Raw genomic sequence first — 260,402 nt, forward strand, 5'->3', positions numbered from 1 at the left:
GCTGGTGCTAAGGTTGAAAAACCCTGAACTAAATCGACTCAGTCTAACAGGGTTTCCTCAGCGTGGTGGTGTAAACCCGAAAGTCCCATCTGTGGCAGACCCTTTCAGCTTTCTTTGGCCTTATTTAAAAAAGTCACTTCTGCTTACCCAGTTTAGAAAGGAGGGCATGCTGAGGTCACTGGTCGAGGAAGGGCCAACTCCACTTTATTTATTTAAAGTGCTACTTATTTAAGCATTTTGAAAGGTAATTTCAGCATTATGTTGCATTTGTAACCGTGCCAACAGACTGGAACATGTTTGAGGCAAAAGTACGTTTTCTTTTTCAAAGGACCAGAGTGGTTCCCTAGAGGTTTTGTTTTTGTTTTTGTTTTCATGTTTACTTATTTATTTATTTAGAGAGAGAGAGGGAATCCCAATGCGGGGCTCGGTCTAATGAACTGTGAGATCATGACCCGAGCCGAAATCAAGAGCTGGATGCTCGGGGCACCTGGGTGGCTCAGTCAGTTAAGTGTCCAACTTCAGCTCAGGTCATGATCTCACAGTTCGTGAGTTCGAACTCCCCACATAGTCGGGCTCTGTGCTGACAGCTCAGAGCCTGGAGCCTGCTTCAGATTCTGTGTCTTCTCTCTCTCTCTCTGCCCCTCCCCTGCTCACGCTCTGTCTCTCTCTCTCTCTCAAAAAATAAACATTAAAAAAAAAAAGACGCTGACCTGACGGAGCCACCCAGGCACCCCAGTTCCCTGGAATTTTTGCAAAGCTGTGTAACATGCCTGTTGTCCAGTTAAAGAAATCTGCGAAATCGTCCTTGAGTTAGTTATTTGTGTCACATCTTAGGAGTATCCAGCTTAGTGAAGGCAACTACATGCTCACAGCAAAAGAAAGGGTGGGGATTCCCCAAGGATTCTGGCAAAAATGATTTTAGTATTTTTTTGAAATCTCTGTTTCTAGATGCAAGCCAACCGTCTCTGGTAATCAACTGAAGATTGAGCCTCTGCAGATAATTTTATATGTCAATTTTCATCTTTTCCAGAGATTCCCAATCCCTGTATAAAGCTTCTGTAGCTGCTTCTTCGTTGACCTAAAATTCATCTTGATTTATGTTCAAGAAATACCATGCATTCTGGTAAACTTCTTACCTTGAGTGAATTTGAGCTTAAATAATGTCATATTGATTCTCTTGTCCAGGGTGCTATGGTTTTCTGAGAAGCAGGCAAAAACCAAGCACCATTCTATGGGAGAGGCCAATGGACAGATCATGGAAGCTGGAATGAAGAACTCTTTGTATGGTAGGATTTGTGCTAACTTTGTGCCCCTTTTAGGGCATCAGCAAAAAGCAGACTATCAATGTCACTTCTTAACATTTACTCATGGTTTCCTGCACTCCAGATACAAGTGCTTTGCATACAAGAAGTCCTTTTAATATCGCAACAACTGTATGACATAGCAGTATTAGACCTCCCTTTTGTTTTTTTAAGTTTCTTTATTTATATATTTATTTTCAGTCATCTCTACACCCAACACAGGGCTCGAACCTACAACCCCGGGATCTAGTCACATGCTCCACCAGCTGAGCCAGACAGGCACCCCTCACCCATTTTTTTTTAATTTTTTTTTTTTTAACATTTATTTATTTTTGAGACAGAGAGAGACAGAGCATGAACGGGGGAGGGGCAGAGAGAGAGGGAGACACAGAATCGGAAGCAGGCTCCAGGCTCTGAGCCATCAGCCCAGAGCCTGACGCGGGGCTCGAACTCACGGACCGCGAGCTCGTGACCTGAGCCGAAGTCGGACGCTCAACCGACTGAGCCACCCAGGCGCCCCCCCTCACCCATTTTTTAGATGTGGATACTAAGGCCCAGAGAGGCCCGCTGAAGCTGTGTACCTGGATCACACGGTTGGGAAGCAGCCCAATTGGGACAGAGCACACACTTATATGCCAACCACACTGCCTCTTGCTGTCACTGGTTAATCTGAGGGAAGGGGCGGGGCAACCAAGCAGGGTATCCAGCAGAACACAGTCCTGGTCTCTGAAGAGCTTATGTTCCAAAGCCCCTGTTTGTAAATTCATCTGCTTGGATATTGCAAACACCTGAGTTAGAAACAATCTTTACCGGGGGCACCTGGGTGGCCCAGTGGGTTGAGCCTCCGACTGTTGATTTCGGCTCAGGTCATGATCTTGCGGTTTGTGAGTTCAGTCCCTGAGTTAGGCTCTGCGCTGACAGCACAGAAACCTGCTTGAAATTCTCTCTCTCCATCCCTCCCTGCTCACTCACTCACTCTCTCTCAAAAACAAATAAATAAAACTTAAAAAAAAAAAATCTTTACCAGATCTCTTAGACTAGCCTTCGCAATCAATGTCTGAAAGCGCAGTGCAAGTTTTGTGCCTGAACTGCCGTTACGTGCACTCTGCCACTAAAATCCGAGTATCTTGTCTTTCGCAAAGGGTTTGGGGAATGATACGTTCTACCCACAGGGCTTATGCCAAGGCAAGCAGGTCTTTCTGAAAGTAGTATGTTCTGTGTTTTCCTTTTAATTTACAGCTTTTCTTGACATTTTTGTAATGTTGTGGATGAACGCCAACTTTCAGACAGCCCACTTAGCCTGTCCACACGTATCTTGATGCCAAGACTCCATTCTTCGTCCCCAGGTATTTTGGGGAGTAACAAACATTCTGTCATCCTACTTAGCCTCCCTAGATTTCTCATGACCTGTTAATGTGTGTCCGTGGCTGGGTGCACCTGTAGTTCTGTTTAATGGTCAGTGGAAATGAAAAAAAAAAAGTCTGCATTATTGAAGTTCTGGTTTCTCTTCCATTCTGTGTCACAGACACCAACCCACCACTCATTGGAAAATGGTAAAAAAAAAAAAAAAAAAAAAATACAATGGATGCATTGAAGTTATCTGTAATCGTATAAATGGTGCAACAGTAATAAAGTTAAACAATTAAAGAAAAGACTAGCCTTTGGGGGGCTGTACCTTGGACCCTTTCATGCCCACCATGGATATTGTCTCAGAAGCTGCCTTCATTTCTCCATTTAATATTACACACCTCAAAGTCTGTGACACCAATTAGTGACTTGTTTAGATTTTCACAACTTGCTCTTTCCTCAATGCCTTTGCCCTTGCTATCACCTCTGCCTAGAAGGCTTTTTCTGTAGATTGCTCCATGCCTGGTTCCTCCTCCTCCCGGGGTTCGACCCAGTTGCTAACTCCTCGGTTACCTCCACCATGTCTTCAGAACCCACTGCCATCTGCAATGATGTGTTTGAAATCTGTCTCCTCCACTGGAATGTAAGAGTGTGAGGACAGGAACCCTGGCTGTTTTATGACAATCTCACTTGCTAGAACACAGTAACAGATGCAAAGCAGGCACTCGCTAAAGTGTTGGTGAAAGTGCAGGATTTTTTTTGAAGTTAATTTATTTTGAGAGAGAGAGAGAGAGAGAGCACAAGCAGGGAGGGGTAGTGAGAAAGAGAGACAATCCCAAGCAGAGCTGGATGCGGGGGCTCAAACTGATGAACCAAGAGATCATGACCTGAGCCAGATGCTCAACTGACTGAGCCATCCAGGCACCCCAAGGAATTTTTTTCATGGAAATTCTAGAATTCTCACAGGACACTTCACAAACTCAAGAGAATTGGGTCATTTCCTTGGCTTTCCTGGGTTGCTGGCATTCCACTCTCCATTTTCCTTCCTCAGCTTGAAGAGGAAGCTGGCCCACCCAAAGGCCCATTTCCTCTCCATACCTGCTATGATGGAAATCAGCTCTAGGCACTGCTTCCCTCTGAGAGAGTTCTGGAAGGTGCTCAGTCCTCAACTCCAAAGGCCACAGGTACCCAAAGGGCTCTGGTTTGAAGCTCCGTATTCCCTGGACTCTTCCCCCTCCACCAAAGGATAAGAGAAAGAGAACTTCACTCCTCCTGTCAGGTTTCCCCACCGATCATTTTATATGCTCTTTCCATGTCAGCTATTGTTGTTTTCATTATTGAGATAGCACCTAGCAGCAGATTAATAACAGTAATAATGATCATTTATTGGATTCTGAGCGTGCCAGGCCTTTGCCCTGCACACGTCATCTCCTTAGACTGTCACAACCACTGCCTAAGGTAGGTGTCGTTACCATCATCACGCTCTGCTTTTTATACAAGGGTACCTGGGGCTCAGAGAGGTCAAAGAACTCATCTAAGGCAACACAGCTAGATTCAAAGCCCTGCAGTCTGGCTCTAGAGCCTGCCTCTTAAACGCTGTCCCACACCACCTCTTGGTGCTGGAGAGCCATGAGCTCCTGGCCCCATCCCTCCAGGCACTGCATCCTTGATGCTGTCTTCGGTCTGTCTCCAAGGACGGATCTCACACAGGGAGGACTGTGTTGATGTACAGGGTATAGCAGACATTCAGAAGTAGGTGATGTAGGGCACTGGCCCCCTTCGGCAGAAAGCACAGCACACTGCTGACATCTGTGGTTCTGGGGCAGACATACAGATGTGGCCTTGCATCCAGTAAGTGTAAATATTTAAAAGTTGGGGTGCCTGGGTGGCTCAGTGGGTTAAGCTTCCAGCTTCGGCTTGATCATGAGGTCACGATCTCATGGCTTGTGAGTTCAAGCCCCACGTCCGGCTTTCTGCTGTCAGCACAGAGCCCACTTCACATCCTCTGTCCGCCACCCCCCTCAAAAATAAATAAACATTAAAACTAAACTAAACTAATAAATATTTAAAAGTTATATGTCAAGATAGTAAGTGTTCAAAAACACACATTCCATCTTCCTTCCTTGACAAGCAACACCTTTGCAGAACCTGGAAGCCCAGGTTCAAAGATGGAATTCTAAAAAAAAAAAAAAAAAAAAAAAAAAAAAAAGATGGACTTCTCCGGCTCAGACTTCCATGTCAGAACACAGCAACATGGGGAGAATCAGCCCTCGTCCTGCACCCTTTCTCTTCCCACCCCAGGCCTCAACCTGTACCACGAGGCTTTGAATGTGTGTGCGAGGATACGCAGCTCTGTCCAAACCCCCTGCAAACACATCCGTCCACAAGTCCCACTGCCAGTTTAGGGATGCTCACAGCTGCTGTGTCTCAGCTCTCAGGAGCGACCCAGGCAAGAGGTTTCCACAGACCCTGGAAGAGGGCTTGGGGCCTGTCGGTGGAGAATTCCAGGGTCCTGTGTCACCGGAACGTGGCCTGAAAGGAGGTGGTACGGGTTCCGGGTGAGCACACCCACTTGGAGCAGGGCCCCCTCCTCACCTGTGGGAGCTGGGGCAGGACCAGAATGGCACCTTTTAAAGCACAGGGGCCAAGGCAAGCATCCAAAGGCCTGTCCAGGTCTCAAGCGGTACCATCTGGGAAAGGCAGGACTGGGGACAACGGGAGGACATCAAACATCCACTGCCGCCCGGTCACAGGATGGGCATAAGACTTAACACTGTTTGGACGGTTGCTGTTTTTCAGGTGCTTCTCCACGGGCCTCATCTATCCTGTCTCTTTCACCCTGTGAGGCCAATTCCTATTACTATCACTACTGTAGAGACTAGACAGCTCAATTACAAGTAACGTGCCCGCTGTCACGCAGATGGCATTAAGTCAAGTCCATAGGTAGTCAAGTCCATGCTCGTAACTAGTGTGACACAAGATCAAAGAAGAGTGACAGTAAAGGGCTGGTAAAAGATGTGTCAAGACATGTTAATTCTATCTCAATGAAGCCGGGGGGATGAAAAGATACGCCAGGAAACTGTTAACCAAAAGAAAGCAAGTCTAATAATATTGATGTCAGACAAGATAGAATTGGAAGAGGAAAGGTCTGAACAGGCCAGAGAGGAATATTGCACATTGTGAGATGGTCGATAGACTTCAACATCTGGAAGAAATGGCAGGAACCTTATCTGCCTAATAGCTTGACAACATACAACAAAAGACCAGTGAATACACTTTAACAATGACGATGCCAGAATCACGGTGGGAGACCAATAAATGAGCCTCTCAGAGAACATCTGATAAAGCAAAATTAAAAGTAAGGACATAGAGGGGCGCCTGGGTGGCTCAGTCGGTTAAGCGTCCGACTTCAGCTCAGGTCACGATTTCGTGGTCCGCGAGTTCGAGCCCCGCATTGGGCTCTGGGCTGATGGCTCAGAGCCTGGAGCCTGCTTCCGATTCTGTGTCTCCCTCTCTCTCTGCCCTTCCCCCGTTCATGCTCTGTCTCTCTCTGTCTCAAAAATAAATAAACGTTAAAAAAAAATTAAAAAAAAAAGTAAGGACAGAGAACACAATGCAGATTCCCAGGGGAGTCTTCAGGTATCACCCATGGAGGCTGGAGGACACACCAACCTTTTACTGTGCCCCTCACCTGCACGGTTCTTCTCGCGGCTGCAAGGAGCAAAGGGAGTGGGCACCACTAGAGTTGTATCCACAGACACGGGAACGTTGGCACACTTCAGGGCTTTCTGCAGAAACTGGCAGAGATGCTGGACGACACAGGACTCCAGCCAGCCTCCCTCGTGATTAGCTCTCAGAGATGGAAAACTGTTAAATCATCAGGATTCTCCTCACCAGGACTGGAAGACAATGTTTGTCCAGGAAAGCAGATATGTATGATTGATTGCTTGTCCTGTTGCTGTAATGGTAAAAATACATCTTTTCCACCAATGTCCCAGTAACTTACATCTTTCTCAGTGGACTTTATTTATACAGGGTATTTCATTCAGCATTCAACAAATGCTTATTTAGCAGGTGTTGTGTGCTAGGTGCTCGGCGGTACAGCTGTAAATAAGATAAATGACGTCCTTTGTTTTAAAGCTTATTTCTTTATTTTAGAGACAGGGAGAGAGAGAGCCCCAAGTGGGCTCCAAGCTGTCAGCACAAAGCCCGATCCAGGGCTTGATCTCACAAACCGTGAGATCACGATCTGAACCAAGATCAAAAATCAGACACTTGGGGCACCTGGGTGGCTCAGTCGGTTAAGCGTCCAACTTGGGTTCAGGTCATGATCTCACGGTTTGTGGGTTCAAGCCCTGTGTCGGGATCTGCACTGACAGTGCAGAGCCTGCTTGCAATTCTCTCTCTCTCCCTCTCTGTCTCTGCCCCTCCCTGACTTGCACTTTCTCTCTCAAAATAAAATAAATAACCTTAAAAAAAAAAAAAAAGAGTCTGACACCTAACTGACTGAGCCATCCAGGTGCCCCAAGCTACTTTTTCTAATAGAATCCTTAAGCTAACGATGAGGGGAACAATTAACAAAGAGACAATCACAAAGAGTGATAAATGCTATGAAGAAAACAGAAAGATATGAGGCTAGGGTTGCCAGATAAAATTCAGGGCACCTGAGTCAATGTGAATTTCAGATAAACAATGTATAATCTTTTAGTATAAGTATGTCCCATGCAATATTTACACTAAAAAAATCATGCACTGCTTTTCTGAGATTCACATTGAACTGGGTGTCCTGTATTTTGCTTGCTAAATCTGGCAAACCTAAATGTCGAGTTACTGGGTGTGGACAGTGGGCAATTTCAGACAGGATGGTGACATTTGAGTTGGAATCTGAATGTACAGAGATGGAGTCAGTTATTCAGGGGTCTAGAAGAGCATTCCAGGCAGAGAGAAGAGCAGCTACAAACACTCTGAGGTGGGAGAAAGCTTGGATCTTGGAAGAACAAAAAGGAAGGTGAGGTGGCTACATTGAGTGAGGGTGGAGAGGAGGAGGAAGGAAGGTGATGAGGTCAGGCAGGTTGGCAGGGGCCAGATCTTGCAGCGTTTGTGGGCTGTGATAAGAGATGTTGAGCAATTTTACAAAAACTTACATCATTCACTCAAACAGAGCATTTTTTTTTTTTTTTTACATTTTATCTCAGGAATTGCTTTTACATGTTCATAGGCAGGGTGCTATCAAAGATAAACAAAGCTGGACATTGTTAAAACAGTAAAAACAGATTTTATTCAGTAACTACTGACAGTAGGGGAGAGAGCGGATTCCGACTATGCAGAGGTGATTGGGCATTTTAAAGGAGAATGAGGGAGTGCGGGAGAGAGTGAGGGCACAGGTAAAAACTTACAAAGGGTTGGTCGGTGTAAATGTGATCAGGTTAGCTATGTCTGCTAGCTGGCAATTATCAAGGTTGCAGCCTCCCACAGAGACCAAGAGACCAAGGCCTTACCTTCCTGATGATTATATTTCAAAGGAACGGTTTTCAGGTCATTGAGAAAGACACTCCTAATTGCAACAGATACATATATATCTCAAAGAGACTGAAGAAGAATTCACAATTGTAAGCCCTTCTTAGTAAATGCTCTAAGATGGGGAGCCTGGGTGATTCAGTCGTTTAAGCGATCAACTCTGGATTTCTGCTCTGGTCATGGTCTCATGGTTCATGAGACTGAGCCCCGTGTTGGGCTCTGCACTGGCAGCCCGAAGCCTGCTTGGGATTCTGTCTCCCTCCTTCTCTGCCCCTCCACTGCTCACGCTTTCTCTCTCTCTCAAAATTAATAAACTTAAAAAAAAAAAAAGTAAATGTTCTAAGAAAGTGAGGGCCTATCCTTAGGTGTTGGGCTAGAACAAACACAAACAGTAAATTCTCCTGGCAGCATTGAGTTTTCTCAAGCAGTTATGGGGCGGGGGGGGGGGGGGGGGGTGGGGGTGGGGGGGGTGGAGGGAGACACTGGGGTCATACTAAGGTCATGGCTATATGCTGCTAGAAGCCAAGTTCAAGTTCAGTCATTTCTTGCTGCAGAGGTTTGGACAGAGTCATTACGTGGTGAGAGTTCTGCAATTCTCAGTGCCTATGTAATTCTGTGTTCTTATATTTGTTTCCTTGAATGATAACCAAATATGTGCCTTTCAGTCCCTGGAGGAGCAAACTAGCAATTGCAAGGGATGGGCTCTGAAAGAGCTGGGCCCGCTGGCAGCCAAAACTGAGGGCTGGGATTTCCATAAGTCCTCATTGCTTCCTGTCATTGTCACACTCAATGGATCAGAAGATCCTGCAGGCCCTACCTCTACAGTATCTCCTGAAGCTGTCCACTTGTTTCCATATGCACCATTACTCAGCTGAGTCTGAGCATCTCATCTCTCTCCTGGAGGCCTCCAGTCTCCCCTGCTTCAAGCTCTTCCCCCCATACAGTCCATTTCCACACAGCAACTGGTGGGCCTTTTAAAATACAGATTTGGGGGGCGCCTGGGTGGCTCAGTCGGTTAAGCGTCCGACTTCAGCTCAGGTCATGATCTCGTGGTCCGTGAGTTCGAGCCCCGCCTCGGGCTCTGTGCTGACAGCTCGGAGCCTGGAGCCTGCTTCCGATTCTTTGTCTCCTTCTCTCTCTGCCCCTCCCCCCGTTCATGCTCTGTCTCAAAAATAAACAAACTTTAAAATAAATAAAATAAAATAAAATATAGATTTGGTGGCCATCCTGTAGTGGATGCACATAAGGCACAGTCTAACAAGGCTTATGAGCCCTACATCATCTGGCCCCTGCTGGCTTCTCTACCTCCCGCCTCCTGTTCCTCCGCACTTCATTAAGCCCCAGTCTAGTTCACGCCTGATCTTCACACAGCTGTCTCCTTGTTGAAACTCAGGCCAAATGTCACTTGTTCAGAGGCCTTCTCTGACCATCCAATGACCTTCCAAGTCACTGCCTGTCATATCACCCTGTTTTAAATTTTCTTCTCATAGCGCTTATCAAGATCTGAAATTACTTTGTTTATTCCTTCTCTCGCTCTAAAACAGGCTCTCTGCGAGGGGGCAGAAAGTTCTCCGTCTAAGGCTATGGACAGGACTTTGAGCAGTTCGTTCAACAGTTATATAAGACCTACTACGTGCCTCACTGAAGCCCTACGTCAGACGAGGTCTCACTCCAGCGGCCCCTGGCCGAACCAGCGTCCATCGGCGGGGGGGGGGGGGCGGGAAGGACGAGGATTGCGATGCCCGCGGCGGTGATCTAAGCCAAACGGCATTGTCGCTTGTGACGTCAGCGCAAACACGGAGCGCGTCTCCATTGGTCTTTCGAGTTTGGGTGGGGCCCGAGCGCTCCTGGCCCCGCCCCCCCGCCTCTGCCCCTCTCACGCATGCGCCCGGGCCGCAGCCTCGCCGCCGCGCCATTTTGCCGGGGTTTGAATGTGAGGCGGAGCGGCAGGGGTGGGTAGTGCCGGCCACAGTTCGCGGCTGAGATTCCCTTCTCCGTTCCCGTATCCCCAGGAGGTGAGGCGCGGGGCGTGCACGGCCCGGCAGGGTGGCTTCTTGGGACCCAGCTAGGGGAGGGATGCGGCGCTCCTGACACTTCCGAGCGCTGGGAAGCAAGGACCGCGCCTCTGGGCGAGAGCGGAATGCGGGCCGGTGCTTCGGGAGGCGCCCTCGGGCGAGGTCTTTGCCCGCACCGACGGGTCTCTCTTCACCTCACCTCGCGGCGTCCCGAGGCTCGGGCCCACGCCCGGCGGCCCCAGGGCCTGTGAGGGGCGAGGGCCCCCGAGGCGCGGCCTAACGCGAGCTGCCCGAGCGTCCGCCCCTTCCCCTCCAGCGCCGCGCCGATTGGTCGCGCCGCCGCCGGGCCGCTCGGGAAGGCCGCCTCTCATTGGTCGCGCCTGCGCGTCCGTTCTCGTCGCTCCCGGCCACCCGCAACGTGAGCTGAGTGCCGCGGCGAGGCCTGTCCGGCCGGGCTGCTGGGTGAGGGCCGGCCGCCGCCCAGACCTCCTCTTGCCCCGACTCACTTTCTGATTTGAGAGGGGGGAACTTTAACTTCCCTGTGCTTCAGTCTCCCCGACCGTAACTGAGCATCGTGATCTCACTTTGCTGAGTTAAGGAGTATGTCCTAGTCCCTGCACCTGCCCAGTAATGTAGAGTCCTGCTCTTGGGGGGAAACGCGATAATACGGTAGTTCGGAGCCTGAGCTTTGGAATTGGAAGGCCTGGGTTCGCTCCAGATTTGGCCTCTCGCTAGGAGTGCAATGCAGGGCTAGTCACTTCATCCCTCGGTGTCTCCCATTTCGTTATGCGCAAAGTGGGTTTGAAAACAATCTGCTTGGTAAAGTGGTTGTGAGAATGCACTCAGTTATTACCGTGATTTACGTAGTCCCACCTAAAGTGACCGTTGTCCGCCTCTTCCACCCGTCTGCTCTTAGCCGCTGTAGCTGTACTGCTGACTTCTGTTTTCTTAAATGTCCCAAGCTCGTGCCCACCGTAAAGCGTTTGGACCTGCCTTTTCGTTTGCTTGAAAATTACCGACCTCTTAGGTTTGCAAGACTGGCTCCCTGTTTCACGCCTCTTAACACCTTCTTTGACCAACTTCTCTGAGGGCTTCTTTCTTTCACCTCTTAAGAGCATTTGTCATTATCTAGAACTACTTAGAGTTGTTCACGGTCTCTCGGCTGCTGGGCTGTGAACTTCAAGAGCAAGGACCTTGCCTGTCTTTGTTGTTGTCTTCCGGTGATGAGTGCTTGCCACGTGGTATTATTCCTTGGAAGCACAGAAGGGGACTTTTACTCTTGGATCCCACCAGCGTTCTTTTCTCATCCCCTCGCCCCCCACCCCCATCCGAAGTTTTTACTTGTGTGTGTGTTTCTCCAGTTTTTGCATAATTCCAGGGACTCTCGCCACCCCGCCCGCCCCAAGACTCTTCCCCTTCTTTCCATCAATGCAAGGGAATTTTCTCTTCCCATCTGGTTACTTTGATTTCTGCTATTTGGGGGTTTCCTACATTTGATCTTAGCCAAAAGGCTGAGAAGCGGTGGGCGCAGAGGTTTCCTATACAGGATTGGATGGGTTTGAGAGCACTGCTCTAGCTTTGGAATTAATTTGTTCTTTTATTCATTTAATAACTATAGAGCATCCACTTAATCTCTGGAAAAACAGTGAAGAAATAAACATGGACAGGGTCCTTTCCCGTGGAGACCTTATATCCTAGTGGGAGAAAGAAACAAGAATACAAATAAATGAATTAGATAGTTTCAGATACTGATAAGTGACAGGTGAAGAAGGTGGCATATGAGCTGGACCAGCCATGGAAAGGTGAGGGGACAGAGGATTCTAGGCAGAGGATCTAGAAAGTACAAAGGCTCGAGGATAGGAATAGACTTAGAATATTGGAGGAAAATCCAGCATGCTACAGTAGTGTATGAAGAAAGGAGAGGTGTCCAGGGGCCAGATCATGTAGGGCTTTGTAGACAATTACAGAGTTCGGATTTGATTCTAAATGGTATGTTCCTGTGATTAGAAAGCAGAGGGTGGGTCAAAGTGCCTTGGTATGTTCTTGATGTGTATGTGCCAGATAGTTTTCATTCATTGGAACTCTTTCCCTTTCCCCAGATGTAAGGATTCAGGAATGGTTCTCTAATGTGGAGGAAATATCTAAGGAAAAGGCACAGATCTTGGATCAGCTTATGTCACAGACGTCTGTGAGATGGCCCTAGAAAGCTTTTATTCCAAGTCTTCATCCATAACTGAGGGCCTGTGGGAAGAGGCTAGACTTAGGTCCAGCCATTCATTCAACAAGAAGGACTTGGAATTTAGATAAGTTTCTCATAATTGAGTTACTGTGGCACATGTGTTTTATTTTTTAACTGAATTGGTAGGGATTTCCAAAGATAGTTCTGTGGAAAAACTAAAGCACCGCCCCTTTTTTAAAGGCAAAAGAATGTATTTCCCATTTTTAGTTTGAATCTTTATTTTAAAATCAGTAACACTTTCTATGTTTACATATTGCTGATATTTTAAAAAGTCAAAGTACTTTCACCCGTGGCCAAATTAGGTAGCTTAATTAGACCTTGATTTTGCCCATGTATGGTGAATACCTATGGAGTATTCTCTAAAATTACCTTATTTGTCATGCTTTCCCAAATCAGGGCTAAGCTTATAATTTGGTTTTATAGACATTATCATTAAGGAGATACAAAAAGGGTTTGTTGATAAATATTTAGTTCCTTAACTAATACTAAATTGTAGAGTCTGTGTAGTATTTTGACTTTCAGGGATTGTTGCATGTATGTTTGTATATCTCCCCTGTCCCCAATGCACACTTTTTTAAAGTTTATTTTATTTTGAGAGAGAGAGTGCATTGGGGAGGGGCACAGAGAGAGAATCCCAAGCAGGCTCTGTGCTGTCAGTTCTGAGCCCAAATCAAGAGTTGGTTGCTCTGCCAATTGAACCACGCAGGTGCCCCCCCCCCCACTTTTTTTTTAACTTACAAATAGTCGTATTTTAGTACCTCAACTTTGTCATTTTAGGATCATTCTATCATGTGGTCTTAGAATCAGTTTTCCCCACCTCTTATTTTTCACAGTCAATTGACCAGAACAAACGTGTGAAATGATAATGCTTTTGATGGAAAAATCAAGGGAATGTAGCTTTTGAAAATAGTATAAGAAATATATATTAGGTATTTATCACTATTGTAAAGCTCTAGGGAGATTGAAATGAACAAAACACAAAGCCCCTACTCTCATGGAACCTAGAGTCTAGGGAAGAGAGAAGCACAGTGAACAAGAAAGCAAAGTAATATGGCCAATAATATTTGGGAATTTGGAGCTTGGAAAAATAGAATAAGGGAATGGAGAGTGACTGATGTGGGTGCTCTTTTAGATAGGATGGTCCAGGAACTTATCTCTGAAAAGAGACAACCTTGGAAAAAGACCTGAGTGAAGTGGGCAGTGAGCCATGCAGCTCTCCAGAGGCAGAGCTGTTCAGGCAGGGAGGACGGCAAGTGCAGAATCCTGAAACAAAAGTATGAACACTGACATAATATGAACAGTAATATAGGATAGATCTCAAATTCACTTTTTTAAAGAATTTCTTTTCTTTTTTAAATTATTTTTAATGTTTATTTATTTTTGAGAGAGAGAGACACACACACAAAGGATGACACAGGCTCTGCACTGTCAACACAAAGCTCAATGTGGGGTTCGAACTCACTAACCATGAGATCATGACCTGAGCCGTAAGTCGGACACTTAACCAACTGAGCCACCCAGGAACCCCATTAATTTATTTTTTTAATTTACATTCAAGTTAGTTAGCGTATAGTGCAACAGTGATTTCAGGAGTAGATTCCTTAGTGCCCCTTACCCGTTTAGCCCATCCCCCCACCCACAGCCCCTCCACTAACCCTCTGTTCTCTGTATTTAAGAGTCTCTTATGTTTTGTCCCCCTCTGTTTTTATATTATTTTTGCTTTCCTTCCCTTATGTTCATCTGTTCTGTGTTTTAAAGTCCTCATATGAGTGAAATCATATGATATTTGTCTTTCTCTAATTTCGCTTAGCATAATACCCTCTAGTTCCATCTACGTAGTTGCAGATGGCAAGATTTCCTTCTTTTTGATTGCCGACTAATGCTCCATTGTATGTATACACACACACCACATCTTCTTTATCCATTCATCTATCAATGGATATTTGGGCTCTTTTCATACTTTGACTATTGTTGATAGTGCTGCCATAAACATGGGGGTGCATGTGTCCCTTCGAAACAGCATACCTGTATCCCTTGGATAAATACCTAGTAGTGCAATTGCTTGTTGTAAGGTAGTTCTATTTTTAATTTTTTGAGAACCTCCATACTGTTTTCCAGAGCGGCTGCACCAGTTTGCATTCCCACCAACAGTGCAAAAGAGATCCTCTTTCTCCACATCCTCACCAGCATCTGTTGTTGCCTCAGTTGTTAATGAGCCATTCTGACAGGTGTGAGGTGGTATCTCATAGTGGTTTTGATTTGTATTTCCCTGATGATGAGTGGTATTGAGCATTTTTTCATGTGCCGATTGGCCATCTGGATGTCTTCTTTGGAGAAGTGTCTATTTATGTTTTTTGCCCATTTCTTCACTGGATTATTTGTTTTTTGGGTGTTGAGTTTGATAAGTTTTTTATAGATTTTGGATAGTAACCCTTTATCTGATATGTCGTTTTCAAGTATCTCCTCCCATTCCGTCAGTTGCCTTTTAGTTTTGCCGATTGTTTCCTTTGCTGTGCAGAAGCTTTTTATTTTGATGAGGTCCCAGTAGTTCATTTTTGCTTTTGTTTTCCTTGTCTCAGAGATGCGTTGAGTAAGAAGTTGTCATGGCCAGAGTCAAAGAGGTTTTTGTCTGCTTTCTCCTCAAGGATTTTGATGGCTTCTTGTCTTAACATTTAGGTCTTCATCCATTTTGAGTTTATTTTTGTGTATGGTGTCAGAAAGTGGTTCAGGTCCATTTTTCTGCATGTCGCTGTCCAGTTTTCCCAGCGCCACTTGCTGAAGAGACATTCTTTATTCCCTTGGATATTCTTTCTTGCTTTGTCAAAGATTAGTTGGCTGTACGTTTGTGGGTCCATTTCTGGGTTCTCTATTCTGTTCCATTGATGTGAGTGTCTGTTTTTGTGCCAGTACCATACTGTCTTGATGATTACAGCTTTGTAATACAGCTTGAAGTCTGTCGGATTCACTTCTTCCTTGAAACACTTTTAAGTGAACAGAAATGAATTATGGTGGGTAAGTTGGTCATGTAACTGAATTCCTATGTTGTTGGGGTTCCTTATAACTGATCCTTGAAGAATAGTCTCTAATCCATACCGGGAACTCCTGTTTTAGCTAGTTGACTGACATTGACTCATCCTTTAGTTCATGCAACAAATGCTTACTGAATATCTTCTATGTGCCAGGCAGTGGTAAAAGTCCTGGGCTTACAGAGACAAGACATACAAAGTCCCTGCCCTAAGGAGCTTACAAATAAGGATAGCAGTTACATTAAAGATACTTAAAAAAAGCAAAAAAGCTATTTCAGATGATGTTACTGCTGTTAATAGTGTAGATGATAGTGATGGAAGGCCTTTTTAAGAAGTTGATGGTGGGCTGACAGCTGAATGATGCCCAGTATCAGATTAGAAGGAAGAGCATTATTACAGGCATGGAGAACTGTCTTGGCTGGTTCAAGCAACAGAGGGAAGGCTTTGTGGCTTGAGCACAGAGCCAAAAGGAAGGTAGGTGAGGTTGACAGGTGTCAGATTGCATAAGACTTTGCCATGGTAAAGAGTTTGGATTTTTAATTCAGATAAATTATGAGGAATCTAAGAGATTTTGGTTGTGATATGTACAGTGCTATAGGAACATAATGAAGAAAGTTAGTGAAATGCAAAATTATTGAGGAGTGTATTAAACTCAACAGAATAGATCCAATTAATCTCTAATCCTCCCAACACACACACACAGTTTCTAACATGCTGCCTTGCGTAAATCTCAAAAAGGTAGGACAAATTTGTGTGATAGAGCAAGATGAGTTTTGTTTCGTATTTTTTAAGCTCGTGTATACTGATGTAAATAATTTTGCTTGGCAACAGCCAACTTTCATGATTTCATAACAGATCGAGCATTTCAACACAAAAAAAGAATGGGAAATAAATTGATTAAATCACATGTTGCAAAGTTTTATATAATGAAGTAGTTCTGTGGCCAAGTAATGAGGGGGAACTCTGGGTTAAACAACATTAACCTGATAACTTACTGCTTCAGTTCCTGAAGACTTTAAGGTGAATCTCCAAAAGGGGATTATAATGTATAGCATTTGCCAAACTTTTTTTGTAAGATTTTATTTTTAAGGATCTCTTGACCTCACAGCCCTTAGATCAAGAGTCACATGCTCCACTGACTGTGAGCCAGCCAGGCACCCCTACCTTTTCCAAACTTTTGATATAAAACCCAGAAAGGGTGGCCTCTCAAATTGTGTGTATGGTTGAGTAGGACTTAATATTCATGCCATGGAGTGTTTTGTCCTGGGTCAAAAGAAGTGAATAGATTGGTGGGCGAATCTACTAGAACAGTTAGAATATTGGCTTCCCTTATGATAAAAATGTTTCCAGTTTCTAATAAGGAGAATACAGATAGTTTCAAACAAATCATTCTCCTTAGAAGATTGTGGTTTCTGGCTGTGGAGGTATAAGCTGCACAGGCACAGCATTAACTATAGCCCTTTGTCTGTCTATCTGTCTCCTTTCCTTCCTCCCTCCCTCCCTTCCTCCTTCTTTCTTCCTTTCTCCCTTCCTCAACATGTCCTTTCTATTGCCATTCCCAGTGCTTCCATTCTAGGTCAGGCTTCTGTCATTATTTCTTCCACCTGAGAGACAAGATAGCCTTGGTAGGAAGAGAGTAGACCTATAGAGTCAGACTGATTTGAATTTGATTTTTTTTTTAAGTTTATTTATTTTGAGACAGAGCAGGAGCGAACAGGGGAGGTGCAGAGAGAGAGAGGGAGAGAGAGAATCCCAAGCAGGTTTGCGCTGTCAGCACAGACCCTGACACAGGGCTCAAACTCATGAACCGCAGGATCATGACCTGATCCGAAACCAAGAGCCGATCGTGTAACCAACCAAGCCACCCAGGCGTTCCTGAATCTGATTTTTATTAACTGTGTGTGACTTGGGGCAAGTTAATCTCTCTGAGTCTTCTTGTATGTAAAATGCTTATATGAAATGATATGAAGCATACAAAAACATTTAGCATTGTGCCTGGTTCATAGATTATGGTTCATAGCATTGTGCCTGGTTCATAGATGTGCCTGATTCATAGATTGTCCCGTTTAAAAAAAAAAAAAAAGTGTCCTAACAGATCTTCACTTGTTCCCTTCAGCTCCATTCCGGAAACCATTACCAGCCCAAAGTTCATATACTCCACTTTCATTAAGTTTTGACCCATTTCAAAAAAACCGTAGTGGCTTCCTATTGTACATTAAATCATGTAACTCTTCAGCTAAGTCTTAAGGATCTAATAATATGATCTGATCTCAGCCTCCAATTCCACTGTTCCCCAAAGGAGCTATGTAGCTTCCTATTTGTTACTTTGCTCACACTAGTTCTTGTGTTGGATGGGTCCTCATTCTATTTTGCCTTTCCAGTTACATGTATCCTTCAAATTCAACTCAAGACTCAGCCTCTTGGAAATCTTGGCCCACATGGAAATGTAGGCCAAGTGACTCTCTTGTTAACAACCTCCTAACAGTTAAGTTTTTGTGTGACTGATTTGGCACCTCTACTCCAGGGGACAAATGTGTTTCAGGCTCTTTTTGGATGCACATACTGTGGATTATGCAACTTTCTCTTTGGGATGTGGGGTAGCACTCTGCAAACACGTTAGTATTTCTTAAGTAAGACATTTTTATACAAAGTAAGATACTTATAGCCTCAGGCAGTTTGGGCCAGGTTTTGCTGCTAAATGAGTTTGCCACAAACTTAAAAAACAACAACAAAAAAAAACCTTTCAGTTTATAGATTTTTGGATTTCAAAACTGCAGGAAAGGGATTAGTTTGTAGCTGGAATCACAGGTGTGTCTTGTCTTCCAACTAATATGTAAGCTCCATTGAGAGCCTAAATTTAATTACCTGTGACAAGGTCATTTTAAAAAGACAACAAAATTTTATTTACTTACTTTTTAATGTTTGTTTACTATTAGAGAGCGCAAGCAGGGGAGGAGAGAGAAAAGGGGACAGGATCTGAAGGGAGCTCTATGCTGATAGCAGAGAGCCCTGTGCAGAGCTAAAACTCACAAACTGAGATCATGACCTGAGCCAAAGTCGGATGCTTAACTGATTGAGCCCCCTAGGTCCCCTTAAAAATGCCATAAGAGGGGCGCCTGGGTGGCGCAGTCGGTTAAGCGGCCGACTTCAGCCAGGTCACGATCTCGCGTCTGTGAGTTCGAGCCCCGCGTCGGGCTCTGTGCTGACAGCTCGGAGCCTGGAGCCTGTTTCCAATTCTGTGTCTCCCTCTCTCTCTGCCCCTCCCCCGTTCATGCTCTGTGTCTCTCTGTCCCAAAAATAAATAAAAAACATTGAAAAAAAATTAAAAAAAAAAAAATGCCATAAGATTTTAATAACTTTCTGATTGTAAGTGTAATACATATAGGTAGTTCTGTAGGATATCAGGAAAACCTAAAAGAATATGAAGAGAACAAAAATGTCCGGTGTTCATCACATAGACATTTATCACTGTTTACATTTTGGAGTGTATTTTTCTATAGATGGGGGTATGTATACATTTTTTAAAGATTTTAAGTAATCTCTGTACCCAGTGTGAGGCTCGAACTTAAAACCCTGCACCCTGAGATCAAAAGTTGCACACTCTATCAACTGAGCCAGCCAGCCACCCCTAAATTTTTTTTTTACATAGTTTGAATTGTGGTGTATTTGACTTTTTTTCCACTTAGCTTAATTACATTTTACAAAAATTATTACATACTTAATTTTTTTCTTCTTTGTTCTAGAAGCTCCAAATTTAGTTGGGTGCATGGTTGCCTTGAAAAGGCGACATTTCCTAAGTTCCTGGGAGCTAGTGTGACTTTTTCCCTAAAGCTGTGTCCTGGGATCTACGCAGAAGTGCAGTTTTAAAAAATAACTATTGAAGTATAACTTACTGTGAGTTCATGTGAAGTGTACTTTTTGGTGAGTGTCATTAATAATTGTATACAGTTGTGCATCTGTCACCACCATCTCATCAGCATGGTTTTAGAACATTTTTTATCACCCCAGAAAGTTCTGTCATTTTGCACTTAATTTTACCTACTCAGCAACAACCTGGAGACCACAGAGTCCTCTTATAGCATTCTCAAGCTTTTTGTTTAAGGAGAATGATGTGTGCACGCACTCACTCTTATAATCTGTATATATGTGCTGTTTTTTCTGTCTGTATTTCTTTATGTCATCAGTCATGTGGGTATAAGCCATAGATTTAGTTTAGAATTTGTAATGTATTAGATGTGAATTTTTTTTGGTCAGTGGCAGTGTATTCTGTGATTTATATTTGGTGTTGTTTAAGATTTGAATATTTACTTAATAAAATTGTTACTTTTTTAAGTTTACTTATTTTGAGAGAGAGGGAGAGAGAATCCCAAGCAGGCTCTGCACTGTCAGTGAGGAGTCTGATAGGGGGCTTTTTGAACTCACTCCATGAGATCATGACCTGAGCTGAAATCAAGAGTCAGGCGTTTAACCTTAACCAGTTGAGCCATGGAGACCTTCCATCCTCCCCCCCTTTTTAAGTTAATTGTTACCTTTTTTTAATTGAGCTGTAATTGACATATTACCATTAGGTTCGGGTGTATAATACAATGAGTAATATATGTGTATATTGTGAAATGACCACAGCACATCTAGTTAACATCCATCAGTAAACATAATTACAGATTAAAAAAAAAAAGTTTTTTTTAATGTTTATTTATTTTTGAAGAGGAGAGAGAGAGACAGAGCAAGAGCAGGGGAGGGGCAGAGAGAGAGGGAGACACAGAATCTGTAGCAGGCTCCAGACTCTGAGCTGTCAGCACAGAGCTGGATGTGGGGCTTGAACTCACGAGCTGTGAGATCATGATCTGAGCTGAAGTCACATGCTTAACTGACTGAGCCACTCAGGCACCCTTACAGATTTTTTTTTTTTTGTCATTAGAACTTTGTTTTTCTTACATAGGCTCTGTGCCCAACATGGGGCTTGGAACTTATGACCCCAAGATAAAGAGTCCCATGCTCTACCGACTGAGCCAGCCAGCTGCCCCACAATATAGTATTGTTTGTTTGTTTATTTATTTTAGTAATTTCTGCACCCAATGTGGTGCTTGAACACACAAGCCCAAGATCAAGAGTTCCATGTTCCCCGCAACTGAGCTGGTCAGGTGCCCCCTATATTATTAATTATAGTCACCATGCTATACATTATATCCTCATGACTTACTTATAACTGGAATTTTGTACATTTTGACCCTCTTCACCCATTTCATACACCCGTAAGCCCCACCTCTGGTAACCACCATTTGGTTCTCTATATGTATGAGCTCTGGTGTGTTTTGTTTGTTTAAATTTTAAATTCCACATTAAAGTAATCATATGGTATTTATCTTTCTCTGACTTATTTCACTTAGCATAATGCCCTCAAGGTCCGTCCAGGGGGCACATGGCTGGCTCAGTTAGGGCATGCAACTCTTGATCTTGGGGTCATGAGTTCAACCTCTACGTTGGGCATACAGCCTAATTAAAAAAAAAAAAAATCCATCCATTTTGTCACAAGTGGCAGGGTTACCCTTTTTACAGCTGAATAATATTCCATTGTATACACATTGTCACATTTTCTGTATCCATTTATCCAGTGATGAACACTTAGGTTATTTCCCTGTCTTGGCTGCTGTAAAAAAAAAAAAAAAAAATGCTGCCGTGAACATAGAGATGCAGATATCTTTTTGAATTAATGTTTTCACTTTCTTTGAGAAATACCCAGAAGTGGAATTTCTGGATCACATGATCTGTGATAGTTCTATTTTTAATTTTTTGAGGAATCTCCATACTATTTTCCACAGTGGTTGCACCAGTTTACATTCCCACCAGCCGTGCACAAAGCTTCCCTTTTCTCCACATCCTCATCAACACTTGTTATCTCTTGTCTTTTTGATGATTGCTATTCTAACAGGTGTGAGGTAATGTCTCATTGTGGTTTTGATTTGCATTTTACTGATTAGTGAAGTTGAGAACCTTTTCATGTAACCGTTGGCCATCTCTGTGCCTTGGAAAAATGTTCAGATTTTCCGCTCATTTTTTACTCAGATTTTTTTTCTTTCTTTTTTTTTTTTTTTCTTTTGAGTTGTGTGGGTTTGTTTTTTTTTTTAATTTTTTTTAATGTTTATTATTTTTGAGAGAGAGACAGACAGACAGAGACAGCAAGCAGGGGAGGGGCAGAGAGACAGGGAGACACAGAATCAGAAGCAGGCTCCAGGCTCTGAGCTGCCAGCACAGAGCCTGATGCGGGTCTCGAACTCACAGACTGTGAGATCACGACCTGAGCCAAAATCGACGGCTTATCTGACTGAGCCACCCAGGCACCCTGAGTTGTGTGGGTTTTTAAAAATATATTTTGGATATTAACCTCTTATCAGATATATGATTTGCAAATAATTGCTCCCATTTGGTAGGCTGCCTTTTCTATTTTGATGGTTTCCTTTGCTGTGCAGAAGCTTTTTAGTTTGATGTAGTCCCACTTGCTTATCTTTGCTTTTAGTGTAGAAGGTTCCTTTTTAATCATAATAATAGCTGTCATCCTCTGAACCCCAGCATTCTCTCCCCAGGTACAGATTCTTAGCATCTGGTTTGTTGTCAGTGCCTGTGATTGCATGTTGTGCACAAAGAAATTTATTCTGGTTTCTTTAATCTCAGAACTCCTTATGGGATCCTTCTTAAAATTGTAATTTCTTTTGGTGGCCCCTTTTATTTATTTTTTTTAATGTTTATTTTTGAGAGGGAGAGAGACAGGTGCTAGCAGGGGAGGGGCAGAGAGAGAGGGAGACACAGAATCTGAAGCAGGCTCCAGGCTCGAGTTGAAAGCACAGAGCCCGACATGGGTCTCCATCCCACGAACTGTGAGATCATGACCTGAGCCAAAGTCGGACACTTAACCGACTGAGCCACCCAGGAGCCCCTATGGTGGGCCTTTTTAAAAAAAGTTCCTACTGAGTCTTTTTTTAAACTCTTGTCTGCCCTTTTTTGTAGCATTAAATCTAATAAATGTTATGTGACTTTGATCAATTATTCAGCTTTGTTTTTCTACACCTTCTTTTTTTACTTTGTGGTATGTATATTCTTCATGTCAAAATTAGCTAACCATTTTCAAAAAAGCCCATTAACTTCTGGAACCTTGTCTGAGCTGAGTCAGGCTTATATAGCCCATACCTTAAAATGTAACAAATGGATGACCTTCAGAGAGGGGAAGACCCATAATACAAAAGTACTCTTTTATGTAAATCACTATGTCCCAATGTGACCAATTTACCAAACCTCATTTTTTGTTTTAGGTTCTATGGCAATGGAGCTCAGCGATGCAAATTTGCAAACGCTAACAGAATATTTAAAGAAAACTCTTGATCCGGATCCTGCCATCAGACGTCCAGGTAAAGAGAATAGATGTTTTGTGGTTTGATCTATTCTTTAAGAACAGGTGAGGAAAACCTTTGCATAATCTACCTGTATTTGTAAGTTAAAAAAAAAAAGATTTACACTTTGATTTTCAGGCATAGTTTCTTTTTCATTCTCCAGCTATAAAGTAGATGGTTGGCTGCTTATAGCTGCTGTAATGTATGGTGATGGGTGTTTTTGGTTTGGTTTTGTTTTTTGAGTAAAATCTCTTTTATTTGGTGTCTTGGATTAAAAAGCACTGTGTCTAGAATACCTTGTCCCTTCACCTTTCTGAAAATCCCCACATTTGCCAGTTGTAGAGAGATAATAATTAGGGCACAGAGATGAAAGTTAATTGCCTAAAAAGTGATTAATTAAATCAGGTAATGAAACAGTCTCATAATCCCCATGTTGAGTTTGATTTAATTAATACATTTTAAGACCAAGGTTCCTCTCTTCTGTATTTGGCCAGTTTCTGTTAGAAATTTAGTATAAGCTTAGATTTCCTTTTAAGTTTATTTATTTTGAGAGAGAGAGAGAGAGAGAGAGCGTGTGCCTGTCAAGTGCAGGGGAGGCAGAGAGAGAGAGAGAGGGAGAGAGAGAATCCCAAGCAGGCTCTGCACTGAGTGCTGGACCAATGCAGGGCTTGAACTCCTGAACCGCAGGAGATCATGACCTGACCCAAAGTCAGACAAGAGAGATCAAGAGTTGGATGCTTAACCCTGTAAGCCACCCAAGTGCCCCTAAGCTTGGAATTGTAAACTCAGATGCCCACAGGAGTCAGATGTGAAGGTAAATGATGGAGGCAGGCCAAGTGGGGACTGGTAATATGTGACTTACATACCTTGGTTAAGGGCTTTTGGGATGAGCTAACTTTGGGGGATTCAAACCAGTTTTGCTGGATCAGATTTCCAGCTTTGCTTCAAAAATAAAAGACGTTTCGGTGAAGTGTGCAATGTCCTCATTTTTAAATGATAACATGTGACTTGAAAAAATTGAAATACTGTGCAGAAAAAGCAAACTACTTCTGAGAGCCAGATGTCTCTTGTGGGAGGGGTAGTAAGTTGATGGTTCTCAATGTAAGCCTTATTAAAACCAGGTATGCTCATCCCGCTTCTGCAGAACATACTAATGTGCATGCTCAGAAAGAGGCTTTTAGCATGGCCTCACAAAGAAAGGAGTGAGTGAGTGCGTGTGTGTATGTGTGTGTGTTGAAGATTTATGTTCTGTAAAATAAGTAGAATTGTAAACATGTTAATACATCCATTCTCTTCTAGGATAGCCTTGTGATTTCTGAGAGGGAAAATTGTGGTTTTCCCCATTAGTGCTTAAAGAAGTAATGTGTTCTTGGAGGAAGGAAAATTAATGGCTGTAATCTTCTTAGACTTTCCCAGAAAGCCTCTGCAAACCCTGGCTGTTGAAAATGATTTTTAATAATTGTGTGTTTGTAAGGTGAGGTGGTTACTGTTTTACGATTCCAGGGACAGAGTGTAGGAATAAATTGATGTTTCTGGAAAGAGTTACGAACATAGCATTTCTCAGGTTGTACTAGACCGACTCAACATCTTTCGAAAATGATCTGGAGGTTGAAGTGTGTAGCGGATCTCAGCTTATAGATAGCACTGTGCTCCTTTGGTTCTTGAGATGAGACTGGTATGGATGAACTAGAAGACACTTTGAGGCTCTTTGAGCGTAGAAACATGTCGTTGTGAACATTTTGTGAGCAAGTTGAAGGAAATGAGCACAGAAATAATTTGACTTAAACTCATGAGATTTCTTTCAGGGTATTGATTTCAATTTAAGAAAGAGATCTGGCAATTTATATGGGCTTTTCCCCAGAGCATAGATACAGTGTGTTGCCCTGTGGGCAGTGCTAACCACTGAGAGGAAACAGCCAAAGCCTTCCAGACTCCTACAAAACCATAGTGTGTCCCTCTTGAAAATCATTTTCCAGTTCATTTTATTTATTAATGTTTTTATTTTTGAGAGAGAGAGAGAGAGTGTGAGCTTGGGAGGGGCAAAGAGAGGGAGACACAGAATCCGAAGCAGGCTCCAGGCTCTGAGCTGTCAGCACAGAACCCAACATGGGGCTCAAACTCACGAGCTGTGAGGCCATGACCTGAGCCGAAGTCGGACATTTAACTGACTGAGTCACCCAGGCGCCCCAACATTTTCCAGTTTACCATTCCTCATCTTTTTTTTTTTTTTTTTTGAGAGAGAGGGAATGAGAGAGAAGAGAGAGCGTGCACACGTGAGTAGGAGCGGGGTAGAAGGGGAGAGAGAATCTTAAGCAGTCTCTATGTCCAGTGCTGAGCCTGATGCAGTGTTCAGTCTTACCACTGACTGTGAGATCATGACCTGAGTTGACTCTCAGCTTACTGAGCCACCCACGCGCCCCCTAGCATTCCTCATCTTTTATTTTTTATTAAAAAAAAAAATGTTTTTAACGGTTTTATTCAGTTTTGAGAGACAGAATGTGAGCAGGGGAGGGGCGGAGAGAGAGGGAGACACAGAATCTGAAGCAGGCTCCAGGCTCCGAGCTGTCAGCACAGAGCCTGATGTGGGGCTCAAACCCATGAACCATAAGATCATGACCTGAGCTGAAGTTGGATGCTTAACTGACTGAGCCACCCAGGTGCTCCATATTCCTCATCTTTTAAAAAAGACATGATGAGCACAAAGTAGGGAAGATTTGAGGATGGACGTCAAACTCTTGGGACCCAGTTCAGAAAGAAGAGAGGTGTAGATTGTAGAAAATACTAAATTGTAGAAACTAATAGATGCTAAAAGGAGACCTTCTCAATACATATCGGGACCTTAGGGTAGGTGTTGCCTTATGAAGCTTGTAAAGAGGAAACGTTGTAAACCCTCACTGTGATCAGTAAACTCAGAAGACTGATTATCCCTTAAGTGTAGGAGTTGAAAATATGTGGGTAAAATCTTTGAATATTTTTTGCTGGTATTAACAATGTTTAGTTTGAGAAGAACATTGAGGGCCAGTATGGTAGAATAAGGACTGCACTAAAACTTTATCAGTGATGAAATCTAGCTGTGTGATCTTAAGACTACCTAACTCCAGGGGTCTTGTTTTTATTTTTTATTTATTTATTTATTTTTTTTCAGGGGTCTTGTTTTTAAAATAAGGATAATATACCTATGGGTAGTAGTGACAATTAAGGAAATAATAGATGCGAGATGTGAGTAAAGCACCAGACCCATATGATTAATAAAAATATACATTAGCATGCATTAATTCATTTGATTTTCATCACAGTAGTATAAATTTTTTTTTACTGCCATTACTAATAGTACTAATAATCCTTCTGGAATAAACCAGACCAGTCTTCAACTTGATGGTTCCACTCAGTGAAAATTTTTTTAGTGTTTTTATTTATTTTTGAAAGAGAGAGAATGAGTAGGGGAGGGACAGAGAGAGAGGGAGACAGGATCTGAAGCAGGCTCTACACTGACAGCTGAGAGCCCAGTGTGGGTCTTGAAGCCACAAACCGTGAGATCATGACCTGAGCTGAAGTTGGACGCTCAACTGACTGAACCACCCAGGTGCCCCTTGGTGATTTTTTTTTTTTTACTGTAATTCTTTATAATGTTTTTTTCCTTCATTTTTGAGAGACAGAGCACGAGTGGGGTAGGGGCAGAAAGAGAGGGAGACACAGAATCCGAAGCAGGGTCCAGGTTCTGAGCTGCCAGCACAGAGCCCGACGCGGGGCTCAAACCCATAAACCGTGAGATCGTGACCTGCTCTGAAGCTGGACGCTCAACTGACTGAGCCACCCAGGTGCCCCATCCATCCCTCAGTGAATTTTTGATGATAGGTTGGTGCAAAAGCAACACATATTTAGTAGAAACCATACTTCAGATTGTGAATTTTGAACTTCTCCCTGGGCCAGTGATAGGCGGCAGTACAGTACTGTTTCACGGTGCTGGGCAGTGACAGCAAGCCACGCTCCCATTCAGTCATGTTGTCACAAAGGTAAACAACCAGCACACTGACAACCATTCTGTACCCATATAACTTTCCTGATTTCACTCTCAGTATAGTACTCAGCAAATTACATGAGATAGAAACACTTTGTTATAAAATAGGCTTTGCAATAGATGGTTTTGCCCAACTGTAGGCTAATCTAAGTGTTCTGAGCACTTTCAGGTAGGCTGGGCTAATGAGTACATTAGGTATAATGAATGCAGTTTTGACTTCTGACATTTTGAACTTAGCATGCTTTTATCGGGACATAGTCCCATCCTAAGTTGAAGAAGGTCTCATTATGAATTTGCCAGAGAGTCACTTAATCTGAGAAGCAGATTCTCCTTCTGCAGGGGTGATCGGTCAGTCAGGCCATGTTACAGGTTTGCCAGAGTCAAGTGAGGTGTTTTTTTGTGTTTTTTTTAACTAAAAAAAAAAAAAAAAAATTTTTTTTAATGTTTATTTATTTTTGAGAGAATTTGACAGAATTTATTTTTGACAGAATGTGAGCAGGGGAGGGGCAGAGAGAGAGGGAGGCACAGAATCTGAAGCCTGCTCCAGGCTCTGAACTTTCAGCACAGGGCCTAACATGGGACTCAAATTTACAAACCTTGAGATCATGACCTGAGCCTGAGTCTGACACTTAACTGACTGAGCCACCCAGGTGCCCTCAAGTGAGTTTTAATGGATGGTAAAGTGATTTGAAACTGTTAATTTAGAGAGAGGGAGACGGTGCAAGAAGGGAAGGGGCAGAGAGAGAGGAGAGAGGGAAAAAATCCTGAGCAGGCTCCACACTCAGTGTGGAATCTGATGTGGGCTCAGTCCCACAACCCTGGGATCATGACCTGAGCTGAAATCAAGAGTTGGACACTTAACCAACTTAGCCACCCAGGTGCCCCTACTTTTTTGATGCTTTTAATCAGATCTACATAGCTCACCTGTATATAAAATGGAAAGATTTGGTTAAAGTAACAAATCTTCTAACATGAAAATTCTTTTACAGCTGAGAAGTTTCTTGAATCTGTAGAAGGAAATCAGAATTACCCACTGTTGCTTTTAACTTTGCTGGAAAAGTCCCAGGATAATGTTATCAAAGTGTGTGCCTCAGTAACATTCAAGAACTATATTAAAAGAAATTGGAGAATTGTAAGTATTTTGTGAACACACAGTCTCATAATCTGTATGTTTAAGATTTATATATGCAGTGCTCCTGAAAGATTCAGACACAGATTAAAGATAAAATTAAATAGAACCCTCTTCAACAAAATATTAGCAGATCAAATCCAAGAAGGTGTAAAAAGAATTACAAACTATGACCAAGTGGGATTTATCCTAGGTATGCAAGGCTGGTTCAACATTGAAAAATCAGTTAATGCATCATATCAGTAGATGAATAAAAAGCATTTAACAAGATCCTACCCCCATCCATGGTAAAACTGTCAGTAAACTAGGAATGGAAGAGAACTTTCTTGACTTTATATAAAGACTAACTACAAAAAGCCTAGAGCTAATATTCTACTTAATGGTGAGAAACTTGAAACTTTTTCACTAAGATGAGATACAAAGCAAGGACGTCCCCTCTCATCACTCCTTTTCAACATTGTATAGGAAGTCGTTGCTAATGGAATAAGAGGAAGGAAAAGGTATACTGATAGGGAAGGAAAACATAAAACTTTGTTCACAGATGACATGATTTGTCTATATAGAAATTCTGAAAGACTTAACAAAAGCTAGACAGGATGCTTCTCCAAAGTTCCTATTGTTTCATTTGAGTTCATATAGATAACTTGAACTTGCTAACCCAGGTTGGTAGAGTGTGAGATTTGGTTTTTGCCTCCATTATGGTTGAAAAAAAAATTTTTTTTAAGCTTATTTATTTGGTGGGGGGGGGGGAGGGGAGACATGGACGGGGGTGAGAGAGGAGAGAGAGAATCCCAAGCAGCCTCCATGCCGCCAGTACAGGGCCTGGTATGGGCCTCCATCCCACAGACTGCGAGATCATGACCTGCGCCAAGATCAAGAATTGACTGAGCCACCCAGGCTCCATTATGGTTGAATTTGAACATCAGCTCATTGTCAACTGGAGAGAGATTCTGTGGGAAGACACAGATCTTACTGAATAATTGAAGCAGTGTCTCTTATGGACTGGAAAAAATTAAACACAGTTGTAAAACCATGTTACATATATTAAAAAATTTGTAGAATGTGAAATAATTTAGATTTGGAGTTTTTGATAAGGGGTATGTGGAAATAGATTCTAATTTTAAGGTGAATCCTATTATATTGCAAGTTTAATTGCAAAATTAGAAATTAAGGTATTTTCCCTACCTTATGACAGTGGTTCTCAATGGGGGGTAATTTTGCCTGCAAATCTTTGGAGACATTTTGGTTGTCATAAGTGGGGGCCCAGGGTGTTACTACGGTCTAGTGGGTAGAAACCAGGGATGCTGGTAACTGCCCTACAGCGTACAAAAAAGATTCCCATACCAAAGATTTATCTGACTCAGAATGCCAGTAATGTTGCGATTGAGGAAACCCTGACTTAGGGTAAAGAAAAAAAAAAAAAAAGAATTGTTTAGAAGTGATAGCCGTGATGATATTTAGAAAGTATTAAGGTTGACAAAAATGGTCAGTTTTTCTAAAAAGTCAACTATAAATATGCCCTAAATATTTATTTAGAATTCTTCTTTTGTCTTCATTTCGTGAAAGAGTTTATGAGGTAGTAAATGTAGTAAATAGTGTTTTTAAGCTTGTGCAGTTAGGTGTTACCACACATAGTGAAGAAACAACTAGTGAAACGTAGGATGTTTAAAAATCCATCCCTCTGCTTGCAGACACGCTAGCCCTCTTCTTCTATCTTGATTTGTAAAAGTGGTGAGACTTCCAGAACCTCTTTGAGTGATGTAGTCCTGGATGTTTTCCAACTGGTAATGATCAAGAAGTTTTCATTGAAAAGACCTCTGACTTAAGGCAAGGGTCAGATTGAAGGTTCTGGAGATGGATGTGGCCTGTGCCGTGCATGTCCATAAAGACTTTAACCATGTGTTCTAAGAATGGTGACATATAGAACTCAGATTTTTCATTGGCATCAGGGAGCCAGTGAAGCTCATTGATTTGTATGTAAAATATTTGCATTTGGGATAGAATATACATTTTTATCTGTAAACCCATATGGTCATGGATATGGACTTCATGTTACTTGATATTGATGTTTTGCTTTTAAGGTTGAAGATGAACCGAACAAAATTTGCGAAGCTGACCGTGTAGCTATTAAAGCCAACATAGTGCACTTGATGCTTAGCAGCCCAGAGCAAATTCAGAAGCAGGTAATGTAAGGCCCTACTATTTAAGGATGCTTGTTTGCAAAGCTTTGATCTAATTAATCTTTTCCCTTCCCGCTCCAGTTAAGTGATGCTATTAGCATTATTGGCAGAGAAGATTTCCCTCAGAAATGGCCTGACTTGTTGACAGAAATGGTGAATCGTTTTCAGAGTGGAGATTTCCATGTTATTAATGGAGTCCTTCGTACAGCACATTCTTTATTTAAAAGGTATTGATAATTTTTTTTTTTTTTTTTTTTTTTTTTTTTTTAAGATTTGTAAGTAATCTGTACCCCCAACTTGGGGCTCAAACTCACAATCCCCAGATCAAGAGTCTCATGCTCTTCCAACTGAGCCAGCTAGGCGCCCCGATAAATTCATATATTTATAAAATATTAATTTTATTTATTAAGAGAGAGAGGGGCAGAGGGAAGAGACACAGAATCCCAAGCAGGCTTCCTGCTGTCAACACAGAGGGCTCAAACTCACCAACTGTGAGATCATGACCTGAGCTGCAATCAGGAGTTGGAAGCTAAACTGAGTCACCCAGGAGGCCCAATTCATATTTTTAAAATACTTTTTTTCAAATGCTTTTGTTTGTGTAAATAGTTGTATTTTTGTGACTGTTGTCATTCCTTTGAACTTGGTAATCTTAGAATAAGAGATAAGCTTCTCAGTTCATTATTATGTTTGTTTCTTAAGTAGTCTAATCTATCCTTGAAGGCCTAAAGTCAATAAACATAAAGCTTGTAAATTTACCTACTTTACCTTAATTTTTTAGATATCGCCATGAATTTAAGTCTAATGAGTTATGGACTGAAATTAAACTTGTTCTGGATGCCTTTGCTTTACCTTTGACTAATCTATTTAAGGTAATGGAATACTATCTTTGTGATACTGTAAAATTACTTAATATTTTAAACTGCTTAATTATTTGTGTGGATTTTATTTAAGAGAATGCTTTAAGTCTATTTGATAGGTAATACTTAGAGCAGCATTTCTTTTGAAAAATTCCATACCTGTACAGAAATAGAGAAGATGATCTCATTAACTCCCATGTATCTGTTACTGTTACACAAGGTTAACAGTATTACTTTTTCCCCCTCCCTTCCTCTCCTTTGTAGGAATACTTAAAAGCAAATCCAAGACATCATATTTCACTCAAGTATTTGAATGTTTGTTATTTTTTAAAATATAATTTATTGTCAAATTGGCTTCCATACAACACCCAGTGCTCATCCCAACAGTGCCCTCCTTCATGCCCATCACCCACTTTCCCCTCTCCCCCACCCCCCATCAACCCTCAGTTTGTTTTCAGTCCTTAAGAGTCTCTTATGGTTTGCCTGAATGTGTGTTTCTAAAGGAATCGCTCCCCATTTTGATTTGACTTTACATATGTTCAGCTAATTAATTTATATATTTGTACATCTTATGGTGCACAGGCTGCTTTCCTAAACATGTTCTTTATCTCTGAGATTCCTATAAGATTGAAAGATTTAAAAAAAATTTTTTTTTAAATTATTTTTAAGCAATCTCCACGTGCAATGTGGGGATTGAACTTAAAACCCCAATGGGATCAAGAGTCACGTGCTCCACCAACAGCCAGCCAGGTGCCCCCATTTTTTTTTTTTCCTCTTAAGTTTTTTTAAGTAATCCCTATACCCAACAAGGGGCTTGGACTCAAGATGCCAAGATTAAGAGTCACATGCTCTTCTGACCAGGCTAGCCAGGCACCCCAAAAGAGATATATTTTTAACCTTTTTTCAGATAAGGAGAGAGGATTCAGTATCCCCCAGCTAATAAAAAAGGGAGCCAAGCCTTAACCTAGTTTTGCTAATAACTCTGGAAAAGCTACTCCTTTCCTATTTTCAAAAAAGGAAAGTTGTATGATACTCACAACTTCTAAGATGTAAGGTGTGCACAGAAATTTTTCTTTTTTTTTTTTTTTTTTTTTTTTAATTTTTTTTTCAACGTTTTTTATTTATTTTTGGGACAGAGAGAGACAGAGCATGAATGGGGAAGGGGCAGAGAGAGAGGGAGACACAGAATCGGAAACAGGCTCCAGGCTCCGAGCCATCAGCCCAGAGCCTGACGCGGGGCTCGAACTCACGGACCGCGAGATCGTGACCTGGCTGAAGTCGGACGCTTAACCGACTGCGCCACCCAGGCACCCCCAGAAATTTTTCATGGTTAGGATGTCTTACTGATTGTACATTTTTTCTTAATGTTTATTTTTGAGAGAGTGGGGTGGGGAGGGGATCTGAAGTGAACTGTGTGCTGACAGCAAGAGCAAGGGGCTCCAACCCCAGAACTGTGAGATCGTGACCTGAGCCAAAGTCAGACACTCAACCGACTGAGCCACCAGGCTCCCCGCCGACTGTACATTTTTATCTAAGAAAATAAAATTGGATAAAACGTAATCAAGATTTTCCACCTATTGGGTTGGCACAGATTTTTATTTCGTTTTACTAATGTTAAAAGTGTTAGAGTGCAGTGAAATGAAGTCTGATGTCCTGTCCATTGGATTATAAATGGTAGTGTCTGGAGTTCGACATTTCATTAAGAAAACCTTTATATTCATATTTCTTAACTCCAGGATATAGGAAGTAAGATTTGTTGAGTGTCTTTTACATATTCCACGAAGTACTAGGATATTTTATGTGTATTTCTTCATTCTCATTCTCTGAGGTAGGCATTATTTTCAGATTACAGATGAGGAGATTGGGGCTCAGTAAAATAATTGCTCAAAGTAATGCTCATGATGAACAAGAGTCTGGATTATATCCAGTTTTATCTGGCTTGCAAAACCTGTGCTCATAGTATAGTGCTCTGCTTTGGTAATACACTTGTAGAATTTCATACTGCAAAAATTAGAGGTATGCATAGTTTTAGATAAGCCTGTTTATTATAGTTAGAATAATAAATAATTGGAAACAAATTAAATGCCAGGTGGCAGGGGAATTATTTAATGAGAGCAGATAAAGACAATTTTGTAATATATGCACAAAGGAGAGTAGAAGGATCTAGTTGAAATATCAACATTGGACTTTTTAGTAGTGCTATTATGGACAATGTAAAAATATATACTGTTGTAATATATTTTTTCAGAATCTCTTATATGACCGTATACTATTTAAAAGGTAAATTTTGGAGAAGATATAAGTAGTCTCACCTTATTTGACTAAAGTTTATAGTAACATTAAAACTGTGTTCCTAATTTCCTTTCCAAGGCCACTATTGAACTCTGCAGTACCCATGCAAATGATGCCTCTGCCCTAAGGATCCTTTTTTCTTCCCTGATCCTTATCTCAAAATTGTTCTACAGTTTAAACTTTCAGGTGAGTTTTGTTACATTTCTTTTTTTTTTTTTTTAATTTTTTTAAGTTTATTTACTTATTTTGAGAGAGAGAGAGAGAGAGAGAGAGAATGAATCCCAAGCAGACTCCATGCTGTTAGCACAGATAGCTAATATATAGCACAATAGCTATTAGCTCCATCCCACGAACTATGATGACCTGAGCCGAAACCAAGAGTTGGATGCTCAACCGATTGAGCCACCCAGGCACCCCAGTTTTGTTGTGTTTCTTGCTTTTGATTCTTTGATGTCAAATATATAGGTTCTGAATTGATAAAGACTTCTTGGCCAGCATTGATTTTTCTGCAAAGAAAGTAATTAGTATTTCTCTGACTTCCTCCATTTTTTGTCTGCAAATAGTGTTCTACTTTATAGTTGTTCTGGAGCTATTTCTAGGATATTTCTAGTGGGTATTTTGTGGGGAAAGGTAGTGTTCTCTTGTAGTCCAATAACTTAGAGAAACCCCATTTCCTAAATCACTGCTTTGGAGAGTCACCCTGTATACAGTATTGAAGACACCGAGAGATCACATTTTCAGGCCTTTCTCTTTTATTCATTTAAGTGGATATTAACACTGGGGGAACCATGATTTGGTTATAGGTCTCTGGCTAGCTTATACAAAAAGGCTTTTATTGGAAGCATAGGGGACAGAAGGCTGAAGAGCCAGGTGTTGAAAGGTGTAAGAATTTGTGGCATTTCAGAGGAAACACAGCCATGGACTTCTAGTAGAAAATGTCTGGTCCCCCTCTTGCTACTGAGATAGTGGCCTCCATTCTTTTTCTTGCAATGTTACTTTAAGATTCAGGGTTCCAAGAATGAGAAGAAGGGTCTTAAGGGGGCTCCATCCCTCGAACTATGATGACCTGAGCCGAAACCAAGAGTTGGTTGCTCAACCGACTGAGCCACCCAGGTGCCCCAGTTTTGTTGTATTTCTTGCTTTTGATTCTTTGATGTCAAACATACAGGAGGAAGGTATTTGGCTTTTTCATTGCTCATAGCCAGGGCTAAGTACCTACCTGAACGTCATCCTCATAACATGACTACACTCACAGTGGTAGGAAAAGCATTTTCTAAAAGGAATGGGTGGAATAGGAGATGAACATCCCAAAATGGCATATCCGCATCTGTGTTCCGCTGGACACCAGTTTGAGAAATTTTTACTTAAAGGATATCACTGTTTTTGCTTATACCTTCTTTTGAATTCTATTTTTAGAAATCAGGTAGAATTGAGGCTCTTAATAACTTGTTAGGCATAGTTAAGGAAACCAAAAGAGGAAATATAATCTTTACCTTGGGGGGCTTATCCCTCATTAAAAAGGCAGTACTATGGCACAGGAAATCAGTAACTGTGTAAGATGATGAGTTTGAATGGGTGGTCATCTTACAATAAATGCGATAGTTCAGAAAGGAAAAGGAAGATATTGGTAAGCACTGAGTTTTTGTAAGGAAAGGTTTCATACGGTCTTAGACCTTCCGAGAGAAAGTAAATTTAGATTGGGACAGGAAATAGAGGTGGCCTCATTTTGTGGTTGGAAGTGTATAAACATAAGACACAATGGTTTATTCAGCTGCCAGACCCAGCTGGAATAGAGAAGTCTTGTCTAAATAGTTAATGGTTGGCTCAGGCTGAAAAGTGTGGACTTGAGGCAGTAGGTATGTGGGAAATGTTTGGCATGGGGCAAAACTTACTAAAATAACATTTATTTTATTTTTTTTTTTTTTTTAATTTTTTTTTTTCAACATTTTTTATTTATTTTTGGGACAGAGAGAGACAGAGCATGAACAGGGGAGGGGCAGAGAGAGAGGGAGACACAGAATCGGAAACAGGCTCCAGGCTCCAAGCCATCGGCCCAGAGCCTGACGCGGGGCTCGAACTCACGGACCGCGAGATCGTGACCTGGCTGAAGTCGGACGCTTAACCGACTGCGCCACCCAGGCGCCCCTAAAATAACATTTATTTTAATCAAAAGTCTCAAGTCAGTGTTTATTCTAGGATCTCCCTGAGTTTTTTGAAGATAATATGGAAACTTGGATGAACAATTTTCATACCCTCTTGACATTAGATAACAAGCTTCTGCAAACTGATGTAAGTATTGTTTTAAAATGTTTCCCAAATAGCCTTTTTTTAAATGAAGAATTGTTTGAAATATTAGATTTTGATTATATCTCAGTTTTTAAATATGTAAAAAAAAAATGCCCTCTGAAACCTTTGGAATATAATTAGACTTCAAAAAATGAAATAGTTATTTGAGAACATTTATTTTATTATTATTTTTTAATTAAATTTTTTTTTAACGTTTATTTGTTTTTGAGACAGAGAGAGAGCATGAATGGGGGAGGGTTAGAGAGAGGGAGACACAGAATCTGAAACAGGCTCCAGGCTCTGAGCGGTCAGCACAGAGCCCGACGCGGGGCTCAAACTCATGGACCGCGAGATCATGACCTGAGCCGAAGTCGGCCGCTTAACCAACTGAGCCACCCAGGCGCCCCACATTTACTTTATTTTTTAAGTAAACTGTGCCCAACATAGGGCTCGAACTCAAGACCCAGAGATCAAAAGTCTCCTGTTTTACTGAACATTTAAATTCTGGATCCTAAAATTTTTTTTACTCTTACACTGTTGATAGGTAGAACTCACGAATGCAAGTAATATTTAATTATGTGGGATGTTCTATGTTTGGTTATTTGTAACATACAGAATTACTCTTCTTGTGGGCCTGGTGTAGGTAGGTCCACGATTTATAGAGAAGGCTATATCATTACATTATTAAAAGGAAAGCCTCAGAGTATTCACACTATGACCATTTTATGAAATAGAAAACCGTCACTGAAGATACTAAGAAAACATAAACCTTTGCAACAATAGCCTCTTTTTAAAAAGCATCCGCAGCATGGGAAAATGGGGACATTATGAAGGTTTGTAATGCGTTACAGTTTCTGGTCTGGGGTTTGTAATAATGCATACTTTCCAACATAGGGCACTTACTTTGTGTTGCTCATTTGTTTGTTTATTAATAGATTCGTGATCTACCTCTTTCCCAAGAAATAAAAAACATAACAAGTAAAATACTGAGAATGCTTCAATTTCAGATAAAATTAGAATAGGTGATTCAAATCAATTTTGGGGAGTGGGGTGCAGAGAGAATTGTTTCAGTGGGTGTATAGCAAATTTTCTCTGAGATTTACCAACTAAAGCAACAAAAAAAAAGCTATGGCTCCTATGACATAATTCTTTCAGTCCAGTGAAATAAAAACAATGCCTTCAGAAAAACAAAGCTCGTCTTCACACTTTAAAGGAAGATTTTCACCTAGGATTCTTACAGGGAGCTCTTAGCCCGTTTAACCAGTTATACCTTATGTCCTCTTACTATGTAACATTCCTTATGTTTATGCCTTGAGGAGCCACCTGTTAGGGAGTTCTTTTTATCTCTTCTAAATTTGAATTCTTTGTCACATGGTACAGTTTAAAAGGTGTTTATGGATTGCTGTTACAGTAGAGAGCATCATATAAATGACTGTCATGGTTTAGATTGGGGTTGGCAAACTTTTCCTGTAAAGGTTCAGGTAGTAAATATTTTTGGCTTTGTGGGCTGTACAGTCTCTGTCCCAACTACTCAGCCCTCCATTTGGAGTTGAAAGCAGCCATAGGCAATACTATAAATTATATAAATGTAAAGAAGGAATGAGCAAGGCTGTATTTCAGTAGAACTTTACTTACAAAAATAGGCAGCAGGCCTGCAGACCGTAGTTTGACCTCTGAATTAGTTTGCTGTTTAATACTTTATAACCAGAGTATTGTTGGTGAGAATCTTACAGCATTATCTTACATATTTGAAGTGACAGCCTTTTGGGAGGAGATAGCAAGACACCTGACCATGTTGCAAAGGAAAGTGTGATATGGCCTTTATCATTTAGATTTCTGTAGGAATACATTATTTTCACTTTAACATGTAAATATTTTATAATTCAACAACCTGAAGAAAAGTCTTTTTAACTTGAAAACTTGAAATTACTCTCACTGATTAATAAATGAGAAGTATTTCATTTGTTCTGTATTTGAAAGACTAAACGAAGAAATTGATAGTGGCATCAATGCCATTTGTAACACTAGGCTTTGGATTCCATTTTTAAGGAGTTTGTTTCAGGAATTACGGCTATTCTCTATGTATGATAACATTATACGTGTATGTTTGAGTTTTCTGTTTTCTCTTATATGAGGATGAAGAGGAAGCCGGCTTGTTGGAGCTCTTAAAATCCCAGATCTGTGATAATGCTGCGCTCTATGCACAAAAGTATGATGAGGAATTTCAGCGGTACCTGCCTCGCTTTGTCACAGCCATCTGGAATTTACTGGTTACAACAGGTCAAGAGGTTAAATATGACTTGGTAAGATGATGGTGGAGAGACAGATAATTAAGACATTCCCTCCCTACCTCCCCCAAGAAGTAAATGATTTAGTTTTGCTCTTAAAAATATGCCTGTTTTTGTGTTTTTGTTTTTGTTTTTTCCCAGTTAGTAAGTAATGCAATTCAGTTTCTGGCTTCAGTTTGTGAGAGACCTCACTATAAGAATCTGTTTGAGGACCAGAACACGCTGACAAGTATCTGTGAAAAGGTTATCGTGCCTAACATGGAATTTAGAGGTAATTATGGCAAAGTCTGAAGCCTTTTCAGAAGATTAAAAGCTTGTTTTTTTAAAGAGTATGTTAGTATAAGTTTAGTAAGTCTGTTCCCTGCTGGTTTTTATATAATACGTTGAGTCTAATTTTTTTTTAAATGTTTATTTTTGCGAGAGTGAGAGTATACACACGTGCAGGTGGGGGAGGGGTAGAGGAAGACAAAGGATCTAAAGCTGGCTTTGCTCTGACACCAGAGAGCCTGATGTGGGGGCTCGAACCCATGAACCACAAGATTATGACCTAAGCCAAAGTCAGACACTTAGCCAACTGAGCCACTCAGGCGCCCTAGTTTTTTTAAGTTTGACTTACTTATTTTTAGAGAGAGCTCACATGCCACACTAGCAGGGGAGGGGCAGGAGAAGGAGAGAGAGAATCCTGAGCTGAACAAGAATTGGACGCTGAATCAACTGAGCCACCCAGGAAGCCAGTCTGATCCTTTTTTTATTGCTAATTAAAACTTCTGCAGGTCACTTAACTGCCTATTTCTGAAAAAAATGTTTATGTATTTTGAGAGAATCCCAAGCTGGCTTCACACTGTCAGCGAGGAGACCGATGCCAGGTTTTGATCTCGTGAGATCATCACATGAGCTGAAACCAAGAGTCAGATGCTTAACCGACTGAGCCACTGGGGTTCCCCCACTTACTGCCTATTTTTTACACTAAGACAAAGTGTAGTTTAAAAGACATTTGTGGGGGTGGTCCTGGGTGGCTCAGTCGGTTAAGTATCCGACTTTGGTTCAGGTTGTGATCTCACAGTTCGTGGGTTTGAGCCCTGTGTGGGGCGCCGTGCTGACAGCTCAGAGCCTAGAGGCTGCTTCCGATTCTGTGTCTCCCTCTCTCTCTGCCTCTCCCCCGCTCACACTGTGTGTGTGTGTGTGTGTGTCAAAAAAAAAGAATAAAACATTAAAAAATAAATTTTAAAAATAAAAGACATTTGTATCACTGTGGTGAGGTTTATTTTACACTGTGGAGGGTTTTTCACAGAAATATTGAATAAGACTAAAAAAATTCCTATTCCATGGATAAGAAAGTAAACCATCCAGGATGGTGTTGTTTGAGTTAGTGTTTCACCAAGGCAGATAGCAGTTTTCAAACAGTGTAGTTGAGAGCGGAAGTGATTGATAACCTGTAAATACAGAGCTGAAGCCCACCTAGTTTGTAATTAAGGTTAAGAGAGTCTTAAGAGTATTAGTGTACAAATTGTCTCTCCTTCTTAGAGCTGAGAAGGACAGGTAGTAAATATGGAAGGAATTGTGTTTTATGTTAAAGTATTCATTAGATCAGTGGTTCTCAAATTATCAGGAACTAAAAGGAATAAAGGACGATATCATGTAAGGCTTTATTTCCTTTTGTGTTTTTTTCATGAAACTATAAAGGACAGATCTTTATTCTGATATTGTCCATCCTACTTTTTTTGGTGTGGAAATGACTTTTATGAAATAATGGTGGTTATATTTGTTAGGCTGTTTGGTTTTTTAATGTCCTTATTTAGCAGAATAAAAAGTTGGCATCCCTAGCTTGGGCTCCAGCAGTCATCTTTTTGATGTTGGTGGTTAAAGTCCCGTTTTGGGGACACTATCACATTAGAACAGGTGAGCTGTGTGAATTACCTATACTTACCCTCTCAGGGTGGCATTTGTGCTCTAAGTAATGATTAAATGAAATATATATAAGCTTGGGTGGCTCAGTTTAGCTTCCACCTCTTGATTTCAGTTCAGGTTATGATCTCACGGTTGTGAGATCAAGTCCCGTGTTAGGCCTTGCGCTGACAGTGTGGATCCTGCTTGGGATTCTCTCTGTCCCTCCCCAGCTCACACACCCATGCTCTGTCTTGCTCTTGCTCTCACTCTCTCAAAATGAATAAGCATTTTTTAAAAAAGAATACACGAAGTTGTCATTTGTTAGGAACACTTTGCTATAAAACATGGCACGTCTACATACTCTTCTGTGTACTCATTTGTGAAAGTACAGTGGCTTGTCATGTCTTTTGAGGGGTTATTTGAAATGCCATCTCTCTTTGTAGCTGCTGATGAAGAAGCCTTTGAAGATAATTCTGAGGAGTACATAAGGAGAGATTTGGAAGGATCTGGTATGTATTTTGGTTTTTAACTGTTAGTCTGATAGCAAGGCACTTTTAAAGTAGTTCTTGTCACCATGGGGAGGAGGAGGAGTCAGAGTAAGTATGTTGTCTCAACTGCCTTTCCTCCTTTAATTTGTACACCTTTAAGAGCAGCTCTCGTCTGAGTTCTATCCAAGTGTCCAGCATTGAATGTCCTCTGTCTCTTACATACTTATTAGTGTGTAACTACTATGATAATCTTTTTAGTTTCATTCCCATTCTTGTGTGTCTTGTGAATAAAATAATGGTCTTTTTCATTATTTATGTTGTTGATAGCTATCAAATGGCAATTTTTTGCCTTATAATCTTGATCAGTTGGTGGTTTCTTTATCCTGTGATATATTTCCCTTTGATTTTATAGATATTGATACTAGACGCAGGGCTGCTTGTGATCTAGTACGAGGATTGTGCAAGTTTTTTGAGGGACCCGTGACAGGAATCTTCTCTGGTTATGTTAATTCCATGCTGCAGGAATATGCAAAAAATCCATCTGTCAACTGGAAACACAAAGATGCAGCCATTTACCTCGTGACATCGTTGGCATCAAAAGCCCAAACACAGAAGGTGAATCTTCAATGTAGTTTTGTTTCTAAAATAGACTTGCTGGTGGGGCGCCTGGGTGGGTCAGTTGGTTAAGCATCCGACTTCAGCTTAGGTCATGATCAGGTCAGTGAGTTCGAGCCCCACGTCAGGCTCTGTGCTGACAGCTCTGAGCCTGGAGCCTACTTCGGATTCTCTCTCTGTCTCTGTCTCTCTCCCTCTCCCTCTCCCTCTCCCCCTCCCCCTCCCCCTCTCTCTCTCGCTCTCTTTTTCTTTGTCTCTGCTCCTCTCCTGCTCGCACTCTGTCTCTCAAAAATGAATAAACGTTAAAAAAATTTTTTTAAATAGTCTTGGTGGTAACCACAGAAATCAGAAAGAAGTAATAGATTTCTAATGATGCAGCCTACTCTGCTAGGTAACCTGTTGTTCTGATGAGAATCATATAGTCTCCAAAGATGAGTTGACATTGATGTCTGAAGCACTTCATTTTCTCCTGGACAAAAAACTGATGGATTCCCTTCACTGAGACTTGGTGTATAAAATGTGCTAAATTTAAATTTAGCTGTTCTTTAATTTAGGGACGCTTCTTTCTTTATTAAAAAAGTCTTGTTTTTTTTAAATATATTTAAGCAGTTGTGATTTGAAGTGTTCATCTCCATTTTTAACCTGTTTTTTAAAAGTTGCCTAAATTTCCTATGTGTTAGATAGATAGAAGTATTTCATTTTATTTTACCATATTAAAAATTTGTTTTTCAGCATGGAATTACACAAGCAAATGAACTTGTAAACCTGACTGAGTTCTTTGTGAATCACATTCTCCCCGATTTAAAATCAGCTAACGGTGAGTTGGGGGGGGGGGGTTAATATATTTTGAGAGAGAGGGAGAGAGAGAATCCCAAACAGGCTCCACGCTATTAGTGCAGAGCCCAATGTAGGACTCAATCCCATGAACCCCATGGAGTCCAGACCAGAGCTGAAATCAAGATTTGGGACCCTTAACTGACTGAGCCACCTAGGCTCCCCTGTTAAAAATGTTTTTTATACAGCTTACAACACTTTTTACTTGCAATGGTATGTATGTATGTATGTATGTATGTACGTATGTATGTATGTAAAGTAATCTCTACACCCAATGTGGGAGTTGAACTCATGATCCCCTGAGATCAAGATTCACGTGCTCTTACCAACTGAGCCAGGCCAGGCACCCCTGCTTGTTATTTTACTGCAAAACAACTAACATTATGGCAAAAGTCATAACGGATTCTGCATCACCATGACACTCAAAAAAATGGCTCCTATCCTTGTTGCAGTTACTTCTTTTACTGAATAAAATCTCAAATGGTTTCCCCAGATCTTGCCCAGTTGAAATGAACAGTCTAAAGAAGATGTTGCTTGTGTAGAAGGAAAATGGGAACAACTAAAACTAAATTTGTAGCTCAGCTACAAATTCCTATAGGAATTATACTTTAGTTTTCTTTTCCTTCTTATTTAAAAACCGAAATCCTACTCATATGTTGACCTTGAGAAACTTAATAGAAGACCATGCCCCCATCGTCTTCCCCAAGGGAAGGGGAAAAAAAAATAGTTACAGAGAGGGAGGGAGGCAAACCAGAAGAGACTCTTAAATACAGAGAACAAACTGAGGGTGGATGGGGGAGGGGAGGGCGGGCAGGAGAGGGGAAAATGGGTGTTGAGCATTGAGGAGGGCACTTGTTGGGATGAGCACTGGGTGTTGTGTATAAGTGATGACGCACGGGAATCTACTTCAAAAACCAAGAACACACTTTACACTGTATGTTAGCCAACTGACAATGAATTTTAAAATTTTTAAAAATATTTTTATATTTAATGGCAGAAAAAAATAAAAACTGAAATCTTAAAAATTGAAGCAAATTTAAAGTACTTGAAACTGGGTAAGTCTTAAGGATAATTTTCTATGTTTATGAAAGTATGTTGATTAAGATACCTTATGTATTTCCCACTCCCCTTTTTTTTAATCCCTTTTTAAAAAACTCTTGGGGGTACCTGGGTGGCTCAGTCGATTAAGTGTCTGACTGTTGATTTCAGCTCAAGTCTTGTGGAATCAAGGCCAGCATTGGACTCTGTGTTGACAGCATGGAGCCTCCTTGGAATTCTCTCTCTCTTTAAATACATATTAAAAATAAAGAAAGAAAAAAATTTTTGTATGGATTTTTAAATACACTAGAAGGGAGAATATTTTAATGTACCTTGAATCTGGATAGATTCAAGAATTTTTAATAATTGACCAATATTCTATCTTTTTTACAAATTTATTTTCCCATAATTAGAGTAGTTTAAAGCAAATCCCAGCCATTGCTCACTTCGGTAGCACAAATATTAAAGCAAATTCTATCCAGAGACACATACTCTTGATTCAGAATAGCTTCCTTTCTAGGAAGAAGTTGATACATGGTCATTAGTTTGTGGTCCTTCAGTTATGTAAGTAGTACATGTTCATTTGTAATGAAACTTAACAAGGGGAAAAAAATAAAATTACTCATAATCTTACTAATAACTACATAGTAGATCTTTATGTAATTAACTAAGTTTCAATTACTTGACATTTTGGTTACCAAACTGTTTCAAAGATCCAATGTCACCAATTTGGGAGTAGTGGTCTTTAGCACTTAAATAACTATGGCTTTATTTTTTTAATAGTGAATGAATTTCCTGTCCTTAAAGCTGATGGTATCAAATACATAATGATTTTTAGGAATCAAGTAAGTAGCTTTTGAATTATATGTTTTATACCAGTTAATCTCTTAAGAGTTTTATTGTATACCAGCTTCTCTCCCTGCCATGCAGTCATACTTGACATCCACATCTAACAGAATTAACAATAACTTAAGAACTTAGGATCCACACCATGCTTATTTTTCTCCTTTGTCTCAAAAATATCATTATATAGTGATTTTAATAAAAATTGGGATCCAAACAAGGTACACACATTGCTTATGGTTGGTTGTCTCTTATTTTACAACAGAGAGGTCCTCCTTCCCCTTTCTTGTGACTATTAGTTCTTGGAGAAACCAGTCATTTGTCTTGTGGAGTTTCTCACATTGTATTTTTGGCCAATTGCATTCTCGTGTGTTTATGGTTTTACTACATAACTTGTTTCCACAAAAACTGTAGTATTTTATAGGCTTAAAATTTTATTTGTATAAATGATATGCTGTAGGTTTGGTCTACACATCTTGTTTTTTTTGTGTGTGCTTAACATTGTTTTTGAGAGTTACTCATTTTAGTAGACGTAGTTCATTTTTTAATAGTTGTGTAGTATCCCATCATAAGAATATGCCACAGTTTATTTCCTATGGATGATTCTTTAATTTCCTGATTTATAATTTTTATGTCTTTGGCAGGTAGTTACCAGGGTTACATGCAACCTTGTGAAGCTGTTCTATTTTAAATAGTAATGAATGGGTATTCTAAATTTTTAGAGGCTTCTAATGAAAATTAGTATTCTTATCTTTGCCCCCACCTCTTTTTTTAGAAGAAAAAATGAAGCACAAAGAGCTTGAATAACTTTTCCAAGAACTACCTGCTAGTGAAAAGTATAATTCTTAGTAGTAATGAAATTAGTGTGCTCATCCATATTATTTTATGGTGTGCTTCTTTTTTTATCTGTAAGATTTTACTCCAACCGTAGTTTAATGCTCAGAGAAGGAGAATAAGAAAAGTTAACATGAGTTGAATCATTACGTGGAGATAGAAGTTTTAATTTCTCAACCGTATCATCTCCCATTGTAACAGCTGAAAAAACACTTTCTAGAATCGTCAAGCCCTTCTATTCCAGTTGTCTTTTACTCTAAGGTAGCACCATTGAGTTAAAGCTTGCACGTTACTGTGTTTTTCAGGTACCGAAAGAGCATCTTTTAGTCTCTATTCCTCTCTTGATTAATCACCTTCAGGCTGAAAGCATTGTTGTCCATACTTACGCGGCACATGCACTTGAGAGGCTGTTTACTATGAGAGGACCTAACAACGCCACTCTGTAAGTATTTGATTCTAAGCAATTTTTATTTTTTCAGCTTGGGGTGGGAACTGTTCTGTGCTGTCAGAGATCTCTTTGACTATATTCATAATTTCATTAGTAGTTTGAAAAATAAATGTGTACTTTTTCTTCATTTATTTATACTGTGTGTCAGTCTAGAAGGATGAAGCAGTATGCTACGAAGATACATAATGGCAAAAAGTTAAACAGGAAATCGGAGCAAAGGGAAATAACGGGGTAAGGTTACTAAAAAGAAATAGGTGTCAGAGGATCCTATACAGGAATTAAGGAAGCTCCTGAAATTTATGTGCTGTCTTCTGGCAAACCAAGGCAAAGAGAGGAACTTGGTCAGTTAAAATTTTCGGTGTCCTTGAGATTAAATTTAAAACAGTTCCTCAGAAGGCATCTCAGAAATGGGCCTTCATTAAGGGAGTGGTCTTAGCACCGTCATGCGACAGCGTTGTTTTTACCTGGTGTTTTTGTATTATTACTCATTGCGGAGATACGACATAGCTGAGTGAAAGCTACCTAGGTGGTAGCTCTTCTGGCCTGATCGAGGATAAATGTAGAGGGATGGATGGTCTACAGATCTTTCAGGCCGTTATCCACCAGTGTTATTTCTTGAAACTGAGCTTTGGATGAGAGGTGGAAAACAATTCTAGGTTCTTTTCTTCATCAAGAGCTTGAAGTACAGGTCTTCTCAGTGACCAATTAAGGGTTGAAAGGACATCCTCTGAGGTGAGTCAGACCAGTACCTGTCTTCAGGCCCGGAATTCATGCAGAAGTTATGAATCTGTTCCACCTCCGGGAAAAACAAATGACTGAGACCCTGAGAGTCTGAGTACTGTTCTCGACAGTGATGGATAGGAACCAAGGACGACCTGAATGGCTTTAGATGATGTCGGGTTTACCTGGCTTTTGGTTTGTGTTTGATCACAGATGTGCCCTTTTTAGGAACTTAACATGAACACATGTAAATAGTTACTTTCCTAAGCTGTCAGCTGATTATCAGTGGTGGGAGATGGCTTACTCTTATGCCAAGAAGTGTGATTTAGTGGTTGCCAAGGGTATTCCAGAGTGACAAGCTCAAGAGTTGGCAGTGACTGAAAGCTGTTTTTTCATCTATAGCTTTACAGCCGCAGAAATCGCACCGTTTGTTGAGATTCTGCTAACAAACCTTTTCAAAGCTCTCACACTTCCTGGCTCTTCAGAAAATGAATATATTATGAAAGGTAGGCCGTTCCCCTGGTGTACAGACTATAAGAATCCCGTCTCTGATTACAGGGGTAAATACTGAGTTGTACTTCAGGTTTCATAGTCCATGAACCAGATACCGTTGGCTATGAAGTCGGTAGGTTTAGATACCTTTACGTGGAAAATGTTTGGTTTACTATTATATTAAAACAAGTGTTTTCAGAAAAAAAGTCTACCCTAGTTTGATGTGGATACTCCTCTTGTTAAAAAGTAGCAAACTCCCTTCTTCTTTACCTAGATTGAATTTGGGGGCAGAGCTCAGATCAGACATTTCTTGGTGGCATGCTAGGTTACATCTTTGCTGTGCAACCTGGATGCCCTTGAGAGACTCCACACAGATCCGCCTTCATAGAGCTACTGCTGAGGACACAGGCAGCTATAAACCATCTGCCCGGTGCTACATTAGGAGAGTGTCGTGCGGACAGCTCTGACTTGAGGGGCAATTTCAGTCTTATTCACTGTCATGTTCCAAGAGCCTAGCTGTGTCTGACTCATAGATGTTTTTCAAACAAACCGTCCCTCGTGGCCAATCAGGGCCCCTGGCATGTGTTGTGTGTTGGTGGGTACACGTGTGTTTATGTACGTGGATAGGTGTGTATCCGTGTGTGTTTTCACTATCGTTCTTTTCCCAACAGTGATGTGTGATTACTGTTGTTTAACGTCCATTTCTGTGAGGTTAACTGGCATGTGGTCCCATTACTGTGTTCCTGGACTATACAAGGAGCACCTGTATGTAATACCTTCTCAATGAATATTGTTGGATGAATGAGTGAATGGACTCTGCCAGCCCAGAGGAGGGGAACCGATCCATTCTCTAAGCCCCTTAAACTGAGCTCAGGAAAAGCTTTCTCTAGGAAGTGAGGGATAAGCAGTGGTTAGCTAGCTGGAGGTGAGTCTGCTTCAGGTAGGAGAAGCATCCACAAAGTTGAGGAGATGAGATGATGACTTTTTGTGCTCTCTTGCTTGGCATGTAGTAGTGGCTGTACTTAGTAAACATCTATTTTACTCATGCAGAAACAGTTATTTATATTTTAAGCTTAGTAATCTGTGCAAAATGTTTTTAGGCATTTATTAGTGGGCTGTATTCTTGCAGTATGGAACCTCCATAGCTTTACATGTATTTTTGGATTTTTTTTAGGCTCCTAATCTCTCTTTTTGTGGGGAGATGGGCAGATGGCCTTCTCTCAGTTTTTGGTGGGCTGTGATGTGTCCATTAGGCTAGGGCTAAACATTTCCTGACACTGATTTCTAAGTGAAAGACACTGGAAACTGCACTCCCTTCCAGCTACTGTCGTTCCTCCCCGCCCCCTCCCCCAGTCATTCTACCCTTTTTCCTGCTCTGTGTCTGCCTCTTTAGTCACTTACTACTTTTTCTTGTCCCTTTTTTAATTCTTTTAAGCCTTAGGCCTTCTGAAAGTAATATTTCCTAGCACGCTAGATTTTGTTGTCAATCCCTGGCCTAATTTTAAGATGAAAGGAAAGTTAGATTATTTTGAAATATAGAGAGCTATCTGGGGGTTACTTAAGGGTCTTAAGTTTTGGTGATGAATCAGTGGACTTTTTTTCCTTAATCACGATTTTATTCTGAAGTTTAACTATTTACTTTTGCTGTTTTTATATTTTACAGCTATCATGAGAAGTTTTTCCCTCCTACAAGAAGCCATAATCCCCTACATCCCCACCCTCATCACTCAGCTTACACAGAAGCTATTAGCTGTTAGTAAGGTAACAAGATCAGTTTTAAAAGTGCAGTTGCTTTTTAACTTACGCTTCAAACTATTTGAGCCTCAGAATTCCCTGGCAATAGACTGGGCATAGGAAAAGTTCCCTGAATTCTTCCTGACCAACAATTAATACACATATGAGAAGTGTGGAGAGTCACTAGATTGGAGACCTAGCAGCACTCGCCTTTAACTGCAGGCCCAGTAACTTGAAAATGTTTCATTTAATTTATTCTCACTTTAAAAGTAACGTTTCATTGGGGCACCTGGGTGGCTCAGTCGGTTGAGCGTCCAACTTCGGTTCAGGTCATGATGTCACAGCTCGTGAGTTTGAGCCCCGTGTTGGGCTCTGTGCTGACAGCTCAGAGCCTGGAGCCTGCTCCGGATTCTGTGTCTCCCTCTCTCTCTCTCTGCCACTAACCCACTCGCATTCTGTCTCTGTCTCTCTCAAAAATAAACATTAAAAAAAAATTAAAAACAAAAAAGTAACGTTTTATTAAATAAAATTGAAAAAGTAAGATGACTGATCTTAGATGGAGGAAAGCAGACTTTGTGCCAAGTGGACACAAAGGCTACTTACTTAGACTTCTGTAAAACGGTGCAGACCTTTGTGTCTGGTCTTTATTCTTTTTTTTTTTTTTTTTTTTTTTTTTAATTTTTAAAAAATGTTTATTTTTGAGAGAGACCGAGCATGAGCAGGGGAGGGGCAGAGAGAGAGGGAGACACAGAATCCGAAGCAGGCTCCAGGCTCTGAGCTGTCAGCACAGAGCCCCACGTGGGGCTCGAACTCACAGACCGCGAGATCGTGACCTGAGCTAAAGTCTGGCACTTAATCATCTAAGCCACCCCGGCACCCCTGGTCCTCTTTATTCTTATTTCCTCCAAGTAAATTTCATTCCTTTGATTAAAAATTTTATAGATAATTTGATTCCTATTTGTTGACACTAAGTTTTAGAAAATAAAAGTCCTTTTAAGGCTGCCAAAACTCCTTTTGAGATGCCTGTTCCTAATTACTCTATGGAAAGGAGATAAATTCTTGGAACTGTTACAAGGACTTTGCAGAAGGATCATTTTCTCACTGGGTTCTGGGTAAGGGTGTTGGACTGCTTTGGGCCTTGGAGGATTAAGATAGAAGACATATTGGGGCCTCCCGCAACCATCTCCTGCGTTCATCTACTTTCTGTGGTAGCCTTTCAAGAAGGATTTCGTTTGAAGGAAAACAGGGTTATGTTCCTTTAAAAAACATTGAAAACCACTGATAGAAAGGATTGTCACTCAGGGGTGCCTAGTTGCTCAATCGGTTAAGTGTCCGACTTCAGCTCAGGTCATGATCTTGCAGTCATGAGTTCAAGCCCCACGTCAGGCTCTGTGCTGACAGCTCAGAGCCTGGAGCCTGCTTTGGATTCTGTGTCTCCCTCTCTGCCCCACCCTCTCTCGCTCACTCTCTCTCAAAAATAAGCATCAAAAAAAAAATTAAACAAGGATTGTCACTCTGTAGATATAGACATTGAGGCCCATAGAAGTTAAGGTTTGCCTAAGGCGTCCCGCACAAGGCTAGTGGCATAGCCAGGACTTAACATGTCCCTGCTTGCTTCTTCCACCACTGTTTATAGTGACGGCTCTAGAGCACATGGGTTTTAGACAAGTTCCTTACAGCCTTGGGAGCTGATGCTTGTGTAGTAATCTCTCTGTGACTCAGAGGTATTTTCGTGGTGGATTTTGCCCATTAAAAAAAAAAGTTGAAGTGGGGTGCTTGGGTGGCTCAGCCGGCTGAACGTCCAACTTCAGCTCGGGTCATGACCTCGCGGTTTGCAAGTTCGAGCTCCTCGTCAGGCTGTGTGCTGACAGCTCAGAGCCTGGAGCTTTCTTCGGATTCTGTGTCTCCCTCTCTCTCTCTGCCCCTCCTGTGCTCGGTCTCTCTCCCTCTGTGTCTCAAATAAAAAACGGTAAGTTTTTTTTTAATTCCGAGGAAAAAGGCAATATTATTTTCTGAATTTTAAAGTTATTATAAAACTTCAGCATATATGCAGGCAAGTGTAATCAGTGCTTTAATACTGATTTTTTTAAAAAGGTGGCCTTTTACTGTGTTCTAGAAAGGGTAGGTGTGTTTTATTTTAGATATTTAATATAGTCAGTAATAAGCTTTCGTTTTTAATTTCAGAACCCAAGCAAACCTCACTTCAATCACTACATGTTTGAAGCAATATGTTTATCCATAAGAATAACTTGCAAAGCTAACCCTGCTGCTGTTGTAAATTTTGAGGAAGCTTTGTTTCTCGTGTTTACTGAAATTTTACAAAATGATGTTCAAGGTAAGTTAAAGGAAGTTACTTTCTTCATTACCGAATACAACTATTTTTTAAAAAAGATTTTTAATGTTTATTTTTGAAAGCGCAATCGGCGGGGGTAGAGTGGGCAGAGACATAGGGAGACACAAAATTCAAAGCAGGCTCCAGGCTCTGAGCTGTCAGCAGAGCCCAATGGAGGGCTTGAACCCACAAACCATGAGATGATGACTTGAGCTGAAGTCGGATGCTCACCTGACTGAACCACCCAGATGCCCCTGAATACAGCTATTAAAGGGGTTAATAGAATGCAGCCTGCCAAGAGGTGTGCGCCTTTTGTATGGGAGCTATTACTTTCGAATCTGACAGCTCTGTGTTTACTTTCTTCAACAGAATTTATTCCATACGTCTTTCAAGTGATGTCTTTGCTTCTGGAAACACACAAAAATGACATCCCATCTTCCTATATGGCCTTATTTCCTCATCTCCTTCAGCCGGTGCTTTGGGAAAGAACAGGAAACATTCCTGCTCTAGTGAGGCTTCTCCAAGCATTCTTAGAACGCGGTTCCAACACCATAGCAAGTGCTGCGGCTGACAAAATTGTGAGTGAATTTATTTTGCTGTAAGTTTCTGAGGGAGCTGAGAGAAGCTGAGGATGGTAGGGTTTTTTTTAGTTCGTGATTTAAAATAAATACAACAGTGAGGAAAGGAGTAGTAGAAAATATTAATGTCGATTTATTATTGTAATAAGGTATCCTTTAATTATCTCCATGCTGGAAAATAAAAAGAGTCCAGTAGGTTAATTTCAAGTACTTAACTTTAAGGGCTTATTGCGATGGGATATTCAGAAGTAAGAACGGAAGCAAAAACACTGATTATTCTAGCGTGCACCCTTTTCCAAGACATCACCTATTTAACATGTATCTTTTGGAACAATTAATCCTTGTCTCTTTAACTGATTATTTGATTTAATTTGTTGTAGCCTGGGTTATTAGGTGTGTTCCAGAAGCTAATTGCATCCAAAGCCAACGACCACCAAGGTTTTTATCTTCTAAACAGTATAATAGAGCACATGCCTCCGTGAGTATGAGCATAAAACATCACTGTAGGATTATTCAAGGACTGTGAGGTGCTGAGAAGATGCTGAATTGATACATTGTTTCTTTTATTCTTTAGTGAGTCGGTTGATCAGTATAGGAAGCAGATCTTCATTCTACTGTTCCAAAGACTTCAGAATTCCAAAACAACAAAGTTTATCAAGAGTAAGTAAAATCATTTGGCTATTCCTACACAAATAATGAAGGAAAGTAGCTAAAACTCCTAGACTTTCTGGTTACATATAAATGTTTTATCAAGTTATAAGCTGTCTATATACAGTATTTTAAGATGTTTGTATTCTCCAAACACTAAATCACTTTCAAATATATTGTGTTCCAAAGGTTAGTTTCTAAAGTTAGGTATCAAAACATTTTTCGTCTGTACTGTATGTTAAATTGTATAATAAAGGCAAGTACTGATGCCACAGTTAGCCATTGGTTTTGATGATTATGAATATTTCACTTGGAGGACTTCAGGGGTGAATTGCTTGTTCAGCACAGTGAGGCCTCTGTACTGATACTCTGTATCTCTTTTCAACAGGCTTCTTAGTCTTTATTAATTTGTACTGCATAAAGTATGGCGCGTTGGCACTGCAAGAAATATTTGATGGTATACAACCAAAGTAAGTTTGTTTTTATTATTTATTACAATTTATTACAATTAAAATTTCTTTGAAGTTTATTTTGGATGTCATACCAGAAAATATGCTTTCCAGCAGTAGAGGTTTGTGAGGAAATCCGTTTCATGAACTGCTAGTGGGTGCCTACGCTGGTATGATCTTGCTATAGAGGAAAACCTATGCACACTTTTATTTTATCTAGAGCTAAAATTTCCAGTATCCTTGATAACCCACTATTTCCACTTCAGATACTTGTGGTAGAGTATACACTGAGGATTTTGCATCATTTAGTATCATGAAAAACTTTACTTTCAGATGTCTGCAAGAACATATTAGAATTGTTGGCCAAATCATTGTTTTAATGTATCTGTCAACTTTCACATGATTACAGGTGTGTAAACATAGAAGGTTGGGAAGTTTATAATCCAGAAATGTTAAAAGTAGTTACTGCTGGATAGCGGGGTGATGGGTAATTCATTTTCTTCCTTCCTTTGCTTTTCTGTTTTCTAATTTTTCAGAATTTCTTAATTTTTTTTTTTTAAAGCATATGAGACAAAAGTGGCCATGAAGATTCTCCTTGAGCACAGTTGTCGTTAGTATTTCACAGAAGTTGTTGGCGGCACTTGGCCACAGAGTCGAGGCCTGAGGTTTTGTTGTTGTTTTGTCATCTCAAGGACTCTGCCATTCAGTTGACCAACTTGTTATTTTGGATTCTCTTATATTCCTAAGGAGTCAGTGTAAATAACATTAAGAATTTCACAGTATAATTATAGTGATAGTCTAATGTAAAATTTGTTTTAATAGAATGTTTGGAATGGTTTTGGAAAAAATCATTATTCCTGAAATTCAGAAAGTCTCTGGAAATGTTGAGAAAAAGATTTGTGCAGTTGGCATAACCAAATTACTAACAGAATGTCCCCCAATGATGGACACAGAGTATACCAAGCTATGGTAAGTAAAGTTGTTAGAAATTACAGCTTCCTTTCCTATGACTACAAAGTCAAATAAGCTTATTTTCTTGAGGGCTGAGAATTGGATTCTGATCTCGGGTTCTGCACTAGCAACCATCAGATCCAAGACAGGACATGTGGGTACTTCTGGGCCTAGAAGGAACTTTGAATTTTTTTTTTTAAATGTTTGGGAGCGAGAGAGAGGGCAAGCAAGCAGGGGAAGGGGTAGAGACAGTGGGGGAGAGAGACCCCCCCTCCCGGCCCTCCCCCCACCAATAGGCTCCGCACTGCCAGTACAGAGCCTGACATGGGTCTCAATCCCACAAACCATGAGATCATGACCTGAGGCGAGATCAAGAACCAGACGCTCAACTGACAGCCACCTAGGCACCCCTGGGCCTAGAAACCTCTTGTTCCTGCTTCCTTAACTTTACTGGAGGAAGGTTCATGTGTCCCTTTGAGAATCTGGTGAAAGTCCCTGGTCTGCATGATATCTAGGACTGTTCATGACACCCAACCAAACTGGCTTAAATCTTTAAAAGGAGATACTGGAGCACGTGGGTGGCTCAGTCAGTTAAACAACCGACTTCGGCTCAGGTCATGATCTTGCAGTTGGTTGGTTCGAGCCCTGCATCAGGCTGTGTGCTATTAGCTGGAGCCTGGAGCCTGCTTTAGATTCTGTTTCCCTCTCTTTCTGCCTTTCCCTTGCTTACACTCTGTCTCTCTCCCTCTCAAAAATAAACATTGAAAAAAATTTTCTTTTTAAGGAGAAATTGAATAGGCTACGAGAAGACATCGCATGCTTGTGCTTGTTGGTGTCTGGTATTCCTGGCTTTTCTTGACCTCTTGCATCTCCTTTCTGCATTTGGGGCTCACTTAGGCTGCCTCTTCCAGAAAGGGATCTGATGATTTGGGGCTTTTTTTTTTTCTTCTTCCATTTGAAAGCTACCTTACTGTTCTTTTCTTTAGACTGTGGGTCTAATTTTGCATCTCTGAAGAATTACTGTTTAAGCAAATACTTCTGAAGATGTAAACAATAATTTTTCATGTTTGCTTTCTTCAAATTCAGGACTCCTTTATTACAGTCCCTGATTGGCCTTTTTGAGTTACCTGAAGATGATACCATTCCTGATGAAGAGCATTTTATTGACATAGAAGATACACCAGGGTATCAGACCGCCTTCTCACAACTGGCATTTGCCGGGAAAAAAGAGCACGATCCTGTAGGTCAAATGGTCAATAACCCCAAAATTCACCTGGCACAGTCACTTCACAAGTTGTCTACCGCCTGTCCAGGAAGGGTAAGTGACTGCTGTCACAGAACTCTAAGTCGTGGAGACTTTTCTGGGAAGCCAAGAAGGTAGCAGTTACTCTGGCGCATGTCTTCACTGGTCAGCGTGATCAAACATCCCACTGAATTATAGTTAGGCCTTAATTTTCTTTAGTAAAATGATGTGCTAGAAACAGATTTTATGCGAATAATTATTTCTTAAAGTTTTAGTTAAGTAATCTCTTTATCTGACCTGAGCTTCAACTCAAGACCCCGAGGTCAAGGGCCACATGTTCTTTTGACTGAGCCAGCCAGGTGCCCTAAAACTCTTTGGATAGAAAAATGTGTATTTCCCAGATTCAAATAATCTTTTATTGCAGGCATATACACACACACACACACATGTATATATAAATGGTTTTTTGGGTTTTTTTTAGCCACAACATACTCAAAAATTAAAGAATGGATCATGGAGTAAACCTAATAATGGCTGTAGAGTTGCATTAGCTAGCACCTTTTACCAAATCTTCTGGATTATCTGATAAAATTTTTGTTTTCCATTGTGTTATTATGGAAAACTTCACACACACAGAATAACAAATAACAAACAGCATAACCATCATGTGCTGACCTTTAGAAATGATCAGCATCCTGCCAATCATGTTGCATTTGTTTCTCTTTGGGCAACATGTCATTTAACCCACATGTACTTTTAAAAAAAAGTCCTTGTTGGGGGTGCCTGTGTGGCTCAGTCGGTTAAGCGTCCGACTTCGGCTCAGGTCATGATCTTGCGGTCTGGGAGTTTGAGCCCCGCGTCGGGCTCTGTGCTGACAGCTCAGAGCCTGGAGCCTGTTTCAGATTGTGTGTCTCCCTCTCTCTGACCCTCCCCCATTCATGCTCTGTCTCTGTCTCAAAAATAAACGTTAAAAAAAAAGTCCTTGTTGGTCCGTGATGCATATATAGTTTTTAATATCACAGTACCTCTACCACACTGAACAGCAGCAATTCCTTGTGGATCTGCTTTTGAGACCTGTCCAGTTTTTGTTTTTTTGGGTTTTTTGAGAGAGGGAGGGAGAGAATGAGCTGGGGGGAGGCGGGGGCAGAGAGAGACACACAATTCGAAGCAGACACCAGGCTCAAACACACAAAACATGAAATCATGACCTGAGCCACCCAGGCGTCCCGAGACCTGTCCAACTTTGAAGGCATAAAGCAGTTGATCTCCTTAGAAATCCCAGTAAGAGCCCTTGGTGACGGACTGCCTTTCCCAACCTGTGGTGGTTCTCCCATAGAAGACAGGGCTTGTGTTGGTTTGTCAGGCTCTCCAACGACTAGCATGTGTGTTTTCCATCTCTGGTAGGTTCCGTCAATGGTGAGCACCAGCCTCAATGCAGAAGCCCTCCAGTATCTCCAAGGATACCTTCAGGCGGCCAGTGTGACACTGCTTTGAACTGCATTTTCCAAATTGGCTAAGCCCGGGAACGTTTCGTAGACGTCAGAGTACAGCTGCACTTAAGCAAGTTTTCCTTTTGAACTTGTCACAAATTCCATCTTGTAATGAATATTAAATGTTGCTTTAAGCTGAACCCTGAGCAAATTAGGTGGTTTGTATGATCCTAAATGTAAGTGGCTGACTTTTCCAGTTTGCAGCTTCAAGGGACAGGTATTAATAAGTTCAGTACATGATCATGATGAGCATCTGCATTGTTGGGAGAACTTTAAAATTGTGACGGACACTGAGCGTGGAGACTTCTTTCTGTTACTAAATCCTTTTGTTTTGAGGCATCACTGTTTGTGTTTCTCTCATCCTTTGTATTTTTGTCTGTTTCCTTAAGCTTTTATTGGAAATGTAAGTGAAGAATCACTGGTGTAACTTGCCAAGAAATGCACATTTCAAGTTTGAAATCTGTAATCAGCAATAAAAAAAAGCCCCCTCAAATATGTATCCAAGAACATCTTAAGGACAGGTTTTTGGTGCTGATAACTTAGTAACGAAGAATTTAACTCAAATTCAAACTCAGATTAGTTTTTCCTTACCTGGGAAAAGGGAACATTAATAAAATTTGGAGCTGATCTATTAGAACTTTTCTGGACCTGTTCCCAGGCGGCAGCATGAATTCTAGGCAGATGGTTTCCTCTGGATGGGAGAGAAATGCTTTGCCTGGCTTCACGAGGCTGTCCCATACTCTAGACAGTGTGGGAGTCTGCTCTTACTCAAAGCATGTCTTCTTTGCAGATCGGAGGTTACTTAGAACTTTTCAAACCACAGCATCTTAGAACCTGAGGTCTAGGGGAGTCGCAGGAATGGGTATATGCTAGCAAACAAGGCTGCCTGGGCAAGTTCCGTGACCATTCGTTTTTTGGAAGTAAGCAGACTATCTCATCTGAGAGGCACAGTTTATTTATGCTGGAATTGTCCATGTAGTGCAGATGAAACTAGAATCTCATTCTTCACAGATCACTGATTTCTTTTAAAATTCAGGTACCTGACTTGAATCCTTTTTCTTCACGTTGTTTTTGTCGTGTTGCTTGAGAAATTGTCCAGCTTAATTGAAGTGTTCTTGTCCCAATCTAATCACTTTTGTTTTGACATAGTGACAGAGCATTAAATTATATTACTATTTAAGTGGTCATCGGCGGAAGGAGATTGAGATAGTATTGGGATCTACTTTTAAACTACACAGTCTGGAGTGGAAAACGGTCGGTGGTGATGGTTATGTTTGCTGCTTACGTAAGCTCTAAGAGCACCTTTTTGGCTCTTTTTGGTGAGTCTGTCGTGGAATAGTACATACTGCTGCGGCCAGGGCTCACTACAGCATCTTAAACTTGGAGGACTGATCAGGTTGTGAACTGTTTCCTTTTAAGATCATTTCTGAACAGGAAGACTGGTACTTACTTTCTTTTAGTCTCGCATGAGTTGTTAATTCTGTTGAGGTTTCTTATTCCATCATCTGAGGGTTTATTTAGCTTTTAAAGATTTTTGAAATGATTTGTCATGAGTTTCTGACAGGTCTTAGTGACCTCCTCAGTGGTGAAGCATATTCTTTGTGGTTTTAAAGAGTTGGGTTCGTACTTTGAAATAGGGCCAATCTGGTTTGAATTACTCTGCCACGGACTTGTGTGACTTTGAGCAAATTACTCAGTCTTCTGAAAAACAGTAATAAACACTTTCAGGATGGTGCGGAGACACATAGAGTAAGTACTAATAAATAGAAGCTGCTACTTAATTGTTCATGGTGGGGTTGAGGACAAGCAGGGGGCCTAGCTGGGAGGAAGTGTTTGTTACTGAGCAGTGCAGAATACTGCCCTATCTTACCAGTACTCTAGGAGCTCTGGGGTGTGGGAAGACTTTCCAGAAAGGTCCTGGCCTAGGTAAGGCGTGCACTCTGACCAGGGTAGTCTGAGACATGGGGGAAATGTAGCTAAATTGCAGAGTTCCTCATGAGAGTCTCCTGCTGGGCCCATGGGTTCCTTTATGCACATCTTCCCGTTTAACAACCTGATTTTTAAAAATAACATTTCTGATTATAAATGTATATAAAGATCCTTCATATTCCTGCCTTTAAATATTCTGGTGTCCCCCCCCCACCCCCCAAAGTTGAGATAATTTATAATTTTATATGCTTTTTGAAAAACTGAAAAACTACTGAAAAACATTTCCAACTATCATTGGAAATGATAGACTCTTGAACGGAATGTTCCTTATACATCAGTCTTTATATCTCTGTTTCCTAACAGTGCGAACGGGGCCAATTTTTGAGCACACCCCCAACTCACACTGCTATTTTGATGGGTGAGAATGCGATCTCATTTTTCCACTTGTGCAGCATAACCAGTTTGGCTTTAATGAAACTGACGTGCATGTGAGGTTAACTGAGGACAAGTCCCCACGTTCCACTCCTGGAGGCAACCGCTTTCGGCCTGTGCTGCCTGTAGCTCCTAGTTCCTCCTCCTCCTGACACATCAGCCTTCAGCATCTGTTACCTCCCTGCTGTGGAAAGTAAGACTCCAGCTGACCCCTCTTCTACCCTCCTGGGGTCTTTTTGGGTGTTTTTATCTTCAAAACTTTGACTAGTGTCTCTTGACACCTCAGCATCGACGAAAGGTGTGTCTCGTGTGTCTGCTGTCCCTTCACTTTCATGCTGTCACAGGAGGGGCGCTTCATTCTGTGCAGTATCTGTAGGTCTCTTTTGAAAGGGAGAAAGTGATGAACAGTACTTGTTGGCAGCAGAGAGAGAGCCGAGTCCCAGGCCTGGCAGCGTGTCAAGGCTGCATTTCCTCTTCCCTGGGCCCAGGGTCTTGACTTTTGCATTCTTTAAAAGAGAACATTCTTAGAATCAAGGTCAAATGGACTGCTTTTTTTCTGTCATACTCCCGTCACTTGCTGAAAGCCAAGTCCCATGTTAGCTTGTATTATATTCGGATCCTGGCTTTTTTCTCCTTCTGTGTGTCACATGGCATCTCTTTAACTCTTCCCCAAGGTGCTCTTTTTGCAGCTCACTGGCTCACGGGCTGTCGCGGCTCTCCAGATCACTACGGCTTCCCGTCAAGCCTCCCACTACCAGTGTTCCATGGAAACTTTTGAGAACTGGATGTGAGTCTTTGGTTGAAAATCTGAGAGGTCTGTGATCCTTATTCCTGAGAGGTGGAGGAAGGTACCAGGTCACACAGCTGGATGGGAATGGGACCGGAGTTACACCCAGGCAGCACAGGGCTTGGCAGAAGTCAGAAATAGGGAATCGGTTAATGAGGTACTCTGCTGATAACTTCTTAAGTATATATGTTTTTTCGTTTATTTTTGAGAGAACACGAACAGGGGAGGGGCAGGCAGAGAGAGAGGGAGACACAGAATGCGAAGCAGGCTCCAAGCTGTCAGTGTAGATAGAGCCCGACCTCACAAGCCCTGAAATCATGGCCTGAGCTGAAGTTGGACGCTTAACCGACTGAGCCACCCAGATACCCCTTAAAAGTATAAATACTAGGATTGTTTTTGGTTATTGGATGTGCCCTTTTGTTCCCGTTGGGAGAGACGTGGTAGCCCTGATGTATGACCACAAGGCAGGACTTACCCTTGGGTCCACCCTGGGGTATTCTTAGGACTGCTCTTTTGTAGGGCAAAGGAGCTTCATGGATCAGTTGGAAATAACTCCAGGTAGTTTCTAGTGGATCCTCTAAAAGAGCTAAGAAGGTCTGGCTACAGATACACAGGAACACCTGCCCATGGGTGGGCAACTCCCCTTATCCACCTACCCTTCTGGACTGGGGTTGCTGCGTGATATGTGGAGAAGGCAGTCAGGAGCTATGTGAAGTCATTTACCTATTTCTGGGTTTCCTCCCTTCTCTATTAAGAGGATATAAACAGAAAACGTGGCATTGTGAAAGCACTGTCCAGGTGAAGAGTAAGCCACAAAAGGCAGGTCAGGGAAAAGTTTCTCAGATGTGTCACAAAGCTAGGTGGGAAACGTTAGGAGAAAAGCAGCTTACTGCATCGGAACAGGGTCCCATCTCCTTGCAGGGAATTAGAGTAGCCCCCTTGAGTCTAGAGGAGAAAATGATTACTGCTCCCAAGTGCCTGGGTTCCTGTAGCAAACCTCAGCTAAGCAGATGTCCCGATCTGTCTCCCAAGAAAGTCTACAGGACAACAGGAAGTAGAGCCTGGCACCTGTCGGGGCCTCCCACTCACAGAGCAGGCTTAAGTGTCCTACGAAAGCCGGACAGGCTCTTCTGTTGGGCAGAAAGAGGGAAGAAGCCGCAGTCATGGGCCTGCTGAGCATCTTGGTCCGTCAGGGAAGCTACAAAACCGTCACAGGGAGAAGCAGGGCAGGGACAACAAACTTGAGCCAACTGCCACAGGCGACGCATTCCAAACCCCACACCATGTGACCACCTGACGATTGGCTCTGACCCTCCTGCCACGAGCCGCCGATCCAGTCCTTGCCAGTGTCCTGAAGGAAACTCCCTTTAGTCCCAAGGACAGACTGGCTCTGAACTTCAACAGCAGTCTCCAGAGCCGGGGAGATACGTCTGAAATCGTGTGGCCAAAGGTGTCCTCCCTTTAACTCAAAGGCATCATTTCTCCACGTGAGTAGAAGGGGTCGTGGTGCAGTCAAAAGGAACATCTGTGACTTACGGTTATACGTGCTATATTAGGAGCAAATCACTAGGAATATTATTGCTTAGGACGGTGCTTCTCACAGTACCACAGCATCACCTAGGACCTTATTAGAAATAAATGTTGAGTCCTAGACCTCCTGCACCAGAAACTAAGTTGGTGAACACTGATTCAGGATAAAGCCAAGTACAAGTGAATCCATCGAGAAGACACACAGACATGGTAAAAGCTGTGCATGCTGTCTGGAGCTCCAGGGCCTGAAAAGTAAGAAGGGATCGTATTTAAAGATGTGCAATTAATGAACACCTTTAGTTTGGAGCAAAGGCAGGCAGAGGTGAGTAGGCCCCGTTAGCGGACCTCTTCCAAAAAGTCACCCACTCCCTACGGTTACAGAGGAGACAGACATAAATTCTCGCTCCTGTGGAGTGTGTCACTGTACTTTTTCTTGAGAGACTTGCAGTGGACGAGGGCCTGCATCCCAGCGGGACGACCGTGAGAGCTGGACAGGACAGAATGAACAAGAGTAAGACTCAGCATTTCCAGCAAGGAAGTGGGCAAATTCCTCTCCACCCACTGCCCTGAGTGGTGGGACCATGAAGACAAACCAGGAGCAACAGCTTCCTCTGGGCCGTAAGAACAACAGAAGGGTATTTACAAAGTACTTCCGGCACCAGGCGCTCTGAGAAGCTACTTACGTGTATTGTCTTAAGTGCACAAGAGAAGCCGTTTTCTAATTTAGAGAGAGAAACTGAGGCACAGAGAGGTGAAATAAATTGAGGTCTCAGCAAAGAGGGGATGAGTTGGGACTGACCCGCTGGCCAGTACCTGTGCTTGGTAGCAGCTCACACTGCCGTCTAGGTCAGCACACTGCCTCCCCCTCCAAGAAGGCCTCCAACCAGCTCCTCTGCCAAACGTTAGGTATTCGTCCACCTACGTTATAGCACCTTGGTCCTTCAGGAGGTGATCTCTTCACCGCACAGAAGCCTCGTCCACATGGGAGTCTACCCTCTACCGCGCTGCTCCCTCACGCAGGCCCTCTGGAAAATGTTACACGGCCAAGGAGAGCAGTGACAAAGTTTGGGCCATGTCTGGGGCCACTCGGACCTTAGGGCTTTCAGAGAACAGACTTGCCAACAAATCCTCCAGGCCCAGACTCCCCAAACTTAGCCGTTCAACGTGGCCCAAAATGCCGGCACTGGTGGTACAGTGATGAGCACAGCCGCCTTCCCTCACGGCCAGAAACCAACTTGTCCCCCTCCCCCAGGCTAGGGAAGGCCTGCACATTTCTGGTTCCTTAGGTGGAGGAGTCTGACTCCCCCCTTCCACGTTTGCATCGCTTTTGTCCATGAAAGAGCCAACCAGACGGGAGCGTAACATCGGCCCAGAGGAGAGCTTCCAGGCCTGCCCTTCCACACCGTCTGCACAGGTCTCCCCCATCTAACTAATCATCTGCCCGATGAACACGGGCACGCAATACACAGGACACACACCGGCCACGGACCCCCAGCGGGTATTTGGACTGAACAACAAAAGCCCAAGGGGCTTCCGAATCCTAGAGAAACTCCTGCCAGTTATTGGGGGGGGGCCTTTTTGGCAACCAGAGAAAATACACAATTTAAAAAGCAAGATACAGAGGTGCCTGGGTGGCTCAGTCAGTAAAGCATCTGCCTCTTGGTTCAGGCTCATGTCATGATCTCACAGTTCGTGGGTTCAAACCCCACGCCAAGCTCTGTGCTGACAGTGCAGAGCCTGCTGGGGATTCTTTCTCTGCCCCTCCCCTGCTCATTCTGTCTCTCAAAATACATAAACTTTAAAAAATCTTTCACAAAAATCAACGAGTAAAAGGCAGAGTCTGAATAATGACAGTAAGGATTTGGGTCACTCCAGAGTGGGACCGAGTGCGCCTCCATCTATCCCCACTCAGTAATGTCAAAGGTCAGGGAGACCGCTGCTTCTGCGGCCAAAGGAAGCTGGGGTGACCGTGATGAGCTGAGGCTGACCCAGAGCCCACAGGTTCCCGTGGGGCGGGTGGATGGCCTATCGGAGCCTGCCTGCTCTGGCCCTGCTCGGCTTTGTAACAGCACCATTTTGTGCGCTCTGCATGTCTGATCGTGAAAAGAACCACATGCAAAAAGGGATGGAAAAAATGGTAACATGAAGGATTTGGAGATAGCTTCCAAATTTTTCAGTTGTCCTTGCAAGCCTAGTGGGTAGGTCTGTCAAAATAGGTTTTGAGGAATATTTGTGGAACAATCTACAAAGGAATAGAGAGAGAGGAGAAACACAGAATGTGGAGCAGGCTCCAGGCTCCGAGCTGTCAGCACAGAGCCCGACGTGGGACTCAAACTCGGGTCGCAAAATCCTGACCTGATCCAAAGTTGGACACTTAACTGACTGAGCCACCCAGGCACCTCAAAAGACTGTATTTTTAGGCAGTAATCTTTACACCCAACATGGGGCTCGAACTCATGGCCTGGAGATCAAGAGTCACACACGGAGCCTGCCAGGTGTCCTCAAAGGCAATATTTTTATATATTTTTTAAGTATTTATTTTGAGAGTGCAAGTTGGGGAGGGACCGAGAGAGAAAGAATCCCAAGCAGGCTCTGCGCTGTCAGGGCAGAGAGCCCGACAGGATTGTTGGGGCTCCATCCATCTCACGAACCAGGAAATCATGATCTGAAATCAAGAGTCAGATGCTTAACTGATTGAGCCACCCAGGCACCCCAGAAATATTTTTCAAAAATCAAACTTGAGAGGCGCCTGGGTGGCTCAGTTGGAAGATCTGGGACTCTTGATCTTGGGGTCGTGAGTTCAAGCCCCACACTGGGTGTAGCGATTACTTCAATAAACACTTTGAGGTTCCAAGAAAATGGCCATTGCCTCTTCTAAGAATCCGCATTTTTTAAAAGACAGACTGAAGAAAACTGGCTAACCCCACCCCGCCAATCCAGCAGTGCTTAAGTGCTTGACAAATCCATTATTTACGGATTTGGAGATTTCAAATATTGGTCTGTTTTTAAGGGCACACAGACATTTAAGCACGAAAAGCAGAAATAGCAGTGGTGGAAGTTTCTAACGTTAAATCCCATGCAAACAAACAAAGCTATACATCTCTGTCCTCAGGTTTATTTCCTGGTCCTGTTCTGCTGAGCTCATAGCTCCTGTAAGGCAAGCAGCCTGCTGCTTCTAGGGAATGCGGATTCCCGTCCCATGGGCCGCATCAGTCACAGGTCCCATCTCTAATAACCTTGGGATCTGGGCCAAGGAAGCTGTCACTGGGTGTTCGCCCCGCAAAGCTTCACACGTGAGCTTGGGGAGCAGGGGAAGGAAATCTAGACTCAAGTGACATGTTTTTCTAAGAGCCATAGGTCCCATTCCTGTGGCTCAAGAAGGCCTTTGAAAACCAGTAACAAAACCACCAGCTCTGTGGAAATCATCTTTACTCATTGAAATCTCCCTGTAATAAGAGGAACTTTCCAAAGTCCTGACAGGACATCTGTGTACCCACTGTGGGTGACCAAGACCCAAGTGTGTCTGTCCCAAGGACCACAAAAGCCACTCCCCTCTGAGGACCAATGCCCCACAAATCCTAAGACCCTCAGCCTTCTCGTGACTGACCCACAGCACCTTTGAGGATTTCAGACCTCTCAGGAGCATTCCAATCCCCTTTCGTGCCTGCAGTCTGGAAACAGTGCATGTATTGTCCCAAGGGCAGAAGCACCTCGTTTGGCTCTAACCTTGTAACTCTTAGAGATCATATCGGCGTGAAACACAGCACATACTCCATTCCCAGGTGGCTCTCTCCGAGCCTGCTGACACGGGTAGAGGTGCTGCAGGGGGTCCTCTGTAGCAGAGGACAGCTACAGGGCCTTCCCAGAGAGCTCACTATTGAAGAACATTCAAGGACCTCCTTCTAAAACAGCCAGAGATGTATCACCTTTGAAAAACCTCCTGTCAAAGAAACCTGGAAATCCTTACAACATCCCTGATATAAAGGGGAAACTTCCCCTTCCTGGAGTTTTGGGAGTGAGGGCCACTCACACAGCCAACTGGAAGTTGTGAATTTCTTCGAAGGTTGTACCGTCCTGCTCCTCCCATCTTCGTTTTGCAGCTGGAGGTCGCCAGTAGGCATACTGTCAGGCAGGGGGGGAGAGGGGTGCTGGGCAGAGGCCACACACCCCCAACAGACACACAGGAACACTGGGCAGAAGAGGCTGGCAAGGCCGGGAGACTGGCTACAATTTCAATATTGGAGAAGGTACTAAAGACAGAAGAGAGCTATGAAGAACCCCCCGGTGCTACCGGTATAAATCAAGACTTCTAAATACATCACAGACAAAAACAGGAGTGTGGGGGGGCACCTGCATGGCTCAGTCAGGTTAAGCATCCGACTTCGGCTCAGGTCATGATCTCGCAGTTCGTGAGTTCGAGCCCCATGTTGGACTCTGTGCTGACAGCTCGGAGCCTGGAGCCTGCTTCGGATTCTGTCTCCCTCACTCTCTGCCCCTCCCCCGCTCACACTCATGCGCGCGCGCGCGCTCTCTCAAAAGCCGACATTTAAAAAATAAGAAAAGATGAGCGTGTTTACACTAGACACACACACATGCACGCACATACATGGGTCTGTTCCCTAGAGGTCCGCTCGGAAGGCCTAGGAAACATCCTAGTAGCAGTAAGCGCTCCAAGCACACCCAGACCTCGGTGGCTTCTTTCCATGTTTTTTAATCTCTACCCCCAGTGGGGTGGGGGGCTCAAATTCACAACCCCTAGATGAAGAGTTTCGTGCTCTACTGACTGAGCCAACCAAGCGCCCCCCCCCGCCCCCGACCTTATTTTTTCAGATGTGGTCATCACTAAAAGGGACCAGAGCTCCTTGGAGAAATGGCTGACTCCAGGACTAAGGAAAGGAAAATTGCAGGACCAGGGGACCAGGGAAAGGACCATTGCAGCTGAACCACAGGGCACACCGTCCGCATCGCTGCAACGGTCCTGGCTCAGTCTGACAAAGTAAGAACGTGGAACCACATACACACGGATATGATCTCTGCTGATTAGATTTCCAACAGGGTCAGTCTTGGACAAGTTTCTAAACTGTGCTACGTAACTAGATACAACTGAGAAACTCTCCCTGCCTTCTCCCTGCGACGTCAAATCCCCTTCTGTGTCTGAGCACTCTTCTATAACCTTCTGACCACTCTCATCCTGGCGGTCCCACCCACGGGCTGGTTTTTACCAGCGAACCACCTCCATGAGCATCTTCTAAAATTAAACAGAAAGCTGCCGGCCCGCTCCTCAGCCAGGCCTGAACGCAGCAAGTGCCTCACCGTCCTCCGAGTGTGAGTGCACCGGCAGGAAGTGAGACTCACAGTGTCGAGAAGTCTCCTCTTCTGGCTCGTTTCTTCGGGTGACAGCGTCAGGTTGGAGAGGAGAGGCCTGTCCCCTCACCTGGCTGCCCACACGCCTCGCTTCCACACCCTCACATCTTCCCTCACTTCTTTAGATACTGCTCGAAAGGACCAAAAATTCATTAGTAGCTGTTTATTGATCAATGGTTTGATATAAAGTCGTTTCAGATCTTCAGAATTTTGCCCAAACAGAATCACAAGCATTACAAAGTTTTGTTTTGTTTTTTCCTTAAAAAAAAAAAGGGTAGGAGGTAGGTTGGGAGGGGACCTACCTAGCAGTAGTGGCATCTGAGAATAAATTAACAAAAAAAATTTAGTATTACCATTTATTGGTGACAAACACTATGTTTTACTTACATTCCATGGGGAGATAAAATTCCAGCGTCAACAATGAATCGAACAAAAGCAGTACTTAACTCGCAAGACTACGGTGCTTTTCATCTGGACCATATGCAGGACCTTACCGCACACGCTTCTGTGCGCAGTAACACAACATCAAAAGCAACAGTTTCGGAGCTCAACACAGGCCACTCTCTGCCGCCCTACATGGAGATGTAACAGTGGTACAAAGCACTCCAGGAAAATCCACCTGCGGGTTTAGACGTACTACACGGAGACCATATCCTGTAGTGTGAAAGCCACGTGTCCTCAAGAGCCATATGTATAGACACACAATTTTCTTTTAATAATCTTTAAAACAAAGACCAAAATTCATTTAAGTCCTGTTGCATTAACAAAAATAAAATAGGAAAGGAACCAAATGATCATTAAAGTTTAAAACTCCTAAACTGTCCAATTTATACAACCATGGGAGACTTCATCCAGGATGCTGACAAGTCCAGGACCGTTGCAGCTGAACCCGAGGGCACACCGTCCGCATCGCTGCAACGGTCCCGGCTCAGTCTGACAAAGTAAGAATGTGGAACCACATACACACGGATATGATCTCTGCTGATTAGGTTTCCAGTAGGGTCAGTCTCGGACAAGTTTCTAAACTGTGCTATGTAACTAGATACAATTGAGAAACTCTCAAATGAAAATTTATATAGTGTCATTTCAATCAAAAGAAAATAAGAAAACTTAAGAGTACGTATCTGTTGGAAGAGAAAGCAGTGGGGACGGTGTGGGCACCACGGAGGTGGGGCCGTAGCACACTAGAATGGTTGGCGCTGAGTAGGAAGCATTTGATTTTCTCTGGTGCTTTCGGCTCTGGGGCTGGTCTAAGGCCCCTGTCCCCGGCGTGGGTGTCCAGGGTTTGTCCCAGGCGTCTGCGTGAGCCAGTCTGAGAAAGGTTGCGCGCGCTCTCTCCTGTGTCCTTAACACGGCCCAAAGGGTGACGACAGCCGAGCACCGAGGTGCCAGGGGCCGGGGCCTGCTGGTTTCCCGGTCAAGCCAGGGCCGCTTGGCAGGCCTCGCAGCACCCCTCAGCAAGCAGCTGCCTGCGTGTGGCACAAAACACCGCGCACCCGCAGCCACACTGCCTCCTTGCGTCCCCGCCTTCGTCACCACTGCCGCCTCTGCTTCTTTACCCAGCACGTGTCTCAGCCCACTGGAGGTATCAGAAATTCCAAATTCCAAATTCTCAAAGCAGTTTCAGTATTTTCAGTATATGTGTTGGGGTTTTACAACGGTTCGTGGCCAGAAAAGGTTCAGCACCTTCCACACCTTCAAGGAAAAAGAAAAATGAAAAAATGATGCCAGTTTTGAAATTTAAGGGAATTAAGAAGCCCATGTTACAAATGAAAAGAAATTAGCCGACATTGAAGTCCAATAGCACAGGCCCCAGTTTATGGTAATGGGGTTCAAGTTTTGTCAGGATGTTACCGCCAAGTGAAAATACACTAAGGAGAATGCATGTGTAGTACGGTAGCTCTGGGACAGAAGAAATAATGAAGCAGCACAGGATGATATTTGCATAAAGAAACACCTATGAAAGATACATAAACTAATAAAAATGTGACCTCTGACTCTTAACGAGAGAACAAATGGGAGGCTGCTGGAGGGGAGGTGGATGGGGGATGGGCTAGATGGGTGACGGGCATTAAGGAGGGTGCTTGTTCTGATGAGCACTGGGTGTTGTATGTAAGTGATGAATCACTGAATTCTACTCCTGAAAGGAATATCACACTGTATGTTATAAATAAAACCTTGGAAGAAAAAAAAAGATCTCTGGGTGGGAGGGGAGGGAGGATGAGGTGGGTGGGGACTGCGAGGAGGGCAAGACTGATCACTGTGCACCTTTGAAAATAATTTTGATTTTTGAACCACGTGAATGTATATTACCTATTCAAAATTTTAAAAAACTGGGGTGCCTGGGTGGCTCAGTCGGTTAAGCGGCCGACTTCGGCTCAGGTCATGATCTCGCAGTCTGTGAGTTCGAGCCCCACGTCGGGCTCTGTGCTGACAGCTCAGAGCCTGGAGCCTGTTTCAGATTCTGTGTCTCCCTCTCTCTGACCCTCCCCCGTTCATGCTCTGTCTCTCTCTGTCTCAAAAATAAATAAATGTTTAAAAAAAAAAAAAAATTTTAAAAAACTGCACGCTCTGCCCACTACTTAGAAACCCCTCGGGAGAAAGAAAGGGACAGAAAAGGGACTGAGGTGAGTTTCACTACTGAGTTGAGCTGACGGTCTGAATTGAATGCAAATGACGAAAAGAGCTGCCTTTCTGTAAACGGGCTCACTCACACAGACATTGGGCCATTTCCTGTTCTTGGCATCTCTGTACTTTGTTGGTCCAACTCAGACAGCAACTTTAAAATGTTCAGTGCGGCCTGGCAGGGACGAAAGGGAGAGTCAAGGTGCGGCCACTGCCCGTGAGGGTCCAAACAGGGAGCCCCCCCCCCCCCCAAATCACACTTTCCCTTAACATTTGAATTTTTAACTTAAAATACAAATTAAAAAATAAATGATCCATGTTTACCTCATTGAATCACAACCTCTGTTAATTTTATTAGATTTTCTTTCAGTGTTTTTAACCTTGTGGTAACCAGACTACAAATTCTGTGTCCTGCTTTAAAACAAAAACCTATCACGTTTCCTTCTTCGACATTAATCTGACCGATGCCTTACACTCCATCAGGTGGATATACCACAGTTTACTCCGATTAATCAATGCCATTTCTCAGTTTTAGTATTTCTCGGAACAGGAGTTTCACCTGAACAGCAGACCACAATAAGGGGCTTTCTACAGCTGCCCGAACTTGGGCCTGGCTGGGGTTCTGTGTTCTGGAAGGAGACGAACGGATACAGCATGTGGAGGCAGGCGTGCCAGGATCCAAGTCCACCCCCCAGGTCAGCACAGGCAAGGGAAGGGGAAGGGGTATCTAAACCTGATGAATTCTGATAAACACGATGAGAAATCAATCCAATAAACTAAGGAAGAGGGCTTCAAAAGATGAAATCTATAAAACAACCAAAGGCTATGGGAGAGCCCTTTTCCTATCTTCCCCAGGCCGGCAACAGGCAGGAGCCAGGTCCACTGGGTAACATACCATGTCATGGCAGGATTCCACATCCTTTCCAATCCCGTGGCTGATCAGAGGTGGCTGAGAGGAGCAATTGATAAGAGATACAAATTCGTTCTTGTTGTTTTTGGGGAAGTCTTTGTATTCCACCTGAGGGGAGAAGAAAACTAAGGCCGGGTAGGGAGGCGGCAAATACAAACGGGGCCCAGCAAACAGGCGGAGGACACCTCTTTCTTCCTGCCCTCAACCTGACGAGGCTCCACCAACTCCCACTCAGTCGGCAAGAGGCCGTCGGGGGGCCTGCTGCTGGGGGCACCAAGGGCCGCAAGCACCCGGGCCCCAGCTTCCGAAATCTTCCAGGAACCCAGATGTCTGCCCAGAGACCCCAGTCTGAAAGAAGCCGTGCCCTTTTCTACTAGGCAGAAAGGGCCAGCACAATGAATCCGTGCTTGCTAGAACCACCACGAAGATTAGCAGCTTTGTTATGGTTGGCTTGGATTTTTTACAATTTTATTACCAAAGGACAAGGTTACTCTACACCGTACAGGCCTGTGGGACTTTCCTTACCTCCCCGACCTTCTCAGGACCACCCAGGTACCATGTGCCCTCCACCACCCCTTCCCCTATATAAAGACCTTGATTTAATAATAATAAACAAGGTACGAGGCTCATTTCCTGAGAGAAACCCCCCAAAAAAGAGGACGACACTGATGTCTAGACCACACAGCTCAGGTCTAACAGTTACCTGGAATCCCTGGACTCTGGAAAGATAGTCCAACTGCTCAGAGGGTCTTGTGAGAGGTCCGTGGGGTACGTGGCCTGAAGAGATGTTATTCTTTAAAATGGTCTCGGCTGTGGGCGAGGTGCCCCCATATAACAATTCACGGGCTATCATGGCAGTTACCGTGGCCTTGGCAGGATTCGGAGCTGCCCTGGTGAAATCTTTGGTGTGGTGTCCTTGACTGACTCCTACGGCCTGGGCAACCTCGGGCACCATGGGAAGAATCCCAGCGGGCAGCTGCTGATGGCTAAGATAAGGCATCCTAAACTCATCCTCTTTATTGCCTAGGGAGGGACATGCAGACGGGTCAACACAAGGCCACACACGCCGCCGGGAAAACACTTTCCAACCCGCTGGCCCTCCCTCGGTGCACACAGCGGCACGGGGATGACACAAAGCTCAACACTGCTCGTCATTCCGGGAGCTACACAAATCCCAGAATCAAGTTCAGATCAGGACAATATTAACAACACACTTACTAGTCCCATTTTCATCCCCAGAGCCAGGTTCAAAAAAGGTTACTTTTCTTCCATCCCCTGGTTTTTTTACTGGTGTCTTAAAAAAAAAAAAAAAACAAAAAAACAAAAAAACAAAAAAGGCCATGAGCATAAATCAAACTCTTGCAAAATTAGTTCCTACTGTCTAAAATTAAACAAGCTCCAACCAGCATTGACCTGTAGTTTGTAACATTTTGCAATATGAAGAGGTGATCGGCAGAAAGCCTTACCCCCGCGCCGCCGCCCTGGCAGCCTCCTGCCCTCACCCAGCGACACTCCGGCCCACACAGCCTGTCCTTGAAGAGATGCCAACAGGCACACGGAACCAGGTACTGAACTCTGCACTCACGGGAAGACAGGGGAGCGTTTAACCGGAGGGAGCCGGGACGCTACACTGGTAGAGCCCACGGTGGGGAAGCAGCTCTTAGACTCTCTGTGTAACTAACATCCAGTTAAAAGAGAAGGGGTATTTCCAACGATGGGGGGGGGGGGGGGGAGGGCAAATGTTACGAGATGAAAATTTTCTCAAACACGGGTCTCCTTTTTGAGAAGGTTAAGGGTGCTGTGAATGCTCTACCAGATTTTGGAACGAAACACCCAAACACCAAGTCCAGGATCTATGCAGATTCTCTGACGAGTGTCTGCAGCCAGAGTAGATGCCGTGTCCCACTGGGGACACGGCAGGCACAGGGAGTGAATCCGTCCTGGGACCTCTCCGTGGAAACAAGCTCAGTCAAGAACTTGCTTGAAGGTACCGCTTACCACTCTTGAAGATTTTTATCTAGTGTTAGATTCATAAAGAAAAAGAAATCCCGAATCTAAACTGTGGATTTAGTTCCATAAATCACACTGTGCCGGTGTCCCAGAAAACCCAAAGCCTGCTGCTCCCCAACTAGCAGAAGCCTAAGGTTGATAACTCGTTCCTGCAGGCCTCACTATGAGAGCACGACGACAGAACTAGACGTGTTAACTTCAAGCCCAGTCGCCTAGCATCCTACAAATGGAAAGAGCAAGCTGCCCTCCAGCAAAGCGTCCCGACCACAAAGATACGGAAACAAGAACGACTTAACCCAGAGCCACGCTTGGAGCCATGGACATGCAACTCCCCTTCTGACCACATTATAATGGTCCAAATGGATAAGACGCTGCTCAGCAGGGCTGTTTTACTGCCAGGAGGATGAAGCCTTGCCCTGAAGCTTGGCCCTGGAGGTGCCAGAGTCCCCTAGGATGAGGCGAGGAGGTCATCTTGCAATTAGAGAGCAAGGACACAGCCCCGAGCAGTCACCTTCTCCTCTGATTTGAGGGCTGGTTTGGTGGGCTGAGCCTGTGGGACTTTGAAACCAAGGATCTCCAGCATGTTCTCGGCTGCGTTGCGTTTGGCCACCTTCTTATTGGTGCCTGTTCCTTCCGCGGTATGGTTTCCCACCTTCACCTGCATGAGGACGAAGTCAGGGCTCAGACCAGTGCTTACGCCTTCAGAGTAAAGACTGGTCAGGCATCGGTGTGCTGGCAAAAGAACCCGGCAACGGTCAGAAGCTGGAGGCTTAACAGCAGTGCCCCAGAGCGGGCCCGCGGCGGCCTGCGACGCGCGGTGAAGGCAGCCCCTCCGACACACTAGACCACGGCAGCTTATAACGACTGTGACCAACAGAGCTAAAGAACACTGGAAAGTCGTCACTTCCTAACGGGACTACATCTCACAAATATCTGTGCTTCTGAGGTCCTCTGCATCCGTGGCATCTGCTCAGTGGAAATATCACCGGGGTGCGCTCCCGCACGCTCCCCTTCCCAGCCCCGGGATCCAGGTGCCACGGTGGGAGTATTTACACCAAAGATCTGCGAATACAACGCGGCAAGCGCTCGGTTGTTTTGCGGAGAAAAGGTTAATAATGCAAATTAAGCTTAAAAGCGTGTCAAGGCCGCAGCCGTGGCACTGTAACTAGCACAAAAAACTGGGGACGTCTGTCCAATCTTTGAAAATTATTCAATTCAATAAAGTCACTCATTGTTTAAAAACGAGTGAAGTTCCAACATTTCTTTGTTGTTTCACTTTCATCTTGTTTATGTAAACAAAACAATCAATACCCACGCTAAGACTACAGTCCTTTGTCAGCAGCATGAGCAACTTCTTTGCTTGAACTGGACAGTAGTTATGAAGCATTTGTGTGCAGTCTGACTTTATACCACTCAAGACGACAGTTACACTTAAGTTACAGATGTATAAAATTGACAGTCAAGAGAACATGGATTTTATAGATTATTTGTAAACTGTATGCTACGCATCCTTTGTCAGTGAAACTTGTAACACACACACACACACACATCCATAAACGCACACGCGCCCGGCCCCCTTCCCACTGTGCCACCCACCCCTAAGACAGCTGATTGTTACACATATTCCAGCATATACCACTGCTTACAATCCCCTTCCATGCTGGTCTTGAGCACAGACCAGAACCAAAAGCCCCACATCACAGAACTGAAATCAAGGAAACCTTCTCTGGCCAGCGACAAGGGCTCGGGGGTTGAATCCTGGCCTTGCTGTCTACCAGCACTGATCTTGGTCAAATGACTGATTGTCCTGGCACGCTGCAATCTTCTTTGGTAGCACAGAAGGACCATTACTTTTCTGGCCTTCTGACCGGGCAGGCTAAGTGACGGTGCTTCCAAAGTTGTAAACTGCTACACAAGAGTTAAGTACTGGGTTTTTCACCAGAAAACACTCTTAAATTCAAATCACGATCAAAGTGAGCTGCCCATATGAATAACTGTTTAATGAGCATAAGGAGAAACACTCTGCACCCATCTGAATGAAGTGTAATCCCAATCTAAAGAAGATCCAACAACCCTAGACTCCAGATTTGACAGAAGGATTAGGAGAACAGGAACAGATCCTCTGATATAACTTGTAAAATTTATCTTCTGAAAAGAATAATATAAACCTTCAAGGAGATGTAATGAAGAGAAGCGTTCACCCACAATCCCACAGTCCTAGCACTCACACACTCCAGCGGTATGTCCAAGCTCCCACCTGCTGATACGGCAGCACGTGTGGTGCGCACACAAGTATGTTTTAAGGCATCAGATTACTGCAAGTACCACGGTCTTACTATTGATAACGCCTGATGGCAGGGAGCAGGGCCCACTGGACCAGAGCTCCTCATCCAGCCTCCTCAGGGAAGCATCCAGCCGCTGGACCTGGCCCAGCCGAGATGGGATGTGGTCAGAGGAAGTCTGCCCATAACCCACGCCGACCTACCTGCATCACAAACTCTCTGCGGCGTGGGAGGCCTCGCTCCGTCAGGAGCATGTACTCCGGCTCCTTCTCCTTTTTCGCCTGCTGGATCTGGGCCAGCCTGCTGATCGGGTTCATCCCCTGGCCATAGTCTGTGCTGCTCTGTAGCTGAGGAACAATTAATGTAAAATCCACGTGCCATGTTAGTCGCAGAAAGGACTTTGCCAACTTAGAGATCGGGACGTGACAAGAGATTACTTTTATGTTGATCTAAGGGCCCGAATTCATCAGACCTTTTTCAAACTTTTTTAAAGTTAAAAGATGCTCAGTGACTTTCTAGGATTGCACTGAGGTTGACTTTTTTAAAAGTCTTCCTGGCAAACCAACATCAGTATTTCACTACAAGTAGACAACTATCGTAATGTCTGCTTTTTGACAATAAATTACAACTTCACAATGGAGAAAAGAAATACAGAACACTATTCCTAAAACTCCCCTGAAAGTCTGTTATAAAGATGGGTCCCCAGCTTTCTTAACAATGACTCAACATCCAAAAACTATTAAAAAAAAAACCCAAGCTGACACCCAAGAACCCCACCGTTCCTTCCCAGTGGCCACCTTCGGCGCCACAGAACCCTCACCCACAGACTCACGCGGATATGAAGAGCAGAAAGGAAAGTGCAGCAGTGAGCAGAGTGCTCGCTTTTGTGTCCTGGTCCTGACACAGCATCAAACTAGAGCTGACCCTTGAGCAGCAAGGGTCTGAACCGTCAGGTCCACGCACAAGCGGGTTTTTCTTTTTCTTTCTTTTTGATAAATACACTATAGTATAGTATACTCAATGTATTTTCTCTTCCTCACGACTTCCTTAATAATGTTCTTCTCTCCCGCTTACTTTATTGTGCAAACACAGCATAGAATACACATATGTATATAACAATATACAACACATAAAATGTGTTAATCGACTATTTATGCTATTGGTAAGACTTCTGGTCAACAGGCTATTAGTGGTTATGCTCCTAGGGAGTCAAAAAGTTAAACCCTGGTCTCCCGCTGTGTGTGTGTGTGTGTGTGTGTGTGTGTGTGTGTGTGTGTGTGGGTGGCTGGGTGGGTGGGTGTCGGGGGGGGGGGGGGCGGGGGGCGGTCGGCAACCCTAACCCCTGTGCTGTTCAAGGGTCAACTCGTATTGACAGTCGTGACAGAGCAGACCCTAGTATCCCTAAATATGCCCGAATGGACTCCTGCCCCTTCTCTGGGTGGGGAGGAGGGGGCGGGTATAATTTCTGACAGGTCCACTGACACGGCTTAAAAAAATCCCAAAGAATCAGGTGGTGTTTGGTGAAACGTCTCACTCGTCTGCCTGTCCCCAGACGTCTTTCCTCCACACTCACACCAGTGCCAGGAGCGGTGAGGTGAAGCGAGGACGACTTCGCCGTCCTGTCTGCAGACGGGCACTCCTGTAGTCACACCCTCATCCGCAGATGTGTGCGCACACCTGCGGGGGCCCCGCCGACCCCACCCCAGCTCGGGGTCGCGTCTGCCTGACAGGGAGTGCTCCCGGGAGAGCTGCACGAGGAGGCCCCGGCGCCCGGCCTGGCAGGTGGCACGTCAGCGGCCATCTGCTGTCACTAGGATCCGCCACCTAGTGAGCCTTCTGAAGCCCCCAGCTGTCTGTGGGCAACGGAAATACCCTCTTTGTTCGGGAAGGTTCTTACCCTGACTATGGATTTTGTTTTCTTTTTGATTCTGGGCTTCACTCGCTCGACTGTGGGCAGGGGTGGCAACTTCTTCAGCTCCTCAAGAACAGCTATGGCAGCATTTTTCTTCGAAATCTTCTTGCTCTTCCCTTCACCTTCTCCCACAAACTCCCCAACTGACACCTTGGTCACGAAGCTCTTCATGTGGGGGGGGCCACTCTCCCGGGCAACCTGGTTTAGAGGGAAAGACCGAGTGAAAGCGCGACAGACACCTCCTGCAAGCAGCAGGGCACGCTGCTTAGCGCACTACCTCCCGGGAAACACCGGCCAAGGGGAGTTTCGGTAAGACCCGTGAAATGAAGGGAGCACACGCGTCAGCAAAAGGAAACAGTGATAACCCCGAATGCTCTTCTCCCCTTGTTCGTTATTTTCCAGACTTCTGAATATTCGTGGGTCTGATCAGTCCCAGTTAGCATCAAAGAAATGGGAAGCAAGTTCTGCTCCTGTCCTCCTAGCACAACGGCTCCCATCTGTGTCCCCAGGTCACAGACTGCTCTGAGTTTGGGGAGACCCACTGCAAATGGCAGGAAGGCAGCCGTCCCAGCAAAGCCCAGAAATAACTGCGACATAAAGAGTTCAAGTTTAATATTTGCTCTGAGCCTCAAGCCAAGACTGAGCTTATTAAATACTGGCTGCTACGCATCCAGCCACAGAAAAGAACGAGAAACTTCTAAGCACTGGCAGGGATTTCCAGTACACAGTAAGAAAAGCAGAAACTGCAAAAGAGTTTATATAGTACCCTAACTTTTGTGTTAAAGAAAAGATTTGTATATACACACTTATATGTAAACAGACACACACGTGTGTTTATATACTTATTTTTGCAAAAAGAAACACAGGATGGATAAAGCAGAAACCAACAGAATTAGTTCCCTACGGCAAGTGGGAGGGATTGGGGTAGAAAGGGGACAGCGTGATACTGCTGAATGTATCTTTGCGCATAGTTTTGACTTTTGGTTTTACATATTAAAATATAAAAAATAAGTCCACAACGATGGGAGAGAACCATTAAAATTGAATATGAACAGAAACCTAAGTATAAAGTTATTCCAGGAACACACAGAGGGAAAAGAAAAACCGACTCCAGCTTACATTAGCTCAGATGGTCTTGAAAAGAACAGCTAAGTTAGAGGACTCACACTACCAGATTTCAAGACTTCCCATTAAGTTACAGCAACCGTGCCCTCACGGTATTGTTTACGGGCAAAGAAAGAGATCAATAAAATAGAACAGAATGCAGAAACAGACCTGCACACATATGGTCTCGTGATTTCTGGCAAACACACCACAGCGCATCAAAAGTCTTTTAAATAAAAAAAGCAACTAGATATCCTCATGGGAGAAGCACAGTCTCAAACTCCACCACAAACAGGTAACTGGAGCCGGAACACAGACCTAAATGTGAAAGCTCAAACCACAGAGCTCTCCAAAGTAAACAGGAGAACAAGTCATGACCATGAGAGTAGCAAAGAGCTCTTGAGAGCACAAGGTACCAGCCATAAGGAAAACAAAACTGAAGGTCTTCGAAATTAAAAACTGCTCGTCACGGGGTGCCTGAGTGGCTCAGTCGGTTGAGTGTCCGACTTCGGCTCAGGTCGTGATCTCACGCTCGTGAGTCTGAGCCCCGCGTCAGGTTCTGTGCTGACAGCTTGGGGCCCGGAGCCTGCTTCACTCTGTGTCTCCCTCGCTCTCTGCCCTCCCCCGCTTGTATTCTGTCTCTCTCAAAAAACAAAAACAAAAACAAAACCGCTCATCAACACATGACGTGTAAAAAATACAGGGAACCCATAGAAGGGGAGAGAGTATTTGCAACATGTGTACCCGACAGGATTTATATCCAGAATACTGAAAGAACGCCTCAAGTGAACAATAAAAAGACCAACTACCCAATAAAAGAACACCTGACCACACACGTTACAAAACAAGATCTCCAAGTGGCCAATAAGCATGTGAAAAAGTGATCACCGTTTGTCATCAAGGAAATGCAAACTGAAAGCACAATGCAATACTATAATATCCACACCCCCCAAATGGCTAAAATCAAGGCAACTGAGAGTATCGAGTGTTCACAAGGATACAGAACAGCTGTGGGAGCATATACTGTACGACCACTTTGGGAAACAGCTTGACAATTTTTATTGAACACCTGCCCTGGGCCTTGGCAATTCTGGGTGCACATGTACACAAGAAGACTTAGTTTTATATTTTATACACAATGGTTCCTAAAGTGGAAACAAGTCACATGTCCATCAACAGGACAATGGATAAACACAATTTTACATTCACACCGTGAAATGCCACATAGAAAAAAACTACTGACACACGCAGATGAGACTCAACATCAAACTATCCATATCATATCATTCTATTTACGTGAGGTCCAAGAACAAAGAAAATGAAGCTATAGTTGTATCAGAAAGAGCTTCTTCTGGGTGGGTAATGTGAAAAGGGCACAGGGACGGCTGGAGGTTACGGGAGCCCTCCAGATCTGGACCCAGGCGGTGAGGCTCGGGCTCGTACAGAGGCAAAATCGAACGGGCTGTGCACAGAAGACATGCGTGCCTGCCTGCAGAGGAAGCTTATTTCACCAGACCGATGGCAGGAGATCTAAGTATGAAATGCGGAATGGAGAGGAAGAGCCTATGATGCTGGACTGAAGTGAAGGTACTACAGGGATCTTCTAGAGTTACCTGCCCACAAGGCCTCGACGCGAGGACTCTCCTTCCGGCAGCAACCAGCACGTCTGGCACCCCTTGCTGGTCCCCACGTGCCACTCTCTGTGGAAGGGACCCAGGGCTCCTCGCAGGAACAGCTGGGCCCATTTCTGTTTGAATTTCCATTTCCACTGGCACCAAAGCTTGAGCGGGGCAAGTTCAAAGCTAAAACGTTTTGTTGCACCAGAAGGTAGTACGTTCACTCAGACTCTGAAGAGGGGTGGTGAGGAGCACGCGTGCATGCAGGGATGATGAGGCCCACAAACAGGAGAGGAAGAAAACACCTCACAGCACACAGAAAAACTGTAACTCAAAATGAATCATGAACCTCAATTTAAGAGCTGAAACGACGAAACTTCTAGAAGAAAACACAGGAGTATGACCTTCAGTGAGGCAAAGGTAGCTAAGGTTGCACAAAACCACGACAAAACATAAAAGAAAAATTAGGCAAAGGCGACCTTGCTAAAATCTCTTTGCTGTTTGGAAGGTACTGTTTAAAAAATACGAGACAAGTCACGTGCTGAGAAAAAGTATTTGGAAAATACCTATCCGATAAAAGGGTTGTATTCAGAATATGTAGATAACCCCCAAAACTCAAAAGTAAAAAACTCAGTAATAAAACTGACAGAAGGTGTGAACAGACGCTCCCCCAAGGGAGACGCACAGATGGCAAAGCAGCGCAGGCAAGACGCTCGGCATCACCGGGCCGCACGGAGCCCCAACTGCACCGCCACCGGTTGCTACCGCACAGAAGGACCGAGTCTTTGTAAACGGACAACACCAAGTGTCGGAGGGGACGCAGAACGACGACGACACCCCCACACGGCCGTGGGGCAGGACGACGATACCCCCTCTCCGGAAACAGTCTGACGGCATCTTATAAAGTTAAAGACACAGATTTATCGTGCAACCCAGCAAATTCAATCCCAAGTTTTTACTCAAGAGACACGAAAACACGTCTCTACAGACGTGTATGTGTGTTTACGGTAGCTCTACTCATTGTCACCAACAACCAGAAGCAACCCAAATGTTCTTCAACAGGGCGGTGCGTGCGCACAACTGGGAACTCCTCGAGCAACAAACACAGAAACTACTGATCTGTGCAACAGGGACACTCAAGACCTGTGTTAAGGTAAAGCAGCCAGACAAAAGGCAGTAATTCCATTTTGTAATTCCATTTGTGTCACGTTGTGACAAGAGCAGAACCGTGGGGACAGAAAGAGGCCAGCGGTTGTCTGAGGCCGAGGACGGAGGAGAGGGACGGGCTGCAAAGGGAGTCAGGGCAGCTCTGTGGTGAGAGAAGTCTCAGGTGGTGACTGCAGCGCTGTTTACACAACTATATACATTCATCAAAACACATCAAAGCATATGCCGGAGTAGGGAGAATTCTACTGTATGAAAATTACACCTCAAAAAAGCTAACCCCTCACTTCCAATAACATCCCATAGGAGAACGTCAAAGGACACAGGAGCCAGCTGAATGGCAATGTGAGTATCAACACGAACGGTGATAACAGCGATCTATGGTTTTCTTTTCTTTTTAAAAATGTTTATTTTTTGTGAGAGAGAGAGCGCGCGTGTGCACAAGTGAGGGAAGGGCAGAGAGAGAGAGAGAGAGAGAGAGAGAGAGAGAGAGAGAGAGGAAGAGACAGAGAATCCCAAGCAGGCTCTGTACTGTCAGAGCAGAGCCCCACGTGGGCTTGACCTCACGAACCTTGAGATCATGACCTGAGCCGAGATCGAGCCGGATGCTCAACCAACTGAGCCACCCAGGCACCCCTTCTTTTTTTTTTAAATGTAAGCTCCAAGGATCAAGAGTCACACGTTCCACCGACTAAGCCAGCCAGACACCCCTTAATGACTGACGACAATAACGAACATCTTGAATAAAAAAGCAGCAGCGGACCTCCGCTAATATAAATTAATGTCGTGGAAGGTTCTTCATGTGGAATGTCAGCCTGCAAATGCAGAAAATGCACCATAGTAGTCCCTGATGCCAGGAAGAATGATCAATGACTAGATTCATTGGGGAGGTCTCTTAGGGAACAACCTTCAAGAGGCTCCTCGAAGATTATGAATTACAAAGACAAAGTCTCCTAAGGTGAAGCATCTGATGTAAACCAAGGAAACAAGTGTCACTAACACAGTAAAATGCCTTCATGTGATGCTCATTTCTGTGGGTTTCCTGCCCAAAAAAATGCATAACCTGAAACTAATCATGAGGAAACAATCAGACCAAATTGAGGGGCATTCTACAAAATAACTTTTAAAACTGTCAAAAAAAAAAAGCGGGGGGGGGGGGGGGTGGTGGAGCTGAGGAACTGTTCCAGATGAAAGGGAAACCAAGAGATGCCTCTACTAGACTCAGGGTGTGATCCCGCACTGGATACCACAAGAAGAAAATACTTTCCGTAAAGGACACGACAGGGACAGGTGGCAAAATGTGAATATAGGACATACGTTACGCAAGAACTACAGCAATGCTCAAGTTCCTATATTTGATGATTAGATTGTGGTTATTTAAGATAATGTCCTTGTCCCTAAAAGATACTTGCTGAAATATTATGAATCATGCTATCTGCCACTTGGTCTCAAATGATGCAGCAAGAGCAAGAACAGGTAGAAAATAAAATATGTATATTCACAGAAAGAAAAAACAAACGTAAACTGTTAATCACTAAAAAAATCTAAGTGAAGGCTAGATTCACTGTCCTTCCAACTTTTCCACAGGTTTGAAGTCTTTCAAAATAAAATATTCAAAAAGTGGCTAGGAAAACCAAGTAAGCCCAAGAAACAGCGGTGCTGTGCTCCCAAGGTGAGGACAAGCAGCCCCTCAGAGAATGGCCTTCACTGCCCCCCAAAGGAAGGGGTCTGCTGAGAGGGACCAGCTGACACCTGTACCAGCAGATGGACTTGACAGAGCTCCCAGTCGCCCCCCACTCACCACCTCCCACCGCCTGGATCTGGCTTCAAACACACCAGCTTCAAATGAGTGCTTCAGAGGCACAGCCCCACCCTGGCCCTTCGGGCAACCATTTTCATCGGCTACTCATATCACCTCATGATGCCACCAATCTAAACATGGAGCTTCACCTCCAATGGATTTAGTGTGATGAGGTCACAACTGCCTCCCAGTGACTTTATCAATCAACACCATCACATTTTGTAACTAAAACTATGTATTTTATCAAAAGTCAAGCTATATACATTTTTCCTAAAGAACTGTAGGAACAGCTCCTCTTTTCTCCTATTAAATACTTCTAACCCAGTTTTCTACGTGACAGGTTTGACTATTAAAAACTTAGTAAAAAAAAAAATAATAATAACAACTGTTCTGGGGCACCTGGGTGGCTCAGTCGGTTGAGTGCCCAACTCTTGATTTCGGCTGATCCCAGGTCATGGGATTGAGTCCCACATTGGGTTCTATGCTGAGTGTGGAGCCAGCTTAAGATTCTCATTCATTCATTCATTCATTCATTCATTCTCTCTCTCCCCCTCCCCTTTTCCTCTCCCCCTCCCCCTTTCCTCTCCCCCTCGGGTATGCACACGCTCACTCTCTCCAAAATTTTTTTGAAAATTATAAAAAAAAAAAAAAAATAAGTAACTGTTCATTCATTCATTCATTCATTCATTCAATAAATATTTCCCGAGCATCCGTTATGTGCCAGGCAATCTTCCAAGTGCAAGAGACAGAACTGTGGGAAAGAAAAAATGAAAGCCCTTACTCAACCTAACAATGGAAGCAATATGAACCTTTGATATAGGAGTTATTTAACATAAGTACTCACATTAACGAACTCCATGCCACCAACACACACTGTTAAGGTCTTAAATTACCTTGTAAGATATTTACCCACCAGAGGGCACTCCCATTTCTTTTCTGTGACTCCTTGACTGTTCCTGGGTATAGGTTACATATTCCTGAACAGAAGTCTGAAATCTAAACAGAGTGGAAGTGGGGCAGAAGCAATCTGGTCTCCAATTCCCACAGATGTGGCATTCCTTCACTAAGGATCCAGAAAGCTCTGTGACTCTCAAGGCAATGACTAGCACGAAAAGGTGGCAAGCTTCACAGGGAACCAGGGTCCTGGCACTAGAAGTCACCTCTGTAATCTTGAGGTGACCTGCGAAGCTAGGCATCCCCCGCCCCAACAATCTTGACACCCCTTCTACAATCTCTAAAAATCCATTCTCATGCTTCACTAATCCTTCACCAGGAAGAAAAAAGGAGTATTTCTTCCCTTTCCTGCAACAGGTACCCAGGGAGACCTTGTGGCTTTTTGGAACGAAGCTCCCACCTAGTTCCCACTCAACAACCAGCCCTGTTATTCTGTGTATCTCATTTCTCCCCAGCCCCATTCCCAACAGATGAGGAAGGGCTAGAAGGGATATAGAGCCAGGTGAGAAGATACAGCCCTAGATCCATCTGGGGCTCTGCTCAGGGAGGCGGACAGTATAAACCAGGTCCTGCCTGCCAGGGTGAGGCAGGGATGGGTGTAAGGGGATGCAGGATGGCCCCATGATCCAAGTGGAACTTCCCATCCCACGTGTGTCCCATGGCAGGCCGGGAAGCACTGCTAGGTAGAAGTCAGAAATCATCATCATGCAGCTGACAGATTAAGGACTGAACTCAGGAGCCAGTGTAGGGCACTAGCACATTAATAAGAGAAGGTATATATGTTATAAAGGCCAGGCATGAATTTGGGGATCACTTGTAACTGCAAAAATGCTACATAATTATTTTACAGGATAATAAACTTCAAGGAGGCTTTAAGAATAGGCCAAAAGAAATTTATGAACCACTTAGAATTGTTTTAAGCAAATGCCCCACCTCACATTACATTTGCTTCGAGATGTACAAGTACAAAGCATTTTGAAAAACTAAATATAGTCTTTGTAACTCTAAAAGACCAAAGCATTGACAAAGAACTTTGCATTGTATAGTAAAACACAACCTTGCATGACCAAGCATGGAAATCACAAGGAATTGCAAAGAATTCACCATGTCAGACCATTAATGGAAACTTAACCTCCCTTACCTGCCTAGTCTATCTGGACTCACTGGGTCTTTGAAGGAAACATATACTAAATGTATCTCATTTTCCATTTTGAACTAACAACCTATTAATTATTTTTAGACCATAAAGTCTCTAACAACAAATGAAGTTATTAGAGTGGTGAATTAGAGGGCAAACGCTACACAAGGATGAAACGGATGTCTTTTTCTTTTTTAAATATTTATTTTGAGAGAGAGAGTGTGTGCAAGCTGGGGAGGAGCAGAGAGAGAGAATCTCAAGCATCAGCACAGAACCTAATGTGGGGCTCGATTTCACAAGCCATGCTATCATGACCTGAGCCGAAACAAAAAGTTGGCCAAGTAACGGACTGAGCCACCCAGGTGCCCCAAAACTGATGTCCTTTTTAACAACTACACTGTACAATTTCTAGGGACTCTTAGGGAGGTTAACATTTTGGGAGTAATAGAGTCTTCTGAAAACAATGGATCCTCTCTCCGGAATACACATGAGAACATAAACACAATATTCTTCAGAACCATTCCAGGAGCTTGACCGACCTACCGAGACCTTCCAAGGACTGTGTGGAGGGACATGGCTGCCCCTAAATTAATGACCCTTAGAAGAAGAGAATCGATATTGCTTTTTGGCTAAATATAAAGTCTGAATCTTAAATCTGAAGGTTCACATGTATGTGATGATTATTCCAATGTTTTTTAGGGGAAAAAAAAATTCCAATGATGAATGCCAACAGTGTTTTCCAACAGAGTCCTACATGTAAAACAAGCTCACCTCAAAATTCACAGGCAAGTTCCGTTTAAGTGCAATCTCAAACACTTGACTTATTTCAGATTTATTGAGATTTTCTTCTTCTGATTCTCTTCCATTCACCTAAAGGAAGAAAAATCGTTTAGTAGTGAACTCTTATGAAAAAACATCAACACCCCAGCTCTGATAAACCTTAAAAGCACTGAACCTTAGCTGTATGGAGTGAGCACTAACCCGGTGAGCAAGGCTGCTTGTGTGCCATGTGTCAGTGAATTTAAAAGGTTTAAAAAAAAAAAACAAAACACAAACAATCTGGGTCAGCTTGTACCTCGTAAATCCACCATAAACAATCCACACCTAATAGACTCTGGCACAGCCACACCACAGCTGCTCAGGAAGAGGGACGGACTTCCAAAGCTTTCCTTGAGGACTGGCAAGCTACCTTTCGGAAAAAGTCAGAATACAGACAGATCTGTGAGGGACCTGGTAAGTCCAAATTAGAAGTCTCTCCACTTAAGTATGCAGGCTTCTTATTTGGACCCAAAGTCCCTGGAAATCCACTTGTTTAAAAACAAGGATGCAGTGCAACAAATTACAAAACTGCATACAAAATCTCGCACTTCCTGCTGCCAGCAAAAACGCAGGTGCAAACTAATGAAGTCTGCTGAACAAAGGCTGAGACTATCTTTCTAACAAGGTTCACTTACAGTCCCCCAGCCAGAGCTGGGATTAGACAGGGCAGAGATCTTCTCTGTGCACGGTGACAACACGGATTCTAGATGTGCGGTAGTGATCGTGAGAACCCAGATAAGCTCAGTAATAGCAACACCCCCTCCCCCGCCAAGGCATGGCTACAGAGCTGAATTTTCCTTCGTATTATTGAGACTCTTTAATCAAGGAATTTGTACAATCCTATTTCCAAGATTAGAACTTTCGGACAAGAACTTGTGGCTAAAACTGCTGAAGAGGCAAAACGTAGGACTATCCAGGATTGTATCTGTTGTGCATTTCCCTATGTTTATCAGATAGATCTTATACCTACATTGGATCAGGATTTCAAACTACAACTAAAAGAAATGAAACCCTAAGTTAAAAAACATTAATACAATCAAGAATATAATCCTGTACAAGTAAATTTATCTCTCCTTCCATGATGATGATGCTCTTCCCACTTCACTCTCTGCCTAGTCAAAACTATTTGCACAGCATTTCTGGTGGCTTTTTAACCTAAAAATACTTTTCTTCTTGCTTAAATCCTAAGCAGAAAGAGGGCCTGACTTTTTATGAGTGAATCCTTACAGCCAGAAATCTTCAAGCAAGGTGCCTTGGAAGGCTAGAGCTCCACAGAAGTTTGGTTTGAAATAAATTCATCCATTCATTCGTTTGTTCATTCTTTTTTTTTTTTTTAATTTTTTTTTTCAACGTTTTTTATTTATTTTTGGGACAGAGAGAGACAGAGCATGAACAGGGGAGGGGCAGAGAGAGAGGGAGACACAGAATCGGAAACAGGCTCCAGGCTCCAAGCCATCAGCCGAGAGCCTGACGCGGGGCTCGAACTCACGGACCGCGAGATAGTGACCTGGCTGAAGTGGGACGCTTAACCGACTGCGCCACCCAGGCGCCCCACGTTTGTTCATTCTTGAGAGCGCGCACAAGCTTGGGAGGGAAAGGGGGAGGGAGAATGAGAATCTTAAGCAGGCTCCACACCTAGCACAGAGCCTGAAGCCAACGTGGGACTGGATCTCATGACAGTGAGATCATGACCTGAGCCGAGACCAAGAATCAGACGCTTAACCAACTGAGCCACCCAGGCGCCGCTGAATTTTGTCTTTTAAATAGGTTTTAAACTTAAAGCCCCACCCTGTATTTTTAGAAGTATGTTCAACAAATGGTGCTTAGGAAAACAGATCTCCTGGGGGCACCTGGGTGGCTCAGTTGGTTGGGCTTCTGACTTCGGCTCAGGTCATGATCTCGTGGTCTGTGAGTATGAGCCCCGTGTCAGACTCTGTGCTCACAGCTCAGAGCCTGGAGCCTGCTTCAGATTCTGTCTCCCTCTCTCTCTCTGCCTCTCCCTGGCTTGTGCTCTGTTTCTGTCTCTCAAAAATAAGTAAAAACATTTAAAAAAAATTTTTTTAATAAAAAAAAAAAAGAAAACATTTCCACATTTAAAAAAAAAAAAAACACAAAAAATTAACTCGAAATGGATCTAAGACCTAAATGTTAAGAGCTAAAATCGTAAAATTCTTGGAAGAAAGTATCTGGACACTGGATGTGGCAGTGACTTTTTGGATGAGACGGAAAGCACAGGCAACAAAAGAAAAAGCAGATAAACTGGACTGCACTGAAACCGAACACTTCCGTGCATCGAAAGTAAAGACAACCCACAGATGGGAGAAAACATGTGCAGACCACATATCTGATAAAAAATTAATACCCAGAACGTATAAACAATTCAATTTAAAAATGGGAAAAGGACCTGAATAGACATTTCTCTGAAAAAGACAGAAAAATGGCCAAGGACTACATGCAACAGTGCTCAGCATCACTCATCACTGGGGAAATGCAAGTCAAAACCACAGTGAGACACCCTTCACACCCTAAGAATGGCCACAGAAAATAACAAGTATTAGCGAGGTCATGGAGGAAACCTCAGGCCTTCCTGGACGGAGTGTAAAATAGCCCGGCCTTTGTGCGAAACAGTTGGGCGGTTCCTCAAAAAGTTAAACAGATTTACAGTATGATCCAGAATTACACTTTTAGATATCTATACTTGAAAGAACTAAAAGTTGGGACTCAAACAGATACTCTGCCACCTATGCTCACGGGAGCTTTATTCAGTGGCCAAAAGGTGAAAACAACCCAAACATCCACCAACATGTTGATGAATGGACAAAATGTGGAATAGTCATATAGTGGAATATTCTTCGGCCTTAAAAAGGAATGAAATTCTGACATTGGCTACAACATGGATGAACCTTGAAACATTATGATAAATGAAATACGCTAGACACGAAAGATGAATATCCACTGATATTAGGCAGCCAGAACGGGCAAATGCATACAGACAGAAGGAGAACAGAGGTTACCAGGAGAGAGGCAGGGGGAGGTGGCAAAGGGGAAGTTACTTTCAATGTGTACAGAGTTTCAATGTGGGATAATAAAGTTCTGAAAATGGACAGTAGTGACAGTTGCACGACACTGAGGATGTGTTTGATGCCACGGAACTGTACGCTTAGAAATGGTTGAGATGGTAACTTTTATGTTTAAGATTTCATTTTTTAAAAATTTTTAACAAGATTTTATTTTTAAGTAACCTCTACACCCAACATGGGGCTCAAACTTACAACTCCGAGACCAAGGGTCACACACACACTACTGACTGAGCCAGCCAGGTGCCCCTGGTTATCTTTAAAAAGGAACCAAGAAAAGTATGTTTTATACCAAATAGTAACACACTAGAGATCGTCAACATATTAACTTGCTATTAACTTGCACTAATAGGTACTCATTTTTGTGCACAAAAAAAAATCTTGACAGCTATTTATTTGAAGGATATCTAGGTTGTTTTGTTTTTTTTTTAAGTTTATTTATTTTGAGAGAGAGGGAGGGAGGGAGGGAGGGAGGGAGGGAGGGAGGGAGGGAGGGAGGGAGAGGGAGGGCAAGCACAAGCAGGTAGGGGCAGAGAGAGAATCCCAAGCAGGCTCCATGCTGTCAGCACAGAGCCCGATAAAGGACTTGAACTCGTGAACCGTGAGATCATGACCTGAGCTGAAATCAAGAGCTGGATACTTAACCGACTGAGCCACCCAGGCAGCCTCAGAGGTTTTTTTTTTAAGTATATGAGCTGTTAAAAACAAAGAGTTCACTCTCATACTAAGTAACTGTGTTAATGCAAGCAGAACAAAATTTAGAAATAAACTGGGTGCTGAGGCTAAAATGAGACTTCAACCACCATGCATGCACTCTGATTTTCAAATCTGTTGTTCATTTTACCAGCCCAATTAGTTTTAATTTCAAACATTCAGAAAAGTACAGATAAACAATGTAACAGGCAATTGTGCTGGATTTAACAAAGGTCAACATTAAGAACTACTGACATCAAATTTTTATTTTTTAAGGAAAACAATAAAGCCCTTTTCACTCCCCTTCCCAGGGCAGCCTTAATCATGTATCCTTCCCAACCATGTTTTTTGTAATGGACGAAAACAATACATGGTATAATTTTGTGTTTTGAAAATTCACACAAATCATTTTCACTGATTATATTCATAAATATTATACAATTCAAACTTGTAAGTTTATACTAATCAAATGCTACTCTATATTGAGGTTCCACATAAGTCTGACAGAAAATAACAATCTATTGCAAAAATCTAAACCGTAAGCCAGTGTTTCTTAAACACAGCAGCAGCAGGATCACTTGGGAGCTTTGCAAGGACAGATGCTGGCTTCCCACTCCAGACAAATTAACTTCAAGTTTTTTCAGGTAGGGCTTAGATACCATTTTATTTATAGGTACTTATTTTTTTTAAGACCCCAGTTGATTTTACTAGCATCGTGGAGATTCACTGCTTTATGCCATTGTTTCTAAAGGGATTTCAATAGGGACAGAGCGGCCAATAAAATAAAAATGCAAAACAGGAAACAAAGATACATGTGTACTTAGAAGTCACATTATGTTGCTCTCTTACATAAATAATTTTGATATTATCTGGATCGGACAAAATGTTGGATTGGATTGGAAAGCAGCAAAATGAGTCAAAACCAATCCACAAATACCATTCTCAGTAAGATGGGAAAAGTATAGTGGGGCCTTAATCTTATCTTCACGAAGTGGGAATTACTGTTTATATCAATTCCAGAATGTATGGTTTATCAATAAAATCTAGTCAACATTATGAAAAAAACACTCTGAACCAAGCTTAACCCTCAGTATGTCAGAAAAAAAAATTCACCTAACCCTTTACTTACTATCTGGCTTCAACACACTCTTTATTTTTCTATATTTAAAGTCATTTTACAAATAATATACAGATTAAAAGGACAACTAAGAATCTTTTCATTAGAGATTTTAATTAGAATTTAAAATAGCAAATCCAAGTTTTTATTTCAGGTTTGTAGTCTGGAAGGCATTTATGTACCCAAAATGGGCATGGTCCTTTATTTTTTTATTTTTATTTTTTTAACGTTTATTTATTTTTGAGACAGAGAGAGACAGAGCATGAACGGGGGAGGGGCAGAGAGAGAGGGAGACACAGAATCGGAAGCAGGCTCCAGGCTCTGAGCCGTCAGCCCAGAGCCCGACGCGGGGCTCGAACTCACTGACTGCGAGATCGTGACCTGAGCTGAAGTCGGACGCTTAACCGACTGAGCCACCCAGGCGCCCCTGGGCATGGTCCTTTAAATGCCGCCCATCAGCTGGCTACGTCTGAACCCAGAGCATAGCCCACTTGTAACAATGTCATTTTTCAAACCCATCTCCAGTGGGTTCCAGCTTATCATGACTTCTGATTCTTCTTGGACTGGTTTCATCAAAACACACTACTTGTGAAACTGACACAATTTTATTGGAGAACAGCCATCTTCTTTGCTCCATAACTACCAACATGCTTTCATTTTTAGATTTATAAACCCCCCCAAAAAAGGATCTGAGTTTTTTTTCATTGTTTTATCATCTGTATCCTCCCAATCACCTTTGCACACAGACCTCCTTCTGCATTTGCCCACTTATTTTGTGAACAGTAGGTGGTAAAAAATAAATTCTGGTGGCCAAACATCACACACAACAAAAATGAAAGAAATGTTGTCACATACACTTTTTTAAAACATCAAAACAGGATGTTCCAGGTTCTTGTCATAAAACCCTGTGTGATGAAGCCCTTCCTGTAGAATGGCCAGAAGAGTGTACACATTTCCTTTTCAGACCCCAGAGAAACATACTGTTCACTCGCCGATTCCCAAGTCTGGGGAAGCTAACCTACCATCGATCCCACGTGAAGACCGGCAGGCTGAGATTCGCCGAAACTCTCAATCCCACAGCCATCGCCGAGTCCCGGGCCCTGCTTGTCCCTCCATGTTCACCTTCTCACTCATCTAAGAGTGGGCAGGTCTTCCTCTGCCAACGGTCTTCTTTTGGCCATTAGAGGCACACAAAGAAAAGTTCTAAATTCTCACCTGAGTTCAAAGAAAGCTAACAGCAGAGGGAAAAGACGGTGTCCCCCGTCTTCTGCATCTTCCTGAAAGAAGGAGGCGGCGTGCCAGGCGATGCATTAAGCACAGCAAAGGCTGGGGCAGTAGTGAGTTATTTCACGACTGTATGATCCACCTGGGGAGTCACCATAATTCCATCTCCTTTTATTTCAGTCTTGCTTAGTGTATTTAGGAATGGATGACAAACAGCAAAATGTTTCAAGACAAAGGAAAATTTAGATTCCATAATGTGAAGATTTACAAAAGGGTCCAAAGGACCTACATGATCACTGCCAGACAGAAGGAGTTTTATTCTATCTTAAAAAATAAATCTTGGGGCGCCTGGGTGGCTCATTCAGCTAAGCAGCTGACTTCGGCTCAGGTCATGATCTCGCGGTCTGTGAGTTCGAGCCCCGCGTCGGGCTCTGTGCTGACAGCTCGGAGCCTGGAGCCTGTTTCAGATTCTGTGTCTCCCACTCCCTGACCCTCCCCCGTTCATGCTTTGTCTCTCTCTGTCTCAAAAATAAACGTTAAAAAAAAAATTTTAAAGAAAATATGTAAAAAAAAAAAAAAATCGTTTTCCCTTTGTTCTTTGTAAGATCCCCAGAAAAGAATACGAGTCCTGCAATATCAATCCTTACAAGGCTTGAAAAAGAAGCTCAGACATGAAAACTGGGTCCCATGGATCCTGACAGAATAATGAAAATCAATTTCAGTTTAAGCCCCAGCTAAATACGTCCCTGGCCCAAGTGAAAACAAGACCAGAAGAGCTAATTTATTTTCACAAAAGTAGTACCAGAAAGGCCCTCAAAGAGTATAATGTTTTTTCTCAAGTCGGCCTTCTACCACTACCACCAAGAGAAAACTTTTAAAGCTTGATACAATCTTCAAGACAGAAACCGCACAACCACACACAGATATACACATACCTACATACACACGTAGCTGGCACTTTAATTAAACACAAACAGGATCACACTATCTACAAAATTACAGCTCTGGTTCTTGACTCCTCCTTCTCAGTACATTAGGGGCTTCCTTTCAAGCCTATGTGTACAGACGTACCACACTCGGGACTCCCTCTGACGAATGTATCTGTTTATTTAACCACTTCCCTACTAGTGGACATTAGGTCAGCTCTGTTTTGTCTATTACATATACTGTAGCTATTGGCCATCTTGCTCCTAACAGCTCAGACGCTGAGTAAGCCATTGTTTATTACCACAGCCTTGGATTTAAAAAAAAAAAAAAAGAAAGAAAGAAAGAAAGGAAAGGAAAGGAAAAAAAAAAAAAAAAGGCATTTTTTTTTTTTTACTTTTTTAAATGTTTTATTTATTTTTGAGAGAGAGAGAACAGGTGGTGGAGGGGCAGAGAGAAAGAGGGAGACACGGAATTTGAAGCAGGCTGCGGGCTCTGAACCGTCAGCACAGAGCCCGATGCGGTCGGTGCCCAAACTGGTGAACCATGAGATCATGACCCGAGCCAAAGTCGGAAGCCCAACCTACTGAGCCACCCGGGCACCCCAAAGAAAGGCATTTTTCCAATGCAGGACCTTTGCACAAGCTGCTCCTGCTGTTCTTCTGCTTATCTTTAGTCTCTGCTTCAATGATGCTTCCTCAGAAAGAACTTCCTTGAATGCATCGCCGTTACTCCAATCTAAATGAGACATCTGATGCCCTTCTAATACTTGCTACTTTCTACCTTAGTACTCGCCGCACTCTTTGATGATTCTAATGTTAACATCTGTCAGCTCTGTTCCATGAAGCCCCAACATGGAAGGGGCAGATTTTTTCCTCAAAGCCTAGCATGATCCCTGTTGTCAAGGAACCAGACAACCCCTGCTTTATAGATATAAATTGCTGGCTTTTTATTGGCCATGTTCTAGAGAAGACAACTTGATCTATCACACAATCACATGCTCTACATACTTTCAAAAGCAAAATCAACAATTTGTTTAAAATTGTAATTTCTGGGGTGCCTGGGTGCTTCAGTTGGTTAAGTGTCCGACTATTGGTTTTGGCTCAGGTCATGATCTTACAGTTCATGAGTCTGAGCCCCATATCAGGCTCTATGCTGGCAGTGCAGGGCCTGCTTAGGATCCTCTCTCTCCCTCTCTCTCAAGATAAAGAAACTCTAAAAACAATCGCAATTTCCAATACTGGCAGACCACAGGCAAAGAGGCTGCTCTCACCCTGGTGGCAGACTTCTTAGTGGCACCATGCTTCTGAGAACTTGGTCATATTTACTGCCATGCAAGTGGCTATTTACTTCCGTGTCTGGGCTCATAAAAATGTCATAGCCATGCACAAAGATTTACTACAACAACGTTCCTCACTACCTATTTTCTAAAAGGGAACACTGCAAACAATCTAAATAACCAAGCCTCTGTTGAAAACATAAACTGGTATGTTTACACAATGAAACACACTGTAGCTATTAAAAAGTGTCTAGATGCAAGTTGAATTTGAGTCCTCCAAGGAATTCGAAGTAAATGGCATGACAACAGATCCATGATAAGCAGTTCCGTGAAAAAAAGTGGTTACCATACAATATCATCCCACTTTTGTCATTAGACAGGTACACGTATTTACTTACGTATGCACTGACACCCACCAAAATGTTAATAGTGATCATCCATCCATTAAGCAGCAAATCTATAAACGATTTTTGTTTTTCAATTTAAAAATTTTTATGGTTTACATGCATTCATTGTAAGAAAAAAATTAAAGATCCCTTCTAATAATGTCTCTTTACGCCCTACCACCCAGCTATCAGGAGGCCTGGTTGAGGTGGGAGGCCAAGTGTTTCCTTTATTGTCTCAAAGCAAGTCTCATCTGACTCGATGACTCTTGTTTCTGAAGCACTGGGTGAGCCCAGTCTTTGAGCCGTTTCTGAAGGGCAATGTCTCTACTTCAAACCGTACAGAACGAGAACAGGGGCACAAGGAGGTTTAACATTACTCTCAGCAAAGCTCCATACAGACGGCAGAGGAGCCAGGGGAACCCAGCCCAGGAGAGTGCATCTGTGCCAGCCTCTGCCCTCAGGTCAGAGCCAACCTCGCTGCTCCAGGGTAATGGGGTCAGACCGGGGACACCAATCAGGTACCTTCCCTTTTCAGCAAAAGGGTGGGTACTTCCAGGCAGCATTCAAAGTGGGGTGGCTGCTGAGGGGGAAGCACCGATAATACTTAGGACCTGTGGTTCCCAAACCCTGACCGAGCTTTAGAGCTACTGCAAGAGCACATTTAAAAAAAAAAAAAAAAAAAAAAAAAAAGGCAAAAGACAGACTCCTATTAGAAATCGTGTGGGTTGGGCTTTTCCGTCCTCCCTTCTTGCCGCTCGCCGCGAGTGTCTCTTGGGCGCTGCCTGCCGCGCGGTCGCCTGCGCCCCTCGTAACCATGCCTCGCAAGATTGAAGAAATCAAGGACTTTCTGCTCACGGCCAGGCGAAAGGATGCCAAGTCCGTCAAGATCAAGAAAAATAAGGATAATGTGAAGTTTAAAGTCCGATGCAGCAGGTACCTTTACACTTTGGTCATCACAGACAAAGAGAAGGCAGAGAAACTGAAGCAGTCCCTGCCCCCAGGTTTGGCAGTAAAGGAGCTGAAATGAACCCGGCACACTGATTGGAACTGTATTAAAGTTTTTAAAATTCCAAAAAAAAAAAAAAAAAAAAGAAATCGTGTGGGTTGGACCAAGGAATTTTTTTTAAACTTCTCAAGTGGTTGTGAAGCAGACAACCCACATGCCAGGGCTCAGCGATCGTTTAACAACTGCTGGCGAGGAGCAGCTGAGAAACAACCAGCCCATCTGACTCCAATTAGATCAGCACCGCGGCGAAGTCAAAAAACGAAAAGCCTCCAAGATGACTCAAGTTACACTACCTACTGCTTCTAACAAATCTCACCAGTGAGAAGCTTATCCCTTTAACTTCATGAAATCCCCTCTTCTAAGTGACAGTCTCTTCTATTTGGTCCTCAGTGGACCCTGGAAACAGATTATCTCTATTGTAAAATGTGTGATTACACTGGAAAGGGCAAACACACCATAACGAAAAACAGTCATTGATTTCCTAAGACCTCGATTCCCATTTAGCCACAAGGAGTTAAAAACCTATTCTCACTGTGGGATTTTTAAAACCTGGCCCCCAAATTCTCTGACACTCTTCTCATCCAGAAGTGAGGTTCTTAACATTGTCAACGTACCAAATAAAAGCGACTGAGCCGTACGCTTAAACTGGTTAAAACTGTGAATTTATGTTATGTGAATTTTGCTTTATTATAAAAAGTGAGTTTCTGTATCTCCTCCTTTTGAATCTGGGCTCCGTGCCTGCTTGACCTATAGAATACAGCAGAAGCAATGCTGTGGGGGATTTCTGGGCCCAGGCCTTGAAAACTGGAAGCTGCTTCCATTTCCTGTCTTCTAGGATACTTGGAACCCGGCACCATCCCATCCCGTGGGTCAGCAGTCTCTGCACAGGGTAGTTAAGAGAGGAACTGAGGTCCTCTCAGGACCACAGCCCCTGCTTCAGTCTCAGCAGACAGCCAGCATCAACTTACCAGCCTTGTGAGGGAGCCATCTTGAAAGTGATCCTCTGGCCCCTGTGGAGCCACCTTAGCCAGAGCTGTGTAGAGGAGAGACCAGCTGGGTGCCAAGCCCTGCCTAAATGGCAGATTTGTGAGCAAAATAAATGCCTACAGGTGGTTAAGCCACTAAAGTTTGTAATGGCTTATTACGCAGCAACAGATAACCGGCACTCTGATGTGTCAGAGTAGCTGGTCAAAAATGGCTTGAGAAAACTCTCTAAGCTGGTGCCATAAACCGCAGTAGGTTCTGACAAGAGTAACCTTTACCACCAAAGAATTCCTCCACGCATGTGCTTCACAACTCAATTGAGTCACAATCTTTCTACCATGTTCACTCAAAACTATGCCATAGAGTGAAAAAGAAGGCATCTGACTTTCTTGCTAAGACATTTTTTTAAGGGGGGGTGGGGAAGAAAGGCCAAAAGGCCATGGAGTACAAAATCATGCAAGCTGCCAAATCACAAAAATTCCGGACAGCTCTCAGTGCTTCTCAGAAAAAGCCACTGGAGAGGACACATTTACCACTCACCTGCTCGCCCGCCCGCCTCACCTCCAGCCTCTCCGGTGGGGGCTCGCTTTGCAGGGTCCGCAAGGCTTTCGCAGCAGCATCGTGTTTTGCAGCCTGTCTTGTCTTTCCTTTCCCACTGAACTGCTGTCCTCCCACAGAAAGCTCAACTTGATAAAGTAAAGGCGGTACTGGAAATGGGTAAAAGTACCTGAAAGTAAAAAGGGGGTTTTAGCAGAATGACAATCTCAGATCAGTAAGTCACCCATACGTTCCCTGGCAAATCCCAGGTCTTTCCTTCATCGCGGGTCCTAATCACATCAGGACCTGCTTGCCAATAATGACTCCTCATCGGTATATCCAGAGACTTCACAAGCTTACACTGGATTAGAACTGGCACACAGAATAGGCAAATACTGTCTAGCAAGCAAACTTATGTTCCACAAAAACACCTTATAGACTACATGGGTTCAATGTATAATGTAACCCAAATTTACAAAATTAGACTTTGGCTCAAGGTAGAAAACTTGCTCTATTTTCTCCTATCTGAGAGACACCCTTGCCTGTCTCCAGAAAAGCCTGGGAATTTTTTTTTAATGCTTTATGTATTTATTTTGAGAGAGAGGGAAAGAGAGAGAGACACTCCTAAGGAGGCTCCACGCAGCGCAGACCCCGGTGTGGGGCTCAAACCCACAAACCACGAGATTATGAGCTGAGCCGGAATCAAGAGTCTAATGCCTAACCGAATGAGCCACCCAGGTACCCCTGGGAATTTTTTAACAGAAATTTTTTTGGAAGGACCCTCATTTCTAGAAATCCCAACAGCCTACAGCCTGGCAGAACCTGGCCTCTACATGTCAGAGCTTACATTTTTTTTTTTTTTAATTTTTTTTTTTTTCAATGTTTTTTATTTATTTTTTGGGACAGAGAGAGACAGAGCATGAACGGGGGAGGGGCAGAGAGAGAGGGAGACACAGAATGGGAAACAGGCTCCAGGCTCCGAGCCATCAGCCCAGAGCCCGACGCGGGGCTCAAACTCACGGACCGCGAGATCGTGACCTGGCTGAAGTCGGACGCTTAACCGACTGCGCCACCCAGGCGCCCCCAGAGCTTACATTTTTTAAAGTTTATTTAGAGAGACGGAGAGAAAACGAACAGGGGAGGGGTGGAGGGAGGGGGGGGGGGGGAGAGAAGAATCCCAAGAATCTGACAGCGCAGAGCCCAATGCAGGGCTCGAAACTCACAGACTGTGAGATCACGACCTGAGCTGGAATCAAGAGTCGGCTGCTTAACTGAATGAGCCACCCAGGCGCCCCCAGAGCTTACATTTTTTAAGTGGCTTTGCCTTCATTCAAGTCAGGCAGGGAAAGGAAGACTTCCATTCCCATCATCAACCTGTCCGCTAACGTCTTATGATTGCCAACAGGAGGCTTTTTACACATAGTTTCAGGTTTCGATTAGTATTTTGCTGGACCTGTACTCCAAAGCTGTTACAAACCACATAAATTCGAAGCCAAAAAGTACCCAGTAAACAATACTCAACAAATCTATGAATGCTGAGAATCTTGGTGTTTGTGGGAATCACGCTCAAATATGACTCAGTTACAAGAAGCCGTTACAAAGGTGATCTTTAACCAGATGGTTTCAGGGCACAGCCATACTGCTAGTGAGGAGCACACTCAGGCTCTTGCCAGTGACAGAAGGTAAAGGAGCAAGCATCAAGACACAGTTCCAAAGGCACCACGATTAAGAGGACTTCAGCATTTGGCAAGCCCAAAGATGACCGAATCGTTGTGCGCTCCACAATCTACAGATTTTCTTCTTCCATGTCAGGAATGAGACACATCTTCACCTGTACTTAAAACAAACAGCGGCACCTGGGTGGCTCAGTCGGTTGAGCGTCCAACTCTTGGGTTCGGCTCATGTCACGGTCTCACGGTTGTGAGACGCAGCCCCGCGTTGGGCTCCGTGCCAGGTGTGGAGACTGCTTGGGATTCTCTCCTCCTCTCTCTGCCCCTCCTCCGTTCTCTCTTGCCCTATAAATAAGTAAAACAGGCACATACCTTGGGGGATAAGCACCTCCTCTCATGTTGTAGTTATAGGTGGACTGCATCCGAGAGTAAGGGTCGACAGGCTTATACATTGGTTTTTTTCCAAGTTTCATGCACAGTGCATTTAGCTCTACAGTAGGGGTTATGCTTTCTGCAACACAGAATCAACACAGAGAACTGGTTATTTTCTGACATGAGAATGACAGTTACTAAAATCAGAAAGAACAGCATGCTTTCTACTAACTGGATTCATAATGCATTTCAGGAAAGTATCTAAGTACTTCACTGCTAGGCATCAGGTCAGGAAATCCAAGAATCTGCTGTGATTTCTAGATATTAATACACAGTCAACAGCACAAAATACAGTGTAAGAGCTATTAGAGGGGCAGCAACTAGCATAAGACATTACCAGAGAAAGTCACTCATTCCAGTTATTAGATATCAGTTCCAATACACATCGAATTCCACGATTAAACAAAAATCCCATGTGACTGTCCAAGTCATTTTACTGTTTGGGAATCCTTAGCCGATAGAACTCTGGTTGTACTGACTTGCTGGGTTATTGGCTTACACTTAGAAGTATGTTTATTGCACACTACTTCATCGAACAATGCACTTACTAAGCAGTAACTGGATGGAAAGCACTGTGCTAAGGGACACAATTCTTACCCCCAGAGGACCAACAGGAGGTGTGCTATAAGGAAAGGTGTGGAATTAAGAAGGAGGAGGCAAGTAAATTCTATCTGGAGAAGTCAGATGAGGGTCACAAAACATTCAGATATTTCCAATCTCAGTATTTACGATGGGATTTGACCTGTGAGAATACTTGTTAGGAAAAGGAGTTCTGTTTCCATATAAATAAGAGCAAGTATAATATCTCACAATCATCAACTGTAGAAAACACACACTGTTCGTTTCCCAATTTTTTTTTTTCTCTCAGTTCATCCAATTCATAAACCTTTAAAAACATTTAAAAGAAAAACCAGGCTGGAAAGAGTAGTGTGAGCGCACAATCACGTCTAAGAACAACACTTTCACATCAAACACAGAACAACACTAGCAATGGCAAAGTTCAACTTAAATGCACACAAAAAGCCACTTTAAAATGCCTCTTTAGGAGGTATGTAGAAGAAAACAACAGCAACAAAAAAGACTTGCTTCTGTACTAGGAACTGGTTCAACTAAATTTAGTGCATGAATCAAATTTATAAGAATATTTTTGGATTTGCAAAATCAAAAGGTCACAGAAGTAACCAGCCTCTCTTCTTACTTTCAGAATTATATTTTTTAGAGGATTCATACAGGTTCTCACTAAGCATAACCTGAATCATCTCAAGAACAGTTCTGACCCATAAAATTTACCTGCAGTGGAGAATGAATCTGAAATACCACAAAGAAATCAAAAGCAACAAGGAAGGTGTGGCTAAAATCTCCCGGATTCCTTCCTACGTACAAAGGGACTGGGATGGCTTCGTGTGCCTGATGGTAACGTGGCTCAGCCACTTCCATCCACAGCAACAGGTCAATGGTCCCCAAGCTTTTACCAGAAGCTCTTCTTTATTAGTCTTCTCTCTCCTTCGGTCCCTTGTTTGAAGAGGTGTTATCTACTAATAGTATTTAAGTAATACATGTTTAAGTCATTTTCTCATTCTTTTTGATGATCAGGAGACGTGTAAATGACAATCTGCGTTTCTGATCAACATGTTATAATTGGTATTTCCACACTGGGTTGAAGTGATTCCAGCTAAGGCCTACATTCTTGGCAATTTTTTCACTAGGCTTCTCTGCAATCTTAGCAATTGTTTGGTGACACCACTACCTCTGAGGACCTTCTTTCCAGATCCTCAAGAGTCAAGGGACCAGAGACTGGGAACCAATGCTTTGGAGTATGGTTAAGGATTCTAAAAAGGTAAGCGTTTGCCACTGGTAGTGTAGAAACCGTGCTTGCAAAGTCAGTAAGTTAGTTATGAAAGAATGCATATACATACTAAATGGGTACCTCTAGGCACACTTCTGAAAGGAACCTGTCTTGGCCCACGCATAATACCTGGATTCCTTCCTTCGCTACGAAAAGGGCGGACTATGGGTTTAGGAAATTTTGTTCCTTCCAAAGCTTTGGCAGCAGCTGTGTGCTGGGCTTTTTTAACACTAGTTCCTTCAGCTTCCCAGTGCTGATCTCCAAGTGTTAGCTGTACTGTAAACACCTACAAATGAAAATTGTGAGCTCTCAATTCACGATACCTGAGGTTGACTGTAATATGTCGCTTGGACCTGGAACATTGTTTATGGTCATGGTTTAAAAAGCCTGGTCATTACCTTGGCAAATTACTCCCTCACTCCCATTTTTTGTTATTTTTATAAACACAAAAAGATACATGTCTCATTGACTGGCATTGAACAACACTCTATGACAAAACCATGCTTTGAAAAATGGAGGTAAGTACAGAGATTAAAAAAAAATGTTTTCCCCTATATTAAAATATTAGATGCTGATTTGGAAGTCAGCCAAACAGAAATTGTCTTCCAATTACTTCTCAGGGAAGAAATTCAGCAAACTTGATTTAGACACAAAGTAGTATCTCATGCAAATTAAGACATTTGTTTTGATGTTCTTGTGTTTGTGGTCTCTTGTCTGAAAACAACCCTAGCAGGACAAAAACGTGAATGAATTTGGGAATGTGAGCCAGGTTCTAAAAAGTTGCCTTCTATTTTCCTAAGACTATACTATTCAGACACTGCCTCCATTTGGGGAAGAAAATCCAATCTGTAGCAAGCAAAGATCTAGAAACGTTTCTGAACTCAAGGAGGCATCCAAAACAGCTGATTTTGCCCTCAGCAAACGCTGACAATGGCAAGCCTCTTTATTCCTTTTTAAGTATAAAGGTTACCCAAATACACACTCTGTTCTTGAAATTAGGTTATGTTAATCCTATCAGAACTGAATATTCTGTCAAAAACTATAACCCATCATAGCACAGTGATTCTTTAACTTTGGTGCTTATCTTAGGAAGCTTACTAAAATATACATGTCCAGGGACTTCGACTGAGAAGCAAGAGTGGAGACCCTAGGCAAGTGTTCTTTAAAAAGCTCCCCTAGTGATTCTGATGCACTGCAAAGTTTGAGACTCACTACTTAGGAATTTAGCAAAACCAACTGGAGCTTTTGTTTTTCTGCTTTTCTTTATCACTGGATATCACTGTTTCATTTGCAAATAATTTACTGTGAATAATTTAATGTCAAATGTGCTCCTCTGAACATGTCCAGATCATTTAAATTTGGTGCCTAAAGGGATGGGCGCGATGTGCCTTCACAGCTGATTTTTCTTGTAGGTCTTAACTTCAGGATTCCCTCAGTACACAGCTTCCACTAAAGCGGGAAAATTAAAGAATCCTTCACCCCAGTGGAAACACTAGGGGTCCCCTGTATTTCTGCTGCAGTTCACAAGGTTACTCATTTAGGCACCACTAGCATGGACTGAAAATCCTGGCTGGCCTAACAGCCAAACAGCAGAAGCCTACGCTGTGGAATCCCTGGGGCATTTTCATGATCCATTCGTGGAAAGACATTTAAAGGGAAAAAGCTAAAAAACAAAAAAGAGTTAATTCCATTAACAGTTTTGCCTTTCTCCAGGACTTTTCCCGTCAGCGCTGTTGCCACTCTGCTGCCTTTCTGTGTAGAGGGTTGGTAACAAGGTTAGAATCTTGGTTTTAATAGAATTAAAAGTACACCAGACCACTGATTTTTAAATAAATAGTGTAATAGTCACCGAGGAGGGAATAACTTCTCGTCTTTGAACAACTTGTAAATAAAAGTGCAGTTACAGATTGAACACACAGCCAAATTACCTAACGCACCACTAAAGGTTAGGTGAGAAAGTACATATTTCAAAAAATACCAAGAACAGTTAATAAAAGGGAATCCCAAAGTTAAGGTCTGCAAAAAAAATCCTGTAGAAGAAACAGAAGTTATAGGAAATCACTAATTGCCTTCCAAAAGTAAAGAAACCTTTCAAATATCACTATGCTTTAGAAAAATGTGAAAACTAGCTTCATGTGAGTAGAAATTTGTTTCTGAAATGCATAATAGTAATAGCTACCATCTCTCAAGCATTTACTAACTGTCAGGCATTGTGCTCCACACTTTAACATATATTCTCTGGTTTAACTGTCACAGTAAACCCATTTGGGTAGGTATTATCCCCATTTTACAGATGAGGAAACTGAGGTTCAAAAAACAGCAGTAGCTTGCCCAAGGTCACATAGCCAGTAAGGAGCTGAGATTTAAACCCAGATTTGCCTGACACCAAAGGTGACTCACCTCACCACACTAAGGTACCTATTTAGGATTGTGGCTGATGTTACTTTTAGTCAAATTAAAAGAGAAACTTGATATCATTCAAGGCCTGAGGTTTGCACGTCAAGAAAAATGAGGCATAAAGAGACCAATAATTCATCCTTAATTATGTTTACTGCAAGCCTAGGATCAGAAATAGGAGGCCGGATTCCTTCTCTCATACCACACCCTCTCTCATACTGCAGCTGCAAAGATAAAGCCAGATATGCACACATTTAAGTTCCAAGATTTACATTATCAAACAAGCTTCAAAGACTGAATTCCTAAATGGCAAATAGTAAAAAATTTAAGTTACAGTCTTCCATTCTCTAAGATAAGGGGAAGGACAAGGATAAGTGAAGTCAGAGACAGTCCAAAGGACTGACTCACTTTGAAACTAATTTCTACCTCTCATTTTCAAACCTTTTACCTGGATGGCTAACAAGTGGGAAAATGGATTTCCTGTTCCCCTCCTATCCCGGCCCAGCCTAAGGTACACGTGAAAACAAGCGGGAAAGGAGCCAGAGGCAGGCTGCAGCCAGGAGACCCAGAGCCTGGAAAATTCACGGGAAATCATTCACAGGGGCCTGGGAATGGTCTCTACTCAGAATCCTAAACACAACCACATACTAACTGGAGTTCCCAAAAAGAAGCATATCTTTTCTTTGACCCATTCTGCAAGGGTCAAGGGAAGCAACTTGCCAAAAATCTATACTTTGGCATCTCCTGAAGACAGCCTCAGTGGTTTGAAAATATGTATTCTGAACCACAGCACCACGTGAGCAGTATAAAAAACAGAAAACATTCCTGGTGGGTTATAAATGCACAAGCAGTATGGACAATATTTACCTTACAGTGAGCTGGACCTTGCTCACGCAAAAGCTTATACTCAGGCTGAATCTTGTTGAAACGGGCTAACTCATTCACAAGACACATTGGGGTTTTCTCTTTGGGGTGTGCCATGCTAGAAGGAACTGAAAAATAACGTAAGAGCAATGAAGTCAACTAGCAGTATACAGGACTGCTGCTCTCCCAGGGACACGAAAAAAGAGGGGAAAACGGAAGGTCTTAAGGATTCAGAGCAGCAGTGACGCACAGCTGCAAACCACAAGGGGGCACCTGCCTGAAGACACAGCTGGGGTCTTCTCCGGACCAGCTGAAGCCAGGTAACCTAGGAGAGGGCAGGTCTCCCAAAGAGAGAACAGAAGGCAGGGGAGTAACTAAACCGTGGCAGGCAAGCAAGATTTAAATCAGAGGCAGCCCTGGTATTATAACCAACCAAGGGGATAACAAGGAGGTCTTCTGAGCACAGACACACTGGTTCCCACAACAGCTGTCAGCTGTACCCGGTTTATTTCGCAAAAGTCAACGTGCCAATGCCATCTCTCAAACAATGACTGTCGCCTTCTACACAGCTAGTGTCTCACTGCCATTCTCAGACCTTACCTACTTCAGAGAATTCTACAAGTAAAATAAAATGTCCGTGGTGGGCAGGAGTAATAGGATGTGGATATAAGAACACATTAGAAGAAAAGGCGGTAAATCCCAGAGGACTGACACAGTCTGTAACATTTCCTTTTAAGATGGTCTGTGACGGCAAATTTGGGGAAAACTGAATTCTTAGGGTATTAGGACCAGTCAAGACTGCTACCCGGTGAGCCAATCCACGGAAGTCTAGAGGTAGGGTGACAGATGCCATGCAGCTGAGAGTGGGGTGAGCCAACACTCTAAGAACAGGTTTATAAAGTAAAGGAAACGAGAAATGAAAGAGGAAATGCAAGGGAAATTGTCAAACACAAGGGGTTGAGAGATGGGTTAGAAGGTGACTCTGGCATGGAGACACCCATGCTGACACCCCATTTAATTGGTTTTACCACGTTGGGGGAGGGTTGGGAAGCAGAACATTTGTTTTCAGGTCTGTTTATTTTTCAGGTGTTTCAAGTCTTTTCTCACCGATGAGCACATTTATTTGCTATTATTTCCTTTTTTAGTTTTGTTTTTTAAGTAATCTCCACACCCAATGCAGGGCTCGAACTCATGACCAAGATCAAGGGTCACGTGCTCTACTGACTGAGCCGGCCAGGCGCCCCATCAACAAGCACATTTAGTCCTTTTTTATTTTCTTAATAATCAGATTTAAATGCTTCCGAACTTACTCCCTCTCTAAAACTCTCTGCTTCAGTGTTCAATTTCTAATGGGTCCTCACTGTGATTTCTGAACTACCTCTGGAACCTCAACTTAAACTCACTTGTTCAAAATAAAAACTAACAAATGCCAATACTCTCTGGCTTTCCAGTAAATGTGGCCGCCCCCTTGCCTGGGATGTAATCTCAGAGGCATATAAAATGGAGGCTCACACATACAAGAATTCGTGGTCAGTTCTGGGAAATAGTTTTTAAAGCAGAATTTTCCCATAAAACAACAAATATCCAGAGTGGTATTTACTGTTCAATTCTTTCTGCTAGACACCACTTTATAACCAACTAGGTTTTATAGTTTACTTTTCAATTCTCTTTCTTACACTCTGAAGTGGTCTGTCAACTCAGGCCTCCCTCAACCCAATACACAACCAGTGTTTTATATCTGGAAAAAAGCAGCATGGATGTTAATACTTTCTTCTGCTTCTTGAAGGTAATGTGAGAGTTCCCTACATCTGCAGTCTATTTATCAGATCAGAAAACAGGCTAAGAAAACATTTGAAAAAGAAGACACGTGGATTCATACGCTTACCTGCAGCTGCACTGGTGGGTGTGACAGATGCAGAGTTTTGAATAGGTCTACCTGCATTTTCAGAGGGCAGAGAGCTAGCAGTAGAAGGAATACTCATCAAAGGCTGTGAGAGAAGAGACTGGTTCTTGTTCAGTATTTGGCTCCCTGAGAGAGCAGCAGATGGGTTCTGAACTTGCACTTGAACTTGAGACATGGTCACTTTCAACAAAAGTGAACAACTGCAGGTAAACAGCTTTCAGTGCAGGTTAATTCAGTGCTATGAAGTCTAAAGTTCTACCTAAAAGTTGTAAGGGAAAGAAAATAAAAAGGTAAATTATAGAGGAGATATGTAATCGCCAATATTCAGTCAAAGTTGGTGTCACCTACTCAAGAATGAAATCAGTCCCGTTAGGCCTGTAGCTATGTTGATGTATTAGAAGTGTTTCTCTCCTTGGTATACAGTGAGGTTCCTGGCCTTGTGACTTTCTCACAGCGCTTTTAGAGGACTTACAATACCCATATGCTCTGCGTGTTCATTTTATAAAGAGAATCCAGTAGGGTGAAATGACATTCATTATTGAATATTAAGAACTATGAACTATAGTTTATATTCAAAATGGCAAATTAAAAAATACGGAGAGGCTTTCCATACCATATAGAATATGGTAAAGATTTCTGGCCTCAAAACTGTAAGAAGCTGAAAGCAAAATGGGTTCATAAGACCCTTTAATGCGGAATTTGTAAACACTGCTTCCATGGAAGGGCCATGTGCTGACTGGCACCCTTACAGTTTTCCTTTAAGCTCACTGAAGAAAGAGAAGAGTTTCTCACTTTTGCTGCTGCTTTTTCCTCGTGATGACAAAAGATCTATTTTTTTTTCCTCTGAGGTTTGTCTAGACGGTCTCATTTAGTTACAGACCACAAACAAAACTGTTGCATCTACATTAATATGCAAGATCCTGAGAAATCATCTGAATAGTAAAGAACATTCTATAGCCTTTGTACTATTAAAAGCAAAAGTGGCAAAGAGGAAGAAGAGAGGAACAGATTTCAGACTGGCCATTTCATTGGTGTGGCTGGGCAGTGGGACCCAGGAAGCAGAGGAGATGGTTTACTTCATCTTATAAGTTCCAAACGCATTACTTCTATTACATTTAAATTTCCTCCTAAGTCAAAAATAAGGGCAGTTCTGCTTACGTTCATGGCCATCCTTCAAAAAGCTGAAAATGTTTAAGCAAGTCAAAAGTACTCAAAAATAACCAGTAGCAACAAAGAGTAGAAAAAGGCAATCAAAACAGAAACCAGCAAACAAATCAAAAGTTCTATTACAGAGTGTTACTTTAATTTTTTTTAACAGTCTCAAGATGATTTTTAATTAAAGCTGGATCTTTAGAAAGAGATGAAGGACCACAATTAAGTTACTTGAGAAGTTCTGGCACATTCTCTCTTGCTGAGAGCAAAAAGAACTGCAAAACTAAAAACAACAACCCAAATACCTCAGCTGAAACGTGACTTTGGATATACAGACCTAAGCACCACCTTGTTCACCAAAATCCCCCATACTGCAGTTATTCCTTTGTTTACTTTTGGAGTCAGAACAAAGTGACAGACGAGGTCCACTGAAGACTAGATAACTGTTCTGGCAGACACGTTGCCAATGTCAAGAAACAAGTCCAGAACCACCCAGAAATTAGCTAGGACCTTGTGTCATTATTCTGATTTCCTTCAGCTGTCAAAATAGAAATATTTCTCTCTCAATGCCCCCCCACCCACCTGCACTCCCTCTTTCTACACTTTGCCTCAATGGCATTTCCCCCCACCCCTTCCCCAAATCATCTATAGTGCACTCACAACTGCGCAACACCAACCGCTGGTTACAGGTCAAAAAATAAGTCAAAAGCAAAGCGTCTGCTCCAGAGCCTACCTGCATCCCATAAACAGCAACCCAACCCTGCCCTGGGTGGCTCTCAGAGGAGGAGACTGAATGAATGAACTAAATTTAGAAAGGGTAGGGCCCCAGGGGATCTGTTTGGGCTAATGCTGTCTACAGCAGGGCCACAACCAGCATCTCCAGTCACAGACATAAATACACAGATTTTCTAGAAGTTGAAAAAGGGAACAAATGGCCTTTAATTAAGACTGCCCCCAAAATGTTAACCTCATCTTCACCTGGCATTGTATCTTTATAACAACTGGTGGAAACAAGTAGTTCAAAACTGCAAATAGAAATTTCCTAAAACCCTAGTAAGACTGTGTACTTTACAAATTTTTAATTTCCACCATGACCAATAGTAAAGTTCAACAAACAGTACTCATTAGCACATGAACACTTCTATGTGTCTTTAAGCCTGAAAAGAGAAGCTAACGCAGTGGTTCTACAGAGGTGACAATTTTCGGCCCCAAAGACATCTTACAATGTCTGGAGATATTGTTTGTCACAACTGGAGGATGGGATGACCTACTGGGATCTAGTGGATAGAGGGACCAGGGATGCTATTTTGAGTATACATATACCAACCAACAAAATAAAATATTACTAATTTAATAAATAGCTTATATTTTTAGGAAAAGAAAATCTCCTTTTCATTTCAAAAGGCTCTAAAAAAATTTTTGAGGCTAATATTTTACCCAAACAGATGTTCCTCTCCCAAAGAGAAGCCAGGCAGCTAACGTAGTTTACAAATAGGGTAAAATATACTATTTACCCACATAATTTGAACAAATAAAGCTTTTCACTACTGCTAATTATACAGTTCACAGCAGCATTTAGTGGAATCATAGAATTCTGGAGATACTACTTCTGTATAAATGTAGAATCTGTTGCTGTTCAGTACTCTGTTCCGAAGATTAAAACCTTAAATGAAAACTTGTCTTTTCTTTTGAGCCTATCTTTAAGGATTACTTTCCACCAGACACATTAGGGACTCAAAAGAGATTAAAATGATTTGTTAGTCTACTTATAAAAGAACAATATTTTACACACAGTAAAATTAGGTTGAAAATTGAAAACACAAAGACCAGTTTTCCCCAGCTCTGGAAACACCTTTAACTGTTAAGCCTGTGTTGCGTTGCTCTTTCCCTGCCTCCGGCACAGATGAGGGCCTTTAATCTCCTGGTTTCTCTTATTTGAAGAGCTTTAGACACCAACTCAGGATAATATGTTCATCTTATTCTCAAATCCTTATATTTATCTAGCACAAATAATCAGCACTATAACACAGAGGAGTGATAGGGCAGAGTTAGGGGTACCATCTTTTTTAAAAGACTCCTAATTCCAACTCCCCCAAGTCCCAAATTTAGCTTGGTGACACAAAAGTCTTCTTATAAAAACAAAGAGTCTCACTTTGGCTGGCAGCTTCCTTTTTACAAGTGTCAAGTACTTTTTAATGGGTAGTAGGCAAGGGGAATATGGGCACATGAATACTACAATAGCGGTTTTAAGAAATTATATCTATGTGGGGTGCCTGGGTGGCTCAGTCGGTTGAGCATCTGACTTGATTTTGGCTCAGGTCGTGATCGCACCAACCGTGAGATCGAGCCCCACATGGGGCTCTATGCTGACAGGGCAGATCCTGCTTGAGATTCTTTCTCGTTTTCTCTCTGCGCCTCCCCTGCTCACACGCACACTCTCACTCTCTCTTTCAAAATAAAGAAAGAAAGAGATTACAAGTAATGTGTTAAAAAGTGATGAGGCACAAATGCAAATTCCTCACTCAGCAGTGATTTACCAAGTCTAGGCCATAGTGAATGCAATGAGTGATCTGTTTAATACCCAAGAAGGCTGATCCTTCCAGAAATAGTTTACAGAAGTATCTATAAGGGTGCTTAGTCTTACTTTCAACTACCAGCTTGTTAAATGTTGTCATATGAAACAACTACTTCAGCAATTATGGAAGAACATCGTTTTTAATATCCAATTTGTAGCTACCGTAATATATGACTTTACTTTTGTATTCAACACATCATTCCCCTTTGCCATCAGCGATGTTTCCAAACAAGGTGTGTGAAAGAAAAAAGGAAAAGAAAAAGTCATCCCAATTCTGGGCAAGCTTTTGCGATAGCCACAGACATTTTAGTAAATACCTCTTCCTTCAAAGTCCTCCCTCAAATCTTACATAGCATGGGTACACAAATACAAGAGTACTACAGCAGCCTTAAAATACATCTAAAATGCCCACATCATTCCTTTAAATTCAACAGTTATTTCCAAGATCCTCTGTCGACACACCTTAGAAATTGCAATTCAGTCATATGTTTTCTACAAATAAACTCACCCTATCTCCCTATCTTCACCCCTACCAGCACCCACCATCCCCACTCTGATTCCCAGAATAGCAATTCATTGACTCCAAACATCATCCAAACACCTGTAGGCAGGGCAGCTGCAAAAACAGAAACACAGCAATCACTGTACTCCTACATAATCAATTCTAAAAAGATAACAGCATTATCAAGCAAATAATATCCCACAGCAGGCCCATATATCAAATTACCCAATAATTAAAAGGTTCTTTAAAAGAAATATGACCCAACTACTTAAGACAGAGGGAAAAACAAAACAGACCACTATGTACTTGGTGCTCAAAAGAAAGACGGGACAAGCAGCCCCAAGGAGGCATAATCACTTGCAAAACAATAAAATCAGCCAAAAATAATGCCTGGAAGCTCAGGCTGTTAAGATCTTTGCATCCAAGTGACTGAATGTGGCCCCTGTCTCACACGTGGCTCAGTGCCAAGTGGGAAGCGGAGGATTTTCTTTCCACACAAATGTAACCACTGGGTGGTCCGTTTAAAGAAACACTTCCTAAAAGAGAATTCATTCTCAATTGTTCATCCTATAAAAACCATCACACCAAACTGTATACTAAGATGAAAAAAACTTTACCTCTACAGCCCAATAAGCTGCAAACCTTACTTTTTTCCTAGCTTTGAAACCTTATCAACCTCCTCTCTCCCATTCCCTAGGAGGAATTCTTAAAAATTACTAAAGTCAAACACATTATTTCTCGTAAACACGGAAGTGTTTTTTAAAATCTAAACTTATAAAAACATACAAAAATGTTTTAAACCAACCAAAATGAATAACTATTCGTGATTTGCTGGAGATTTTTAAGAGTAGTACTGTGTGACCTACTCTTAAATAAGAAGGGGCTTGGGGCGCCTGGGTGGCTCGGTCGGTTTAGCGTCTGACTTCGGCTCAGGTCATGATCTCACGGTCCGTGAGTTCGAGCCCCGCGTCGGGCTCTGTGCTGACAGCTCAGAGCCTGGAGCCTGTTTCGGATTCTGTGTCTCCCTCTCTCTCTGCTCCTCCCCTGTTCATGCTCTGTCTCTCTCTGTCTCAAAAATAAATAAACGTTAAAAAAAAATTTTTTTTTTAAAAATAAAAAAACAAAAAAAAAAAACAAAAATAAGAAGGGGCTTAGTTTAATATAAAGTTAACTGGCTTTTCCTTTCAGAAAAGGGAAATGTGCCATCTACCTAGAAACACGACTGCATTTACCATCATCTTTGTGCAAAACAGACCAGAGTCAAGACCCAGTTTCTAAGAAACCAGCCTTGCTGCTAAGTAGCAACCAACAATGTTAAATCAGATCAAACTTCTGAGTTGTGGCTTTCAGTTCTACTCCCAGACAAAATAGCAATTATCCACCTAATTCTTGGCAATCCACTGCCTGGTGCCTCAGTTTCCCCAGACACTTTGTAGTAGGATATCTGACAAAGCTTCAGCTGTAGCAATCTGAGAGCTGAAACAATGAAAAATCCTGAGGCATTGTAACAGTTATTCAGTTTTCTGAAAAGAAAAGCATTAAATAAACGCAGTGTAAATCCATTCACTGAGCCTGGTACAACTCCTCTAATTTCCTTATGCTTCAGTTTCCTCATTCCCAAAGAAAGCTGGGTTTAACTTGTCCACTAATCACTACCTCGGGGATACGGTATAATGATATGCTTTCAGCTCTGAGGTAAAGTGCTAAAAACAAAAGGCAGTATGACAGGTGCAGTGTATTTCACAGTGCCCTGACATAAAACTGCAAAATCTTTTTGGTCCAGATCATCACAAGCAGCCATTCATAACCCTGTCTCATGACAGAAAACAATGTTGGATTAGTTCCACAAGTTTGAAAACCAAGTTTTACACTAACACTCTGAAAATTCAAAGGCAAACGACAAAAGCCACTATAATCAGGATGCTCACCAACCAAGTTATGTTTAATGACAACTTCAGGGGCACCTGGAGGGCTCAGTCAATTGAGCATCTGACTCTTGACTTTGACTCAGGTCATGATCTCGTGGTTCGTGAGTTCTAGCCCTGCACTGGGCTCTGTGCTGACAGCATAGACCCTAGTTGGGGTTCTCTCTCTCTCCATCTCTCTCTGTCCCTTCCCTGCTGGCGTGCGTGTGCTTACTCTCTCTCTCTCTCAAAATAAATAATCTCAAAAAAAAGAAAAAAAAAAAAAAAAGGACAGTTTTGGTGGTCAACTTTCATGTCTCAACATTTAAAGTATATGGCAGGCAGTACAGGCTAAAGGGCTTTCCACTCTAGTCATCAACCTTCCCTGTATTTACTTTCTAATTAAATCTCAAGAATGAGAAGAAATTCAAACTGCATACAATTTATTCTGTTTCTCTAATATTACAGCCAGAAGTAAAAGTCATTTTCCACACAAGTCATTCAAGAGTTCAAAAAATATTAGATTATGAACAGGCCTGAAATTATAGCACCAAACTACGTGTACCTTAAAAAGAGGTGCTCCAGGAATAATGTTGTTTTGGTTCAGTTCTGAGAGGTTATGTGGTTAGGAAACTCCTAGAAAATAAGAAACAATAATAATTTATTAGAGTAGATCATTTCTGAAAATGAAGATATATACTATTCAAGTTTTGGGGAAACCTAAAATTTACAAGTAGGGAAGTGTCTGAAAGCATGATGTCATGGCTTAAAGCAGCACACTGCAGAATTCAGGAAAGATACAACTGCCAACTGGGTAAAGAGTACTTTGTGGAGACATGACCACAAGAGAGCTGTGAATACCTCGAAACCAATTTTAAAGAAAGAAACTGGACATCATATACTGTCTGATCACACAAGCCTGATTTTTAAACTTATGGATTTTTTTAAACTACTGGCTAAATATTCTGTTCATAAATGTTACCATATGCTTGATGATGCAAATACAATTGCATGGGAAACTTTACAAAAAGGCACTTTGTACATAAATATTCTTATATTAAACTGCACAATACAAAAAAGCACATTACCTCTAGTAAATCCAAACCATAATCGTTCTTTAGAACTGGATTTCAGGAGACATAAGAGTTTAATTCTCAAACTCTCAGGTCTGATTTAGCTACAGGTATCTTCCTTTTTAAAGGGTAGTACAGGTGTCCCTTGAACAACAAGAGGGTTCAACAAGAGTGCCAATCCCCCACCCCACAGAGTGGAAAATTCAGGCTTTAACTTTTCACTCCCCGAAGACTTACTCACTAATAGCCTAACTGTTGACCAGAAGCCTTACCGACAACATAAACAGTTGAGTAACACATATTTTGTACGTTATATGTATTCTATACAGTATTCTTCCAACCAAGCTACAGAAAAGAAAATATTAATAAAATCATAAAGAGAAAATACATATACAATACTGTATTGCATTTTCAAAAAAATCCTCATATAAATGGACATACACAGCTCAAACCCGGGTTGCAGTCAGTAACAAAGAAAACTCCTTACCTTGAGATGCCTTTTGCATTTTTACAACATTAAGTAATTTCATTCATTTCAATTCCTCACTGCTATTGGGGCTTAACAGAGGATAGAAATAGCTGTTCACTGTCCAAAATTTCAGAAATAAAATAAATTCTCCTTTGTTTTACAGTATTTTAACAATTAAAGTTCCTTCTGTAAATAGTATACTATGCTAACAATTTAACAATCTAGAATCCTGTTGCTCCATAATCTCACCCATTCACAAGACTAGCATTAGTGGAAACTGAAAAAGGCCTCTGAGCAGCCCAAAGAGATAGCTAAGACCACCCTGGAGAGCTCATGCCTTTTACTCCTGGGGCCTTTGCCTTAGTTCAAGCCTATCTGTGCTGAACCATTATGGTTAGGTTTGGGTATCTAAGTTTTCTAGCCCAACCCAGAAATTTAAAAAATTAGAATGAAATAAATAAGACTGGAAAAAGGGAGCTGCTAGAATCAGACATCATGACAACAGTAAGAAACAATCACCAACAACTTTACAACAAAGAAAAAAAGGAGGAGGGGAGAGAAATATAGCAGCGTGCAACCATTTGGATTTCAGACCTATTTACACAATACAAGGATAGCTGGCAGTCATACACATTCACACTCCTGTGAGCAAACTCAGTTTTTGAAATCCCTCAACCATTTTCAAATGATAATCCCAAGCCACCATGATTGTTTCCAGTGTATCTACACAGCACTTACTCTCTCTAAGCAGTGGTAGAGAAGACAGACTGGGGGGCTAAGCCCAAATCTCTTTCTTTCCCACTCAAGCACACACACTAGAATGCAAAACAGTGAATTACATTCATTGCTTTATTCATTCAACAATTACTGAACACCTATTTGCAGGCAGTGTCCTAGGTACTGGGGAGAAAGGGGTGCACAAATAAGATACAGTCCCTGTCCTTGTGGAATTCACATTTGTACAGGAACAACCTTGAACCTAACACAAACTTAAATTAAGAATTCACAGTGGCATTTTAACTTGTAGTAACAAATCATTTATGATCACACATCACATCATAACTAAAGAAGATACATAAGAACATAAAGACCCCTTAGCTGCAAAATGCTGGTTTAGGATAAGGGCAAACCAGCTAAGCACAGTGTTGTTTGGTATGGTGGAAGGAAACTCCTGGCTGGAAATCTGAGTTTGGGTCCCAACTCTGGTGCTCAGTTGGATGATAAATGCTTCATTTAATAGGGCAAGGGGCTTCAACCTTTTAATATATTAAATGGGGTTACCACCACCAATTTCATATGATAGTAAAATAATAACTGTGTACTTCTTGGGTGGATTAACTGGTAATGTAGGTGAAATGCTTGTAAAGTATGATATTCCATGCCAGAGTTAGCTGTTAAACATCACTTTCTTAGGGTACACTGCAACTGATATTATAAAATGATGTTAAGTCACAGTCAAAACACATTATTGGGGCACCTGGGTGGCTCAGTGGGTTAGGCATCCAACTGTGGCTCAGGTCATGACCTCTCAACTGCGAGATCAAGCCCCACACTGGGCTCTGTGCTGACAGCAGCTCTGTGCCACTTCGAGTCCCCTATCCTCCTCTTTTTCTGCCCTTCCCCCACTCTCTCTCTAGCACATGCACTCTCTCTCCAAATAAAACATTTAAAAAAATATTTTAAAAAAGAAAAAAAAATTAAGAAAAAAAAAGCAAAATTAGAAAGAACTTTATCCCTCCCTCCAAAAAAAATTTATTCTTTTTTTATGTTTGGTGCTTAAACAGGTAAAGTCTGTTAACAGGAAAATCAGTACCCAGTAGTCATACTCTGAATGTTCCAGACTGTAAAGGTTCACTATACTATACTACAAACCAAAAGGAAACTATTTACCTAACTCTATTTGTCATCTAGGTGAAGGGTCACAGAGCTTCAATGAGCAAGTTGGTTAAATTGTGCAACAAAGAACATAAGCCTCCAGGCATAATCAGACTTATCACTACATATAAATTATCTTCTTTCTGACCGAGGAAAGGACTGCCTGGCATTCTGTACGAAATCACAATGCCATCAGCAGACAATGGCCCTGTTTGTATCAGGGTGGAATCTGCAAGAGTAGAAAATTCATGCCTCAGTTAATTTTAATCTATAGAAAGCACGGACTTCAAAAAGTAAAACTGTGAGAAAATCAGACAAGATCTAGTTAAATCAAAAAGTTTGTGCCTGAGGGGAGCCAATATAGACAATTTCAGAAGGAGCATGTGCTCACTTCACCCCCAGAGAAGACCCATTTCCAACACCTTTTCATGATTAATGAGACACGTATGTCATTACAGACTACACGGTCACCTCAGTTGAGGTTAAAACACACAATGGAAACTCACACACCAACTCATAAAAACCCCAAATCCAAACAACAGGTTTCATTTCACTGATGTAGACTTTTTTTTTTTTTTTTTTTAATTTTTTTTTTTTTTTTTTGGGACAGAGAGAGACAGAGCATGAACGGGGGAGGGGCAGAGAGAGAGGGAGACACAGAATCGGAAACAGGCCCCAGGCTCCGAGCCATCAGCCCAGAGCCTGACGCGGGGCTCGAACTCACGGACCGCGAGATCGTGACCTGGCTGAAGTCGGACGCTTAACCGACTGCGCCATCCAGGCGCCCCTTAGGGTTAGTTTTAAAAGGCTACATCAGGGGCGCCTGGGTGGCGCAGTCGGTTAAGCGTCCGACTTCAGCCAGGTCACGATCTCGCGGTCCGTGAGTTCGAGCCCCGCGTCAGGCTCTGGGCTGATGGCTCGGAGCCTGGGGCCTGTTTCCGATTCTGTGTCTCCCTCTCTCTCTGCCCCTCCCCCGTTCATGCTCTGTCTCTCTCTGTCCCAAAAATAAATAAAAAACGTTGGAAAAAAAAAAATTAAAAAAAAAAAACTAACCCTAAGAGAGGACTACCGCCAGGGTGGAGAACCAAAGAGGCTTCCTATTCAAGGAGATCAGCAATTCAAAGAAAATAAAAAAGAAACTGTTCGGGAGGCAGTTCAATACCAAACAGAAAGTTACATGAAATATTCCCAATACCATCAGTGAGGAAATGGATGTTAGAAATGGCTAGGAGGCAAAGAGGGCAACAGCCACCTCGCCCTATAAAGTTAATTGGAAGTTTAGTTAACTCATATCCAATAAAGTAGAATATTGTAATTTTAAAGATAATCATGTTCAGGGTGCCTGAGTGGCTCAGTCTGTTAAGCATCCGAACTCTTCATTTTGGCTCAGGTCATGATCTCACAGTTCAGTTTATGCGATGGAACCCCATACAGCTTGCATGGGATTCTCTCTCCCTCTCTGCCCCTCCCCTGCTCTCTCTCTCTCAAAATAAATAAACATGAAAAAAAAATAAACTGATTTTCTTAACAACAACCTTATTTACAGTTCATAAATCATTTTTAGCAAACTTCATGAATGATTATAGCAATAATTTAGGGGAGAGCCTCCTACAGGTTCATGAAACCTCCTTCTCCCCGTTTACTTCTAAGTAGTTCCCCCAACTCCACAAACTCTGAATCACCTTAAAAGTTTTAGTTTGACTGTATCAACCCATCACAGCAAACCAGGAAACCGTAAGTCTTCAAACTATTTCAAGGGAATGATGAATAGGGTTCATTTTAAAAATTGAGTATTACTGATACAGACTTTTTTTTCAAATTGGGTCTGATATTCTGGTAAACAAAAATCATCCTACCTATGGTAAAGCACTGGTGACACACAGAAAAAATTACCCTAAACAAAAAGCACCTGAGCATAATTAGAGACGAGGGATGGTTCAATGGATAGAGCTCAGGACCCCACTACAGTTACTTGGCCTCCTAGACAGGCCTCAGTATCCTCAGCCACTATGAACCTACGTCTGCAAAGACGTTTTCGAGTATCAGAAATATAACATAAAGCGCCTACTTCAACTCTTAGCACAAAGGAAGAGCCTGATGAACAGCAGCTTTTTATATTATTAGATAAATTCAATCTGACCCTTCAGATTCCTTTCCTGCATCAAGTAACCCTCATCCTGTAATCCTAACCTACCTAGCACATGGTTAAGAGCTCAATAAATAGTAGCAAGTATTATTATCCAGCAAATTTACTAATCCTGTCCTCAGCCACATAAACATCTATAAATATAAGCTTATAGCTACACACCACTTGTAAAAAACATTTTAAATGGGAACAGAGAACATGCTGACTAAAATCAACCCACTCACTGGGCAACCAGTTCTAAAGCTACATCAAATATAGAGACAATCTAATGAACAATCATTTTCATTTAAGGCAAAGACCCCAGGGCACTTAAGTAAATTTTTTTTAGACTTTGTAGTCTGGTAGACATTAACAAAAATCTTCTAGAACAATTATGACCTCTGTATTACATTATAAAAAAATAGCCTAGTTTGGTTCCATTACTGTTATAAACTCACAAAATCATCACACTTCTTCCCCAAATTAGATTCCAGATTAAACAGAAGCAGATGGGCTACAAATTTAATATTTAGAAGACTAATTTTTAATCGAAAGCAAGTACTTTCTTCGATAGATTTTCCCACTTTTGCTTTCAGTAAATGTACTTACTTTGGAGGAACCCCCTGAATATACTCCTTTGACAAATAAATGAACATGTGTAATTCCAGAAACTATAATAAAGTCTGTGGAGAACTGGTCTCTACCTTCTCTTATCCAGTGACATAAATTACTTTTACATCAACCTTATTCACTACTATGGGAATGTAAATATTTTAAAAATTAAGCTCTTTGCAGTTATTTCCCCCACTTTACCGTTTTTTTTAATAATAATTTCCTTTGGTAAGATTTTCTAGTTTAGAGCAACAGATATCCAAGTCATCCATCTATTGGCATTTGTTACAATTAACACAGCTATATATTTGTAATCCTATTCTCTCTTTAGTAGGTGAGAACAAAGGATCTGGCCAACATTATTCAAACTTTGTAACACTTGATTTATAGATAAGCACACATTGGTGCAAAAATTCATTAAACATTTCTTCAAGAAAGCAAAAAGTTCTAGAGTCAAAGCAAAATTGGAAACAAATATCAACAAAGCTTTTAAAGTCCTAGGAACACCTTATAGAGCTGCCTCGATGTAAAATTAACTGTGGTAGGGGCAGCTGGGTGGCTCAGTCAGCACAGCATCCACCCTCTGGATTTCAGCTCAGGTCAAGATCTCACGGTCTTAAGATTGAGCCCCATGTCATGTCAGGCTCTGCTGACGGCACGAAGCCTGCTTAGGATTCTCTCTCTCCCTCTCTCTCTCTGCCCCTCCCCTGCTCACTCTCTCTCTCTCTCTCTCAAAAATGAATTAAAAAAAAAAAAGAAAAAAGAAATATACTGAAAAATAAAATGGGGGGCACTTGGCTGGCTGAGTCAGAAGAGCATGTCACTCTTGTTCTCGGGGTCATGAGTTTGAGCCCCACGCTGGGTGCAGAGATTACTTAAACAAATAAAACTTAAAAAAATTCAAAAACAAAAACTTTTAAAAAAGAAAAATAAAATGAATTAACGAATTCAAAGAGACGTGATAAAACAAGTATAGTAAACCGTCAACAGCAGAAAGCAGATGGTAAATACAGAGGTGCACGCCGCAATTCTTTAAATGCCGTTGTATGTTTGAAAATGTTCATAATAGAATGTTGGGGAAAAATAAGGATAGTGAATAACATGTCTTCTAGTTCAATCTCTAACTTGTAAATTACACTTTTTGAAACAGCATAAATGTTAAGCCTTGATTTTAATGAGGTTTTATTTAAGGAAAAGCTCATTTAGAAAATTACACCAGAAGCATTTTAGCCACAAAGGTCTCTGTCACCAAAAGTTGAAAATTTAAAACAAGCTTTTATAGGTTTAGTGTGACGCAAAAGGTCTAGTGTGAAACAAAATCTGTCATATACTTCTTTAAACACTTCTGAAGGCCCCAGAATCCCATTCCGAGAGAAAGAAAGCAACGCCAAAAGCTCTTGTTTGAGGGGGAAGAATTCACATTTCCACAAACCGAACAAGTCTGGGTCACTAAGTGTAAGAGCAAATAAGATGATCCAGTTTGCAGAATCATAAAAACAAGGTCCCTGGAACTGACTTATGACATCCAACAAAAAGATGTCTTTTTCATGAAAGTTTCATTTTTATGCTGGTGAATTTCACTTTCACTCCATCCCCTAAGAGCAAGAGAAAGTGGCTCAGTAAGCGGGGACCCACTCAGACTCCTATAGTAAGTATCTTCGTTGTCTTACTGAGGGGAGACTGGATACAGCAGCACAGTATAGGCCACCGTTTGAAGATTACACTCAGAATAATGTTAATGGGTTAGACTTCAGAGATGGGGGGGGGGGGGAGTTCTATGAGTCATGCTCATTTCCAAACTTAAAATAATCTGTATATAAATGGGTTTTCTGGCTGAATCTTAAAAGAGAGCAATTTAAGTCTGAACAAACTGTATTTATGGTAACAATTCCAAATACTTAAAAGTTTTACTTTAAGCCTCCTGGGAAGCACTAAGCATTTTTTTTAAAATAAAGTACGTTTTGTGCCCTTTCTTAGATACCAAATTATTTTTTCCTAAGTTAATTTTAAGAGCTATTCATATCCCTCTCCATCTCTCAGACTGTAACAAGTAAAACCTAACATCCATTTTCACTACACCTGATCAAGCTCAAAAGTAAACATACACAATTGAAATTACGTTACAGGTCTAAAAACTGTGAAGTGTCCATGACCAGAAACTTGAAAATTAAGTAATGATTCCTCACTTATGCAATATTCCTGTCAACCTCCATTCTAGGAAAAAAATCTCTTTTCAGACAGGAAAGAAAAAACATGAGCATCTATGCTGTGAAATTCATTCATACTTACTAAAATAATTCTACAACAGAGTTTGGAAAGCAAATACCCTTTGCTTAATTCTTAACCTGAGGTGACAGCAGCATATTTATACCACGGTAAAGAAACTTTGAAAGTTTCATTATGAATTATTAACTATAGTTTAAGTATGACACAAAGTTATTCTCCATTAGAAGTGGTTTAACAGATAGGTCTCCACGAAAACGAAAATGGCTTTTCAATTATAGCCATTAATAGCTCAAGAACTGTTGCTTTTGTACACAAAGAAGCAAGGCAACATTTTGGACAAGACTTTGAGTGGGAAAAGCACTGAACCAAGAGCTGATGTGGCAGCTCATTCTTTTTCTGCTGTATGATAATCATGTATAAACAAAGATGAGAAGTCCAATAAACAAAATGAGAACTAGGATTTCACTGAAAGTAAATTTTGTGACAGATTAACAGTCTGGGGCAATCTGGTAAAATTATATGATGTTTAGGATTTGTTTCAAAATAACCTAGTTTCGGGGAGGAGGTACTACATGAAACAATATGACCTTGGCTACAAGTTAATTATTGTCAAAGCTAAGTGACCAATACATGGGGATTCTCTATAGTTATCCAACTTTTGCATGTTTTCCGTAATAAAAAGTTGTTTAAAAAAAGTTATGGGGCGCCTGGGTGGCTCAGTCGGTTCAGCGTCCGACTTCAGCTCAGGTCATGATCTCACAGTTCATGAGTTGGAGCCCCGCATCGGGTTCTGTGCTGACAGCTCGGACCCTGGAGCCTGCTTTGGATTCTGTGTCTCCCTCTCTCTCTACCTCTCTGCCCCTCCCTCTCCTCCGCCCCCCCCCCACCCCCACCCCAGAACTCTGGCTCTCTCTCTCAAAAATAAAATAAAGTTATCAACTGCAATATTAAAATACCATTTTCCCAAAACTACAATTCAGATGTAGCAGAGGCATGCTTGTCGCACAGATTTCTCTTTCTTTCTCTTTTTCTTTTTTTTCTTGCTTCCTTCCTTCCTTTCCCTCTCTTTCTCTCTCTCTTTTAGGTAGGCTTCATGTCCAGCACAGAGCCCGTCGTGGGCCTTGGATTTACAACGCTGAGATCAAGACCTGAGCTGAAATCAAGAGTCCGATGCTTAGCTGACTGAGCCACCCAGGCACTCTGGTACAGCTGTTTCTTAGGTGTTTTTAAAGAGTCATCCAAACAAATATTTTACACCAGAAATGACTCTGTCAGAAAATTATAGGAAAATGTCAACGTCAGAGAGGCCACTTTGCATCACATGTTATTAAGAGACAGGTGTAAATCAAAACAATTTTGAATTCAGTAAGGAAATTTACTACCTAAAACAATCCTATGATACAGGAGATCATTCAGTAGAGCAAACACACACTCTCTGCTTTTTTGTAAATTTGAACCACTATGAGTTACATTTCCTTTAATGAAAGGTACACATTACAACTACATAAAGAATTAAAACAAACTCGGTATCTTTAAAGTTGCTGGTTTAAAAATCCCACCTGTCACCAGAAGGACATGCTCCCTCTACAATCCAACTGTATTTTTAGTTTTTACTTCAACAAGCGGCAATGTAATTTATATTTGGTAAGCACACAGACTCCTGAAAGGCCAAAATCAATCAAAAAGCCCGATTAACTCTCTTTCCACCACCCTCTGAACAATTAAAGCTACAAGCAGAAGGGAAGAGTGACCTTAAAAACGTCCCCACAGCCAGAGAACAGAGGCAGAACAGACTGAAGCACATATCTTCGCAGGAACAGAAGAAAACTTCCACACAAGCAATACTGCGACACGGAGATGGGGCAAGGGCTTAAAAGGAAAGTCGGCCAACAGGGACGGAGGGAATAAAAGCGAAGCTGCAGCGAAAAAAAAGTTAGAAGTTAGAGATGCAGCGCAAGAAAAGACAGACATATTTTTTTCCAGCTTCATACACCGCCCCCTCCAGGGCCTGACACCGAGCAAATGATCCGGAAAGGGTTCCTGAACTCAAGGAAAGCTTCGGCCAGCAACTTTCCCAGAAATGAAATGACAACAAGAAGCCGGAGGATGGCAGGAAAAATGGACAGGTTGCTCACACTGAAGGAACTGATGAAATCTTGTAGTTGGCTCAGCGGAGGAGATGGAAATAACAGCATCTTTTACAGACTGCCTGCTTACAGAGTGTCCCAATTAAACGTACGCCCCTTTCAGTTGTTAACAACCCAAAACAAAGCCCCGGCGCAGGCGGTGGGCACGCTCAAGCTTTCTGCCTCAAGGAAAACCTAGGTAGGTCAACTTATTTCCACTTTACCCATTAAGTTATACCTTAATGTCACGCTAATAAATTATGCAGACGGTTTATTGGGACACGCTGTGGGTCTGGCACTCTGATAAGCGCTTCACACGCCCCATTTCACGGAACCTTAACAGCGAGCGTTACGAGGCAGGAACCGCATTAGCCCCTTTTCCAACCAAGACACAAAGAGTTTAAGTGACTTGCTGAAAGCAGTAGCGCTGGGATTTGTACCCGTGTCAGGACACCTGGGCTGTGCTCGTATCCACTATGCTCCGGATCTGGCTGGGGAGATTTAGACGCTCAGGGACTTGAAGAGGGGAGCTCCCCCCCCGACCCTACCACCCCCCGCCCCAGGAATAACTTCGGCATCCGCGCGCGAGGAAGAATGGGGAAAGGCGGCGTGGCACCTGTTTCTGGCCCCAGCAAGGGGTGGAGGAGCTGGGGCGCCTTGGGTCCAGGCCGCGGGGCGCCCCGAGGCGGGGGGCGCGGGAGGACCCGCCTCCTCCAGGAAGGCCCCGCGGGCGGGACAGAGGCCCGGGGAAGAAGCCAAGCGCGCGGGCCCGCCGAGGCCTAGGCCCCACCCGCCGCCTCCCTCCGTCGCCGCGGCGCCCGCGCGGGCCCCGCCAGGCCCGGCCGCCTCACCTGGCTGCTGCCCCGAGCTCGTCCCCCGGCCGGCGGTCCTGGGCGGCGGCGGCGGCGGCGGCGGCGACGGGGGCGGCGAGGAGGGGAAGGAGGAAGGAAGAAGGGAGAGGAGGAAGGGAACGGCAGGAGGGAAGAGGCGGAGTGGCCGCGGAGAAGGCGGGCGCCGCCGGGCCGGGGGGTCAGAGGAAAGGGGGAGCCGAGCCAGACGCGGCGGCCGCCGGCGCAAACGCTGAAGAGCCGCTCCGGCGCCCGCAGCCCGGCAGGAAGTGACGGGGGAGGGGCCTGCGCCCGCCCCCGGCCCCCGCCCGCCTCCATGCCCGGCCCCCCCCCCCCCCCCCCCCGCCCCGAAGTTCGAACCACAAGTCCCGGCTGGCGCTGCGCCGGCGCCTGCCATCGCAAGGCACTTCGGGAGCCTGGTGGGCTGAGGCCTGGTCGGGCCTGCGTCGCGGCGGCCGGCCCTGGCTCCCGGGGCCTGCTGGGAGTTGTAGTCTGGGAATTGAGGGCTGCTCACTGGACCCGCAGCGAGGCTGGGCCGTCCTACTTAACTCCGCCCCACTTCGTTCTTCCCGTTTTCCTCTGCGTCCTTTTTCGCCAGCCTCCGTTCCTTGTTTTTCTCCTTCTCTTAGTTCCTCCTTCCGTAAATGTTTATTAAACGCCTACGGCTGTGCAAGGTACTGCTCCAAGAGTTGAGAATATAGAGGTGAACACACAAAAATCCCTACCCTCATGGAGCTTACGTTCTATGAGGGTGAAGCACATAATAAATAACAATGAGTAACTTGTAGTGAGTGCCAGATTGTAACTTCTTTTACCCAGCTCTGGATAAACTAAGTGGCTTTTCTCATCACGCTCATATGGGGGCTGGGGGTGAGGGTTAATGGTGGGAAATTTTGGATATCTACAATCACACTCAGCAAAGAATAATGCACTCATTGTGAGAGGGCCAGGAAACAGGGAAAGAACTGCAGATGCCCAGGCCTCCTCTCTCCTCACTCTGGACTGCTTCCCCACTATTTAAAAATAGTTTATTTTCTCTCTCTGCCTGTCTTCTCAGTATCTTTCAATCTAACTATTGCTCAATCCTTCTAGCCAAGGCAATAGAGTTTAGTTTGCATAAATTCATGATATGAGGTTCTCTGGCTAAAGGGGCTTCTCCAAACATGGCTTTGGGACCTTGCCCCCGCCACAGAGGACTCCTTTCTCTGGACCAGGCCTCCTTACTCTGCTTCTTGTAAAATGCAATAAGATTGAATTTCAGGACACCAAACAATCAAAATACTTTCACTGTCCATATAGTGCCGGTCCAAAACATTGATAAGCAACATTCAGATCTTGTCCAGTCCTCTGCTAGAGGAGAATTGTTTTCTCTAACCCTTAAGCAGTCTCCTAAGTATAGCTCACTTGGATAAAGGAGCAGACACAGAAGTGTTTCTCTGAACTCAAAGCTGAGGTCCCTGCACAGACAATCTCTTCAAAGGTGTAAAGGTAGAAGAGGATGTTCTTACCCATTTTACTATCACCCATGGGGACCTAAGTGATGGGCGAATGACTTCCAGTCTCAGTTTATTTCCCTTCTTCCATATATTGAGAGGGAGATCCCGCTATTTTTTTTTTCTAATCCAGACTTTGGATTTTATTCCACAACTTGGACCGTAATACAGCTGGACCTCAGTTTCCCTCTTAGTTAAGTAGGAACAATTTCCTGACTTAACCAGTGGACATAAGAATTGGTAGAGAGCTTGATACTCTGTCTCATCTTCCCATCTTAAGAATGATAGGACTCTCTTTAGCGTTGTGAAATTCTAGGTGTGCCGCACTGAGCAGCCTAGGCTACTATCTGCTCTTGCCAGTGACTGATCACGTGTCATTCTGGGGGTCACGTGTTCTTAGGGTACTGCCTCCCTTTTCCTCCTCTTAACCCCTTGCAATCACTTATCTTTGTCCTATCCCTATAGTTTTGCCTTTTCCAGAAATGTCATATAGTTGGAATCATGCATTCTGTAGCCTTTTCAGATTGGCTTCTTTCACTTAGTAATATGCCAAGTTTCCTCTATGTTTTTTTCATGGATTGATACCTCTTTTCTTTCTCTTTCCTTCCTTCTTTCTTTTTCTTTCTTTCTTTCTTTCTTTCTTTCTTTCTTTCTTTCTTTCTTTCGCGAGAAGGGGAGAGGAGAATAGGGAGAGGACTGTCAAGCAGGCTCCATGATCAGCATGGAGCCCAATCCCATGACTGTGAGATCATAACCTGAGCCAAAAATCAGGAGTTGGGTGCTTAACCAATTGAGCTACCCAGGTACCCCTTCTTTTTCTATTTTTTGATAGATCATAAATAATACAAAGTATAATTTTTAAATAAAAATCAACTTCTCACAGTTAATTATGAGATTTACCTGTTCCCATTCCTTATTACAAATACCTATAATTTATCTTCTAGGAAGGAACACACAGAATTTAATGTAATTTACTTAATGGTCACAATTTCTTATTTCCAGTGTTATCTTAAAGGAAAGTAAATAATTCTTTTATTGTTTGGCAAGAGTCAAGAAGTCTGCAGGCCCTTGGAAGAGAATTTGACTCACAGTCTCCAGGTACAAAGAGAGAAAACAAATCTAAATGACCCACCCCTGAACCCAGCCAGCCCCACAGCTAACCTATGCCTCAGTTAAATAAAATTCCTTGATTACACAAAATGAGTTCAGAGTCATTCTCAAAAAACAAGGAGTATTAAGAACACTCCTATGGTCAGGTGGCTGGGGACCAACCAAACCTGAAAGGGTCATGTCATGTGTATTATCTGACCAATCTCTAGCCCCATGCTTGCTCTTTGCTGACCTGATGGAAAAACAAAAACAGCCTCCCCTCCCCCCCAAAAAACCAATGAGTATTAAATCTTCAGCCTGTTGTTTTTCTTTCTTCTGTGTTTTTAGTTTTAATTAGTTGCTATCATTCTAATACATAATAATATGGGTTTGTATCATCTCTTTATTCTTTCTTTCTTTTTCTTTTTTTTGTATCATCTCTTTAAAAATGAAGCAGATTTGGCTGCACACAGCCTGCAGAGTGGCAACTGCACTCTATACACGGGCACATTCTTTTCATCTCACTGCAGTCCCCACCCTGCCCATGTCTCTCATTTATGTTATTTTCCTGTTCCTGTGGACATTTAAGTTTGCAATGCCTGGCCTACTGTAACAGTATGGACTGAATGCTGGCCTGTGGAGCTGAACATTTGTCAGAAAGACAGACCCTGGTCAAAGAACTCCAAATGCAACTGTGATGACTACAGGAAGGAAAGATGGGACGCCAGGGTGGCTCAGTTGCTTAAACATCCGACTATAGATTTCAGCTCAGGTCATGATCTCATGGTTTATGAGTTTGAGCCCCTCATCGGGCTCCACGCTGGCAGTGTGGAGCCTGCTTGGGATTCTCTTGCTCTCTCTCTCTCTCTCTCTCTCTCTCTCCCTCTCCCTCTCTCCCTCTCTCTCTAGCCCTCCTCAGCTCTCTTTCTCTCAAAAAGTAAATAAATAAACTTTAAAGAAAGGTACATGGTGTTATGAGGGCGTTATGAACCCAAGTTTCAAGGTTTAGGGACAGAGCATACTAAAGTATTGTAGCTTCAGCAAATATCTGCAGCATATGTAGATGGTAACTAGGCAAAAGGGGTGCAGGAAGGATTCTAATTAGGAAGAAAAGATATACCAAGCCACGTGGCCCATATTCTGGTTTCTATTGCTGCAAAACAAATCACTTACAAATTTAGTGGCTTAAAATAACAGTGATGATTTTATCATCTCTCACAGATATGTGGGTCAGGAATTCAGAAAGAGTTTGCCTAGGCTTTTCTAACTCAGGGGTTTCTGATGTAGAGCTGGACCACATGCAGCCCCTGGAGGCTGGCTGGGCCTCTCCCTCTTCATGGAGCCTTAGAGACTGTCCACGTGGTCTCTGCATGGGCTGCTTTGGGCTTCCTCCCAGCATGGCAGCCTCAGGGCTGTCAGACTGTTTACACAGTAGCTGGAGGCTTTCCGAGTTAGTGCTCCAGAGAACAAGGCAAAGCTGCATTTGCCTTGTGTGGCCTAGCCCTGGATGTCCTATACAGTCACGTCCACTGTAGTTTACTAGCTACAAATGGGATGTAAGCCTGTCCAGATACAAAGGGAGGAGACTTAGACTCTACTTCCTGATGAGGAAGTGCAAATGGCAGGTCTGAAGCTCAGAGGAGAGTCAGAACTGGACACCTAATGTATGAATGGGTAGCGTTTGAAAGGTAATTGAAGCCTCGGGTGTGGATGTTAACGGATGTTAACACCTGAGGAACTACCTCTGCTCTACTCTCATGGCCCATCAGCAGAACTTTCTACCCTTATGATTATTCAATTATCTGATGAGTTTGCTCTATTTGGCTAGGATTATGTGCAACTTCCATGAGGGCACAGACTCAAGCTATCTTGGTCACCACGGTGTGTCCCTGGCCCCTAAGACAGTGCCTGGTACACATATATTTCCATAAGCTGCTGAAGAACCACAGTCTCTCAACTCTGCTGGAGTCCCTAAAGAACAAGGAACACCTGAGGATTGATTAGTATATGTCAAAATCACCGTAGACTATGTTGCAAGGAGAAACAAGGTTGAGAACTACTTGCTGGTCTGGATGAGTAATTCTCAAGATTATTTGAGGTAGACTGCTCCCCTGGGGCTATTTCAGCATCTTAAGGGGAGAAGATTATATCTTAGAAGATGTAATGGAAAACAGCATTTACAAAGCAAGAAAAAAAAAAAGAAAATTCCTAGGAATAAATTTTACAATAACAATGCACAATCTATATAAAGAGAAGATTTATTTTTTTAATATTTTTAATGTTTATTTATTATTGAGAGACAGAGAGAGACAGAGCATGAGCAAGAGGGGCAGAGAGAGAGACACAGAATCCGAAGCAAGCTCCAGGTTCTGAGCTGTCAGCACAGAGCCTGACGCGGGGCTCGAACTCACAGACCGCGAGATCATGACCTGAGCTGAAGTCGGACACTCAACCGACTGAGCCACCCAGGAGCCCTGTATATGAAAAGAAGATTTAAATTCTACAGAAGGACGAAGAAAAAGACTTAAAAATATATAATTTATGTTCTTCACTAGCAAGACTGCATCATTAAGATATCAGACACTCTGGGGCACCCGCGTGGCTCAGTCGGTTGAGCGTCCCACTTCGGCTCAGGTCATGATCTCATGGTCTGTGAGTTCAAGCCCCACGTCGGGCTCTGTGCTGACAGCTCGGAACCTGGAGCCTGCTTCGGATTCTGTGTCTCCCTCTCTCTCTGCCCCTCTCTCGCTCATGCTGTCTCTCTCTCTGTCAAAAATAAATAACCATTAAAAAAAATTTTTTTAAAGATATCAGACATTCAATGAGATCCTAATAAAAAAACAAACAAAATTCTGTTTTGGAACTAGATGAGCCATGTCTAAAATTCTCATGGAAAATTTAACAAGAAAACATTTCTGAAAATTCCTGCCCAAATAATAAACACATTATCATGTCTTACTAATTAAAACTGTTAAGGGGGCGCCTGGCTGGCTCAGTCAGTGGAGCATGTGACTCTTGATCTTGGGGTCGTGAGTGTAAGACCCATGTTGGACACAGAGCATACTTAAAAAAAAGACAGAAACTGTTAGGTACTAGTGCCTAATTAGTTCCACAAATCAGAAGAGAAGAGAAATTCCCAAATAGACCCAAACATAAGTAGGCATTTAGTATTCAATAAAGGTGTTATTTCAAATTGATAGAGATAAGACAGATATCATGCAATAAAAGATTTGGGACAACTACAAAGTATCTGTGGGGAAAAAAGAGTTAAATCCATACTTTATCTTATACCTGGAAAAATATCAAATGGATCAAGGATTTAATGTTTATTTATTTTTGAGAGAGAGAGAGAGAGAGGGAGAATATGAGCAGGAGAGGGGCAGAGAGAGAGGGAGACACAGAATCTGAAGCAGGTTCCAGGCTCTGAGCTGTCAGCACAGAGCCCGATGCAGGGCTTGAACTCATGAACTGTGAGATCATGACCTGAGCCGAAGTCAGACGCTCTACTGACTAAGCCAACCAGATGCCCTGCAAATGGATCAAGGATTTAAATGGAAAGAAGGAAACCATAAAAGTACCAAAAGAATCCCTGGGAGAAGTGAAGAAGACCCGTTTACTATAACACAAAATTCAGAAGACTTAAAGGAAAAGATTGATACATTTAACTTCATGAAAATAAAATATAATCATGGGAAATAAAGAAACAAGTCACAAACTGGAATAAAAATTGCATCTCAAGCACAGAAAGGCAAATTTTATAACATATACAGGTCCCACGAATTACAAAAAGATTAAAACTCAATAGAAAAATGAATAAAAGTGGGCAACTGGGTAGCTCAGTCAGTTAAGCATCCAACTTCAGCTCAGGTCATGATCTCATGGTTCGTGGGTTTAAGCCCCGCATGGGGCCTTGTGCTGACAGCTCTGAACTATCAGCACAGAGCCTGGAGTCTGCTTTGGATTCTGTGTCTACCCCTCTCTCTGCCCCTCCCATGCTCATGCTCTGTCTCTCTCTATCTCTCAATGATAATTAAAATGTTAAAAAAAAATTTTTTTTAAATTAAGCTTCTTAAAGTAATATGTGCCCATAGTTTAAAGAGACAAATAGTTTTAAGAAGCTTATCATGAAAATCAATACTCCAATCCACTCACTTTCAACTCTTTTCTTCAGGTTTATTTCTACATATTTCTTTTTTTTTTAATATTTTATTATTTTTTAGTAATCTCTATGCCCAACATGGGGCTTGAACCCATGACCTTGAGATCAAGAGTCACATGTTCTTCCAAATGAGCCAGCCAGGCACCCCTCTTCTTTCATATTTCTTTTTTTCTTTTTTTAAGTTTATTTATTTACTTTGAGAGAGACAGAGTCAGCCTGAGCAGGGGAGAGGCAGAGAGAGACGGAGAGAAAGAGAATCCCAAGCAGACTCTGCACTGTCAGCACAGAGCCCCATGTGGGGCTCGAACTCACGAAATTGTGAGATCATGACCTGGGCCGAAACCAAGAGTCAGACACTTAGCTGACTAAACCACCAGGTGCCCCACTTCCTTCATATTTCTAAAAGATATGTCTACACAGCTTTTCTTGATTCTCCCATTTAGATCTGTTGATTCTCATGGAAGATGAGAATTTGGTTCTCTTAGTCCTGTTCCTACCCGCTCCAACACAAAAACTCCCTTTCTCCATTCCAGTATCTTTCTATCATAATTATGGACTCAATCAATATTTAATATTTATATTATTAAGACTATATAAGTAGTAGTCACACTAAGCCATGCAGAGTATTATGATTACTTGTATAACTATTATGATGCCTGTATAATTTTTCCCCTGAAGTTATAAGTTGCCTTGGTGTTTCATTTTCTTGTGTAACAGGATGTAGACAGGAAACTATTTCAGTCTCAGTTTCAGCTGATGCTTCCCTATTTCAATGTAAGTCCGCCTAGGCAGGACTTGTGACTAAAGAGGTGACTAAAAACTGGTTATAGCAGCTTTATTCATAATGGCCAAAACTTGGAAGCAACCAAGATATCCTTCAGTAGCTGAAAAGATAAATAAACTGTACTACATCCAGACAATGGAATATCATTCAGCACTAAAAAGAAATGAGTGGTCAAGCCATGAAAACACTGGAGGAAACTTAAATGCACATTAGTAAGTGAAAAAAGCCAATCTAAAAAGGTTAAATAATGTGTAATTCCAACTATACGCCATTCTAGAAAAGGTAAAACTATGGAGACAATTAAAGATCAGTGGCCCCCAGGGTTTTAGGCGGAGGGATGTATAAGCAGAGCACAGAGGAGTTTTAGAGCAATGAAACTACTCTACATGATACTATAATGGTGGATACATGTCATTATACCTTTATCCAAACCCATAGAATGTACAAAACCAACAGTAAGCCCTAATGTAAACTATGAACTTGGGTGATAATGATGTGTCCGTGTAGATTCATGGACTGTAACAAATGTACCCTCTGGTGGAAAATGTTTATAGTGGAGTAAGCAGTGCGTGTGTGGGGGCTAGGGGGTACGTGAGAATTTTCTGTACCTTCTGCTGTATTCTAGTTTTGCTGCAAACCTAAAACTGCCCTAAAAAAATAAGGCCTATTACATTAAAAACAACAACAACAACAACAAAACAAAACCTGGCTTTGTTACGTTTGGTCCCCTACCCATTCAAGAGCATGAGGGGCTGAGGTTGAAATTTCCCAAGATCACAGAAAATGTTTGGAGAGCAGTGATGAGCTGTGAGTACACCTCTGCCTGTCTGTGGGAGAAGGATGTTTTTTTTCCTCACCTCAAGCTGAAAAAAAGGCACTTCAGCCAGACCTCCTGATGAGCTTGATGTGTCTCCTGAACCTGAGGTGACACAGTAGGTGGTGCCTGACTCATACCTGAGAAGTATAAATGAAGGGGCCGTGGCTGGCTAGCAACTCTGATAATGGCAGAGAGAAGTGGAGGTGCTGTTCCAGGGTGGGTTGCAAGACACTATCCTGAGGACCAGACTGGGCCATGCTGGGGAAACACTAGTTTGGATCTGGTCTTAGAGGTTGGTCCCAAGGTGGGAGGTAAAGGAGGCTGAATGCCTGGGGCTGAGGGCAGACTTATAAGTGGTCATAAAATCAAGGGGCCTTTTTGTTGAGTGAGGCCCCACCCATGGAGCAGAGCTCAGGGGGAGGGGGTTGGAGGAGCACCTTGGAAGGATCACACAAGCCAAAAGCACTCCAGGAGAGGAAGTGTCCATTGTGAATCTCTGCCAAGGTCAGAGAGTGCCACACGGATTCTTCCCTCCTGCTTCCACAGCCCCCTTCTATCCCAGAGGAACCAGAGACAGTCTCCTGGTGGAAGAGGATGGTGGAAGGCTTTGTGGGGAAATAGAGAAGCCTACCAGGCCTCCCTTTCTTACCTCAGGTGGCCAGTCCAAAGCAGGCTTATGTGGCAGAGGGAGAGATGATTTTATTTTATTTTATTTTATTTTATTTTATTTATTTATTTATTTTTATTTTATCTTATTTTATTGATTTATTTTGAGGGAGAGTGTGCGTGTGTGAGTGGGTGAAGGGCAGAGAGCGAAGGAGAGAGAATCCCAAGGAGGCTCCACTCGGACAATGAGAAGCCCGATGTGGGGGCGCGATAGTACAAACCCTGGGATTGTGACCTGAGCTTAAACCAAATGTCGGACGCTTAACCAACTGAGCCACCCAGGCGCCCTGAGATGATTTTATTTTAATCTAATTTGGAAACTTTGACTCTTATTAGAGTGAATCAGATGAAACTGCCAACATTCAATCATTTTCGACTCACAAAAATGGCAATTTCATACGGTTCAGTTTAATGCACGAGAGTGGACTTTTAAGTTACTGAACTGAGGCTGTTTGGAGGTTTTCAGTGACTGAGACAATTTTATTACCTGAGAGTGACTAAAAAAGCCATGAGACTTGCCCTAGACTTCATTCAAGTGCATGGGGGAAGAACAATTCCAAGAATAAACTTCTTTTCTTCCTACACCCACAGTTCCCATCTGTACAACAAATTGGCTACACTTCACTTTCTGTGTATTTATCACCAATTGATCCACAAAATCTCTGACAGAAACCGAAATTCCCTCTCAAGAGATTCAAACACATCAGATAGTCTACCCATTTCTATTTATTTATTTATTTATTTATTTATTTATTTATTTATTTATTTATTTATTTTCTTGGCGACATTCCCCTACCTGGCCGTTCTCTGTTCTCCTGCTCTGTTTGGGACTGATTTCTCTCCAGGTCTGCTGGGCAGCTGTGGCACAGGCATTTGCTCTTGCCTCTTTCCTGGGCTGATCTCCTGTTTCTCGTATTCCATGAGTTCCTTTTCCATGGTTCTCTCCCTCATGCTCCACTCACTTTCTGAGGAAGAGACTTAGAAAAGAAATTTTTGAGACTTTGCATATCCGGAAATGTCTTTATTCTGTCTTCACACTTCCTAGATAATTTGGCTAATTATCTAGGGTCTAATTCTGGGTTAGAAATCATTGTCTTTCAGAACACAGGGTTTTTCTTTCTCATATCAGGGGGAAAAATCTGTTTCTTAGTATTTTACACTTAGTTAGAAAACCAACTTTTTTCTTACTCCCTCACCTTCTCTGTCTGCTGTCTCTCGTCCTCCTCCTTTAAAAAAATTTTAAGTAATCTCTACACCCAAAGTGGGTTTCAAAGTCATGACCTCGAGATCAAGAGTCGAATGCTCTTCTGACTGAGACAGCGAAGTGCCCCCATCTCCTTCTTCATTTCCTGTCTCCTCTTTCTCTTTCTTCTTGATAGTGGTAGAGAAAAATTCCTTTATCACTGGGTTTTCAAACTCTAGCTGTCAAAAACCACAAAATTGTTTTCCTAACATAGACTTGTATTTACTGGCAGAAAAGAAATTTGGCACTTACATTTTGTTCTGTGTTTGAATTACTCTATACTCTATACCTCTATACATAATCATGTATAATCGTGTGTATAATCATAATACATAATCATGTATTGCTTTCATCAGTTAAAAAATTTGCTGTGTCTGGGAATCTGGGTGGCTTAGTAGGCTAAGCGTCTGACTCTTGATTTCAGCTCAGGTCATGATCTCACAGTTCGTGAGACTGAGCCCTGAATCAGGCTCTGCACTGACAGCATGGAGCCTGCTTGGGATTCTCTCTCTCCCTCTCTGTGGGCCCCTCCCTACTTGTTCTCTCTCTCTCTCTCTCTTTCTCTCAAAATAAATAAACATTTTAAAAATAGTATAAATAAATATTTTTGAAAATTTGCTGTATCTTGATAAATGACTTTTCTATCATTCCTAATACTAAAACTCTTTCACTTAATTTTTTTCTTTTTATTAAAATTGAGCTGAAATCCATATAACATACAATTAACCATTTTACAGTGAACAATTTAGTGGCATTTAGTCATTTCACAGTGTTGAGCTACCTCCACCTCTATGTAGTTCCAAAACATTTTCATCATTCCAGAGGGAAACCTTATATCCATTAAGCAGTTGCTCCCCAATCCTCCCTCCCCCACAAAACTCTGAAGGCCATCTACCTGCTTTTTGTTTCTGTGGATCTCCCTATTCTGGATATTTCATACAAACGGAATCATATAGTATGTGACCTTTAATGTTTGACTTCTCCCACATAACATAATGTTTTTAAGGTTCATCCACGTTGCAGCATGTATTAGTATTCATTCCTTTTTTTAATGTTTATTTGCTTATTTGTTTTGAGAGAGAAAGAGAGAGAGTAGGGGAGGGACAGACAGAGAGGGAGAGGAAAGAATCCCAAGGAGGCTCCATGCCGTCAGCGCAGAGCCCAACTTGGGGCTGCATCTCACAAACCGTGAGATTATGCCCTGAGCTGAGGATCAAGGATCTGATGCTTAACTGACTGAGCCACCCAGGTGCCCCAGTACTTTATTCCTTTTTGTAGCCAAATAATATTCCCTTATATACATATCACAATTTGTTTATCCGCTTCTCTGTTTATGGATGTTTGGGCTGTTTCCACCTTTGGTTATTTGAATAGTGCCTCTGTGAACATTCATGTAAAAGAATTTGTTTTCAAATTCTGTTTCCATTCTTTTGGGTATATATTTAGGGGTCGAATTGCTGAGTCACGTGGTTACTCCATGTTTACCTCTTTTAGGAACTGCCAAGCTGTCTTCCACAGCTGAACCATTTTACATTCCCTCTGGTGATGCTGCTGTACAAGGGTTCTAATTTCTCCTCGTCTTTGCCAATGATTGTTATTTTCCATTTTTAAAATTATAGCTATCCTAGTGAGTGTGAAGTGGTACCTCATTATGATTTTGATTTACATTTTCCTAATAACTAATGATATCAAGCATCTTTTCACGTACTTTTAGGCCATTTGTATACTGTCTTTGGAGAAATGTCTATTCAAGTCCTTTCCTCACTTTAAAATTGTGTTGTCTCACAGTTCTGAATTTTAAGAGTTCTTTACATTTTTTGGATATTCCCCTTAACTTTTGAGGCTACCTGAATTTTCACTGTGGTAATAATCTGGTAACATGAGTGTTACACAATGTGGGAGAGACCATTTGTTGTCTAATGATATCCATTTTCCCATTTTTGTATTGCGGTAAAACCCCAACTTCATTTTTAGGGCAACAGTGTGCCCAAAAAATGACTTTTCTAGTCCCCCTACTTCTAGGCCTGACCACAGTGTTAATTTTAAGATATTTATTAGACATCCAAGTGGAGATATTGGTTAGGTATCTGGAAATTCAAGAAGGGAGTTCAGGAGAAATATGACCCTGTTGTTGCCTCCCCACTGCTTTTACCTACCACATTTTCTTTCTTTTCTTTTCTTTTCTTTTCTTTTCTTTTCTTTTCTTTTCTTTTCTTTTCTTTTCTTTCCTTTCCTTTCCTTTCCTTTCCTTTCCTTTCCTTTCCTTTCCTTTCCTTTCCTTTCCTCTTTCTTTCTTTCTTTCTTTCTTTCTTTCTTTCTTTCTTTCTTTCTTTCTTTCTTTCTTTCTTTCTTTCTTTTCTTTCTTTTAAAAGCATTTATTTATGGGGCGCCTGGGTGGCTCAGTCGGTTAAGCGTCCGACTTTGGCTCAGGTCATGATCTCACAGTCCGTGAGTTCCAGCCCCGCATCAGGCTCCGTGCTGACAGCTCAGAGCCTGGAGCCTGTTTCCGATTCTGTGTCTCCCTCTCTCTCTGACCCTCCCCCGTTCATGCTCTGTCTCTCTCTGTCTCAAAAATAAATAAACATTTAAAAAAAATTTTTTTAAAAGATAAAAGTATTTATTTGAGAGAGAGAGAGAGAGAGAGAGAGAGAGAATGAGGGGGGAGGGGGCGAGAGAGGGGACAGGGGCAGAGAATCCAACGTGGGCTCTGTGCTGATAGCAGAGAGCCCAAAGTGGGGCTCAAACTCACGAACCATGAGATCATGACCTGCGCCAAAGTTGGAAGCTTAACTGACTGAGCCGCCCAGGTATCCCATTTCTTTTTCTTTCTTTCTTTCTTTCTTTCTTTCTTTCTTTCTTTCTTTCTTTCTTTCTTTCTTTCTTTCTTTCTTTCTTTCTTTCTTTCTTAGGTTTATTTATTTTGAGAGAGAGAGTGCATGCAGAACAGAGGAGGGGCAGAGAGAAAGGGAGAGAGAGAGAATCCCAAGCAGGCTCCACACTGTCAGCACAGAGCCCGATGTGGGGCTCAATCCCACAGACTGTCACGAGATCACGTCCTGGGCCGAAATCAAGAGTTGAATGCCTAACCGACTGAATACCCAGGTACTCCTTTACACCATGTTTTAGCACGTGGCTCGCATATTCTCCACTTATCATCCTGGTGACCTCAACATTCATATGAACAGCCAATCCAAGATCCTGGTCATTTAGTTGTAGGACTTTCTCTTTTTCAATGACCTTCTCCTCCATCCTACCTCAGTCATCCCTCCTTATGACTATATACTGGGTCTTGACATCAAAAAGAAATATATCCAAAATATTATTCTACATTCTGGCCACAACACTTCCAACTTCTGTGTTCCATGACTCACTAAGACTATTCTTCTAGCTAATCAGAACTCCAATCTATTTACCCATCTAGTTTCTCTCCTTCCATCAACTTTCTCCACCTTTCATATCTTTCTGTATTCAGCAAAATGTTATGGCCCATCATTTCAAAAACACTCTTTCCAGTACCCTAAATTCCCATGACCATCTGCATTTTGATTGTACCTGTTGATCAAAATTCCACCTACTTGCTTTGTCAGTGTCTATTTTTTAAAATTTGTTTAATGTTTTTTTAAACTTATTTTTTAGAGAGAGAGAGAGCAAGCAGGGGTGGGGCAGAGAGAGAGGGAGACACAGAATCGGAAACAGGCTCCAGGCTCTGAGCTGTCAGCACAGAGTCTGATGCGGGGCTCGAACCCACAAACCGTGAGATCATGACCTGAACCAAAGTTGGATACTTAACCAACTGAGCCACCCAGTATCTATTTGAAAAATTCACTCATCTTCCCAAAACAAAAACAATAGCCCACCTATATCTGAAACAATCTTCTTGCTGTTGCCGTAGGAATGGTTGGTGTCTCTCCTATCCAAACCAATCCTTATCTCCTCCTCTGCTTCATATAAACCTTACACTCCCAAGGATTCATTTTCTCTTCTGGATATCTAAGCGTTAGCTCTCAACTATATTCTTCCAATTTTTTTTTTTAATTTTTTTTCAACGTTTTTTATTTATTTTTGGGACAGAGGGAGACAGAGCATGAACGGGGGAGGGGCAGAGAGAGAGGGAGCCACAGAATCGGAAACAGGCTCCAGGCTCCGAGCCATCGGCCCAGAGCCTGACGCGGGGCTCGAACTCACGGACCGCGAGATCGTGACCTGGCTGAAGTCGGATGCTTAACCGACTGCACCACCCAGGCGCCCCCCAATTTTTATTTAAACATTCTCAAGTCTTTCTTATCTGAAAAACAAAACCCAAACAGGCAAATGTCTTAATTTCATTGTATCTCCAGCTCCATCCCATTTTCTTCCTTCCCTTCTCACAGCCAAACTTACTGAAAGGTTTACCAACACTTTGTTAAAACATTACTAAGTCCAGTGAGCATGTTCACATGTCTTGTTGCTGGATCTTCCACTAGCATTTGACATGGCCCATCACTCTCTTCTAGAATATTCTCCCTCCTGGGCATCTGGACACTACTCTCTGCTAGTTTCTAACCTGTTTCTCTGATCACTCCTTTTAAGGTCTTAAAATGAGACAGAAGAAATTGTTTTAGGGATGCCTGGTGGCTTAGTAGGTTGGGTGTCTGACTCTTGATTTGGCTCAGGTCATGATCTCGTGATTCATGGGATCAAGCTCTGCATCAGGCCTGTGCTGACAGCATGGATCCTGCTTGGGATTCTCTCGCGCACGTGCGCTCTCTCTCTCTCTCTCTCTCAAAATAAATAAATAAACTTACAAAAAAGTTTTTAAAAAAGTGTTTTACAAATCTGAGCACGGTAATTAGTATAGATCGTTAATATTTTCTTGTTAATCATATAAAAAGAGGAATGCATATGGAGCAAAGTTAGAAGGCAGACTGGAAAAGGAGAGTGATGGTTTTATTGAAATGGTATGATATAGGTGTTATCTTTTGTCTTTCTCAAATTTTCTTTATAGTCTAACAGTGTTTTGTACTATATATTTTTACTTAAGTGTAATTAACAGGCATTAGTAGTGTTTTCACAATAAATATAAATCAAATATATTTTTTAGAAAAAATTTATAATAGCTGTTCTCAGAATGTATGTTGGAGATAGAATGGTAAAGTAGGTGTGGCCATAAGAAGAAATGAGAACAATGCTCTTCTCCTTCAAGGAAGAAGTTTACTGTACCCACAGGTCCTAGAGGGGGATACCCATGTGCCATGTGGAGCCACAGGGGAAGCAGCAAGTGTTGATGGCACCTGGTGGCAGAAGACAGGAAAGAGGGGAAAGGCTGGGTTTAGGACTGTCCAGTTTGAATAATGCCAATGGGCTCTGGGCTGCAGGGGTGCTCTCTAGTTGCCTGTACCTGGCCCTGGGATGATTAGGGCAGAGGAAACACTGGCTTGTTGTGTGCTAGTTTGAGAAGGACAACAAGAGCCACACACTAGAGATTGGTTGGCTTGCATATAAGGGATGTGCTGAGCCCTTTGCTCTGTGTCTCAAAGGAGTAGCCCTGGGGGGAGCAGGCTCTCCTACTGACAAGTTTTTAAGATGTCGAAACACAAAATACCAATTTTTTTTTTTTTTAAAGCATGATTAATACACCACCTTCCAGGGTCACCTGGGTGGCTCAGTTGGTGAAGCATCCGCCTTTTGATTTCGGCTCAGGTCATGATCTCATGGTTCGTGAGTTCGAGCCCCACATCAGGCTCCACACTGACAGTGCAGAGCCTGCTTGGGATTCTCTCTCTCCCCCTCTCTCTGCTTCTCTCCCTCTCTCTCTCAAAATAAATAAATAAACTTAAAAAAAAATACAACACCTTCCAGGAAACTTCACTACTCTTTTAGATGTTGACCCCGTATTTTCCATCACATATGAGAAGGAAGGATAATGCTTAGTTACAAGGCAGACAGACACTGCATGAACCAAGCATATTACCTCACAGCTGCAGCCGTTGCATGCCCAGATCAAAGACTATGGACAGTATTACTTAGATAGAATGCCCTCTATATTTAAAAGAATAGCATTACCCAAAGCAAACAAAGTAAACCAGTAAAGCAAAAGCTTTTGCAGGGTGTGGGCACTAACTGCGCTTCTCATAGGGACCAGCCGGCTTGACAAGTTTTTGTTTATAAACCCTAGGAGAATGCAAAAGGAAGTAATTGCTAGTGGGATGGGAGAAGGAACAGCTCTTGGATTTCACCAGCACTTAGGAGAAAAGAGGGAGAATTGTGGCTCAGTTGACGTTGTGATAAAGGATTGTCATGGTAAGGAGCTCAGGTTTTGGTCTCAAACGGACTTGGATTCAAATCCTGCATTGGCCACTCATTGGCTTCTTTGGACAAGTCAATTAATAATAATAAATAACCTTTACAAAGCACTAATGATATGTCAGGCACTGTTGTAAATGCTTTATATGTATTAATTTATTTAACCCCCTCAACTATCTTATGTGGTAGGTACTATAATTTCCTCCATTTTATGAATGCATAAACTGAGGCACAGAGTAATTAAGTCAGTTGCCCAAGATCAACACACATGTATTAAGCGAAGGAGCTGTTTCCAAAAGAGCTGGCCGTGTATCTCATATCCTTCTAGTCAATAACTTTTCCCACTTGAGTTAAGCAGTGCTGGTTTCTGAGCTCTAAGTGATACAACAGTTTACAAGGGTTTTTATGAATGTTGTCACACACGTATGAATTTTGTGCCAAATAAATTGTAAATATCATTTATACTCTAGGATTATAAGGAAGATTGTGAAATGAAGAAAATATAGTTAATTGTGAAAGTATGAAACTTCTTTGGAGGGGCACCTGGGTGGCTCAGAGGGTTAAGCATCTGACTCTTGATTTCGACTCAGGTCATGATCTCATGGTTTGTGAGTTTGAGCCCTGTGTTAGGCTCCACATTGTCAGTGCGGAGCCTGCTTGGAATTTTCTTTTTCTCTTTCCCCTGCTCCCCAAAATAAATAAATAAGCTTAAAAAAAACAAAAACAAGAAACCTCATTGGGAATTAGTATGTGAATTTTTTAAAACAATCTCAAACTTGGGGCACCTGAGTGGTTCAGTTGGTTAGGTGACTGACTCTTGATTTCACCTCAGCTTCTCATGGTTCATGAGTTTGAGCCCCTCATCAGGCTCTGTACTGACAGTGTAGAGCCTGCCTGTGATTCTCTGTCTCATTCTCTCTCTGCCTCCCTCTCTCTCTCTCTCTCAAAAATAAATAAACATTTTTAAAAATATATACTTCCTTTAAAAATAATAAATAAATAAAACAACCTCAAACTTACAAACAGGTTATAAATACGGCTCTGATAGGTGTTTTTGTTTTTTGGGTTTTGTTTGTGCTGAACCATTTGAGACTAAATGCTGACTTGTTACCTCATCACCTTCAAATACTTTAGCGTGTATTTCCTACAAGGGATTTCTTCGTAATACAACCATCAAAATAAGAAAATTAACATGATAGAATACCATTGTTCAATCCTCGGCCAACTCATCAAGTGTCGCGGGTTTGTCCAATAATGTCCTTTGCAGCGAAGAGTTTTTTGCATTTAAGTTGTTCTGCCTCTTTAGTCTCTTTCAATCTGGAGCAGTTCTTTGGTCTTTCCTCAACTTTCTTGTCCTTGACACTTTTGAAGGTTGAAGGCCAGTTATTTTGCGCCATATTCTTCCATTTGGGTTTAGCAGAGGTTTCTTCGCAATTAGATTCAGGTTATGCATCTTTGGCAGAAAAATCAAACATCAACGATGCTGTGTTCTCATTACATCCAGTCAGGTGGCACATGATTGTGATTTGTCCCTTTGATAATGGTGTTCGCTTTGCTCAATTGATTAAGGTAACGTCTGCCAATCTTCACATCTGTATACTTACTCTTTTTCCTTTTACTTATTAGGTATTTTGTAAAAAGGTACTTTGAAACTAGGTAAATGTCCTATTCCTATCACACTTTCAATTTCTTTATTTTTCTCTTATTCAGTGGGTTATAATTTATTACTCTATCTATCTATCTATCTTTAATTGAGATGCAATTCACCTACCATAAAATTCGCTCCTTTAAAAAAAAAATTCACCCTTTTAAAGTGTACAATTCAAGGGTGCCCTGGTGGCTCAGTTGGTTGAACGTCCGACTCTTGATCTCGGCTCAGGTTATGATCTCACAGTCTGTGGGATGGAGCCCCGTGTTGGGATCTACATTGACAACACAGAGCCTCCTTGGGATTCTCTCTCTCCCTTTCTCTCTGCCCCTCCCAACTTTTCCTCTTTCTTTCTCTCTCTAAATAAATAAATAAATAAACTTAAAAAAATACAGTATACAATTTAGCAGGTTTTAGTATATTCTTAAAGTTGTATGACCATCACCACTATCTAATTCTAGAACAATTTCATCATCCCGAAAACAAATGCATTAACATCCATTCTTTCCTCTCCCTAGCCACTGACGACCACTAATTTGCTTTCTGTCTCTGGGCATTTGCCTATGCTGGCCCTTTTATACAAATAGAATCATAAAATACGTGGCTGGCTTCTTTCACTTAGCATAAAGTTTTCCAGGTCCATCCATATTGTGGTGTGTGTCAGTACTTTATTTTTTTTTTTAATAACTTTGTTTTATTTTTTATTTTTTTTAAATTTACATCTAAATTAGTTAGCATATAGTGCAACAATGATTTCAGGAGTAGATTCCTTAGTGTCCCTTACCAATTTAGCCCATCGCCCCTCCCACAACCCCTCCAGTAACCCTCTGTTCTCCATATTTTTGAGTCTCTTCTGTTTCGCCCCCTCCCTGTTTTTATATTATGTTTGTGTCCCTTCCCTTATGTTCATCTGTTTTGTCTCTTAAAGTCCTCATATGAGGGAAGTCATACGATTTTTGTCTTTCTCTGACTGACTAATTTCACTCAGCCTAATACCCTCCAGTTCCATGCATGTAGTTGCAGATGGCAAAATTTCACTCTTTTTGATTGCCGAGTAATACTCCATTGTATATATATACCACATCTTCTTTCTCCATTCATCCATCAATGGACATTTGGGCTCTTTCCATACTTTGGCTATTGTTGATAGTACTGCTATAAACATGGGGGTGCATGTGTCCCTTCGAAACAGCACACCTGTATCTCTTGGATAAATACCTAGTAGTGCAATTGCTGGGTCGTAGGGTAGTTGTATTTTTAGTTTTTTGAGAACCTCCATAATGTTTTCCAGAGTGGCTGCACCAGCCTGCATTCCCAAGTACTTTATTTTTTTTTAATTGGCAATTAATATTCCTGTATAAGTAACACATATATAATGGGGCATCTGGCTGGTTCAGTTGATGGAGTGTGCGACTCTTGATCTCAGCATTGTTGAGTTCAAGACCCACATTGGATGTAGAGATGCCTTTAAAAAATAAATTAAAATGTATAGTATATAGTATACATACATCACATTTTATTTATTCATTTATCAAATGATAGACATTTGTGTTGTTTCTATTTTGGGCTATCATGAGTAATGCAACTATGAACATTCAGGTACAAGTTTTTGTGTGGCTATATGTTTTTAATTCTCTTGGGCATATACCTAGAGGTGGAATTTGGGGGTCATATGGTAACTCTATGTTTAACTTTTTGAGGAAATGCCAAACTGTTTTCCAAAGTGGCTGCACCATTTCACATTCCCACCAACAGCACATGAAGGTTTCAATTTCTCTGCACTCTTGCCAACAGTTGTTATTATCTATTTTTTTTTTATTATAGTTGACCCTTGAACATTAGGGACAGTGACCCCCCACACACAGTTGAAAATCTGCACATAATTTTTGGCTCCACCAAAGCATAACTACTCATAGCCTACTATTGACTGGAAGCCTTACTGATAACATAGTTACTTAATACATATTCTGTATGTTATATATACACTGCATTCTTACAATAAAGTAAACTGGAGAAGAGAAAATGTTATTAAGAAAATCATAAGAGGGGCACCTGGGTGGCGCAGTCGGTTAAGCGTCCGACTTCAGCCAGGTCATGATCTCGCGGTCCATGAGTTCGAGCCCCGCGTCAGGCTCTGGGCTGATGGCTCGGAGCCTGGAGCCTGTTTCCGATTCTGTGTCTCCCTCTCTCTCTGCCCCTCCCCCGTTCATGCTCTGTCTCTCTCTGTCCCAAAAATAAATAAAAAACGTTGAAAAAAAAAATTAAAAAAAAAAAAAAAAAGAAAAGAAAATCATAAGAAAGAGAAAATAGGGGCTCCTGGCTAACTCAGTTGGTAAAGCATGGGACTCTTGATCTCAGGGTCACAAGTTCAAGCCCCACGTTGGGTGTAGAGCTTATGTTTAAAAAAAGAAGAAGAGGGTGGCTCATTCGGTTGAACTTCCAACTTTGGCTCAGGTCATGATCTCATGGTTCATGGGTTCGAGCCCCGCATCAGGCTATGTGCTGATAGCTCAGAGCCTGGAGCCTGCTTCGGATTCTGTGTCTCCCTTTCTCTCTGCTCCTCCCCTGCTCATGCTCTGTCTTTCTCTATCTCTAAAAAATAAATAAACATAAACAAAAAATTTAAAAAAGATAAAGAAGAGAAAATACATATGTGGTACTCTACTGTATTTGTGGAAAAAAAATCCATGTATAAGTGGACTCATGCAGTTCAAACCTGTGTTGTTCAGGGTCAATTGTGTAGCCATCTTAGTGGGTGTGAAGTGATAGTTCCTCGTGGTTTTTATTTACATTATTTTTATTTTATTTATTTAATTTACATTATTTTATTTATTTATATTTAATTACATTACATTTCCTTACTGATTGGTGATGTTGAGTATCTCTTTGCCCTGATAAACTCAAACAGGCTCTTTCTGATCTTTCAGGTCTCAGAGTAGACATCATCCCCTCATAAGGGCCTTCCCTAAGTCTTCACTGCAGTGATAGGATCCTTCTATAAATGTTTCTAGTTCTTTCCCCTCTCTGCATGTTAGGTAAGAAGGTACTTTCCTGCCCCCCTTGACACTGGGTGTGGCTATATGACTTAATTTGACCAATGAAAGGTGAACAGAAGGGAAATGTGTCATTTCTGGGCAAAGGATCTAAGAAGCAGTTCACTTGTTGCCATAATCCCCTTCTTGCTGCTTCAGTAATGATCAAATTTCACATTGAGGTGAAGCCTGGGCCTATGAGTAATTATAATAAGCAGACTTTGATGAGTTTGGCAGTGCCTCCCAAATTTAAACATACAGTTAAAACATATGAGCCAAGGGGCACCTGGGTGGCTCAGTCGGTTGAGCAACTGACTCCAGCTCAGGTCATGATCTTGCGGTTTGTGAGTTCAAGCCCCACATCGGGCTCTGTGCTGACAGCTCGGAGCCTGGAGCCTGCTTCAGATTCTGTGTCTCCCTCTCACTCTGCCCCTCCCCCACTCATGCTCTGTCTCGGAAATAAATAAACATCAAAAAATTAAAAAATATAAAAAATAAAACATATGACCCAATAATTTCATTCGTAGTACCCAAGAAATTTAAATAAATATGTCTTCCCCCAAATGGGTTCATGTATGTTCATAGCAATATCATTCATAATAGCCAAAAAAAAAAAAAAAAGGAAACAACCTGAATGCCCATCATCTGATAAATGAACAAAATGTGGCATATCCATATAATGGAATATTATTTAGCCACATATAAAAGAATGGAGTACTGTGCATGCTATAACATGGATGCTCCTGGAAAACATGTTACGAGAAAGAAACTAGTCACATATTGTATAATTCCATTTACATAAGTTTTCTAGAACAGGCAAATACATGGAGACAAAAAGTAGATTCATGGTTGCCTAGGGCTGAGTGTGTGTGTGTGAAAATTGGGGATGATAGTTAAAGAGTATGGGGCTTCTCTTGGGCTTTCATTTGATGAAAATGTTCTAAAATTGATTTGGTGATGTTGCTTTAAGTGGCTGGGAAACATGGTATATGAATTGTATCTCAATAAAACTTACAAAAATTAGGGTATTGATGTACTTCACAAGGCTATTATGAGAATTAAATCAGTCAATGTGCATAAATCATAGAATAATGTTTAAAACATAAGTGCTCAAAGGGCGCCTGGGTGGCTCAGTTGGTTAAGCATCTGACTTCAGCTCAGGTCATGATCTCACAACTTGTGAGTTCAAGCCCCACATTGGGCTCTGTGCTGACAGCTCAGAGCCTGGAGCCTGCTTTAGATTCTGTGTCTCCTCTTTCTCTGCCCCTTCCCTGCTCACGCTCTCTCTTTCTCTCTCTCTCTCTCTCTCTCTTTCAAAAATAAACAAACATTAAAAAAATTAAAAATATATTTAAAAAAACATAAGTGCTCAAGAAGGCTTATATTGTTAATATTTCCTTGAGACACCTGATGTCTTTTCTTTCTTTCTTTCTTTCTTTCTTTCTTTCTTTCTTTCTTTCTTTCTTTCTTTTCTTCTTTCTTTCTAAATTTTATTTTTAAGTAATCTCTATATCCATCTTGGGGCTCGAACTCACAACCCTGAGATTAAGAGTTGCACATTCCACTAACTGAACAGCCAGGTGCCCCATACCTGATGCCTCTAATCTGATTTCAACAGTCATCTGTTTCTTACAATAAAATGATTTCTAATTAAGACCACAGCCAAAAGCAAAATTGCACCATGACTGTAACTTGTTTTAAGAAAGATTAAGACAGGAGCACCTGGGTGGCTCAGTTAACCGTCCAGCTCTTGATCTCAGCACAGGTCTTGATCTCAGGGTCGTGAGTTCAAGTCCTGCATTGGGCTCTGCACTGGCTGTGAAGCCTACTTAAAAAAAGGAAAAAAAAAAAGATGAAGACATTATAGGGTAGAAACAAAAATGAGACAAGTATAATAAAATCAATACAGTGAATTTATACAGATGCATATATTTTATTTGAATGCATAGAAGGAAGGGACGATGAATCAATTAGGATTAGATGTGGTTGCATGTGACAACAAAACAAAACAGGGTTTAAACAACACAGAAGATCATTTGGCTTCATTCATAAATGAAGTCTAGGTTGGTAGTTCAAGACCTATATGAGATTTTTGTTCCATAAAGACCTTAGTAACGCGTGCTCCTTCTACCTACTGGTCAGCTATCCTCACCCTCCTGGTCCAAGATGGCAGCTAGCGTGGCAGCCATTTTGTCCAAATCTGTTCCCACTTTGGAGCCTGTGCACCTATTCTTTCTTCCTAGAAATCTCACTGAGTGCCTCTTGCCCCAACTTTGGTTCTCAGCTTTGGAACATGGTCACCTCTCCACAGCTGACTATCCTGACCACATGTCCCACTCCCTCTTACCAACCTGCAGTCTTTCCTTCATCTCACTTATCACCTGTCTGTATTGGTTCTATTACCTACTAAAGGTGTGACCTTGGGCAAATTCCTTTATCTCCCTGTGCTCATTTTCTCTACCTGTAAAATGGGGATATAATAGCACCAACAGGAAGGTTACATGAAGGTTCAAATTCATGAGAATGGTTAACCCTGAACACGGCGAAGGAAACGAGATGGCATTATCCCCAGTGTCTGTTTTTGTTCCAGAACATATGAAGATATTATGTTAGTAAGCTGACCTTAAGTCGGTGCCACTGTTTGGTAGTAGAATATTGCTCAATATTAATTATTAACATCCATCTTGACTCCCTGAGAATAAAGTCAGTTAGAAACTCTGTGCTGAATTGGATGGGAAGACTGATTTCTCCTAAACACAGCTCAAGTTCCGGTGTTGATATCAGGCGCCTCCCTCCCAGAAGGAAAATAAGTCTTTTTTTCCAGCCTGAGCTTCTTAGACTCAGGTTTGGAGAAGAGATAAGGAATTAGATGAAATTGTCTCAGTCAGTTGCATATGTCCGACTCTTGATATTGGCTCAGGTCATGATCCTGCAGCCAGTCGTGGGATTGAGCCCCATGTTGGGAATCTCTCTCTCCCTCTCTCTCTCTGCCTCTCCCCTGCTCACATGCCTTGCCCTTTCTCTCTCTCTCTCTCTCTCTCTCAAAATAAATAAACATTTTTAAAAATATGTATTTTTTTTTAATTTTTTTTTTTAACGTTTATTTATTTTTGAGACAGGGAGAGACAGAGCATGAACAGGGGAGGGTCAGAGAGAGGGAGACACAGAATATGAAGCAGGCTCCAGGCTCTGAGCTGTCAGCACAGAGCCCGACGCGGGGCTAGAACTCACGGACCACGAGATCGTGACCTGAGCCGAAGTCGGCCGCCTAACTGACTGAGCCACCCAGGCGCCCCAAAAATATGTATTTTAGACAAGTGCAGCAAATCTCCAAAGCTCTTGACATCTTTGACCACCAAGCATCTCACATGTGTCTTGCTCATTCTTGGGCAAGGTTGTCAAGGTTTCTACATCTACCCGAATCTTATCATTTGCAAATCACATAGGGGAATTAAGATGTAAAGACAGCCTGGATTTGGCACCATCTAATAACAAAGCTGCAACCCTTGCAGCAGCATTCATGATCCAGGGAGATGCTCAACACTCACGGAATGTAGTCACGTGGTACCAGGATGTAAGTCAATGCTAAACATACTTTGTGCCATGACAAGTCCAAACAGATCCTTGCGGCATGCTGGGAAGGACAAGATCTTATCTGTAGGTGGAAAGAATCATGATTGGGTTGCTAAAGGGAGCTGCATTTTCAGAGAAGTTTTATTTCCTTGGGAACATTGTACTAGCCCTCCTGCGAACACAGGTGTCTCTTTAAAAATCGCCTTAGATCTGATACATCATTTTATCATTTATTTTATTCATATTGTATTTTTCCCTTCAGATTGGAAAGAGTGGCAATACTTTTTTACCCTCTGATTAGTTTTTTAAATGCTTATTTATTTTTAGGAGAGAGACAGAGACAGACCATGAGCGGGAGAGGGGCAGAGAGAGAGGAAGACACAGAATCAGAAGCAGGCTCCAGGCTCTGAGCTGTCCACACAGGGCCTGATGCAGGGTTTGAACTCACAAACTGTGAGATCATGACCTGAGCCGAAGTCAGATGCTTAACCGACTGAGCCACCCAGGCACCCCTTTCCCCTCTGATTAGTTTTAAATATATGGTTAGTGTTTTTAAAAATCAAGTATTAGATGGGGCGCCTGGGTGGCTGAGTCAATTAAGCATCCAACTTCGGCTCGGGTCATGATCTTGTGGTTCCTGAGTTTGAGGCCATGTCTGGCAAAGCCTGGAGCCTGCTTCGGATTCTGTGTCTCCCTCTCTCTCTGCCCCTCCCCCGCTCATGCTCTGTCTCTCTCACTCTCAAAAATGAATAAATGTTAAAAAAATTTTTTTTTAAAATCATGTATTAGGGAGGAGCGCCTGGGTGCTCAATCCATCTCAGGTGATGATCTCACGGTTTGTGAGTTCAGTTTGAGCCCCTCTTTGGGCTCTGTGCTGATAGTGCGGAGCCTGCTTGGAAGTCTCTCTCCCTTCCTCTCTCCCAGCCCCTCCCCCACTCTCTCTCAAAATAAATAAATAAAGTTTAAAAAAAGCACACACTAGGGAAAATTAAAAGAAGCAACTAAAAATCATCTATAATTTCACCTTCCAGATATAATTGTGGCTAACATTTTAGTGTTATGTACCTCTTGACTGTAACAGAAATTTCCTATTTTCTCAATAGCTGTTATCCACTTTTTCCTTAGCAGTAAAACTCTAGATGTTTAGTTGGGTCTATAGCTGCTCAGAATAAAATCTATATTTGCCAGCCTCTTTGCCCACAGAGTAGGTCCTGGCCATGAGATGGAAGCAGAAGTTGTCTGTATGACTTCCAGGAAGTGTGATTAAGGAGAGAATATGAGTTCTTCTTTCCCTGCCCCTTCCTTCATGTTTGCTGGAATGAGGCCTGATGGCTGGAGTTTCAGCAGCCATTTTGGACAGTGTAGTAGAAGCCATGTGATGATGATGTGGACCAAGAGGATAGAAGGAGTCTGGGTCACCCTATCTGCCCTTTTATCAAAAGAGAAATCAACTTTGAATTTCTTTGATTCAGTACACATTCACCAAGTTTGGCAGTAAATCTAATGTCCACTCTTTCGGGGGGCTCTTTCCCATCTCTTGGAATCACCTAAACAAAACAAAATAATAAGAACCCAGCTTCCCATAATACAATAAAACTGGGGAGGCACCTGGGTCACTCAGTCAATTAAGCGTCCGACTTCGGCTTAGGTCATGATCTTACAGTTCATGAGTTGGAGCCCTGCCTCCGGCTCACTGCTGTCAGCTCAGAGCCTGCTTTGGATCCTCTGTTCCCCTCTCTCTCTGCCCTTTCCATGCTCATGCTCTGTCTCTGAAAAATTAATAAACATTAAAAAAAAGGAATAAAGAAAATTGGGATAGGCCCTTTAGTTTTCTGCTCAATGATCACTGCTGATTTGCTCAGAGACTGAGTCCAAAACCACGTCCTGTTAGAGTTAGATGGCACTCCTCTTAGCAACCACTTCCTTTGCACCAAGTCTGTCCAAGCGTGGACTACTCTCAAGAGACTTGCTGCTTCCCAGGGTGCTACAGGAGTGAGAGGTGTAGGTCTTAACTATTCAGAAATTCAACACCTTCTGCCCTTCCAGGCTAGCTGCCATGAATATTTGTTATAATAATGGCTGCTCAACATCCTTGGACTCCTTCCCCTTCCAGTGTTGGGGAACATCCCATCTTATCAAGTCATGCTTCTCTAAGACTGAGACTAGATAATGACTTTCTCAGGGTCTCTGCAGCTAGAGTGACCTAGCTAGTCTATGACCTAGACTCTGCCAATCAGAGGCATCAGTGCCAGTCTTCAATAGGAAGCAGAGAGCCACGGTTGGAATCCACTCTAGCCAGCATGGCAGGAGAAACTCTCAGCTTCAGAGGCTGCAGTGGCCTCTGGTCTTATGGGCAGAGGATAAATCACAATGTCTAGAAGCAGCAGTAGTGTCTTGAACAAAGGAGATCTGTGGAGTGATTTGGTCATTGTTTCCGGATATAACCTTCAGGTCTGGAGATTATCAACCTATCTCATCCCTCTAGAGATATCTATAGCTATATAGGGAGATATCTATGTAGATACGGACATAGAGAAAGAGACAGAGGGAGGGCGAGAGAGAGAGAGAGAGAGAGAGAGAGAGAGAGAGAGAGAGAGAGAGAGAGATTGTATGGAATTGGCTCATGCCATTATGGAGCAAGCAAATCCAATATTTGTAGAGCCAATGTCCCAGTTCAAGTCTGAAGGTTGGGAGTTGCCATAGAATCAGGAAGTGTTGATTCCAGTTCAAAAAAGGCCATCAGACAGGAAGAATACTTTCTTACTCAGTGAAGAGTCAGTCTTTTATTCTAATCAGGTCTTCGACTGCTTGGATGAGGCTCTCTCACCTTATGGAGGTCAATCTTTTACTCAGCCTAATGATTAAATGTTAATCTCTCTCTTATATTTAAAAAAATTTTTTTAATGCTTATTTATTTATTTTGAGAGAGAGAGAAAGAGAGAAAGCATGAGTGGGGGAGAGTCAGAGAGAAAGGGAGAGAGAGAATCCCAAGTAGGCTCCACACTGCCAGTGCAGAGCCCGAGGTGGGGCTCGATCCCATGAACCTTGATATCATGGCCTGAGCTGAAATCAGGAGTCGGATGCTCAACTGACTGAGCCACTCAGGCACCCCTAAATGTTAATCTCATCCAAAAACACACTTAGAGAAACACCCAAGATAATGTTTGACCAAATATCTGGACATCTTATGGTCCAGTCAAGTTGACATGATATTAACCATCACACTGCCCCATAAAGAACTCCCTGGGATTGATTTAGTTGTTTGTATTCAACTTAAATAGCCTATACCCCTTTCCTGTGTTAAGGAATCTGTATCTCCACAGAAGCATTCTTCTCAAAACCTTCTTCTCATAACCTTGATGACAAATACCTCTATGGCTTTCACCTCTGGTCTCTTCAATTTCACCTTCCTTGATGGGCCTGAAGTTTAGCTTCCCCTTCTTTCAGTTGGTAAGTCCACAGCAGCAAAAAGCACAAAATCTGATTATTTTCTTAATAGTTCACCCATCAGATTCCATCTTACCATATGTGATGCTTTCTTGGGGTGCCTGGTTGGCTCAGTCAGCAGAGCATGCAGCTCTTGATCTTGAGGTTGTAGGTTCGAGCCCCATGTTGGGTGTAGAGATTATTTTTTAAAAAGTCTAAAATAAAAAAGCATTTATAATCTGATTTCTTAAGATATTTTAGATAATTCTTTGTCAGCATACATGAAGCTACATACATTTTAATGGCTACAGTTTTCCATTGTAGGAATGTGACACAATTGAGTGAACTATTTCTTCTGTTTTTTTTTTCTTTTTCTTTCTTCCTCCCTCCCTCCCTCCCTCCCTCTCTTCCTTCCTTCCTTCCTTCCTTCCTTCCTTCCTTCCTTCCTTCCTTCCTTCCTTCCTTCCTTCCTCTTTCTTCCTTCCTTCCTTCCTTTCTTTCTTTCTTTCTTTCTTTCTTTCTTTCTTTCTTTCCTTCTTTCCTTCTTTCTTTCTGGCTCTGCATCCAGCATAGAGCCCAATGTGGGCTTGAACTCATGACCCTGAGATCAAGACCTGAGCTGAGATTAACAGTTAGGCACTTGGGGCTCCTGAGTGGCTCAGTCAGCTAAGCGTCTGACTTCAGGTCATGATCTAGAGGTTTGTGAGTTCGAGCCTCGTGTTAGGCTCTGTGCTGACAGCTCAGAGCCTGGAGCCTGCTTTGGATTCCGTGTCTCCCTCTCTCTCTGCCCCTCCCCTGCTTGTACTCTGTCTCTCTCTCTCTTTCTCAGAAATAAATAAACATTAAAAAAATTAAAAAAAAAAAAAAAAGAGACACTTAACCAACTGAGCCACCCAGGTGCCCCTGAATGATTTCTTTGCTGATACACATTTGGATCATTTACAAATTTTTCACTAGAAACAGTGCTTTGATGTACATATGATTGTGTGTACTTGTCTGGATTACTTTTGGCTTGTATGTCAAAGTTCAGTTATGAGACAGAAACTATAGTAGTTATTTTAACAGAAAAAATTGAATGTAAAGAATTATTTGGGGTGCCTGGGTGGCTCAACCGGTTAAGCGTCCGACTTCAGCTCAGGTCATGATCTCGCAGTCTGTGGGTTCAAGCCCCGCGTTGGGTTCTGTGCTGACAGCTCAGAGCCTGGAGCCTGCTTGGGATTCTGTGTCTCCCTCCCTCTCTGTGCCCCGCTCCTGCTCATATTCTGTCTCTCTATCAAAAATAAACATTACAAAATATTATTCAAGGCTCCAAATAACCACAGCAATATTGAGAAAGAACAAAGTTGGAGGCATCATGCTTCCTGATTTTAAACTATGTCACAAAGTATGGTGTGGCATAAAAACAGACACATAGCTCAATGGAACAGAAAGCCCAGAGATAAATCCAGATGTATGTGATCAATTAATGTACAGCAAAGGAGCCAAGGATATACAATGGGGAATCAACAGTCTCTTCAATAAATAATGTTGGGAAAACAGGACAACCACATACAAAAAAATGAAACTGGACCACAATCTCATGCCATACACAAAAATTAACTCACAATGAATTAAAGACTTGAATGGTTAAGACCTGAAACCATAAAACTCCTAAAAGAAAACACAACCAGTAAGCTCCTTGACATTGGTCTTGGTGATGATTTTTTGGATTTGACGCTAAAAGCAAAGGCAACAAAGGCTAAAAAAAAAAAAAAAAAAAAAAAAAAAAAAAAGTGGGACTACACCAATCTAAAAAGCTTCTGTCCAGGGGCACCTGGGTGCTTTAGTCAGTTAAGTGTCTGACTTCGGCTCAGGTCATGGTCTCATGGTTTATGAGTTCGAGCCCCACATTGGGCTCCCTGCTGTCAGCACAGAGCCCACTTTGAATCCTCTGTCCTCCTCACTCTCTGCCCCTACCCCACTTGTCTGACTCAAAGTAAATAAACAAAAACTTAGAAAAAAAAAAAAAAAAAGCTTCTGCCCAGCTGGGGAAACCACTGACAAAATGAAAAGGCCACTTACTGAATGGGAGAAAATATTTTCAAATTATATATCTGATAAGGAGTTAATATCCAAAATACATAAAGAATTCATATAACTCAATAGCAAAAAACAAAAACAAAAACAAACCCCCCACAAACAGGGCAGAGGATCTGGATACATATTTTTCCGAAGAAACATACAGATAGCCAACAGATACATGAAATGGCAGTCAACATCACTAATCATCAGGGAAATGCAAATAAAAACCACAATGAGATATCACCTCACACCTCTTAGAATGACTTTAATCAAAAAGACAAGAAATAACAAACATTGGGGAGGGTGTGGAGAAAAGGGAACTCTCATGCACTGTTGGTGGGAATGTAAATTGGTGCAGCTGCTGTGGAAAACAGTGTGGAAGTTCCTCAAAATATGAAAAGAACTACCATATGATTCAGCAATTCCACTTCTGGGTATTTATCCAAAGGAAATGAAAATGCTAACTTGAAAAGATATCTGTTCCCCCATATTCATAGCAGCATTGTTAACAATAGCCAAGACATAGAATCAATCTAAGTGTCCAGCAATGTATAAATGGATAAAAAAATGTGGTATAAAAGAAAACTTAAATAAAGAAAAGAAAATGTGGTATATATACACAATGGAATATTATTCAGCCACATTAAAGGAAATTTTGCCATTTGCAACAACATGGATGGACCTTGAGGGCATTATGCTAAGTGAAATAAGTCAGAGAAAGAAAATATCATATGATCTCACTTGTATGTGAAATCTGGAAAAAAAAAAACACCTTCCCCTCCTCTGCTCACGTGCTTGCATGCTGCTCGTCTGCTTGTGCACACTCTCATGCACTCTTTCTAAAATAAAAAAAATAAAAATAAAAAAAAAGCATCTGGTACCTTGCAGTTTATACAGGTGAGGATTTCAGAAATTGGTGCAGCTACAGGGTTGTGGCTCAGGGTCTCCTGGGAAGTTGTGGTCACAATATCAGCAGGGGCTACAGTCATGTGAAGGCCTGACCGGGGCTGGATGATCTATTTTCAGGATATCTTCCTCACAAGACAGAGGCCTCAGTTTCTTACCGGCTGTTAGCAGGAGGTCTCAATTACTCATTATGTGGGCCTTTGTATAGGCTGCTGGTGTCCTCAACACACAGCAGCTAATTTCTCCCAGAGCAGGTATTTAAGAAATCACTAAGTATAGCCACTAAATTTTTTATAAACTTCAACATCGTCACCACATTCTGTTCTTTAGAAGAAAATCACTGAGTACAGCCTACACTCAAGGGAGGGGATTCAGCTCTCCCTCTTGCAGGTAGGAAATCAAAGAGTTTGTGAACGTATTTAAAAAGTAACATACCAGGTGTTAGCAACGTAAAAGGCAAGAAGGAACACTAAGTATTATGGAAGTAGTAATTGGAAGGAACAGCCATGAGCTGGAGGGACAAAAGGAAGAGGCTGGAAACACCAACACTAACAAGTTTCGAGAAGCGGGACCTTTGCAGCAGAGAAGCACTAAGCGGCCGGTGTCTCTGAACCCAGAGAAAGTTCTCACGGGGCTGGGATCCAAAGTCCCCGTGGAGGAGGCATCACGGCTCAGCTTTGCTGGTGCTCTGAGCGGGGTACACTGAAGCTGGTTTCTGTGAGTGTTAAAAAGAACAGTAAAAAACTGCAAACTAGAATCTACTGGAAACTGGAATGATTGGCCATTCTAGGGCGAAGAGGAGCTGTTGGAGTGACACTCGCAGGAACAGGAAGCAAATAGAGCAGGTCCTTTCTACCTCCTCCAGCCCTCGTCTCCCCCATGCGCCCCCTACTGGCGGATCCTAACAGGGAGGCTGATAGCAAAGTCCACGTACAGGTTTCCCCCGCTATTCGAAAGTAGAGCCTTCCTACTGTAAGCTGAAATATCTTAAAGTGAAGGAGCAATTACTGTTAATTTATATGGATTTTTGTGAGTGGTCCAGACCCCCCAAAACAACCTCTTAGGCTTTTCTGATACTTTAGGACACATCTTGGTAACAGATGCACAAAATAAATTGAGATAAAAGTACGGATGCTCACAGACACATTTCAAAGCTATGGTGGTTTGGGACGCTTGGGTGGCTCAGTCAGCTGAGTGTCTGATTCTTGATTTAGGCTCAGGTTATGATCACAGGGACATGATCCCAGGGTCACAGGATAGAGCCCCATGTCCGGCTGTGTGCTAAGCATGGAGCCTACTTAAGATTCTCTCTCTCCCTCTTGCCCCTCTCCTGCTCGCATGCACATGCACATGTGCTGGCTCTCTCTCTCTCGCTCTCAAAATTAAAAAAAAAAAATCACAAAGCTATAGTGGTTTGATGCTAAGATGCCGAGTGTAGTTCCCAGGTAAGGGGCTTGGTGGGGCCACTCAGGCTGTGGCACTGCTTCAGTAACAGCAAAGCTATTTTTGCTTTTTGCCTTTGCTTTGCTTTTTTTTTTTTTTTTTTTTTTTTTTTTTTTTTTTTTAAGCGAACATCCTCTTCTGCTTTCTTTCAGTCAGCACAGCACAGCACTAACACAGGTCTTTCATAAAAGCCAAGTGGTATAACACAAACTTTTGGAAAGCATTCATTTAATAGTAATTGACATCAAGTGCTTCCAAAGGCCAAGTGCTGTTTTAAATCATGTAATCCAAAGCTCTTAAGAGGTGGGGAGCTTGGGTGGCTCAGTTGGGTAAGCGTCTGATTCTTGATTTCAGCTCCACTCATGATCCCCAGGTTGTGGGATCAAGCCCAGAATCAGGGTCCATGCTGAGCATGGAGCCTGCCTGGGATGCTCTCTCTCTCTCCTTCTACCCATCTCTCCCACTGCTCTCTCTCTCTCTAAAATAAATTTAAAAAATTTTTTTAACTCTTAAGAGGTAGGTGTTATTTGGGGCACCAAATAACAGTTGGTTGAGTGTCCGACTCTTGGTTTCAGCTCAGGTCATGATCACACAGTTCGTGAGTTTGAGCCCTGCAGTGGGTCCAGCACTGCTGGTGCAGAGCCTGCTTGCGATTCTCTCTTTCCTTTTCTTTCTGCCCTTCCCCCCAATTGCACTCTCTCTCTCTCTCTCTCAAAATAAATAAATAATAAAACTTAAAAAAAAAGTAGGTGTTATTCTCTTGCCATTTTACAGACGAGAAAACTGATACACAGAGAAGATAACTTCCCAAAGTCACAGCTAATAAGAGATGGAGCCAGGATTTGAACCTAGAGAGCTAGTGTCACAAGCTGTGAACTCAGTCACTCTGCTAACCTGTCTTGGTAACAAATGTTATCATCTTGCTAGGTGGTAGAATAAAAGGTTGAGCAAAAACAGACTCACTCTTGGTCTTCGTGGAGCTGATAATCTAGTGGGAGAGATCACAGATCAGCTCACTACAAATGAAAGTAAAGTTGAACTTGTGTCTGATGCTCCAAAGAATTGCCCTGATCATGACAGTGCAATTAAAGGAGGAGGAGGAGGAGGAGGAGGAGGAGGAGGAGGAGGAGGAGATTTGACCTACTTAAGGGTTGGTTGGGAGTGGGAATGGGGCTAGACCAAAGAAGGGCTTATAGGCACCAGAGGAGGACGTTTGTTTTATCCTAAAAAACAATGGAAGTCACTCAAGGATTTTCAGCAGAGCAGTGGGGATGGGAATGGTGAACCAGACTGGATGCAGGGAAGTTGGTTATGAGGTTACTATCCAGGTGAGATAATGGCGATGGTAGAGATGGGGAGAAGTAAAGGGAGCTGTAAGATGAATTAATACTGAGAGGATATGAAGATATGGGAGGTTGGAGAGAATACTGAAGAAGAGGGAGAAATGACTTCTTGAATGGTGTTGTCATCCATTGAACTGGAGAATGGGGGAAGGTCTCACTGGACCAGTATTTAGGCAGTGGAATAAGATAGATCTTGGAAATTGATTGGATATCAGATTCTAAAGGAGACAGAGGACTGAGTTTTCAAAGATATAACCTGAGGGGCACCTGGGTGGCTTAGTTGGTTAAGCCTCCGACTCTTGATTTCAGCTCAGGTCATGATCTCATGGTTCATGAATTCGAGCCCCATGTCAGGCTCTGTGTGGACACTGAGGAGCCTGCTTGGGATTCTCTCTCTCCCTCTCTCTGTCCCTCCCCAGCTGTGCACTCTCTCTAAATAAATAACATAAAGTCATTTGAGAAAGATATAACTTGACACAGATGCACTATCAAAAGTATTTGCCTCTAGCCACAAGTAGCTATTTAACTTAATTAAAATAAAAATGGAAAATTCCATTCCTCAACTAGCTACATTATAATGTGCTCAACAGCCACATTTGGCTAGTGGCTGCCATATTGGGAAGGACAGATATGACATTTTAATTGCTGCAGAATGTTCCAGTGGACCTGGGTGCCTGGTGGCTCAGTTGGTTAAGCATCTGACTCTTGATCTCAGTTCAGGTCTTGACCTCATGGTAGTGAGTCCAAGCCTCATATGGGCTTTGTGCTGGGCATGGAGCCTACAGAAAGAAAGAAAGAAAGAAAGAAAGAAAGAAAGAAAGAAAGAAAGAAAGAAAGAAAGAAAGAAAGAAAGAAAGGAAGGAAGGAAGGAAGGAAGGAAGGAAGGAAGGAAGGAAGGAAGGAAGGAAGGAAGGAAGGAAGGAAGAAAAAGAAAGAAAAAAAGAAAGAAAGAAAGAAAGAAAGAAAGAAAGGAAGGAAGGAAGGAAGGAAGGAAGGAAGGAAGGAAGAAAGAAAAAGAAAGAAAGAAAGAAAGAAAGAAAGAAAGAAAGAAAGAAAGAAAGAAAGAAAGAAAGAAAGAAAAAGAAAGAAAGAAAAAAAGAAAAGAAAGAAAAGAAAAGAACAGAACGAACCTGGGTGGCTCAGTAGGTTGTGTCTGATCTCAGGGGTCAGGTCATGATCTCACAGTTCGTGAGTTTGAGCCCTGCATTGGGCCCTCTGAGTCTACTTCAGATCGTCTGTCTCCCTCTCTCTGCTCCTTCCCTGCTCTCTCTCACTCTCTAAATAAATAAATTAATTAATTAATTAAGAAAGAAAGTTCTCCAATGGACAGCACTGCTCTACAATTGGCATTATTTGATGTTTTGTAGTAAACAAAGTCCATGTCCATCTTTGCTTTTAATCCAGTGTGATGTTGTCTTGGGTTTTTAAGAATTCGAGTCAATGCTCTAAACACTGACATCTACCATGTGTTGTGCTGAGCTCTAAGACAGTAAGACTCAAAATATGGACTGTACTTGATGCCCATTTATAATCTGTTTATTACCTACTCAGGACAATACAAGTACAGAAATTGAGAATAAGATTTTAGAAAGTCTTCTAGCAAACTGACATTGCTATAAGATATAAAATTTCATTATATGTCACATAAGTACCAGTCTGCAATGGATTGTTAATTTTTAATTAATTTTTACTCATTTTTTAAATATTTTATTTATTTTTTTAAGTTTACTTATAATTTTGAGAGAGAGAGAGAGAGCAAGAGAGCAATAGGGGCAGAGAGAGAAGGAGAGAGAATCTCAAGCAGGCTCTGCACTGTCAGCACAGAGCCTGATGTGGGGCTTGAAGTCATGAACCATGAGATCATGACCTGCGCCAAAACCAAGAGTCAGACAGTTAACCAACTGAGCCCCCCAGGTACCCCTTTAAGATTTTATTTTTAAGTAATCTCTATACTCAACATGGAGTTCAAACTCACAACCCTGAGATCAAGAGTCTCACGCTCTACCGCTGAACCAGCCAGGCACCCCTGGATCGGACATTTAAAATGTTGGTCCTTTGTTACAGATGGTGAACTTGCAGTAGTGCTCCAAGGTACAAGGATGAGTTGGACGTGGTTCCCCCCTCAGGTAATGAGGAAGGAGCCAGAGCTGATGTAAGGTCTAGTTGAGTTGAGCAAACGTTGGCGTACAGACTTGATATACATCTAAAAATGATTCAAAAACACATAAGGACACTCATCTACTTGTTTATTCACCTGGCATTTACTGAGTGCCTACTATGTACTAAGCACTATACTAAGCACTACAGATACTGCAGTGAACAAAATAGACAAGACCCTCACCCTGCTGGAGCTCACATCTAATAAGACAGACTGTAAACAAGTTCACCAAGTTAACAAATAAAATGATCTCCAAGAGTGCTAAGTGCTAGGAGGGAAATAAGAAGGATGGGATAGGGCACGACTGTAAGATGGGTGTTGCTGGTATACAGGGTGGTCATTGGACTCTCTATCTGAGCTGAAATCTGAGGATGGGAATGAGGCAGTCACGAATTGATTGAAGGGAACAGCATTCTGGGCACAGGGAATAGTCAGACAAAGGTCCTCAAGTGGGAATGAGACTGGCTTATATGGGTAATAGGAAGGCCAACGTGGCTGGAGTACAGGAAACAAGGGAGAAAGTAACAGAAGCAGATGGGTTAGGCAAGAGCTAGATCATGTTGCTCAAAAGGAATCAGGATTTTATTCTAAGTGTAATGTAGTGTTCAAGCAGGGGAGCAAGGCAATATGATTTGGGTTTGTAAAAGATCTCTCTGTTGTGTGCAGAATGGACTGAAAAGAGGCAAGAGTAGAATCAGGGAGACCAGTCTGCTGTTGCAGATATCCAGTTGAGAGAAGATGGTGACTTGAATGAGATGATGGCAGCAGAAGTGAATAGAAGTGGACAGAAAGTGAATCAGATCAAGCCTCTGCTGTCCATTGCCTGGAACAGGGATTTCACTTGGGATGAGTGCATGAACTTCAGGAGGCCAAAAAGGCCCATGTAACTGTATAAAAAGCTTTATGCCTATGTGCTTATGAGAGGTAGGTCTTCCATTAAGATCTATAGGTAAATAACACTCAATGTGGTGTTAGTGGTTCCTCAAAAAGCTAAATATTAGAATTATTGTATTACCCAGCAATTTCACTCTTAGATATATACCCAAAAGAAATGAAAACAGAGACTCAAATATACCCTTGTATGTCACTGTTCATTGAAGCAGTATTCACAATAGCCAAAAGGTGGAAGCAATCCAGGTGCCCATCAGCTGATGAATAAACAAAATGTGGTATATACATGCAACAGAACATCAGCCACGGTGATGTTCTGACACCTGCTACAACACATGGATGAACCCTGAAAACACCGTTCAGTGAAATAAGCCAGACATAAAAGCATAAATATTGTGTAGTTCAACTTACATGAAATACCTAGAATAGGCAAATTCATAGAGACAGAAAGTAGGTGAGAGGTTATCAAGGATTGGGGAGAGAGGAGAATGGGTTCATTTGCATTCATGAAAAAATTCTGTAAACATATAGCACTGAACTGTACACTTAAAAATGGTAAAAATCAGGGAGACTGGGTGGCTCAGATGGTTAAGTGTGGGACTTGAGCTCAGGTCATGATCTCCCAGTTCAGTTTGTTGAGTTCAAGCCCCACATTGGGCCGTGTGCTGATAGCTCGGATCTTGGAGCCTGCTTGGGATTTTGCGTCTCCCTCTCCCTCTCTCTGGGCCAACTGCCCTGCTCGCGCTCTCTCTCTCTCTCTCAAAAATTAACATTAAAAGTTTTTTTTTTAATGGTAAAAATCGCATACACACACGGAAAAGATAACTAAACAATTGGTGTTGATATGGAAGAAGCAAATAGCTACCAAGGATAGGTAGTCTGGGAGAAGTACCCGTTCCAGCAGATGTGTAGGGCAAGTCGCCTAGAGGAGGCAATCAGTGAGCAGGCAATCAATGAGCTGCATTTACCAGTAGGATTTCCACACGCAAAAAGGAGGAAACGTTCCTGGTAAGCTCTGGAACCTACTTCCCAGACTCTGGAGCCACTGCCTCGGTTGTAATCTCGGCTCTGTGACCTTGGGACCTCTCTGTGCCTCATGCTCCCCGTGTGTAAAATGTCGATAATAATGGTACCTTCTGCTAGGGTTGCTATGAGGACTAAATTAGTTAATGCACGTAAAAGTACTGTAATCAGTTCTAATCAGTTCTCGGCACACCGTAACTTCTATGTGTTAGCTATCTGGGGTGTCTGGGTGGCTAAGTCGGACTTCAGCTCAGGTGCAGCCGTGAGTCGGACTCTGTGCTGACAGCTCAGATCCTGGAGCCTGCTTTAGATTCTGTGTCTCCCTCTCTCTCTGCCCCTCCCCCGCTAGCACTGTGTGTTAGCTATTCTCTTTAACTTTTTTTCTTTATGAAGATAAATGTTAATGTGGAAAAAAAATCTAAGAGGAAAATAAAAACACATTAATTCTAGTAGGCAGTGGCATTCCCCGCTAAGCGTTCACTGTACATTCTTCCACAACTGTCCGTAAATACACACGCACAGAGTGAGCTAGGCCAGCGCACCACCTCGCACCGCGCACACTTCGACCGGCGAACCAAGCAAGACAAAGGACTTCACCGAAGCCCAGCCCCGCCTAGCCCGTCACCCAACACCCGTCACCCCAAGCTACCTCCCAGATGGCCGCGTGCGCCCTCCGCGATGGGGGAAGGGGGCGCCACGGGGCCTGCCCCCAAGCGGAAGTGAGGTCAGCACATGCGCAGTGGCGACGAGGAGGTCTTGGGCAAGTTAAGGGCCGGCCTGCGCGCGAGCTGGTTTACGGAAGTGGTGCTGCGGCGGCATGCTGGCAGAGTTGGGTTTAATCGGGACCATAGGCGAAGATGACGAGGTGCCGGTGGAGCCTGAGTCTGACTCCGCGGACGAGGAGGAGGAGGTATGAGCCTATCTGGGTTCGGGGCGCTGCGGCGCGCATTCATATTTCTGTCACTGCTTCCTTTCTCCATGCTTCTTCAGGCCCCTGCCCTCAACTCCTCGGCGACCTCCTGCCAGACCGGCAGGTGTCCCTGGAAGGGGGCCCCAAGATCTTCTTCAGTTTGCTCGCCACTAACTTTTCATCACCTCCGCTCCGGTGCCGGCAGCGTGCTGTGTCGTCTTGGTGAACTCAGTGTCCATCACTGACCTCATGTTGAATCCACGCCCTGCGTAGTAGAGACCCAGGGGCGAGGCCAGGCCTAATTCCTGATCAGGGATTCGTTCATTAAGCCAGTATTTATTGAACACTTACGTGTGCTACACCTAGTGTTAAGCGTTCGGGACACAGCAGTGAACAAGATGGGCAAGGACACCATTCTCCTGAAGCTCATGTTGGGTGGGACGGTTACAGACTTTAAGCACCATGGCAGTTAAAACAGGAATCGTGTCATGAAAAAGATGCTCACCCTTCAAAGATCCAGCCTGGGTGTTTGCCCCATGGTGGCCTCATCTGCCTACAGACACCTCCACTTGAGTGACCCGGGGCCTCAACAAATTCAGCACCAAAGTTGAACTCTGGGCTCCCTCACCTTGCCAATCTGCTCCATCTCAAGCCAGAAACCTGGGTGTCAACCTTGACAGCTTCCTCCTCACCCCCCTCCAGTCTTGTGCAGGCTAGCTCAAGAATCTCTCTTTAGCTTCTCCCCCTTCCTCCAACCACACTGCTCCCACCGTAGTCCAGGCTACTGAGACCTTGTGCTTGGGGACCTAGCATCCTAACATATTTGATCTCCAGCTCTTTTCTTGCCACCTCTCTTGCACCCTCCTCCCCCAGGGTATTCTCTGCTTAGCAGCTAGAATCTCTTTATTTCTTGAATGTAAAACGATCATAAAATGATGATGCCAGGGTTGATATATGAAGTGCTGTACAGCTATCGATAGTTAAACTGAGTATCCAAGAAATGATGTGCAATCATTACTACTAACAAAGTTTAGCGTGAGAGTTCTCATGAAATTATTTAACTCAAGTAAGGAAAAAAAGTCAGCATAGCACTTTTTAGTTCTTGGAAGCCATAGTTCAGCCAGTCTTCCTCCCTTTCCAGTTTTCACATGTATGGGTTTTTTGTTATTGATTAAAAAAATTTTTTTTAACTTTAGAGAAAGCATGAGTGGGGGAGGGGGCAGAGGGAGAGAGAGAATCTTAAGAAGGCTCCATGCTCGGCACAGAGCCAGATGTAGGGCTTGATACAATGACCATGGGGTCATGACCTGAGCCAAAAGCAAGAGTCAGACACTCAACTGACTGAGCCACTCAGGCGCCCCTTGTTACTGATTTCTAACTTAATGGAATTGCAGCAAGAGAAAATAATCTGTGTAATATTGATTCTTTGAAACTTTGAAGATTTGCTTAAAAGCCTCCTATGTGATCAGTTTTTGTACCTATTCCATGTTTCTTCTGAATACACATTCTATAATGGTGGGTGCAGTGTTCTCTACATGTTCACTGGAAAGAAGCTTATTGTACTCTTCAGGTTTTCTACAGACACTTAATTTTTGTCTGCTTAACCTATCAGTTACTGAGAGAGCTGTGTTAAAATCTGCCACAATTGTAGATTCCTGTTCTATGCTGTTTCATCTCAGTACCATAGTCACTCTGTTTCTCCCTCTTCCCAGGGGCCCATTGTACTGGGCAGAAAGCAGAAAGCCTTGCAGAAGAACCGTAGTGCCGATTTCAACCCTGACTTTGTTTTCACTGAGAAGGAGGGGGCATACGATGGCAGCTGGGCCATGGCTGATGTCATGAGCCAGCTCAAGAAGAAGGTGAGAACTGACAGAGATAGGTAGTTCCAGGCCTGGTAGAGTTGGACAGTAGGTTTCGGAGTCTAGCCTGGACCTCACTGCCTTTTGCCACTTGCTTACATTCAACAGACACTGGAACTCTTGGAAATAAACGTGTGGGGTGGGGAGAAGCAGTCACAAATAACCCATAGTCTTGACTAAAACAAACGTGTAAAATATTGCAAAATAGGTGTATTACAGACTAGTTACAAACACATGAATTGATCCACAGATGATGTTTTAATGTATCAGAAATATCTTATTTCCTTCATTAGGAAAGGCATTCTCTAAAACCATACTGAAAAGGGGAAAAAAATCACAAATTCTGTCTGATTGGCATGGGGAAGGGTTTTTCTAAGTAGCATTCAGATACAAATGTGACATCTCTTGGTAATTATATTGTTGTAAATAGTAAACACCTTCTAAAATATAGATGTTCTTGGTTCCAGGTCAGGATTTTTCATAGTTGACCATTTGTTATGTTTGTTGTTGTTCTTGTTGTGAATAATCTGCAGATTGATTAATCTGTCCAAGGACAGACAAGCCTTTTCTGTAGTAACATTTGAGACCCAACCCTCAGAGAAATCTTGCTTTGTCTCTTTCCCATATGTGTGTTTCTTTTTCGTCTATTTTTATCAGCAGAGGGCAGCTACTACATTAGATGAGAAGATTGAGAAAGTTCGCAAGAAGAGGAAAACAGAGGTGAGAAAGCAGAGCAGGTACTTCTGTGTGTAGTCAAGCCCTGAGCTTTACCCTCAACACGACCCCACCATTCTTCTTTAAGTATGAACTGGAGAACGTCTGGTGCAGACAGGCTTCTCTTTGTCTGTGGTTAATATTCCCTAAGAATCCACATAGTGTTCTGCCCAGGCTGGAGAGCCTAAGATTGCTCTTCAGAGGTTCTGGATTTCCTGAAGTTTTGTAGTTGCCTTGCTTTATTAAAATATTTTTTCCAGGATAAAGAAGCCAAGTCTGGGAAGTCAGAGAAGGAGAAGGAAGCAAAGGAGGGCTCTGAACCGGAGGAGCAGGAAGACCTTGAAGGGAAGGATGAGGAAGGCCCAGAAGATGAAGACTCAGAGACTGATTACTCATCAGCTGATGAGAACATCCTCACCAAAGCAGGTGGATGCTACAGAGGCGATGTCAGAACGGGGGGCAGGAAGTCGGAAAGGGTCTGCCTTTCCTCTGTAGGATTTCCTATGTTCTTCTACACAGTTCCATTTAAGATCTCCTTGTTAAACTCCTTCTAGCTTCTCTTTTTTCTTGGGATTTTGTTATGGTTGTCGTACTTTGCAGGCAGACTGTACCCTTTTCCCCATCCCCAGCCCCACACAGCTGCTGGCACCTCTAAGATTCAGACCTATTTGGGGTGATAGGTCCCCCACATCCCACCTCAGATGGGCCCCGCCATGAAATGGGTGCTCTGTAATTATTTCTTGCAGAAACGAGGGCTAAAATATGATAATACAGCATGGTGGTCTCTGGAACTTGCCCGGTTTGCTGCTTGCTGTCCTCACCTGTGAACCGAGGCTAATGACAGTAGCTCCCTCAGGCTGTTGGGTAGATTCAGTGAGGTGTCCACATAAAGCACTTAGGGCCGCATCTAGCAGATTGTACATGCTCAGTAAGCACAAGCCCTGATTGTCAGCTCTGTTTTTCTCCACAGATACACTCAAAGTAAAGGAGCGGAAGAAGAATAAAGGACAGGTGCGTATGAGCGTGGACAACAGCGTGCAGCTTATTTTTGCATCCTGACTGGATTTCTGAGGCCAGTCAGTTTTCTTAGGCCCATTTTGCTGAATTCTTGGTCCATCTTTTGATTTCCTGGTGTAGGAAGCAGGAGGATTTTTTGAAGATGCATCCCAGTATGATGAAAACCTCTCCTTCCAGGACATGAACCTTTCTCGCCCTCTTCTGAAGGTATTGGCTTCTTTTGGCAACCATGGGATTATTGCAGTCACCCTTAACTAGGCTCCTGGCCCTAAACTGGGCTCTTTGCCTCCCTGAATTCTGTTGTCCACACAACTGCCAAAGAACCCTCTTAAACAAAAAGTTCCCTTTTGACTTGTAAGGCTCTGCTCCTTCTGGTCTCCTCTGATATGTCTCCTCACTCTTTGGCCTCCTCACTGGCCCTCAAAAAGGTTAGGTGTCTTCTTCTCAGGGTCTTGGCACTTACTGCTCCCTCTGCCTGGAATATTTTTTCAGTAATCTTGTTGGGGTGCTCACCTCTTTCAGGGTTCTACTCAGTGTCCTTTGCTCAGTGAGACATTCCCTGATCCTACTGTAAATTGTCCTCCTCCCAAGCCCCCTTGTCTGCTGTAGTTTTCTCCATAGCATTTATCTCCATATGGCATGTGTTTCTTTCTGGTCTTTTTTTTCCTACCAGATTGTAAGATTGCCAAGGTGGGGTTTTTATTTCTTTGGTGTAGTGCTGTGTCCTCCATGCTTAGAACAGGCCTCCCACACAATGGGCACTTGATAAATGCGGAATGAATGGGAGGGATTGAAGCAGTCACCACCTGCTTGTTTCATGCTGGGACTCCTCCTCCCCCTCCTGTGTGACCCTGTCTTTTCTGTTCAGGCCATTACAGCCATGGGCTTCAAGCAGCCCACCCCGATTCAGAAGGCATGCATACCTGTGGGTCTGTTGGGGAAGGATATCTGTGCCTGTGCAGCCACTGGGACAGGTAAGAGGAAGAGGCAGAAGGAGGGTGTTCAACCTGCAGCAAGGGTCTATGTTGATTTACCCAAGGGCCACCTTTGCTAAATATGCAAATATAGGGGCACCTGGGTGGCTCAGTCGGTTGAACGTCCAACTTCAGCTCAGGTCATGATCTCACGGTTCATGAGTTCGAGCCCCGTGTTGGGCTCATTGCTGTCAGCAAGGAGCCCGCTTTGGATCCTCTGTTCCCCTCTCTCTGCCCCTTCTCTCTCTCTCTCTCTGCCCCTCCCCTGCTTACATTCTCTCTCTCAAAAATGACTAAATATTAAAAATATATATATAAATATAAACTGTAATGCAGTTACACTGTATATTCTGTTTATTAATTTCCTTTGAAAAAAAACCCCTCAACATTATATTTTCTTATTTTTAAAAAATGTTTATTTATTTATTTTGAGAGTGAGAGCAGGGGAGGGATAGAGAGAGACAGGGAGAGAAAGAATCCCAAGCAGGCTCCACTCTCGACCCCAGGAACTGCAAGATCATGACCTGAGCCAAGATCAAGAGTCCGGTGCTTAATTGACTGAGCCACTCAGGTGCTCCTACATTTTCTTATTTTTTAAAATACTCTTCATTTTTAAAAAATGGTTGCATGGTATTCTATTATGTAACTATTTTTACTCTGCAATTAACTGCACTAATATACAAGGTTGTGATGAACACTCCTTTCATAAAATCTTCACTCCTGTGACTGGGGCTTATGTATAAATAACATGACCTTCATCAGACTCCCCTGAAATCTGTGACCTGTGAATATCCTATTAGGGTATCTCTGTGACCATGACTTCTTGTCGCTGCTCTAATGGGAGTAAGGATTTTATAAAACGTGTTCATCACAGTGTTTCATATCAGTACAGTTAATTATAGAGTAGAAACAGTCATGTGATAGAATATTATGCAACCATTAAAATAAACGTATTTAAAGAAACAGGAAATACTTTTTTTTTTTTTTTTTTTAAGTAATCTCTATCCCCAACATGAGTCTCTTAACTCATGATCCTGAGATCAAGGGCTGCATGTTCTGCCAACTGAGCCAGCCAGGCACTGTTAACACGGTGCTTTTTTTAAACGGGGATTACTGAACAGAATATATAGTGTTATTGCATTAAATTTGTCTTTTTATATTTCTGTCCATTCAGAAGAATATTGGTAATATAGATACCATTATGTTGGTGCTTTATCTCTGATTGGCTGAATTGTGGGTGATTTTTATTATTTTCATATTTGTTTTTGTACTTCTCAGATTTTTTACATGGATGCTGTGGTTTAAAACCAGAAAAAAAGCTTTATGAACAAAAAAATTTGCTTCATTTCCTCCTGAACAGATACGTAGGTTTTCTGGGCTCAGGTGAATACCTGAATCTTGAAGGGACTGAAGCTCCCCTCACTGCTTTGCTGCTACCTTTTCCCGCAGGTAAAACTGCTGCTTTTGCCCTACCTGTCTTGGAGCGTCTGATCTACAAACCCCGCCAGGCTCCTGTCACCCGCGTGCTCGTGCTGGTTCCCACCCGAGAACTGGGCATCCAGGTGCACTCTGTAACCAAGCAGCTGGCTCAGTTCTGCAACATTACCACCTGCCTGGCTGTGGGTGAGTGTCTGGCTGTCCCTGAAAGACTCTGACGTGGTGGCGGGTGGGAAAGCCTTCCTGCGATTAAACCCACTGAAAAAGCAGACGAGGTGTTGTCAAAGTAGATAGTGGGGGGGGGCTTAACTGAGACTTAACCAGCCTTAAAAAATGAAACTTCCAAGATTTGGGGCAAAAAAATCTTCTTGGTACTAAACCAATTTAGGATGTAATTTTTGGTTTGTATGAATAAAGAATCAAATATTTGGGGCAGAATATTTCTGATAATGTTATGTGATAACTGTTCTCTAACAGTTCCCTTCCCTGTGCAGGGGGATGTCAGAGGTAATGTAGAAAGCATTCGTTTTCACAGCAGCTGCTTCTGTCCTTGTGTGTTTGAATCCATCTATTCTGAAGTGTCTTCCTGTCATCATCTTTTTTCACACTTAGCACAATTGTAACATAATGATCTGCCTCTCCCAGTGTCTTTTAAATCCACACGAGGAGGGCCTTTGCCAGTCTTGTCCTCTGCTCTTTCCCCTGCATCTGGGATGAGACATGGCAGGTGGCAGGGCCCAGTCAATACCGATGAACCACTGACCGAATTGACCACCTGTGGGCGGGGGGGGGGGGCTCTTCTCTGCAGGGGGCCTGGATGTGAAGTCTCAGGAAGCAGCTCTTAGGGCAGCGCCTGACATCCTCATCGCCACCCCAGGCCGGCTCATCGATCACCTCCACAACTGCCCTTCCTTCCACCTGAGCAGTATCGAGGTGCTCATCCTGGATGAGGCGGACAGGTACATCTGGAATGGTGAGGCCCCAGGAGCTCTGAGGTCCTGTGGCCACCACATTATTCTGCATGGATCTCGCCATGGCCATGTGTGCGATGCCAGTTTAGCTGCTCACATTTGGACCTCTGTTCCTCATTAGCCTGGATTATTTTGCTTTTTTTCTCTCTCTACAATGTGATGGTGAAGAGGGAGGATAGATCAGATTCTGGCTTTGCCACTTCCTGAGATTTGGAAATATAAGTGAGGGATAAGAATAGATACCCACCAAGGGGCGCCTGGGTGCCTCAGTCAGTTGAGCGTCCGACTTCGGCTCAGGTCAAGGTCTCGCGGTTCGTGGGTTTGAGAACCTCGTGGGGCTCTGTGCTGATAGCTCAGAGCCTGGAGTTTGCTTTGGATTCTGTGTCTCCTCTCTGCCCCTCCCCTGCTCACGCTGTTTCCATCTCTCTCTCTCTCTCTCTCTCTCTCTCTCTCTCTCTCAAGAATAAATAAAAACATTTAAAAAAATTTTAAGAATAATACCCTCCTCATGGTGTTGAGGATTCAAGGAGTAATACAGGTGAAGTGGCAGGTGCACGGTGAGGATTCAACAGTCTGTTACTGAGATAGGGGACCCCCTCCCTCCCTCCTTTCTCTCTCTCTCTCTCTCTCTCTCTCTCTCTCTCTCTCTCTCCCTCCCTCCCTCCCTCCCTCCCTTTCTCTCATATGGCTCCCATCTGCTTACCTCTTTCCTTCATGACCAAACAGAATGAACCTCAATGAACCGGACTAATGATTGAGGTGGAGGCAGGGGAATGAGGCGTCTGTTCAGGTTTCCTCTCCAGTTGAAGCATCTCCAAACTAAACAGGTCCTGAACTGAACTTCTGACCCCATATGCCCCTTCCTCTCTCTTCCCATCTCAGTGCTTGGCAGGCCTGTCTTCCAGTTGTCCTGGGAAGAATTCTTCGCATCATCTGTGTCCTCATCGTCCACCCACAAAGCAGCCACTGGGAAGTCCTGTCAGCCCATGAAGGGGCTTCTGCACTTGCTGTCCTCTCAGCTTGGACTGAACCTTTACTTCCTCAGGTTTCTGTTCCAGCTGTTACTTACTGGAAGAGCCTTTGCTGGTCCCTATAACACTTCTGTCTTCCATTCTCTGAGGCGGTACACCTTTCCTACCTCCTACATTGTCACCCGAATGGTTCTGTGGTGGTTGTGTCCCTCCTCTCCCCTGGAACATATTTGTGAAGAGCTTGTTGCTCTACGTCCAGGATTGTGTCTGGTATCTAGCAGATGCTTGGTAAGTGTTTATTGAATAATGGATTAAATCCCCCTGAGCAAATGAACCATTCTTGAGTCCTGAGGGAGGTAAAGGAGATCTTTCTAAGCAAAGGGAACATGATCTGATTTAGGTTTTGAAGGGGACGGGAATTGTATTAAAAAGTGTTAATGTCTAGAGGCGCCTGGGTGGCTCAGTCAGTTAAAACGTCTGAGTCTTGATTTTGGCTCAGGTCACGATCTTGCAGTTTATGAGTTTGAGGCTTGCGGTAGGCTCTGTGCTGACAGTGCAGTGCCTGCTTGGGATATTCTCTCTCTCTCTCTCTCTCTCTCTCTCTCTCTCTCTCTCTCTCTCCCCCCCCCCTCCCTCTCTCTCTCCCTCCCTCCTTCCCCCTCCCTCCCTCCCCCCCTCTGTTCCCCAGCCCTCCCCTGCTCTCCTGCGTGCACACACTCTGTGTCTCTCTCTCAAAATAAATAAATGTTAAAAAAGTTTTTTTAAATGTTAAAGTCCCAGAAGACCAAGAAAGGCTGTGGAAGGGTCTTATTAAGGCAACCAAGGACCATGACAGCTAAATGTGGTACCTGATCCTTGACTGGAGCCTGAGCTGGAGGGAGAAATACTGTAGAGGATTTGTTCAGTTGAACAAATTGGAGTTAATGTAATTCTATACTGATTAATATTATCTACAAGAAGAAAAAGGTTCCTTTACAGCGAAGAGAGCTGGCAGGTCCCACCTTAATCATGTGATCAAACTCACGTCAGTGACTGTCTGTGTCTCCAGATGGAGAGGGAGGTGCACAGCCGCATCCCTGCACATTCTCGCAGCGATGAGTTATTGAATCAGGTCACTGGGAAATAATCAGACAAAGAATGTGAAAAAGCTTGAGGAGACTTTTCTGGATGAAGGGAGACCAAAGAAACATGACAGCCAATGCAGTGTAGGAACTTTGGTTCCTGAACTGAAAACATAAAAAGACAGCTATAAAATGACATTTTGGGGATAGTTAGGGATATTTCAATATGGACTGTAGTTTAGACACTACTCAAACACTTCAACGTTTTGGGTGTAATAACGACATTATGATTATGTAGGAGAAGGTCCTTAGGGATTGTGCACTGAGATAGTTAGGGTCAAGGTGTAGTGATGTCTGCAACTTATAAATAGCTCCGCAAAAAAAAAAAAAAAAAAAAAAAAAAGGATAAAACAAACGTGGCCAGATGATAGTTCTTAGTGAATCTTGGTGAACGGCTAAACCAACAGTACTAATTCATAAGTCAATAAATGAGCCTGCAACGTAACCAGTTACAACATCACTGCAACAGATGCAAGCTCAGTCCATTTCTCTTGATTCCTTCTCCCTGCGTATCAGGATGCTGGACGAGTACTTTGAGGAACAGATGAAGGAGATCATCCGGATGTGTTCCCACCACCGCCAGACGATGCTTTTCTCAGCCACTATGACGGACGAGGTGGGCCTCAGGAATTGTGCTTGGTGGGGTGAATGGAGGGGTGCAGAGGACCCTGCCTGGGCTGCAGCGGGGGGCCTGGGGCAAACATGGCTTGCCTCCACTGCCTCCTCCTCTCCCCACCTCCCTGCCTCCTGGCCGGCCAGTGAGCATTCCTGTCTTTGTGCTGGGCAGGTAAAAGATCTGGCTTCTGTCTCCTTGAAGAATCCTGTCCGAATATTTGTGAACAGCAACACGGATGTGGCCCCCTTCCTGAGGCAGGAGTTTGTCCGGATCCGGCCGAATCGGGAAGGGGACCGGGAAGCCATTGTGGCAGGTGAAAGCCCAGGGTGCCAGATTCCCTTGGCCTTGTGGGTGGCACACTCTAGCGGTGGGGTGTTTCCTGGTACCTCCTCTCTCAGGATCCCCTGACCTGTTGCATGGTACTTCTGTTTATTTATTTGCTCTGCCACTTGGGCCACAGGTCCTTCCTCCCCCTTTTCTGTCACCTCACCTCTTTCCTGCTGTCCAGTCCTCCTTCGGTCCTGCTGAATACATAGCTACTTCCCCCACCACCACCCCTCTGGCCCTTGGTTCAAGCTACTGCCTCTCTTGCCTGAATTGTTGGCAGTGGCCTTGTACTTGGCTCCTACTGCCACTCTTGTTCCTTAGTAACCCTTTCTCCACACTGCTGATCATTTAAAGTGATCATTTACTAGTGAACATTTGCTCATGTTACCTCCCTATTTACAACCCTCTGGTGTCTCCCCATCGCACTTAGACCACAATCTACACTCCCTAGCAAGTCCTGTATGGCCCTCTGGGACCTGGCCCCTGCCTGCCTGGAGTCCTCAGCCTTGGTGCCTTTGCTCATGATGCCCAGCCATGCTCTCCTGCTTTCGCTGAAACCAAGTTTGTCTTGCCTCGGGGCCTTTACATTTGCTCTTTCCTCTGCCTGAAATCTTTCCCCAGATCTTGTACTTTGTCATTCAGCCTAGTATCACCTCTTTAGAGAGGCCAGCCCTAAAGCTGCCTCCCTGTCTTGCTTTCACTCTCCCACAGCATTTATCACACTTGGGAATTGGCTTCTCTTCTTCTCTGCCCTGGAACATGAGCCTGTCTCCTCCAGTGCCAGGCACAGCAGCCACTTCATAGGTGAGGGAGTGGGGAGTATGTATTGGAGGTGGCTTCCAGCTTACTCTTCTCTCCTCTCCAGCTCTGTTGACAAGAACCTTCACTGACCACGTGATGCTGTTCACCCAGACCAAGAAGCAGGCCCACCGCATGCACATCCTCCTGGGGCTCATGGGGCTGCAGGTGGGCGAGCTCCATGGCAACCTGTCACAGACACAGCGGCTGGAGGCCCTCCGGTAAACTTCGGGGGCCTGAGGCTCCCCTCCATCCTTCAGAGAGGGCTCTCATTTGAAAGGGGGAAAATCCCACACAGAGGTTACGTTAGAGCAGTAGCATGGAATGCAGATAGCACGACTCCCTACTTCAAAGATTTTAGTCTCACTGCTGTAAGGCTGTCTTAGACACATTCAGAACTCCTTGTAGTCCCGCAGATGACACTTGTGCCCTAGGATTGAGTGTGGGAACTGCTGAGGGGGCCACAGCAGGAAATTCTGACTTGGGAGGACATAGCATGTGTCTTGTTCTTTATAGGTTTTCCAGAGCAGTGGGCATACCTGGGTCTGATAGAATGAGATTTGGAATCAAAGCCAGCCACCATTTCCTCATCATTTACTTTGCTGTGCCCTTTGTTTTTCCATGTGTTTTCTTGTTTAATTCTCATAGAATGGAGTCATGCTGGTAGGCAGGGAGAAACCTTTAGAATTCCCCACCTATCCCCATAGATCATAGGCAGCTGAAAGTTCTTTTTATAAAGAAAGGCTGTTTTGAACGCGGAAGACATTTGCATCTGCTACTTCCTATAATCTAGCTCTGTGGTTCCTGACTTTCATATTTGTAGAGTTGGGGCTTAAGGTGGTATAAACAAAACTACATTTGTTCTGTGTTACAGGATGTTTAAGGTGTTGTGTGAAGTATTAGATGGTCTGACGTTTAGGATCTTGTTCAGATGGTCACTCTGACCATCTATACTTTGCTGCTTGACTCCAAAGGGATTGGCATTCTCTCTGCTGGCTCAGGCTCCTGCAAGCATTTTTGGGCTTAGGTATCCAAGTGAACATCTGTTTGTGGCTATTTCCAGGCGCTTTAAGGACGAACAGATTGACATCCTTGTGGCCACAGATGTGGCAGCCCGTGGACTTGACATCGAGGGGGTCAAAACGGTGAGCAGCCCGTATCTTCCTTGAACTTTTGGTGGGAGTCTTTGTGCCTCCTTGTGTCCCCTTTCCCTCCAACTCCCAGGTCTGACTTTGACCTTCCAGGTAATCAACTTCACCATGCCCAACACCATCAAGCATTATGTCCACCGAGTGGGGCGAACGGCGCGGGCTGGCAGGGCTGGGCGCTCAGTGTCTCTGGTTGGAGAAGAGGAGCGGAAGATGCTGAAGGAGATCGTAAAAGCCGCCAAAGCCCCTGTGAAGGCCCGGATACTTCCCCAAGGTGAGCAGGCACCACTGCAGCAGCTTAGGGTGGTTGGGGTGGGCAGGGCAGGGTCCTAGATCAGACTCTGTGGGACAGAGCTGGAGGCAGAGGGTAATAGGTGAGAGCAGGTGCCTTGCGGTCAGGAGTCAGATTTGAATCCCAGTCCTGCCCCTTCCTTGCTGAGTGACCCTGGTCCGGTCTCACCTTGCCTCTCTGGGCTTTGGTCTCTCTCTATGTGAAAGGGAATAATGACAGACTTGTGCCCTGAGTGCCCCACTCTTAGGTTATTTTCCATCCTTTGGGAAGAGAGGGCTTCATTTTGGGGTAAAATCCTTACTTATCACCCTCCTTCCTTTCACAGGGGGGCAGAGGGCAGCACTTCTATGTTTTAGATATCTTTCATGCTTTTCCTTCTCCTCTGTAGGGGTCATATAAAGCACATCCTTTCTAAAAATTGTTTTTTAAAGTTATAAAAATAATATATACTCAGTATTAGAAAACAGTAAGTGGAAGAGCTCACCATTAGCATTTGGGCCACATCCTTTGAGACCTTTATTCCCTTCACGATGTCTTTTTCCTCTTGTTTTCATTTTCACGTCATTCATTCTGTCAGCTAACAGTTCCTGGGACTACCAAGTGCCTCGTGCTGTTTATTCTAGGTACCAGGGATATAGCAGAAAGCAAAACAGCTGAGACTCTGGTGGAAAAAAGACAATAAATCATAGATGTGATCTAGCATGACAGACAGGAGGAGAGATGCTACTTTTGAAAGCTGTTTAGGAAAGGCCTCTGAACAGATGGCATTTGAGCTGAGTCCTGAATCAGGAGAACGAGGCAGCCGTGAGTGCTCTGGAGACTGTGTGCCCAGCAGAGGAAAACAGGGCAAAGCCTCTGAGGCAGCAGACTTGGTGTGCAAATTAAAGTGAAGGAAGAGCCAGAGGGCCCAGGGCACAGTGAGCAAGGTGGAGATAGGTGCTCAGAGAGGTAGGTAGGGGCCACGCTTAGGAGCTTGGATTATTCCAAGAGCAACAGGCTCTTTGTGGGGGGGGGGGGGGGGGGGTTGTTAAGCAGAGAAATAACATGTAAAAAATCCCCATTTTCTGTTGTCACTAAATACACATTTATATTGTTTTCATCAGTTACACAGTACTTATCCTCAGCTAAAAAATTGTTTTGTTCCCTTCCCTTGAGATGTCATCCTCAAGTTCCGGGACAAGATTGAGAAAATGGAGAAGGACGTGTATGCGGTTCTGCAGCTCGAGGCTGAGGAGAAAGAGTTGCAGCAGTCGGAAGTCCAGGTGTGGCCGCGTGGAGGGCTGTGGCCCACAGTACAGTGCAGAAAGCCGACCACAGAGCAGAGCCCACAGCCCCTGCCGGCTCTGCCCTTCCGAAATGCTGTGTCTGCCAAACGTTATCGGAGCCCCAGACATTTGCAGGCAGCGGCTTCTTGCAGCTGCCATGTTACGTATGCTCAGATGTAGGTTTCACGGCAGCCATCTTTTTGCTGTTTCCACAGATCAACACAGCAAAACGGCTCCTGGAGAAGGGGAAAGAGGTGCTGAACCACGAGCCTGAGAGGAGTTGGTTCCAGACCAAGGAAGAGAGAAAGAAGGAAAAAAGTATGTTGGAGAGGTCCCTCAAAAAGCTAACCACAGAATTATCCTGGAACCCAGCAATGCCATTGCTAGGTCTATTCCCAAAAGAACTGAGAACAGGGACTCAAATGGATACTTGTATGCCAGTATCCATTAAAGCATGATTCACAATAGCCAAGGGTGAGAAGCAACCTGTGTCTGTCAGCAGATGAACAGATACACAAAACGACAGTACGTGGTACAGCCGTAATGAAGCTGATACGTGCTGCAAGGGTGAACCTTGAATACATGCCAAGTGAAATGATCCAGACGCAGAAGGACAGATATCTGTGATTCTGCTTATATGAGGTACCTAGAGAGGCAAATCCATAAATGCAGAAAGTAGAATAGAGATTACCAGGGGTTGTGGGGAGGGAGTTATTATTAATGGTTACAGAGCTTTCATTTGGGATGATGAAAGAGTTACAGAAACATCACGGTGATGGTTGTGCAACACTGTGAATGTAATTAGTGCTACTGAATTGTAGATGTAGAATGCATAAAAGGGCAAATTTTGTGTTCTGTCCTTTTTGCCACAATTTAAAAAAAGTAGGTCGGGAAGATATTTATATGTATTCCCTACACTCCCCCCTTTTTATCACACAAATGAATTCAGATTTTTCTACACCTAGTTTCTTTTCTTTCTCGTTTCTTTTCCTTTCTTTTTCTTTCTCTCTCTCTCTCTCTCTCTCTCTCTCTTTCTTTCTTTCATTTATTTTGACAAGAGAGACAGAGAGAGAGTGGGGGAGGAGCAGAGAGAAAGGGAGAAAAAGAGCCCAAGCAGGCTGTGTGCTGTCAGCACAGAGCATGACACGGGGCTCAAACCCACGAACTATGAAATCATGACCTGAGCCGAAACCAAGAGTCAGAACACTTAACCAACTGACACTTAACCACCCAGGTGCCCCATATGCCTTGCTTTTTCCACTTAATTTTGTAGCTTGTATTTTATACAGGTACGTACCTAGTTAACTTTTTTTTTTTAATGGGTGCACCGTGTTCCATCACGTGGGTAGATTATAATTTATTTAATTAGATTACTGTCGAGGGACACTGAGGTTGTTTATAATTTCTTGCTGTTGTAAACATGTAGTGAATAACTGTACAAATGCCCTTTCACAATTACGCAAGTATATTTGATTTGCAGGATAAATCCCTGAAAGTGAAACTGTAGGTCAGAGGGTGTGTGTATTTATTATTTTGTTAGGGATTGCAAACTTACCCTGCTAAGAGGTTGTATCCGCAGTTTAAGAAATACCACCTATATTTGACGGGACAAAAAATTAGAGTGTGTGTACATTAAGTTTCTGTGTTAAAAATAGTTATATTGTGTTGGGGCGCCTGGGTGGCGCAGTCGGTTAAGCGTCCGACTTCAGCCAGGTCACGATCTCGCGGTCCGTGAGTTCGAGCCCCGCGTCGGGCTCTGGGCTGATGGCTCGGAGCCTGGAGCCTGTTTCCGATTCTGTGTCTCCCTCTCTCTCTGCCCCTCCCCCGTTCATGCTCTGTCTCTGTCTGTCCCAAAAATAAATTAAAAAAAAAAAAAAAAAAAAAAATAGTTATATTGTGGAAAGGTCTGGGACTGTAAGTGAACCAAATCATCTTTCATACCAGGAGGTAGATAATGTCTCAAATGGGTTGAGGAATAGTGCAATAAGCATGTGATTTAGTGAGATTACCACTTGTTGGAGGTAACCACCAGGAGAGGACATGATTTGCTGCTTCTCATTTTTTTTTTTTTTTGCTGCTTCTTTTTGAACTCTTACATACCAATTTAAAATATGTGCACGTCTTTAAAAAAAGATACAAAAGGGGCGCCTGGGTGGCTCAGTCGGTTGAGCGTCTGACTTCGGCTCAGGTCATGATCTCACGGTCCGTGAGTTCGAGCCCCGCGTCGGGCTCTGTGCTGACAGCTCAGAGCCTGGAACCTGTTTCAGATTCTGTGTCTCCCTCTCTCTCTGCCCCTCCCCAGTTCATGTTCTGTCTCTGTCTCAAAAATAAATAAACGTTGAGAAAAAAAAAAAAGTAAATTGCTTTTAAAAAAAAAAAAAGATACAAGAGTACCGGAAATCTCATGTTGTCTCCTCATCCTAGTTGCCAAGGCTCTGCAGGAGTTTGACTTGGCCTTAAGAGGAAAGAAGAAGAGGAAGAAGTTTATGAAGGATGCCAAGAAAAAGGGGGAGATGACAGTGAGTGGCTTTCCCTTTGGAGTTGAGTCCCTGCCCAGTGGCATGTGTCAGGGCTTCCTGGTCTGTTCCATACTCACATCATCCTTCTTTCCAGGCAGAAGAAAGGTCCCAGTTTGAAATCCTTAAGGCACAGATGTTTGCTGAGCGGCTGGCCAAGAGAAATCGCAGAGCCAAGAGGGCCCGAGCAATGCCGGAAGAGGAGCCAGCAAGAGTCCCCGGTAGGCAGATGGGACTGCCTGGTAGGAGGCTTCTCCCTGAAACTTGTACTTGTGGTCAGGGAGAAAATTGGAGGGATGATAAGACCCTGTAGTTTTTGAGTAATGAGTGTGCACCAGTGTGTACAGCTGTCCAGTTTTGGGTTCCCAAGTGGGGAAGTGACCCCATGATTAGTGGGGACAGCTAGGATTTGAACCCAGGCATTTCTGACTCTGGAGCCTATGTCCTTACAAACTGCTACTTGGAGGAGTGGGTCAGGGTAGAAAGAAGTGAAGTCAGTCTTTCAACCCATTTCACATTTCAGTGGTTTTTACTTTGGGATTCTGCAGTCGTCCTTTGGAGTGGTTCTTCAGATGTGGCACTTCTGAATTCCTCATCTCTTTTTTGCTGGCACCTGATTGATGTCTTGTTTCCATGTCAGTAAATCACCAGACCAGAGCATTCACTGAATTTGGAACCATTACCCTGAGCTTAAGGATTGGATTTGGGAGCTTAGGCCAAAGAGGACATAGGTAACCTTTTCTTTCTCTGCACAGCCAAGAAACAAAAGCAGCTGAAGAAATCTGTATTTGATGAAGAACTTACTAACACAAGCAAGAAGGCCTTGAAACAGTATCGAGCCGGGTAGGGTTTTAAGTCATCATGGGGTTCTTCATATTATGATTAAAGCTATAAACCTTCTTCCTCCTTCTGTGCTCCCCAATTCCCATATACCTGTAGCTTTATAATACTTAATTTTAAGGGCTCTTGTCTGACACCTTCCCCCCTCCACAGCCCATCTCTGGATCCCAGAGTGAGAATAGGAGGAAAGAATTAAGGTCCTCCTACCTTGGAGGAGAAACAGCATATTTCTGGTTCAGAAACAGAATAGCAGAGGATCCCTTTTTACTCATAGGAATGTGTTATACACACTCCACCCCAGGATGGGGATAGATTAAGCTTCCCAAGTAGTTTATTTTTGTAAAACTAAAAAAAAATTTTTTTTAAGTTTATTTTGAGGGAGAGAGAGCAAGCGAGCAAGGGAGGGGCAGAAAGAGAAAGGGAGAGAATCCCAAGCAGGCTCTGCACTGTCAGCGTGAAGCCTGATCTGGGGCTCAAACTCGTGAACCATGAGATCATGACCTGAGCCAAAACCAAGAGTTGGACGCTTAACTGACTGAGCTACGCCAGTGCTCCAGTTTTGTTTTGTTTTTTAAATGTTTTAGTTTCTAAAAATGTTTAATTTTTGAGAGAGAGACAGAGTGCTGAGTGTGAGCAGGGGAAGGGCAGAGAGAGGGGGAGACACAGAATCCAAAACAGCTCCAGGCTCTGAGCTGTCAGCACAGAGCCCGACGTGAGGCTCGAACCCACAAACTGTGAGATCATGACCTGAGCTGAAGTCAGAGGCTTAACCAATTGAGCCACCCAGGTGCCCCAATTAGTTTTAGATGCATGAGAAGGGAGTCTTTTTTTTGGAGCTGGGCCCTAAATTCCACAGTCCCATATTTAATCAGGGGAAAACACTACGTGTAGAACCTCAGGCCCTGAAAATGATGCATTAGTGATGCCTCATGTGGGAGCAGGCGGTAGGGGTTATGGGACATCATCTGTCTTTCCAGCAGCCATTTCAGCATCTTACCTTCTTGAACCCACAGCCCCTCCTTTGAAGAAAGGAAACAGTTGGGCTTGCACCACCAAAGACGAGGAGGAAACTTTAATAAATCCAGGTAATATTTGCAGTTTTGGAGGGCCAGAGGTTATGACTGGGATTGGAGAACAAACCTTTCATGGGAAAGCTCCACCTTGTTTCTGTCTTTGGGGGCCAGTCTTCACTCTGCTGATTTTCTTTGTAGGTACAAGAGGAGGAAGTAGCTGTGGTGGCCTGGAGTCCGTGGGGCAGCCCTTAGATCCCTTCCTTATGGGAAGTCATCCTGGCTTGGTCTCTTTTCTCCATTTGTAAAAAAAACTTTTAAAGATTTAGTGTGTCATTTGTACATTAAAAAAGAAAAAAAAGGTTGGGAGTGGTGGTGATATGTAGAGCTATTTCCTAAGCATCCTTGTGAGTCAGCCAAGGCTCACTTCTTACTAACTTTCACACAAAGATACCAGATGGGGGAGTACCTGGTTGGCTCAGCTGAGGGAGCATGTGACTCTTGATCTCGGGGCTGGGAGTTTGAGCCCTATGTTGGGTATAGAGAGAACTTAAATAAAACTTAAAAAATTACACGTTAAAAATGTGTGTACGTGTGTATGTATATATAATATATACTATACACACACACACACACCCCAAACAGAGGAAGTATATTTTGGGAGAGAATAAACCGATCTGAATTGTAGATTTTATTCCTCTGTCTCTTCCCTCAATATATTGTTTACCCCATATACTTCCTATACATCTTATATGCTTATAGAGGAGTGGATGTGGAGGATGTTCTTGCTAGAAGTTCTCTTGATGTGTCCCAAGACCTAAAAGCTATCATTTAGTGACCATCTGCCATGTACCAGACGTTCTGTGTACTGAGCATGTCTCCTTAAATTCACTACACCCTGTGAGCGAGGTAGTTAGCCCCATTTTGCAGATGAAGAAGCCAAGGGAGTAACTTTCCAGAGTTACACTGTTGGGAATTCAGGTTTTTGAAACCAGGGTCTACCTGAACCCATACTCTGACAGACTGTGCTGTGGAAGTGCTACTGGAGAGACGGAAGCTCAAAGGGACCGAAGGGATGAGTTAGCTCTTTGTTGCAAAAACCAGCTTTTACCCTGTAGAACAGAGGTTCTCATCCTTTCTCAATCATAGGTTCCTTTGATAATGAGAGTGAAGGGATCCCCCTTAACAAAATTGTATGTTTGTACTCTGTCCTATATAATTTCAAGGAGTATACACCTCCCCACCACCAGCTCAAAAATTTTAATAGTTACCAGTAGCACATACCCTTGAGATTAAAAGTGTGTTCGAAGCTATTCATTTAGGCTGCACCTAACAGTCACCAGCAGAGGGTTCCATTCCAGTAAATAATGGCACACATGCATGATGGAGTAGGGTTCAGGCTCCTCATTATGTATATGCTTACAGAAAGGTCCCCAAGCTAAGTTGTTGGGTTAAAAAAAGCCAAGTGCAGGGGCGCCTGGGTGGCGCAGTCGGTTAAGCGTCCGACTTCAGCCAGGTCACGATCTCGCGGTCCGTGAGTTCGAGCCCCGCGTCAGGCTCTGGGCTGATGGCTCGGAGCCTGGAGCCTGTTTCCGATTCTGTGTCTCCCTCTCTCTCTGCCCCTCCCCCGTTCATGCTCTGTCTCTCTCTGTCCCAAAATAAATAAAATAAATAAATAAATAAAAAAAAAAAAAAAAAAAAAAGCCAAGTGCAGAGCTGCGTACTTTTTTTTAAGAGTTACATACATTGCATATGTATAGCTTACCTCTGGGAGGCCTCATGAAGCTGTTAACAGGGTTGCCTCTGGGAAAGCAAACTTCAAGTTATGCTTTTATACAACAACAACAAATTCTTTTTACCATAAGTACAGAGGACTCACCAGCTAAATAAAAACTCCGTACCACGGAAACCAGACTGGCCTCCTCGTAGGCAGTGGCTCCATCCCCGTCCTCACGGTCTCAGGCTGCCTGAGCTGTTTCTAGAAGTTGACAAACATGGACCACTGATTTTCTCAATCATCATTTTTATTAATTGGCTTTATAGGCTAAAGTGCATAGTAAAGACAAAAAAGGAAATGCATACATAGGAAAAGGATATTTTTCTCACCAACATTAGAAAGACCTGAGATGCCTAAGTGTCTGTTCTAGGAACACTGGACTGAGGGAATATGTATGCAGGCAGCAGCAGGCCTGGGGGCTGGATTCTGGCATGGGTCTGGGGCCTGCAGAAGCTGCTGGCATGCTAACCCTGCCCAGGCAAAAGCTGTAGTAGTGTTGGGACAAAAGGTCACACTTCGGATAGGTGCTGCTGGTTTAGTTCCATTCAGGGAACCAGCACTGCTACTGAACTCCTGCAGGCAAAGAAACCACCATTCCAAAGTGCCAGTCACAGGAGAGGGTATGAGGGATCACTCCTTAGCCTGGGCCTGCTGCAGAGCCCCCAGCTGTGGGTAGTCGCACTTTCCCACTCTGTGAATATGTAACTGGGTCAGGGTTAGTCACGAAGTCTTTGTCTTATCACATGCCTCCGTCTCCGGGAGTGAGGATGCCCCAGGAGGAGAGTGGGAGGGATTTTTGTGCTCCTTGAAAGGATAAGCAGTTCATAAACAACTCCTCTGGGCCTCTGTTTATTGGAATTAAAGTTAGTCTACAAGTTAGGGCCTGGCAATCAGAATGAGTCTGCTTCACTTGAGTTCATACTCTGTGCCCCCGGAGCACTGCAGAAAAAATCTGAGTCAGGACCCAGAGGTACCAGTAGGTAGCCCTAGGTGGAAGCCCCAAACATGCTCCAGAGAGCCTGTCCACTAACTTGCAGGAGGAAAAAAGAAGGTATCTGTTAACTTTGCTCTCAGTTCTGGAGGTAAAGTGCTTATTCTAGCGCAGGGGAAATCTAGAAACAAACGTGGGCGATCCCTAAAAGTGGATCCTTAAATAGGTACTAAGACTAAAGGACAATAATAAAAAACAAACTTCGGTTCCTTCGTAAGGGAGCCGATCCCAGCCAGGTGGTGGCTATAGGCACAAGGCAGCGGTGCAGCATCTTCCTACATCATCCTCCGGATCTCCTCAAAGTTCATCAAGTTGTTGGCCGTGTCAGACCAGGCAGGGTGCTGGGCTCCATCCATCTCAGAAGCAAGCTGATTGCTCCTTTCCAGAGTATGATTTATGCCCCCGATCACCTCCTTGCAGTCAGGACATGTGCCCCTCTGCATGGCTCCCCCACAATCGCTAATCACGTAGACGTGACCATTGGGGCACTTGAACCAGTGGCCCCGAGGATAACCCATAGCATTGACTATCTGCACTCGTTCTTCCTCTGAGATGCCCAGGCCAGAGCAGGGAAGAATGGTTTTCAGAGCTTCCATCTTTTTCTGCACAAACTTTTCATCCTCCTGGGTGAACTTACATGTTCTCTCGAGGATCTTCCGGACACTGTAGACCTCTTCTGCTGTGCTACCTCTCAGCTTCCCCTCTGCTATCCTGCAGCGGGACAGGAGGTTCACCAGGTATGTGAGCCTCTGGATTTCACTTTGGAGGTCATCCAATTCCTGGCTGGTAAAGCTCAAACGCTTCTTGGCTAGCCAGTCATGGACCTGCTCTAGTCGACTCCTCACTCTCTCTTGTTCTAAGACATGCACCTTTTTCAGAGAGTCCGACAGGCCAGCCAAGCGGTCGTAGAAGCTGATGTAATTCTCAACAAGGCCCAGGTCCTTCACTGACAGATTCTTCTGGGCCAGCTTCTCCTTTAACATCAGAAAGTCTGTAGGAAGCAGCTGGTGGAGGAGGCTCTTGCTCTCCAGGAGGGCCCTAAGTCGTTCCTGGCTGGTTGCAATTTCCCCTGCTGAGCCCTGAATCTTTTCCTTGACGATTTCAATCTCTTCCAGCCGCCGTTTGATGCTGGTTCCATACCTCAGGTTTTTGCGGATAGGCACCTGGCAGATAGGGCACACTTTCAACTTGATGGCAACTTCATCATCTTGCTGCTCATTCATGTAGAAGTCCAGGGCTTGCACCTCAAAGATGTGGCTGCAGTCTTCTAGCTGCACAAAGCGGGCGTCAGGCTCATCTTCAAAGCCAAAGAAGATCTGGGTGACTTCTTCCTGGTGGCAGACACGGCACTTCTTGGGGCACGGTTCCCCACACAAACCGATGCAGGGGTGGCCACAGGCCAGCAGCTTAGTACAAGGCACGTAGCATGGGGGTCGGTCGCAGGGCTCAGAGCAGAGTTTGGTGCACTGGTAGTGCTGGCAGCGCCAGACACAGGGCTCTACGCAGGGGCTGCACAGTTCCCCACACTTCTTCTTGCACTGGCTGTGGACACAGCGGTTCTGACAGGTCCGTTGGCAGGGTGGGCACTCGCCGATGCACGGCTCCTGGCACTTGTGTGAGCAGATGAGCAGGCGCTTGCAGGGCTGCTGACAGCGCTCATGAAAGCGCCCTTCGAAGCAGCTGTGGCAGGTCCCAGGACAAGGATGCCCACAGTCCAAGATGGTGCCACACTTGGTGGTGCACTTGACTGGCAGGTCATACACGAGGTCTTCCACATTACCACATTTCACCTGCTGGCTGTGCCCACACTTGAGTTTCACGGTGACCATTTCTGAGCAAAACCGCACACAGTCTTCACCGCAGGGATGGCTACATCTGTGCCCACATTTCAGGACCTTGGGGCAAGGTTCTTGGCAGCAAAAATCTGACTCAGGCATGGAACAAGGAACCATTTGTTCGTGACCGCACCGAGGAATGATTTTGCGCACCTTCACCTGACAAGGCTGACACTCCTGGAAGCAAACAAGAGGGCACCGGTGCCCGTCTTGACAGATGACCTTCTGGCATGGCTTCATGCATTGGAACTCCTTGTGTGAGGAATCATAGGGGTGGCAGGCACGGGTGCAGACATGTCCACAGCCCAGCCGGAACTCACAGGGTAGGCTGCAGCCTCCTTCGGGCACTTTTTGGAAATCAGAAGCTTTGGATACTAAGGTGTGGGTGTCAGGATGGTTCTGGCAGCACAGCTGGAGTGTGCGACCTATTTGATTGTTCTCTCGAAGGGTATGGATGATCTTGCTCCACAAGGGCACCTTGGCTAGCATCTGCATGTTTCCGATGCAGTACATACCCTTCTTGGCACGGGACAAGGCCACACAGATGCGGTTGGGTATCTGGAGAAAACCCACCTTGCCCTCCTGGTTGCTCCGCACTAATGAGAGGAGAATGATGTCATTCTCTTCCCCTTGGTATTTGTCAACCACATGGACCTTGACGCCAGCAAATGTCTTGGCTGGCATGAGTTTGCGCAGGCAGAATAGCTGCCCCGTGTAGGTGGTGAGGATGGTGATCTGGGAGGGGAGGTACTCCTGGCACAGGAAGTACTTGCACAATTCTACCACAAAGCGAGCCTCATGCTGGTTCTGGTGGCTTTTGCCTTCTTGGATTTCCTGTTCAGGAAAGTTGTGTTCTACAAAGAAAAGGTTGGAAGCGACCCCCTAGAGAGGAAAAGAAATGGTATGTCAGAAGGTTCACTCATGCAGTTCTTCCTATTTTCAGATGTATTGGCCACTGACCCTATTCCGGGGAGAGACTTAGCGAGGCTTTTTGTATACTTTGTACCATAATCTTTAATTCTGGGGTCAGTCACTACTGTATGTTTTCTTTTGGGACCGTGGCAAGTAGGAAAATGGATACAGAATTTGTCTATTTTAACTTCTAATACATTGGATATTATAATTTCCAATAGCCATCCATAATCCAACTATTATGGTTCAGCAAACAGGCAGAAGTTATGATGATGTTGAGTGAGCAGCTAACTTACAAGCACTCCACTGTGCTGACTGCTTTTCACACATTATCTCCCTCAAGACAATAATGTAACGAGGCAGTACCCATTATTCTCACTGTACAGAAGATCAGGACATTCAGAATTGGCGTATCACTTGCTAAACAGTTACACAGCTGCAGAGCTGGGATTCAAAACCCACGTCTGTATCTCTCAACTTCTACACTATTTCTACTCTTAGTGACGAGCTTTTAAAAAAGTTGGCTCTAGATCCTTCTGAACACCCTTTTTCATCCTAAGGTAATACAGCCTCCTTGGTTGTTGATACATCACAGAAAGATCAAATAGGACAGACTCACCTTTATCTTCTCATATTTGAGAACAGAGGGATGATTCTCCAGATCCTGGTAAATGTAGGGGGTCAAAAGCCGGGCAATTTCAGGGCGCATGCGGTGCTGAAATAAGACATATAGGTCATGAGAAACATGGGCAGAAAGAGGGTGCCTGGCTGGCTCAAGTTGGTATAGTGTGTGACTCTTGATCTCAGGGTTGTGAGTTCAAGCCTCACATAGGGTGTAGAGCCTACTTAAAAAAGAAAAGAAAGAAACATGGGCAGAGAATAAAGGGACAGTTTTCTAAAGACTAGGTTGCTGGTGGAAAATCTGGTGGTAATGTGAAAGAATAAGGAGAAAAGAGCAGACTGTAAACAGCTCTTTCATCCAACACAAACTCAGCTCATCCTGTGGTATTTTAAAACAGAAAAGAAAAAAAGTCTAACAGTCATTGAATTACTAAGCCAGTTTTATTTTTTATTTAAAAAAATTTTTTTTTTAATGTTTTTATTAATTTTTGAAGGAGAGAGAGAGCATGAGTGGGGGAGGAGCAGAGAGGGAGATACAGAATCCGAAGCAGGCTCCAGGGTCTGAGCTGGCAGCACAGAGCCCAATGCGGGGTTCAAACTCATGAACTGAAATCATGACCTGAGCCGAAGTCGGACGCTTAACCAACTGAGCCATCCAGGTGCCCCTAAGCCAGTTTTATTTTTATGAGACCTTTCTTGCTGGCAGCTGGTAGGCTCCCAGGAAACTTCTCCTGAACATGTGGTAGGTAATAAGAGAGGTCCAGCTTCTTACCTGGTAATTTAGACGGACGAAGGGAATGTTTACTTTCACCAGTCGTTCAAAGAGGGACACCTCAAGGTTGAAATTCTTGGCTAGATCATACACATTGGCGCTGGGACGCAGCTGAGAAAACAAACATGTTTGAGGACTCTCTACTGACTTATTTTATCCATCCAATCATATACTCACTTAACCACCAACCTACCCATCAGATGTTTTTCAAGTGCCTTCTATATGCCAGGCACTGCTCTAGGTACTGACAGGCTAAGGATAAAGAGTGACAAGGACATGAAGGCAAGAAATAAGGGTGATGTGATGGAGTGCCCAGGAGTGGTGGTTCCTTAAATAGGCCTCCCTTAAGAGTGACACCTGAGTTGATGCCAGCATGGAGGAAGCTGCCTATCATTTGAAAAGCAAGGTATGAGGGAGCAGGAAGGAGGGCAGGTGGTGGGAACACAGTGAGCAAATGATGGTGATATGAGAAGTCAGAGAAACAGGCTCAACCTGAGAATATCTGCCTCTCTAGGCTACTTTAAGAAGCTTGATTTTTGTCTTAAGTCAATGGGAAACCACTGGAGGGTTTTAAGTTATAGAGTGTCATGATCTGACTTACTTTTTAAAAAAAATTCACTTTGGCCCCTTTACAAAGAATAGATTAGAGGACGGCAAAAATCGAAGTAGGGGAACAAGAAGGAGGCTGTTTTAATAGTCCACTTGAAAGGTCATTATGAAATGAATGATACTATCTCTCAAATATACCCGATATCTAAGAGCACCTGCTCTTAGATTGAATGTGGGAGGTGAGGGAAAGAATCACAGAGAGCTACTACTAAGTTTGAGGACTGGTGAAGCAGAGAGGCCAGCGTCTTCCGTCTGAGTGCAACCCTCCAAGAGCCCTCTCTCTTCATCTTCCAGGGGCACCTGCCCTACCTGCTGGTGGTCCCCAATCAGAATGAGGTGCTGGCAAGCTTTGCTCAATGTAGCAATGGTGTGGGCCTCAAGGACTTCAGCAGCCTCTTCCACAATGACAATCCGAGGCTCTACCTTCTGCAGGATCTGACGGTATTTGGCAGCACCTGGAGTCAAGAGAGAAGAGGCTCCTCTAAGCTGATGCACTGGAGGCTGGAATCTGAGTCTGTGAAAACTGAGTCCTCACATCCACCCAGGGCTGTGGTGGCCACTGAATGAGAGAATAAGTGCTAATGAGTGGTCTCCAGACCACCAACACCCATGTTGGTCATTGTCAGGTTATCGAATGCAGCAGGGACAAGTGGGTGCATTTCATCATGAGTTCCCTAAACATAACTCACTTTCAATAGTTTTTCATGGCCTTTCCTTCTAACCTCCTAAAGAAGCTTCTCTTTACCTATCCTAGATAATCTGGTAAGAGCTTGGCACCAGGAGTGAATGGCTGAATCTGGTAAACTTCCCCATGCTTTCTCACCTGTGGTTGTCATTCCTACAACCTGGGCATCTTTCAGGATGTGCAGGTCTTCCTGGAGCCTCAGCTCGGCCATTCTCTCTGCTGACGTGCGGTACTGGCGCTCATAGTTGAGGATCTTTCGGCGGGTGTCGGCCTGGTACATCTGTAGCCACAGCCTGGAGAATGTGAAGAACCAGAGAAAGAAGATGTGTACTCTTTAAGATGGTGGAGGAACCCCCTGCGGTGTGTATGAGGTGGAACCGAGACCCTTGAGGAGCTTACGGGCCACAGAGGGAGAGGAAGGAGAGACCTAGGTTTGCAGGGAACCAAGATTCCAAAATGCCCAACAAAAAGAAGTACAGAGATGTACATAGGTGGCTAGGAGCTAAGGAGGAGAGTAGAATAAAGAATACGGGTTAATTATTGAGAAGAGAGTTAAGGGACTTCAAAAGCTTCAAGAATTTCTCACAAATTCTCCTTGGCACATCTCTGAGTCCCCTTCCCTAATTCTCCAGTCTCGTTTTACAAGTAAAGCAGATCATGTCACTACTCTGCTACAGAATGTTCCAAGAGCTTTTCGGTACTTTTTGAAAAGTGGCTTTTGATAATCCCGGCTCCTCACCTTTGCCCCATGAGTCCCTGCAGTTAGGCCCCTCCCACCTCTCTGACCTCACTTTCCATTTCTCTGAGCCACAGCTATGCTGGCTGCCTTCTTTCAATTTCTCAAATAGACATACTCCTTTCCACATCAAGGCCTTTATGTACGTGGTCCCCATAATTTCATCTGCTCCCCATTCCCTGCTGGTCTTGTTAATGTCTACTAATCCTTCACATCTTGCCTTGTCACTTTCCTGGATACCTCAGACCAGCTCAAATCCCGTGTTCATATTCTTAGCACTCATTGTTCTTTTATTTCTTAGTGGTTATGCCCATTTGTTAACTTTTTATTTGTGGAATTAACTAATTTGTCTCCCTGGATAAACTCTAAGCTCCATTTAAAGGTAGAGCCAAGTGTCTATTTTATCCCATGTCTGCACCCCTAGCACTCAGTTCACTGGGGGTATGCAACCAATCATTAGTTAACACTGTTGGAGGTTGGGGTGGAGGGATGGGGGGTTATGTTGCAGGAACAGAAAAGGAACCCTTTGGGGTAATCACGTGCACTGGTTGGGGGTTGGGGGGAGGAGGCAATGGGCATAATACCTATATAGCTGCCAGCGAGAATTCAGGTCCAGCTGCCAAACATCTTGGATTTCACTGGCCTCAGCCTCAGTCATGGTGTTGAGTTTGCGAAGTTCAACCTTCACTTTCTTTTTCATTTTCTTTTTCTGGCTGCGCTGAGTCTGTGGACATCATTAACAGCCAGGGTTACCATCTGAGCAGAAATTGGCTCAGTTCTAAGACCAAAGTCGAGACCAGAGCACATTAAAAAGGGGCTGCCACCTCGGAAGAACTTCCTTGAATGTCTCAAACTCTTCCAACACATATCCATTGCAAAGTGGCTAAATGGGGGCTCTGGATCCAGTCTGCCTGGGTTCAAAGCCCCATCTACCTCTAGAGTAAGTTACTCAACTTTTATGTACCTCAGCATTGCCTGCTACAAAATGAGGAATAATAACAATACATCTTTGCAGGGTTGCTGACTTGACTAAAGGAATAAAAACATGAAAGCACTTAGAATAGTACTGACACTTGTTATCACTGAATGTCCTTTGACCACATTCTATTTCTCATTCCTAAAACATGTCATGAAAAGTAGTACAGGTAGGTCTTTCTTGTTAAACGCTGTACAGGGCCTGCTAAGACGGTCTTAATGCCATCATATCGCGACAGTACCTTTCACAAGAGGGTGAAAGGCACCATTTAGGAGAAAGTGCTCTCCCCTGGCTCTGTCACTAAGGACTGGCATGAAAGATGGATGTCACAATGTTATGAACCTCCCCTTAGTTCCAAACCAAACCAATCAACTCCCCCTGAGGCCACGTGGCAGAGAGATGCCCAACCCATAATTCCAAGTATTAGGATCAGATCTGAACTAGAAGATCAAGTTAAAAGCTAGCAGACCAGGGAAAACTGCATCCAAAGTTGACTTTGAAAGTCTCTTAAATCATGAGTTTAGAAAATGTTATTTTGAGTATCCAGTACTCTACCGTCATAGTAATGAATGGTAAATTTGGAGGACCACTTGGTTCTACCAAAGGAATGACCAGAGGGAAAGTCTGGGCATTCACATTATTCTGGCGTTAAGAGAAATATCAAATTCCAGGGTGAATAAAGGATGAGTACTCCCTCCAGCCTGTAAGGCTTGCTTCATTCTGCTTTACTTGAATTCTCTAAAATCTTAATGTATTTTTCATAGATTCATTCGTACTTGAGAAGATAATATCCATGAAAGCATCAAGCACTGAGAACTGTAAGTGTTTGATTTGACCCATATGTGGTGCATTTTCCTGAAAGTTCAAGAGAAGCCATTTGGCCACCTGCTTCCTGTTTTTCTAAGTGGGAATTTCTTGCCAGCACCCCTTTGAAGGGTCATAATTTTTATACTCTTGGGAACTGGACCCATCTTATACTACAGTTAGGTTGTAAAACGGGTCAATTAACTGTGAGGACAAGGTGAATACGCTGCTCTAACAGAAATGGGTGAAAATAAGGGGCTGCAGTTCTAGTCAGAACAGATGTTCTCAGGCCTGTTTCAGGAGAGTTTAACCCCCACCATCTGGCAGTAATAACTGAACTCCCATTTCCCATTCTGTCAGGGCTTCCAGAGGCCGTGAGGAAGTGAGCTTACCTCCCACTCTCCTCCAGTTTGCTCCTGACCAGCTGTTGTCCCGGGGCCATAGTTGTCGAGCCTCATGGCCAGAAGCACTTTAGCCAACTCCTGGACTGCCCCATTCTCTTCCTTCTTCCGCCGGCGAAGTCTAACCACCTCTTCCTCCTCAATCACCCGGTCTGCTTGAATTAGGTCAGCCTCCTCGGCAATCTCAATCAGCGAACCCTCCTCTTCTCCTTCTTCTTCCTCCTCCTCCCCTTCTGCCTGGGCTAAGAGGAAAGCAGGCAAGACAGGGGGTGAAACTCTTGAAGCCAAAGAATGGAAGGGGACACTTATAAGAACTTAGATGTATGAAAACATTCTGAAGGGGTTTAAGTGGTTACTTCTAGCAGGGGAAACTGGGAGAAATGAGTGTTAGGGGAGGGAGACTTAGGTTTCCTTATACACTTTTTTGTTATATTTTTAAATATCATATAAACATATCCCTTTTTAAGAAAAGTTTCACTTATGTCAAATACACAAAGGAAGATATATGATGTAAATGGGCAATTTAAAGGATAATAAAAATACATAAAATGAACATCCAGGGTTGCCTCGGTGGCTCAGTTGGTTAAGCACCCGACTTTGGTTCAGGTCATGATCTTGCAGTTTGTGGGTTTGAGCCCTGTGTTGGGCGCTGTGCTGACAGCTCAGAACCTGGAGCCTGCTTCAGATTCTGTGTCTCCTTCTCTCTGCCCCCACTCCCGCCCCCGCTCATGCCCTCTCTCTAAAATAAAAACATTAAGAAAAAAAAAAAAAAAATGAACAACTAGGTACGTCCCACCCAATTTAAGGAGAAAATCCCCAATTTCTTGAAGACACTTGTGGGCCTGTCTAACCTGAATTTTGTATTGCTCATTCCCTTCCCTAGCTTTTTGAAATAACCTTACTATATACATAATGCATACACATCTCTAAACAACACATCATCTAATTTTGGCTTTTTTTTTCATTTCTTGAGCTCTACATAAATGGAATATTATAATGTATTTTCCTACACCTTGCTTTTTCATTCAGCCTGTTTTTGAGATTCATATGTTGCCATATATGCTGTAATTCATTCCTTTTCACTGTTGTACAGTATTTCATGATCTGAATGGACAGTAACTGATCCATGTGCTGTACAAATATTGATGAATATTAGAGTTTTCTATTTTTCTATCATTTGAAAGTGGTGTACCAATTAATATCCCCACTAGCAGTGTATCATAGTTCCTACTGCTCCACCTTCTTGTCAATATAGCAAACTTGAAAATTTTTGGCAATCCGATGTGTAACAGCATCTCATTGTGGTTTTATTAGCTCTTTTCTAATGAGTACTTTCCATATGTTTATTGACCATTACAATTTCCTATTTTGTGATGTGCTTGTTAAGTGTCTTTTATTTACTTTACTATCAAGCTATTGTCTCTCTCTAATTGATTACAGCTCTTTATATATTCTAGGTATTACTTTCAAGTTTTAGTCTCCGGTCTTTACCACGTTCGACCTTAAGATGTGATTCTTGGTAGACATGCACTCTTACCTGTATTTTCAGGTCCTGCTGGAGCAACACTTTGGGTGAAGGAACCGACACCCAGGCCCAGCCACTCCAGCATCATGGAATGCTTCCAACCCTGGAAGCAAATCCATTCACTATCCTGAGGAAGGAATTAATTATCAGTCATGAGAATTCCATGACAACCAGTGTAAAGGAAAGGTTTCTGAGAAGGATCAAAAGTAGTTCTCTTAAATTTCAGAGGCTGCAAGCTGGCAACCCTTAGGCAACGGGATCATTAAATACGACTTGTAGAGAATTTTAAAAATAAAAATTTCTGCTCTTGACAAAATCAGGATCTATGGCAGCATTGAGCCTGCATCTGAGATGGCAACAAATGGCTAAGAGTGGGTTGCTACCATTTCTTTTCCAGTCTGCCAAGTCCTCTCTACTTTCCAATGTCTCACACCCAGCTTGCTTTAGTCATTTATAGATTGACTGACTGACCCCTTCAGGCTTCTGGGTAACCCTAGAAATCACCAACTCAATGATAACAGAGCTACCATTTCAATGGGTTCCTGGCCAACCACTTTACAGGAATTGTGTCAGTTACTACTTAGAACATCCTTTGAACGCAGGCATTATTACCCATTTGACTGTTGAGACACTGTTGAGAGACTGTTGACTGCTGAGGATCATACTGGCCATGGCACACAGTCTATGTGACCTTAGGTCACTAAGGTCACTAAGCCTGACATCCAGGCTCTCTATATGGGCTGGGTTGCCTTATGATTTTGCTTTATAGAACAATCTCTTATAGCACACTAATTAAGTGGTTTATAAATACTAACTTGTTTATCCAAATAATAGTCCTATACCAATTACATTGATCTATTACAAACTGCCATTTCTGCAAGTCAAATTTACAAATATTAGCAATTTCATATGGTTCAACTTAATGTTATTATTATCCCCACTCTATAAAACAGGAAGCAGGCACAGAACAATTAAGTAACTTGCCAAGTGCAAAATCAGAATTCACATCCAGCATGCTGACTCCAGAGTCTTGCTCTTGACTAGTATACTCAGCCACCTCTCCTCCTGAAAAGGGACTTCTCACATTATGGCAGCGTCAGATTATCCTAACAGCTAATGCTTCGCATTGTTGCTTCTGCTAGAGACTGCCTCCAAGTACTGAGGCAAGAGAAATGCTTACAGCCCCCAGGATGACCCCTACCTGTACTGGTCCATTCATCAGGCTTTTCCAATGCTGGGGGGAGATGTACTTCTCCAGGTGCTGTTCCCGTAGTACACCACGCATGGTACACTCCAGGGTCTGGGCCCCTTCATGCAGCTCTTGCTCTGACTCCTTCATTTGTGTCACAATCTGCCAAAAACAGAGGGAAAGAAATGGTAAGCAAGTGAGATCATCCCCTAAACTCAGTTTTTGCCATGAGGGAAAACAAAGCTAAAACAGGAACAGCAAGAAGAGAGAAGAAATAAATAGACCAGTCAAAAAAGTCTTAATTCAAATAATCTTAAAACTGAAGGGTTACTATCTAAAATGTCTAACAGACTCCTACCAACCAGTAAGAAAAAGGAACAAATAACACAACAGAAAAACAGGCTAAGGATACTGTTGTGGAGACTACTTCTCTTTTTCTTGGTAATAGGGACTCAGAGTTTTGCTTGGGTACACTGCTGCCCAGCTAGAAGATGACATTACGCTGGCCAATGGGCTGTAAATAGGGCTGTTGGTGGTTTGCGGGGGGAGTAGCCTTAAAAGGTCCTGGCAGGGGCTGGGAGGGGTGGTATGCTCCTTTCTGTCCTTTTTCCATCTTGATTTTGAGGGCAAAGGTCACACCATGGGATTAACAGATGGAATGCTGGAAGGAACCTGAGTCCTTCACCACTTTGTGGAGCACCTATTTCCTCTGGACTGCCTACCCAGAAAGCCACTGCTACCTAGTCTATTTCTACCATGAACTATCTCAGATATCCAAAGCTGGGACTCACACTCATGTAGGCCCTTCGGAGGTGCATGGGGAGGTTGCGACGGAATTCCCGCTTGTTCCTCAGCTCCCTCAGGGTGAACTGCTTCAGGATTTCACTGTTGCTCCTTCCACCTACCCGCACGATGCTGGTCTTTTGACACTTGTAGATGCCTATGGAGCAAAGTGGAGCATAGCAGAGGTGAGAGGAGCTACGCTGGATTCCCTCAGGTGAGTGCTGTATGTGTTTCGGATGTTATCTCAGCTGGTTCCTTAGGGAACAAACTGGTACCTACAGGAATCCACCCTATTAATGACCAAAAAGTCCTCAGAGATGATATGACCTGCTGAGCAGTAAAATGTGTACTTAAGAACATAGGCTTTATTTTTTTGAGAGAGTGAGCGAGAGCAAGCTGGGGAGAGGGACAGAAGGAGAGAGAAAGAATCTCAAGCAGGCCTCACATTCAGCACGGAGCCCAATGCAGGGCTCGATCTCACAACCGTGAGACCATGACCTGAGCTGAAATCAAGAGCTCAACCAATGGAACCACCCAGGCACTCCAGAACATAGGCTTTAGAATCAGATATCTGGGAACCCAAACCTTGACTTCACCACTATTGCTATGTAAACTGGGGCAAGTTTCTAAACTTGAGGCTTCAGTTCTTCATCTGTGATTTGAAAGTAAGCACTTAGTAAATGTTCTCTGTTATTCACTCTACAGGTATTTACCAACTGGTCACTATGTGCCAGGCATGTGCTAGGTTCTTAAGATATAGCAGGTAAAGCACAGACTCTATTCCTAATTTGTTCTCAGGTCTCACACTCTGGCACAGAAGATACACGTTAAACAATTTCTCATAATAGCAATAAGTACAGTAAGTACTGTAAGTACATGATGCTGTAAATATATAAGAGGGCAACTTATCTAGTTTGGGTGGAGTAATCTAATATTTAAACTGAGACTCCAAGAATAAAAAATATTTAATCTGGGTGAAAGGAAGATATGGAAAATAATATTCAAGGAAAAGGAAAAACATATATTTATTCATTCATTAATACAATTAGTATTTTTTTGAGTGCTAGAATCCATAAACATAGCCAGAAAGAGGACCAACCCACACAGTGTTTATGGTCTAGGGTAGAAACTCATACAATAAATTGTTACATTTGTATTAAGTCTCTGAAGAAAAAATACAAAAGGAGGCTTAACTTTGTCTGGGGGCAACTGGAAAAATACACCTTAAGAGAGATTTAAGGGGAGATCTAAAGAATGAGTTGGAGTCAACCAGGCTAGATGATAGATGAAGTCAAGATGCAAAGAGAAAAAGTGTCTTCTAGGGATGGGGGAACAGCATGGCCCAAGGGAGAAGCTGGAGGAATTCAAGGAACTGCAGACAATCAGTGTTGTTGGAGTTAGGAAGAACAAGGGAAGAGGAAGGAGATAAGGTTCAGAGTTGGCTGGAGCAGACCAGACAGAGCCTGCAGGTCATAGATAGGACTATGGGCTTAGTTCAAATAGCAATAAAATTTAAGCTACCGAAGTTGGTGATGGTTCAACTATAAATGTCTTGACAGAGAACAATTTTGCCTAGAATTACCTTCCAGAAACTGGTCCAAAGCATGATTAGTATAACATACAACCAAGATGGGGAATTTCTGGACGCTAATTTGCCAGACAGGCTCATTGGTTAGAAGTGCCTGAACGATTTTTAGACCAACGTAGGTTTTGCCTAAAAAAGAAAGAAAAAGGAGAGTTAAAAAAATAAAATAAAATAAAGACTTTCTAGAAGGAGTAATTAATTACTTACAGCAAATTATTATTAAAAAAAATTTGAAGTCATACACTGAGATGGTTTAAAAACCCAAGAAGCACAAATGAGTATTTTACGAAAAGTGTCCCTGCTCTTCTCCCAGTCATCCAGTTCCTCTCTGGGAAGCAAACCAGTATTACCAGTTTCTTGTGTAACTTTCCAGAGTTAGTCATTCTATGCAAATGCAAACAAAAAATGAATATAGTCTTTCTCTAGCCTTCCCTTTTTTTTTCAATGCAAATAGCTGCAGACTATTTTCACTACTCTACATCTTGCTTTTTCACCTAATGTACCTTGGAGATAGCTGTCAGCACATAAAAAGAATCCCTTCTGTTTTTTGCAGCTTTAAGATATTTTTTCACAACTGTAAGGTATTTTTTAGCCAGTTGTTTACTGGCTACTTGCTAACTTCATGTAGAAATGCTTTCAATATACCAGAGACTTGCCTTTGTGAAAGGAGGGAAAAACTCAGCGAAATCAACATTCAAGTTAGAGTTATGGGCTCATTAGTAAATGGCCAATTAATTAATTATGTCTACAAACAGCTAAATCCTTACACTGTGTCAGGCTGAGAAGTTAGCCACTGTTTTCAAAAAATCAAAGGTGAGTGAGGTAGCAATACAAGAAAATCAAAGATTTCAGTATAGCAAGATAAACAACAACAATTTCTTCCTTCCTTTTTTCCTTTCGTTTGGGCTTTTTTTTTTTTTTTTTAAATGAAGTAGGCTCCACACCCAACATGGGATTTGAACTCACGACCCTGAGAGCAAGAATCTTGTGCTCCACAGGGGTGCCTGGATGGCTTAGTCACCTTTTTCCCCTTCAAGTAAGTATTGAGTGCCTAACAGGTGTCAGGCACTGGGTTAGATGCAAGAAATACCATAGTGAGCATAACAACTATGGTTCTTATTTTCCTGGAACTTACAGACTTGTAGAAGAGAAAGATAATTAATCACAGAAACAAATGTAAAATCATAAATGTGGGAAATGAGAAATACCCAATACCAAAAAACCCATATAATTGGGATTCTGGCCTAGTCAGAGGTTAGAAGAGACTTCTCTGGGGAAGTGAAAACTGAGTTAAGAGTGGGCAAGAAGGAACAGGGATAGGGTTGGGAGGTTTCTGCCATATTCCAGGCTAAGGCTTGACTTCAGCAGGAGACGGGAGATAAATAGGCAGACAGGGGAGAAGTTTCAGAGGTAACATTGACTGGAACTTGATAATGGTTTGGCTAGGGTGGGGAACAGAAAAGGAAAATTAGGTTTCTAGTTGCAGGACTGGATGGATAAGGATACCTCAGAAGGAAAGAAAATCTTTATAATTTAATATTTACTTTGTCTCCTTCCTTCCCCTTAGAATAGATACTTTTTGGGATTCCCACCTCAAAAAGGACCCCCTTTACTACTTCCCCCTCATATTCACCAGTTCTTCCCTAGTAACCATTTATGTGTGTGGCTTAAGCTAGCCTGAAATTATTACTACACTTGGAACTAATGAGTCCTAATTCAAGTGATAACATTAAGGGAAATTAACTGCAACATGTAGATTTTGAATATACAAAAAGCTCCTCCAAAGCAGTAAGAAGTCATTCAAAAAGAACCCAATCCACAGAAGTAGTAATATAAATAGCCAATAAACTGACAAAAGGATATTTAATTTCATTCTTTTAAAAAAAATTTTTTTTTTTTTTTAAGAGAGAAAGAGCAAGAGACTGCGAGCGGGTCAGAGGGGCAGAGGGAGAGAGAAAGAATCTTAAGCAGGGCTTAAGGAGCTTGATGCAGGGCTCGATCACACGACCCTGGGATCATGACCTGAGCTGAAATGAAGAACTGGATGCTTAGAGCACCTGGGTGGCTCAGTTGGTTATGTAACTGACTTCGGCTCAGATCATGGTCTCACGGTTCATGAGTTTGAACTCCACGCTGGGCTCTGCGCTGACAGCTCAGAGCCTGGAGCCTGCAGCCCCCGCTTTGGATTCTGTGTCTCCCTCACTCTGTCTCTCTCAAAAGTAAATAAACGTTAAAAAGAAAAAAAAATGTTGGATGCTCAACTGACTGAGCCACCCAGGTGCCCTTTTAATCTCATTCTTTTTTTTTTTTTTTAATTTTTTTTTAACATTTATTTATTTTTGAGACAGAGAGAGACAGAGCATGAACAGGGGAGGGGCAGAGAGAGAGGGAGACACAGAATCTGAAACAGGCTCCAGGCTCTGAGCTGTCAGCACAGAGCCCGACGCAGGGCTCGAACTCACGGACCGGGAGATCATGACCTGAGCCGAAGTCTGATGCTTAACCGACCAAGCCACCCAGGCGCCCCTTAATCTCATTCTTAATGAAAAAAATACAAATTAACCACCGTGATATACATTTCCAGGGAGTGATTTGGCAATATCTATTAAAATTACACAATTATATATTCTTTGATCAGGTTAGGAAATTTCTCTTCTGCATATGTTTTGTTTGTATATGAAATGATTCACAAACAAGGCTATTCACTGAAATATTGTTTGTACTAATAAATCTTTCCACACGGGACTGGTTAAAGACATTATTCCACTGTATGGAATATTATGCAATCATAAACAAGAGTTACTACTTATGTACCAATATGAAAGGAACACCAAGATATTTTCTAAATGGACCAAGCAACATGTACAAGAGGATTTCTAGTGTAATGGGTTAAAAAAAAAAAGTAAGGGGTGGGGTGCCTGGCTAGCTCAGTCAGTGGAGCACACAACTCCTGGTCTTGGGGTTGTGGGTTCAAACAAGCCCGTGTTGGGTAGAGAGATTACTTAAAAATAAAATCTTAAAAAAAACAAAAAAACAAACAAACAAAAAGAGGGGTGCCTGGGTGGCTCAGATGGTTAAGTGTCTGACTTCAACTCAGGTCATGATCTCACAGTTCCTGAGTTCAAGCCCCACATTGGGTTCTCTGCTGTCAGCACAGAGCTCACTTCAGATCCTCTGTCCCTTGCTCTTCCCTGCCCTCCCCCGTTCTCTGTTAAAATAAACTTTAAAAAATTTACAATAAATAAATAGAAAGAAAGAAAATCATAAAGTACAATAAATATATTCAATTCAAGCATTTGCTTGAATATTTATAGAATACCTCTGGAAGGATCAACAGGAAGATAACATTGTTTTAGGGAAAGGAACTGAGTGGAATGGTGGGAAGAGAGATTTAAAAAAATTTTTTGAACCATTTTTACTAAAACATAAAAAATAATGGTTCAAAATTTTTAACCTCACAGATCAGCAAAACCTGCTGATCAGCAAAAAACATTGAGATAACACACAACAATACTGGAGAAGATATAAGGAAATGGGAACACTAGTTCATTCTTGGTGAGAGTGTAAACTGGTATATCCTTTTTTTCTTTTTCAAGCCTTGAAAGCATCTCTTTAATTATGCATATTTTTCCATTATACAGGTGTTTCTTATCAGAAAAAAGTTTCCATTCAGTTACATAACGTTTTTTTTTTTTAACGTTTATTTATTTTTGAGAGTGAGCCAGCAAATGGAGAAGAGGCAGAGAGAGAGGGAGACAGAATCTGAAGGAGGCTGTAGGCTCTGAGCAGTCAGCACAGAGCCCGACGCTGGGCTCGAACTCACAAACGTTAGATCCTGACCTGAGCCAAAGTCGGAAGCTTAATAACTGAGCCACTCAGGTGCCCCAGGTTATATAACTTTTTATTGTGAGTTGCTATTACTTTATCAGTGTTTTTTATTTTTCTAAAGATTTTTTTTTTTTAATTTTTTTTTTCAACGTTTTTTATTTATTTTTGGGACAGAGAGAGACAGAGCATGAGCGGGGGAGGGGCAGAGAGAGAGGGAGACACAGAATCGGAAACAGGCTCCAGGCTCCGAGCCATCAGCCCAGAGCCCGACGCGGGGCTCGAACTCACAGACCGCAAGATCGTGACCTGGCTGAAGTCGGACGCTTAACCGACTGCGCCACCCAGGCGCCCCTATTTTTCTAAAGATTTTAAGTAAACTCTACACCCAAGACGGGGCTCGAACTCAGAACCCTGAAATCAAGGGTCACGTGCTCTACTGACTGAGCCAGCCAGTCAATAGCCCTATTAGTGGTTTTTTAAAGACCTCTTTCCAGGGTTTTTTTGTTTTTTTGCGTGTGTGTATCCTTTATGGAGGATAATTTAGCAGTACACACTATAACTATTAATGTGAATTCCCACTTTAGGAAATAATAAGAATACCTAAAGATAAACACATACCAGATACATAGATATATAGATGATGGACACTTACCAAAGCACTCTATGTAATGACAAAACAAACAAACAAACAAAAAACATCATGGTACACTCACTCCTTACAGTGAATGCAGGCATAGTAAAAAGAGTGAGACACATTTCTAAATGTGACTGGAGTGTAATGAATGTAAAAAATGTCTGTAACGTGTTATAAAAATAACTGACCATTTATGTTATTGAAAGAAAACAAAAAGTATGAGTGCATGTATGTAAACATTAGAATACAGACACAGAGATAGATCAATGGTCACCTTTGAGAACATCTGGAAAGATACACATCAAACAACAGCAATTATCACCACAAAGTAGGATCAGAGTGGCATGTGGGGATGAGGGTGCAGAGAGGCATATTTCCGTGAGAAGTATGGTGTAGTAGTTACAAGAGGCAGGACTCTATAGAGTCAGTGCCTGAGTTCAAGTCCTAGGTCTATCACTTACCACCTTTACGAACTTCAACATATTATTCAACCTCTTTGTCTTAGTTTTTCATCTGTAAGATAGAACGGTTTCTACTTCACAGAGCTGTTGTGAGGATGCAATCAGTAGATACAACACTACTAGCAAGTAGTAAAATGCTACTTGGCACACAGGGCTAATATTATGTATTTGATATTATTTAATTTAAAGTACTATAAAATTAAATAAAAATTAACATAGCCTCTGATGAAGCAAAGGTCATGGATGCATCTTCCTAAATTTGACGCCTCAGCAGTCTTCTCTAACCTAGTGACTTTTCTTTTTTTTTTTTAAAAATTTTTTTTTTTTCAACGTTTTTTATTTATTTTTGGGACAGAGAGAGACAGAGCATGAACGGGGGAGGGGCAGAGAGAGAGGGAGACACAGAATCGGAAACAGGCTCCAGGCTCCGAGCCATCAGCCCAGAGCCTGACGCGGGGCTCGAACTCACGGACCGCGAGATCGTGACCTGGCTGAAGTCGGACACTTAACCGACTGCGCCACCCAGGCGCCCCTAACCTAGTGACTTTTATTACCATGCATACCAATGGCCGCCCACTGGAAAATCACCATGAACAGCTACTTTGTAAGTAGGTTTGATGCCCATTTCAGGAGAATGTTTCTAATCAAGACACTCAAGAAACCTAGAGACAAGCCTCCCTTGCCTATCTCATAGGGAAGAGGTCACGTGATCTGAAAAATTCTCTTACCTGTTCCGGGAGGTCCTTGAATAATAGCCAGTTCCCTTGTGAGAGCAAACTGCAAGGCTTCCATTTGGGAGTCATCCAGCTTCAGGGCTTCTTTTGAGGGCCACTGGCTAGGGTCTAAGACATTCACTCTGGGATACCTTAAGCCTTCGGCATTCCTCAGAGAATCCTCAGTGGCTGAGGGATTCTTCATTAAGGGAGTGAGATCATATCTGCCCCCCATTAGCAAGTACCTTGGCTCCCTCACGTAAGAGTCACATTCCACAATGTTCCTCTGGAAGGGGACATCCTCCTCCTGGACCTCCTGAAGTCCTTCCAGGACATGCCTATAGGCCTCGAAGTATGCAGTTGTCTCCACCATAAGGAAAGAGTCAGAGGGCTGGACCTCCGCTAGCAGCTGTTGGCTCTGCTCATTGAAAGAGAGCTGGACAATTCCTCGGCAGAGATCTTCCTGCTCCCGATTAGACACGGTGGCAAAAAGAAATGTTTCAAAGTTGTCCTTGGACATGCACACCAAAGATCCATAGAGCAACCGCTTGGAATTCTGCCAGCGAACAAACTTTAGTGGTTTTGTGTCAAACTGCACCTTGTAGACAATGCCTGATGAGGAACACACGGGGGTGATAATCCTGGTATCAAAGTAGATTCGAATGTCATCAAATTTTCTCTTCCTGAGGCCTTGGTCTTCAAAGCTTTGGAGAAGTTCCAAAATGCCTTCACGTAGGGGTCTAACAAAATCTTCTCTCAGGAGTCGGAAGTGGGTATCCAGATAGATAGCAGTGCTGTCGTATTTTCCGGTAATGATGTTGGGACGAAGGAATGGCCTCTCATCCAAGTGCACTTCATTGTAAGTAGGGTAAATGGGCATGGTCCTGTAGCTCTCAACATGGTCCTCTGCCTCAGGCTGCACTAGAGTGTAGGTATCCACTCTTAAAGTGCCCTCTCGCCTCTTTTCCTGCAGATGTTCGATGACGGTCTGCACCTTTTCCAGGTTCTTCTCTGTCTCCTCTTCTATGTCAACCCCAGAGGCTCTCAAAGCGTTAAGAGAAGCTGGCAGGAGGGAAATGAGCATGGAAGTTTCCTGCACAGAGCTGGCGGGGAAGACACTTACAAGGTCCTGGAGGAGAGAGATGATGTTGCTAATGTGTTCTGGATACTGGTTTCGAATGTCAGGGATGGGTTCAGTGACCATTCCTACCACATAAGTTGGTAGGCAGACTTTGAGGAATTTGGAGTTCTTCAGTATGCCCAGGACATGGAGAACACTCTGGCGGTCCATTTTGGAACTGCAAGCCTTCCTAAGAACCTGGCAGATGAGCTCAAGGAAGTTGGATTTCATAAAAGAATGAGACAGGAGCTCTTTCAGCCCTAAACTTGTGGCAAGAGTGATGACCACCTCAGAAGGGTCTTTCTGCAGAAGACTTTCTAGGAATTTGTAGCCCAGTTTCTTCACTTGCTGTGGCTGTTCTGCAGGTTTCTGGTGTGGGGTTCGCCACTGCTGGAAGTTTTCATCGGACCACGGTGGTCTGTGGTTCCTTCCCTCCTGGTTGCCATTTCTCCGCCTAGCATCATTTTCCTGACGTCTTTGGCCTCTAGGTTCATCATTAGTACGCCCCTCATGGTTTCTCCTTCCCTGATGTGGATTCCTGCCCATAGCCCCAAACCTTTCTTCTCTTTGCCTTACAGGAACAGCATGGTTGGTGGCCCTAGGCTGCCTTCCAGGCTGGTTAGCTCCTCCTCTGAGAGCATTCACTGGTGAGTTATTGGCCTGATTTCTAGCTCCTGGTGGTAATTCTCCATCCACAGGCCCTAAACGCAATGGGAATACTGGGTAAGCACAAAAGTCAAGGTACAAGGAAATCTAACAGAACAATAAGGGACATACTCTCATTTTCCAAAACAACAAAGGAACTTAGTAGGTTTTCTTTGCAGAGAAAAAAGACTTCCTATGAAATCATGTAATAAATGTAAAATAGATTACTGTGGCTGCAGCACATACTATGAAAACATTGTTTTTTCAAAGGGTGCAAAAGGGAAAAAGAATAAACATTTGTTGGGGCGCCTGGCTGGCTCAGTCAGAAGAGCATGCAACTCTTGGGGCGCCTGGGTGGCTCAGTCGGTTGAGCGGCTGCCTTCGGCTCAGGTCACGATCTCGCGGTTTGTGAGTTCGAGCCCCGCGTCGGGCTCTGTGCTGGCAACTCAGAGCCTGGAGCCTGCTTCCGATTCTGTGTCTTCCTCTCTCTCTGCCCCTCCCCTGCTTGCTCTCTGTCTCTCTCTCAAAAATAATAAACATTAAAAAATAAATAAATAAATAAATAAATAAATAAAGAAGAGCATGCAACTCTTGACCTTGGGGTTGTGAGTTCAAGCCTCACGGTGGGTATAGAGATTACTTAAATACATAAACTTATAAAAAAAAAAAAAAAAAAAAAAAACATTTGTTGAGTGCCTAATCCGTGTTAGAGGATAAATACTTGCAGTATCTCATTTAATCCTCATGAGCTGAGATTATTTCAGAGGGTCAAAAAGATCAGCTCATTGCTTCTGAGTCTTCTGCCAGTACCAAATAATAGCCAAAGCATGAATTTCAGAGCAAAACAGTCCTGATTCAAATCTTGTCCTTGCCACTTCCTCACTGTATAACCCTGAACAAGTCAAATACTTTCTTTAAGTCTAAGTATCTATGTAGGTGTAAAGACTAAACGTTTGTAAGATGCTTAATAGTATACCCAACATGTAAAAAGTTCTCATTAATGTTATTACTAGTTGCACTAGTAACACTTTTCCACTGGGAATACTCTATTGATTTCCAGGCCACTGGATCTGCCACTAAACAATTATGTTACAGGCAACACAGGCATCAAGTGGGATAAAATTACAGGAGAAATGCTTCTTGAAATTTGTTCAGCATCAGATGGCAAGGGGGAAGGTGGGGTTTCCTTTACCAAGATGTTTTTGAGCTAGTTAATACATTGAGAATGAAACTGAAAAAGGAAACTCAAATTTGTTTTAGGAAACTGAAAAATGAAACTCAAGTTTTTCTCCTTTCTGAAGCACAAGTTCATCCACATAGTATTATTTACTACCAGCCCTCAGATAAGAAGTTGTTGGGGGAAGGAGAAGATATACCAAGTCCACACATGAAAGCTAACATCACCCTGTGGATGAAGCTGAACTTGTCTTCCTTAATTTGCCACACCTTTCAGAAGTAAATCTGGCCAAATTAACCAAGAGCCCACTGTCTTTCACTTTCGTTTCCTATAAAATTGATGGAGCTGACCCAACTTGGCAGAATTACTTGGAGCTTTTAAATACAAACAAAATAAGATTGTGTACAATGATGTGAGAATAAAAATGTTATGAATGCACATCATATTCAAGATGACTGTACCATTTCATGACATTAGATGCTAAATCTATTTATGTGCACTTTTCCTTGTTTTGTACTTTGCAGAGAAAATTTTGAGGTGACAACATAAAGGAACATTTGGCAAAATATAAACCCTATATTACTGAAGTCTAAATTTTATAAGTGTTACCTTATTTACTTTTCAAACTCTCAAAATATCAAAATAAAGTCCTTCTAATATTTCAATCTGACCCAAAGACTTGATGGTTTTGAAGAATTAAAATTGGTATTGTTTCTCATTCTTTGAATAGTCACACAGCTCATAGAATAAAATTCTACAGTTCTTCCTCATTTATTCTACAGCTAAAACTCAGATAACATGTTGCAAACTTAGGGAAAAACAGGAACCCATTTGGTTTTGTTTGAAAGTTCTAAGCAAATAGAAAAATCAGAGCAGTAATGTTTTTCGAATGAGCTTTACTTTGGTGACTAGGATTCTAGACATATGCCATTAAATTAAATACATATCCATTAGCCATGTATGGTTATTAAGAATCTTAGACATGGTTAGCCTGAATTAAGATGTGTAACTTTGAACACTGAATCCAAAAATAGGGTAAACATCGCATTAAAGTTTCTTTATACTGATAACACCTTAAAATGATAATATCTGAAGAGCGCCTGGCTGGCTCAGTGAGAAGAACAGGCGACTCTTGATGTCGGGGAGGGGGGTGGGGGGGTGTCATCAGTTAGAGTCCCACCTTGGGTGTAGAAATTACCTAAAAATAAAATATTTAAAAAAATGATAATGTTTGAGTATTTAGGGAAGTAAAAATACTGAAATTATTAAAGTACTTGACAATAAAATGTTTGTATTCAGTTACTACAATAAATGACATTATTTGGATATACTCATTCAAACACATGTTAAACAAATTACTATTAAATTTTTAAAATGGATTTCATGTGTTTCTTTTTGCTTTTTTAAAAATGTTTATTTATTTATGTTTGAGAGAGCAATAGCATGAGTAGGGAAGGGGCAGAGAGGGGGGGAGACAGAGACTCCCAAGCAGGCTCCGTGATGTCAGCACAAGGCCAGATGCGGGGCTTGAACTCACAAACCACAGGATCATGATCCAAGCCAAAACCAAGAGTTGGGACACTTAACCAACTGAGCCACCCAGGCACCCCCATCTTTTTACTTTTTTAAATGATGCTACTAGAAAATGAAAAATTACATTTCTGGCTTGCATTATGTTTCTTTTGGGTAGTACTGCTCTAAAAATTATTTCCAATTCAGACACCTTATCACTGTCTTTGTTAATGTGAACTATACCCATTCATCAGCTCTTAAGAAAAGGAGAGGGTTGTCTATTTTTCAGTCATTCATGCTGTGGCTAAGGAATAAGCCATTCTTTACTTGAGAGAGGCTGTTAGTCTTAGGCGGGTCTGCTCATTCATAGGAATTCCATTTCCTTCCCATTAAGTAGAAAATCTTGCTCACCTCTGTGGTTAGTATAGGGATTTCTTGGCCTGGCCTCCAAACAAGGTCTTCTGTCCTCCATGTCTGAGTTACCTGAATTCCTCCACGCTCACGTTATTTTCGGTTATCTGGAAATCTGCACAGATTGAGAGAGATCAAGGCCCTTGAAACACAGCAGCTAGCAGAAAAATACCCAAAACAGCATCAAGCCAATCCTCCTGCTTCTACATCTTAACGATTTGTAAACTAAGAGTTAAACACAGATTTAATCGCAGGCACAAGTGTTCAACTCTGTGAATGCCCAGTATGATATAAAATGTTAAATTCACCATTTAGGTGATTTCAAATTCCTCCCTCCCTTTTATCCTTGCACTCGTTGGGGCAGAGGGAGTGTCATCAATTCCCATTCAGAACTACTGTTTGGTTTATGTCTTTAGCCAAGTTACTTAATCGGTTGCTAGGTTTCATTTTCCTCTCCCACGAAGCAGACAAATATTGTTGCCAGGGAAGAAAGAAGTACATTTTTGTTAATCCAAAAACCATGTATTCACCATGCCATCCAACAGTTATGTTATACAGAACTCTATAGCTTACAGTATTCTACAGTCTGTAAATAATTAGTGAGCAGTTATCCCTTATCCTATCGTTTGGAATGCAGCCAAACCGATTAAGCCCTCTGTTCTACTGAATCAAAGAGAAAAAACTACATATTTCAATAACCAGAGGCTTAGCATCTACAGAATGCTGTTTCCCCAGGACCAGCTAGAAATCTGCAGTTTCTTCCTTCTCCTTTCTTCTTAAAGATTTTTGACAGTGACCCTGTAAGAGGAAGAGGAAGCCCCTTTAAGGGAACTTCTCAATGCAACTCATACACATCATATGAGCTGAGGCTAGGGAATGAGTGGGTGACTCAGAGTCCCCAGCAAAGGGATTTTTGAGACTGTCCCTGTAACTGACTTCTAAAATATTCATAGTTGGAAACTGTGAATAGATTTGGCATTATATGAAGAGTAGCTTTTATCCTCTTCAGAAAAAGGAGTCCTTTTCCTTCCTGCCGGGAATATTTTGGGTGAATCTCTTCTCTCATCTTATCAAACCCAGCTCTCAAGTGCATTCAGTATTTTGGGGGTGTGTGTGTGTGTTTTAATTTAAAAAAAAAATTCGAGGAGAAAATGCCTTCTCCTCTGGTTAAAAAATACTAAAATAGAAACTCAAATTTTCTGAAAAGGGGTAAAAGAAATGGAAAAAAAGAAAAAGGGAGGAGCAGAGAGAACAGGAAATGCTATGAAAAAAAGCAGACTAAAGTGAGTTTCTTTGGGAATCAAGGCCTAAAAGGGCAGGAAGAAGAAAATCAGTGATGGTCAAGGTGGTAGAGGGGTCATATCAGAGAAGGGTAATGGGGGGGGGGGGTAGGAGGGGGGATGGAAGAGGCTGAAACCAGAGGCCGGAGGTGGGTTATCAGGGGGGGGTTCTCCAGGGTCCCGAGAGGATAGAAGGAGGGACGGAAGCGTCACCGGCATCCAGGAGCCCAGGAGTTTCTGATGGAGATATTATGGGGTCGGGGGGGGGGGGGGGGCAGGACCGGGAAGTGGCTAGGCTGGGGCAGAAATGGCAGGGAGGTAGGGGGGCTTCAACAAGGTCTGGCTGAGCCCCGCTGGGCGGGGGGGGGGGGGGAGGCCGGTGTTGGAAATGGGGATCAGGAGCCCAGGTGCTGAGGGTGAAGGAGGCGGTGGCAGGGGAGGACACAGGAAGACGAAGGGGGCGGCCGGGGCAGAAAATGAGGGCAGACACGGGGGTGGGAGGCGGAACTAGCTGATGGGGCCGGAGGCAGAGGTGACGACGGGGGCGCCGAGGCGGTGGCGGGGCTCTGAGGGGCGCACGTGGGGCTCTGAGGCGGGTGATGGGGCGGCATCCTGAGGGGGCGGCATCCTGAGGGGGCGGCGGGGATGCAGAGGCAGGTACGGGCACTGGGGGCTGAGGAGGCGGCGGGGACGCTGAGGCGGGCGCCGGGGCTCGTGGCGGCAGATGTAGTGGCGGGGCGGCGCGGGCGCCGGGGCTCGCGGCGGGCAGAAGCAGGTTCGGGGCCGGGGCGCGGGACGGGGGGGGGTCACTCACCCGGCTCCGGCGCTTCTTCTCGCAGCCACCGCCGCCGCCTCGGCTGGTGCTCGGACTCCGGCCCAGGCTGGTCCGCGGCCCCGCCTGGCGCCGCGCACTTTCGGTTTCCTTCCCCCCCCGCAGACACTGGGCGGGGCGAGGGGCCGAGAGGAGGGGAGGAGGAAGAGGGGAAACAGTGGAGTTGAGCGGGGGGGCGGGGGAAGGAGGAGGAGGAGGAGGAGGAAGAGGAGGAGGAGGAGGGGGCCTCTGGGCTGCGAACGAGGGGGCCGGACCCTGATGCTCTGCCGGCGCCTCCGCCCTCAGGCCCGGCAGGGGCGGGTGGACGGACTGGTGTCGCCTCAGCTCCCCACGGCGGCGGGGCCGGCGGGCTCGGGCGGGCGCGGCTGAGGGGAGGGGACTGAGGAGGGCGGGTTAACAGCGCCCAGGGCCGTCGCAGGCCTGAGCCCGCCCCGGAGGAGGGGGAACCCGCCGGGTGGCTTGGTGCGTGTGAAGCGCGACATGGCGGCGAGGCCGAGGAGCCCTTGTGGCCCGGAGTGTACCGGGAAGGGGGCGGGGCTAGGGCGGCCTTGACAACCATAAGATAGCCTTCGCCCCGGCGACTCCGAGACTACATTTCCCAGAGAGCCCCGCGTGGCGCGGGAGGGAACGGGAAGTGCCACCGGCACAGTGCGCAGGCGCGAGAGCCTCTTCTGGTTATATAAGACAGGTCTAGGGCGTTTCTCGTTCCTTTGCGTCTTTGGCCCTGGTTCTTCTATCTCGTGTTGGGTCGTACCTCATCCGACCCATCCGATGAAGTCTGGGCCCGGAAACTCGGGTTTGCTACTGTGTGTGGTGAGTGGAGATCCTGTTGTTTTCTCTTCGAGCTCTCTGTTCCTCCTTTTTCCTTTTTGCTGTCGCCCCTGCCCGGTCTCTCTCTACTGACCTTAAATGGGCCTTAAGGCTTTGAGGAGACGAGTTTAAACTGGGAAAAATCCGCGCCTGCCTGCGGACCTGAGGAGTCCTTGGCTGGTGTAAATGATGACTTCGCTTTTTTCCCCATCAGATCGACAATGGTGATGTCTTTGAACACTTGCCAGTTAGTTCTGATACACCAGCCTCACGAGGCCCGGCCATGTTCTTTTCCAACCGTGGGAAGATGGTGATTGATGCCCCTTTTTTGGTTCGCAGGTTAGCGCGGTCAGAGGGTACCGAATGGATCTTGGAGGAGGGAGGCACTCGCTGCTGGGCCTCCAAGAGACCCCCACGTAGACGTCTCCAGCCTTCGGTCTCCTGACTTGGGGTAAGCATAGGTCTCCTGGCCTATTGTAGGAAATGCGTGCTGTGGGGAGCCTTTTCACCTGCTAAGCAGACTTGGGGGGAAAGAAATGAAGATCTTAATTTTTGACAGCGTGAGTCAGGGAGGAGCAACAGAGAAGACAGGATCTGAAGCGGGCTCGGCGCCCATTGCAGTGAGCCCCATGCGGGACTGGAACTCGCGAACTGAGTCGTGACCTGAGCCAAAGTAGGATGCTCAATGGACTGAGCCACCCAGGTGCCTCTCTCTGTCTTCTTTAATGTTTATTTTGAGAGAGCATTCCCCTGAGTGCAGAGCCAGATGAGCGACTTGATCTCATGAATTGTAAGATCATGGCCTGAGCAGAAATGAGGAGTTAAGAGGCTCAACTGACTGAGCCACCCAGACAATCCGACCTTAAATGATCTCTTTAAGGTGAATAGATGCTAATTTTCTAAGGCTTCTTTTGAGAGTACGTGGGAGCAGAGGTGAGACCAAGAGAGAGGGGGTAAGAGAATCCTGACTGAGCCACCCCGGGGCCCCTAGCTCATTGTTAAATGCCTTAGTGCTCCTGAAAGCACGTTTTTGGGTCCCATTTCTTCACATGTGATGTAGGTTTTTTGGTTTTCGTTTTTGTGATACACTGTTGTGTGCACTTAAATTTCCAAGTGGACGGATAACACGCGTATGGGGCAGCCTGGTGCGGTGGAGGCCGAGGCTGTGTGTGCTGGTGGTAAAAGAGTTCACCTAAGGCAGAACAAGGGAGAGGGAATACACTGCAAGGGAGAGACTGGCAGGAGGCGGTGCGGGGGTGGGGTGTAGTTACGAGAGACTTTAAAATTCTAAGTCTCTACACCCTTTGTGTAGCTTGGATTCCCGAGTCCAAGATCGAGTCACATGCTCCACCAACCCAGCCAGCCAGCGATGCCCCACGTAAGGATTTTTTTTTATTTTTTATTTTTTTTAATTTATTTTTTTAACGTTTTATTTATTTTTGAGGCAGAGAGAGACAGAGCATGAATGGGGGAGGGGCAGAGAGAGAGGGAGACACAGAATCTGAACCAGGCTCCAGGCTCTGAGCTGTCAGCACAGAGCCCGACACGGGGCTCGAACCCACGGACCGCGAGATCGTGACCTGAGCCGAAGTCGGACGCTTAACCGACTGAGCCACCCAGGCGCCCCAGGATTTTTTTTTATTTTTAAAGAAAAGCGAAGTGTGTTGACCTAGACGCTCAAGCTAATCTTGCACTGTGTACCCTTTAAATTCACTTGAGTCCAGGAATGACCTCTTAAGGGCAGGACTTAACTGGGGGGACAGATTTTTCTTAAAACTTGCAGTCCCAGAGTGTTTCTGTAAGTACACCCTCAGAAAGCAGGGGTGTCTTAGTTGTTACTGCCAACAGAATACAGGTGTGCTCAAACGTTGAGTATGCAGGTGTTAGAAGTAGATCAAGCAAATATTCCTTGTTCAGTCCTTTTTCTGCGAGAACAAGAGCTCCCTACTGGCATATATGATGACTGAACTTTTTTCCCCAACAGATCGACCATGTTGATCTAACTTTTCTAAGCCAGTTTTTGTCTGATATGCCAGTTGGAGCAGCTCCTCTATTCCCCACACCCTTGGGCATCTAGCTGATTGGGACCTCCTGTTTTTTTTCATCTCAGATTTACTGTTGGCAGAAAGCAGGCTTCCAAGTGGACCAGGAGTGGGAAGGGCTTGGTAAGTGATGTCCACGTGGCTGAGTAGACACAGGATCTGGAGAAGGGAGAGGTAGTAACTGCTTTTCTTTTAAATTGTAAGTGATCTCTACACCCAGCATGCAGCTCAAACTCAGGACACTGAAATCAAGAGTTGCATACTCTTCCGACTGAGCCATCCAGGCACCCCTGCTTTCACTTTAATTTTAAATGTGGGGATTGTCCTCTTCGTGTTCTGTTCTAACTCAAATTTGGCCATTGCAGCTGATGACATAACTTTTTTCCCCATCAGATCGACCCTGTTGATCTAACTGAACCATTAGCCAGTGTTTTGTCTGATGCTTTGGCCCCAGAGATAACTTCTATCTCTATCCTTCTATGTGGGTTTTGTTTTTAGTGGGGTTTGAGCTTGCTCTGCTTTTTTCCTCCCAGGAATTGGGTCCTTTATCTTGGTTTTATCTGCTAACTTCTTACAGGTCCGCAGCCCTGTGAGGCACAGGGCAGTAAGTCGATTGATGTAGACTGATCTGCTTGTTTCAGTCTGTCCCATAACAGGTGAGGTTTCTGCAAATGGCATTATTTGTCAGTCCCCTTGTAAGATGGTTAAATGTGCTCCCCCCCCCCCCCCCCCAATAGTGGTGTTGCATTTGCCCGCTAGGGAATAACCTAGGAACCCATTTCCCAAGTGGGTGTATAAAACAGGAGGGGAGGATTGAGGAAGACTGTTAACCTATTGGTACTGCTAGGTCTTGGAGGAAGGGAAAAAATGAAGTTAATCTGTCTGTCTTGGCAGAAAATACAAAAAAGCAGGAAGCTGCAGGTCATGTATCAATTGGGATTCTTTTTTGTAAGAAAATCCTTGCTACATGGACCTCCTCTTGTACATGGCAGCTTGCTTCTAGAATGTTTGGTACTTATTTGTACATCCACCTAGTTCCTGAAGTCTTAACCAGATGTCTCATATCTTAAACAAGGAGCATTTTATATCAGAATTACATGTCAGTATTACTGATTGTAATCTTTTTTTTTTTTTTTTTTTTTTTTTTTTAAGGACTTTCTCAACTGGAGTTTGAATACAAGCCTCGAAAAAGATTGGCCTTGACCTTGTGCTTTTCTGAGAAAGGATAATTAATAGTTCTGGATGAATCAGTCTCACAAGGCTTTTGTGTAACCTGAAGACTGTCTAGGGGCCTTGTGTGCATTTTGAAGAATAAAGAATTGTTGAACTGTGGTAAAATTTCTAACTTGTATCTTCCCAATCTGGAGTAAGAAAATAAAATTCTTCAAATAAAAATGCTCTTACAGTTGGTTAACAGATAAACCTTGAACCCAGGGGTAATTAACAAAATGTCTACAGGGGTCAAACTCCAGGGACAGAGCAAATGGAGGGCAGATCCCAAACTTGGACTAGTAGATTCTTTGCTTTATAGGTGACTTAATGAGATTAGTAAATGGGATTGGGGCTATACTTGATTTGGAAAATACCAGACTGGCCCATTTTCCTTCTCCTTTGTCTCCTCCTAGTGTTTCTTCCCCTTGCCCAATAATTGTAACATGTCCTAAGAGTCTAACCTGAGAAAGATGGCATTCCACACGGGGCCATTTATATTGTGCCTTATAAGCTAGCTCTTGGTATTGACTCCGGTGATCACCTCTCCTTGAGTGTGTTGGACCTAGTGATTCCAGTGACTAGAAAACCACAGAAGAGGGCAGGTCACTGGAGATTAGATTCCTGATTTGCTGATTCTCTGGCTAGTTCCCTTCATATCGGTCTTCGGCTTGCTTGCTTTGTTGAAGCAAGCTCTCCTGTGAAACATCTATGCAACAAGGTGGACTCCAGCCACAGACTGAATTGGGGAGCAGATCCTTCCCCAGACAAATTCTTAAGATTAAGTCTCTGAATTCAGCCAGCTGACCTTCCTGAATTTCTTGTCAGTACATTAGAAACTGGTCCCCAAGCTACATTTCCAGACTTGTGTTCCCCTTCCTGTATTCAATTTAAACTTCAAAGCTGAACTGATCCCCCTCCCCACTGCCCCTCCCACAGTCCTATCCCAGGTATTGGCAACACCTTCAGTCCAGTTGCTCAGGCTGAAAACCTTGGGAATTAACCCTTGACTGTGTGAATCCTATTGGTTTCTGCCTTCAAATTACATCTGAAGTTTGCCCCTCTTACCATCTGTTTCTGTCACTGCTGATTCAAACCATCCAAGCTTTCATTACTGTCCTTTCTACTACCACTCCCCCTTAAGATCTGTTATGCAGCTGGAGTGATCTTGAAAACCAAAGAATCACTCCACGTCCAGCGTCCCCACCTCACACAGAGTAGAAGCCAGTCAGCAGCCCGCACCATCTTGATTTCTGACCTCCCATCCCTTCCTCAGCCATCAAACTTCCACTTGAGGATCACTCCTACTTCAGAATATTTGGACTTGATGTTCCCTCTGCCTGGAGTGACCAATCCTAGCCTCTTCATATCTTTGCCTGGTTCACTCCCTTGTCTCAATCAGCTGTTTATTCAATGTCACCCTCTCTGGGGACCTATCTAAAATAATCTGTTCCCTTTCTATTCCTTTGCCCTGTATTTTATTTTCATATTACTACTACCTAATAAATAGTACCTATGCATATGTGACATTTTTAATATATATAGTGTGTGTATATATATATGATATGTGTGTGTGTGTGTGTGTGTATATATGTATATATACATAGTATGTGTATATAGTGTATTGTCAGTGTTCCCTCACCCCCGCCCCTATTAAACCAGAACTCCATGTAAGTAGCAACTTTCCCTTTGTAGCCCCTCCACAGCAATTGGCACAGTCCCTGGCATGTGGTAGGCCACTCACTAAATATTTGTTAAATGAAAGAATGAATCACACACTTCGCCTTTTGGCTGGACTGTGCTAAAGCACTTGACATGCACACTTTGTTACTCATCTCAACAGCCCAGTGAGGAGAGAACTGGCATGATTCTTAACCCCAATTGTACAGGTGGGGGAGTGACGCTCAAAGAGTCAGTTCCCCAGCTCTACAAGAGACAGAATTGGGTCACCAACTGATGTGTTTGATTCCAAAGTGCCCCTCCTTTTTCCTCTCCAACTTATTGCCTTCTACTAGAACAGGAGGGTTTTCTGTTCTTATCCTCTGCAGTTTCCAGACCTATTCCTTGCATATAGTAGGTGCTCAATAAGGCAAAAATGGCCAAATGATTCCTTTGGTCATTGAATTATCACTCACAAACTGGCAGCATGAAGACATAATCCATTCCATAAGTATTGAGTACCTACCATGTGCCAGGCCCTGTTCTAGGTCTGAGAATATAAATTGGGGGGGGGGGGGTGGGGGGGTTATTGCCAATGTGGAAGATGAACTTGCCAATGGAGGGAAGAAGAATAAAAAATAATAGTATGTTGGGGTGCCTGTGTGGCTTAGTTGGTTGAACTCTTGGTTTCAGCTCAGGTCACGATCTTGTGGTTCGTGGGATGGAGCCCCGTGTCAGGGTCTGCTGACAGTGTTCTCCCCACCTCTCTGCCCCACCCTCGCTCATTCTCGCCCTCTCAAAGTAAAAAACTTAAAAAACATAGTAGCCTGTTATTTAATGATGAATACAATAGAGAAAACCCATTACAGTGGGGAAAAGGGATAAGAATGGAAATGTCGAGGTAGACATTTGGGTACAGAGCTGAACTAGATCAGAGGGTAAGTTGTGTGAATATCAGTGGGATAGTACATTGCAGGCCAGTGCAAAGGCCTTGAGGCAAAAACATGCCTGTTGGTTGCTGTGTTGAGAGTAGAAAGGAGGCCAGCGTGGCTTTGAGTGGAAAATTGGAAGGTCTGGTCATTGTGGACTCGTTTTCCTACCTGGTAATAATGACTGTGGCTGAATAACATCCATCCCTTTGGGCAGGGATGCCCTTGTGCTTTCCAGGTCACCACAGGTCTCACCATGGTCTGCTTCCCTCTTAGGTACCAGCCCCTGCAGTAATAATTATAGTAACCACGGCTAACATTTACTGAGCCCTTACTATGTGTTAATTACAGTTCTTTACATGTAATAAAATATTCTTCCAACAACCCTGTGAGGCAGGCTGTGTTATTAACCTCATTTGACAATTGAAGGAATGGTCTCAGGTGAAACAACTTGCCCAAGGTCAACACAGCTGGTAAGAGTGGCAGAGCCAGGATTCGAGCCCTGTCCGTCTGGCTCTTAAGTGCAGCCAATAGCTCGTATGCTGCCTAATGGATGTAGGAAAGAGTCAATTTTTGGCTCTTAAAAGTTCAAATGCTTTTGCTGGGTTTCCTTGTTGGAAGAAGTGGCCCCAAATGCCTGCCAGCTAGGGACCAAAGAAGCTCCTGAGAGATCTCCCACCCACCTTGTTTCTTGGGTTTGCTGTCACTGCTTCCCTGAGCTCCAGGGCCAATGGTAGGTCTCGGATACCCGAATTCTGCATCCTGTCTCCCTAGCTTCAGTCCCACCAAACAGTTGATGCTTCAGTCTCATTTTACTTCTTTGTCCTAGCAGAGGGATCTGGCAAATAACTTCACCTCTACAAGCCTCAGTTTCCTCATGTGTGAAATAGGGGTTCATAACAATATCTACTTCCGATAATTTGTAAGGTTCACTAAACTCATGTCTGCAAAGCATTTAGCCCAAGGCCTGGAAAATAGTAGGGACGCAATACATATCTAGTGAATAAACAAATCTTCCTGCCACACTGAGATGGGAGGAGGTCTGTGTTAGGGTACTATAGGGATAAATGTGTTCATTGACTGCTTATCATGTGTGATATTTTGTTAATTATTATTTAATCTATATCCCAACCCTGCTTGTTATTACCCCATTTTATTTTTATTTTTACTATCCCATTTTAAAGACAGGAAAACTGAGGCTCAGGGAGGTTTGCCAGCTTACTTGAGGTTACACACCTTGAGAGTGACAGCTAGGATTTGAACTCCATCCTGGGCCCCTAATTTCTATGCTCTACTGTCTTGCAAGGGCTTTTGCTTGAGACCCTCACTAGCTGCATGAATGGAATCACAAGCATTTCTGGGAGGCTGTGGGGAAAGATAAGGACCCACAGATCATCTTGCAGAATTCCAGCCAGGAGATGGTATTGTCTCCCCCACACCTCACTTTTTGTTGTCCGGGAACAGAGCAATTTTATAAATGGTTCTGAGTCTGGGACTAGTCCTGACCCCTGGCATACAGCCTGTGACTTATACCGATCTCCCATCTATAAAATGGGTATAACATTACCTTCCTCTTCAGAATCTGTGAGGATCAAATGAGATAATGTCAAAATGCTTACTATAGCCCTGGCACAGGTTAAGTGTTCAATTAGTTATAACCATCTTCACCCAAGTAAAAAGGAATAAACTTGTGATACAGGTAACAATTTGGATCAATCCCAAGATATGCGGAGTGAGGGAAACTAGCCTCAAATGGTTACATACTGCATGATTCTATTTATTTGATATTCTTGGAAAGAAAAAACTATAGTGATGGGGAACAGTGGTTGCCAGGGTTAGGATGAGTAGGGGATGTGAATATAAAGGAATAGCACAAGGAAGTTTTGGGGTATCCTTATTGTGGTGGTGCTAACATGACTTTATACATTTTTTAAAGTTTATTTATTCTGAGGGCGGGCGGGGAGCAGGGAGTGGCAGAGAGAGGGCGAGAGAGAGAATACCAAGCAGGTTCTGCACTGTCAGTGTGGAGCTGATGCAGGGCTTGAACTCAGTGAAAACATGACCTGAGCCAAAATTGAGTCAAAACCAGTTGCCCCTATACATATGTCAAAGTTTGTAGAACTGTGCACCAGAAGAAAAACTAAAGTCAACCTTATTGTATGATAATATTAAAAAATATTAACAGGGGCGCCTGGATGGCTCAGTCGGTTAAGCGGCCGACTTCGGCTCAGGTCATGATCTCGCGGTCCGTGAGTTCGAGCCCCGCGTCGGGCTCTGTGCTGACAGCTCAGAGCCTGGAGCCTGTTTCAGATTCTGTGTCTCCCTCTTCCTCTGACCCTCCCCCGTTCATGCTCTCTCTCTGTCTCAAAAATAAATAAACGTTAAAAAATTAAAAAAAAATATATTAACAACAGGGGCACCTGGGTATCTGACTCTTGATTTCGACTCAGGTAATGATTTCATGGTTCGTAAGTTCGAGCCCCGAATCAGGCTCTTTGCTGTCGGCATGGAGCCTGCTTCAGATCCTCTGTCCCTGTCTCTCTCTGTCCCATTCCTGCTTCCACATGCATGAGTGCTCTCCCTCCCTCTCAAAATAAATACACATTAAAAATATATATATATATATTAACAAAAAACATGGGCTGTAGACTTGCATTTCTTGGGTTTGAATCATAGCTCTGCCCTTTATTAACCATGCAGCTTTGAGCAAATGATTCACATCTCTGAGCCTCAGTTTCTTCATTTGCAAAGTAGGAACATGGATGGTATCCGGCCTTTGGGGATCTTTTGAGGCATAAAAGAACACATAACTCTGCTTGGAACATGGAAAGAACTTCTCACACGCTTGTTATTTTTTAGTTTCTTTTAATCTTCCTTTTTTCTCCTTCTAGATTTTGTCTACCTCATTTCTAATTATGGCTACACAATTGCCAGGGAAGATGGAGAGGGGTGCCTTCCAGGACTTGCAACTCCAGCCTGTGTCTCTAGGCGGCACTGTGGGCACATATTTCTCCAACTGGTGGGAGCAAAGCCTCCACCCTTGTGCTGGGAAGAAGGAAGATGGCCTGGTAGTGGCCTTGCAGATGGGCGAGCTTTTCAGATCTTGCGGCTAGCACTTCTGGGGTCGCTGCTTCGAGCAGCAAAGCCTGAGAAAGGGCACATTCCCCAGGCCTGAAACGTGGGCTACTAATGGTGTCACCACTAGACTCATGCAACAAACCAGCCAGAAACAAGTGTACCCACAATCCCTTCAATCTAACACATCAGTGATCAGTTTTCACTTTCCCACGTTCCCTTCTGTCCCCATTATGTTATCATAGGAGGGTGGCTAGTAGCCAGCCTCCAGCCACGGCTGGAGCTTCCCATTCTTAAAGGAAGCCAGAAATCCTTAAACTGTTCTCAACCAATTCCAATTTTACTAACTGCGAAGACTTAGAAAATGCACATGTATGGGCCTCAGATGTCCAGGAGGCTGCCAGTTTGAGCCTGTGTCCACAGGCTCGGTTTGGGCTGTATCCCTTCAGGGCCGCCCTCATCATTCCTGAGCCTGATAAAGCACCTGATGCCCTGTTAAATGTGAATTTCAGATAAATAACAAATAATCTTTTAGTGTAAGTGCATCCCATGCAATATTTGGGACACAGTTAAAATTGTTTGTTGTTTATCTGAAATTCACACTTGACTGGGCATTCTGTATTTTTTTTTTTTTGAACTTTATGTATTTATTTTGAGAGAGCAAGAGAGAGCTAGAGCACATGCACAGGGGAGGGGCAGAGAGAGAGGGAAACAGAGAGAGAATCCCAAGCAGTTTCCGCACTGTCAGTGCAGATCCTGATGTGGGGCATCATCCCATGAACCTGTGAGATCATGACCTGAGCCTAAATCAAGAGTCAGTGGCTTAACCGACTGAGCTACCCAGGAGCCCCAGGCATTCCATATTTCTACTTGCTGAGTCTGTCAACCTAATTCCTTGGGGGCACCTGGCTTGGGACAATGGCATCTACTCTTTAAGATGAAGATTTGATGGACTTTGTATGTTCCGAGTAACTCATTTCTCCGTCAACTTGGGTATTTTCCTTCAAGATTGTCTGGTGTGGGTGGGAGGGGGTGGGAATTGGGTTTTTCGGGTTTTCCCAACAGTTTCTAAACTGGCTTCAAAGCCTGGATGGAATTGGCAGGCCCCGTGGCCCACCCATTGGACGGGTCCCCCAATCAATTCCTCCCAAGTTCCCAATGTTAATTAATTGCTGGTCTATTTAGAAGGTGACTGTCTTTTCTTTTATCTGTTAGTCATGGCAGAAACAGACCATCTTGGGCTTATTTATATCTGTGGCTTTTTTAAAAAGAGAGAAAAAGAGGAATCTGGATCCTCTCACTTGGCAGGCTCATTTAAACAAATGGTCCTTTTGCTAAAACAGACCTGTACCACGGGGCCACAGTTTGCAGATGGGAAGGCTTGGGTTGGGGGTGGCCCTAGCAGGTGAGAGCTTTTCTTTTTTCTCTCCAATGTTAAAGTGGCAGTTGGTGCCGTCTGGAGTTCTGACATCAATTTTGGCTCTGCCTAGGCTGACCCGATGATTTTACAGCAAGAGGAGCTATGTACGGAGTGTGATGGTATTTGTCATAGTACCTGATGCATAGTACCTTAGAGAGCATACCTCTCTCTAAGCCCCATTACTCCCTACTCAAGTCATTCTTGTCATGACCATCATCTGTAATTGTCATTTATTGAAATGTCCTGCCGGGCTCCACACTAGGTACTTCACATGTTATAATTTATTCCCTACCTCAATTCTACAAAGGAGGTAATATTATCATCCCGACTTTATGGATGAGAAAATGGAGCTTTCTCCATTTTCTCCAGAGAGGGGGAGTGATTTACCTAAGCCAGACAGGTAGTTAATGGCTCTGCCTAGGTCTTCCCTTGCCTCCTCACCCTAGTCTACCTTGCTCAGTGCTCCTGGAGCATGGACAGCTAGAGCCCGTGCTGGGAGCTTCAATAGGAGATTGGAAGGGGGAGTGGTAATTGAAGTTGAGCTGGCCACTCCCCTGGCCTCACCCTGCAGGGTGCTTCTCCATCTAACCCTTCTTCCGGGTTATGGTAGCTTCTCCTTCCCTGGCTCCTTCACCCCCATAGGGGGTGCCCCCTTCTATTTCCAGCTCCAGCATTCCTCACTAGCCCTGGTGGTTTCCTTATATTCTGCACACACACTTGCGGTATTCTCTAAATACAGTCTGCCGGAATTGTTCTCTTTCCAAGGGGCTATGACTGGTACAGAGGCAGAGCTGGGATTCGAACCCAAGGACTCCAAAATAACCTCTTTGCCAGTGGTCTCCCAGAGATCCTTGCAGATTGCTCCTTCCAGGCACCATGTCTGCCTTTGGCACAGACCATAATCTGCTCTCATTTCTAGCATTTTCCCACAATTGCAGGCAACGTTGTTAAATGTACTTTCTATGCCTGCCAGTGTAATGACCCTATTAAAAACATACACACAAACGGATGCTAGTTTTATATGATGTGTTTTGAGGAGTGAGCTCAAGTGAATACTTGCACTCCCTCCCCCAGGTGCTTGATTAGAATCATTTCAGGACCAAATCATTGAGCTGAGCCAAAGAGGCAACAAGGATAATTATCCGTCAGTTTCTGCCCTAAAATAGCTCACAGCCAAGTCACCAACTCCCTGGTTAATTTTTCAGGCTAGACTATCATGGGGGATAAAACCAAACATGTGGTTTCCAAATCCTATCCTCACATTTGGAAACAGGGACGCACACACACGAATTAAAACCATATATGTTAATCAACACCCAGAAAACAAATAATTCAATTAAAAAATGGGCAGAAGACGTTAACAGACCTCTCTCTAAAGAACACATCCAGATGGCCAATGGATACAAGATGCTCAACATCACTCCTCATCAGGGAAATACAAATCAAAACTACAATGAGGTATCACCTCATACTTGTCAGAATGGCTGAAATCAACAATACAAGAGATAACAGGTGTTGGGAGAGGATGTGGAGAAAGGAGAACCCTCTTGCATTGTTGGTGGGAAGGCAAACTAGTGCAGCCACTGTGGAAAACAGCATGGAGGTTCCTCAAAAAGTTAAAAATGATCCAGTAATCATACTACAGTGTACCCCAAAATACAAAAACATGAATTCAAAGTAATATATGCACTCCTATGTTTATTGCAGTATTATTTACAGTAGTATATATATACACACAATGGAATATTATCCAGCCATAAATAAGAATGAAATCTTGCCATTTGCAACAACACGGATGGAGCTAGAGAATATAATGCTAAGTAAAATAAGTCACTCAGAGAAAGACAAACACCATACGATTTCACTCATGTGGAATTTTTTTTTTTTCAACGTTTTTTACTTATTTTTGGGACAGAGAGAGACAGAGCATGAACAGGGGAGGGGCAGAGAGAGAGGGAGACACAGAATCGGAAACAGGCTCCAGGCTCCGAGCCATCGGCCCAGAGCCCGACGCGGGGCTCGAACTCACGGACCGCGAGATCGTGACCTGGCTGAAGTCGGACGCTTAACCGACTGCACCACCCAGGTGCCCTCATATGTGGAATTTAAGAAACAAAAGAGCAAAGGAAAAAAAAGAGAGAGAGACAAACCAAGAAACAGACTCTTAACTATAGAGAACAAACTGATGGTTAGCAGAGGGGAGGAGGGGATGGGTAAAATAGGTGATGGGGATTAAAGAGTAGATTTATGATGAGCACTGAGTAATGCATAGAATTGTTGAATCGGGGGCGCCTGGCTGGCTCACTCAGTAGAGTGCAACTCTTGATATCAGGGTTGTGAGTTCAAGTCCCATGTTGGGTGTGGAGCTTACTTTAAAAAAAAAAAAAAAGGACGCCTGGGTAGCTCAGTTGGTTAAGCGTCTGACTTGGGCTCAGGTCATGATCTCGCAGTTTGTGGGTTCGAGCCCCACGTTGGGCTCCGTGCTGACAGCTCAGAGCTTGGAGCCTGCTTCGGGTTATGTGTCTCCCTCTCTCTCTCTGCCTCTCCCCCTTTTGTGCTCTGTTTCTCTCTCTCTCTCTCTCTCTCAAAAATAAACATTAAAAAAAAGAATTGTTGAATTGCTATGTTGTACACCTGAAGCTAATATACACTATGTTAACTATGCTGGAATTAAAAAACTTAATAAAAAACATATATTAGAGTTCAGGTGGGATATATACTCAAATATATTCTTATTAAAGGGGCATCTGTGTGGCTCAGTTGGTTAAATGTTTGACTCTTGATTTTGGCTCAGGTCATGATCTCACAATTCGTGTGTTCGAGCCCTGCATCAGGCTTTTTTTTTTTTTTTTTTAATGTTTTTATATTTTTGAGAGAGAGAGAGAGAGTGGGGGAGGGGCAGAGAGAAAGGGAGGCACAGAATCCCAAGCAGGCTCCAGGCTCTGAGCTGTTAGCACAGAGCCCGACTCAGGGCTTAAACTCATGAACTGTGAGATCATGACCTGAGCCGAAGTCAGAGGCTTAACCCACTGAGCCACCCAGGAGCCCCCTTGCATCAGGCTTTTGACAGCACAGAGACTGCTTGGGATTCTCTCTCCTTCTCTCTCTGCCCCTCCCCACCTCAAAATAAATAAACATTAAAAAATATTTATTATGAACTATGATAACATGCAACAACCTAGACTGATCTCAAGGGTATTATGCTTATTGACAAAAGTCAATTTCAAAAGATTGCATATGTATGATCATTTATATTACATTCTTGAAATGACCAAATTACAGAGGTGGAGAACAGATTAGTGGTTGCCTGGGTATAGGGACTGGGAAGAGGAGTGTAATCCTAAGTGGATGCCACAATGGAATTCCTTTGTATCTTGTTTGTGGTGGTTACATGAATATATGAATCTATGTATCACGGAATAAAAACATATAGAATAATACCTGTGTACACGCATACACAAATAAAGATACAAAAAAATAGTGACAACAGAATGAGGTCTGTGGTCTAGTTAAACGTATTGTAACAAAGTTGATTCCCTCATTTTTATATCCTACTACAATTATACAGGATAGCACTCTTGGGGGAAGTTAGGTGAAGGATACACGATAGTCTATGTACTATCTTGCAGCTTCCTGTGAGTCTATAATTATGTCAAAATAAAAAGTTTAGGGGCCCCTGGGTGGTTCAGACAGTTAAGCGCCCAACTTTGGCTCAGGTCATGATCTTGCAGTTCATGAGTTTGAGCCCCGAGTTGGGCTCTGTGCTGACAGCTCAGAGCCTGGAGCCTCCTTCAGATTCTGCATCTCCTTCTCTCTCTGCCCCTCCCCATTCGCACTCTGTCTCTCTCTCTCAAAAGTAAATAAACATTAACAAAAAAATGTTTTTAAATAAAAAGTTAAAAAAAAACACTTTCATTGTTATCAGAGCAGAATAAGGGCATTACAGAAAGCCATAAATGTAGAACAAAAATAAATAAAACACTATTATGTAACTCAGAAACTCCACTGTTAAACCTTATTGTATATCTTTCTAGATCTTTTATGTACTTATACATACTATATGTATTTTGGGGGGGGCTATTTTAAAGAGGATAATATTTTAGAGCAGTTTTTGGTTTATAACAAAATTGAGAGGAAAATGCAGAGATATCCCATATGCCCTCTGCCCCCACTCATGCACAGCCTCTCATGCACCTACACCAACACATCATAATCACCCAAAGTCTGTAGTTTACTTTAGAGTTCTCTGTTGGTGTTGTACATTCTATGCGTTTGGACAAAAGTATAATGACATACAGTTGACTCTTGAACAACATGGGTTTGAACTGCATGATCCGCTTGTACATGAATTTTTTACGGTATGGTACTGCAAATGTATTTTCTCTTCTTTATGATTTTCTTTTATTTATTAAGAGATGTACTTTATTTATTTTGAGAGACAGAGAAACAGAGAGAGCATGAGTGGGGGAGGGGCAAAGAGAGAGGGGGAGAGAGAGAGAGAAAATTCTAAGGAGGCTCTGCGCTGACACAGTGCAGAGCCCAACACGGGGCTCGAACTCACGAACCGTGAGATCACGCCCTGAGCCGAAATCAAGAGTCAGACCCTTAACTGACTGAGCCAACCAGGTGCCCCAATTTTCTTACTTTTTTTTTTAATTTACTTTTTTTTTTTTAATTTTTTTTCAACGTTTTTTATTTATTTTTGGGACAGAGAGAGACAGAGCATGAACGGGGGAGGGGCAGAGAGAGAGGGAGACACAGAATCGGAAACAGGCTCCAGGCTCCGAGCCATCGGCCCAGAGCCTGACGCGGGGCTCGAACTCACGGACCGCGAGATCGTGACCTGGCTGAAGTCGGATGCTTAACCGACTGCGCCACCGAGGCGCCCCTTTAATTTACTTTTAAGTGATCACTACACCCAACGTGGGCTCGAACTTACAACCCCGAGATCAAGAGTCTCAAGCTCCACTGGCTGAGCAAGCCATGGTTTTCTTATGATTTTTAAAAAATGTTTATTTATTTATTTTTGAGAGCAAGTGTGAGTGGGCAAGGGGCACAGAGAGAGGGAGACAGAGAATCTCAAGCAGGCTCCCCACTGTCAGCACAGAGCCCAGTGTGGGCTTCGAACTCATGAACTGTGAGATCATGACCTGAGTTGAAACTAAGAGTTGGATGCTTAACTGACTGAGACACCCAGGTGCCCCTCTTATGATTTTCTTTTTTTTTAATTTATTTTGAGTGAGAGAGAGAGAGAGAGAGAGAGAGAGAGAATCTTAAGCAGGCTCTACACTGTCAGTGCAGAGCCTGATTTAGGGCTTGAATCCGTGAACTGTGAGATCGTGACCTGAGCTGAAATCAAGAGTCCGACACTTAACTGACTGAGCCACCCAGGCGCCCCATCTTATGATTTTCTTAATAACATTTTCTCTTCTTTATCTTACTTTATTGTAAGAATACATATATAATACATATACAAAGTAAGTGCCAATCAATTGTTTTATTAGTAAGGCTTCTGGTTCACATAGGCTATTAGTAGTTCAGTTTTGGGGGAGTCAAAAGTTATCCAGAGATTTACGACTGTGCAGAGGGTCAGTGCCCCTATCCCCTGCATTTTTCAAGGGTTGACTGTATATCCAACATTATTGTATCATACAGAGTATTTTCACTAAAAATCCTCTGTGCTCTGCCTAGCCACCTCTCTCCTCACCCCACCGCTTGCAACCACTGATCTTTTCATTGTGTCCATATTTTTACCTTTTCCAGAATGTCATATAATTAGAATCATACAGTATGCTACATACATATAGTTAGTATCATCCAGCAATGTTTTGAGATGGGCTTCTTTGGCTTAGCAATATACACTCAAAGTTCCCTCCATGTCTTTTCATGGCTTGAGAGCTCATTTCTTTTTGGCAGTGAAAAATATGCCACTGTCTGGGTGTACCACAGTTTAGCAATTCATCAACTGAGTGACATCTTGGGTGCTTTCAAGCTTTGCCAATTATGAATAAAACTGCTATAAACATCCTTGTGCAGGTCTTTGTGTGAACGTAAGTTTTCAACTCCTTTGGGTCTTTGCAGGCAGAGCCTGTCTCCCACAATAGACAGAAATGAAGCCAGGCACCCGCCTTCCAAGCCTCACTGGCAGCTGAAGCATGTAGTCTAGTTCTGACCAATGAGTCACAAAGGAAGCTCAGCTAGAGGGCTCCTGTAGGCAGTGCCACGGCATCTTTTCATATGATTATTAGCAATGACGTGGTTTCATGCAGCGATCAGTTGGGGGAGGTGGCCCGTAGAAGGGTGCAGAAAATCCAAAGCCTGTGTGCTGCTGTATAGGTAGAGCAGTGCTTCTCAGACCCGACTGTGGACATCTTGTGAAAATGCAGATTCTGGCTCAGTAAGTCTGTGGTGGGGCCCAAGAGTCTGCATTTCTTGAGGTAAAGTTAATTCGTGGATCAGGACCCCCTACAAGAATGGAGGCTGTCCTACTGGCCCAGCCCAGGTCACGAATCCGGCCCGAAGCCAGCCTGCACTTACAGGAAGCACCTGTCAAGAAATCTAACACGCACCAGCCATATCCTTCAACTCTGCTTTAGTTAGCTTACCACACCCTAGAAATGGGACCTCCTAGCCCATCATCCTTCTGTTTCGAGTTGCCGTTGCCTCTTCTAAGCTCTATAAAACTCGAGCTTGCCCCTAACCCCTTAGGAACAGTGCTCCGCAGCTTGCACTGTTTCCCTTTGAATAAAGGGCATTAGACATCATTTGAAACCAACAAGCTTCCCGGGGATGCCAATGCTGCTGATTGTTGGACCACAAATTGAACAGCAGGGTATTACATGCTTTTGACCACAAATCAGAGAGCACCCAATTATATGTGACTGAAACCAAAAGGAAAGACATTCCTGAGAAGGTCGTATAAGATTGGTCGACCCTGTAGTTCAGCAGTCTCTTCAAGGACTCAGGAGGCTCTCTCCCCCTTCCTCTCCCCTACCCTGCTTGGTTTGTGTTTAGTCCTCAGGCTTGTTGTTTCAAGGTCATGAGGCAGCTGCAGGGGCCACGCCCAGACGCTGCTGGACTTTCAGAAGAAGAGAGCATCCCCTTCCATGCATCTCTCCATCGGTGAAAAAATATTACCTAGGATCCACACACCCCCACGCTCACCCCCACACCCCCACCCTCATCCCAGGGCTAGGGATTTGCACAATCCAGGGGTACCGTTTTAACAGACTACCTGAGTGCATCCCGGAAGCGTTGGGAAGTCTTCTCCTCGTGCCCGTTGGCCAGAACTGTGTAATGTGTTCAAGCCTAAACCCGGATGTCAAGGGGAGAATTCCTGTGCTTGGCTTAGACCTGTGACTCTCAAAGGAAGGTACTTAGAGCAGTAGCATCAGCATCACCTGGGAAACTTGTTAGAAATGCAAATTCTTGGCTCCACTCAGACCTACTGAGTTAGAAAGTGTAGGAGTAAAGGGCCCAGCAATAATTTCACAGGGTCCCCACATGTTTCTGTTGCTGGGTCAGCCCTGGCTGCACATTAAAGTCATCTGGGAGGACGCTTAAACGTACCTGCTAGATAAAACGCAGGATAATGTTTCCCTCTGGAGGTGGGCTGGAGTATAGACCTGGAAGGAGTGTGAGCAACTTGTCCTGATTTTCCCCGGGACTCTCTGTTTTGCTACTGAGAGTCCCATGTCCCGGAAAAACCCCTCAGTCCTGGACAAACTGGGACGGCCCATCACCCTACCTTGAAGGGACAAAATGGAACTTTGTGGGGTGCTCTGGGAAATGTTATGTTATTATCCGGGTGGTTACGTGGGTGTGTACACGTGTGTAAAAAATACTAAGCTATTCACCTGAAGTTAGTGTATTTTACTAAGTGTATGTTATACCATAAAAAATAGTGATGTCCAGGCCATATTCCAGATCAACCGAATCGAAATTTCAGCAAAGGATCCTAGGTATTGGTATTATTGGAAACTCTCTTCAGGTGTTTCTAACGCCCAGCCAGGGTTGAGAACTAATGTGTTTAAATCACCAGAGATCTTGTTGAAACGGAAATTCTGGCTCAGTAAATTTGGGATGGGGCCTGAGATTCTGCTTTTCCAACAAGCTCCCAGGTGATGCCGAGGCTGGACTGTGCTCTGGGTAGTGAGGGCCAAGTTGATTAAAAGCTTATCTTCTTGGGGCACCTGGCTGGCTCACTCGGAAGAGCAAGGGACTCTTGATCTCTGGGTTGTGAGTTCGAGTCCCACGTTGGGTGCAGAGATTCCTAACAATAAATAAAAACTTAAAAAAGATTGGATGGCATTCCTCTGAAACATCTTGGTGCTAGTTATGGAGGAGGGAAAAAAGTTGGGGGGAGAGAGATGGACCAGCTGTGGGGTGCAGAACTCTTGTGGTGTAAAGGAACCAATGTTTAGGGTAAAGTTAGAAAGAATAGAAGGGCCCCGTGGGCAACCACACACAGAAGCTCAGACAACTGTTTCCAACCACTGACAGACATGCCAACACGTCCATATTTGCCTGAGTCCTGAACCTAGCAAGTCAGGGCCAAGAACCCCAGCCTGGGCTCAGCTGGCTTGTCCTAAAGTCACCCAGGAACCTATCCCTCTGGAGACGCCAAGTGCGGCAGCCAGAGGTGCTCTGTCCTTCTGCCCCGCAGACTCCATGGAGACCTGACATGGGACTGCCAATTGATTTAATTATCCAGATGGGAAGTTGGCAGGTGGAGCCCAGTCTTGGGCAGAGATTAATGACTCCGTTATCTTCCTGGGCAATCATCCTGTCCAGGCCCCAGTCTGGAATATAGATATTAGGTGTAAATAAAGTCCTGTTCTGAGGAGCACACTTTTCATTGTCTCCAGATGGGAACTTGCCCTCAGAAACCCTTGGCTCAAATCCAGCAGGTGACTTTGGCAGAATGACCTCGTCCATTTGGGGTCACCTGGGTGGCTCAGTTGGTCAAGCCTCTGATTTCAGCTCAGGTCATCATCTCACAGTCTGTGGTTTCGAGCTCCACGTCAGGCTCTGTGCTGACAGCTCAGAGCCTGGAGCCTGCTTCACATTGTGTGTTTCTCTATCTGCCCCTTCTCCATTTGTGCTCTTTCTCTCTCTCAAAAGTGAATAAATAAACATTTTTTTAAAAGATAATAATAAATTGTTATTTTAAGCCTGCATATTCTGGGGTGGTTCATAATGCAACAATAGAAAATTGAGGCAGGGGTGAAGGGAGACTGAGCAGCCTTCCTGCCCCCACCCAGAGCACAGTGCCCTGCAGCCCAGACCCGTGGGGAGAGGGGTGCCACCCCTCAGCTGGACAGTTCATTGCATTCTGATGGGTCCCTTTCTCCCTGCTACGAGGTGAATCAGCTTCTCTCTGTGCACACAAATGTGGCATCTGCCAAGAGCCCCACAGCCCCCAGGACCCTCACAAAAGGGCAGCATGGGAGGTTTCCTGAGAACTAGGTCACCAGTTACTTGGATGCTTCAAATCTGGCAGGACAGAGAGAAGCCACATAAGGGGGGGGGGGGGGGACTGAAAACTACAGGAAGCTGCTGGTCCTCGTCATGGGGCATGCTCGGGGACATGCCATGGTCAGGAGTGGCTGACCCCCACTTGACCCTTACATCAACAGAGACTGCCTCTCTTTCTCTCTCTCTGCCTCTCTTTCTTGGTAGTGAAAACGTTTGTAAATCAATATTCTATATTATATCAATATTATATATAATATGCATATTATATATCTTTTATTATATGTGTAATTAAAATCCACCACCCCTTCCCACCCTTCCCACCCCATTCAGTTCTCTAGAGGCAATCACTTTTTTTCCCCACATTTATTTGAATAGGTAATATGGGCATGAGGTAAACACTTCCAAAAATACCACTTGGCTCCTCTCCCCAAAGGCAACCATTCTTACCAATGTATTACATCCCCTTCCAGAGATATGCTTTGCATATGTCAGCATATAATATAAATATACTTTAACAACAGAAACGGTGACCTGTTACATTGCTATGCACCTTGCTTTTTTGCCTCACAGTGAATCTCGAAGATCTAACACATAAGTACATCAACAACTGCTTTATTAATTTAGGAGACTGCACAATATCCCCTTATAGGGATGGATCATGATAGATTTAACCAGCCCCGACTCAGGGACGGTGAGAGTGACGCCAACTTTTTGACATTACAATGAAGTAGCAAAGAACCTTGTTCTAATGTTTGCCTGCACACGAGTGCCTCTATCTGTAAGGATTCCTGAGTCAAAAGTATGTGCTCTTATAGTTTGGGTAGCTAATGACAAACTGTCCTCCAAAAAGATTGTATGGATGTACTTGCCCACCACCTTCGTACTCAAGGGTTCCTTTCTTCTCACCCTCCTCAATTCTATTTAAATAAAAACCAACCTTTCAGACCTTTGCTGGTGTCTCCGTACTTTGATATTTGCAGTGTCTTATTAGGAGAGCATCTTCATATGTTTGGTTGGCATGACAACCACTTCTAACCTTTATAGCTATTTCTTCTAGTTGTTATTTCCATATAGCTAAATAATGTACTTATGTGGACATTTGTTGATTTATCAGTTTAGACATTATCTATTGATTTTTGCCCCAATACATGAGGATTTAGTTCACTTATAGTATCCCTGTATGTCATTTGTCTTTGTGCCCTTCCTTCCTCCTCCCTTTATTTATGAAAAATATTACTGACTTCCCACTTTTCTTTTGGGGGTGCCTGGGTGGCTCAGTTAAGCGTCTGACTTTGGCTCAGGTCATAGTCTCGGGGCTCGTGGGTTCAAGCCCTGTGTCAAGCTCTGTGCTGACAGCTCAGAGCTTGGAGCCTGCTTGAGATTCTGTGTCTCTGTCTCTCTCTGCCCCTCCCCTGCTCGCACTCAGTCTGTCTGTCTCTCTCTCAAAAATAAATAAACATTAAATATTTTATTAAAATAGACTTCCATTTGTTAGAGAAGTTTTATATTCACAGTACAATTGAACAAAAAGCACAGAGTTCCCATGTAGCTCCTGCTCCCCACCCAGATTCCACCACTGTCAACATCCCCCACCAAAGTGGTACACTTGTTACAATCATGAACCTACATGGACACATCATTATCACCAAGTCCATAGTTTACATTATGGTTCAGTCTTGGTATTAGCAGTAGATTCTATGGGTTTTGACAGTGAATAATGACTTGTATCCACTGTTATAGTATCATACAGAACAGAATAGTTTTACTGTCTAAAGATCTTTCATTGCTCCTTTTCCCCAACCCTGGAAACCATTGATATTTTTACTGTCTCCATGGTTTTGACTTTTCTAAATGTCATATAATTGGAATCATGCAGTATGTAGCCTTTTCAGATTGGCTTCTTTTACTCAGTAACGTGCCTTTAAATTTCTTCCATGTCTTTTCATGGCTTGATAGCTCATTTCTTTTTAGTGCTGAATAATATTCCATGGTCTGGATGTACCACAGTTTATTTATCCATTCACCTACTGAAGGATATGTTGGTTGCTTCCAAGTTTCGACAATTATGAATGAAGCTGCTATGAACATCCATGTGAAGGTTTTTGAATGACATAAGCTTTCAACTCATTTGGGTAAATAACTCATTTAGGTCAATACCGAGGAGTGCAATTTACTGGATCGTATGCTAAGACTATATTTAGTTTTCTAAGAAACCGCTAAACTGTCTTCCAAAGTGGCTGTGCCATTTTGCATTCCTACCCGTGGTAATGAGAGTTCCTGTGGCTCCACATCCTCGTCAGCATTTGGTGTGGTCAGTGTTTTGAATTTTAGCCACCCTAATAGGTATATAGTGGTATCTCATTGTTGTTTTAATTTGCAATTTCCTAATGACACATGATGTTGAGTATCTTTTCATATACTTACTTGCAATCCATATATCTTCTGTGGGGTGTCTGTTTAGATCTTTTGCCCATTTTTATTTTTATTTTTTTATTTAAATTTTTTTAAATGTTTATTTATTTCGAGAGAGAGTGAGCGAGTGAACAGGGGAGGGGCAGAGAGAGAGGGAGACACAGAATCTGAAACAGCCTCCAGGCTCTGAGCTGTCAGCACAGAGACAGACAGGACCCGAGATCTCGACCTGAGCCGAAGTGGGACGCTTACCAGACTGAGCCACCCAGGCGCCCCTACCTTTTCTTTAAAAAAAAGAAATGATAAACATTTTAAATGTTTGCACCCTTTTTTACATTTTATTTTTTAGTTTAATTAAAAAAATTTTTTGAGGGGCGCCTGGGTGGCGCAGTCGGTTAAGCCTCCGACTTCAGCCAGGTCACGATCTCGCGGTCCGTGAGTTCGAGCCCCGCGTCAGGCTCTGGGCCGATGGCTCGGAGCCTGGAGCCTGTTTCCGATTCTGTGTCTCCCTCTCTCTCTGCCCCTCCCCCGTTCATGCTCTGTCTCTCTCTGTCCAAAAATAAAAATAAAAAATGTTGAAAAAAAAAAAATTTTTTTTGAGGGGCGCCTGGGTGGCGCAGTCGGTTAAGCCTCCGACTTCAGCCAGGTCACGATCTCGCGGTCCGTGAGTTCGAGCCCCGCGTCAGGCTCTGGGCCGATGGCTCGGAGCCTGGAGCCTGTTTCCAATTCTGTGTCTCCCTCTCTCTCTGCCCCTCCCCTGCTCATGCTCTGTCTCTCTCTGTCCCAAAAATAAATAAATAAAATAAATAAATAAAAAAAAAAACGTTGAAAAAAATTTTTTGAGAGACAGTGTGAGCATAGGAGGGGCAGAGGGAGAGGCAGAGGGAGAGAATCTTAAGCAGGCTCCATGGCCAAGGTGGAGCCCAATACAGGGCTGGATCTCATGCCTATGAGACCATGACCTGAGCGGAAACCGAGAGTCCAAGGCTTAACTGACTGAGCTATCCAGGCACCCCCAGATAATTCTTCTTTATCAGATGTGTCTTTTGCAAATTTTTTTCTTCCAGTCTACAGCTTGTCTTCTCATCCTCTTGAGTGATATGGTTTTGTTAAAAACAAAACAAAACAAAACAACAACTATTTTAAGTTTTAAAAGTGAGTCTATTCAAAGAAAAATATTGGTAGGGATATAGCAAAAAATAAAGGTACATCCAAGGGACCCAGGTTTGGACAATCCTGACGACACTCCTAAAGTACGGTAACGCAGCTTGGCTCCCAGGCTGCTTTCCTGGCAATTACTACGCCTACTACTATTTTTAATACTATTGACAGCCATTGTTGGTATTATTGGTGATATAATTATGATTAGTGGCTATTACCGAGCCTCTACTTCCTCTATCTCCCTGGAAACTGGGGGCCGTGGGGCCCCCTTGCGAAGTTGTTGAGGTTATTACCTTTGTTTGGATCGGACCAATGGGCGACGGGCATCAGCTCCTTGACAGGTAGGAGGTGGGTCTGGGGACGGGTCGGACCCGGGGCGGGCCGGGTGGGGTCGGTCCCCGCCGGCGTCCGTGTTCGGTCCCCAGCCTGAGCCCGGCCACGGCCTTGCGCAGCGCGACGCGGCTCCTGCCCCTGGCGCTCGCCCTGACGGTGGTGGCCCCGGGTGTCCCGGGCCCGGGGGCCGTCGGGCGCGCTCTGGCCCTGGGCCGCTGCTGTCCCGGCCGCGATCCGACCTGCGTCGCCCGCGGGCCCCCGCGCTGCTTCTGCGACCAGGCGTGCGGTGCGGTGCGGGACTGCCGCGCGGACTGCGCGCGGGTCCGCCCAGGTGCGCCAGGAGGAGCCCGCGGGGCCATGGGCGCGGAGGGGAGCGGGATTAAGGGGGTGCGGCGGCGGCAGGAAGGAAGCCGCCCACGGAGGGGCCCTGGGCGCAGAGAAGCGCGCGAGCAAGGCGCGAGGGCGGCTCCCGCGCGCAGGACACAGCAGGGAAGAGCGGGCTGCGCGGCTGCGGGCGGACCGGGATGCGTGCGGCGTGGACAGGGTTGCGCGAGTCTCGGGGGCCGAATGGAGAAGGACGCGTGGAGAGTTAAGGGCTGTTTGGGAGGTGGGGGCGCAAGGACCGCGCGCGGGTCCAGGGGGGCGGCACGAGGGTGGGGTGCCTCGCGGAAGAGGGGCGCTCGCCAGGCACGGGTGGGGGCGTAGAGCACCGAACGGAAATGGGCGGGTCGGGGCACACAGGGCTGCGAGAGAGGAGGGGGCGCGTGAGGTCAGAGGGGCTCGGGAAGCAGCGAGGGGTGCGAGGGGTGCGAGGGAGGAAAGGGCGCTTGGACTGGGGTAGGGTGGCCAGATCTGGCAAATTCAAATACAGGATGCCCATTTAGACTCAAATTTTAGATTAAAAATCGTTTTCAGTCTAAGTGTATCCTAAATATTGCATGGGCCATATTGATGTTAAAAAGAGATTGTTTTTCTGAAATTCGAATCTAACTGGGCGTCCCGGATTTTATCTGGCAACGCTGGATGGGGCAAGGATAGAGGGTCACGGATGGGATGCGGCCCGGGAGCAGGCAGGGAGTTCACAAGGCACAGGGAGAAGGTGATGAAAACCGAGGGGGGCGCTGAAACCTGGAGGGAGCTTGGAGTGGAGGGACCCGGGGCTGGGTGGTCTGGGAAGGGCGGAGGAACTGCGGGTGTGGCGGGGAGCAGGTTAAAATTTGGGTAGGCCAGCGGAGGCAGAGGGACCTGATCCATAAGTAGGTAACACAGGCCTGTGGCCGCCAGACCAAGATCCCAACACGCCCTCTAATAAAGACCCTGCCAGAGTGGTATATCCACTAGGCTTGGAAATTAGGGGCTGCCTTTTTATTTTATTTTGTTTTTTAAAGTAGGCTCTAAGCCCAAAGTGGGACTTGAACTCATGACCTGGAGATCCAGAATCCCATGCTTCACTGACTGAACCAGCCAAGCGCCCCAGGGTCTGCTTCTGAGATAGTAATGGGAGGACTCTGCACTGGAGACAAAAATCTAAATTGTGGCACCCTGTAAAGTGATGCGATCCAGCTTTCCTTTGTCAGGGAGAAAAGCTGGTGGACTCTTCCACCCTGAGACATCAGTGGGGCTTCTTTCAGGAAATTTACATTTAAAAGAGGGGACGATTTTTAAAAATTCAAAATTGAAGGGACCTGACTTTTATCATCACCTACGTACTCTGTGCCCATGGGCTGCACTGGGTGTCTCATCAAATCTGATTACTTTCTGCCAGCACTCTGGGGTTCTGGCCTACAATAATGTGCCTGTTCAGTAGAGGGGGGAAAGCTTAGCTTGGGGGAGAGGGTTTTGGCCAGCCAAGGCCACCCGGCGGGATTTGTGTCTGGATCCAATCCTATGTCTTCTAGCTCTTAGTGCTAGCTTCCCACAAGTTTGAGTGGCTAATGGTGGACATTCGGGCAACAGTGAGAGGGAAAAGTAATTTGGGGAATGGTATATTCCTAAATCATAGCAAATGAGCCTCCCCCCCCAGATTAAATTTGCTGAAGGACTGTGTTGGGACAACTTTTGTACTCCTTTGCTTTCCGTGCAGAGAGAGCAGGCAGCCATGGGGTCATTTAGAGTGTGGGGCTGACGTCTCTCCTTTCCCTGTAGCCACAGGGGCTCCCCTGCCACAGCCCAGGAATGGGGGCCTCAGGAAGAGGACCAGGCAGAGGGATCAATGGCACTTTCCCACGGTCTGACCCACACCTACAGAATCACAGGATTTTATCAGCTCTCTAGCGTATTCCTTTGCGTAAAGACCTTGGGCTCATGGGCCCAGGAGCCTCAAAGCTTTGCCGTCCTCTTTGTTTTGTTCTTTTGGGAAGGCAGCAAAAAAGCAGCAGGCCTAGGATCTGCCCCTGTGTCTGGGCTGGGTGGAGCTGAGGGCTTGAATGGAACAGGGATAGGTTCACTTTCCCACCCCCCCCCCACCCTGGGGAGCAGGGCAGGAGGGGATGCGGGGGCCAGTAGGGAGGCAAGAGATGGGGAGGAGAGAAGAGTGTGTTTTTTCATGAGATATATAGGAGTTCGAATTTACTAACTTCAGTAATCGATGGTAGTGGGCAGTGATGTTGAGGATGATTAAAAACCCCCTAACGTTTACTGAGTACATACCGAGTGCCAGGGAGGTACTGTTTTAAGTGCTTTAAATAAATTGTCTCCTTTAAGCCTCATAACAGCCTTACAGAATAGATGGGGTTGTTGTGTCCATTTTACAGATGAAGCACCGAGAGGTGGTGCCCTGCTCCAAGTTGCACAGGTATTAAGCAGCAGATACGGGATTTGGACCCCAGCAGGCTGGCTCCAGACCACAGTATTATATGGTTGCTCGAGGGAGGGGGCATCTGAGCCATGTTGGCGAGGGAGGCTTGACCCTCCAGGGGTCTATTTTCTCTTTATTCTATATTCTCTTTAATTCCCACTTCAGGGGCACCCGGGTGGCTCAGTGGGTTGAGCGTCCGACTTCTGCTCAGGTCACGATCTCGCGGTCCGGGAGTTCGAGCCCCGCGTCGGGCTCTGTGCTGACAGCTCAGAGCCTGAAGTCTGTTTTGGATTCTGTGTCTCCCTCTGTCTCCGCCCCTCCCCTGCTCATGCTCTGTCTCTGTCTCAAAAATAAAAAACATTAAATAAATAAAAACATTAAAAAAAATAATAATTCCCACTTCAACCCTGTGAGGATCAATGTCCTCACTTATGCACTTGAGCCCTCATTGTACTAACCAATGCTCTTAGGGTTGTGGCATAATTCCTATTATGTAAATGAACAAGGGAATTTATTGGCCCAGGTAACTGAAAACCAATCCACGGATTTTGGCTTCAGGCATGGCTGGATCCCAGGACTCCACGGATGTCGTCACGATTCTTTCCACCACTCAGCTCTGCTTGTGTTAGCTCATTTTCAGGCATACTGTCACCAGGTGGTGGCAGAGGTAGTACCCAACAGCTCCAGACTGTGTCCCTCGTGAAATGAGAGCATCCTTTTCCCAGCTGTTCCAATCAAAATCCTAGGGATGGTTCTGTTAGGCCCCACTGGGTCACAGGCTCATTCCAGATCCAGTCAATTGCTGAGCTTAGGGAGGAGAAATATGCAGTTGGCCCTGTCTGGGTCACATACTCCATCCTAGGAATGAGAGCGTGAGGTCAACTCTGTTCAAACCATGTGGGTGGAGAGTGGGGAGGGTTGGTTCCCCAAAAGAAAACTTGAGGTGGTGTTACCAGAAGATGAGGGTAAGGAGGCTGGGAGGGCAGAAATGACAGCTGCCCAAAGTTGAGCTGTGGGCGACCATGCATTTCAGGAAACTCAAAGTGAAAACCGTGCTGAGATATTAAATGGGAGGAGTGAGTGAATGACTGCGGTGTGTTGTAGGAACACTTATGAGTTTTAGTCACTAGGCTTGGGGGTCTCTATGATCCACCATCAAAAAAGAGCTTCGGTGAACACTGCAATGAATAGGAGACAGGAAACACAAAAGATTTCAGGTAACAGTCTAGAGCTAGAACTACATTCCGGAAAAATCCTTGTGGTAAGCAGTGAGGAGGATGGACAGTCAGGGGGCTGGGCAACGGGTTCAGAGAAGAAGGTGGGGTTTTGATTATTCAGAAAGGATTTCCCCAGGAGCTTGGGCCTGTTGGGAGTAGGGGCAGGGGTCCAAAGGGACTGTGGGAAGTTTGGTCTGGCTCCAGCAGGCTCAGATGGCACGATGTTACCGGAGTCTCCAGGGTTGGGTGAGCAACCTTAAACCACCCCCCAACCCCTCTTTTTTTGCTAGAATTTCTCCTTTGCTCAGAAAAAAGGGGCATGGCCTTTTTTGAGAAACACTGCCATCTGGTGGTGTCTTTTTGCAACGCCAACTTGTGGTCCTGTTTCTTTTGCTGTTGCTAAGGCAAGATTTCCTCGTTTGTTATTCACGGACTCAGTACTTACTGGGTCCCTGTGTGCCAGGAACTTTGCTTGGCACTGAGATTCAGCAGGGAACAGGGGCCCTGCTTCCGGGGAGCTGACATTCTAGTGGAGGAGGCTGATGACATATGATTAACCACATGAATGTATTGAGGTCATGACCCCAGGCCTAGGTGAGACGTGATGACCGTTCCCTGGGAGTGTCACATGTGTATCCTCCTTGCTGACTTCATAGATGCCAGCAACATGGAAAGGAATCTGCAGAGTGGTGCTTGCCTACTTTTCTGCAAAATCTCTCACCTGCTTGGTAGGCAGGGTAGGGGATCATGGTGGGACTTTGCCAAGCCAGTGCCTGACTGTGATCTGCAGTCTGCCTGCCAGGTTGTCCAGCCACTCTGTGAGCACTTCCAGTGACGTAGAACTCCTTTATTCTAGAAGCTTCTTCTACTGTAGATTATCCGTTCTTGTCTGGACAACAGCAGTGGCAGTCTTCCCGGTCTCCCTCTTTCTGTTCTCACCCGCATGCAGCAGCCAGAGACATCCTGTTAAAACCTGAAATGTGGGGGCGGCTGGGTGGCTCAGTCAGTTAAGCGTCCAACTCTTGATTTTGGCTCAGGTCATGATCTCACGGTTTGCGAGTTTGAGCCCCGCGTCGGGCTTGCACTGACCCTGTGGAGCCTGCTTGGGATTCTCTGTCTTTCCCTCTCTCTCTGCCCCTACCCTGCTCATGCTCTCTCTCTCTCTCTTCCTTCTCTCTCTCTCTCTCCAAAAATAGATAAATAAACATTAAAAAAAACCAAACCCTGAAATGTGACCATGTCACTCCTCTGCTCAGAATTTGGCAATGGCTCTTTTTCATGCTTAGAATAAAATCCAAACTCCCTACAGTAGTCATCAGAGCCCTGGATGCTATCACTATTTCTCCCTCTCTGACCTCACTTCCTATCACTTTCCTTCTGCTTGTTCTGCTCCAGCCACTCTGTCCCTCCAGCATCCAACCTTGACCCTGCCTCAGGGCCTTTGCACCGCCTGATCCCTCTGCCTGGAACACTCCCCCCCCAGATACTTACACAGCCCCCTCCCTCACCTCCTCAGACATCTTTTGTCACAGGAGCCTTCTGTGACTCCTCCATCTGAAACAGTGTCTTATCACCCACCGCTGCCCCTCTTATTCTGCTTTGTTCGTTGCCAGAGCATCAGTCACCGAACTTGGATAATGTGCTGTTTACTGTCTGTTTCCCGGATGGAATGTCAGCTGCTCGAGGGCACGGCTTTTTCTGCTTTGCTCGTCTGTGTTCCCAGAACCCAGACCAGTGCTTAGCACACAGTAGGCCCTAAATGCATCAAGACCCCTGTCGTATTGAGCATTTACAGTCTGCACAGTGCTTCTCATTTGTCATTGCGCCGATCCTGTGAGGCTGCAGTTTGAATCCAACTTCGACGCCAACGCCTTGCCTCGGCTCAGATATTCCACCCCCTTAAGCCCCACTTGCCTCCCCTGCGAGATGGATTTGACAACAGTGCAAATACAGATGATACACCCAGAACAGTTGAATGGAAGAGAATTTGATGAGGGCTCTATTCACAAAGGTGAGGGCAGGGGTGCAGGAGGAAATGGTGTTCTGGGAGCCTGGTGAGAGCGGATCCGTGGCTGAGGCTCCCCCCACCCAGGAGGGAGGGCTGGGCTCTCTTCCCTGCTGGTTCCTGCCCTCCCCACCCCCTCCCCCAAGTCACCTGGCAGCCAGCTGCCCAGGGAGCCTCTGTGATGCACAGGCTTCCTGAGGGCACAGGACAAAGAAGGATCCAGGAGAGCACAACATCCTAAGATTGTTGGCAGGATTACATGAGGTCAGTGTGTGACTTGCCTGGTCCAGCACCAGCGACATAATCAGTGTCGTTATTAGGTGGATGGTGAAAGCAGTCAATGATTTTGAGGTGGTCATACCTCATCCATGTTGCTGAAGTGGGACATGTCTCATAGCTGATGAGTGCTTTGCATGAGGACAGACTTCATCTTCCTTGTTCACCCCTGGACAGTGCCTGGCTCATAGCAGACTCTTGGTAAATATTTGTGGAATGAGTGAATGAATTCTGACAGTTGTAGCTGCCTTGTGTGTGTGTGCGTGTGTGTATGTGAGTGTGCTGACACATCTGTAGAAATTCTCTTCCCGGTGAAGTCCTCAGATCCTGTGTTTTGGCTTGATTCCCTTCTCTGTCTCGTTTGGTCCCGTTCTGATCCGGGACTATGGAATTGGACAAAGATGTTGAAGGTCCCAGGGGCTCCATCATCAGCAAATACCTACCCGACACAGCCCCCAACCGTGGTAGGCACACAGAGCATCTCAAGGACCCGGACACCCAGCGCCTTCCCTCTTTCATTGTGATGAGCCATTCCAGACATACTCCACTACAACAAACCATCATGCGAAGCTAAGAAACAAGTCTTGAGGAATGCCCCTGTAGCACTTCTGAGTTCCCCTCCCCTGCCCCCCGCCCAGTGGCTCTCCTTCCTTCTCTCCTCAGAGGTAACTGCTATGCTGCATTTGGTATTTACAGTTCCCCTGCGTATGTACGCCTGTGTTTACATACACAAATATATGCAATGAATACATATGTATGGTCTGTTCTCATGATTCACAGTAGTTATGCTCCATGAAATCACAGCAAACACTGACTTAATGAATGCCCCACCGTTGCTCCTGGGGAAATAAGCACACCTATATCTCACAGAGACTATGATCTTAGATCCTAAAGCCACTCACTCTGGTAGATTCTATCTCCTTTGGTTTCCAAAACAGGAAGCTGAGGTTCCCTACCGGGTGCCGGGGCTGGGATTCAGACCCACCCGGGCCTCCACCCAAGAAGGCACCTCGGCCTCTTTGACCTCAGCCGAGAACGTGTGCCTCAGAATTTTTACTGCTCTGCCCGTGTCGGTGAACGGCCGCCGAAGCACCTTAAAGTATTGATTCGGGGGTTACAAATAAATTTTAGCAGGAGGTGAATTGGCAAATACAGAATCTGGGAATAATGAGGATTGACCGTATATATTCTCATGTATATGAGTCCTGTATGAATTAATTTTTTTGAGTTTTATTATTTACCTATTTAGAGAGAGAGTGCAAGCCAGGGGAGGGGCAGGGAGAGAGGGAGAGGGAGAGAATCCCAAGCAGGCTCCACACCAGCAGGACGGAGCCCGATGCAGGGTTCGAACCCACGAACCGTGACGTCAGGATCTGAGCCGAAACCCAGAGTCAGACACTCACTGATTGAGCCACCCAGGTGCCCCTACCTGTATGAATTCTTAAACACCGTAGAGCACCGTCTTGCAGGTTCTAAAACTGTAAATACTATCACACCAGAACTGGCTTCTGCAAGGGGTTTCCTTCCACCCCATGATGTTGCTAGTGCAGCTGTGGTTCGTTTCACTGCTGCAACAGAAAAGCTAGTGTTTATTGAGTACTTGCTATGTGCCAGGAGCAAGCGCTTTATGTTCATATCTGACTGAATCCTCAAGGCCACCCTATCACATGAATATTGCTATTATTTCTGTTTGACAAAGGAAGAAACTGAGGGATGGGGAGGTGACATCAGTTGCCCTTAAGAGCTTAGGAAACGTTTAGTTGTTTAAAAAAAATGTTTCTTTTATTTTTGAGAGAGAGAGAGAGAGAGAGAGAGAGAGCGTGCGAGCAGGAGGGGGAGGGGCAGAAAGAGGAGGAGAGAGGACCGAAGCAGGCTCTGTGCTGACAGCAGAGAGCCCAATGTGGGGCTCAAATTCACAAACGCTGAGATCATGTCCTGAGCTGAAGTCAGATGCTTAACCGACTGAACTGCCCGGACACCCCAGGAAACACTGATTGAAAGAATGAGTGATGGAGACACAGCCCAATGGTCACCGGCAGGATGATGGGTAAATAAAACATGAAATTCCGAGTTTCCTTGGACCTATAAACAGTGGTCATAGCGGAACTTTCAAGGAAGGCAGGGACTCAGGTTTGCACGAGTTCTAGGGGCCATGTGGTGTTTTGGGGGGTTTGTGTGGGGAAGGTGAAGACCTGGCCGCTGGCCAGCCACATTCCGCACAAGTTACCCTTGGAGACCCCGCCTTCTCTTCCAGGGGTCTCCTGTGTCGTGGCCGAGTGGAGTGGCTGGGGTTGCTGTCTCAAGCCCTGCCAGATCTCCCATCACGTCCGCCAGAGGCATGTCCTGCGGGAGCCAAGGAACGGGGGTGCCCCCTGCCCCCTGCTGGAAGAGCGGGCCGGCTGTGTGGATGACCAGAGCTGCCAGGGAGCAGAGTGCCAGCAGTCTCTAAGTGAGTTGGAGCGGCTCCGGGGTGGTGGTGTGGGGCAGCTGTCGGGGGGAACCACCTGGCTGGACGTGAGGGCCTTCCACGAGTTCCTGGGTGGGGTCTGAGTTTAGGACTTTTGTCTTCCCTTACCCTGATTTGCCCTCCTCACCTTGTGAATGAGGTGAGGAGCTCTGGCTTCCTCTGGGCATCTCGGTGCCAAGCACTTTGCCACACTATTGACTCTATGAGGCCAGTGTTACTGTTCCCATTTTACCGAAGGGAAACCGAGACTCAGAGAGGCGCAAAACTTGCCCAGGGTGCACGGCTCATTCTGTAACATCTTATTCAGCTCTCACCGTAACTCTGTGAATAGGTACTAATATCATCCCCATTTTGCTGACGAGGAGATTGAGGCTCAGAGAGGAGTAGGAACTTGACCAACATCACTCAGCTGTAAGAGGGAGAGCTTCTCTGGACTCTCCTCAGGGCTGTAGGTTGCACCAAAAAAGGCACTACGGATGTTGGAAGAGAGGAGGAAAGGCCAATTGGCAAAGACCAAACCCAGCCCTAATGGCAGCAGCAAGGAGAGAGGCCTGGGATGCCCTGGTGCGGCCCTCGTCTAGGTCACAAGCATCATTTAGTTCAACGCCGAATCATTCAGGGAATGGGGCAAGGTAGGGAATGTCCTTTGGCTTTTTAATTTTCCTGAGGAATCTCCACTCTCTTATGGACCAACTCTCTGTTCACCTCCTCTTTGCTCTCTGTCTGCTCTAGGAAGAAAGAAACCTGGCAGTTGGCTCAACAAAATATTTTTTATTGGTTCATTTATCCATTCCCCTGTACCTCCTTTCTTCCATCCTTCCATCTTCCTACCCACTCATTTGTCTGCTCATCCGTCTACCTTTCCGTCTATCGATTTCTTTTCTTCATTCATCTGTCCATCCACCTGTCATCTCTCCATCCATCCTTCTTTCCATTCATCAGCTCTCCTACCAATCATGTATCCTCCCACCTCCCCATTTATTTATCCATCAGCCATCCATTCTTCCTTTCTTTCTTCCATCATTTCAGCTAGCCAGCCAGCCAGCCATTCACTCCGCTAGGAGGTTTTATCTACTCTGTTTTACTCATTCATTCATGAAAATCATTCATTTGAAACCCTTTTATTGAGACCCACTCTGCAGCCCACTGTGCTAGGCCCTGAGACACAGAGATCAATCTGACCCTGCCCCCAGCGTTGCTAAATGGTACAAGTGGGGCTCACCTACCCAGTTACCAGATCCCACGTTCTCCTTTGGGTTGCCATAGAAATAGCTCAAACACCAGCAGTATCTGACCCTGCTTCCTGTGGTGTCATAGTCTGGGGGGGTGCTGGGCTACCTAACTCTGTTTTCTCCTTGGCCCACAGTCCCTGCTCTGATAGCCACAGATAGCTATGGGGAAGAGCGGAAAAAGCAAGGTGTCCCCAAGGAGCAGGAGACACTAGGGTAAGTGAATGCAAATAAACCCAAAGTCAAGGTAAAATTTGTGAACACTTTTCCTTGGATTAAATTTCCATCGTGTCCCTTTCTCTTACTTTGATAGCATCAACATCTCCCCATGTCTTGTCCTGGTTCATTTGTAAGCTCATTAACATGGATTTTGAAGTCCTTCATAATGGGTCTCCATTCAACTTCGTTCGTTTGTTCATTCACTCACTCGGTGTTTATTAAACGCCCGTTATATGACAGGTACTCGGGGCAGAGTACTCACAGGATGAGGGCAAGAATCCTCCAAATAAACCACCAAAAGGGGAAGAGAAAGTGTACTGGGAAGACAAACGTTCCAATTTCCACAGGCTTTTGGTAAGAGACAGATTCTGGAGGATGGAAGGGGCTGTGGACAGCTCTGGCTTGTCCTGGAAAACAGTCTATTCCTCAGGCCTCCCAGAGGCTGCAGCCACCAGGGGGCAGCAGCCCCACACAGAGTCTCCCCCAAGTCCTCCACAGGCTGTGTCTCTTCCCGAAGGACCGGGGCGGTGGGGGGGGGGGGGGGGGGGGGGGGGCATTTCCTGCTAATGGGAGAAGAAGTTGGGTAGAAGTAAAATTGTAATTCGCTCATTATTTCAGATACTCCAGAATGGGGAACTGCCCTTTTAAATAATTCTCCCGATACATCTTTTCTATAGAATAGGATTTTTTTTGCAAACTGCAGTGGCACCCTCAAGAGTGTCAGCTTGGGCTTTTTTGGGTTTAGGTGGTTCCATTTTAGGCACCGCCACTTAGTTGCTGTGTGACTCTAGGCACGTTATCTCTCTGATGCTCAGTTTCCTAATCTGTAAAGTGGGGCAACACTTAAATGATTCATTCAGCAAATTTTTATGGAGCTGGATACTATTCTAGGAGTTGGACACAACTGTGACCAGAATAAACAGGAGTTGTGCCCTTGTGGCACTGGCATTATCGTGGGAACGCAGGTGAGAAATAAGCCACATAATCTTTTGGATTATGTGATTTGGATGTGATGCTTGAAGAGGCTTGATACACAGAAATCCTCAGTGATGTTAGTTTTTTTTTTTTTTAATGTTTATTCATTTTTGAAAGACAGAGCACAAACAGGGGTGGGGCGGAGAGAGAGGGGGACACAGAATCCGAAGGAGGCTCCGGGCTCTGAGCTGTCAGCACCAGAGCCCGACATGGGGCTCGAACTCATGAACCGTGAGATCATGACCTGAGCCGAAGTTGGACGCTCAACCGACTGAGCCACCCGGGCGCCCCCTCAGTGAGGTTAGTTTTAAAGAGTAGAGCCAGTCTTTTGTTTTATGCAACCATATTCAATTGATTAATATTGGGCTGCCGGGAAGGTTTCTATTCTCAGGGAGAGACTGTACCAATGTGGGTCTACATAAGGCTAGGTACCCAGCAGGTGCTCCATAAATGCTCACGGGTGTTTGGGGGTGGTGTCTCCCTGTGTGGCTGCAGGTACTGTGTTCGGTTCCAGCTGGGGCCCATTCCAGGGAGCTGCCGGCAGGTGAGGACACTGCATGCCCGGTGGACGAGGTACCTGACCCGAGGCCACACGGTTTGTGTGAGATGTGAGTGGCCTGCCCAGGACGCCAGGACCCAGGGCTGCTATGGGGATGGCGGTGGGGCCGGAGGGTAAGCAGCGGAACTTGGGCTTGGGGAAGTATGATTGTAGAGCCTGCTGCCTGGGAGACAGAGGTGCTGTAGGAGTGAGATGCTGATTCCTGGCTGGGGTGGGGCCCGTGAGGATCCTGGCCCCAGTGTCCTAGAAGGAGCAGCTCCTGCTTCTTCCAGCTGCGTGACCTTGGGCAATCTCATAACCTCTCTGAACTCTAGTTTCTTCATCTGAAAATGCAGCTAATAAGAGGGCCTCCTCATGGGACAATGGTAAGGGTTAAACGAAATTTTGCAAATTGAAGAGAGAGCATAGTTGCTGGCATCCAGAAAGCACTTAAGGAAAGGGAGCTGGTATTATTATTGAATCCTCACAGTTCCCTTAAAAGCCAGCTTTGGCTACCCTCATTTTATAGATGGGGAAACCAAGGCTCAGAGAGGCAGTGTGACTTAGTCAAGATCACACAGCAGGATTTGACCCAGATTTGGCTTTTGTCAGCCTCTTACACTGCCTCCTAGAAAGGTAGATGTCTCAGAAAACACTTAGTATATTAATTATAATAGTAGCTAACACTTACTGAGTGCTTACTATGTGCTGAGCATTATTCTAAGGTCTTTTTTTTTTTTTTTTATTCATTCATTCATTCAGTAAATATTTGTTGAGCACTTACTATTGAGCATGTGCCAGGCAATGTTTTGGGCACTGGGGAGACGCAATGAACAAAGCAGATGTGGTCCCTTCTCTTATGGAAACAACATTCTGCTGTGTGGAGACAGACATTAGGCAAGTAAATCTGTAATTTGTCAGATGCGAGATACGTGTTAGGGAAAGAAAGCAAAATCGGGTGAAATTTTGTTACTTTTCACGGAAAGCGATACTAAGGAGGTGACATTTGAACAGAAATCTGAAGGGAATGAGGACATGGCCATGTGGCTATCTGGGGAAAGGGCATTCCGGGCAGACGGAACAGCAAGTGCAAAGGCCCTGAGGTGGGAGTGTGCCACCATTGTGACCAGAGTGGAGTGAAAACATGGGGGAGTGTGGAAGGAAGTGGGGACACATTAACACATATGATGCCATTGAAACATTCCAAGAACTCAGAGTGGACACTTTTAGGACTCTCTCTTTCCATCTGGGGAGATGGAGGTGTAGAGAGGTGCCTAGGGTCACACACCTAGCAAGCGGCAGAAACGGGATTTGAACCCGAACTGATCCGACCCCCGAGCTCTAGAGACTACACTGTTTCTCGCTGACAGTGCTTTCCTAATTCGGGGACTATTATATGAGAGCCTCTCTTCTGGGGTCTGACCGGGCAGTTATTCTCACACTTGCAAGGGTATTAATTTCCTTCCTTTCCAAATTGAGCAGCCCTGGAGCAGGGAATGCCAATGCCAGGTGGCGCGTCAGGGACGGATGTATCTGAACGAGAGGCATTGTCACTGCACAGATCTGGGTTCCAAACGCTGCCTTTGGCCCTTCCTGGCCGCGTGGCTCTGAGCAAGCCTTCCTCCTGACCCTGACGGTCTCCACCTCTCAGACCGGTAGAAGGATCCTGAGGCCTTTGCACAGCACCTGGCCCCTCGGAGATGCTTAGTAGTGGAAGCTGCTATCATCACATCTAACCTATAAAAATAGGCATAATAATATGTACTTTGTGAAAACGAGATGGAGTGGGCGTGGTGACCCTGGTGCGCAGTAGGTATCCAGTAAACAAGTGGCAGCATTATGATCACCCTCTAGGGAGGCCCTGTCTGCCCACCTGCCTCCAGCTTCTCTCCCACTTACCTGTCTTAGACTGGAGGCTTTGCCATTACAGATTTGTTCTTTGGGTTAGATGCTCGTTACTTAGAGCCTCGGTCTTTCCGTGCATTTTTGGAGAAGCCTTTCTAGCCCCCAAGCTCTGATTAGTCTTCAGTTTCTCTTTTGGATGCAAACGCTCCAGGATGAGGAATGTGGCACTTGGGTGAGGCTGAGATGGGGGTCACAGGAAGCCCTGCTCCCACTGGGGACGGGCAGCATGGAAAGCAGAGTCTGGGCCGTGCTGGGGACACATCTCTTCCCGCCCCGCCCTACCGGGGGCCAGGCTCCCAGAACAGGTGATGGAAGGTCTGATTGGGACATGAGCTCACCAGGCAGGACTGGGCAGGAGGGGGATCAAAGCGGGGACAGAGACAAGCTGTCAGCCGGATTCTTTCCGCGGGCAGCTGGCGAGGGCGGGCCTGCAAAGGGCATGGGCCTGGGGAGGGATTAGCCTGTCGGTTGGGGATTTCAGGAGGGTTTATTTAGTCCGAGAAGTGTCTGTGAGTTGGGGACAGGCGGGAGGAACACCTGCCGTAGCCATGCACCTACTGTATGCCATGTGCCAAGTAGGTGCTTTACATGTGAGTGCTCATTCAGAGCTCACAAGCCCTTTTGAGACAAGGGGCATTAACTCCATTTATGTAATGACGATGGCAAAAATAATGGTGCTTCATTCGTGACGTCCCTGTTATGTGCCAAGCTTAGGCCGGTGCCTGACATCTAATAGGCACCCAATCAGTGTTGGCTGTCATTGTGAGTTCTTATTTTGCATTTTTTAAAGATTTGAATTATACCTACAGAGAATTGGTGGAAACATATACAAGCAGCTTAACACATGTTTGGAGGCACTTGGGTGGCTCAGTGGGTTGAGCGACCGACTTCGGCTCAAGTCATGATCTCACGGTCTGTGAGTTTGAGCCCCGAGTTGGGCTCTGTGCTGACAGCTCGGAGCCTGGAGCCTGTTTTGGATTCTGTGTCTCCCTCTCTCTCTGCCCCTCCCCCGCTCATGCTCTTTCTCTCTCTCTCTCTCTCAAGAATAAATAAATATTTTTTAAAAATGTTTTTAGGGGCGCCTGGGTGGCGCAGTCGGTTAAGCGTCCGACTTCAGCCAGGTCACGATCTCGCGGTCCGTGAGTTCGAGCCCCGCGTCAGGCTCTGGGCTGATGGCTCGGAGCCTGGAGCCTGTTTCCGATTCTGTGTCTCCCTCTCTCTCTGCCCCTCCCCCGTTCATGCTCTGTCTCTCTCTGTCCCAAAAATAAATAAAAAATGTTGACAAAAAAAAAAAATTTTAAAAAAAAAAATGTTTTTAAACGCTAATGTTTGGAAAGGAGACACACATGGATAGTTACCACCCAGGCAAGAAACAGAACCTGGGCAGCCCCCCCCCACCCCCCCCGCCCCTGCTAACCACAACCCTTCCCTTCCCCATAAGGGACACTGCCATCGTGACTTTTATGGTAATCCATTATATAGTTTTCTTTTCTTTTTTTAAGTTTATTTATTTATCTTTGAGAGAGAAAGAAAGCGTGTGTGCAAGCGAGGGAGGGGCAGAGAGAGAGGGAGACAGAGAATCCCAAGCAGGCTCAGTGCCTATGTCGGGGCTCAAACTCACAAACCCATGGGCTCATGACCTGAGCCGATATCAAGAGTCAGATGCTTAACTGACTGAGCCACCCAGGTGGCCCCCCCCCTTTAAAGTTTATTATAGCTTTCTTCTTTTTTTTTAATTTTTTAATGTTTATTTATCTTTGACAGACAGAGAACAAGCAGGGGAGGGGCAGAGAGAGAGAGGGAGACACAGAATCGGAAGCAGGTTCCAGGCTCTGAGCTGTCGGCACAGAGCCTGATGCGGGGCTCGAACTCACAACCGTGAGATCATGACCTGAGCCGAAGTCGGATGCTTAACCCACTGAGCCACCCAGGCGCCCCTACAGCGTTCATTCTTGTTGCCGAGATGGTTAGCTGATGTGTCCTGATCGTTTTTATTTCCTCTGCACAAGGCATCTCTCAGAACCCCGCCAGTGCTTCAGAGGAAGGAAGGTTATGGACAGGCGTGGGCACTTCCAGGAGCTGGGTCGCGCACACCGTTGATTCCAGAGCCTGTGTTCTTCGTCGCTGCACTGTGTTGCCTTCCAGCAGGAGGGGGAGGGGAAACAGGGAAGTTAAGCAACTTGCCCCGTTTGCCCAGCAAGGATGTGACCGTGTCACCTGACCAGACCCTCCGAGCTGAGTCGGGATTGCTCCCTTGTGGCCTCTGGGGTCAGTGCTGTGCTGTCAGCTGGGGACTAACTTCTCTATCAGGCCGCAGCGCCCGCACGCTTTTAGGGCCCACGAAAATGCTTTGATTTTAACTTCTTTTAAAATCAGAAGAAAAAAAGATGAATAATAGTAATGAAGATCTAAGTGTAAGTCCAGCTTGGATTATATTTGTCTTTACACCATACAGCCGCACGCTATGAATGTAAAACATTTTCTCGGGCCGAAGGGGCCGACTGTCCTACAAGACAGTCCCATGTCTTGTAGGAACCAGCTGTTACAGTGGCAAGCAGCTGGCCACCCCCGGTGCCGAGGGACCTGGGAGAGGCTCGGGCAGCTCCGGGACTGTTCCTGCCCCGAGGTCCACGGCCTCGTCTTCATCTAGCGCCCGGGGCCCCCTCACTGCCTAGAGCCCCTGTGTCCCGAGCCTCCCTGGCTGGCAGGGAGATCCCCCAGGGCTTGGGCTCCCAAGGAGAAGGCAGTGGGGAGAAGTGTGCCAATGTGGGACTGGAGGAGCTGCCCTGTCCTTCTGTTGACACTGAAAATAGCTTTGTGCTTCCCTCCGTGCTGGCTGAGTCACAGCCTTGCTGACATCTCCTGCCAGTTCAGGGCGGCCCGAATTTCATCTCTGAAAAACACACTCGCCTGACTTTTACCCTATTCTCCTCGCCTGTAGACTTACCTTTTCATGTTTTGACTCCCCCACCCCTACTTTTTTTTTAAGATTTTATTTTGAGGCAATCTCTACATCCAACATGGGGCTCAAACTCACAACGCCGAGGCCAAGAGCCACATGCGCCTCTGAATGAGCCAGCCAGGTGCCCTCACCCCTACCTTTTTTTTTTTTTTTTTTTTACTTAAATAGATTTGTTTTAAAAGGAAGCTTACACTAAAATGCAGGTGTTTGAAGAGGGAGTGTTTTGTCCTTAGAAATAAGAACAAACAACGGTAGCCAACTTTTTTCAAGTACTTACAGTGCGTCAAACACTGTCCCGACCCTTGAAACTTGTTGCCTCGCTGGATCCCGAGTGAGGTGCAATTACTATCCCCACTTTACATGTAAGGATCTTGAGGCACAGAGAGGTGAAGCCACTAGTCCGAGGTCACACAGGTAGTGGCAGAGTGAGGGATCTGAACCCAAGAGCAACATCTCCTGCTGAGATTCCCTGCTTTAGTAATGCATCAGCTCCTGAGGGCAAGGTTTTTGTCTTGTTCCCTGCTGTGTCCCCTGTGTTTAGAACATGCAGTAATGCTCAGGACATATTTGTTGAATAAATAAATGAACGAGTGAGTAGATGAATGGTCAGTTGCCATACCTCGAAGGCAAGCAGAAAAACAAATACAGTGGGAACCAAACAAACCTGCCCAAGGAGTTGAGCATGGAGTCTGCTCTCTTCTCCTTCAAACAGGAAATTAGCATGAGTCTAACGGAGACTTGTTCTTTGACAAATGGAAAGAATTACATAAGGGACTTGAAAGAGGGACTGATTTCTCCCTTTGGGAGTCAACTGTTATCAATATACTTTTAAACACCTTTACTGAGATAAAATTCACATACTATACCATTCACTCATTTGAAGCGGACCGTTCTGTCCATTCGTAAGGTATATTCTGTATATTCATAGGGGTTGTATAAACATCCCATGGTCTAATTTTACAACACTTTTTAAACTCTCCCCCCGCCCCCGCAAGAAGTCTCCTATCAAGAGTCCTTACCCCCGACTCATCAGATCCCTCCAGTCCTTAGCAACCACTAATCTACTTTACGTTTCAAAGAATTCGCCTGTTCTGGACATGTCGTATGAATAGAATCATACAAATGGTCTTTTGTGTCTGGTTTCTTTCACCTAGCATCATGGTTTCAAGGTTCACCCATCTTGGAGCAGGTAGCTGTCCAAGAATCAGTTCTTTTATGCCCCATGCTGGGTTTGTGTAAAATCATCTCAACAACCACTTTGGGAGGCATCGCTGCAACGGAGAGCTGTGGCTTGCTCCCTGCTCACAGTGGTGCTGGCCCAGCTTTCCCTGCCTTTGGACCCAGGAGCTCCAAGGATGGAGCTGGGGGAGGGGTGTATCTTTCAGCTGTCCTTGGGCCTGGGCAGGAACTGGCCCACAGGTTGCTTCTACCTAGCTCTCCTTCCTCAATCAGGACTCTGGGCACCTCTGGGAATCACTGTCTGTTCCCCTCTCTGGGAGTGCGAATGAGTCACTGGGCAAACCTTTGAGAAACACCTGTGTGTGCCAGTCTGGGGCAGGAGCTGGGGCGGTGGAGGGGAGAGAGGCGCACACGGGCTAGGAGGCGAGGGAGGGCACGACTTGACTCACATCCAGGCCAGGCTTTCCCTGCCTTTGACCCCTACACTTGTTTTGACTACAGGAGGCCTGTTTGTGTGTGTGTGTGTGTGTGTGTGTGTGTGTAGATCCTTTTGTGTGCGTTTAGCTGCTGTCTTCCCAAGCCAACCATAAGTGCCTGAATTGCCCAAGCTCTGAAGTATGTACTTTTTGGAGCCCCTCATAGCTACCACTCTTACAGCCCCCAAGGAGTGATGCCTGTTCTAATCCCCTCAAGGACCCCGTAAGTTAGGTGATCTTTTCCCCATTTTCGGAAGAGGAAACTGAGGCTGAGGAAAGTCAGGTGACAAGGTCTCATCAGAACAAGGTCTCATGATTAGGAAATGCTGGAGCTGGGATTCAAACTGGACTCCAAAGCCTGTGCTCTTGACCGAACAGGAAGGCAGAGGCTGCTGGGTAACGGGTGCCCAGAAGGCAGAGCCATCTCTTGGGTATCCCGAAATGGGGCATTTACCTTGGGTACCCCCTCTGGAGAATGCTGCTGGAGCTTGTGCAGAGTTGGGGAATCTGCTGGGGAGGGGGAGGTATCTCCATGCAGCCAATACTTTAAAAAGATCAGAAATGTGTTGAAGATGGAGATGGGGAGTGAGCAGTGTGGTGTTCCTGGAACCTTGCCCCACACTACGGACTTCAAGTCAAAGGCCTTTGGGGATGAGTGACCGAACTCAACCAACTTTAGCAAAAATGGAAGACCACTGACTCCACACTACGGACTCCAAGTCAAAGGCCTTTGGGGATGAGTGACCGAACTCAACCAACTTTAGCAAAAATGGAAGACCACTGACTCATTCAACTAAAATATCCAGAATAGGTCTGCCTTCAGGTTTGGCTGGATCTAGCGTTTTAAAGTTTGAAGCTCATTGTATCCTTTTCCTTTGGCCATGCTCTCCTCTGTGTTGGCTTTATTCTTAGGTAGACATCTTGTGGTGGCATCGATGGCTGCAGGGAGCTGTAGACTTTCTTCCTCCCAGTCCAGCATCTCATTCCCAAAAGCCTTATCCTTAGCTAAAGTGCTGGGGTTGCTACTTGCTTGTCTGGCTCATCTCACTTGCTTATCCCTGAGCCAGTCAGGCAGTAAGTAGGGAACGGACTGCTCTGATTGACTGGGACTGCACCAAGCATGTGTCCTTGGAGATAGGGGACGGGTCACTTCTTCTTGAACCATTTAGGCCAAGAATGGGGAAGGGGTAGTACCCTCAAGGAAAATGCAAGGTGCTGGTAGCAGCAACAGCAGGACTGAGAGCTGGGCAGGTCCCAAGACCGCAGATGTCTTCCTCCTGGCAAGTGGAGGGGCTGTTATCCAGCTGTTTGGCTTTGCCACCAACTTGACGTGTGGCCTCGAGCAAGCCCTTTCATCTCCCTGAGCCTCAGTTTCCCCGTCTGTATAGTGATCATCTCCACGGATTCATCCAGCTCTGCGCTTCTGAGGCCAATAGGCTTCACTTAGCCAATGGCCCTGCCTCCTAGCTTAACAAATGCAAGCTGCGGTTTAGGAATGCATGGCCTTCACAAACCCTGAGGTTGAACTTGGGACGGGACACCCAGCCTCCCGTTCTGCCCATCCCGGCAGGGTACAGCCTGTGATGGTGGGAGGGTAGGGCTCCAAGGAGGTTTCTTTGCACATCTCCAGTGTTCTCCATCTATAATTGGCTCCGAATGAAATGATCTCATCCCTGAACACTGAGGAAGAAGGGCGGCTTGGGGGGGTGGGGGGGACAGCTCACTGGCAGCATCTGACATAATTTGTGACTAACCCGTTTCTCTCCGGAAAGAGAGATGGTCTGCTCGCTCGAAGAAGACGTAAAAGTCTGAAAGAATGCCTTGGTAATCCATTGAGAAGCCTCCAGCTTTTTGGGCTTTTGAGAGGCCCGAGGTGTTTCTCCTCTCCATCCAAACCAGGTATCTTCTGACCGTTGCTCCCAAGTCAACTTGACCGCCTGTCATGTCAGCCGCTGGCCAGGGAGGGGGGGGAGGGTGGCCAGTCCATCAAGCAATTTATCTCGTATGGATTCTTGATGGGCTTTTGTGGCCAGCTGAAACTCGTTTAAATGCCCATACATTAATTTTGAAAGATGGGCTCCTAATCAACTTTGAAAAAGCTTGTCACAGCACCATCTGTTTGGCGTTTGTCACTATTGCATTACATAAGAGGAAAGACATTTTTAAAGAATGCGGCTGCATTTAGTAATTGGATCGCCGGAGAGGAGCCAAGCCGGGGCGGATGGCACCGTGATTCAGAAATGCCACAGGCCCTTCTCCCGGGTGCGGTGGCCTCCCCAGATTCCACTCAGTTTTGTCAGAGACCAGCTTGGGGGGGGGGGGGCGGTTGACAGGCCCGAGATGGCTTCTTTTCTTCTTATCTTTCTCTTCCTCTCTTATTCTCCCCTTCCTCCCATTTGCTCTCACTCGCCTGCCACCTCAGATCAGTTCCAGCAAATATTAGCAACAGCCAAATGACTTCACTTCCCTAAGCCCGATTTCCTCATCTGGAAAATGGGAATAATAATATAGTGTTGCTGTGCAGGTTAAATGCATTAATATATCCAGGTTCACACTTTGGGCCTACCCTCGTAGAGTTATAAACATCATTTTGAAGGAAAGAGCTTCTGTTCCTTAAATAGGCCAAGTCACCCCTGCCTCAGGGCCTTTGCACATGCTGCTCTTTCTTCCTGACATCCTCTTTCCCTATATCTTTGCATGGCTGTCTTCTTATTTTGGTCTAGCTCAGGTGTCATCTTCTCAGAGAGGCCTCCCCCAACCACCTTTAGTAAAGTAGTCACACACATTCACCTATGTTATTTTCTTCCCAGAACTTGTTTTCCGTCTCCCAGAGGACCTGGTCTGTCTTAGTCACTGCTGTATCCTCAGCACCTAGACTGTTGCTTGGCACATGGTAGGTGCTCAATAATTATTTGTTGAATGAATGGCTGAACTCATGAACTCTTCATGACTGTCCTGTAAAGCAGGGGCAGGAGGGGAAGTGACTACTCAGGGTCACATACCCAGGGAAGGGGCAGGAAGGGAGATGGAGATCTAGGTGCCCTGCTTCCAAGCTTCCTGTGGCCCCCAGGTGGGAACAGCATAGACATGTGGACCTTTGGGCCCACCCTGCCTCCCTGGAGGGTTCAAGCGAGGAGTAAGGCCCAGGGAGCAGCCTCTGAGAGTGGTAAGAGTGAGCCAGCCAGGCAGCCAGGAGGCAAGACTATTTACAGGAGCTGGGGCCATCTCCATGACAACTGGACAACCTACAGCTTCCTGCATCCCTAGGGAGGAGGTCTACTCTTGGCTGGGATGCAGTCGGGACAATGGGGACCCTTGTTTCTGAGAGTTGCCTGAAGGCTGGAAGGGCCTAATGAGGCTACGTAAGTCTGTGTGTGTGTGCATGTGTGTGTGTGTGTGTGTGTGTGTGCGTGTGTGTGCACGCGCGTGTGTAGGGGAGAGTCTGGGCTGTGTGCAGCCAAGCTGCCTGATTTGAATCCTGGCTTTGCCACTTCTGCACCGTGACACCTTGTGCAAGTGAATTATCCTTCTGGTGCCTAAATTCCCTTCCATGTAAAGACAGCATAAACAGTAGTGTCTTACAGGGTCTTTGGGATGATTAAATGACAGGGTACTCTTACAGCCCTTAGAATGTGCCCGGCATTGTTACTGAGTTCTGGAAATCAGCTTACATCTGACTTCAGGTTGCCTTCCTGCAGCGGTAGTGGGGAATGGGTTCTCCGTCATTCTCTGGGATCTCCACTTCCCTGGCTTTTTGCGTTCATTTAACAAATATTTATTGAGCAGCCACTATGTGCCAGGCAATGTTCTAGAAGCTGGGAACACAGCAGGGAACAAAGCAGACAAAAATCTCTGCTTGCGTAGAGCTGACGTTTTTGCAGGATAGATAGACATTAAATATGAGAAAAAGGAAACATGCTATGTCAGATGATTTTAAGTGTTAAGAAGAAAAATAAAACAAGGTTGGGGGATGTGGACTGTGAAGCAGGGGTTACAGTTTCAGACAGTGGCAGGATGTGAGGGTGCCAGAGTTTCAATAGGAAAGGGACCTTTGGGCACGAGTTAAAGGAGGTGAAAGAGGGAGCTGTGTGGCTAACTGGGGCAAGAGCATCCTAGGCAAAGGGAACCGCAAGTGCAAAGGCCCTGGGGCAGGAAAGTGAGTATGTATGGCATTGTATAGTGTAGTTCTATCTCTTGGCATGTCTGCATGTGATGTTAGGTGACACACATTTAGTGGTATGTGGGTGGTTCTGGATGGAGATGTTTGTACATGTTTGTTCATGCACAGGCCTGCTGTGTCCAGCCGGAGGCTGTGCCTGAACAATTCAGGGGATGCCATCCATGTAGATTACAATGGAATGCGACATCCTAGAGGTGGCCCCATGCATATTTGTGAGTAAATATTATAAAAACATGTCTGTAAAAATGTCTATAAGTGCATGTGTCTGGACATTTGGATATAAATGATACGTAAATGTGTGTATATGGATATATCTTTATTTAAAATGTTAATATTTTGCTTATCATGCATTTTTAAAAAATAGGATTTGTCTCAATTACTGAGTTTTTTTGGTGCCCTCTTACATTTTATGCCATGGCGAGTGCCTTACTCTCCTCACCTTAGTCCTGGCCCTACTCTGGCCCAGGGACGGAAAATGAATGTGGGGGAGGCCTGGCTGAGGCAAGGGAAGCCTTTCCTTCCAGTTTCTTCCAGCGTCTGTGCTCAACCAGAATCCAAACCCAGTCTGAGCACTTCCTGTTCCTTGAAGATAAGATCTACTGAGTGCTGACTACATACCAGGGACTTGCATACATTATTTCATTTTATTCTTACAACCAGCTTCTGGTGTAGATATTTGTTCATTTGATTGAACATATATTTATTTAGGGCCTACTATGTGCCAGGAGTACCATTTGGTATTCCTGCTCATCCAGCATCTATCCCTCATTTTTCTGGTAACAGCACCCCAGTTTTTCTTTAGGGAACCTAGTCTCTTCCCCTCACAGTCCAAGTGGTTCAACCTGGGCTTTCTGTACCCCTCCCCCAGCTCCACAGGTAGGCATGCAACTTGGGCGGCCCAATCAGCATAGTCTATCCCTCCGGCTATAGAGATGGAGAGATTGATTATGGGATGAGCATATGACCCACATTGTTCCAGAGTGAATTCTGGCTCTTTTTGCTGCCTTTCTGGGAAAAAAGAGCTCTCTTTCAACTAAGATTTGTAGCAATATGAATGGTATAACCCTGGAGCTCCTAGTGAAGGTCCGGTACACGGAGAGGGGTAAAAATCTGAGCCCTTATAACATTTTTAGAGCCCCTAGATCCAGCCATACCTGAAGCCATTACCCTAAGACTTTCCAGTTCTAAGACTTTACTTAAAAAACTTTTTTTTAATTAAGCCAGTTTGAGAGGGCATCTGAAATCCTGTGCTTGGCATCTTTATACATTATCTCCTTGAATTCAGAGATGAACTCTGTGAAAAAGGGGCTAGGATTACAAAGAAACTGAGCCTCAGGGGGGTAAGTGGCCTGTCCAGGGTCACACAGCAGGTCAGTAGCTGGAGCTTGGACTTGAACCCAGGTCGTTCTGACTCCTGAGACTTTCTTCCATTCCACATTGTCCGAGCTCCGGACAAGAGGGTCTGTGGGGGTAATAGACAAAAGAACTGAGTCTCAAATTAGCCACCATTTTGCTGTGTGGCCTTGATCAAGTAATTTCTTCAACATGAGCCTCAGTCTCCCCATTTGTGAAGTGAGGAAAGTGGTGGTGGCTATCCCACTAGGTGGTCGTGAGGGTTAAATGTGATAAGCAATGTAAGTAAAGTGCTTAGAACAGGGCTGGGCTTGAAGCAGTGAGCATGAGCTGTTGTTACCATGGCTCTTTTTCTGAGGGAAGGAAGTGGGTCTGGGGGCTTCACCCCTTGCCCACAGCCAACGTGCTCCCTGCCTCCCTGCTGGTCACAGGCTCCCAGCAGCCCTCAGGTGGTGCCCTCGCCCATCTCCTGCCAGATGCGCAGACCTGGCTCATTGACCCGGGAAGTGGGCACTTAAGAGCCACTTCCCCAGTTTCTCTTTTAATTTTCGTTACATAAATTTCACATTTCCTGGAATAGAGATCTTGAATGGCTGGACTCATTTGGAAATCGAGTCTGCAAAGGACCTCATTTATATTAATGGGGCCTCGAGTCTGGCTTGTAGGGAGGCTGAGACAAGGATGGATGGTAGGGACTCCCGGGCTGAGCTGCTCCAGGCCGAGCCCAGACGCTGCCTTGGGTAAGCAGATGCCTATAGATTTAGGCTGGGACCATTCCTATTATGTGGGAGGCTCCTGGATGCAAGGACTGTGTTGCTATCTGGCTTACCTCCCCCAGTGGCTGCCCACTGCTCAAAGTAACCCTGCTTGACAAGGTGCTGTGTGATGGGCCCCAGCTGACCTCTCCCATGTCCTACCTACCCCTCTTCTCATACATCCCTCTCCAGCCAAGATGGCCTCCTGAGAGTATTCCTGCCTCAGGGCCTTTGCACTTGCTGTGCCCTCTGCCTAAAATGCCATTCTGCCAGCTCTTGGTGTGGATGGCTCTTTTCTGCCAATCAGATCTCGTCTTATGATCACCATCTCTTGGGAGGCCTTCCCTGATTGCCCATCTAGAGTCCTCGGTCACCCTGTATCTTACAGCTTACAATCTGGTGCAGAGAGGGACAAGCCACAGTAACAAACACACATTACTGACTATGACAAGGACTTTACAAGACAGAACACAATCAGCCCTCACCAAAGCCCTTGGAACTAGCTGTTTCTAGTACTAGTTCAGGTAGCACAGAGAGGTGAAATAACTTGCCCAGGTTTACACAGCCAGAAACTAGAGGAGCCAGGATTCGAACGCAGGCCATCTTGCTCCCACATTTGCTGGGTTAACCAGCTCACTGAAACCACAGGAGGCCGTGGGAGGCCAGGAGAAAAACCGCCTGATCCTGCCTTTGAAGGATCAACAAAACTCCCTAAGAGATGTGGTGCCTTAGCTGTGCCTGGAATTTATTTATTTTTAAGTTTACATTACAGCTTAAGAATTTTTAACATCTCCACACTGTCCACAGCTAAATTTTTAAGTAATGCATATTATTCCAGGGAGAGACAGTGCTATTCATCATTCTGGGCAGGTGTGTGCTTGCAATTTTGATGTTCTCCCAAATGCTCCAAGGATCGACTCCCTAAGCTTAGTGAGGCAATGGAGGCCTTAAAAGCTTGGGCTCCAGACCTGGTTTCAAATCCCAGCTCCTCCCCTTGGCTCCAGGGGTGTCTCCAAAGTCACTAAGGTGGTTCAATCATCGATAACCAGAAGACCCTGCCCCCTGCCCCTCCACGGTCTATGCTGCGGTGCCAGGTGAGAGCCAGGCTCCCCAGACCCAGGAGAGGCTGAGTTGACCTCCTCTCCTGCTTGGCAGGTCCTCGGAAATTAGGTTGGTTTAAGAAATAAAGAAATGTGGCATTTCAATGAGAACTCATAAGAGTAGTTGGTTCTGCAGAGGGAAACTGGGTGGTGAGTGAACGGGGTGTGAGGGAGATTCTCCTTGCGTACCCTTTCATACCTTTCCCATTGGCATCTCTTGAAATTATTACCTGGTAAATAAGTAAACATTAAAAAAAAACTTGAAGGGAATGTATTATTTTCACATACCTCTGTGGATTAAGCTTCATTTAGTGTGTTCATTTTCTTTACTCACCTCAACAGCCTGGGAAGTAATTATTGCCCCTGCCTGACAGCTGAGGGAATTGAGGCCCGGAGGGGGGAGGCAGGGCCTTGCCTAGGGTCACATGGTAAGTGAATTAGTGCCTGACTTGACACTCCAACCCAGGCCTCCTGACCTTCTCTCCAGGCTGCCTCTACCCCACCAGGGACCATTTCCTTCATCAGTGGAAGCCACGTTGAGGTGTAGATTGAGGGGTGCTAATACCATAGAATGGGTATACTTCAACTCATCGTGATCTGGTTCAAATCCAGGGTCTGTCACTTGCCTGTTGTGGGACCTTAGGTAACTCACCAAACCCCTGGGGACTCAGTTCTGCAGTGGCCAGCCTGCAAGATGGCTTCCTGTCTCCTCCTATTCACTCCTTTGGGTCATCTCCTTCCACAGTGAATAGGGCTGACCTGTGTGGCCTATAGGATATTGCAGAAGGGGCAGTGTGTGTGTGACTTCCAAGTCTGGATAATAAAAAGACAAGACAGTGGAGTATTATTGAGCCTTAAAAAGGAAGGGAATTTTGACACAGGTTACAACATGGATGAACCTTGAGGACATGATGGTGAGTGAAACAAGCCAGGCACAAAAGGACCCATACTGCGTGATTCCATTTATGTGAAGTACTGAGAGCTGTCAAAGTCATAGAGATGGAAAGTAGAGGTGTGTTGGGGCGCCTGGGTGGCTCAGTCGGTTAAGCATCGGAATCTTGATTTCAGCTCAGGTCATGATCTCACGGTTCGTGGGCTTGAGTCCTGTCAGTCGGGAGCCTGTTTGAGATTCTCTCTCCCTCTCTCCCTGCCCCTTCCCTGCTTGCTTACTCTCTCTCTCTCTCAAAAATAAATAAATAAACTTAAAAAAAAAAAAAAAAAGAAAGTCAAGGCATGGTTTCCAGGGGCTGCATGGTGGGGCGGGGGGGGAGAGTGGGCAGTTATTGTTTAATGGGGACAGAGTTTCAGTTTTGCAAGATGAAAAACTCTGGTGGGGATGGTTGCACAACAGTGTGGGTATAATTAATGCCACTAAACTGCACATTTAAAAATGGTGGGGAGGGCTCCTGGCTGACTCAGCCGGTGGAGCATGTGACTCTTGGTCTTAGGGTTGTGAATTTGAGCCCCATGGTGGGTGTAGAGAGGGCTTAAAAATAATCTTTGGGGAAAGAATGGCTGGGGATGGTAAAGTTTATATGATGTGTATTTTGTCACAAAACAATAATTGGGAGGAAACACATTGTAGCTTCTGTGTTTCTCTTGGATCATTCACTCTGGGGAAGCCCCCACTGGTACATAAGGACGCTCAAGGAACCCTGTGGACAAATTCACCTGGTGAAGCACAGAGGCTTCCTGCCATCACCTCTACATCTCAGCCTGATAACCATGTGGAGACGCCATCTTAGAAGTCTGCCCTCCACCCGTCAAGCCTTCAGATCTGGCTGACATCTTCATTGTAACCTCATAAGTTCCAGAGTCACGCAGCTAAGCCACTCCCAAATTCCTGAGCCACAGACACTGTGTGAGATAATAAATACTTATTGTTGTTTTGAGCCACTAAGTGTTGGGATAATTTGTTACTCAGCAGTAGATAACTGACATGTTTCCTCATCTGTAAAATAAGGATGATGTTCAGTTCACAGGGTTGTTGGTAATGATAATCTTATGATGATACCCACGATGATAATTTCACAGGTTGTATTTCATAGGGTTGTTGCTAAGAATCAGCAAATGCATGTAAAGTGCTTGGAACAGTGCCTGACATGCAGTAAACCTTCTGTAAATATTAACTGGTATGGTTTCATGTGCTCCGTGATTTCTGGCATTGGTAGGAGCTCAGCCTAGACAATAGATCTCTATGAAAGAATGGATCTAGGCTTTATGTTGTAGTGGCAATAAAAATTGTGGTAGCTATGAGAGCTACAGCTCTATTCCAAGACTTGGGCTAAGCAATTTACGTCTTTTCATTGAAGCCCCCCAGCAGCCCCTTGAAGTGGATGCTATTATTTTCCTATTTTACAGACTAGAAAACCAAGGTCCAGAGAGGGAAAATGACTTGCCCTAGGTCACACAGCAAGGAAGTGCCATAGCCAGAATTTGAACTCAGATGCTTCGGACCCCAAGTTTTCTCTTCGGCACCACTAGCCCAAGCTGCAGATTGACGTACCCCCCCTCCCACCCCAAAGCCCATTGTTCTCCCTCAGCCATTTCCTGTTCATCAGCACAGGGGTAAAATTGCCAACACATCTGACCAGCAAATCATTTGTTCCTGCATCTCCCTTCTGCAAGTGTCAAGCTCCCTTTCCCTCCGGAGACCAGAGAGCGGGTCCCTTAGAAATTTTCTTCTTCTGATTCCAGTGTCCTCTCCCAGACCCGCTCCTTCCATATCCAGGGTTGGGAACAAGAAGAACACACACATCCAGAAAAGCACAAAACTGCCTGCTCAGCCCTAGTTCCCTGTGGTGTCTCCTCAGAGGCAGCTTAATTAGCCCCAAACCTTTGCAGCCAGGCACTTCCAGACACGCCGCCAGCTGGCTCCTCACAAAAGCTCTCCTAATATTT

General features: G+C 44.0%; 5 protein-coding genes, 3 long non-coding RNA genes and 3 other non-coding genes across 25 annotated transcripts; 7 read left to right on the plus strand and 4 right to left on the minus strand.

Annotated features, from left to right (window-relative positions):
* Positions 1–3,512: 3,512 nt before the first annotated feature.
* On the minus strand, positions 3,513–6,609 carry LOC131485894 (uncharacterized). The gene is made up of 3 exons (XR_009249063.1): positions 6,517–6,609; positions 6,340–6,483; positions 3,513–3,882 (listed from the first exon to the last, which is right to left on the minus strand). It is a non-coding gene; the product is annotated as an uncharacterized LOC131485894 (long non-coding RNA).
* A 3,439-nt stretch (positions 6,610–10,048) lies between these two features.
* Positions 10,049–55,840, plus strand: CSE1L (chromosome segregation 1 like). Its single transcript, XM_058685890.1, has 25 exons — positions 10,049–10,180; positions 22,750–22,845; positions 27,835–27,977; positions 30,056–30,157; positions 30,236–30,381; positions 30,933–31,023; positions 33,382–33,489; positions 35,500–35,592; positions 37,725–37,892; positions 38,019–38,148; positions 40,208–40,273; positions 40,665–40,867; positions 41,600–41,684; positions 43,523–43,584; positions 44,722–44,858; positions 45,987–46,090; positions 47,740–47,837; positions 49,995–50,145; positions 50,512–50,720; positions 51,101–51,198; positions 51,295–51,380; positions 51,757–51,838; positions 52,640–52,786; positions 53,855–54,086; positions 55,416–55,840. The coding sequence occupies exons 2-25, from the start codon at positions 22,755–22,757 to the stop codon at positions 55,503–55,505; spliced, it is 2,922 nt and encodes a 973-aa protein (XP_058541873.1). The 5' UTR covers positions 10,049–10,180; positions 22,750–22,754; the 3' UTR covers positions 55,506–55,840.
* Positions 55,841–65,691: 9,851 nt separating this feature from the next.
* Positions 65,692–150,109, minus strand: STAU1 (staufen double-stranded RNA binding protein 1). Of its 14 annotated transcripts, XM_058685894.1 has the most exons (17): positions 150,014–150,109; positions 131,509–131,689; positions 110,916–110,986; positions 104,200–104,476; positions 102,318–102,442; positions 99,135–99,339; positions 97,148–97,286; positions 95,109–95,295; positions 83,831–83,929; positions 75,268–75,480; positions 73,574–73,717; positions 71,600–71,746; positions 70,297–70,372; positions 69,782–70,101; positions 69,064–69,186; positions 68,258–68,343; positions 65,692–67,238 (listed from the first exon to the last, which is right to left on the minus strand). In XM_058685894.1, the coding sequence occupies exons 4-17, from the start codon at positions 104,390–104,392 to the stop codon at positions 67,223–67,225; spliced, it is 2,073 nt and encodes a 690-aa protein (XP_058541877.1). In that variant the 5' UTR covers positions 104,393–104,476; positions 110,916–110,986; positions 131,509–131,689; positions 150,014–150,109; the 3' UTR covers positions 65,692–67,222. The 14 variants fall into 14 exon arrangements, with proteins under 14 accessions (XP_058541877.1, XP_058541880.1, XP_058541878.1 ...); XM_058685897.1 differs by lacking the exons at positions 131,509–131,689; positions 150,014–150,109 and adding an exon at positions 121,708–121,854 and having other exon boundaries at positions 99,183–99,339; XM_058685895.1 differs by lacking the exons at positions 131,509–131,689; positions 150,014–150,109 and adding an exon at positions 121,708–121,854 and having other exon boundaries at positions 95,130–95,295.
* Positions 93,310–93,645, plus strand: LOC131485899 (large ribosomal subunit protein eL38). Its single transcript, XM_058685908.1, has one exon. The coding sequence runs from the start codon at positions 93,393–93,395 to the stop codon at positions 93,603–93,605; it is 213 nt and encodes a 70-aa protein (XP_058541891.1). The 5' UTR covers positions 93,310–93,392; the 3' UTR covers positions 93,606–93,645.
* Positions 150,110–160,471: 10,362 nt separating the features above from the next.
* On the plus strand, positions 160,472–178,894 carry DDX27 (DEAD-box helicase 27). 2 transcript variants are annotated; one of them, XM_058685891.1, is made up of 20 exons: positions 160,472–160,651; positions 162,364–162,510; positions 163,168–163,230; positions 163,485–163,650; positions 164,195–164,235; positions 164,362–164,448; positions 165,110–165,215; positions 166,665–166,838; positions 167,461–167,611; positions 170,232–170,331; positions 170,503–170,644; positions 171,524–171,677; positions 172,520–172,601; positions 172,701–172,878; positions 174,052–174,158; positions 174,377–174,479; positions 176,586–176,680; positions 176,775–176,898; positions 177,433–177,520; positions 178,531–178,894. In XM_058685891.1, exons 1-20 carry the CDS (start codon positions 160,559–160,561, stop codon positions 178,604–178,606), a joined length of 2,277 nt encoding a protein of 758 aa, XP_058541874.1. In that variant the 5' UTR covers positions 160,472–160,558; the 3' UTR covers positions 178,607–178,894. The 2 variants fall into 2 exon arrangements, with proteins under 2 accessions (XP_058541874.1, XP_058541875.1); XM_058685892.1 differs by having other exon boundaries at positions 163,171–163,230.
* Positions 178,895–180,533: 1,639 nt separating this feature from the next.
* ZNFX1 (zinc finger NFX1-type containing 1) lies at positions 180,534–207,773 on the minus strand. Its single transcript, XM_058685909.1, has 14 exons — positions 207,324–207,773; positions 205,230–205,344; positions 200,380–202,185; positions 194,726–194,857; positions 193,152–193,300; positions 192,373–192,522; positions 191,184–191,298; positions 189,638–189,888; positions 188,050–188,189; positions 186,868–187,022; positions 186,354–186,499; positions 185,436–185,546; positions 184,662–184,757; positions 180,534–184,012 (listed from the first exon to the last, which is right to left on the minus strand). Exons 2-14 carry the CDS (start codon positions 205,288–205,290, stop codon positions 181,571–181,573), a joined length of 5,754 nt encoding a protein of 1,917 aa, XP_058541892.1. The 5' UTR covers positions 205,291–205,344; positions 207,324–207,773; the 3' UTR covers positions 180,534–181,570.
* LOC131485902 (uncharacterized) lies at positions 198,909–200,370 on the minus strand. Its single transcript, XR_009249065.1, has 2 exons — positions 200,189–200,370; positions 198,909–199,936 (listed from the first exon to the last, which is right to left on the minus strand). It is a non-coding gene; the product is annotated as an uncharacterized LOC131485902 (long non-coding RNA).
* Positions 207,774–207,975: 202 nt separating the features above from the next.
* On the plus strand, positions 207,976–211,588 carry LOC131485901 (uncharacterized). The gene is made up of 5 exons (XR_009249064.1): positions 207,976–208,154; positions 208,491–208,602; positions 210,262–210,316; positions 210,771–210,849; positions 211,346–211,588. It is a non-coding gene; the product is annotated as an uncharacterized LOC131485901 (long non-coding RNA).
* On the plus strand, positions 208,328–208,418 carry LOC131486464 (small nucleolar SNORD12/SNORD106). Its single transcript, XR_009249364.1, has one exon. It is a non-coding gene; the product is annotated as a small nucleolar SNORD12/SNORD106 (small nucleolar RNA).
* Positions 210,098–210,188, plus strand: LOC131486465 (small nucleolar SNORD12/SNORD106). Its single transcript, XR_009249365.1, has one exon. It is a non-coding gene; the product is annotated as a small nucleolar SNORD12/SNORD106 (small nucleolar RNA).
* Positions 210,549–210,642, plus strand: LOC131486466 (small nucleolar SNORD12/SNORD106). Its single transcript, XR_009249366.1, has one exon. It is a non-coding gene; the product is annotated as a small nucleolar SNORD12/SNORD106 (small nucleolar RNA).
* Positions 211,589–260,402: the final 48,814 nt, after the last annotated feature.

The sequence above is a fragment of the Neofelis nebulosa genome, chromosome 9, assembly GCF_028018385.1.
Source record: "Neofelis nebulosa isolate mNeoNeb1 chromosome 9, mNeoNeb1.pri, whole genome shotgun sequence".
NCBI classification, from domain to species: domain Eukaryota; kingdom Metazoa; phylum Chordata; class Mammalia; order Carnivora; family Felidae; genus Neofelis; species Neofelis nebulosa.

Coding starts and splice junctions, on each gene's coding strand:
- CSE1L (XM_058685890.1), top strand. CDS start 22,755: ATGGCAATGGAGCTCAGCGATGCAAATTTGCAAACGCTAACAGAATAT. Junction 40,274..40,664: donor GAGAGATTTGGAAGGATCTG/GTATGTATTTTG, acceptor TTGATTTTATAG/ATATTGATACTAGACGCAGG. Junction 50,721..51,100: donor GTGCTGCGGCTGACAAAATT/GTGAGTGAATTT, acceptor AATTTGTTGTAG/CCTGGGTTATTAGGTGTGTT.
- LOC131485899 (XM_058685908.1), top strand. CDS start 93,393: ATGCCTCGCAAGATTGAAGAAATCAAGGACTTTCTGCTCACGGCCAGG.
- STAU1 (XM_058685894.1), bottom strand. CDS start 104,392: ATGTCTCAAGTTCAAGTGCAAGTTCAGAACCCATCTGCTGCTCTCTCA. Junction 97,287..99,134: donor TTTCAGAAGTGTGCCTAGAG/GTACCCATTTAG, acceptor TCTGTGTTGCAG/AAAGCATAACCCCTACTGTA. Junction 71,747..73,573: donor GCAGAGAGTTTGTGATGCAG/GTAGGTCGGCGT, acceptor GTCCTCATGCAG/GTGAAGGTGGGAAACCATAC.
- DDX27 (XM_058685891.1), top strand. CDS start 160,559: ATGCTGGCAGAGTTGGGTTTAATCGGGACCATAGGCGAAGATGACGAG. Junction 164,449..165,109: donor TTTCTCGCCCTCTTCTGAAG/GTATTGGCTTCT, acceptor TTTTCTGTTCAG/GCCATTACAGCCATGGGCTT. Junction 177,521..178,530: donor TTGAAACAGTATCGAGCCGG/GTAGGGTTTTAA, acceptor TTGAACCCACAG/CCCCTCCTTTGAAGAAAGGA.
- ZNFX1 (XM_058685909.1), bottom strand. CDS start 205,290: ATGGAGGACAGAAGACCTTGTTTGGAGGCCAGGCCAAGAAATCCCTAT. Junction 191,299..192,372: donor TGATGAATGGACCAGTACAG/GTAGGGGTCATC, acceptor TTCCTTCCTCAG/GATAGTGAATGGATTTGCTT. Junction 188,190..189,637: donor AAACTGGAGGAGAGTGGGAG/GTAAGCTCACTT, acceptor TGATGTCCACAG/ACTCAGCGCAGCCAGAAAAA.